This window comes from Dreissena polymorpha, chromosome 1, assembly GCF_020536995.1.
Source record: "Dreissena polymorpha isolate Duluth1 chromosome 1, UMN_Dpol_1.0, whole genome shotgun sequence".
Classification (NCBI taxonomy): domain Eukaryota; kingdom Metazoa; phylum Mollusca; class Bivalvia; order Myida; family Dreissenidae; genus Dreissena; species Dreissena polymorpha.
The window spans coordinates 84393613-84614836 of NC_068355.1; the positions used below are offsets into that span (position 1 = coordinate 84393613).

The 221224-nt window shown below is 35.0% G+C and overlaps 4 protein-coding genes and 4 long non-coding RNA genes across 17 annotated transcripts; 1 reads left to right on the forward strand and 7 right to left on the reverse strand.

The window, feature by feature from the left end:
• Positions 1-9140: 9140 nt before the first annotated feature.
• Positions 9141-18932, reverse strand: LOC127838570 (uncharacterized). Of its 2 annotated transcripts, none has more exons than XM_052366404.1 (6): positions 18797-18932; positions 18559-18682; positions 14731-15425; positions 14185-14393; positions 13873-13983; positions 9141-11061 (listed from the first exon to the last, which is right to left on the reverse strand). In XM_052366404.1, the coding sequence occupies exons 1-6, from the start codon at positions 18861-18863 to the stop codon at positions 10969-10971; spliced, it is 1299 nt and encodes a 432-aa protein (XP_052222364.1). In that variant the 5' UTR covers positions 18864-18932; the 3' UTR covers positions 9141-10968. The 2 variants fall into 2 exon arrangements, with proteins under 2 accessions (XP_052222364.1, XP_052222354.1); XM_052366394.1 differs by having other exon boundaries at positions 14185-14462.
• A 427-nt stretch (positions 18933-19359) lies between these two features.
• On the reverse strand, positions 19360-21428 carry LOC127868166 (uncharacterized). Its single transcript, XR_008043901.1, has 3 exons — positions 21288-21428; positions 20884-21000; positions 19360-19450 (listed from the first exon to the last, which is right to left on the reverse strand). It is a non-coding gene; the product is annotated as an uncharacterized LOC127868166 (long non-coding RNA).
• A 2590-nt stretch (positions 21429-24018) lies between these two features.
• Positions 24019-28617, reverse strand: LOC127867081 (uncharacterized). The gene is made up of 4 exons (XR_008043253.1): positions 28534-28617; positions 27547-27620; positions 25949-26125; positions 24019-24222 (listed from the first exon to the last, which is right to left on the reverse strand). It is a non-coding gene; the product is annotated as an uncharacterized LOC127867081 (long non-coding RNA).
• A 738-nt stretch (positions 28618-29355) lies between these two features.
• LOC127834036 (uncharacterized) lies at positions 29356-62188 on the reverse strand. Its single transcript, XM_052359634.1, has 13 exons — positions 62104-62188; positions 57105-57275; positions 55384-55595; positions 48911-49008; positions 46602-46710; positions 45996-46139; positions 45210-45333; positions 41045-41760; positions 40334-40611; positions 36994-37122; positions 35267-35358; positions 29806-29996; positions 29356-29417 (listed from the first exon to the last, which is right to left on the reverse strand). The coding sequence occupies exons 1-13, from the start codon at positions 62154-62156 to the stop codon at positions 29356-29358; spliced, it is 2379 nt and encodes a 792-aa protein (XP_052215594.1). The 5' UTR covers positions 62157-62188.
• Positions 62189-82956: 20768 nt separating this feature from the next.
• Positions 82957-83569, forward strand: LOC127838670 (uncharacterized). Its single transcript, XR_008029901.1, has 2 exons — positions 82957-83100; positions 83395-83569. It is a non-coding gene; the product is annotated as an uncharacterized LOC127838670 (long non-coding RNA).
• A 3935-nt stretch (positions 83570-87504) lies between these two features.
• Positions 87505-89402, reverse strand: LOC127838676 (uncharacterized). The gene is made up of 3 exons (XR_008029904.1): positions 89238-89402; positions 88839-88970; positions 87505-88199 (listed from the first exon to the last, which is right to left on the reverse strand). It is a non-coding gene; the product is annotated as an uncharacterized LOC127838676 (long non-coding RNA).
• A 14598-nt stretch (positions 89403-104000) lies between these two features.
• LOC127838608 (phosphorylase b kinase gamma catalytic chain, skeletal muscle/heart isoform-like) lies at positions 104001-198504 on the reverse strand. Of its 8 annotated transcripts, none has more exons than XR_008029882.1 (11): positions 159044-159652; positions 146457-146632; positions 143881-143935; positions 132621-132686; positions 126625-126697; positions 122092-122182; positions 120280-120524; positions 118846-118929; positions 113300-113341; positions 105792-110903; positions 104001-105212 (listed from the first exon to the last, which is right to left on the reverse strand). XR_008029882.1 is itself a non-coding variant. In XM_052366478.1 (11 exons), the coding sequence occupies exons 2-11, from the start codon at positions 170931-170933 to the stop codon at positions 110664-110666; spliced, it is 1284 nt and encodes a 427-aa protein (XP_052222438.1). In that variant the 5' UTR covers positions 170934-171311; positions 198415-198504; the 3' UTR covers positions 104001-110663. The 8 variants fall into 8 exon arrangements, 3 of the variants coding, with proteins under 3 accessions (XP_052222438.1, XP_052222433.1, XP_052222401.1); XR_008029880.1 differs by having other exon boundaries at positions 104001-105502; XR_008029881.1 differs by having other exon boundaries at positions 105648-110903.
• An 8085-nt stretch (positions 198505-206589) lies between these two features.
• LOC127838585 (uncharacterized) lies at positions 206590-217399 on the reverse strand. 2 transcript variants are annotated; one of them, XM_052366414.1, is made up of 2 exons: positions 217197-217399; positions 206590-209366 (listed from the first exon to the last, which is right to left on the reverse strand). In XM_052366414.1, exon 2 carries the CDS (start codon positions 209329-209331, stop codon positions 207598-207600), a length of 1734 nt encoding a protein of 577 aa, XP_052222374.1. In that variant the 5' UTR covers positions 209332-209366; positions 217197-217399; the 3' UTR covers positions 206590-207597. The 2 variants fall into 2 exon arrangements, with proteins under 2 accessions (XP_052222374.1, XP_052222381.1); XM_052366421.1 differs by having other exon boundaries at positions 217115-217201.
• Positions 217400-221224: the final 3825 nt, after the last annotated feature.

Here is a 221224-nt window from a genome sequence, read left to right on the forward strand (position 1 = left end):
ATACTTAAAATCTTATTAATTCGGAAAAAAACTTTTAAGAATATGATAAGAATTCATTTTAACACATTACCTTAAAAAACTTGTGAAAATCGTTGTAAAATCATTTTGCTGGGAATACCTTATTAATTATTTGATTACAAAAGGTAAGTATTACCTAAATATTTAGTTTTTATGTGTATGGAATTCGTAAAGACCTCGTAGTAATAGGAGTAATGTTCGCTTGATTGTGGAATTGTAATTAACTTCTGCGATATTATAATCAAATGCAACGCAGGGTATTTCAAATAAGATATTATTACAATATAGCATGTCCGATATGTTTACTCATATTTAGGGCTTAGCATATTTTGAATTGTGTATTAATCATGTCAGCCAATGGCACTGGTTTTAACGAGAATACTCGAATCGGAGCAATGATTTAGTAAATACTAACATTTAAGTAAAGCATGTTCTTTAAGGCATGGACTTTAATACCAAAAATAGTAGTTTTTACTTTTTTCCACGATTGAGAATTTTTCTCTTCGAAAATATATCGTTTCATCATGGAACATTGCACAGTGTTCCCTTGAATCGTTGAATGTTTGTTTGTTTGTATGTATGTATGTATGAATATTTAATCAATATTGGCTCGATGTAATAATTGTTGTATTTTGTTTGGGTTTATACTATTTGTTTAACGAAAATGTAAATTGTACAATGCATAAAGCACATATACGTATGCATTTGGATTTCTTATGAATGATTTTACGGGTTGACCTCTTACAGTGTTCCTAACCTAAGCAAATTAAGACCACTGTTTGCATTTCAGATCTTACGGTTAATGAAGCATATTTTGAATTGTGTATTAATCATGTCAGCCAATGGCACTGGTTTTAACGAGAATACTCGAATCGGAGCAATGATTTAGTAAATACTAACATTTAAGTAAAGCATGTTCTTTAAGGCATGGACTTTAATACCAAAAATAGTAGTTTTTACTTTTTTCCACGATTGAGAATTTTTCTCTTCGAAAATATATCGTTTCATCATGGAACAATTTGCAAAGTGTTCCCTTGAATCGTTGAATGTTTGTTTGTTTGTATGTATGTATGTATGAATATTTAATCAATATTGGCTCGATGTAATAATTGTTGTATTTTGTTTGGGTTTATACTATTTGTTTAACGAAAATGTAAATTGTACAATGCATAAAGCACATATACGTATGTATTTGAATTTCTTATGAATAATTTTACGGGTTGACCTCTTACAGTGTTCCCAACCTAAGCAAATTAAGACCACTGTTTGCATTTTAGATCTTACGGTTAATGAAGCGACACCTTGGTCCAGTCTATTAAGATCTCTTTTGCACATAATTGTAAGTTTTTGTGAAATTTGAAGTATACTGCGTTTGTTAAACGTGCATATAATGTACCTCTTTTTTAGTGCTGCGATAAATGTGTTTCAATTTAAAACTGATGATGAATTATTTAAAAAAAAAACATCAAATGGATACTGACTTTCCGGCTGCTGTTTGAAAATACAGAAGAAGAGTTTTGTCACTATCTCCACTATCTCCATTGTCAGCCATGGACTCATAAACTCTTTAAAGACTAAATTGTAGGCCTGTAGGTTTTCTGTAAAGGTTACACTTATCGGATTGTTTTTCAGTATCGCATTTAATGATATTTTACGTTATATTTTGATTCAAATATTTTATTTCTACTATATAAATCTCTGAAACCTAGAAAAGCAAACGTTTAACTAAAGAAGTGTGGAAACGTTCCTCTTGCAATTAAAACTGTCGCAGTTGCGGTGTCACATGATTTAACATGTAATGAATTTAAATCAGAAAAAGAGCTTGCATAACTGGTGTGCATGTCATTAATAAGTACCTTCGAATGCCTAGAATATGCATATTCCAAATTGCATTATTCTTCTAAAAGCTTTTTGAGAATGTTGGCTGTTTGTGAAAATACTCCGATGAATATGAAATATGCTGTCGCGATTCTCAATTTATCTCTAAAGAGTGAAAACCGATGAATGTCAAAACTTGTGACGCGGCAGTTTATTCAACTTGAGCCGCACGCTCCGATTGATTTCCTTTTCGATAACAATGGCGTCCGATACTCATTACATCATTGGATTGCCATTTGTTTTACAAATCGATGTCAACATGTCGAACATGAAGAGATTATCATTGCAAACAAAAACTTTTGCAACTTTGAAAAGAACAAAAGTTAAATTACCTTGATCAAAAAGTAGACAAAAATTATACTTCAGTTGTGACAGCAGTGCAACAAAATAGTGCCATTATTCATCTGTTTTTGAGATTTTTGAGATTTCATCGTCAATAGAAGGGTAATTAAAAGATCATATCATGAAGTGTTGTGGCAGCTTTTGGATTTAATAAAAATGTCTCCTCAAGACAAAGTCAGGTTTTTCACGAAATTTTCGGAAAAGTTCTGAGCATTCAATGATCATTTTTATATTGCTATTGGGAACCAAAAGCATTTAAAGTGTGTTTGATTGCGAAAACATTTGACGAACCTTTCAAACTTTTCACTAGCCATTGATAACAAACAAAGGCATGCAACAAATGATTAAAATTAACTTGATTTTCTACTTGTTATCTCGATTCGTACAAAAGATCCGACAACAAATGAAAAAGCAAATATCGAAATACTAGATTCGTCCATACAGATGTGTAATGAACTTGGAGAAAACGATACAAGCATCGCAGTTCTTAAATCTTGGATCGTAAACCTTAAAGGATCCGTCTGTATTGACGTTCATAAATATGATGAAGCATACAAACACCACTCAAAGGCTTTCAATACTTATATACAAAATTAATTGGGAGCAGCGACCACCCTTCTCTTACTGTTTATGATTTAATAAGGGAACAACTGATCTTATTCAAAAGGCAGAAATCCTCTTCCAGGACGATAGTTGTATAAACGAAATGCAGAAAACTTATTGTTTGGAAGCTTTAGAAATTTTTACCAATGTGAATGAACGCGATCGACAAATGGGCAGACATTTTCAACTTAATTTAAATTAAGCTAAAGAGCTAAATAATTTGAACGCCTGTTAAGATTTGAACAGGCCTTTGACGATCGTGACGGTGTTCTGGATCTATTGAAAGATCACTTAAAATCAAATATGAGGTTACAGATGCATACTTCATGAGAGCATTAACACTGGACTGCTGGATAAAAAAAACTTCAATTGGGTTCGTCATTATTTACATTGATGCACAACAATGTTTTGTTTTCATACTTTTTTCAATGTTTTAAACGTGCAACCTTACATGCGAGAGTAAAATGTTACTTGAAATGTGTATCGATTATATTGTTTGTTTTTCTGTTTGTATTTTCAGAAGAAGAACGCAAACAAAATCTACATCAACAGCTAAAAGCATTAAGTAGAGTCCATGAGTTCATCCTGAATCAAGATAAATTATCAGAAAAGCATAAGCCGTATTTCCTAAGTATGTACCGACGTGTAGCTAATAATATCCCGCTAACAGATAAATCGGAAATTGAATATTTTTGCAATGTGATAGATGAGCATATACCATTCTTTATGTTAAGCAAAGCGTATAATTTTAGAAACCATAGAATTATTTGTTACAGATTCGATACAACTCACTTAACCTATAAATCATTAGTTAGCTTATGAAATCAATACGGTTAAATGCTATCCTACAAACGCGGGTCATTAACAGATTTAATTATCAAATGCTTAAATAAATAATGACTTAAGTTTTATGCTAACCACATAAAATTAAACAGGTTAACATATGCATTTATTTGTATTTCAGAGATATGAATCCAACTACCATTCAGAAAATGATTCAGACAATTCAGAATCTGACAGTCAGTATGGTTCGTCGCCCAACGAATTAAATTTTGACGGTTTTGGAACAGAAGATCCAAATAATACTAATGAGATCCTGCTGTGAATGCCATAAACGAGTGGTTATCGGAAAAGATCACACGATGACGCTAATGCCAAGTATTTTGACGGCATCAACGTTGATCCTAAATAAGTGCAGGGTTTTTATTGGACGCTTTATATAACCCTGTCAGTAAAATACGATAATATTGCGAGTCAAAGATAAGCTCAGAATTAATATAGATAATCATGTTGCTTTTTATTTTTAAACGTTATACACGCGCATTGAAACGAACATCAGTATAGAATCAAATGGTAAACTGTTTAAGCAATTTTAACACAATTAAAAAAAAATACAAATCTAACCATATATGTTGAAAATAACATGAACTAGTTTACTCGTTTCTTGATAATGTTTTTAAGTGTCTTGAAGAACATGAGACGCGTGTTAAATCTAATCTCGTAAACGCCCTTTTATTTAAGGCCAGTGACCATATTTCATTCATTAAGATGCAGAGCAACAACTAACGATAACATCAAACAAAGATTAATAAAACTGGATTCACCGCCTTGTATCGGTGAATGCAAATGATAACAATAAGGATTTTCAAGTTTAAGGACACCCGAATCACACTTGTGGTGTAGATTTGTTCATAAAAACTGCAAGTGCAAATAAAATGTAACCTCAAAATCTGCAAGTGTAAATTAAATGTAACCTCATAGTCTTAATTTAAATCAAACTGCACTAAATGAGAAAATAATCAAGCATGATATATATCTTGTCTTTATTAGTTGGCTTTCTCCATCGCTGTCGTATTTAAAATTCAGAGACTGTAAGCATTAGAGCTATTGTGTTATGTTGATGAAATATATTAACGATCTTTCTTCCATTTACTTAGTTTTCCATTTTCTGAAGATACATCACTTACTTAATAGTTTAAAATCTTTTATGGAGCATATTGCAGTGTTTACTAATGACTTTATTATCCATTTATTAAACGTTTTTATTAATCCTCGATACTAAAGACACTATTTCACTAAAATTATTCGTGTAGTATTCGTTTCGCACGTGACTTTTAGATTTGATATTTATTATTAGGTTAATGTGAGGTTCGGCTTGGCCTCAAACCCGGTTTAAACCCCAAATGCTTGGCATTCACCGTTCAAAGGCTAGATCCCAAATGTTAACATACACAAATATGTTAAAGTTTGACACAAACAAACCAATAAACCAACAAACCAACATACGGACAGGACAAAAACAATACGTCACCCAGTATAGACTGGGGTACATAAAAACATCTATTATTATGTTAACAATACATAAAAAAGACTTCACACACATTAATATAATATAGAGAAGTGAAACTCCAGCTGCTGTATATACTATAATGATCGAATACAAAACTGTTACTAAAGCCTTTATAGCAAGAATTAATATAGTTATATGAATACTAATTACTATCCACAAGTAATTCAAATTTCGTTTACTTAGATATACAAATACTCACGAAAATGAGAGACAATCAAGCTAAGACTTTCTCAAATATTATGAATGCCTAAACGAACTCAAAGAGACGGATAACAATAAAAGTCATGTTTTAGATGGTTAGAAAGTATTTTTAAAATTAATAAAACATGTTCTATTCATTCAATAAATCATTCAATTATAACGACACATACAATAGCAAACATTTTTTAAAAGTAATTTCGTCTCTTGACGACTGAAGACTAACAAGAGTCAACACGTATATTTCTTGGTGAAAGCGTGCGCACATGAAAATATACGTAAAAACTATTCTTAACAACAATAACAAACCATGACAACTTTTCTTTCAGATAATGAACACAGGCACTCGGCAATAGCAACTATCCGACCACCTCCCCCAGCTGCTACCCCTCTCCAAAAACTCCCAAAATTGTCCATTAGTAATAAAAAATAACATGACAAAAATGTTCGTCGAATTTTTTTTTTTACTTATATATATAACAAGGTATGTGACAAAGACCCTTGAATTGCAGATTTCGGCATACCAGCCCATTTCCGAAGCTCACTACTCCATCAAGTTTCAACCGATTTGCACAATTCTGATATCAAACGACGCAGAAGACTTCATACTAAATGTATAAATCGATGCATTTTTGAATAAGTCTACCGTAAAGCGGTCATCACGAATATACATTACATTTTTTTCATAATTCGGGTGTACAGTCATTCGCATTGTAACCTCACATCGAAAACAATCAATGCAATGAAAATAAAACAAAAGTAACACGTACTAATATATAAATCCATTTAATTCCAATCTGTTGCGAGAATCAGCTTTTCAACTATTTAACCAATGCCTTTTACAATTGCTACGCCAGTGTTGAGTTCAAAATAGTTTTCAACAAAGCTGTGCTCTCATTGGTCAATAACGGAGGTGTGACTATTCTTGTTAAATAGCGTAGCGATAGTGAAAGGCATTGGTTAATTGTTGGAAAGCTGATTCTCGCCACAGATTGGAGTTCGAGATATATATATGTTAGTAAGTAATACATTTTTTAAAATATTGATTGTATTTGTTGGTATGAAATGTATAAGTACAATGCGAATGCTTGTCCAACCGAAGTGTGTACGTGTCTAATGTATTTTTGTGGTTATCAGATCGATTCTAGAAAATGTTGTTGCAAGTTTGTTTTTTGATGACCGCTTTACGGTAGACTTATGCGAACATTAATCGATTTATTCATTTAGTATGAAGTCTTCTGCGTTGTTTGATACCAGACTTGTGCAAATCGGTTGAAAATTGATTGAGTAATGAGCTTCGGAAATTGGCTGGTATGCCGAAATCAGCAATTCAAGGGTCTAAGTCACATACCTTGTTATATATATATATATATATATATATATATATATATATATATATATATATATTATATATATATATATTTATATATATAACATTTTAGTTTAAAAAACAATTTTTCGACAAACTTTTTTGTCATGTTATTTTTTTTATTACTCATGGACACTTTTGAGAGTTTGGGAGGGGGTGGCAGCTGGGGGAGGTGGGGGGGGGGGTAGTAGCTAATGCCGAGTGCCTGTGATTTGACAGTTTAGAGTATGACTACATGTGAAATTGTCTCAAACAGTTTAAGTTTGGAACTAAATTAATACAATGGGTTGAAAATACAAACATACATAATATAATTATCTACGTTTATCTTAACTTTTTTTCTATTCAAAGATGTACTATATAAGGCTTAATAGTGAACAAAACACTGTTTTAAAGTTTAGAAACATTTTCCAACTTTATTGAAAGAAGAAGCCACATAAGGAAAAAAAAAGAACAATGAAGTAAATTTAAACTTTTTTGCAAATGATTTATCTTAAATGACAGATGGAACGTTACCGTCTTGCTAAGAGGTGATTAATACAATTCAATACTTAATCAATTTTCTCGACTCAAGCCGAATAAGTCAAATCCACCCTAGTCCGCGTTGGTTCACTAAACATACACACATTTAATTTAACAAATACGTTTTGTATTTTACCTCTGACAAATCCCAATTCTTGGTTTTATGTTTCGTTTGCAAATGATCAAATCTCGATATCGACAAAAACAAGCCTTTTAAAATTGCTCAAAACAGTGGCAACACAGAAAAAATATACTCGAAAAGTCACAGCAATTAAAACATTTGCCCAATCGAATATTATGTACACATTGTTAACATTCCCCTACCTTAATCATGATCATGATATAATACAAACAATTAAAACAGCTAATATACAACATGATTGTAAATTGACCTTTCGACAGCGAGAGTGAAGCCACGCCCACCGATTTCAAGGGGGGTCACTCCGCCGAAGTCCGTCATAAAAATGGCTACGCGAATCGGCCGCATAAGTGAACCAAAAAGGCCTCATGGTATACCAGAAAGGCCATACAATAGTTTTTATTATCATTGAATAGTGGTGCTGAATATAATTATCATATCTATTAAATAGTCAAAACTTTTTTATTAGTCTACTTAAAAGCCGTTAAATTTATCATCAAAGTCGGCAAAATTATCGCCAATTATCGCATACAGTATGAATTGTTCGTTAGTCACAATATTTTTCCTTGAGTAATAGATGTTTCAGTTTTTTAATTAAAAGCCGTTAATTTTTGCAACCGATGGCAACATCGCAAATGTGGCACAGTTAAGTAAATTTATTATAATAGAAGACGAAGAACGTTTTTATTGAAATCCGATATAACACATATCTACAATGCGTTTGGTCAAAATGACCCATGCGCATTGTTATAATCGTATAACAAAGTCAAAGTCGTCAAAAAAGTAACATACACAATATATTATTATATATTATTATTTCCTCGAAAACTATCTTCTGCAATGTTTAAAATATAAAAAGTTGAAAGAATTTTCATGTACAAAAAAACTCGCTAATCAGACCGGGTTTTCAAAGGGTCATTCACAGTTTGCGGCATCTGTTTTGATAACGGATTAGTAGAAAGCCCACATATGGTGTAAAATGACACTTATTGGCCCCTATTGATAATTACTTGCGCATTTGAAAATAGTTTCTTAACTTACATTAAATTTGGAAGACTTAAACCGAAAGAAATAAAAAATGTTTTATTCTATGTGATATTATTAAAAATAATAACTGATTGTCTTTATTATTACGATTTCATTAGCATTAAAAAAATCTAGCAAAGTTTATAATGTCTTATTTATTTGCCGACTGCATTAGAATGTCAAATTTATTTAACGTTGGCCACCTTTGAAAACTGGTTTTAAATGTTCCTTTCTAATTTGTCTATATAGAGGATAAACAAGTACAAAGTTATACTCTTTTTTATAACGTGTCCGTTGCAAAACTTACATTTTCTATTTTCGCGTAGTATCTTATTATAACGACTGTGTTTTGCTTTCGGGCGATCGCTTAATATGTTGAGATTAAGCTGTTCGTGTGGACGACCACAAAGACGAATCCAACGTTTGAATATTTCAAGATTAGTACCCGGTTGAGGGAACGGAAAAAACGTACTTTCATCTTTTAACCGTTCTGGATACCTTGTGTCTGAATAACAAGTGCCATAACAGCACCTTTCAACCATTTTCTTTGTTTAAAACACAGAATTACGTATAAGCTTATGTGTCGGACAACGGCGAGTTTGACGGACAAAATGGCGGATAGTAACGGGCCTAATCTATGCTGTAATCTGATTGGTTAATAAGCCTGTCAATCAATCGGCTGTCGATAGGTCAATTGTAAGCATTCCCCTACCTTAGTCATGCTACAGTACAAACAATTCAAACATTATATAATATGTTTGGGCTACTAAACCTGAAAATAACAACAGACCAACACCAACTCTTGTCAAACCAATAGAGCGAGGAATTCTCAAACACACCAATATTTCGGCTCTTATTTACACACGCAAGTAAGAAAAGCTAGGTTAAAATATTTACAAACATAAACAATACAGGGCAATTTTTTGAAACAACTTTAATAAAATAAAAATTTGGAACCTATTGTTTTAATTTTCACTTAAGAAAAAAAATATTGTTTCCAATTTCATAAATTAATTCATCAGAGATATTATGTCTTCTGAGGACAAGATTCAATCAAAAGACATTTCAGGACGTGTTATTACAACGATTATATATAAAAAACATTAACAAAAGAAACAAAAAACCTTTTTTTAATTGATTCAGTAGGGGTTTACAATTATTCGATCTATTAGACTTTACGCAAAACAAGTTTTTACCATTCACTTATAGCTTTGTAAACCCTTGATGAATTATCTTCAACAGATCATATTAAATTTTACACACGTATCACTTTTAAGCTTACAAACAACAAATATCAGAAATGGAGTTCGTCAATTTTAACAATAACACATGACCTGCATATGTACAAGAACAAAACAATGTCTAAAAACTGGTATATCTACGACAATGCTTACACGAAAATTAAACAAAACAAGAAGGGAAATATGTTCTTATAATGTCTTGCTTTGAACATAGTACAAATATTAAAAGCCACCATACATTATTATTTAAACGATTATCAATACAATAATCTTCAGTCATATTATTCACTAATGTATATTAATATAAATTTCATATAATTACTTCAAGTCGTTGCACATTTCGTGCAAGTTTTGAGGAAACAATCATACGGGTATTTTAATGTAATTCTCTACAACCAATATGAGAGGAGCTATACTTGTTTGAACAAGAAACAGCTATTTATTGGTCTATTTCCAAATTATATTGTACTTGGTAATCATAAACGAGGCATTTATGATTAAGTGGTCAACTATATAATTATTCTGAGGAGTTGGTACATATGAAGTACCAAATCAAAAGCCGAAAATCCAAATACCGAGGATTTACAAAATGTTCTTAGAATTATAAAATTATATCAGCCAATTGTTTTCCATACGTAATTGATAAACGTAATAAAAATATCACTACTCTGCAATGACTTCTTAAATTAATCTGACCTATAGTCTCTTTATCTTACGAAGCCTCGGTTTAGTTTTCATTATTTCTCTCTATCCTCTTCTCTCCTCTTTGTTATCATATAACAACAATAGCAAATAGTGCGGTATTTACATGTACATACTATTTGGTGATTTTTTCCAACAAAGATGTCAAACATCGGACGACTATTTAAAGAGAACACGGTTCGTTTCGTTTATCTGTTCTCACCGTCCCTTAATATTAAATCCATATTTCAAAATAAATAGACAAAAACATTATTTCAAACTAAGATACAGGGAAGCATACGTACAATCCACATTGAATCGAACAATCGCAAAACAGATATATTTCCTGAGTCTTTTTAACAAACATTAAAAGTTTCACATCCTTAACCAATGCCATTACAAAAAGGTTAGCTTCATAAAAGAATGTACATGTTAAGACCTGGGTATTACACATCTCCATTGCCATTGAATGTTAAATTGGATTGACATGTTAATCTCTATAAAACATCACTTCCACATTGTATATGCACTCAATTAAAAATATAAATTTGCCCAAATTTTCAATAGGTGAACATACCCTGAACTAGTCCCGTGTGGCTTCCTAAATGCCGCCAATCTTCACAAGTCTAAGATGGACGAGAGTGAAGCTATTTGGCAGGTCAAAGAACGAAATTTCCCAACGATTCCCCTTTAACTGAAACATTTTTGTGTACGTTCTTTGTATTTATTAAGTACTCATTTGAAAGGATAGTAATATCGGCCGATACACTACTAAGCCTTGCATTTGTTGTTTTCATTTTTTCATATTTATAAAAATGAGACGAGCTATATACATGTTATTTACCCACAGGTATGCTAATTACAAATAAGCGTATGCTGTAAAATTTAGATAATGAACAGTTTTCAACAGCTATGTCCCGAATCCAGTGCTGGATGAAAGAAAAAACATGAATGTGAGGATTATCGAGCGCTAACTTTTGCTGAAATTTCACATGTATATGAACTAGAACGTGATCTACACGTTGGCGTATGTGTTATATCTGGGAAAAATCTAGGTTTTGAATATTTTGTGTTTAAATCAAAGCGCTGAAGGCACTCCAAAATGAATAAAACTTATCTTATGCAAAGGTATCAGGATGTTCCCATTTAAAATACAGAATTTTGTATATACATAAAAAGGCTTTTTGCTATATTTGTATACTACTTGAGATCCCTGGTTTAAAGGGGCCTTTTCACAGATTTATGCATGTATTGAAGTTTGTCATTAAATACTTTACATTGATAGATGTAAACTTTGGATCTAAAAAGTTTCAGTAAAAAAACTAGAATAATATTGAAGAAGTAACCCTCAACTGGTCACGCACCACTGACCCCTTTAGTGCAAGTCTATCGCTTAGAACACTCGGTCATCCGTCCTGATACAGTACACGATTAATTTTATTCTTTATATAAACAATCCGCGTAGTATCACAAAAATATCGAACAAACAGAATTCTCCAAATTATTGAATCGTTTCGCGTTGAGAAGCTTTAAAATTTTCAGTATTTAAATCGTCAAAAGATGCATATAATGGATATTTTAGAGCATGGTTAACATTTTGTATTACTGTATCATTACTATAACGAAAATTTGCGAATCTGAAACATTCTTTTATTGTGTCAATTTGCCAAAATGTGAAAAGGCTCCTGTAAAGCTTCCTTTGACAACACCGATATAAAGCTGTCAAACATTTAAAAAAATAGGTACATGGGTGCGGCAAGATTCGACCATAGACGCATTCTTTGAACGAACTTAGTGCATAACCACTTTATGATATATATCATATATGGTACTTTCCTATTTCAGGAGAAAAAGTGTGAAATTTGTTTTGCAAATAAAGTCTAAAATTGTGACACCCGGGTCTTTGCCAGGTTTGACTTCGGGAATATAATTTGACACAATTGTATAGGACCAGTTTATGGAGTTACATTCTTAATATCAAAGATATCGTTCCGTTGTATAATAATAGTGATAAACAGGATGTGAATAATTGCAGAGGGATAACATTAGTAAGTACTTTTAGGGAATTATTCACTAAGGTCATTAACAATAGGCTTAACAATAGGGCTAAATACTATCATGTCTACATAGAGGCACAGGCAGGATTCAGGCAAAATATGTGAACTGTTGATTACATGTTTGTGTTACATTGTGTCTTACATAATGTTTTAAGTGAACACAAAGCTGGTATGCCGAACTTGTTAATTTGAGCAAAGCTTTCGATTATTTGGTGAGGGATATCGTCTGGTATAAACTGTTAAAGCTATGCGTTAAAAGAAAAATGCTTCCCATCATAAAATCTATGTATACAAATGTGAAATCAAGAATAAAATTAGGTAATACAATTAATAATGAAGATTTTTTGCTTTTTAGGAGTTAGACATTGAAAATCATTATCACCAATCCGTTTGTCAATTTATTTGAACGACTTAGAAGAAAATTATATGTTAAAGGGTTTTAAAGGAATATGTATTGGTATGATAAAATTATTTGTGTTGTTATATGAAGATGTCATTGTTAGTATGGCACACACTAATTAAACGTTTGTCTTTGTTAGAGGAATATTGTGATGGGTGGAAATTATGCTTAAAAAAAATAAGAATAGGTTATGGTTTTCAAAAAAGGGAAACAACTTAGGAGGGATATTAAATTATTGTACAAAGACCAAGCATTAGAAAATTGTTACATCATTTACATACCTAAGACTTGTATTCACTACATGAGGATCTTCTGCAAATACCTTTGAAATACTTGCAAGTCAAGCCTCAAAGGCTGTTTTTAAGCTTAACTCATAATAAATCATCAAACAATTTAAATACATACCAAATTAGAGTTGTTTGATCAGCTCGTTTGGCCAATATTAAATTATGGGTCATAAATCTGGGGCTTTACTGTGTCAATGGCAATTGGAAGAGTTTGCTTAAAATTTTGCAAAAAAAACTACTTGGTGTGAAAATTCAAACACATAATGATGGTGTATATGGGGAATTTTGAACAACACTCTTGATGTATTCAGGAGCAATTAATGTTATACGGTATTGGTTGAAAAATGTTCAGTTAAAAGTTTATTAAGTATGTAAAGTGTATTAATAGCCACATCTGTGAGAATTTAATAAAAAGACTAAATAAACATTCTTGGGCAAAATCTGTTGGTAATCTGTTGCAAACCTTAGGCTTTCAATATGCACAAGGTGTGGGTGATGAATACTGTTTTCTATCCTAGATAAAGTCTAGATTAAATGATACATTTATCCAAATTAGGATGTCATAACTTAATGATTCTTCAAGATCAATAAGTTACAGGCAGTTTTATAAATTTGAGTTGGAACCTCACACCCACTCACACTTACCCAAGCACGGAGACACACAAACACACATTAGCACGTTTTGCACAGATGATCACCACCCCATAGATTTAATTAATTCAACGTAAATGAATTTTACATAAATGCAAATGCATACGTACCTGCTCCTCTTTTGTTTGATGAATGATCATATCTAGAATACTTAAATAGTCTGCATTTTGAATCTTGTCGATTTGGTCCTTATATTTCTTTATGTCAGTCAAATGTTGGTCCTATACAAATAAATAGCAACGTTTTTCATCAAATAGACCAAATGTCAAGACAATAAATAATATAAAAACGTGTACATGTCAAATTGTGATATATATGTGGTAATGTGTTTAAAGAAACACAGTAGCATTTCACAGCAAATTTCCGTTCGTATACTAATTTTTGTTGAACAATTGTCATTTTTGTATAAGGACTAAACAAACCTTCATAGCACACTTCTGTAGTGCAGCCTGGTGTGCGTTCCTGATTTCTGGGACACCCTTCAGTAACCGCCCCACAGGTTTGCCCACGTTTATGCTGTACAATGGACGAGCCGTGCATCGCAAAATCCGTTTTGAGGTCCAGGCTAGTAACAGTTTCTCTATAGTGTCTACCTCTTGAATGTGCTTGGACCTCGGTCCAGTATTGATTTCTATACTCAATGTATCAGCAACTTTAGTTATGACGGTGCTGCTATCTGATATCATGTCACACACATGCTCTAAATGAAACACAAGAACATTTTTGTCTTGAGACACAACACGCATCTAAATATGCGCATATAATATAGAAACACATACATTAACCAGATAAACTGAATAATGTTCTAAAAGCCTTGGTAGACCAAAGAGTATATTTTACATCAAACATTTATGGATTGTTTCACATAATAAAGTATAAAAGAAAGCTCCTTTTAAGGAATTGTTTTAATCAACAAACAGAGACAAAATATGGTCTCAAATAAATAATAAACCAGAAACAAAACTTACTAATAACCTCCGCAGCCCCGATTGACTTTAGTTGATCAAAAGTGTTGAACTCAGACGGAAGCACACGCATGCTCCGAGTTTCTTTTTTTCCGGGGTACAGTATTGTGAATTCGAACTGCACTTTAAAATTACAATTATATGCGAGGACAGTGTCTTGCAATGAAATGTTGTCTGCATTCATAGACGGCATGTCCAATTTCAATTCTCCATTTTTAAAATGTTCGTTCAGATAATCGCACAAAGTATCCAGGGTAATAAAACTGTCTTGTAGAATATCGCTGCATTCACAATTTGGAACGTTGCAGCCTTTTCCATTAGCGGTCGCTGTGAATGCCTGAATAATATACTGTAAGAACGGACTGCCAGTGTTTGTGTCTGCTTTGGCCTCCACTGTTGGAGCAGTGGCATTTATCTGAATTAGCTTTAGCCCTTTCAAATTAATTTTGTCTGGATAACAGCAGTCCAGAAAGACTATCACTTTGTCAAAATTGGCCTTCTTTTTCTTCAACTTATTGAGTTTATCACTTAATTCAGTTAACGGATAGAACTCATCTTTGCCTAGTTGAAGTCCACGACCCCTATCGTCATTGTGTCCAGAGTATACGAACATAACGGTTTCAATGGTATTTTTAAAAAGTGTTGCAATCGCCCGATCAATTTGTTCTTTATTTTCACAGATAATAACATTTTCGGAACTGAAAAGAAATTACATTAAATATTTAAATTCCAACATTAATGCTTAAATTAACCATCGTTCTTTGCATAAAAGAAATTTTAACGATTTGAGATTAAATCAAATGCAGACAAATAAGATTTCTTTAGGTTAAATACACATCACAGTTTGACGAACCAATTTTAAGTAAGTTTATCAAAGCACAATCGTAAAACAACTCAAAACGCAAGACGTGTCATATTCTTTTGTTGAAGCAAAAAAAAATTTGCATTAATTATCAACTTAAAACATCGTTTAAAATGCAAGAAAACATCGATTTCAACAAGAAAACAAAAATAAAAAACCAAAAACTTTTCTTCATTATTTTGCTCTTTATGGCTCCTTCCAACCACCTACAAAAATATGGTTTCACAAATTAAACATCTTATTATCAAAATGCTTAAACATTTATAACACTGTATTGCTGACCTTGCCATTACCAAAACGTTTGAAATCGCAGTCGATCTATGTGCTCAATTTAAATAGCTTATTTCGTAATACAAGACTTAATCAACTTCATATGACTTCATGTTGACGACTGTAGTTTTTTCTAAATAATGGCATGTAGGTTAATCGGGACTTGCGTGTATCTTGTAATGTGAAATATGTACCATAAAATACGGTATATATCCTTTCTGCCAGCCGACTAATCACATACGTTCACTAATCAGAGCTTTTAGTCCCATACATGTGTTTCTGGAGGGGACTATATTATTTCCCACGGTCCGTCCATAAACAAAAGGCGTTATGAGGATTATGCATTTTATGCAAGTGGTTTCAGCAGACAAAAATCAAGGAGGCTACGGTTACAGAAATATCTGATACCTCGATAATGGATCTTGTGCAAACAAAAAATACTTCAGCAAGGTTGATGATACTCGGAATATGAATTGAAGGCCATATGTTTTTAATACAAAATATATTTCTTTCTTGTTTGTGATACCAAAATGTGGTTTCTAGAGAAACAGAAATAATTTATTACTATTCAAAGACTATTCAGTTAATCAGTATGTGGGAAACATTTATGTCGAAAACGTTTGTTGGTGTATTAAATTCGCGAGGTGAGAGGTTTGAGGCAACGCGGCTAGCTAGTTCGCAAGATTGCATTATCAATTTGGCCTGGTAACCTGGACTTCGCACCAATTTGCACAATGGTGAAATTGAAATAAAGCAAATGATAACCGTTTGAATGAATGGTAGATTGTGTTGTTTTTATGCCCGCCCCCTACCGGGGGCATATAGCATTTGAACTGTTTGTCCGTCTGACCGTCCGAAAACATTAACATTGGTCATAACTTTTGCAATATTGAAGATAGCAGCCTGATATTTTGCATGCAAGTGTATCTCATAGAGCTGCACATTTTGAGTGTTGAAAGGTCAAGGTCACCCTTAAAGGTCAAAGGTCTTAAAAAAATCCAAAGGAAGTGACAAGCTTTAAAGGGATATAATTTCTTTTTATCATTTGGCAGGTACAGATCATTTTTACAAGGCAAGTAATATTTGTTATTATATCCCTTTAAAAAATATTACTTCCCTTTTAATAATTATCTGTACCTGCCAAATGATAAGAAAAGTAAAATAAATAAAAGCGGCGCAGTAGAGGGCATTGTGTTTCTGACGAACACATCTCTTGTTATTTTTTTAATTTTAATTAAGTGTTCGACCTTTACTGTCTAAACTTCAAGCAGAACTTTTCACGAGATGTCATTGGTGAATGATTACCTTTGAAACGCTGTCAAATGTTTTGTAAAATAGCTATAATCAAATAGTGTATCATGTTGCGAGATGGTTGGGCTGCAAAGCGGTCTCTGTGTTCACTTCGATAATCTTCGAAAATGTCTATTATCTATCGATAATATTTTAACAGGTGGCCTAATTGTTTAACCTTCCATGAGCCGATTTTGAACTATTTGCGCAAATATAAACCCTTAAAAACAGGGTTTTGTTTTGTTCTACTGAAACGGACATAGGCTCTTTATTTTTTTTTAAAGCCCTAGTGTGTTTCATTTAAAAAATAATGTATTTAAGCTCATTCGAAAAAATATCTCGGAAGACCTGGTCAATAACTTTGGCTAGATTTAAAAAAAATAAATCTATGTAATATATAATTCACTATAATCACTTTTCAATATAAAAGAAAAAGCTAACCCATTTTCAATTCTTTTAAAACAAAATGTCATATAAACTCCCGACAATCACATAATCTATAAATTGACCGCCGACATATTGTTTATCACGTTACCCAATGCCATTACGATACTAAAGACGCGTGTAGATTACAGCTTATCCATAGTGAACACCCGCTTCTTTCGAATAAACAGCATTTTATGAATTCGCACAGTTGGATTGGACACAAGTGAAATATGAAACAAAGTTCGGGATGTATCAAATCGTTAATCAATAAAACTTCAATAAGAAGTTTAATTATAAAATATGTGTCGCTTTAAAAACATTCTATGACAACACGTAATATTTAAGACCGAGTTAGTTTTTTAAGCAAACTTTAAGTAATGTCTGCCTAATTCATTTCTTAATGAAATGTTATTTTTCAATGATAAATATAAAGGTTATATCAATATCTAAAGTTTGAAGTAAACAACGTGATTTTAGCGAAAATAGTGCAGGAGATTTTTATTGCGAAATGTTGAAAGGTTTAAGGTCGAGGTAGATTACTTTATAAAAAAGAAAATGTCTGCCTTTGTTTAAATCTGTATTATTTCTTTATACATACCGTACTAATAAAGCCCCGGAGATACTCAGTAAAAAGTTTTGTAAGATTCAATACTTTTTTAATGAATGGTACAAATCTCTGTTATTCTAAACATGTTCTGTTTCGTTATGAATATTTTAGAGGTAGGATAAAAATCTATAGACAAAATGAAGTTAGGTTTTGATTTTAACCTAAACTGGTGCAGAAACATTTTTAGCGAATCTTTGTAAGATTTCTGCGACGCTTACCTTTTTCATAAAAGCAATATTGTATTAGTTAGAAGTATAAGTACGGTCACATACATGTACGCACGACAAAATGTGTGATTGTTTAAACTGTCCCATTTGTCCCTTATCATTGCCGGATGAAGGGCATAGAGAAAAGAGAGCAAGAAAAAAATGCTTACCTCATGCACATCGCGGGCAGTACCTTTGATGTAATAACTTTTTCAAATTGTGCTATGTCCTTCTTAAAAACTTCTTTGTTTTCACCATCATACCCATGAACTAAAATGGCACCCCAATCGGCGTCTATCAAATAAAAGCTATGTTTAAAAACAAATTCACGACCTGGGCACCTGTTTGTATGGTTTAAACTTTCAATAATTCATCAGCATTTCATCTAGAAATAATAAACATTCTTACTTATGAAAGGTTTTATTGTCTCTCCACATGTATGACACTTGATTGGATTGATGTATGAATTTCTCATGCATGAGCAACACGTGCGGATTCTGTTTGAACATGACGTTTGCTCTATGGGCCCTATATCATGCCCATTAAAACCAACTGAAAAACACACAATAATATGCATGCTAAAACATATGTATGATTTCGAGCTGTTTTAATGAGTCTATGTCGTTAGAACAATTTATAAAAGCCATTTTGTTTGTATGTGTTTTATTAAATTATATTTTATAAAATAATAGTACAAAGATTTACTACGTGGCTTGAATGGGGGTCCATATACATTTGTAATTTTAAATCGTTACGAACTAGTGTACAGTAACAATGTTTCGTTGTAGTGTCGGATACGTTATTGTTTGAAACAAATGTTTCATGACGATAAACGAAGTACTGGTTATATGAAAAACAACACAATTTAAGTCGTAAATGGTGTAAATGTTTGCACAGTAAATTAAATCACATTTTCATTATAAACTTTCTTATAAAATCATGGTTGGTTTCACGAGTGCAATTATGAGTACCTGTTATTGGTTCATTCACCAAGCATATCTCGCAACAATCATCATCCCCTACGTCGTGCCATACAGTAACAGAGCTTGTTCGGCAGATTTTCTAGCAATAAAGTGTACACTTATTATGCAGTATTCAATACAAGACTGTAATTATAATTAGGTACCCAAGATTGTGTAGGTCCCTGATATATTCTATGCTCATTTTGTGTTGATAGTTTTGGCAGGTAAGGTAATTGACCAACGGTCTTTAAATAATATGGCAATTTATAAAGCACTGCATTAAATATTGTGTTCAGTCCGTTTTAATTATCCATCATGACAACATTACATGGTTAATTGATGTTTGTTTTCGTGTCGGTGCAATTACCAGATACTTAATACGCCAGTATATGCACTTGAACGAATCAGTTTGACCAATCAGTTGATATGGTTATGTAACGATACATGTATATAAGCAGACATATCTGAGCTACTGAAACAAGAAGGAGTTAACCCATAGGAGAGACGCTAGATGATAATCTTGAGGATCTCAGAGTGGTGGTGTCCTATCCGGATGGATTTGGGCGGATTTTCCATGTCTTGGAAACGTTATTAGTAACTTGGATAATTACATGGACTTAGAAATAATGCATTAACACCTAATTTAAAGAATTATATGGACCTGGAAATATTATGTTAAGAACTGAATAAACAGCAAAGAACAAATCATTGAGTTTATTTGTGTATGTGTTATTACGGTGCCATATAAATATTTGCAAAACTCTTCTGACGTTTCAATTTGGTAATTCTACGGACGCATTAACATTGGGCACCGCAGTGAAGTCCAGCGTTCTTTTATTGATGACATCTAGCCCTAATATGAGGGTATTATTGAACGAGATTTGTTTTTAATTTGTTTTTATTCCTTTTTTTAATTTCTTAAATAATATGTGAAGTTTATCTTTCTTTTAAAATTGATTTGTTAAGTGTTTCTTTGTGAGTGTTTAAATGCTCAAATCGTGTAATAACTTTATGATAACATGGGAGACATCTCTGAGTGTTTTCAACATGCTGTAAACAGAGACCGTTATACAAAATAGCTCACTGGGCTACAACAAGATTCAATATTTCGCCGATGGGATCAATTTGTGTTATTTGTTAAGGTGATTTTCATATGTAAGCTGAAGGCCATTACAGTATTTTAATGGGACCGTCAACCGCGATTGACAAAAACAGAAAAGTTGTAAAATACCGTATTTTTTGTACAATTATTAGTTTATATTGATTAAAATACCACGACTGTTATATATTTTCTGTTTTCGTCAATCGCGGTTGACGGTCCCTTTTAAATACTGTAAAAATTGTAAAAATATACGGTATTTTAGAACTTTTCTTTTTTCGTCAAAAAAGGTTGACTGTCCCTTTAACATTTAATTCGTTTATTTTATAATACTTTAATTGCGCGCAGGGTATGCTTCTGGACTCAGTTTGGCCAAGTCGCAACATATGTATTTTAAAAGCTGTATTTATTTGAGCCGACATAAGAAAACATACCTTCAACTTGTTCATTATTTTCTCCGACGTGATAGAGCTTTTTGTTGCAGTGTCAGTACACAGGACTGCTATTGCAGCAACGTTTTCAACAATACTTTGTGATTTCCATACTGCTTTCTGATAACGAACATAAAGAATGTTATGGCATTCACTTGATACAGTGTTTTATTTAAATGAACGATATTTTGCATTCATTATTGCTTTGTGTGGTATATTAAAATTATATAATTACTGTCTGTATTCGTATTTTAGTCATACTATAGTAAATCATTGACACAAGAAGGTGTAAATTATGTGTTTCTGAAGCCATTCAAGTTATAACAATTATGGAGACATCTTGACATCAGCTGATTTATTATTGTTATTTTACACACGTATAAAAACTGTATGAACTGAAATGATACCTGATAACGTTTGACTATGAGTGTTTTATGCCAATGCCGCAGTTCTAAACCTTCGTCGTTGGCAAACAGAGTTTGACCAGTAATCAACTCAATTATAACTGAAGATTAAAAAGCGGGTAGATACAGAGTTATCGCGAACATTGCATTGTTATTCATAATCAACACACTAATATTTTATCATAAGAGTATATTATATATTTTCCTAAGAGTTTTGCATCTAGAGTGTTATTCGTCATTTATGTGCTATGTTTAATTGTTTATGTTAAAAATGAGTTCGGTGCATTAATAAATCCAGAAATATTACGAAAAAATAACTAAATAAATGTTACGCATACATGACTTCTTGTTTTACCAGATTTAGAACCCAGTTATAAAAGGTATAAATTACAGATCTTGATATTATTGCAATTGAGGACTAAGCGAAACTTGTTTTGATACACGATCAACGTTGGCTACCGTTCAATGAGATAAATTAACCATAACAACAACGTACCCGTGTACGTACTAGAAAATAAACAAGAGCACCGCCTAGCGGGTGCAAACCACTCATTTATTTTTCTGTTTAAAGGTGAAGGGACCTATCTCAATACTCAATCAAAAAGGAAGGAGGGGTGGGGGTGGAGAGGGGTGTATAGTGTGGGAGTGTGGTCATTTATTACATTATCTTCCGAAAATAATAAAAAAATGAAAAAGAAATTTTAGGGGGGATTCTTGGTTGGGATTTTTGGACGGTCTTTTAAAAAATATAATAATAAAAATATATATTTTTGGTTATTCAACCATGTTTTTAAAAATATGTGGGGGTCGGAGGTCAGGGGGTTGATAGGGGGGTATAATGTGAGAGTGTGGTCATTTATTAGATGATCTTTCAACAATAAGAACAAAAAATGGAGATTTTTGTTAAAGTTGTTTTTGGGGGGAGGGGAATTCTGGGTTGGGGCGTGGGGGATGGTTTGAGTGGAGTCTATTGATGTATGTCAGGTAAGTGTTGTTTTGTCAAAGTAAGAATCAAATCTGATCATAAATAAAGAAGTTATGACAATTTTAGCCAATTTTAATAATTTACCTTGAGTCAAGGCCATTTAAAGGTCAAGGTCAAATTCAACTTGTCAGGTACATGTACAGTACCCTCATGATAGAATGAAAGTATATGAAGTTTGAAAGATAAAGCCTCGATACTTAAAAAGTAAAGAGGATCAAAACACAAAATTTTACCAAATATTCAAAGTTACTAAGTAAAAAACGGACCATATTTCCGTCACAATGCCAACCAGAGTTATGCAATTTGTCCTGTACAATCCCCTTATGATATTTAGCGAGAGATCCAAGTCTGAAAGCAATAGGTAAATACTTTAGGAGTAGAGTGGACCATAACACAAAACTTAACCAAATTTTCAATTTTCTAAGTATAAAAATGGCACATAATTCTGTCAAAATACCAACCAGAGTTACATAACTTTGCCTGCCCAATTCCCTTATGATAGTTAGTAAATGTTGCAAGTATGAAATCAATAGGTTTGATACTTAAGGAATAAAGTAGACCTAAACACACAACTTAACCATATTTTCAATTTTGTAAGTATAAAAAGGGGACATAATTCTGTCAAAATGTCAATAACAGTTATCGAACTATGCCTGCCCAGTCCCCTTATGATAGTTAGTAAGTGTACCGAGTTTGAATGCAATAGCTATGATACTTTATGAGAAAAGAGGTCCTTAACACAAAACTTAACCGGACGCCGACGCAGACGCCGACGCTCAGATATTGACAATAGCTCTTTTATTTTCAAAATTAGATGAGCTAATAAGAACATGTATTGGGCTCCATTTAAAGCATGTCTTTTCTTTGAAACGCTAGTTGGTCGCGTGGCGTAAATGAAGAGCTTGTGGCAAGGGATTACAACAAGTGTGTTAATATATGGTATCATGAAGCTGTAAATTTTATTCTACACAAGAAACATGGAAATGCCACAAATCAATATTTGTAAATACTTCACTAATTAATTTCCTTTAATTAAATAAGTATATAAGCTAAGCATGTATATTAGTTCATAGCACACAATTAAAACTGTACGGCTAATCAAACTTAAAAAACTTTCTTTATTTTAGTAACAGAGACCTCAAATTTGATCTTATTGGCCCTGAATATAACCATTATATAGAAGAGTATGTAAGCTACTCAGTTGTAGTATACTAAGTAGACTCATGTTATATTAAAATGAATAGATGCAAAATAAAGTTGTTCCGACACTACTGTTATGACACTAACGTTACAGGTTCCTTGACCTTAACCCGACATGCCCTAAATGCATTCTCAAAGCGTGCTTTCATATAAGACACCGACGCAAAAACTACAATTGCGATGTTGCAAATTAGAAAGTATAGGCTGCTTTTATCATTTAAGTCACAGTAACATTAGCCTTCGAAGGACTGGTCGTTGCTTCTAATACATTATCAAGCTAGGTTGCAATGCACGATATCTAAACAAACATCAAAGTTCGACAATAAGTACTAATATTATTTCCTGAAAACCACCTGTTTAACACCACCCTAGGACCAGCTCTATTCCCAATTAAAGGACTAGCATTGTCAGTGTTTAAATGTGTTAAAAAGAAAAGCAAACATTGTCCATGCATATTTTTAAAGGTCATAATTTATTCGAACATAAATAATACGAAATCTTACTTTATTTATTAATTAAGAAGGCTTGAATACAAAATACTTGCCCACTCCGAAGTTCTGATAATCGTGTTGTTTCGTAAGCGTTTTCTGTTCCCCAGGAAAATATCCGGGTGTTCCAACAGCCACATCAGTCTTTAGACATTCTTCGCCTTCACTCAGTTCTCTAGCTAAGCCGAAATCGATCAACCGCGCATTGAAATTTGCATCCAAAACAATATTTTCGGATTTAATGTCCATATGCAATATTGTTCCCCTGTATATATAAACAATAATTTAATAAAGTAAGTTGTAGGAATATCTAAAAATAACTTTTATTCGTTCATCCAAAGCTACCAAGATTCTTAAATCAGAGTTAATGTTTAACACCTGTGTCTATAAAGCGACATACGTTATATTTCATAACTAAAGAATACTATTGCCAAGCAGTATATGTCCCCTCCCGGCTCCACCATAGTCAGAATTGTTTTTTTTAATGTGTTGCCACAGCAGCCAGAATATTTGACATAAAAACAAAATGAAATGACGTGCATAATGTCCATATTGCCATCTATCCATGTTTTAAGTTTCATGAAAAACTATGAAGAACTATCGCAGGATCCAAAAAAGTGTGACAGACAGACATACGCCCAGAGCGCAAACCATAAGACCCCTCCGGTGAAACCGGTAGGGTACAATAAGAAGCGGACATCGTCGTTCAACTTCAAGACATGATGTAGTCTTAAGCGCAGGAAGTTTAGCTGGTAGAGCGCTGGATACCGGTCTGGTCACATTACTTGTGTGCGCATTGGGCATGAAAACCTTTTTAAACCAGTGTTCGTTTGCCAATGATTCAAGTGAGGCAGTTTATGGCATACGTATGCGCTGTTAGTATAGGCAAACCAGTTAAGCCAGGAAAAATGAGTTGGTAAAAAGACTTCAGTGAATCAGATGTGAATGACAAAAGACAGTAATACCACGCCGTTATACTTTTAAGTTATGACCTTGAATTATAGGTGGTGGGATTGTCTCAGTCCCTTTGAAAAGAGACTTAATAAAAATCTAAAAAATAGCAATTCAGATAAATGGTATACGGCTATACAAGACCAATCTCTCATTGTGATATCAAAAATTATTTGGCAATACTGCTTTTTGTCTTTTGCATACGGTCTCAATGTGTAAATCGAATTGAGACGACACGTTACATTACAAATCTTGAAAGTGTATAGAAAAATCTTGAGCTAATCATAACCGAAAAAGGTTCATTAATATTACCCTTAAGTAGGAAATGGATCTTTAGCTTATTTGAAAAGCATATTACGTTTGCTCATCTCCAATATCTAAAATTGAACAATATTTTATAAACCGCCTTCTATTGGCATGCAAGGGAAAGATCGGATACAAAATAGATACTTGAATATTTGACATTGACCTTGAGCTAACACAAATCACGTATTCCTTCACTTTGTGTAATGGTTGAACTGTGCTAACAAACATCATTTTAAAGGCATATGGGATATGTAGCAAATACGAATTAAAGACTGGAATATTTTACCTTCAAATGTGGCCTTGAATATCAGCCTGTATATTTCACAAATGACTTTAACTAGATGTATTATCTCAATCACATTAACCCTTGAGCAAAGGTTCACTACGTCTATCATCAACATAGGGACTTAAGTGGGAAATAAAATTGATTTTTGACTTTCGTGATTTTGACCTTGAGCTCACGTGGCTAACTCAGTCCGAATATACATTGTCGTAATGGCATAAACATTTGCCAATATACTGGAAGCATGTATGAACGGACTTCTCTTTGCGTCGGGGATATCAATATTTGTTTTAGTTTGCGTATCATAGGCATCATGTTGTCCAAGTGGTAAAGATGTCGCTAATTCAATGACAAAGAGGGCAAGTTATTTGCATTTCTCACACCGACGGCTGAAAACTGACCGCAAACGGCCATGTAGCAACTTCTGTTAAGTTGAGCTGACTGAACTCACCTGAATATGTTGCCAGTATGCATGAAATCTATTGCACTAGAGACTTGGTACATAATTTTTAATCTGATGTCCGAGCTCAGAATGATTTTCTCAGTGTCTTCTAAATTTTCTTTGTCTTTGTGTATGGCTTGATATAAGTCCCCGTTTTCAAAATATGGTGATATAAAGTAGTATGTTCTGGAAAAGAATGTGGTTAAGATTATAAATGAATAATTAAAGATTATGTTCAAAAAATGTATTATGTTAGGTCATAGCAGAATCGATAAAACTTATCCGATTAAACCGATTAAAATTGTTATGCCACATGAGGTTTTACAAAACTTAGTAAAGTATTCAATGATGTTTTTTCATACGTAAGTACGTCGTTTTACTAACCATCTATATAGTCAACCTCCACTTTGTGGTAAAAACAGAATTCTCATTTTGCAAGAATCCGAAACCACAGAACCCGGGAAGTGTTAAATTTATCCACTCATGAGTGGTAACGTTTTAAGATCGAATTTAAACAACATTCACAGAAATGAGTACATTAATTTATTCTTCTTTTTTAACAAACCGAATCATTCAGCTGAATTATTTTATCAGGCCTTGCCCCACCAACACCATGCTCAAGATATGTATGAATGAAGTGCCGTAAAATATCTCAAAGTGTTGGCTGGTTATTGAGCGTTAACGTTTTTTATGAAAAGGTAAAAGCGAAAGTTAGGCTCTGTATGAAGGTATTAACATGCTTGGTTCAATTCATCTCGAGATCACACTGAAAACTTATCATCCTTAAGTTCGACTGCGAGGTTTTAGTTTAATGCTGTATGCTTTCGCATTGATTTGGCGTCATTTTCTAAATATGCAAACCCGAACAAAGTATCGTTTGAGGATTCTACAAACTAACTTGAATCATAACAGCTGTATCAGGTCTCATTGTTATTAATACGCTTCACTTTTTTTTATTTACGATTAATTTACTTCCGACTGCGCCGACTATTCCTATATACAATAACCCAGTCGCTCAGACTACATAGTTTCCTCAAAGATATCTGATTCGTTGTAACCCACATCTTTGTTTTTTTTTGAAGAGATGGTGGCAATGATACGAGATCCTATTTGATGATCAGTACGTTTCCTTGACTGCTAACCAAACAATTCCAAATCAGGAGGTTTTTTTGGTAAGATATATAATTGTCACATTTGATTGATGTGTTTAAGCATAGTTTACTTCCATCAAAATAAAAGACATCATGACCTTGAATTCAACTAAGATAGCTCATACGCGATCCATATGGCGGAGTGACATTAAGCTATCTACATGAGTTTTAATTTTCTTTCTGCTGTTTTCTTGGACGAAAATTGTTTCTGTCATTTTAAAAATAATTACATTCACTTCGACTCAGCTAGTATACAATTTCAAAGGAATTCACAAAGAAAGGTATGTGTACAACTTATATTAGAATATTTCAATTTGTTTTAAAATAATTATAAACACAATTCGCCATGACACTATTCACAAGCTAAAATAATAGTTCAATAAACTAAACAGAAATCTATTGATCACCAATAGCTTTGACATATTAACACGAGAGACAAAGCAAGATGAAACTTACTCATTGCTATGGTCATCGTAATATCCCAGCAGTGGAACTATACCAAAATGCATTAATCGCGCCGCAATTTTTTCCTTAAATAATGGAGAACAAATGTTAAAATTGTCACAAAGCCAGGTTTTCAAAAAAAAAAAGTCTGATAAAAGGTGACAATTCAAAATGTGCATTGTTACCCCCCTTCTTTCAAATTCAATATATTTTTACTTGTGGCAACCTTGATTTCAATTTTTAAAAAATCTGATAAGAGAAACAACTCCAAATATACATCGTAACATGTCAATACATGTAGATACTCCCAATTGTTTAAAAAATAAATCTTTTTTTGTCGAGGTGACCATGACCTTTGAGATATCGACGTAATTCTTTCGCGCGACACACTGTCAAATGATGGTGAACAAACGTGCCAAATGATTTTAAAATCTCACAATGAACGACATAGTTATGGCCCGGACAAGCTCATTTATGGACATTTTGACATTTGAACTCAAAGTGTGACCTTGACCTTGGTGATATCGACGTAGTTCTTTCGCGCGACACACCGACCAATGATGGTGAACAAATGTGCCGAATGATTTTAAAATCTCACTATGAACGACAAAGTTATGGCCCGAACAAGCTTGTTCCGCCTGCCCGCCAGAAACCCGCCCGCCCACCGGCCCGCCCGCCCGAACCCGCCCGCCGACATTTGTCAATCTCATAAACAGTTTTTCCTTCGGAAAACCTAGTTAACAAAAACAAGTTATAATTTCAAGTTTTAGTAATGGAAGCATATTTGCTATAACAAGCAAATTAGATCACGCATGCCACAGTTAAACTAGACATACTAACTAAAATTGAAATACAATTTGATTCAAACAGGATAATTTCTCACAAATAAGTAGTTACTTATCTGCACTGTTTTATTTATTATAAAATAATTTGTAAATACAAATAATACATATATGCAAGTAGAATGCAATACCACCAAACTGTGCAAATAAACCTTACGTTTGTTATTATTCCTAAATTTTGCGTAGAATTTCCTGTTTGCTTCTTCAAATTAATTTCTTTAAGGACAACTCTTAATTCAAATCCTGGAACCTTCTCTTTTGCTGCAAAATATCAAACGATTGCATTACAAAAGGCTTTAAACATAAAGTACTGCTTTGCCATATCGTATTTATTGTAGTGTTTAATACTTGCTTCAATAGAACAACACAGATTAACTAAATGAATGAATTAATATCCCCAACATACCGCTTTAAAAAAACTATTATTTGGGGCATTTATAATGCGTGATTTATTTTAGCTATCAGTAACATTGTGAAATATACTCGTTATATTCTAAGCAATAAAATCGACTGTTCATTTGTCGCAGCAGTATCAATACTTGTTTTTATAACGTTCAACGAACGTATACCCACTTGTTAAAATTGTATGCATCGTCATAATATGTCCATGCATTTCTCTGCAAAGATTCTTGATTAAGATTTGTGTGTTAAATGCTGTCTTTATTAAATGGATTATGTAGTTTTGAGGTTTTTACGATATTGATTATCAAACCACAGCTATATTTCCGAAGTTTTTTTATTTGAAATGTCATATGTATCAACTGCTCGATGTGTAAATAAGCGAGGAGACATTTTTCACGCAAAGTGATACAATTATTAATGAAATATTATCTGATTACATGTATTTCATAAATAGCTTTGCCCGCCATGTCTGTGACATTGTTTTGCAAGGCAGGAGTGATGTTTGTGACAAAACTCAAGTTAATGTTTCTTTAACATTAACACAAATAATGATTTGCATCAATGATGACATGTGAATTCATTCTGTCTCGACCGATGTTAAAATAGTGTCCAGGATGAGTCCAAAGTCGGGATCGATATCTGAGTTCCAAGTCAAGTAACTTACCATCTTGGTCCTGTTTTATTTTAACATTTCAAGCAACACATTGTAATGCCGTCTTTTCAAATTAGCATTTTTTAATATACAATCGAAGAAGAAGAGGAAATATTTTAGTCACGATGTCGGTCGGTCAGTTCGATGGTCCATATACAATATTGTGAAGTGAACCACTTTCACATTTCTTAAGCGATTTTATTTTAACTTAAAATATATCATCACCTAGTGATCCCCAGTGATCCATATATTTAAGAGTAATTTGTATACGAACACATCCATGCTCTAAAGTGGTGCGGAAAATGTATACATGTTTCTGACAAAGCTCTAGTAATAAATATTTAAGGTTGTGATGCTGATTTATTCCATACTTACATATGTACACTTTACCGAATCCTCCCCTGAGTAATTCCTGGTAGTCACTGACATCCGGACGTTTCAATTCTTCAATCTGGTCGTTTGTGAGCTCAACGAGTCTCCCGTCATGTAGGTCCTTCCTTTTTGTCTTGGTTACCACTGTATCACGCCTCAGAAAGTTAAACGCACTTTCCCCAGAATTCTGTGATCTAATAGACAACACATACTTCATTAATGAAATAAAAGTATAAATTATGTAACGAAGGGCGAAGATGACCATATATTGCGTACGTGAGGTATCTTGAAAAAATATATGTTGTTTCAAACAATGAATGATAATAGATTATATTACATACATTAAATAACAACAACGTTTCATTTAACAGTGTGACCTAGATAAAGACATTCATTGGACATTTAACTCTTGACGAACAACCAACAAGCAAAGAAACAGAGCAACTAACATTGCCCATTTAGTTAACACATCTTGAATGTGAGTTCATAATAAATGGAATATGTGTTCCGAGCAAAACTTTAAGCAATATTATTTCAATAATATCCATCATCAATAAATGGATAATGGTTCAGGTCAGAATTTCGTACCAATAGTCAAACACTGAGTTAAACACGCTCTCGGTATTGATATGTTTTGTCTTGTATAGTATAAGAAATGCATAGTTTGCGTTAATTAAAAAAAACAGCACATACTAAAAACAATTTCTCTCTTCATACTATTTCTGGAGTAAAATTATTACTGCATCTTATATGGCGTACGACGCGTAAAAAACAAAACATGATATTTGTTGATGTCAGTGTATAACCGAATAGTATTAAGCGGGGTTTTGCCAAAAAATATACTTTTTGTATTGCAACGATTTAAATCAATATGCGATAGTTAATCGAAGTAATGTGAAAAGGTCACCAAGCACAACTTGGGTATATACTTATTTACCGGTACCACAATTTAAATGAGATCAAAATGAGCTGTATATGTTTTTCTCTGTATGTTATTTGTAAAATTTGTGTATCGTTATTTTCATCTTCAGGCGCTTTAAGTTTCACATTCAATTTTGGTTTTCCTTTAAGTCGCCACTCTAATTTTGTTCCACGCGCTGGGTCAGCGTGTTTTAATGTATTGTACATCAGAAATAAACGACAGCGTATTTATCTAGAAAGAATTCTTTTAATTCAGGTTTGCTAAAATTCAACGTAAAGCCAACACACCTGACGTTTTATTTGCATTAGCAAAGCTGTAGTCTTCATTTTGAGTCTGGTGCAGTAGCTTTTCGTTCGTAGTCTATTTAATTAACTGCAAAATCCACTTCATTACTACTTACACAGGAATGACCCGTGGGAAGCTTGAATATTTGAAGTGGTCAAATTTAAAGACAATGGGACAATTAAAATTGTGTACAGTGATAGTAATTTTTTTATTACTTCGTTCGTTTTTATATTAACAAAGGTAACAATGGCATATCATTGTAAAATGACATGTATTTAATGTTCTTTACTAAGGTAGATTACTGTTTTACTTTTTTGGTTCTGTAGTGAGATATGTTAAATACACACTTGCACTAAGCATCATGCTTAACTAACCGAATACTGTTATTATGTATGCTAAAACGCAAAAGAAAAACGATTTTTGTTCTGCCTATTAAAGTGTTTTTTAATTTATAATACGATTATTGCAAGTATATTTACAAAGAAATAGATGTTGCCAAAATGAACAACATTTATATAATCTGATAGTTTCATTCATTTATTTGTATACATTTTCATTCAATTACGGATGTACCTCTTGCCGCTCATATATATATAATATAAAGTAATACAAGAAAATGTTATTGTATTGAATTGTAATATATGTTAACATGGGCGGTACCTCAGTTAAACAAAAAGCTATAGAATCCCAGGGAATACAATCATATTCAATTCAAACTAAACAAAATAGTTCATATATGCAATTTGTATTGAAGTTTGTGTTCAATATATAGACATACATATTATAGAATGCAAAATATTTTATGTATAACATCTTGTTTGCATCGTTATGTTTCCTTTTGTTTTATATACTTGTGCGATATACGAGGCGCTGTATATACTTACGCATGCGATATATGACGCGCTGTATTTATTGACTTGCAGCGTAAATTACTTAGTGATAATTTGGAATTTACAAATCAAATGGTAGTCTTGCATAATTTACTTTTTAGTTTTTTCTGTTGTTTTGTTCTGACGTTTAATAAATTAAAAAAATAATGGTCATTTATTTCATCTTAATACACTTTTCCGTTATTCAATATGAAACATATACACATATATTAGAACTACATTTATTCCAATATTCAAGTTGAGTTCAACAAAGTCATTAAGCCATAGTGAAATATGGATTCATAAATACTGAAATTAGGTACTTATTATAATAAGCAAGTGATTGATTAATAAGACAAACGATCGTATCTAAGTAGTAATCGCAGTGTTCAGGGTAACATGCGGTGTTTGCTTATAAATTTACAATTTTAAGAACTGTTCATGTTTTAGACTTTGAAACATATTCACGACCTCAAAATCAGTGTGACTCACTCCAGAAACATATTCACGACCTCAAAATCAGTGTGACTCACTCCATTAGAAATATAGCATCATATAAAAGAACCGAATATTTATTTAATAAGCTTATGGTGAAACTCCAGTTTCATCAGCAGGAGAGAAATTCGCGTTGAAACGGCTTATTATAAACGGTAGTTTAAGTTCGGTTTAACGGAACACATTCCCGAACAATAAGGTAGTAATAAGTGAATTATTTTGAAAAACATGACCATCATCTTCTCAACCATAAGCAGAACAACAGAACGAAAATCCAGTATTCGAACAAAAAAACGCAATACAAAACTATTGTGATAAATCGTACCCATATAATAGTGTTCAAGTTAAAACATTGATATGCAGATCAGTGTGGGTTTTTTTTTTGCAAGGAGAGATCTGTTAACAGATAATATTTTTTAAGAAATGTTCAAGCATGTCTAGACATAAAAATGAACTTATCAACTATAAAATTAGACATAGCACACAATGTATTTTAAGCCTAAGATTTCACTTAAAAATAACGTGTTTTGTTTAAAAAGAATACAAGTTTGTTATTTCATTTATTGTTTACAGAAAAACACATGCAAAAAGTTTTTTTTCCTCCCGATGAACATGCGTAGACTAAATATACAAAGTATCATTCAATACAATACATTAAAAAAACATAATAAGCAGTAAAGCCTCTGTTGTGAACAATATGTAATAACATATTCTAAGTTCAATACCAAAACGTTTTAAAATATAAACAAGTATATCTTAAGCATTGTGAATAATCAGCTGATTTCGTTAATTGTATAGCTAAATACAATTCAGTTTCGTTTTGATACACAGAAAATGTTTGAAACACATAGTACGGTTGTACAATTATGTAAGTATCCAAAATGTGCCACAGTTCAAGTGCGCATAGCATAATGTAAAATAAGATTTTAATTAACTTCCGTTTTGATACACAGACAACTGTTCGCGACACAAAGTACACGTTTTCAATATTGTAAGTATCCTAATTTTGTCTTATTTCGCGGACAAAGAACTCTGAGAATAAAATAGTGATATACACAAAAAATCTTTTTACACTAAACACATTAAAAACAACATATTAATACGGTTTTGTGTTTATATGTGGAGAAAGAAGTTCGCGATACAAAGTACATAGTAGTTGTATATTTTATTTAAGTGACGCATAGTACAGAAATAATCATTGGTATTTACAGCAAAAATACGATCAATGTTATTATAAACAAATATACGTACAAAACATTGTACTACCCAACCATATAAATGGCTTACGAGTCACTAAGTTGACATGTTATCGGTGAAGTCATAAAATCACAGAAAAATAGTGCAGGAATGATCACGATAACAAAAAAAGAGTTAAATTGTTACAAGTATAAATATGGATAGTTTATTTTAATAGCTTCTGTTAATTATTAACAAGTTGACTTACAATCATAGTATTGTATATTATTTACAAAGGTTATATAATTTACATAATGATTTATTTTAATTTATGTCGGATACATATAATGCTTCCGATCGTTTCATATAGCAATCTTGGATGAACAATGCAGATTTATAAATAAGTCTCTTATCAGTCAGCATACATGTTAGCCTCTCGTGATACGGGATGGTAGTTATGTTTGGTTTACTAGTTGATACACAGTTATAAAATGATAATCTTAAACAAAGGTAGAATGTACATTCAAATAAGAAATGATATTCTGTTTCGACCTGATTGGGTTCTTTACCCAGAAGGCATAGTCTTTCTTCGATCTTTAAGTTTCTAAACCGCACGGTTTCAATCCGCAGCGGCAAGGTACCAGTGTTCTTATTTGAGCAAATTAAGGCCTCAAATGCTTTGGTAGTTGCATAGATACATAACTTTCATATGCAAGTTCGTGTTTAATTTGCCGGTAAGTCCTGAGCTTGGGTTGGGATACGATATCTTATTGCCTTTGGTTAGAATATAAACGTGTTAATGTCTCTTTAGCACAGCACAGCAAATTGTACAGCGACAGGTTGCTCATATGTGCAATAGAGTGCAAGTATTCACAATGTGTTAAAGTGCAAGGGAAAACCTCTGCAACGAACATCGTGAGCAAAAATAACGTCTTGCAGCTTTTCATAGTATGAACAACAATATCATGTTGATTAACATAAAAGTTAAAGGCACATTTTCGATAAAAAATAATGTACTATGATAGAATTTTCCTACATTTACCTAAATTTAGGGGAAAATAAATTTACAACTAACATTACATCTTGTACATAGCATACATATAATATATTTGCGATACAAAGTTCACATATTACAAACCAATCGATCAACAAACCGACCAACTGGTGATTCCATTAAATCACCGCAGATAGTTCGCAGTGGCAAAATAAAATGAATGAAACAGCTTAACGATATCATTTTTCTTTACGTCTGTAAAACAAACATTTTTTTTTGTTGCAAGGTAGCGAGGTTGCAATAACACAGACTTAGGGGATAGGCGATACAATCACACATTCTCATACATAAAACTTTGAAATAAGTAAATAAACTAATGGAAAATAATATCTTTTAAATAGCATTATCAAGATACATGTAAACGCAATGAATTTCGAATAAACACATATTTGTTTTCTTATTTCAAGTACTCTCCCTATATACATTTTAAATAATCCGATCTATGCTACTTTTGAGATATTTCGAAGTACATGTAGATACAATTTTATAAAACGTTTTATCATTTATTTGTTGACGTTTTCTGTCAGCATATTTTCTCTTTTATTTAAAAAAAGAACCCTTGGCATAAATTCAAATTACAAATTTACATCAGTTGTATGTATATTCAGCTCATAACTCAAGTCAATAAACGAACTTAGTCACTTCTACCGCGGTGCAACTTACTGAACGTCAGTGGTCTTTACTAGGTTCATGTGGACAAGTGTGAAGTCCTTTGTCAGATCAAAGAAGGAAATTTCCAAACGTGTGTCTTGAAGCTTTAAAACACAAAGCATATTGATATAACAAGACGGCTAAAGGCCCTATTGCGCTCACCTGTGACCGCTGGGAATTTTACTGTTTTGAATAGAGGAAGTATCCACACAATTTAATAGTAGACTTTCTGGGAAAACGAGGGACACTTGACATCATTGTTTTTAATAAAACCACGATCATTTTAGAAGTAAGCCCAAATAAATATAATTTGTAATTGTTCCAACCTAACTTTTCAATGAATGGAGCAAAAATTTTAAATCCTGAGTGTTCAAACGATGTTTTTATAGAGTCATAAGGAAAACTTCCTCGCCTCATGGTGAACATTAATTTCAATGCAAAGGAAACCATATCCCATTCGTAGTAGACTAAAACAAATAATCAGAGAAAGTGTCAAGCAGAGAGCACATACAATTGACTTCTATTGTTAACAAGCTTTTTCGTTAAGCTTATCTAACGCTTAGTTGTTGATCTCATATGGCCCATTAATAACATAGCCGAGTTATAATTGGAACTCTGAACAAATTTCACGAAGATTGGAAATAAATCTGGCCTCTAAAGAAGTCACCTGTCAATTATGTTATATGACATAAAGACCTTGATTTTGTCTTCATGTTACCCAGTTTCAAACTCAACATTGATGACAGTTGTTCATTAAGATTGGACATAATATGTGGTCCATAGAGTGTAAACAAGCTCTTTATTTAATTCAACAAAGTAAACTCGTAACTTTTTCCCACGTAGCCTAGTTTCGAATTCGGCCGAGATATCATTGGAAAAAATGTTGTGATCAAGTTTCACGACCAATTGGCAATAAATATTGCCTATAGTATTCACACGTTGCCTTTAATTTGACCTTATGACCCATTTAATTTGACCCCACTTGACCCCGTTTCGACTTCAGCAGAGATTTTATCAATACCAATGATAGTTTCACGAAGACAGTGCAAAACGTGTTGATTCTAGAGTGAGAAAACGATTTTTTTTTCTTTAATGTTATCTTTAATGTTATCTCGTGACCTAGTTTGTGACCTAGTTTGTGACCACATGTAATCCAGTTTCCAACTCGACCAAGATATTATTCGGAATAATGTTCCAACCAAGTTTCTAGAAGATTTTGCAAAACATGTGACCTCTAAAGCGTAAACCAGTTTTTTTCTTAAAATTGACCTATTGGACAAGTTGTTGACACAACGTGACCCAGCTTTAACTAGGTCAATATATTTTTGGGACAAATCTTTGGAAAAATTCCAAGACGATTGGACTATAAATTAGACTTCTATAGTGTTCAGAAGGCAAATGTTGACGCCGGACGAACGCAGAACGACAAAGAAAATGCAATTCAAAAAGCTCACTTTAAGCATGTTATGTCCAGGTTAAGTAAACATAAAATATATTTTGAGCCTGATATTGTCCAATATAAAGAAGTGAAACTCCAGCTGCTGGAGCATTATTGGAAAACATACATCAATTCAATAGTTCATTCTTAAAAAAGTGCATAAATAATTTATGATTTAAAATAAAGAAATACTTTGCTTTACAAAATCGGAATCAAACGAGATGACGGCAATCCAAGGAGTTCAACAAATAAGTAACATGTTCGATATTAAATAGGGCATAATAGAAAGAAACAAATTTACCTGTGTTGCTGCTTGATTAATTATCATGTCCACGACAAACATATACTCATCATATTGTCTTGTAGTCTTAATTTTCTTGTCCAGCCGTTGCTTATATTGCAGAAGGTTAGGAAGTGTCAACTGATGTTCCTTTAAAACAAAAAAATAATTTCTTCGCACATATTAAATGGAAGATCGAATAAAAAATAGAGCTTTGTCACAGACGTGACGAATACCCACACATGCCACACTGACACAGAATACTGTGCATGTAGTCTTCACAAATAACTGCGGGCACCATGCACAATATTTAAAACGCACTAAGTGACCCCGTGACCTAGTTGTTGACCAGGCAAGGCCCATTTGCGAACTTGACCAACACTTTATCTAGATACAACTTATGACCAAGCGTGGTTAAGTTTGGATGAAAACTTCTTGAATTAGAGAGCGGACACCATGCTGAATGTGTATAAACGTATAAAGTGAGCCCGTGACCTAGTTTTTGATCTGCCAAGGCCCATGTTCGAACATGGCCCTACGATCACCTAGATATAACTTCTGCCCAGGTTTGGTGAAGATTGGATTGAAACTACTTGAATTATAGAGCGGTAACATGATGAATGTTAAAAACGCACTAAGTGACCCCGTGGCCTAGTTTTTGGCCCAGCATCGCCCATGTTTAAACTTGTCATAGAGATCATCTACATACAACTTCTGACCAAGTTTGGTGAAGAATGGATGAAAACTACTTGAATTAGAGAGCGGACAGCATGCTCAATGTTTAAAACGCACTAAGTGGTCCCGTGACCTAGTTTTTGACCTGCCATGACCTATGTTCGAACTTGGCCCAGACATAATCTAGATACAACTTCTGACAAAGTTTGGTGAAGCTCGAATTAAAACTACTTGAATTACAGAGCGGACACCATGTTCAAAGTTTAAAACGCACTAAGTGACCCCCTGACCTTGTTTTTAACCTGGCATGACCCATATTTGAACGTGACCTAGACATCATCTAGATATACCATCTGACTATGTTTGGTGAAGATCGGATGAAAACAACTTGAATTAGAGAGCGGACACTAAATACGGACCGACAGACAGAAAGACCGACCGACAAGCTCACTCCTTTATACCCTTCTAAACTTCGTTTGTGGGGGTATAATAATTAAATCACACTTAAACCATATGTACAAAAATACCAAGATAATAATTGATTAAATATAAAAAAGTATTTCAATAAAATAGTGTGTATGATTTCGCGATTACAAAACACATGTTGTCGATCGCTTATTCCATCCATAATACACCAAGACAAAAAGCTTTGACTAATGGAATTAATTGCCTCATTTGACACGGGTATAACTTGAAAAACAAAAATAGTGTGTCAGACACAAACTTATTTCTTTTACATCTGCAATAGGTATGAACAAGATTTATATATTAATTCAATTTTGATAAGAAAACAGTCTAAGCCAGAAAAACTCATGATTATGCACACCAATATAATTATCCTGAATTAGCCTTATATATAAAAAAGTGATGCATTTTTGACGATGCTGGAACAGCAGCGTCTAAGGTTTGATAATCAGTAAAAAAGTTCTTCACAATGGCGACCTATGTAAAAGACCGAGCCAGTCCGATTGAGATAACTCGATTTTTCAGTTACTTCCCTTGGCATTCGCCACTGCGTAGAAGATTGCTCGTTGATTTTCATTGATAACATTCTCCTAGCAGAGTTGTCGTTCGTGTTGATAAAGGTAAATATTAATAGAACAGCATATCCTGGGGAAACAGATTCAATAAGTGTATCAGAACGTTAATTTCAAATTAGTTATTTTACATCCATTTTATTTTTATGGACCAATGAAACAACAATATATTTTCTCTATTTTGTTTGATATTTGTTCTCGATTTAGTAAATAAATTGCGAATAAAAACATGTAAAATTAACTTTTTACGTGATCATAAGTCTAAAGAATGCGAACAATTTCGAACCTGCAAATTGTAAACGCTGCACTGCTATGATATATATAGATAAAACAACATTTCTTTGAGTAATAGTCCGTCCCGCTAGCGCAGATGTAAGGACGTTCGCTTTTTCAGCTTTACGACACCGGTTCGATTCCCGCTCCCGGCGCAATGTTATATTTTGTCTGTTTTGTGGTCACCATTCCGGACAGGTGTTTTTTCCGGATAATCTCATCCCTCCCCGCAGCATTTGACCATATAAATAATTTAAAAGTATTTCAGTACAAAACAAATAGCTGGAAATTGCAGCTATCATTCAAAATTCGTCCCAACTGTCGTCAATCAAATCTTATTAGGTAGGAGTGCTGGACACACTCCGGGTCCCAACATTATGCAGCCTCAGCGCGGAGGTAACTCATTACCTTGGAAAAACACAAATACACACACTGGGTGCAGCCTAGAATCGTATAGACTCAAACAAGGCAACAAATTCAAGTGCGGGCACAATCATTTAAAATTTACATATTGAATACGATATTCAAACAGAAATAACACAACCACCTAAGTGTACATACCATGTTTGATATTTCGTTCGATTGTTAGATTTCAGCATATACATGTATAAGGTCATTTCGCTATTAGTTAACTTGTCCATATGTTCGTTGGCGAACTCGGATAGTCAAGTGCTCATACGAATGAGCTCACATGGTCCGGCTATGTGCTCATACCTACTTTCGAGAATCATCATGAAGGTATTGCCATACTTAATGAACAAGAATGTGACCCGCCTCCCAGTTTCGCTCAATGAGTCAAGTTACCCACGGGTACTACTCCCCCGTACCCCTAAACTTTTTTTCGTACCAAAAATGTTTCGTACGCACATTTTTTTCCTACCAAATTTTTTTTCGTACCCAAAATGTTCGTACCCAAATTTTTTATCGTACCCAAATGTTCGTATCATCATACACAATTGTGGTGATATAGATAAACTTAAATTGATGTTTTATATCCATCCTCTTCAAAAGCATAGTCACACCAGTACTGCCAGTGCTTTGATTATATACTATAAACAACATATCTAGAGAGTTTCATGTAAATAAGCACAACTGACATTCAAGTTCGCGACAAAAAGTTCACAAGTATTATGATGTATAAAAAGATTGCCTAAGTTTAAGAGCACATACCTCTTCAAAGAATATTGCGCCATACACGAATAAATATACATTGCCTATCTACTTCGTATGAAAAAAACATAGCTATACGAATTGTATAGATAGGCAGAAACTGAGGGAGGTACTAGTTTTCGACACAAAATACACACAATCAACCGACAGGGTGATTCCAGTACACCCCTTCCAGACACAAATATCGTTTTATGTTGTATAATTACGTTTATATTGCATTCCTGAAGAATATCCTGGTGTACAGCTAGTATGTCAGGGACATTTTTGAAGCACCGCCCAACTGGCTTATCCACGTTTACGTTGGGTAGCAGACGGGCAAGACATCGCAGCTGACGTTTAGAGTTCCAATATAACAAAAGCAGTCTGATTTTGTCAATCTCCTGCACGTGCGTGGTCCTTGGCCCGGTGTTTATTTCTAAACTGATGATTTCGGCAAATTTAGACAGTTCACTGCAGTCCTCTAGATTGATACTATACACGTGTCCTGAAACAAAAAAGAGCAAAAACATTTCATAAGGTTTCTCAATGATAACTGAGATACTTTCTTCATTGCATTTTAACCATACTAATCTAAATTGTTGTGAACAAAAACGGTAACGTTTTTGTTACAATTTGCTTAGCATTTAACATGTTATTTTAACAGTTTGCTAAGCTCTTTTACACGTACAGGTATTACAAACTCAATAGTACTTAACACTATTAAATATAGGAATGATGAAACATATTTACAGGAGATTGATTGTTGATACAAATAATTCCCGAAAATAAATAAAAGACCCCGTGGTTATGGAAAGAGTTCTCTCCGTAAACAAATGAAGTTGATTCGTTTGGAATTCCAAGGTGTTTAATACAAAAAAATGTGAATCCTCTCAGTGCCAAACAATACCAACGTGTGTAAAGCCCGAAAACAAACTCACTTAAGATGTCTTTAGCAAGAATCAATTTTAGTCTTTCAAATTCGTTGAATTCCATCGGACGAACATATTTATTCCGTTCTGCCGTCTCAAGCCACTTAATTTTGAATTTAAACTTCACTTCAAAATCGTAATTATAGGCTATAAGTGTGTCTCGCAATTCAATGTTTGCTGCATTCATATACGGCTCTTTTAAACTTGTTTCTTTCTGCAGTTGAATATGTTCGTTAAGATAGTCCCACAAATCGTGAAGAGTAATAAAGTTGCCCGGGATGCGCTCGTGACATTTACAATCCTTTATTTTACAGACTTTACCATTCGCTCTTGCCGTGAATGCCTGAATAACGTAATTTAAAAAGGGACTGCCCTCTTTTGTTTCGGAATCTGCAGGCGTTGTTGGAGAGGTAGCATTGAACTGTATAAGCTTGAGAGAACTATTCAGATTCAATTTTTTAGGATTACAGCAGTCCAGAAAAGCAATCACTTTTCCAAATTGGGGTTTTTCTTCGTTCCATTTGTTTAGCCTTAAGCTTATTTTATCCAAATGGTAATTTACATTCGGACCAAGTTGAAAGCCACTTTCATCATCGTGGTGTCCAGAGTACACGAACAACAATGTTTGAATATCCTTTTTGGAAAGATCATCAAATGCCTGATCAAGTTTTTCATCAGCTTTAATGCCCTTCATATCTTCAGCCAGAGTTTTGACATTTTCTGACCTGAAAAAATAAAGTATGCCCATGGAAATACCGTAATTAGTTACATAGAGAATAATAGGTTAGTGTTGATTATACATCAGGTTTATCATGCAAGGCTTAGAAAACAAAAAGCACGAGCCTTGGCTAATATTATATTTATCCCAATTGTTATTCAGTAAACCTTTTAATTTAAACAAAATTAGTTTTCACGAGTGTTTGTCGTACTTTAATAATGACTAGTGTAACCAAGGTCAGTGTATTACTCCGCGTTCCAAAAATAACCTCTGGTCAAATAATCAGTTTTAAAATCAGAATATCGTTCTGTGACAAAGAGTCATGCGTTATTAATTACAATTTTATTCATATTGAATTGCAAATCTAAAAGTTTTATTACATCAATATAACATTTAATTGTTATATACAAGGAACTACATTTGTTAACATAGTAGCCTAACACCACACACAGTTCACTTTCGAAATTCAAACTATCAACTCGATCACGAGGTGCAACATATGTGCTTGTTTGGTTAAAATATGTGGTTATTTCGTGACGAAATAACAATTATAACTTGTATTTAAGGTAAATATATACATTAAAATTTTGAATATGGAAAGTGGCACCAAAGAATTGTGAAGCAAAGTTGTTCGAACGAGAGAAAGACATTTGCTGGTGAAGTGACTTGGTGGGGCGAACATCAAGATCAACTTGTTCAACGGTAGACAGGGGTTGTATAGGCTGCATTTCGGCCATAGTTTCAGTGCATGAAGGTGCACAAGAGTAAGCTGTTGGGTTGTTACATTTCCTGGACTGAGCAAAAATGCTGGGACACGTTTGCTGCTGTTCAACAGATATGATGGAATAATTGGTTATGGACTGGGCATTTTGTGCCCTGTTATTTCCAAAATTTCAGTGGGTGGAATTTTTGCATTTCGAATTTTTTGGACCAGGAATTTGCGAACGGAGTAGTTCGTTATTCTCTTGTGCTTGGGAAAGCCGGCGTCTTTTACCATGGCCTTCAGCATCTGACATAGCTTGTTGACACCCAATTGTTGACGCAACAACCATTGGGATGCAGTGTCAATTGTGAGTATTGCCAGGTAGAAATGGTGCTGAACGATTGTTTTCTACTGTCATATGGGAGCAACTCGAACCGACTCTGTCTAAGGGGAGCAACAACAACAGAACCTACTTGCAACATAGTGTTAAATTTACCTAATACTAGAGGTTTAATGACAATAAATGACAACAAACACGTTTTTGTTTTACTACCTTTTTTGTTTAAAGTTCATAAAAATTAACAAACAGTTGAGATTGTTTTTATTATTGATGCAATTGGCAAATAGAGGTGACAAAGTGCGTGGGAAAAAAGTCATCCCGAATCGGCAGTTGATGACGTCATTTCGTGCCGTTGATTATAGCCAAAATTTAATCAATGGGGTTTTAATCAACCGAATTCTCTGTAAAAGTGAGATAAAAAAAAGAATAGTTTTTCCTCGTTTCATGACAAGTAAAGAAAAACAAATGTGGTATTCAGCGGCTTTACAATTTAATGTTTTCAACGCAGAACTCACTACGGACAATAAACGATGAAAGGTGATAACAGAAATGAACGAGTCGATATAAACAGGAAGCACGCTTTGGTCAGTAATTCTGAAATATGACAGTAATAGTGTTTCAAAATGTCCCGATGTTGCAAAGTCTACCGAAGTATGCGATGTAAGAAAACTGATATGTTTAAAAAACATCAATCTACAAAAAGAAGCCTTTAGAATCATATATATAAATTTTTACAATAGCGTTGGTATTATCTTTCGCATGATGCATATTTTTCTCTTGTAAATCATTCAAAACATTTGCATATATAACACCCCCACATTCAATTATACTTAGCATACATCAACAAAAGTATTTGTAATTTTATTTTATTAATTACCGACAAACTGGCAAATTTCCATTTTCTAGTATCGATATAGTTGTATGCACAGTGATACTACATAGGCAAGTTAATCGTTTATGTCAAGTTTCAATTAAGTTGCGTATGCTTATTAAGCTGGAGAGATGGCCGATTAGACAGATAAGAATGCCGCACGCAAAAAAAACTCACCTTAGGATGAAATGCGACAATGGTAACAAGTCTTGCAAAATAATTTTTCCAATGACGCTTTCAAATCTAACACAGTGTTCATAAACATCGGTACTAGATTTTTTAGCGTGAGCGTCTATCGCAGGTCATAAAAATCTCGCTTGAGAATACTATGGGGCCATATTTATTGCTTTATATGCACTAAAATGTATGCTCTCTCTCTCTCTCTTTATATCATCCCAATTTAAAACAATCCCTGCGTAATGATTGATGATAAATTGCTTTGTACTTTAGAAGTGAAAATCTGTAAATACTTCAAAAGTAAGAGTTTTTTCTGAAGATTCTTAAAACCTGCATATATTTGTATCAATCATTTCACCACCGTTTGTGGCGATGGTTGACCGCCATGAACTATTTGATTAAGCAATATTTCTTATGAGTTCGATACAACAGTTCATGTTTCCGTTTAAGATTATTACAAAATTAATCAGCAAAACAAGTTTAATTCTCTTAACACACTTTTGTTTATGCATGAATTTGCTACTGTACAAGCGAACATTATTTGTTTTAGTATTATTTTGCAAACAACGAAACTCCAGAAACTCTACCAGGAGAGAAATTCGTGTTTTATACTTCTTATTTCGTTGATTTCTGATACCACGATTTCTGAACTATTAATCTACATTGTTTCACCAACCATTCTAATGTTTTGATTTTTTAAGTGATATCGTACATATGGCTTTAAGTAAAAGTTTTATTTCGTCGTTCCTCAAAAAGTTGTAACTCTCTTGTTCTGGTATCTTTCCTACCATTGAGTAACTAAATGGTTATAAAATTGAATGCGTTTTAATTCCCTTTTATTATTGTTTAATGTGAGTTACAATGCTATGAGGTTAAAATTTATTTACACTTAAATGTTCCATGAATGTTGCTGGGTGGGCCAAGTGTGAGGTCGAGCGTTCTAAAACCGGTTTTAACCACCAACTCTTTGCATTGACCGTTCCAAGGCGGTGACACCAGCTTTATTTTTATATGTGTTTATGTTGTTTTGTATGGTGCTGTTTTGTGTCGTTTTGTACTGTTTTGGCAATCAATCACTTGCCTTAAATAAAGGACCAACTAATCGTATATAATAAGAATTCAATACTGCTCCAGCAGCTGGAGTTTCACTTCTTTATATTTAAGGTATTTATTTGGGATGTGTTATCAACGTTCCCAAATAGATAACATACAATTGGTAAATCTCAGTATATTCCACATCGACAGTTAACGTGTGTTGCTCGTGAGTATCTGCTTCGTTCACATCGTAATATAGTTAAGATTGCATTATCAAATTTATAGTAGGTCATTATGTGAATAACAGAAGAACAGAAAAGAAGCACCTACTTTATACACATTGCTGGCAGTACCTTCGATGTTATCACTTCCTTAAATTGCATGATGTCTTTTTGGAAAACATGTCCGAAGTTTTTATCATACCCAGCAACCAGTATGGCTCCCCAGTGTGAATCTAGAATATTCGAGTCGAAATTGAATAAGTTTTATAGTAGTGCTTCAATTGTAAAAATAAAGTGGTGTCTTTCACCATATAATAAATAATAAGATATGTTATTGTATGATAACGTGTCTGGGTGGTATTTCAGAAACATTTTAAGTCATTTCTTAAATAATTTCACTTAAGTTCAAAATTACAATGTTTTGTATTTCTTTACTAAATAAGGAAACACATGTTTTTTGGTATTCCTAAAATAACATTGGCATAATAATGTTATTTAAATCTATATCTTGATTTCAATCTATTGCAATATGATTTGAAACACTAAAGAAAATTTCCCGATTTAAGGATAAGAATACAATTTAACTTAAGATGCTTCTGGAATACGACCCCTGCTGTTTAATAATTATTCATGTTTGGAATGCTAAATCAAACCTTGCGCCGTGTGTTGCTCTTGATTTGCTTTTATTTCAAATATACATCGAAGGTCGACATTATGAATTGTTAAACAATATCATGACTATATAAAAACAATGTAAATTCGTTTGATACATATATCATTACTTCACCTGGTCAAGTATTGAAAACAAAACTATAAAGTAAAGATAATTAAAACAAAAATACATTAGCTTTAACTTTAATGATTGAGTATGCCCCTGTGTAGTAAACAATCTTACTTATAAAAGGCTGAATTGTTTCTCCGCAAGTATGACACTTTACTGGATTGATGAATGAATTCCTCATACAAGAGCAACAAATGCGGATCCGTCTATTACACGCTGCTTGTCCTGGTGAATTATTGTCATGACCGTCAAATCCGACTGAAAAACAAGAAACGATGCCGTATATGGCAATATAATGAAACTCTTTGACAAACTCTATTTTGGCTATTGGTTTACCACGCTTGTTTTGAAAGTTGAAAGCATGTTTAAGAGCAATCCTTTTTGATGGGGAAAAATGACTTTTATTTTGCTTTTAACTCATCACTCATCTTACATTAAATCATATTAATATTAAAATAGAATATTAAATGTGTTTTTCATATTTTGTTCGGAATTATTTTTTAGTAAATGTGTGAAAATAAGGTAATTTTTAAGTATTTCTAAACCGGGTCCTTGAATCAAAATATATCGGTTTGGTCGTTTTATAAACCCATATTTAGTTCAATCGTAACAATAAATTAAAATGATAAAAAACAAACATAAGTGACAGTTGTTCCCACATACACGAACCACCTTTCATACAAACGTGTTTCGAAACAAACATTTCGAAAAACGGGTTACCTTTCATAACTTCATTGACCAAACATATTTCGCACCGAATATCTTTTTTATTGGTTTTCGTTTTCACAGCTGTGTCCCATTCCGGAGCTGATTGTGTTCTGCATATGGTCTAAAGAAGCAAATTGAAATAGGAATACCTCAATATAATATCTGTTCTGCATATGGTCTAAAGAAGCAAATTGAAATAGGAATACCTCAATATGATATCATTTGATAAAAATACAAACCTTCTTTAAAATATATAAACAACCTTACAATTGCAACATGAGTTCCGCGGTCGGAGAACTATGAACCCCAAACAGGGCTTTGAACAAGTGACCCCAATTTCAATAGGGGTCATCTATTGTCCAAAGCCGATGCACATGTGAAGTATCAAGTCAATCGTTAAATTCGTTGGCCAATTATTGATCGGAAACAATTTTCAAACTAATTGTGACAGTGACCTTGACTTTTGACCTAATGACCCAAATTTAAATAGGGGTTATCTACTGCCCGAAGCCGATGCACATAGGTAGTATAAAGCCAATTAGTCGGTTTGTTGATGAGTTATTGATCAGAAACGATTTCCCCACTTATTGTGACGATGAGCATGACTTTTGACCAAGTGACCCCAAATTCAATAGGGGTCATCTACTGTCCAGTGCCAATGCACATGGGAAGTATCAAGTCAATAGGTAAATTCGTTGATGAGTAATAGATCGGAAAAAAAATTCACATTCATTGTGACAGTGACCTTTGACCAAGTGATCGCAATTTCGATAGGGGTCATCTACTGTCCAAGGCAAATGACTATGTGAAGTATCAAGAAATATGCCTCTACTGAAACTTGCATTTGTGTAATCTCGTACGTGGCGATTTTTATTATGACATCGATAATGCCCCATTTTTGGATGGTAATTTTTTTTAAAGTACCTTCGTATTGCACGTATATTTTCAAATTAAGTCGATGGTCGAGGGTAGTGTTATGAATTAATGACTTCAACCAACGTAAGTATAAGAAATTAATAACTGAAATAATAATTCTTATATAATAACTTCAAACAATATTCGTACAAAAAATATTTCTATGCCATTATTTTACAGTGTCTTTTTAAACGGCGACGTTAATGTAATATAAATACGTGAAACTCCAGCTGCTGGAGTAGTACTGCATTCTCATGATAAACAATTAGTTGGTCCTTTATTTAAGGCATGTGACCGATTGCCAAAACATAACGAAACAGCACACAGCATACACATATATAAGAATAAAGCTAGGGTCACCGACTTTGAACGGTTAATGCAAATCATTGGATATTTAAACCGGTTTATGAGCGCTCAACCTCACACTTGGCCCAGCAATATGCTTGATACATATGAGTGTGAATAAAATTAAACCTCATAGCATTGCAACTCAAATTAAACGGACATACACAGGTATTAAAACGCATTCAATTTAAATACAATTTATTTACTCAATGCTAGGAAGGAGACCAGAGCAACAGTTCAAACTTTTCGAGGAACGATGAAATGAAATTACGAACAAGTCTTAAATATATCCCTTCTTTTTAGAAAAAGATTTAACAAAATAGCAGCACATACATGTAGTCAATATTTCAGATAAGTATGCCAACATGGATCCTAAAACATATCAATTGAAGGATATAACTCGGCTTAAAATAACGATACGTGTTTATCAATGTTACATTTTTAGTTTTCATTATGAGTTTATAATATACTGATATATCTATAAAAACTAGGTAGCCTGTTTACATTTACCGTTTATATAAGTATTCTTAAACTATTATTACTGTTACCGGTACTGAATTTGCTAAATAATGAAATAATATTAATATAACATACTATGTATATTCATAACGTACAAATGATATGGATTGTATCGTTCGCTAACAAGTTGGTGTTGGATACGGATTCGTAATTTCTCTATTTCTTACCTTTAAAACAATCCTTATTTGGTCTGAGTTGATTGAAGACTGTGTTGTTACGCTTGCAACACACTTAGCTGCTAGTTTAGCGACGTTATTTACAACTTCATAGTTATTCCAAACTGAGACCTGGAAGTATGCTTTATCGACTTATCATATACTACCACACAAATAGATAACAAACGCAAATGCGTTATTGATACATTCGTGAACAAATAAAAAAAATCTACAAGGTTGATTTGTCAAATAACATTAAACGAAAACATATGTGTGTCAAAATTGAATAAACATTTCCTAAGAATTACAATATTACTCAATGTGATTGATTATTAAATAATGTAAGAAATGACATTGCTATTCCAAACAATTTGTTTGATGATTTACCTGTGTTCTGTGTACAATCAGGCTTGTATGCCATTGCCGTAGTTCAAGCCCCTCAACTTTCGAAGACGCATCCAGGCCAGTAATCAACTCGAGCATAACTGAAATTTAGCAACATTTAGACGTCACAATTACTACCACTATCGGTTAAACAAATACAGGCATTTTATCAACGTACATGTATTTTACTTTTGTTAACATACATGTCAGGTAAAGAGTAATATGTTGTTTTCATCCTTCAAATTCTTCCATCCATAAGTTCATTGGATTAAAATAAAGTTCTATAGTAGTGATGAGGCATTCTTATGGCGACACAAGGCAACACAGTCGTTTGGAAGCAGTTCCTTTTTATTGAACCAGCTAACAACAACGCGGTGTCACAAATAACTAAGCAGAACCTATATACTGATACGCACTTAAACGATGCTGGTCAATCAATATCATGAATTACGTACAAAACAAATTATCAAAATATTTTGCATTAAGCGAGTTTTTGTAGGAACATGGTGAAGCACGAAACAAGTCTGTGAATATTAGACGACCAATTTCAAATGAATATGTAGTAGGTCATTAGTTATTCTCTTAATATTTCTTAAATATCATATCTATAATTATTCGTTCTCCTTTTAGCAGGTCATTTACTGCCAACTTCGACTTGCAGAAGTATTTCGTTTGATCTTGACCTTTGAAGTCATAAAAAGTCATCTTCGTCAATACTTTATATATTGTGTGGAAGCAATGGATGGGTGATCTTATATGTTGACATGTTGACCTAACATCCAAAGGACTTGTTGTGTACTCCCAAATGAGCAGCTGAGTAATGTATATATGCGTACGCCAAAGCAGTCTAAAGATGAGGAAACCGATGCATCGACTGCATTGAATAATACAATTCATCTTCTGATGGTGGAGCTGAAGGTTCACATTGTGTATATTTGATTGAAACAACATTTGTATTTGTGCTGTGTTGATGCAGCAGTTCCATTCCCGGTACATACTCCTATTTTCAGTCTTCATACGTGGTAGTATTACGTCTAATTTTGAGTTAAACCTGTCGTTAACTCACTTGTACTTAAAGTGCGTATACACTTTCTATAGATACGATATTAACGCGAATGTTCATGAATTGTGAGTTCTACGAGAAATGCTGACGTATTATTGATATGAAGCCTATTTATCTATAAATTCCAACGACTTATCAATTAATCAAAAAGATTGGTTGTTATACATTTGCTCGTTTGAGGAGGGGGAGGGGTTGCTCCTTGTCATAAGTCAAAACCCACATTATATGATAAGGTTTTTTATCCTGCTGGTGTAACTGAATATTCACACACTGTATATTTGATAAAAGCTCATGTTTCATTCACCTTTAACCTGTTGACCTCAAACCTAAATCATAAATGCTCTTTCGTTTCCTCACATGTCAACGCGTCCTCAAAATATAGTACTAGCACGACATGCTTAACATCCATGCGATCTTGATCTTTCATATCATTTTCCCCCAATGCAAGAACTATACCAAGGCGTATGATCGTACAACCAGATTTTATTCATAATAGTGCCATAACGAACGACTTCAAAATTAATGGGCATCTTCCAATTGACACAACTATCCACTTTACACTAACCTACATCATCATAGGTCAAAGCATAATTAAACAAGAGCACCGCCTTGCGGGTGCAGACCGCTCATCTATTTTCTTTTTCAAGGTGAAGGGACTCTCATTTTCAATCACAAAGGAGGGAGGGGTGTATAGTGTGGGGGTGTGGACATTTATTACATTATTTTCCAAAAATGCGAAAAAAAAATGCAAAAAAAAAAAACAACAAAAAAACATGCGGGTGGGGGGTGGGGGGATTCTTGGGTGCGATGGTTGGACGGTATTTCAAACATAAAACAAGGGCTGTTTGTAAAACATGCATGCCCCCCATATGGGCTGTCCGTTTTAGTGGCAGCCATTGTCTGAATACGATTTTTGTCACTGTGACCTTGACCTTTGACCTAGTGACCTGAAAATCAATAGGGGTCATCTGCGGGTCACGATCAATGTACCTATGAAGTGTCATGATCCTAGGCAAAAGCGTTCTTGAGTTATCATCCGAAAATCATTTTACTATTTCTGGTCACCGTGACCTTGACCTTTGACATTGTGACCTCAAAATCAATAGGGGTAATCTGCAAGTCATGATCAATCTACCTATGAAGTTTCATGAACCTAGGCGTATGCGTTCTTGAGTTATCATCCAAAAACCATTTTACTATTTCGGGTCACCGTGACCTTGACCTTTGACCTAGTGACCTCAAAATCAATAGGGGTCATCTGCGAGTCATGATCAATCTACCCATGAAGTTTCATGATCCTAGGCGTATGCGTTCTTGAGTTATCATCCGGAAACCATTTTACTATTTCGGGTCACCGTGACCTTGACCTTTGACCTAGTGAACTCAAAATCAATAGGGGTCATCTGCAAGTCATGATCAATCTACCCATGAAGTTTCATGATCCTAGGCGTATGCGTTCTTGAGTTATCATTCAAAAACCATTTTACTATTTCTGGTCACCGTGACCTTGACCTTTGACCTAGTGACCTCAAAATCAATAGGGGTCATCTGCGAGTCATGATCAATGTACCTATAAAGTTTCATGATCCTAGGCCCAAGCGTTCTTGAGTTATTGTCTGACAACCACCTGGTGGACGGACAGACCGACCGACAGACCGACATGAGCAAAGCAATATACCCCCTCTTCTTCGAAGGGGGGCATAATAATGATAATTAATATTTGTGTTTTTTAACCGTTAAAAAAATGATTTGGGGGGGGGTATAGTGTGAGGGTGTGGTGGTCATTTGTGAGATGATCTTAAAAAAAAAAAAAAAAAAAAATAGGAGGGGGATTCGGGGGGGGGGGAGGGCACGGGGGATGGTTTGGGTGGAGTCTATTGTGGTATGTCAGGTAAGAGTAGTTTTGTCAAAGTATCGATCAAATCTTTTCATAAATAAAGAAGTTATGGCAATTTTAGCAAAATTTAATAATTTGACCTTGAGAGTCAAGGTCATTCAAAGGTCAAGGTAAAATTCAACTTGCCAGGTACAGTAACCTCATGATAGCATGAAAGTATTTGAAGTTTGAAAGCAATAGCCTTGATAGTTAAGAAGTAAAGTGGATCGAAACACAAAATTTAACCATATATTCAAAGTTACTAAGTCAAAAAAGGGCCATAATTCCGTAAAAATGACAACCAGAGTTATGCAACTTGTCCTTTTACTGTACCCTTATGATAGTTTGCGAGTGTTCCAAGTATGAAAGCAATATCTATGATACTTTAGGGGTAAAGTTGACCAAAACACAAAACTTAACCAAATTTTCTATTTTCTAAGTATAAAGGGCCCATAATTCCGTCCAAATGCCAGTCAGAGTTACATAACTTTGCCTGCACAGTCCCCTTATGATAGTTAATAAGTGTTGCAAGTATGAAAGCAATAGCTTTGATACTGTAGGAATAAAGTGGACCTAAACACAAAACTTAACCAAATTTTCAATTTTCTTAGTATAAAAAGGGCCCATAATTCTGTCAAAATGCCAGTCAGAGTTACATTACTTTGCTTGCACAGTCCGCTTATGATAGTTAGTAAGTGTTGCAAGTATGAAAGCAATAGCTTTGATACTTACGGAATAAAATGGACCTAAACACAAAACTTAACCAAAATTTTCAATTTTCTAAGTATAAAAAGGGCACATAATTCTGTAAAAATGCACGCCAGAGTTATCTAACTTTGCCTGCCCAGTCCCCTCATGATAGTAAGTAAGTGTACCAAGTTTGAATGTAATAGCATTGATACTTTCTGAGAAAAATGGACCTAAACGCAAAACTTAACCAAAATTTTCAATTTTCTATGTATAAAAAGGGCACATAATTCTGTCAAATTGCACGCCAGAGTTATCTAACTTTGCCTGCCCAGTCCTCTCATGATAGAAAGTAAGTGTACCAAGTTTGAATGCAATAGCATTGATACTTTGTGAGAAAAGTGGACCTAAACGCAAAACTTAACCGGACGCCAACGCCGACGCCGACGCTGACGCCAAGGTGATGACAATAGCTCATAATTTTTTTTCAAAAAATAGATGAGCTAACAAGGGCTGTTTGTAAAACATGCATGCCCCCCATATGGGCTGTCAGTTGTAGTGGCAGCCATTGTGTGAATACGTTTTTTGACACTGTGACCTTGACCTTTGACCTAATGTAAGTAATCATCCGGAATCCATTGTACTATTTCGAGTCACTGTGACCTTGACCTTTGACCTAGTGACCTGAAAATCAATAGGGGTCATCTGCCACTCTTGATCAAGGGGGGATCGAGAGAGGGGGGTATAATGTGGGGTGTGGTAATTTATTAGATGTTTAAAAAAAAAATTGAGGGGGGGGCCGGGGGTAGGGGGGTACGGGGAAGTGAGAGGGGGGGGGGTATAATGTGGGGTGTGGTAATTAATTAGATGTTTAAAAAAAAAATTTGGGGGGGCCGAGAGGTAGGGGGGTGGGGGTGAGAGGGGGTATAATGTGGGGTGTGGTAATTAATTAGATGTTAAAAAAATTTGTTTTTTTGGGGGGAGGGGCCCGGGGGGTACGGGAGTAGGGGGGAGTGAGAGGGGGGTATAATGTGTGGGTGTGGTAATTTATTAGATGTTTAATTTTTTTTGGGGGGGATTGCCGGGGGGGTAGGGGGGTCGAGAGGGGGGTATAATGAGGGGAGTGGTAATTTATTAGATGTTTAAAAAAAAATTGGGGGTGGATGGGGGGTAGGTGGGTGGGGGGGGAAGGGGGTGGGGGTGAGAGGGGGGTATAATGTGGGGTGTGGTAATTTATTAGATGATGTTTAAAAAAAAAATGGGGGGGGGGTGAGGTTGGTGGGGGGGAAGGGATTCTGGTAGGGGCGTGGGGTATTGTTTGGGTGGAACCCATTGTGGTATTCAGGTAAGTGTTGTTTTGTCAAAGTAATAATAAAATGTGATCATAAATAACAAATGATCTCGCACTGACATGAACTAATATCCTCTACTTATTAAACATGAAATTTAAACTTATTGCATTTGTTTCCCCTGTATATAAGAAAGATATAATAGTTTATTACCTCCCCTGTCCTGCTTATATTTATATTAGTCAACACAATTAAACATTAACACAATATAAGATATACAAAATCTACAAAAAATCTCATATTCTGATAATATTTTTACTGATCCACTTTATTTAACTCAAAGGATGATGTTTCATTGGACTGATAATTATAGATTTAGGATTACATACCAGTTGCTTCAGTTATATTGTTCAGAGTTCGCCCTGTTGGCCGCGTATGCGTTTTTGAGTTATCATCCAAAAACCATTTCACTATTTCGGGTCACCGTGACCTTGACCTTTGACCTAGTGACCTCAAAATCAATAGGGGTCAACTGCCAGTCATGATCAATTTACCTATGAAGTTTCATGATCCTAGGCCCAAGCGTTCTTGAGTTATCATACGGAAACCATCTGGTGGACGGACTGACACACCGACCGACCGACAGACCGACATGAGCAAAGCAATATACCCCCTCTTCTTCGAAGGGGGACATAAAAATATCATGGGTAATTATGTGTGAAGATTTACCAGCATACTTATTTTTATGATCATACGTATTCAATAGATATTGTACAGAAACCAATTTTATAATGAAAGCCCTCTCGTGAACTGTATTTTTGACCACCTGATCACACCAATTGTAATAGTCATCGTACTTTCTACCAAATTAACCCTTACTGCTATTGCAGGATCATGTGCGAGGCATTCTTAGGAACGTTTAACATGTTACATTTCATTGTGTCATTTACCTTTGGCAAAGTGACCTTTTTTAAAAAGACGACAACAAACCAATTTAGAGGAACGGATGGCATAGCATTCTTGAAATAACAGGTAGAAACTAATTTGTTCAGACAGGTTTAAGCTCACTTGACATTGATTGGTGATTTTAAATTCAAGAATCGACTTATCTTACTCAAATGCTATCACGCTACAGCTGTGCATTATCGCAGGTTAAATCGTTCTTAAAATACTGCAAAAAAGAATTCCCTGTCACAAGGCCGTTTACATTGATATTTGATATGGTCACCTCAAAATCAATCCGCGTCTTCTTTTCTCGGGACTAACCACCGTATCAATGTTCATTTTCTAGAGTAAAAATATTTATTAAGTTAACTTGTGAAACCAAATTAACTTAATAAACCCTTTTACCTCAAAATCGATATGCTTCTTTCTTTAGTCCCAGATCGCTATTAGTTCTGAGTGCTTGGCCTTAAATCAAAGCGTTATCTAGATATCCTGAAGACAGAAAACAGTCCATGGTCCGATTGACCAAAAAAACGACCAAAAGATTGCTAATAAAAGGCAGTACAGCCCATTAAGGGGTATTCACATTGTTTTGTTTGCGACAGTGAATACTAACCTACTCCAAAGTTATGATAATCATTGTTTCTTGTCAGCATATTGTGTTGAACGTTTGGCAAGTATCCCGGAGTTCCTGCATTGGTTGTAGTAAGCGACGTAGCATTATCTTCTTTAAATTCCCTTGAGAGTCCAAAGTCAATCAATCTTGCATTGAATTCATTATCCAGGACAATGTTTTTGGACTTAATATCCATATGCAACACTGCTCTCCTTAAAAACAAAAGACATATATTTATAATACAAATGTTTAAAAACGATACATATGAATTTTACAGTTTTGAACCATTCATATGCAAGTTCTAATGTTTATGGTTGAATGCAAGGAACGTAAATTCGGTTATTACGCACAATATGTTTGTTATACAATATTTCACTCTGATTATTAATTCAAATGTGATTGTTTGCATTTTTTTTAAATTCTCTTTCAGCTGTGTCAAGTGTGAACCTGTGTACCGTATTGTCAAAATATTGAACACTTTAATAAAGGCGTTTGTCGCCGAATCTTCCAAGAGAAAGAAAGACAGACTGCAATCTTTCGTTGGAGCTGCACTAGTTTTGCGCCAGAGCACGGTATATAACAAGATTAAGCAAGTCAATAAAGAAGTAGTCCGACCCACAGTATCAAACGTTATTTACGCAAACAGTCACGCCGTTTGTATACCCGTCGTACGTTAGTCAACGAGCTAGTAATATGAAATCTCAAAAACCACTTAGCAAATTTGAAGAAATTCAACATAAATGTCCCCTGTGATGTTGCTCTTTGAAACCTGTTCAAATGGTTAATGTTAATTGATTAATTTTTGTCACGTTGCAAACATGGGGTTTTAACATGAACATTTCTAATTATATTCTATAAAACTACACAGCCAAAAGGTTTATTGATTGGTATGTATGGCGTTTTGTGGTCGTTAATTGAGTTTTTTCAAATTATTCCCATGAGGACAGAGCACCCTCGCCTGGAGATGATCAGTTTTACAAATACTTTTATAGGGAAATAGTTTTTAAATCTTTATGTCCGAAACAACAAGACCCAATGCAGTCATATATTATTTGAAACTTTAACTAGAGCTGCTCTTACAGCATTCTTCAAATTATGCACCTGGGCCAAAACTTACCTCGCCATTTGGGAGAACAAGTTGTTCTACTATTATGAAACCACACAGCCCAATGTAATCATATTTGAAAAAAAAGATAAATATACACCATCTAGTGGTCCTCATTAAACGTATTTAAATAAGGTCCCTGGTAGCAAACATCTTTACTTTGACTGCCAAGCCCATGTCTAACATATTTGGTACGTGAAATCATATAAAGGTCCTCTATTCATTCGTTCCTGTTATGTTCTTTTTGTCAAAAGTTTCAATCGGGGATCACCACATTTCTGTTGACTTATATAGGATAAAAAGTAAAACTCTGAAACCGAAACGCCGTGGCTTTCATATTTGGTACGTAGCATCGTCTAGAAGTCATTTAATAATAATAATAATAATACCACATTTATATAGCGCCCTTTTCATACATATACATAAAATGGGCTGCACTGCCTTTTACATTGTTCAAAATATGCCCCTGGAATCAAAGCTGACAACGACCATTGGGTCCAATCTTTAACATAGACATAGAGTCCGTTCTTGTGGCACCGATAGTAAGCTAGTTTTGATAGCGGTACAGTAATATATTATTTCCAATATTAATATAATGTGTTCAGAAAACACCAACCTGTATTTATTTCCGGTGTGCATAAAGTCTATAGCACATGCAATCTGGTACATGATTTTAATCCTGGTTTTCCACAGAAGTTGAATATCTTTCTCCTCACGATCTCTGTCCGCGGCAATCGCTTCATACAAGTCTCCGTTCTCGAGATACGGCGATACAAAATAATGCTTTCTGCAATAGACAAAAATAAATAAATAACACGACGCATAAATACTCGTTAATACAGTAATTATAGTCGAAAATTCCGACATAGTATTTATACAGCTGTTATCAATTTTACAAAATTACATATGTAACGCGTAAACCTGATGTTGTGAGCGAGATTGTAGTAAACATGCGTTTGAGTTACAGAAATCATGCGTTTTAATAATATGTAGTAAGTAACCGTAAATTTATATAATATTTTTAACATTTGAAGTATTCGTATTCTGTAATTGTCATAACATTTTTTGTTGTTGTAATTTATTCAAATAAATGATGACCGGGTATGTTACTTTATGTAAAAACAAGAGTACCGCCTTGCGGGTGCAGACCGCTCATCTATGTTTCTTTTTACAGGTGAAGGGACCTATCTCAATACTTCAATCAAAAAAGATGCAGGGGTGGGATGGAGTGGAGTGTATAATGTTGAGGTGTGGTCATTTATTACATTATCTTCCAAAAATAAGAAATAAAATTAAAAAACAATATTATTTTTTTGGGGGGGGAGGGATTCTTGGGTGTGATAGTTGAACGGTCTTTCAAAAATCAAATGATAAGGTCGGGGGGTATAGTGTGAGGGTATGGTCATGTGGTCATTTATAAGATGATCTTTAAACAAGAGGGCCAAGATGGCCCTAGTTCGCTCACCTGAGAGGAGTCGGTTCATTTAATATTTACCAAATGTCAAACTTTACCTAGATATTGTCCAGAAAAAACATCCTGGTCAAGTTTCATCATTATTTCATCAGCGAGTCATGATCAATGTACCTATGAAGTTTCATGATCCTAGGCGTAAGCATTCTTGAGTTATCATCTGGAAACCATTTTTCTAAGTTGAGTCACCGTGACCTTGACAGCCATTGTGTGAATACGTTTTTTGGCACTGTGATATTGACCTTTGACCTAGTGACCTGATTATCAATAGGGGTCATCTGCGAGTCATGATCAATATACCTATGAAGTTTCATGAACCTAGGCATAAGCGTTCTTGAGTTATCATCCAGAAACCATTTTACTATTTCAGGTCACCGTGACCTTGACCTTTGACCTAGTGACCTGAAATCAATAGGGGTAATCTGCGAGTCATGATCAATTTACCTATGAAGTTTCATGATCCTAGGCGTTCTTGAGTTATCATCTGGAAACCATTTTACTATTTCGGGTCACTGTGACATTGACCTTTGACCTACTGACCTGAAAATCAATTTGGGTCATCTACGAGTCATGATCAATGAACCTATGAAGTTTCATGATCCTAGGCCTAAGCGTTCTTGAGTTATTATCCGGGAACCATTTTAGGATTTCGGGTCATCGTGACCTTGACCTTTGACCTAGTTCCCTGAAAATCAATAGGGGTCATCTGCGAGTCATGATCAATGTACCTATGAAGTTTCATGATCATTGGCATAAGCGCTCTTGAGTTATTATCCGGAAACCATCTGGTGGACGGACGGACCGACATGAGCAAAACAATATACCCCCTCTTCTTCGAAAGGGGGGGGGGCATAATGAGAACACTGCCCCCCTCCCAGCAGCCATGTTATTCAACTGACCGGAACCATTTTTGAACTCAACTCTCGTATCAAGGAAACAAATGTTCTGAGCAAATTTCATGAAAATCGGGCCCAAAATATGACTTCTACAGTGTTCACATGTTTTCACTATATACATATAGAGAAAAATGCCCCGCCCACTGGCGGCCATGTTTTTTCACCGATCCCGACCATTTTCAAACTCGTCCGAGATATAAATAAAACCAATGTTTTGACCAATTTTCATGATGATTGGGCAAAAATTGTGACTTCTAGAGTGTTTACAAGGTTTCCTTATAGCCAAATAGGGAAAACTGCCACTATATACATATAGAGAAAAATGCCCCGCCCACTGGTGGCCATGTTTTTTCACCAATCTCAACCATTGTCGAACTCGTCCGAGAAATCAATTGAACCAATGTTGTGACCAACTTTCATGATGCTTGGGCAAAAATTGTGACTTCTAGAGTGTTTACAAGATTTCTCTATAGCCAAATAAGGAAAACTGCCCGCCAACTGGCGGCCATGTTTTTCAACGGATCGGAACTACTTTGAACTCAACCAAGATATCATTAAGACAAACATTTTGACAAAGTTACATGAAGATTGGACATGAAATGTGACTTCTACAGTGTTTACAAGGTTTTTCTTTTTTTTGACCTAGTGACCTAGTTTTTGACCCGGCACAACCCAGTTTCGAACTCGGCCGAGATTTCATTGCGACAAAGCTTCTGACCAAGTTTTTTGAAGATGGGACAAGAAATGTGGCCTCTAGAGTGTTTACGAGCAAATGTCTACGGACGGACGGACGGACGGACGGACAAAGACCGGTCACAAAAGCTCACCTGAGCAATCAGGTGAGCTAAAAAAACAAATCTTTTTTTTTTTGGGGGGGGGGGATTAGGGAGTGGGGCATGGGGATGGTTTGGGTGGAGCCTATTGTAGTATGTCAGGTAAGAGTTGTTTTGTCAAAGTATCAATCGAATCTGATGATAAATAACGAAGTCATGGCAATTTTAGCAACGTTTAATACTTTGACCTTGAGAGTCAAGGTCATTCAAAGGTTAAGGTAAAATTCAACTTGCCATGTACAGTACCCTCATGATAATATGAAAGTATTTGAAGTTTCAAATCAATTGCCTTGATACTTTAGAAGTAAAGTGGATGTAAAACACAAAATTTAACCATATATTTAAAGTTACTAAGTAAAAAAAGGGCCATAATTCCATCAAAATTAAAACAAGAGTTATGCAACTTGTCCTGTGCAGTCCTCTTAAGATAGTTTGCGAGTGTTCCAAGTCTGAAAGCAAAAGCTATGATACTTTAGGAGTAAAGTTGACCAAAACACAAAACTTAACGAAATTTTCAATCTTTTAAGTATAAAGGGGCCATAATTCTGTCAAAATACCAGTCAGAGTTACATTACTTTGCCTGCACAGTCCCCTTATGATATTTAGTAAGTGTCGCAAGTATGAAAGCAATAGCTTTGATAGTGTAGGAATAAAGTGGACCTAAACACAAAACTTAAACAAATTTTCAATTTTCTAAGTATAAAAAGGGCATATAATTATGTCAAAATGCACGCCAGAGTTATCTAACTTTGCCTGCCTAATCCCCTCATGATAGTAAGTAAGTAAGTGTACCAAGTTTGAATGCTATTGCTTTGATACTTAAGGAATAAAATGGACCTAAACACAAAACTTAACCTAATTTTCAATTTTCTAAGTATAAAAAAGGCACATAATTCTGTCAAATGCACGCCAGAAATATCTAACTTTGCCTGCCCAGTCCCCTCATGATAGTAAGTAAGTGTACCAAGTTTGAATGCAATAGCTTTGATACTTTATGAGAAAAGTGGACCTAAACACAAAACTTAACCGGACGCCGACGCCGACGCCAAGGTGATGACAATAGCTCATTTCTTTTAAAAAAATAGATGAGCTAAAAATGGAAACAGACGATCTACCTATACTTAACACTTTTCTTAATTTTTTTTATAGATACCCGGCCTTTTTATAAGTATCTATGCATCTGGTTACCCCATTCGAATGAATGAGTTTGCGCTCAAAATTCCGATAGCAGATCGCGGTTGTATTTATATGTAATTATGTTACCGCGTGCCTCTTCATGAACCTTATTGTAGAGTAATCGGTTAATGTGTCCTTTTTATTTATCTTTTATTGGGGCAATTTGCAAAATATAAAATGTTGACATACGTTCTGTTTGATTTTGATGTTCGCAAGTTCTTAAACAGTTTTGTACAAAAGTATCTATATTATGATCATAACAAGATGTGTTTGTGAAACACAATGTCCCCTATATGATGTTTGACCTTGAAGGATGACCTTGACCCCTATATGATGTTTGACCTTGAAGGATGACCTTGACCTTGACCCTTCACCACTCAAAATGTGCAGATCCATGAGATACACATGCATTTCAAATATAAAATTGCTAGCTTCAATATTGCAGAAGTGACATTACATGAGCAATTTTGACCCATATATTTGACCTTGAAGGATGACCTTGCCTTGACCTTTCACCACTCAAAATGTGCAGCTCCATGAGATACACATGCATGCCAAATATCAAGTTGCTATCTTCAATATTGCAAAAGTATTCATAAAATAAGCGATTTGGGCCACATATATTTGACCTCTGACCTTGAAGGATGACCTTGACCATGACCTTTCACCACTCAAAATGTGCAGCTCCATGAGATACACATGCATGCCAAATATCAAGTTGCTTTCTTCAATATTGCAAAAGTACTCATAAAATGAGCGATTTTGGCCACATATATTTGACATCTGACCTTGAATGATGACCTTGACCTTGACCTTTCACCACTCAAAATGCAGCTCCATGAGATACACATGCATGCCAAATATCAAGTTGCTATCTTGAATATTGAAATACTGCAAAAGTGTACATTAAATGAGCGATTTTGACCCATATATTTGACCTTTGACCTTGAAGGATGACCTTGACCTTGACCTTTCACCACTCAAAATGTGCAACTCCATGAGATACATATGCATGCCAAATATCAAGTTGCTATCTTCAATATTGCAAAAGTTATTGCAAATGTTAAAGTTGGCGCAAACCAACCAACCAACCAACCAACAGACCAACAGACCAACAGACCAACCAACAAACAGGGCAAAAACAATATGTCCCCCACTACTATAGTGGGGGACATAAAAACAATTTTAATGTCAGATACAGATATATTCAAAAAAGTCTTACGTAATAAAGGAAATTACCGTTGTGTATGATCATCATGATACGCCAGTAAAGGCCCGATTCCGAAATGCATCAAGCGTGATGCAATCTTTTCCTGTAGAACAAAACACAGTCTTACATCAACAATAATGCAAACAAAATAAAACAAACATGCAGCAGTGGCTAACTTGATGTAAGTTTAAATTAATTTGTCTTATGTTTGTGTTTTTTTACATTAAAGAAAAAAACGGGATTAAATGTGGTTTTCATTCCTCGACGACATTAAAGCCATTCGAATGCATTTTAAACAAAGGAAAAACATGTAATTCAAATTTAGAGAAGTCGAAAAATAACATAACAAAATATTGACTTAATTTGCTTTTTTCCCCTTCATGCGTACATTCCTAAAGCAATAAAGCCTTATTGCTATTAAACTATCGAACAAAACACATAAAACGTGATTAAAAATGAAAATGTTGAAAAGCGAATTTTGCAAACCATCAATGCCCCAACAAGCATGCATGATTATTTAATGATTTGTCTGCCATTCAGTTATAAATCAGCCAGCAATGATCATGATCATATTGATAAAGTGGCTTGAACAGGTTTTGTTTCCAAAACATCCTGTCAAAGAGGTTTAACCATGTTTATTAATGAACGCCTTTATTAATCGCAGAAACGAAATATATCAAGTAGGCGTCAAATGTACATTTCTGTATACTTACGTGAGCCGGCTTTCAATTAATTAGTACCCAAGCCGACAATGACCTTTCGAGCCTTAAAATGACAGTAAATTGGTAGCAACACGGTTAGCCGAATAACTTTGGTAATTTTTGGTAAACATTTATCATAATTGATTATAGATAGACGAATGCTGTGTGTATATTAGTATTCGTATTAACATCCACAATATGTAATTAAGCCTTTTTAACTATGTATAGCGGTTTCTTTCTGAACTGCATTACTATGATTCGGGCAATTAATATATGATGTTAAGAGCTCAAACTCATGGTAACCCGAGGGAAGCTGATATTTGTATAAATTAAATATCATGGTGCGCCGGAAAGTGTTTTGTTGCTCTATTGCACATTAGGCCATGAAATAATTATAGCGTAATTCAATCGATACTGGTTTATTTTTCATTTAGAATAACAATGATGTGAGGTTAATTCCAGGCTAAGTATGCGGTTCGGCGCGCAATTAAACTCTTCCAATTGACCGTCATAAGGCGATGATCCCAATTTAATCATTTTTATATTATATATATATATATATATATATATATATATATATATATATATATATATATATATATATATATATATATATATATACTATAACTTTCTTCAGATAAACAATAAAATTCTATACAAATGATTAGCCCCTATCGATTCAGATGATTTACACTAAATTGCATTAATGCTTTATGCTTACAAGCAGAAATACTTCTGAAGAGCTCTGTTTTCGAACAAAAACTGCACAAAAAAGAACAAAAATCTCAATCAAACGCAAACAACTTACATTTGCAACTGATCCTAGCTTTCGATTTTGAGACAAATCCCCTGTTTGCAAATCAATTTCTTTTAGGACAACTCTGATGTTGAACCCTGGAGCTCGCTTGTTAGCTAGAATAGGTGGAATAATTTTGTTAAAATCCATATAATGCTTGTGATTTCATGTCGAGACAAAATTACTATGTTGAGTCCGCAGACGACACTTCTTATAATGGAATTGATATCCTTATTTATGTTATGTTTAATATACAATATTATGGTGTTGATGTGTACTAAGACGTATATATTTGGTGATTAGTTGCGTACTACAACTAAGGTGATTTGGCACGTTCAAGCCGACAATGTTTATGCAATGACCACTCTAAGGTGATGTCCTCATCTTTTCTCGAGTGTATGTTTATTTGTAAGTACTGTCCAGTGGCATATAGGATGGTAGCACTAATGTATCTCATCGTTATTTAACATAGTTGGTTTTGCCAGCTTAACTGTGATACTGTTATACTTACAGATGTATACTTTTCCGAATCCGCCCTTTAATTTATTTTCCGTCTTACTAATACTCTTCAACTCATCAACCATAATGTTGGTGAGCTCAATCAGTCGCCCGTCATATAAGTCTTTTTTAATTTTTTTTTTAACAACAACTGAACGATCTAAATTGCTCAATGAATTGTCCGCAGTAGGCTGCCGAATTGGTGCAGAGGGATCTGGTGTTTGGTCAGTTTCCACCCTAAACAATAAAGCTTTATCACAAACGTTAAAAATTCCCCGCATACATTTGTCACATGTATGGCAAAAATTGTGTATTGTAAGTGTAAAATTTATGGGAGTGACATATTTCAAGTGAATTAAATCGCTTGATAAATGTTTCAGTGATTCGCTGTACAAATAATAACATGTGATATGTAAGCCAAGTCCATGTCTAAGTTCAAGGGTACATTGCTCAGGTATACGTGTACCATTTCACTCAAAGAATAGTATTCCACATGTACACTGCTTGACGTTGGCTTACGTCAAGATTCAGGTCAATCTCAAGAGATATTTGTCCATCTAAGTGCGTACATGCGTTCAATTTTTTTAAATACATTTACTGATACTTGCTACATATTTAATACTTCAAAACAGGCGACTTGTCAGTCTGAATTCATTATGTAGTAGTTACCCATTAAAATGATTTGTTCATTACTATTTTGTAGTGGTTTGAAGCTGGCCTATAATAAAAGACTAGCGGACAAGAAAATATCTCATGGTAACGTTTCTGGACATTCATGCTAAACGGTAGACTTCTTTTTTTTTTATGTACCCTTTTTGCCGGTAGACTCCAAGCAACTGTCCGAAACAAATTTTTAATATTTTCTAAACTCGTTCTGGGGTAGTGTTCATTTGTTCTCTTAGATGAACGTATTAGCCTCTGAACAAAATCTATGTAAGTTTTTTTTACATACGCATAAGAATTTTGTTTTCTATAAGAATACGGTATTATGTTCTTCTTGCATGTCTTTGCACAATAAATACATTGTTACCCATAAGAATAGCTCCAAACCAACCTTTCGTGTACTGCTGAATCGGGTACTCTCTTTTTCAGCCGGGTGCGCAGAATGTTCAGCATTCTCGATTCCTAACTCTTTTTCTTTTAACTCGAAACTAAAAAAGAGCAAATACAATATATATGTGTGTCACATATGTCGCGAAATACGCGAACTATTTGAACTTTGTTAATACTGATATACATGTTATTTTATATGGCGGAGTTTCCACGTGTTTTGGAACATTTCGGCGGTGTTTAGCGGAGCCTCTGCATTGTAGCTCCGGTCGTTTGTCTTTAATTAGGTCAAACATGAGGTAGTATTTATATCTTCATGTATTTCATGTTTTCCGTTTTTCTTGCTGTTTTCGTGTATATTTTAGTAGGCGGAGTAATAATAGTATTTAAACTCATTTACGCTTGTCACAGTCAGAGTTCATATTTTTCAACCTAAGTAAAAAACGTTGGATTAATTTGTAGATTGGATTATAATTAAGTCTAATTAACTATTTCGGCAACAATTTGTGTAAAATATGTTTGTTTCTTAAAATAAAGCTTTATTTGTTTTAAGTGAAATTGTGTTACATGATATATGTTTTTGTTACGGACTCTCGAATAAGAAATATAATAAAATAATAAAATCCAGTGTGGTTTCGATTGTCTGTTAATTCAGTCGCAGACGATAAATAGAATCGCCGCCACATTGTTTGGTGCCGGAATCCGGGACTTAGGTGCGGTAAAAAATAAAAATAAAAAGTACACTGCACAGGTACAAAGTATTGCAGTTGAATAAGACAAAATGTCTTCATTAAAATACATAAAAGGTGTCCGAACAAGACACCGAAATAGTTTGGAAAAGGTTGTTGCAGGGAAATACTTGTACATGCTATTGAAAACGTCAATAAAGATGAAGAAATTTTGTGAGCAACAAAGTGCATTACATCACTTCAATCTTACAGTGAAAAGTTGCAGAACCAGTGTGAAAAATACATTTCGTCACTTGAAGACAGTGAAGAAGATGTTGAACACATCCTCGATGAGGATTATAAAATCTGTGCAAAATCAACAGAATGTTGTGTGGAATTAGAATCATATCTAGCAAGCATAAGGTGTACTGATGCGAAAGAAGTAAAATCTGAGCAAGAATATTCAGATGTGAATGTAATCCAAAAGCAAATGCAATCATTCATGCTAGAACAAAGTTTTTGACATCACGAATTTGTTGAAAAGCAGAACAAATACCAACAAGAAATAATTGAAAAACAAACAGAAAACCAATACATGATGATAAAAGAAATGAAAGAACCTGAAGAACATCCAGTAACTGTAAAGTTACCTAAATTTGAATTAAGATCATTAAACGGCGACAAACTAAGATGGACAGAATTTTGGGACCAGTTTCGAGTGTACAATTCACACCAATAAGAAATTGTCTAATGTGGAAAAGTTTAGTTACCTACAAAGTAAACTTCAAGCAGAAGCAAAAGCAGCTAACGCAGGATTAATGCTCAGCAATGACAATTACAAGATCGCTGTTGAAATATTAAAAGAACGCTACGGCAACAAGCAGGACATAATTGACATTCATTACAAGAAGATGATGAACCTTACTACACCAAGCAGCAGAACTGAGAGTCTAAGACATTTCTTAGACACTTTCGAGAAGCATCTGCGAAGTTTGGACATTTTGCTTGAGAACACGAACCAGAACATGTTAGTCTCAATGATAAAATCCAAACTTCCAAGAGATACGCTATTTCAACTAGAAATACAGAAAGGTACAGAAAAAAAGCTGGACAGTAAAGGAACTCAGGGAACGCCTGCGAACATACATCGTCGCCAATGAAAGGGCGGAGCAGGAAAAAGATTACAACACCGGTATCGCTCCTTTTTCGAAACCTATCGAGCAATTCAGATCAAGGGTACCAAAAATCAATCCCAAATGGTGTCTGACACCGAAACAAGATCTAGCAGATATCTGACAACTGCGCAGGCTCTTGTTACTGCAGACAAAATAGCGCAGTCGAATAATTACTTCGACAAATGCAGATATTTTGCAAACCGTCATTGGAGTGACGAGTGTACAAAGTTCGAAACAATTGAGGAGCGACAACAAGTTCTGAAAAACTCATGTCTCAAGTGTTTAAAAACTGGACACAAGACTAGTGAATGTAAGCAAAACAAGGTTTGTGTACACTGTGGTGAAAAGAACATTCACCACAGAAGCCTTTGCCCTAAAAAGTTCGAAATAAAGAAGTCTCGTGAACTTGTTTAATTAGCTGAAGATATAACAAGTGGTCAATTACAAAAACAATATACGCACGAAAATACATTAGTGTCTACAAATAAATCGGTTTTAATGCAAACAGCTAAAGTAGTGGTGAGTAATCCTCAAACCTCCGCCAACGCTCAAATTCGACTCCTTCTTGACTCTGGGTCGCAGCGAATTTATGTGATTGAAAAACTGGCCAATGATCTTGGATAAGTTAGGAAAGAGGAGCAAGAAATCAAGGTTGTGACATTTGGAAGCAAAGCAGTCAACTTTATCAGAACTCCTACAGCAAAACTGAATATCAAACTGAATAATGGACAAAACTTAACAATAGACATTACAGGATCTATTCAAAGACAGGCTGTAAAACTTACGCAATCAGCACAAATCAAACATTTGATTAATTCAATGGATATGGCCGACAATATGAGTGTGAGTGTTCCTCTGTATAACTACTGATAGGCAATGATTATTACCTGGACATTGTACTTCCACAAAAAGTGGAATAGCAACCAGGTCTGTATCTGCTTAGTTCAAAGCTAGGATGGATGCTCACTGGTAGAACATGTGAACAAGAAAGTGAACATTATGTCAGCAATATTTTAATTTTAACGCCTGGAGTAGTCACCTACAATACAAGCGCCTTTTCCTCAGTTGATAGTGCTTTGCCCAGAAAGCCAGATCTTCAAGACATTGGAAACCTGAAATCGATAGGCGTTACGGATGATCCAAATTTACTGATGACGAAATTGCAATGCAAAACTTCAGAGAAACACTCCGATTTGACGATAATCGTTATCAGGTTACATGGCCATGGAAAAATGAGCAGCCGAAGCTAACTTTAAATCGAGAATTGGCAATTGGGCGATTAAAATCAACTCTTGCTAGAATGCGTGACAAACAAGAATTGCTTAAGAAGTATGACGAGGTATTCAAGGACCAGTTACAAAAGGAGTTATCGAACAAGTAAATGAGTCAAGTGTTCAGGGAATTAAGCACTATTTACCACACCACGCTGTCATAAATCCACATAAAAAAACAAAAGTACGCGTTGTGTTCGACGCATCAGCAAAAACACAGACACGAAACAACAGCCTCAATGATTGTTTATACAGGGGTCCAGTTATGTTGCATGATCTGTGTGGAATACTAATGAGATTCCGCACACACAGCATTGCTGTTGTGGCGGATATAGAAAAAGCATTCCTTCAAATAGGACTTCAATGAGATCAGCACGATGTAACAAGGTTTCTGTTGATCAAAGATTGTTCTAGGCCTACTATTGCACCAGACAACATCCAGGAATATCGTTTCTGTCGTGTCCCATTTGGTGTTGTTTCGAGTCCGTTCCTACTTGGAGCTACGATTGAGTGTCATCTAGGAACCAACAAGAATGATCAGGTTACGAAGATAAAAAACGACATATACGTGGATAACCTTGTTACCGGAACACACTCTGAAAGCGAAGCTATTAATCTTTACAAATCTACAAAAGCAATTTTCCAAGATGCCGCAATGAATATTCGTGAATGGGCAACAAATAGCGAAATGTTAAATTTAGTTACATCAGCAGAGGACAAAGTAACAGCAGAACAAATTCAAGTCCTTGGGCATACTGTGAAACCATTATTATTCGTCCGACATTAATTTTCGCCTTTTTCGTCCTTCGACCGATGGACGAATTCAAGATCCTAACGAACAATCATGTCCCATATTTGAAACAAATAAGACTGAATTACCGTAGGCATGAGGCATTTAAATCCAGCGTAATCCACGCATATACACAGGGCTCGAAATTAACACTCGCATACTCGCAAAATGCGAGAAAAAAAGATTACAAGGTAAGTTATAAGCCACTAGTATTTTTTGCAAATAAAGGAATAGTGATAAAAACGAGTTATATTGCTTAATGCGTTCGACGGCGTGAACGCTAAACCGAAGGTCAATTTTTTGAACGTCCGAATACCCATATGCGGAAGCGCGCACCTTGTTTGTTGACTGGTATACTTATAATACAGATACACAGATGGTATTGATACAAAGAACATGAAACAGTCGACTATTCACACTCAAGTTAAATCCGGTTTTGACACAAAGGGGTGTTCATTATACAGTGTACTGACAACTGACATTTCCTGTAAAACGCGAATGCAATAAGGCTGTATCGAATGCGTCGACTTCGTTTAGGTATAATAGTGTTGATTAGCGCTAATTGTTAACAACTTTATTACCCATTGTGTGTATTGTGTTTTTCAGGGGTGTTGCAGATTATACAGCCTACACGCGGCGAATCCGGATTAAAGACAATACTATTAAACGCAATTAAAATATGACGATGTGTGATCAACACCTGACTGACTGAAATATATTCTGCGCCTTGTTACAAATTAATAAAGAACATTTTGATTTGTGTTTGGTTGTTTGGTTTTAACTGCATCTACTATTTTTGTACATATACATAAAAACCCGTACCTTTGTTGTTTTTTTTGTAACAATTTTTTTTTATAGATTTAATACTGTTGTTTATCAATAAATGCAGCGTTCCATTCAGAAAAAAACACTTAACAAACTAGATCCTCTTTCGTATAATAGAACAATTTTGATAACTGCATTGACCAAATTTTAATGAAACTAAGGTCATTCAGACTAAATACCATACTCATGAAAAATGCACAAATGTTAATTTTGTTTTATTTGTGAAAATGGGATTTATTTAGCGAACACGAAACAAACAACAGCATACAATAAAGTTTAGCTCATTAAAACATGTTCAGTTACACACATGTGCTTGTTTAAACGAGTCCAGCTTTCTTGAAGCCTGCAATGAAACTTTAATGAAATATGACCAAAATAATTTGCTTACGCTAATTTTAACCCATAATGTTCGTACCTTCTCTAATTGGCGCCGATAAAGGTAAGATTGTTATCAGTTTGACCGTGATAGTAATGGAAAAAGACTAATTGGCAATTGGCTTCGTTGTTTAAAACACTCGTTAACGATTATTCAGTCCCACTTATCCGCTAATCATAACAAAGAACGTGTCAATGACATAAAATAATAAGGGACAGCTACTATCACCTAAAATAACAGACTTGTTAATTGGCATATGCCAAACAAGGCCCACCTCCTGCAAGTGACTACCAAGTGTCACCTCTCTTTCCCCAGCACGATTTTTTTCGCAACCGCGTATTACATGTATTACAAACAAATCGGACGTTTTGGTGTTTTTTTCAAAACCAGAAATGGACGAATTTAAGAGCGGACGAAATACAGTCCACTCTCGTTATCTCGACATCGGATATCTCGATATTCTCGATATGTCGAAGTAAGCTCAATGTCCCATTTTTTTCCTTCTTTATCTATTATAAATAAACATCGCTTATCTCGATTTTCGTTATGTCGAATAATTCGATATGTCGATATAAAATTTTGTCCCGAGTCCCGATTTTACATGTATTTACTGTGGTTTATCTCGAAGTGCGAATAACTGTCCCAGTGTCGGCAAAGATGTTACATTTATTCTTTGGTACTTCACCGTCCCGCTTCGCCCGGCTGCTCCCGATACTATGCGGTAGGAAATTGATCCGTTAATTGCATCAATGTGTAATGTCCTTTTCCATTAACACTTGAGTAAGGCCTGTCACTTTAACCTCATTTAACTGCAATTAATACACAGCCTGCCGAAAAACTGAATTCTTCAAGCCTGTATCTAGATCTGGGGATGTTGAGTAATAAAGATAATAAAGATAATAAAGACAAGACTCAAAATGGCTTTTCATCTTTGTTTGATCCTGTACTAATAATCGATTTAACTTTGCATTTCAAACTACAAAATATACATGTACAGTACAGTTTTCCGTAACGTGATTTACTCATGTCCAGATGGAAAACCCTCGTCTTTATTGGACCTCGATTGCATCATAACTTTAAATAGCAACATAACCGGATGTTTACTCGACAGTTAAGAAAAATTATAACCGCTTGTGTTCATGCAATTCTGTAATTCTTAAAACGTCATTTTAAGCATTCAAATAGCAAAATTTATCATGCCTCGTAAAAACGCGTAAATATCAGGTACAGAGTATTATGCCACACGGTGACGGCTTTAGTTAGACCACTTATCAGGTATTTAGATGTAAAAAACAAGGTAAATTTTCGTCTCATGTTTTCTTTGAAAACAGCTAATCGGATATCTCGAACTCTCGTTATCTCGATATTTTTTCTTGTTCCAGCCGACTTCGAGATAACGAGAGTGGACTGTAGTCATTTTTATGAAAAGGGCGAAAATTTGTGCCTACGAAAATAAATGGTTTCACAGTACATGGAATACTTGTCGTGATACACTGCATACCAAACCAATTGAATTTTCGAATGAGCCAACAAAGGCAACAAAGCGCACTGCTTTGAAACAGATTTCGTCCGTTTATGATCCGCTTGGATTGTTTTCCCAAGTTGTTTTGTTGGGGAAAGTGCTCATTCAATCATTGTGGAGCAAATGTCTTGAATTGGATGATGAGCTAGACGATGTAGATGCAGATACATGGGCATTTATCAAACAAGAGCTGTCAAAAATTTCGCAAACTGAAGTTGTACGGTGCATTGCTCTTAAACACGACACACAACCGAAATATAGGTTGGTCTGTTTTTGTGATGCATCTGAAAAAGCATACGCATCTGTTGTGTATTTGCACCAAGAATCTGAGAACAAATCAAAAGCCGATTTAGTCTTTTCTAAGACAAGACTGGCACCAATAAAAAAGCTTACAATTCAAAGATTGGAGCTAATGGCTTTCGTAATTGGCGTGAGGTGTGTCAGGTTTGTACGAGAACAGCTGTGAATAGCAATTGAAAGCATGCACGTGTGGAGTGACTCTAAATGTGTGTTACACTGGATTAAAGCTGAAAACTTGTCATCAGTGTTTGTGAGAAATCGAGTGACAGAAATAAAGAATACAGAATACATTGTATTTGATTATGTCAGTACACAGGAAAATCCTGCTGACATCGCAAGTCGCGGAACAATTATTGACCATTTGAACAATCGCCACCTCTGAAATCATTGAACAAATTGGCAGTGTCAATGAGAAATTGCCAAGTGTAAAAGCTCCGATTGGAATCGATTGTGAAAAGTATTCGTCAGACACTAAGCTGTTAAGAGTCACGGCATTTTGTATCCGGTTTGCGAACAAATTGAGAAAGACTCATCTCCCTTCCGGGACCCTGAAAAGCTACGAACTTCAGCAAGCCAAAACTATGTGGATACAATACGTACAACGCAAATGTTTCAGTGATGTATTCTATTCAAAAGAAATTAAAATGAACAATAACCTCCAACGACAGCTCGGTTTTGTAGTTCATGAAAGCGGAATTTTGAGATACAGAAGAAGATTAGAAAATGCTGACCTTACTGAAGGTGCAAGACAACCAATACTGCTACCGAAGGGAGAACGATTTACATATTTATTGGTGGAGGAAACACACAAAGTTGTTTTACATAGCGGTGTTTCCCAAACTTTGAGTAGTTTAAGGCAGCGATTTTGGATTCCAAGCGGACGGGCAACTGTGAGATGTATCCTTAGACAATGTTTAACATGTCGTCGTCACAAAGGCGTAGCATACAAATTGCCAGAAATGGCTCCGTTACCAAGAAGCCGTGTGGCGGAGTCAGCCCCTTTTGCTGGAACAGGAATTGACTATTTAGGTCCATTATATGTGAAATGTAGTGATGGTGTGAACAAAGGGTGGATATGTTTATTCACTTGTTACTCGAGCTATACATTTAAAACTGATGAGCAATTTGTCTTCAGAAGAGTTTTTGATGGGATTTCGTCGTTTCATAGCATTGCGTGGTACACCGATCGAAATTATCAGTGATAATGCTCAACAGTTTAAATTGGCAAGTGAAGTAATTGAATACGCATGGCAGAACACGTTGAAAAGCGACGACATGCAGAACTACGTTTCAGACAAAGGCATCAACTGGAAATTCATTGTAGAATTAGCGCCATGGACAGGCGGTTTCTATGAAAGACTTATTGGACTGGTTAAGCGGAATTTAAGAAAGTGAATCGGTCGAAGATTACTAACAGTGGTTCAAATGCAAACGATCTTGAAAGAAATTGAAGCTGTAATTAATTCTCGCCCACTAGTTTAGGTCGGAGACGACATTAACTCGAAAATAACACTCACTCCAAATAATTTTCTAATGTTGAATCCAAACATCGGAATACCGGAAACAACTACTGATGCTGACGATGATTATAGCCCATACATATCTTCTGCACAAAAACTACTTGAAACATGGAAAAAGAGACAACAAATATTAAATTTATTCTGGAAGCTGTGGAGGGACGAGTACTTATTAAGTCTTCGAGAAAGGATGCAAACAAAAGTAACAAGAGGGCCATGATGGCCCTGTATCGCTCCACTGCTGAAAAAAGGCTATTCAAATATTCTCTGCATGTGCACATACTTAAATATAGGCCCTATTTAAGCACATGTACACTTTTGTGACCCCCTGGGCTTGGTCAAATTTAACCCCAGGGGCATAATTTGAGCAAACTTTGTAGAGGACTACTATATCTCACTTCATGTACATACAAAATATGGTAGCCCTAGGTCCTAGAGTTAAGGACAAGAATATTTTTAAATTTTAAAAAATTATCCAGATATAAGCGTATATAATGTTCAATTTTGTGACCCGCGGGTCAGGGTCAAATTTGACCCAAAGGGCATAATTTGAACAAATTTGGTAGAGGACTACAAGATGTTACTGCATACCAAATTTGGTAGCCATAGTCAGAATGGTTTTCAACAAGAAGATTTTTAAAGATTTCACAAAATAGGCACCTTATAAGCGTTTATTCAATTTTGTGACCCCCCAGGGCAGGGTCAAAGTTGACCCCAGAGGCATTATTTGAACAAATTTTGGTAGAGATTTATTAGATGTCACTACAAACCAAATTTGATAGCCCTAGGCCCAATGGTAATGGACAAGAAGATTTTTAAAGTTTTCACAAAATAGGCCCCATATAAGCGTATGTTCAGTTTTGTGACCCCCGGGCAGAGTCAAATTTGACTCTAGGGGCATAATTTGAAAAAACTTCGTAGAGAACTGTTAGATGTCACTACATACCAAATTTGGTAGCCCTATGCCTTATGGTTAAGGACAAGAGAATTTTTTAAGTTTTCACAAAATAGGCACTATATAAGCATATAATCGATTTTGTGGCCCCCAGGGCAGGGTCAAATTTGACTCCTGGGGCATAATTTGAACAAACTAAGTGGAGGACTATACAATGTCACTAAATACCAAATTGTGTAGCACTAGGCCAAATGGTTATGGACAAGAATTTTTTTTAAGTTTTCACAAAATAGGCAATATATAAGCATATGTTCAATTTTGTGACCTCCGGGGCAGGTTCAAATTAGACCCCAGGGATAAAATTTGAACAAATTTGGTAGAGGACTATAAGATGTCACTACATACCAAATTTGACCCTAGGCTGGATGGTTAGGGACAGAAAGATTTGTGAAGTTTTCACAAAAAAGGCCTTATATAAGCATATGTTTAATTTTGTGATCCCCCAGGACAGGGTCAAATTTTACCCCAGGGGCATAATTTGAACAAACTTGGTAGAGAACTATAAGATTTCACTACATACCAAATTTGGTAGCCCTAGGCCCAATGTTTATGGACAAGAAGATTTTTAAAGTTTTCACGAAAAAAGGCCTTATATAAGCGTATGTTCAATTTTGTGACCCTCGGGGCAGAGTCAAATTTGACCCCAGGGGAATAATTTGAACAAACTTGGTAGAGAACTATAAGATGTCACCACATACCAAATTTGGTAGCCCTAGACCCAATGGTTATGGAAAAGAAGTTTTTAAAGTTTTCACAAAATAAGCCCTTTATAATATATATTCAATTTGGTGACCCCCCGGGCATTTCAAATTTGACCCCAGGGGCATAATTTGAACAAACTAAGAAGAGAACTATAACATGACACTACATACCAAATTTGGTAGCTCTATGCCATACGGTTACGGACAAGAATATTTTGGAAAGTTTTCCCACAATAGGCCTTATATAAGCATATGTTCAATTTTGTGACCCCCGGGGCAGGGTCAAACTTGACCCCAAGGGCATAATTTGAACAAACTTTGTAGAGGACTATATGATTTCACTACATACGAATTTGGTAGCCCTACCCCCAAACTTTATGGACTAGAAGATTCTGAAAGTTTTCAAAAAATAAGACCTTTATAAGCATATATTCAAATTTGTGACCCCCATGGCAGTTTCAAATTTGACCCCAGGGGCATAATTTGAACAAACTAAGAAGAGAACTATTACATGTCACTACATTCCGAATTTGGTAGCTCTTTGCCATACAGTTACAGACGAGAATATTTTAAAAGTTTTCACAAAATAGGCCTTATAAAAGCATATGTTCAATTTTGTGACCCTCGGAGCAGGGTCAAACTTGACCCCAGGGGCATAATTTGAAAAAACTTCGTAGAAGACTATAAGATGTCACTACATACCAAATTTGATAGCCCTAGGCCCAATGGTTATGGACGAGAAGATTTTGAAAGTTTTCACAAAACAGGCCTTATATAAGCATATGTTCAATTTTGTGACCCCCGGAGCAGGGTCAAATTTGACCCCAGGGGCATAATTTGAAGAAATTTGGTAGAGGACTATTAGATGTCTCTACATACCAAATTTGATAGACCTAGGCCCAATGGTTATGGACGAGAAGATTTCGAAAGTTTTCACAAAATAGGCCTTATATAAGCATATGTTCAATTTTGTGACCCCCGGGGCAGGGTCAAATTTGACCCAGGGGGCATAATTTGAACAAATTTGGTAGAGGACTATTAGATGTCTCTACATACCAAATTTGATAGCCCTAGGCCCAGGGGTTATGGATGAGAAGATTTTGAAAGTTTTCACAAAATAGGCCTTATATAAGCATATGTTCAATTTTGTGACCCCCGGGGCAGGGTCAAATTTGACCCCAGGGGCATAATTTGAAAAATTAGGTAGAGGACTATTAGATGTCTCTACATACCAAATTTGATAGACCTAGGCCCAATGGTTAGGGACTAGAAGAATTTGAATGTTTTCACAAAATAGGCCTTATATAAGCATATCTTCAATTTTGTGACCCCGGGGCAGGGTCAAATTTGACCCTGGGAGCATAATTTGAAGAAATTTAGTAGAGGACTATTAGATGTCTCTACATACCAAATTTGATAGCCCTAGGCCCAATGGTTACGGACGAGAAGATTTTGAAAGTTTTCACAAAATAGGCCTTATATAAGCATATGTTCAATTTTGTGACCCCCGGGGCAGGGTAAAATTTGACCAAGGGAGCATAATTTGAAGAAATTTAGTAGAGGACTATTAGATGTCTCTACATACCAAATTTGATAGCCCTAGGCCCTATGGTTACGGACGAGAAGATTTTGAAAGTTTTCACAAAATAGGCCTTATATAAGCATATGTTTAATTTTGAGACCCCCGGGGCAGGGTCAAATTTGACCCCAGGGGCATAATTTGAAGAAATTTGGTAGAGGACTATTAGATGTCTCTACATACCAAATTTGATAGCCTTAGGCCCAATGAATATGGATGAGAAGATTTTGAAAGGGGCATAGTTTAAACAAATTTGAAAGAGGTTCACCCCAGGAACATTCCTGTGAAATTTCATCAGAATTGGACCAGTAGTTTAGGAGAAGAAGATGTTTTAAGGAAAAGTTAACGCACGCACGCACGCACGCACGCACAAACGACGGACACAGGACCATGACATAAGCCCTGCTGGCCTCTGGCCAGTGGAGCTAAAAACGGGACGCATACAATCAGAGTATAACCCTAATGTAGGTGACATTGTGCTTGTTAAGGATAATGTTCCCCATGGAAGCTGGAAGCTGGGACGATTAGATAGTTTGGTAAAAAGCAATGATGGTGAGTTTCGATCAGCCAAAGTACGCATGGCATCTGGGCGAATACTTGGTCGTCCACTGAATATGCTCTATCCTATTGAAATTTCAAGAACGCCTATTGATAAAGAAAGCCACATCAGCAAATCTAACCTTGACTGCCCGCGACCAAAACGAAGCGCTTCTGAAAAAGCCAAAAATGCAATTAAACAGTTGTACTGTGCAGATAAAGTCTAATAAATGTTATACTAATAAGCAGTGACATATCAAACATGAAGAACAATTGTTCAATCTATAAGTAATATTTGTAAATAAACAGTCAAGTTTATAAATTTAATGAACGTTTAAAAAAAAATAATAATAATAAAAGAAGTAACGTATTTATCGGAAAATGTATTTTTTGTATAGAAAATATGGCACATACTTTTTTCCGTAAATATGAAATACAGCAAACGAAGCGTGAATCGCAAGACAATAGAAAGTACCCTCGGCGGAGCAAACGGAACAGACGGAAAAGCATGAAGCTCGTGGTCCTCGTGCACAATTTAATTATGGTGCGGTCATTTCTCATTAGCCGTGCAACGAATAAGAGGTGTTTACTGTACATGCTTCAATTTGATAATGGATAAATTTAATTGTAATTTGTGCGGACGATCATATTCCAATAAACGGATTTTAAATCGCCATATTAAGGAGACACATGAACGGGACTTACTACATTTTTAATGTGTAATAACTGGTTGCAAATCAAAGTTCATCAGAAGGAGTAATGTTTCACAACATTTTACCAACGTTCATAACGTTAGCAGAAAAGAAGCCGGGAAACTTGTTTCGGATCTCGTTTTGGAGATGACTGACAGGAACACAAAATGTTCGCAGCCAAACACTTTCGAGGGTGCTGCTCAAATGGCTGACAAGAACAACAATTGTTCGCAGCCAACAACTCATCTGGATGCTGTTCAAGTGGATGACGCGAGCAACAGCGCGTTTCCGGTGCGCACACCCCTTGATGCAAATATATATGAAGACATATCGGCCGACGAAGAAGCATTTGAACAAACGCACAGCCAAACAGTCGAACACGAGATACACGACCTTGTTGCAGAGTTCGAAGCTTGGCTTGACGATGTGTCACCGTGAGGACCCGATTAACGAAGTATCCCATTCAGAGATATCTCAGAAACTGCAGTTGCCTGAGGCTGATGTACCGGTTCTTGATGAGCAAAGTGTTAACGATAACAGTCCTGCACCTTCTACAGACAACATTACGCTTGAAGAAATTTACAATCAATCTGAAAGAGAACATTTATCGACAGGAAATAATTATACATATAACACCTCACATTCAGATGACAGTCCAATAGTGATAAGTGACGACAGCAGTGACGAAACCGACGATGACGTCATCAAGGAAAAGGTGGAATTCATAAACTTAACTTTCAAAACAACAACACAATATAAGAATGGTCAGATAGCATCTGTCAAACATACGGCTTCAGTTGCTTACTCGGATGCTTTCAATCCAATGCACAGAAATTTAATAGACGTTTTTGCAGGTGTCCAAAATGAAATTTCAAGCTATGTTCATGATTTCTCACAGTAAAATGTATACGGCCTTTTTGTGGTTTACACTAACGTTTCATTACCGAAACAGTGCTAAGGAAAGATTAGAAAAAAAAACAAATTTGTATGTTATGTTTTGCTATATTATGTTATAAAGACAATTGCTATGGTGAGCAATTTTTACAAAATGAAAAAAAATGTATTTTATTGTTTTAATGTTTTTACGTTTTCTGCCCGAGTGTCGCGAAATACGCGAAATATTTGAACTTTGTTAATACTGATATACATGTAATTTTATATGGCGGAGTTTCCACGTGTTTTGGAACATTTCGCGGTGTTTAGCCGAGCCTCTGCATTGTAGCTCCGGTCATTTGTCTATAATTAGGTCAAACATGAGGTAGCATTTATATCTTCATGTATTTCATGTTTTCCGTTTTTCTTGATGTTTTCGTGTATATTTTAGTAGGCGAAGTAATAATAGTATTTAAACTCATGTACGCTTGTCACAGTCAGAGTTCATATTTTTCAACTTAAGTTAAAAACGTTGGATTAATTTAAAGATTGGATTATAATAAAGTTTGATTAACTATTTCGGCAACATTTTGTGTTCAATATTTTAGTTTCTTAAAATAAAGCTTTATTTGTTTTAAGTGAAATTCTGTAACATGAGAAATATTTTTTGTTACGGACTCTCGAATAAGAAATATAATAAAATAATGAAATCCAGTGTGGTTTCGATTGTCTGTTAATTTAGTCGCAGACGATAAATAGAATCGCCGCCACAACATACACTGATGCCCCGCCGACACATGTTTGAACACTGTATACTAACAATGATCGCAAAGGCTAAAGGCCATTGTTCCGCTAAAGTAGGTCGCAATCAAACTTTAAATCAACTCCACATTCAGCTAATGTAGCTGTTGAAGTTGCCACGAAATAAAAAACCCACAGTTAAACAGTTTAGTTTGCAAATTTATGAGACCCATGCATGCATTGAATAGTATAAAAATAGTTATAAGGCCATAATTCGACCAAAATTGGTCGCAACAAAATGTCATTCCTTCTTATCATATTAACTTGTGTGTAATTCAGTTTTACACATTTGAGCGAAATATGTCCATTGCGGTAACAAGGATTTCCAAAACTTAACCTTGTGACATTTTTCAGACGAACGCATTCCACATTCAAACCTGGCGCAGAAGTGTGACCAAGGTCCATTAAGAATTAGCTATACTTGTGCCCTCCGGGTGCCTAAAAGGGTTTTCAAAGATTTGACCCGGTGAGCTTGTTTAAGACGCAAGTGACCCAGTTTCGAACTCGGCTTAATATTGTCTGTATAAACATAATGACCAAAATTCAATAAGATTTGATAAAAAAAATGTTGCTTATAGAGTGCAAGCGAGCTAAACATTGACACCGCACATCAGACGGCGACGGATGCCGCACATAGCCTTCACAGGGTCATCACGAAATGTTAAAGGTGAGCTCAAAATAAACAACGCTCTTTAATACAGAGGGAAATAGTGTTCAAGTACGTTCACTCTTTGACACTGAGAAAGCGGTGGAGTCCTAGGTATATTTTTCTTCTCAAATATAATAAATGCTCAAGTGGTACATCTACATTTGAAGTGTGACATCTTAATTGTAAACAATGATTACATTTGACTAGATTGTATATATAAATAATTATGTGTTTGGTTTATGTTACTGTTTCCAAAGTAATGTCAGTTTTGTTCAAAGAGATGTTTTGAAGTTTATGTTTCATATTACATTTAACTATGAAGATTTAATATTATTAATGATTATAAATGAATTTGCAAGATTGAGATTAATAATCGTAATGAAAGAGGACTTTGTCTTGTGTACTTTCATGAGAGATCATTACTTTTGTTTAATAACTTTATTATCTGCAGTGTTCAGGCCTTTTCCGCCCTATGCCACGGGTCCGAATTTCGGCCCCATTCCCAATGCAAATCTGGTAGTTTTTTTCCCAATTGAAAATAAACAAGAGCTGTCAGAGGACAGCGCGCTCGACTATTCGAGTTCTTGACAGTATAACGTAAGCCATCATGGGGAAATTGTTCATATTCAATAATTTATTAAACGATCTTTCAAAAATAAAAAAAATAATTTTTTTTTTTTTTTTGGGGGGGGGGGTAGGGGGGTTGGAGGGAGTTTAATATGGGGTGTGGTAATTTATTAGATGATCTTTCAAAAATAAAAAGGAGAAAAAATAAAAAAAAATTGGGAGGGGGGAGGTAGGGGGGGGGGGGAGGCAGGGATTCTGGGTTGGGGCGTGGGGTATTGTTTGGGTGGAATCCATTGTGGAATTCAGGTAAGTGTTGTTTCGTCAAAGTATTAATAAAATCTGATCATAAATAAAGAAGTGATGGCAATTTAAGCAAAATGTTCAATTATCTTAGTATTATAGGGGTCATAATCTGTCAAAATGCTTGATACAGTGGTCTGCTCTCGTTTTTAGGTTGGGGTCATGTTGGTAAACAAGTATGCAAAATATGAAAGCAATAATGTCAAGGGACATTGACAATATTCGGGGTAGTACGCAAACTTTAACATTTGCTGCATATTCTAAGTGGAAAAGGGGCCAAAATGCTTGATAGAGTTCAAGCACTTTATAAATACAATACAAAAACACTCCGCACACATTGAAAGGTAAGTACTGAGCATCCATCCAATTATGAACATGTAAATCATTTCCCAAATGCTTTGATAACATCTCGAATTTGAGCCAATTGCAAGAAATGAAACCGATCTAATGTAAACAGTCTAGTTACTAAAGTATGTAAACCACAGGGCAGGTAATGTGACCCTTTTGGTTGACACTGACCTAAAACTATGTGTACTTTTGTGCAATGATTATGTCTTCATTAAAGCAACACACCATGAAATGAAATGCATGGCAGAGTAAATTTAAGTATAAATAATAAACATAGTTTATTTATTCCAATTAGAAAATATCCTTTTGCGCTTTAAGACTTAACAAGGGACAAAATTGTCACAAAACCAGGTTTTCATTGTGAAAAAAAATCTGATAAAGGGAGACAACTCAAACTGAACTTTTGAAATGAAGAAACAAAATTAACCCCCTTTGTAAGTTTGTTTTAAAATAAATCTATTTTTAGTCGTGGCGACCTTGACATTGGAGATATTGACGTGATTCTTTCGTGCGACACACCGTCCCATGATGGTGAACAAATGTGCCAAATGATTTTAAAATCTCATAATGAATGACATAGTTATAGCCCAGACAAGCTCATTTATGGCTATTTTTTACCTTTGAACTCAAAGTGTGACCTTGACCTTGGAGATATTGACGTAATTTTTTCGCGCGACACACCGTCTAATGATGGTTAACAAATGTGCCAAATGATTTTAAAATCTCACAATGAACGACAAAGTTATGGCCCGGACAAGCTTGTTCCGCCCGCCCGCCAGCCCGCCAGCCAGCCAGCCCGCCCGCATTCGCCAATCTAATAACCAGTTTTTTCCTTCGGAAAACCTGGTTAAAAAAAATCGTGTTTATCGAAATGGACATATACGTCTAGGAATCCTACGTTCGGTTTTAAAAGCGGTACCGTTTGAACTAACCATCCATTACTATCCATATGTAAATCTATTTGACAGAAGTCAACTGTCATTTAAATATCTCTGCTTTTAAACGTCATCGTGGCATTATGGAAATCAAAAGTAGCAATAAATATTTATGCTAAATGTTGGCTTTTCATCAGTTATAATACAAAATATCGTACATAGATTTACGAAATAAATATACATTACGAAAATTGCAGACGTTAACGTGTCAGAACGTACCGTTATCAGTAATTTCACTATATTATAACATTTATAATTACATGACCTACTTTCAATTGTACATTACAGCATTATTGTTCTCCATTTTTAACAAATAAAATGGTTTGATAGCAGTACCTGTTCAACATGTTCATATAGCTCTATTTTCCATAGTTTTTCCCTCAAATTCACATTTATACAAAGCTTAACTTTATTAAAGGAGTTTAAAAGACTTCACTCGTCGTTTATAATTGACCTTTTCGACATTATTTTAAGGGAGACAACTCTGAGTGGATTTAGTGAGGTCGGGGGGTACTCGATAATCTACTGCAGTGCGTCTGCATACAGTTCTATGTTGAAGCAATTATAATTTCCCAATAATTTGCAGATATAACTTATATGGTATGATATTTCTTGTAATTTTTTATAAGCTTAGTATCTTTGATATAATTGTCGTTCATGTTTATGCTTTATTTCGATTTTATTGTGTTTAAAATAGGTAAAAACGAAACATGCTAAAGCGGGTGGGGTATGGAAAAATATCTTATTTGTTAAGTTTGGGCAAATTAGAAGTTTGATGGCATTTGGTAAAATACTTTTCTTTAAAAAGAACAATTATTTTAAAACAGATAACTTTGCTGTATTTAAATGTTATTGAATGGTTTATTGTTATAACTTCTAGAAACTTTTTTTCAGGAATATCACACTTCACAGTGTCAACAGAAACTGGGATACTGTACTGAGTATCTAATGCTGCATGAAGCTCAAGATTTCTTCACCTGGAATTTTATTAACTCTTGCAATAAATAGTATACATCACCACAGTTACATAACTATGTTCTTTGAAAAAATAAAATAAAGATACTTCAGATGTGTGTCTACTTCATACCATTACATTAAAAAAAATCCTACACATTCAGAAATATAATAAAATGGATGGTGGTTTAAGTTGCTACACATCCAATGTTGTCATGTACTCATTTAATATAACATGTGATGTGTTGACATGACTATTAACACTGCTAAGAAAACATTTACTTTGAATTAAAATAGGTGTCCCTGGTCAAATGTCCATTGGCTTAATATCTATATGGGTGAAACTTTCACCTGCATCACAGTCATCCTTAATTGGTTGTGTGTTAAGCTATCCCAATTAACTACCAGTCATGGCAAATTTGTTCAAAAGAAGACAAGTATCAATGTTTGAAGAATTGTTATCGCTTTTACAGTCTTGACGCTAACCCCTAGCCCGGGGCTAGTGATATGTATTAAATTTGGGCTATTAAATTTTCCAGATTCATATAGTCGGGCTAGTGGGTATTTTTATCTGTTCTATTAAAGCATAAAGATTCAGGCTGCAGTTAGTTGTTCAAAAATGCTAAAGTGAAGACTGCTTGTATATGCTGGTTAGTCTGAGACATTCCAACAAGTAATAACTGTGACAGTTCAAATATTTGCTCATTAAAGTGTGTGTATGTGCAGGAGCTTGTGTGTGTGTTTGGTACAAGCTCATCTCAAAAACTGATTCACTATTTAGTTTTTAACCGAATAGAAGTAAAACCGGACTGTAAAATGAATACTATCATTGTAAAAATTTTGTTGTTGGGATGAAATATTATAAATTGTATTCCCCATGATTAACACAGAAAACATTAATCGAACGCTTATTCCTGTTGGTGTAGCAGAGCCAAAAGACCTGGAAGTATAGATGGTTAATGGATGATGTTCCTTATGATAGTACTAGTAGGTACCAGTTGGTTTGTCTTTTTGAATACATCTGATAGTATATTTATTTTTTTTCATTAATAAAATGGGTTTAACTTAGTAATCCTGCTCAGTGGTTGAATCTTCAGGAAATGTTAACATAAGCACATAGTTACAATGTATTTGATACATGTATGCCGGTGGCCCTCAACTGCTATTTTGGTTACAGACAGGGTAGCCTAAAGTTTATTTATTTATTTCTAAGAGATGAACCCGAGTTGAGGCTTAAACTTACCAACCCATGAGTGAGTCAGAGATCAGCACTCTACCGGTTAAACTGGCCGGGGTAAGCTTGGAATTAGGGACTTACTTTTGCTTAATTATGATCTTAAATAATATTATAGTTGTCAACAATAGATTTGTATGTATTTTAAAAGAACAACAAGTTGGGCTTGCAACAGAAGTAATAAAAATATATAGATTATTATACAATTTACAAATTTAACAATAAAGTAGTCTTATGTTTACTGAAATGTGCAAATACCAATTGGTTTTTATTTCTGAAAATTTAGAAAAATGAGCTAATATAATAAAAATGTTTATTTTTAATTAGTGGATGGGTTTAAATTAACTTGCACTCAAAAATTATAATAGTCTGGGGTTGTTTTAATTTCTGACATTTCAGCACACAGTACAGTAACATGAGTAAGGTATGATCTTGTTATTTTTGTCAGTACCGGTAGTTAATTACGGAGCCGCTAATTACAATGATACTGAACTATTAATGAGCAGATGGTCGTTGAACGTTATAATAAAAATAATGATTGTTTTTATTAGTAATAAATCGGCAATTTATCGCTTTTATTCTATTTATAAAGTCAAAATATCGGATAAGTAAGGTGTCTACTGTAGAGCGAATACTGTCAGAAACACCCCCCCCCCCGAACCCTTGATCTCGCGTTATCTCGGCAGTCTCGTTACGCGTGATTTAACAATGTCGAAATCGTGATTGACCTTTTCGGTAACACACGATCTTTACACATTATAGCAGAGTTTACATTTGCAGGTAACCGTTAAATACGTTAATTGTGTAGCAGTAAATTTGTAAAATATTTTAAATGTGTAGTTATTAAACACTTTATTGTTATGTTTAAACTGGCTAATATATATACTTAATAGTTCCTAGCTGTTAATCCATTTCGGACAAATGTCTATTTTTTAAATATGTTCAAATATTTTATTAAAGCAACCGTTAAGTTTTTGACTTAATATGCTAAGAGATGACATGGAGTATCATAAATTGTGTTTAATGACCAGACACATGTGGTTTATGCAGAGACCCTATACAGAGTCATACAAGTATAGGTCCCAGGGTTTATTACACACTGTTTTCTTAGTAAATGTCTGGACAGTATCTGATCATATCGAGATAATCGGTTTGTGATAAACAAAGGGGCAATTAAACACTGGGTTAAAAATGCTGAAACAAAGAGTGTCAAAACTTGTGTGAACAATTAAATAAAAGCATTTTCATTTATCAAGAGGATTTTGTTAATCTGCAACAAGGTAAGTTTTTACAGACAAATAGGTTCAAATCAGTTTCTATATGTTCATTACATAAATTCAATTAATTTGTTGTTTGTTTTCGTCCTTATTTGTGTTCGTTCATTGAATTCAATTTAATCTGAAAGAATTTAAAGTTCTGAGTATTTTTTGTTCTTCAAAAGGGTCGCGAATATGATTGTAACCTTATCACGATGCGGTTCATCACATGCAAACAATAGCAGAATGGCCGCAGTTTGACGGCCAAAATTTGAGCATGCGCAAACGTGACGTCATTATCGGAATCCCCAAAACCTCCTATTGCTGTATTGTATGAAATTTTACACAGACGGTAGGGATAGTTAAACAAAAAAATTTCTGTTAAAAGTACGGTGACCCCCTTTTTTATTTTTGTTTTATGATAACAATACGTAGATGAACATATTTGAGCAGTTTCGCAAAAAGTTATTTAATAGAACTTTTTTAAATTCCATTTTTGTGGTTAAAATAGTAAAAAATTGATGTTTTTTTGGGTGACATAAGAATTATAAAAATTAAATTTCTTCAAATTTAACTTGTGTTCTCCATTTTTTTGGCTGTTTGTGGTTTAATTAAATGGTATATGATATATATAAGCTTATATAATATCTACATGTTGCCAATTTCATAGGTTATTTATCATTTTTATGCAATTAGAGATTTTTCAGTTTTAATGAAAAAGTACATGTTATATAATGGTGAATAAAATCAAAACAAGGCCGGTGACCCTATGTTTTTATTTTATTTTTCATATAGTATTTGTTAGTAGTAGTTGAATAAAAATTTTGAGCAAAAGTTATTAGATGGAAAAAAATCCGCAAAACTGCAGCAACACCCATTAATGAACGCTAAATGTAAACACGCGGGATATTAAACTAGTTGAGTGTAGAGCGTTGATCGATGTGTACACAATGAAACATATTACGGAACGCCATGAAGTCCTTTGTAGTTTTCAATGCAGTGTTTTGTTATGGATTGTGTAAGTCAAAATGACGCGGTACTGTGGAAATATTCTGTGATCACGTTGTCCTTATTCAATATCGTGAAATCGGCGTCTGACGTGAATTTATTAATTTATTATCCAATGAAAGAGATTTCCAAAAAAATCAGATTAGTTGAGCTGTTCCCAAATAATTCATTGATGAGATATACTAAATCAAACCTTTAAACTAAAGAAGTACCCACATTTGCTTAGTCTGAAACACCCGCTAATGTCGGAGAAAAAAATAAAACAGTTTTTGAAGGTACGAAAATTCACGCGCTGGTTATATTTTTTTAATAGTACTGCCCTGTAGCAGTAATACTGGTTGAGCAACGCGCGAGACGACTTTATACCGTACTTGTTTGCTAAAAGGTGCCATAATAACGTTTGCGTAAAAAGTATCCTTTGCGCATATACATATACGCAAGTTAACATACAGTTATTTGTTCATTACAAAGTTCTTCCCTCTAGAAGCAATTATTTTTAATAATTCGAACTTTTCCGATGCGAAAGATTACGTGCTGGATAATGTTTTTGAAGTGTCAGCCTCTAGCAGACATACATGTAAAGCTACCCGACATAGGTAAACACATGTGATTTTGTTTGCCAAAAAGGGATCATAACTAATGTTGCGTCGATAATAATCGAACCGAATGATCGAAGGTTGCATGTTCACAGGGTGGTTGATATGTTTGCAATTTGTCTCCCCTTAAGTATCAATATGTGTTTTATTACGCAGGACACAACGCACTATGACGGATGGAAGGACGGGCGGATGGACGAACGGAAGGATGTACAATGACGAATCAGTATGACCCCCTTCACCTCAAAAGGTTAGGGTCATATACAGAAATACAACACGGAGTCAACAGCTAGTCAACAGCCGTCAAGAAAATGATTATAACAAACACACATGTTATATTCAACAAACATTTTCGGGATCAAAAGCGTTCTGCTATTAAATGTTTACGACTAGTTTAATGTGTTGTAACAACATGAATAAATTTGATACATTATGATCTATGCTTTTCAAACAAAGCGTGTGCAAAATAGGTACACAACATTATGATAAATAACAGTACATGTACTCGTCGAGTAAATGAAGTCAGTCCAAGGGCCCATTTCACTGCTGTGTTACTTCTTGAACGCCGGTCGTCTGTACAAGACTCATGTGCACCAAGGTGAAGCGATTGGGCAAATCAAGAAATGTAATGTCCAAACGGTTGTCTTGAAACTACAAAAGACAAAAAGTGGTTCAACTATAAAGTGTGGTCATTATACATTATCAAAAGTAATAAAAGTATAAATTGCAACGAATCTATACTTCATTACGTTTGTTATTCGACATCGAATTATTATAGAAAAATAATAGCTCGATTCGAACAATGTATCTACACTAGTTCGCAGCTTTTGAATAAAAACTTTGTGTTTCTATTCTGTGCCGATCTTTTTTATAAATACATTCGATCAAAATATTCAATGACGTCATTGATCGTAACAATCAACACATTTAAAGCTTGAATAAAGGGCCTAAATAACGTCTTATGTGTTAAAACCATAAAATAACCTTTATAAAGGTTTTCCCAATGATCAGATTGCGATGAATGTTGACGAAAAATTAATCAATACATCTGGTTACTGTAACAATACGTTTTTTTGTATAATGAATCGTTGCGCGTGATCTTTAACTGTAATGCTAAAACTGTAATGCTAAATCTACCATTAATTGCTATTTTTAACTGTACACGAATCCATTATGTATGCAGTAAAATAAATTTTTATTAATTCTTTGGGAAACACTTATTCATTTATGTACGTGCATTGTGAATGTTGTTGACTTGTGAACTGATTTATAAACACGAATCAAATTTACCCGGGTTTCCTGTGTGTGATGAATAATCATATCCAGGGCGTGTAAGTATTCTTTTAAATATCCGCTAGTTTTATCCAGCTTCTCCATCATTGCTCTATATCTCACAAGATCTGATTTCGTCAAATGTTTGTCCTAAAACCCAGTATGAACTTTATAGTACGTGAATTTTAATTATCATAATGAATCATATAAAATTTTAACACCTTGAATATCTATCATATGAAAAACAAACTACTACTAGTAAAACTATCTAATTTAAAATATTTTTTTCAGTCAGTTGTGGTTGTTGACTGTTTAAGGGAGATGTATTACCAACAATGGAAATGGTATAGATCTATTTCATGTCTATACATTTTATACAATAAAAAACATCGATATTATAAAGATTAGAGTTGTTACCGTCAGGCTGCATTTGTATAGCGCTGTTTGATGCAGAGTCCTTATTTCTAAGACGTCATTTAAGCATCGACCTTCGGGTTTCCCCACGTTTATGTTGTACAATAGGCGAGCAGTGCATCTCAAAATCCGCTTTGAGGTCCATGCTAACATCAACTGTTCGAGCGTTTCAATTTCTTGAATACGTTTGGTTCTCGGTCCAGTATATATTTCGATGCTGATTATGTCAGCAAACTTAGACTTCAGATACTGGCTGCTTTGATCTATGCCAAGCACGTGCCCTGGAAAAACAAAAAAGTCACACACAATGTATTCACTAGCAATACTTGTGTTATTTACATCTACATTTAGAGGTACATAAATCGATATATATTGGGTATTTATATAGTTAATAATAGGTACGGTTGGTAATAACATCCAGATTTTCTAAAACTTTGAACTGATAAATGACATATTACACATAAACTAAAAATATCATCTTCAGTTAACATTAACCCGCTATATCTTGTAACCATTCTTTGATTTTTCTATCATAAGATTATCGCGTTAAATAAATAGATACTTTACAGATTTTCTACATGGGTTAGTATTTAAAGATATTTTTAATTAAGCCGACACTCGAGGCAACCCGGAAATTTTCATGACTTATGACATTCGTATTTTTAATAATATACTTCAAATGTAAAATTTGACGAAATTTCGTTTGCAAACATAGGACTTTACTACATGGCCTTTTCAATAGATTCGAAAAAGGCCATTTAGCAATTTCCTATATCTGAATACTATTTCGTCAAATTTGCGAAATGCAAACAGTAGCGGTGTATCTCACTATTTAAAATATTACTTCCTTTCACGTGTTATTCAAGTTTGGTAATAGCCTTTGGATCATCAAAGGCAAACCAAAAACCAAAATATCTCCTATAATTAAGGCACGTATTTGAAGATTATACTTTATAAAAAGACACATTTACGAAGACATGCTCATGCATAACTTCTTCAGCTAGTATCAGTTTGAGTTCGTTCAATTCTCTGAAATCTCTCGGATGCACAGTTTTTCCTAGTAACTTATCATGCCACTCTAATTTGAATGTAAATTTTACTTCAAAGTTATAATTATACGCTAAGACAGTGTCACACAAACTTATGTCCTGTGTATTTAGATGAGGCATAAGCATATCTAAATAACCTCTTTGAACATGTTCGTTTAGATATTTCCACAAATCATCCAGAGTGATAAAATCTCCACGAAGATGCATAAATGCATATACCACCGTTAGCAGTTGCCGTAAAGGCTTGAAGAACATGCTGCAAAAACGGACTTCCCTTGTTTTGGAAAGCATTTACCCTTTCCGTCCGCGCCGTTGGATTGAATATAATCAGCTTTAGAGGACTTTCTAATTTCAATGGTTCAGGGTAACAACAAGGCAATCACTTTGTTGAACTGCGGCTTGTCTCTTTTCCATGTGTTCAATTTCTCATTTAACCGTGCTAGCGAAAAGTATTCATTAGGGCCATTGTGTAGACTGTTGTCATCTACCTGTCCTGAGTCATCGTGTGGCCCTTTGTGCCCTGAGTACACAAACAACAATGTTGTTATATCCATCGCTCGAAGCTTCTCAAAAGCAATATCTATCTGCCCAGTGGCGCATGTTCCATTTTCTGTATCAGGAACAACAGTGATGATATTGTATTGGCTGCAAAAATCCAAATGAATACATAAGATCTAACAGCAAAGCTGTGGAACCAATTCGAACTGGAAATGATATGTGTGCAAATACATCGTTAATTAATCAAATACAAATTAACAAGTACTTATTTGTGTAGTACATTATCAGGAATAAAATATTTACAACAAGGCGCTTATCAATGTTTTTGCAAGTTAAGTCATTAAACCATCGTACTAGTAGCATTATACATGTCCTGCAGTGGATATACGAAAATTCGAATACTATAATATTTTCGAATTTCCATACCAAATGTTTATGTTTTAATGGGATGAAATCGAAATGGAAACTGTTTTTTCCTTTTTAGTATCAATAAGTAAATAAATGCATCACGTTTTGTTTGATGGCTTGTAAATAATAAAGTAATAGCACGTGTTAAACAAATATAAATATGTTAAGCTCTTGCAAAAGCACAATGAGTGAACAAAGTATTAAGAACATGTTAAGCACTAGATGCATGTTTGGGAGTTAGGTGTTTTTTCTTCCTTCGAATATCATTTCTACAAATGCATATCAACCACGCAATTCATAAGAAATAAACGGTGATATGTATAAATTTAACAGAAACCTGATACTCATTGTTGGAAGAACCGTGGAGGTAATGACTTCTTTAAATCGATTGATGTCTTCAATAAACAATCTTCCATTTCTTGTATCAAAGCCAGCTAGAAGCAAGGCTCCACATTTTGCATCTAAGAAAAAACTAATCGCGTTAAACAAAAACGAAAGACCAATGTGTATTTTTAATAAGTTCAGTTATAAGAGATATGCGATTAAACTGATAAGTTTGGCGAACATATTAATATAATGATACGTATTCGCAAGAAAAAGATGTGTAAACAAATAATTACATTCTATCTAAATTTGAAGCCGATTAAGCATACTTATTCATCGCAAAAATGTTTACATTTGCGTTAAAAAATAAAAAACAAAGACTGTGAACATACGATCTATATATAGCCGAAACATTAACACACACGTATCGTTATCTTTCATACCGAAATAAAGAAACTTCCGAAACAAAAATGTGACAATATGAGCGAAATAAAACATACACGTATTGTTGTGAATGGAAACATAAGAAAACCATACTAATAACCGGTTCAATGGTTTGCCCACACGTGTGACACTTGACTGGGTTGATATAGGAGTTCCTCATACAGGAGCAGCACGTGCGAATCTTACGAGCGCAATTTGCCTGAGACTCGCGTGTTAAATCATGTCCATCAAAACTAACTGTAATAAAATCATTAGCTATTCTATCTTAAAGTAAAGTTATGCCAAAACGGAAAACGTTCTCATCTTTAAAAACAAAACAATTTAAAACTAAACAGCTGTATTTAAATCGAACGTACCTTTTAAGTGTTTATTCACCAAGCATATTTCACAGCGATCGCCATCTGTTGCGTCCTAAAGAGATTTGTTCCTAAGCATGGCCTTAAAAATACATCCACTGATTATTGTGGTTACCGAAGTAGAAATTTACATGTATTAGTTTAAATTATTTATAGGTGTAATTAATTTCGTAGATGCAAAACAACAACATCAAACTAATCAATTCCACCGACTGCAAAAAGACAGATTTACTCAAAATAATTGGAAAAACTGACAAACCAATAAACATCCATAAAAAAACATACATACAACCAGACATAAGTACAGATGTTTTGTAGTAGGGACTACGGAACAGGAATTTGAAACAACGAGTGTTCATTATTGAGCTCTGAATGCACAGTATGATGCTAATATTAGAACATCAGCAAGTTTGTTAAAACACGCACCTTGAATTAAGATGTGATGCTCTTTAAATCAATTGTTTCAAGATCTTCGTTCACGCTTTTCGCGCAAAGGACAGATATTTCAGCATTTTATCAACGGCCTCGTCAATATCGATATTATTCCAAACACTTTCCTACAAAAAAAAAACGACCCGCCAGCAATAACCAACCATTAACGCATATACAACTAAACGACATTTGAAAAGCAGCAGAATTAACACGAATGCTTATTTAACATTTTTTTTTATGCGGCTGCATTGTTTATATATATGCCACAATAGCCATGCGTGCATGTTTTGAACAATAACTAAATATTAAAAACGTATAAAAAACATGTAGCGTAAAATATTTACATAGAACTTAACACACTATACAATAAATTATATAAGAACAACTCTTATTTAAGAGATTTACACTTTCCAAATAGTGTTTATATTCCAGTCGGAAATGTATTGACTTATTTTAGAAATAGTTATTAGAATAATTTAAAACTAGTACAAGTACCCAAGTTTTTCAGTAAATTCATTTCAAAAATAGGAAAAGCCGAGTACAAGTCCCTTTTAGTTTATGAAGTCGTACACAATTTACCTGTTTTTTTTCTTAATATCAAACTCTTGTGCCAATTTCGAAAGTCAATCCCCTCTTCCTTTTCAGATGTTTTGAGAATTGTCAACAACTCGCGCAAAACTGAAGGTAATCATATTAACATCCATTTATTATATCATATAAATTGATCCTCGCAATTAAGCATTTAGCATTATTAAATACTTATACTTATTACGAACATTGAATGATGACTGTGGGTGACAATTTATTAACAAAGTGCTGCATTTAAAAACATTTTTTCTCCTTTATTTACATTATCCCTTCATGTATAAATACGAGCATTCTTTCAAAGGCAATAACAGTCGATCAAGTCGACTTTATAAATATATTTTTATACAACATTTATTTAAGATTTAAGTTATTATGCGTGTATATGCTTAAATCATTTATGCTACTTACCTACTCCGAAGTTGTATAAGTCATGTTGTTTTGTTAGCAAATTATGTCTAACAGTCGGAAAGAACCCAGGTGTTCCAACAGGTATGGCTGTCAACAACAACTTTTCATCGCCTTCTTTCAACTCTCGTGCCAGGCCAAAACCAATCAATCTAGCGTTAAATTTGGCATCCAAAACAAAGTTCTTTGATTTTATATCCATGTGTAATAGTGTTCCCCTGCATAAATTAATGAACATATTCGTTTTTTGCCATAATTCACAAGCAAAAGGGTCAAAGGACACTCATAAGTCTGTGCGTGTTTAAATTTTCAAATAACATTGACACTGTAGCCAACAAGTTATTGACTCCACATAACTGAGTATTCAATATGTCATGATTTCTTTGTCATTGCTCCCTAATGAACTAGTTACAAACTCAAAAACAATGCGATGTTGTTATGTCCTTATAATAATCAATAAATGTGCATTCTTGAGTGTCTTACGCTTACCTTCAGCCACTTAAAAAGTGACACAATGTTCGATCCACATGACATAGTTGCAAAATCTTAGAAGATATCATTGGGAAAGATGTTCCGATTACGCTTAATAAAGTTTGGGAAATATATGTGACCTATGTGACCTCTATAAGGTCAGCCTTTTTATAGTTAAAAACCGGATAAATTGGATTGACCGTTCCAAAGCGTTTGATGGTATTTACTGTGTTCTGTCGTACAGGCATTTTGGTCACTTGCTTTTAAGCATGTGTAATCGCAGCACATGATCTTATCAAGTGTCATGATGAGTAAGCAAATTATATACCCTCTAGGTTGGTCATGAACGTGTGCGCTAAGTTCAACCTTGTTCATGATTCCACATGAACGAATTCGAAGATATGATTGCGGCAAATTGTTTGACCAGCCAACCAATTCAGTTTTAGCTGTAGCTGTGGATTATTGAGTCTTAACAAGCTCCTTTTTCTATTTATCGGTTTGACCATGTTTTTTAACGAATGTGTCTCGGTTTTTCGCTCTGCTTAGAGATCACTTGGAAAATCGACTCCCCAATTGTTATGCATATTGAGAAAGAAATTTGACCTGCAAATTGTAAATGAACGAGGTACATGTTAACGACGCACGAGCCACGATGTCGAGGGACAAAGACAACATTCAAAAGCTTACTATAAGCACGTTGTGCTTAGGTAAGCTTATACAAAAAGGTAAATTTATACCATGCGTCATGTAAATATAAAGGATAAAAAGTAAAAATTACCAACCTGAATTTATTGCCAGTGTGCATCAAGTCTATTCCACAAGCGATCTGGTACATTATCTTTATCCGGATTTCCCAATTTAGTTTAACAGCAGAAGAATATAGTCTGCCATGTGCGATAGCTTTGAACAGATCTCCATTCTCAAGATAAGGCGATATAAAGTAGTATTTCCTGAAACGCATTTAATTACAATATTAATTATATTGAAAACAAGACGAGTGCACTCACGAAACGGATGCTCCTACCACATTCAATATTTCTGTAAACACTCTTTTTTTTGTTTCAAAAAAGTTGTTAAGGCCTTTTTATATATTTGCTTGACGTTGACAGTTGAGGTAATGAGACGCGGGGAAGCGGGTACACACTACAATCCGTCATCTCAGTGTAGTTTTATGCGGCCTGTTATGATAGCATGATGAATGGCAAAGTTAAAGCCGGGCTAAGATGTTTAAGGCCGAGTTCGATCTTTAATCAATGAGTTTTACCTTGACCTCTGAAGTAGAGAGACATACAGGTATTCCACATAATAGCACGATGAATGACAAAGTTACAATCCTACCAAGCTGTTCTATGGCCAAGTTTGACATTTAACACACCTCTCTAAAGAAGTGTGACCATGACGTTCGAGGAAAGGAGTAAAGTGTTACATGCGACTAGTGGTCTTATGGGTGATTGCATGTGCCAAGTTATAGAATTCATCAATATTTAGCAAATGTATGGCTGAGAAAGGATTTGTGGAGCTGTTATATGGCCAATACATTTGAACACTACGTATAAACTTGACCTTTTAGCAAAGAAAATGCTTAAGTCCACCCAAAATTTCGACTTCAAATGGTTGAAATTAGTGACAAATTATTTTACATTCCATCAATATACGACAAAATTATAACTAAGGACTTTTTGCACAGACGTGGACCTAGAGACAGACAAAAAGTGCCACTGCCATATGCCACATGCTTCGAAGTGAGGCATAACAAACTGAATGACATATGCACACCTTTTTTACATCAATGATTATGCAATAGTTTGCTCAATATGATATTGTTTCAATGATTTCTAATCAAATAATAACTGCTATGCTTAGAGAAGAAAAGTATATTCAATCAAATTAATGTTTTCCACGCATATATTTACTCAAAATTGTTTTAAGGGGAAGTTACCTTTGAATTAAAGCAATCAATTAAAAGAATAGCCTGTCCTTAACAAAAACACGATCACAGAAAAGAACAATAAAACAATTAACGCAATTACATTTACCCGGGCCCCTGGTTTATGACACCTAACAAGGGATAATGACATATCACTATTGGCAACCTTGGAGCAGACGAAGAGGGGACACATGGCTTCTGCACTAATGGCCCGTGATTACATAAATACTGGTTTTGGGGCGGCGATTTTTGGGGATTTTACGTTTTATTTATATAATGACGACTAGCCGAAATATTGGGGAGGCGGCCGCCTCCCCTGCCTCCCCATTACCTACGCCCCTGCCTTTGTCAAAGGTTACAGGCTCTCAGTTTGATAATAAGCAGTGCATTATGCATAGAATGTTTACACAACAGTTTAAATGATGTGTTTTGAACTTTTGGTAGAAATTTGAAGGTATTTATGTAAGCAATAAGAAAACAACACATTTCTTTACAGTTTATTGTAATACTGGTTTCTTGCCTAAATTGTTTGTATGTTTTCTTCTGCACAAAATGGCAGCCTCCACTGAATGCAGGTGTATATCTTATAAGGTAAACATTTTGAATTACAACTCATTGGACATTTGTAATGCTGTTTAGTCTAAAATGTGGCCATAGGAAATGTTGAGAGGAAGAGCCAAGTACCAGAAATGCAAAATGTTTCAGTTTATTTGGAGTCCTTTGCTTATTTGTTGTATTGTCAATTGTTTTCATGCTCCCATATATATATGGGGAGCATATAGTTGCCAGTTTGTACTAACGTACTTCTTTCCCTCATACTTTTTTTTTACAGTTTCTCATAGCGCCTTCAATATTTTACCGATCTGTTACATATTTGGCATGTAGGTACCTTGCATGGACTTCTACCTTTAATGAGGTTTGAGGTTACTGGGGTCAATGTCACCGAGGCTAATAGTAATAGATTTTCTGTCACAATTTTGTTACAGTTTCTCACAGCGCATTCAATATTTTACTGATCTCTTACATATTTGGCATGTAGGTACCTTGCATGAACCTCTACCTTTTGATGAGGTTTGAGAATACTGTGTTCAAGGTCAAGAGGCTATTAATAGATTTTCTGTCACACTTTTGTTACAGTTTCTCATAGGGCCTTCAATATTTTACCGATCTCTTACATATTTGGCATGTAGGTACCTTGCATGGAAGTCTACCTTTTGATGAGGTTTGATGTCAGTTGTCAAGGTCAAGGTCACCGAGGCTAATAATAGATTTTCTGTCACACTATTGTTACAGTTTCTCATAGCGCTTTCAATGTTTTACCTATCAAAATTTTGGCATGTAGGTACCTTACATGGACCTCTTCCTTTTGATGAGGTTTGACGTCACTGGGGTCAAGGTCATCGAGGCTAATAAAAGATTTTCGGCCACACTTTTGTTACAGTTTCTCATAGTGCTTTCAATATTTTACTGATCTCTTACATATTTGGCATGTAGGTACCTTGCATGGACCTCTACCTTTTGATGAGGTTTGACGTCACTGGGGTCAAGGTCAAGGAGGCTAATAACAGATTTTCCGTCACACTTTTGTTACAGTTTCTCTTTGCGCCTTCAATATTTTACCGATCTCTTACATATTTGGCATGTAGGTACCTTGCATGGACCTCTACCTTTTGATGAGGTTTGATGTCAGTTGTCAAGGTCAAGGTCACCGAGGCTAATAGTAGATTTTCTGTCACACTATTGTTACAGTTTCTCATAGCGCTTTCAATATTTTACCTATCAAAATTTTGGCATGTAGGTACCTTACATGGACCTCTTCCTTTTGATGGGGTTGGACGTCACTGGGGTCAAGGTCATCGAGGCTAATAATAGATTTTCGGCCACACTTTTGTTACAGTTTCTCATAGTGCTTTCAATATTTTACTGATCTCTTACATATTTGGCATGTAGGTACCTTGCATGGACTTCTACCTTTTGATGAGGTTTGACGTCACTGGGGTCAAGGTCAAGGAGGCTAATAATAGATTTTCCGTCACACTTTTGTTACAGTTTCTCATTGCGCCTTCAATATTTTACTGATCTCTTACATATTTGGCATGAAGGTACTTTGCATGGATCTCTACCTTTTGATGAGGTTTGACGTCACTGAGGTCAAGGTCAAGGAGGCTAATAATAGATTTTCCGTCACACTTTTGTTACATTTTCTCATTGCGCCTTCAATATTTTACAGATCTCTTCCATAGTTGGCATGTAGGTTCCTTGCATGGACCTCAACCTTTTGATGAGGTTTTGAAGTCACTGGGGTCAAGGTCATTGAGGCTAATAATAGTTTTCTCAAAGTCACACTTTGGTTACAGTTTCTCATAGCCCCTTCAATATTGACTGATTTCTTATATATTTGGTGTGTAGGTACCTTGCATGGACCTCTACCTTTTGATAAGGTTTGAGGTCACTGGGGTCAAGGTCAAGGTTACAGAGGCTTATAATAGATTTTCTCAAGGTTACACTCTCTTTCCTCACAATTTACCCATATATCGACAAAGCATCATCGGGGAGCTTCCACCAGTTTTACTGATATCCTTGTTGTAATCATAAATTTAAATGTTTAACTGCAGAGGGTTATGGTTCTTACACTTGAAATATAATATCTTAAAACCATCTATCTTGATAGGAAGGTTCACTTTTAACATAACATATAAAGTACAAGAACCATAACCCTTTTTAGTATTTACAGTTATTGCACTTTGTAAATGTTTAATGTGCCAACCTTGAATTCAAAAGTAAATCAACTAATAAAATCAAACTTAATATATTTAGAGAAGTACATATGGTACAGAACAATTTCTGTTTCTATGGCATTTGTGGAGTTACTGCCCTTGGCTTAGTGATTGGGCACAGCAAATCTATGTATGTATTGTAATTTTCATGTAAAAAACATTGCTAAAAAAGTATTTGTTTCAAATAAAACTTCATATTTTTATATTAAAACAGCTTTGAGAGTAAGTTTAAGTCCCATAACTCTTTGTTCCAATATGAACAGCCATAACATATTGATTTTTGTGCACCTGTTAAGTTGTTTGAAATATCATTATGACAAATGCTCTGACAAAAGTTGTATGAAGATAAATGCGCCCTCTAGAGACTTCTTTAGTTTTACCTTATGATCTAGTTTTTAACTCCAGGTGTTTGATTCCATTTGACCATGTTTTAAACACAGGCGAGAAATTATGATAAAAAATCAGAGCACATTTCACGAGATATGGACAATAAATGTGGCTTCTGGACGTGTTCCCAAGGGGAACATTGACCACAGACGAAGACCAAAAAGGGATAACAAAAGCTCACTATGAGCATGTTGCGCACAATAGACAAACCAGGGTACATTTGTATATCGATGGTCCCAATTTAAAATGTCGAACCTACAAAAACACAAGTTTTCAGGAGACGTATTTTTGTTAAACATTTCTTGCACAAAGTAAAATAAAGATTATTTTAAACATTTTTAAAAGTGTCGCATGATGAACCATGTTCGTATGGAACTAATTTGACGTTAAGTTAATAAATCTGCTGTAAAATGTATCTTCGTCATTTAGACTTGCATTTATGTGATGTTTCGGCAAATTGGACAGCTTATTGTAAGAGATTTTGTTTCAATAGAATAAATTTGTCCATTTTTTCCGTTAGATATAGCAAAGCAATGCGTGTTTTTCTGTTTTACACGGTGGAACAGAGGTGACAACCGCAATTCTTTATTTATAGTGTGGCCTCAACTTAGTAACTTGTGGGAACAATTTTTAAAATAACTTGTGGAAACAACTAAGTACGTTGTCCCCACAACTGTTTAAGTTGAGACCTCAGCTTAGTAACTTGTGGCCACAACTTCATAACTTGCTCCCAAAACTTCAACCTAGTAATTTGTTCATTTAACTTATTAAGTTATTCCTTCAACAAAATAACTTGTGGGAACAACTTATTTATTAAGTTGAGGCCTCAGCTCAGAAACTTGTGGCGACAACTTCATAACTTGTTCCCACAACTTATTAGTTGTTGCCTCAACTAAATAACTTGTGGGACCAACTAACTATGTTGAGGCCACTAATTTAAGTTTAACCAATAAGATCGGGCTTTTCATCTTTACCGTTTTATCACAATTAGTACCCCTTATTTTACTAGATGCTCGGGTTCGAGCACTATCCCTGTTAGCTATGGATCCCCCGTTCGAGCCCTATCTGTGCACTTGCAATGTAAGCCATGGATTTCAGATTTGAGCCCCTATCTGAGAGATCGCCAAGTTAGCGACTTGGTTCAGGGTTTGAACCCTGGTGTGAAAACTAGGCACATAAGCGACGGATTCCGGTTGGGAATCCAGGTCTGATACCCCCCTTTTTAAACGATGGGTCTTTGGGTTTTAGCCCCAGTCTAAGGACTTTCCCTGTAAGCGACTTGGATCCCAGTCTGAGCATTCGCTCCCTACGTAACGGATCCTGGTTTGGATGCCCTGCTTGAGCACTCACCCTGTATGCTATGGGCCCCGGGCTCAAATCCCGGTTTAAGTACTTGCCATTTAAGCGAACGGACCCTGATCAAAGTCCTAGTCTTAGCGCCGGACCCAAAAAATGCGGGATTTATAGCTTACAGGGCTAGTGCTCAGACCGGAGCTAGAACCAGAACACCCATAGCTTGCGAGGCTAGCTCTCATTTCGGGACTCGAACGCGGGAAATGTTGCTTACGAAGCTTGTGCTCTTTCGGCAGCCGGTCGCTTAGAAGGCGAGTGCTCAGTATGGTATGTTAGCGACAGCTGTTTGGTTCAAGTCCCTGTGTGAACCTTTAGCTTTCGGTGCGAACGCTCAGACTGAGGGTCGCAACCGGGATCCTTCCCTTACTGGGTAAGTGGTAAGACACAGGCTTGAACCCGGGATCCATAGCTTTCAGGGCTAGTACTCAGACTGGGGCTCGAACCCGGGACCGGTCACTGTTGGTGCAAATTCTCACATCGGAATTCGAGCCGTCGCTTATAGGGTAAATCCTCAAACCGAGGATTGATCTAGAGACCCAAAGCTTTCAGGGCTAGTGCTCGTACTATGATTCGAAACCCGGGGCCGTCGATAACTCCTAATTAGATTTTCAGACCGTCGAAAACTTAGGCATCTTGCACTCGCCTCGTAAACGATGGTTCCCGGGATCGAGCTCCGGTCAGAGGAATCGCCCTTTACAAGAAGGGTCCCGGGTTCAAATCCAAAAAACATGGGACTCGAAACCGGGACCCGACGCGTACGTTGCTAGTGCTCAGACCGGGGATGGAACCCTGAACCCAGTCGCAAACAAGGCAAGTGCTCAGACAGGGACTCAATCCCGGGATCCATAGCTTACAGGGATAGTGCTCAAATCGGCGCACAATATTACGCGTATACAGGTACTAAACGTGATAAAACGGTAAAGATGAAACGGCCTATCTGATTGCTTAAACTATGTTGTGGTCGAAGCTTAATAAGTTGTTCCCACAACACATTAAGTTGTGGTTATAACATAGTAACTTGCGGCCAGAAGTTATTAAGTTGAAGGAACAACTTACTATGTTGAAACCTCAACTTAATAAGTTGTAGGAACAAGCTATTAGTTGCGGCCACAAGTTACTAAGTTAATACCTCAACATTTTATATTATTTTGATATCTTTTTGCGTTTATCAATGCTATAAAATGTACATCATTTAATTTTTTGATAAGCGAACGTTTACGTTTCGTCAATTTGCCTTAACATACATGGCTATATTGATACTTTAATATATTAATAAGCGCGCAAAATGCCGACGTAACAATTTTTTTCAGCTTCGTTATTTTGACTTCAAGCAATTGCGGTTCGTCATTACATCACGTGACTTTATGGAGCTGTTGCGATTGGTTAACTATTTTGTTGTTTTGGGGGTATATGTGCATTGATTTCACGCTTTGCACAGTATCAAAATCGCGAAATGCCAAAAATGTAGGTTCGTCATTTTAAATTGGGACCATCGATATGTTTCATAAACAAGAGGGCCAAGATGGCCCTAGTTCGCTCACCTGAGAGGAGTCTGTTCATTCAATCTTTACCAAACGTCAAACTTGACCTAGATATTTGGTTAAGTTTCATCATTATTGAACCAAAACTCTGGCATATGGAGTGTTTTTGATTTTGTAAGATTTGACCTGGTGACCTATATTTTGAGTTGACCCCCCCTTACCAAACATCAAACTTTGCTTACAAAAATAAATATTATGACCGAGATTCATAAAATCTGAAACAAAATTGTGATGTCTTAGAGTGTTTACAAGGATTTTGTATAATATAATGAAAATTTGGAAAATCTAAGGGCAATAATTATGGCATTAATTATGTGATATATATGAAACCAATCTTTGTACCAAGTTACATGATGATTGGGAAAAAAATGTGAATTCTAGAGTGTTCACAAGCTTTTTTTACTATATAAATATAAGAAAACTGCCCCCCCCCCGGCAGCCATGTTATTCAACTGACCGGAACCATTATCTAACTAAACTCTCATATTAAGGAAACAAATGTTCTGACCAAATCATGAAAATTGGGCCAAAAATGTGACTTCTAGAGTGTTCACATGTTTTCACTATATACATATAGAGAAAAATGCCCCGCCAACTGGCGGCCATGTTTTTTCACTGATCTGGACCATTTTCGAACTTGTCCGAGATATCAATAAAACCAATGTTTTGACCAACTTTCATGATGATTGGGCAAAAATTGTGACTTCTAGAGTGTTTACAAGGTTTCTATATAGCCAAATAAGGAAAACTTCCCCCCTCCCCCCCCAGCAGCCATGTTATTCAACTGACTGGTACCATATTCGAACTCAACTCTAATATCAAGGAAACAAATGTTCTGACCAAATGTCATGAAAATTGGGCCAAAAATGTGACTTCTAGAGTGTTCACATGTTTTCAGTATATACATATAGAGAATAATGCCCCACCCACTGGCGGCCATGTTTTTTTACCGACCTGGACCATTTTCGAACACAACCGAGATATCAATAAAACCAATGTTTTGACCACCTTTCATGATTGTGACTTCTAGAGTGTTTTCAAGGTTTCTATATAGCCAAATAAGGAAAACTCCCCCCCCCAGGCAGCCATGTTATTCAACTTACCGGAACCATTTTCGAACTCAACTCTCGTATCAAGGAAACAAATGTTCTGACCAAATTTCATGAAAAATGGGCCACAAATGTGACTTCTAGAGTGTTCACATGTTTTCACTATATACATATAGAGAATAATGCCCCGCCCACTGGCGGCCATGTTTTTTCACTGATCTGGACCATTTTCGAACTCGTCCGAGATATCAATAAAACCAATGTTTTGACCAACTTTCATGATGATTGGGCAAAAATTGTGACTTCTAGAGTGTTTACAAGGTTTTTCTATAGCCAAATAAGGAAAACTGCCCGCCCTCTGGCAGCCATGTTTTTCAACGAACCGGAACCACTTTTGAACTCGACCAACATTAAGGCAAAACTTTTTGACAAAGTTACATGAAGATTGGGCATGAAATGTGACAGTGACAGTGTTTACAAGGTTTTTCTTTTTTTTTGACCTAGTGACCTAGTTTTTGACCCAGCATGATCCAGTTTCGAACTTGATCGAGATATCATTGGGACAAATCTTCTGACCAAGTTTCATGACGATCAGACATGAAATGTGGCCTCTAGAGTGTTTACAAACCAAATGTGGACGACGGAAGGACGGAAGACGGACAAAGACCGGTCACAAAAGCTCACCTGAGCAATCAGGTGAGCTAAAAATACATAAACACATAAAAAATAAGGGAAAAATGAATGTATCACAAAGGAAAACATTTTACACATTTTATTTTTGTTTGGGATTCTTAATACAAGAAAGATGTCATGTGACAATGGAGCATAAACACAATGGTTCACAGAAACAACATCAGCAGTAAACAACAAATAACAAGAACTTTCATAAGTTTGCACAGTTATTAATGATGTACAGTGTTGACATGGTGGAAAATGCTGAAATACACGTGACCAAGAATTGTTGAATCAATCTGAAAATTGCTAGGCTTGGATTTTTTTAATACAATTTAAAACAAGAGATGTGTTTGTCACAATAACACAATGCCCCCTACTGCACCGCAGGTATAGAAATCACCTCCCTTTAAAGGTTATTACTTCCCTTGAATTTTGTCCAATGCATCCGAGGTGGGGGGGTCTCACAGTCAATTATGACCATGTCAGACATCACTGACAACCAAGGCCTGTGGTTTAAAAGAGATCATAGCAAGAGTTTGTTTTTTCTTTTTGTTTTTTTGTTGAGTTTTTTTTTTCTTTTTCATAATTTTGTTGAGTTGATCATGTATCTATGGACAGATATGTAATGAACATCAAAGAAATTATAATTATATCATTTAAAAAATGAAATTGAGAAATCAATCATTTGGGTTATAAATAATCAAAATAATAAATCTGTACAGTAACTGTGAAAAGAACTTCAATTCTTGGTAAGGAAATATATAATATGAGATTTATAATTATATAAATTACCTCCCTTGAAAATAATTGTAACAAATCTCTATTTTAAGTAGCAAATAATTAAAAGCCACTACCATGACTGTAGGTTCACCACTCAAAATGTGCAGCTCCATGAGATACACATGCATGCCAAATATATAAAGTGGCTACGTTCAATATTGAATAATTTTCTCCCTTTTTAAAGCTTATTACTTCCCTTAAATCTGTATTTTTTTACCGTAGACCGTTAAGGATGACCTTGACCTTTTACCACAATGTGTTTGTCAGAAACACAATGCCGCCTACTGCGCCGCTTTGATTTATTTAACAAATATGGGCTCTCCGTTGTAGTGACAGCCATTGTGTGAATATGTTTTTTGTCGCTGTGACCTTGACCTTTGATCTAGTGACCTGAAAATCAATAGGGGTCATCTGCCAGTCATGATCAATGTACCTATGAAGTTTCATGAGCCTAGCCATAAACGTTCTTGACTTATCATCCGGACACAATTTTACTATTTCGGGTCACCGTGACCTTAACCTTTGACCTAGTGACCTGAAAATCAATAGGGGTCATCTGCGAGTCATGATCAATCTACCTATGAAGTTTCATGATCCTAGGAATAAGTGTTCATCAGTTATCATCCGGAGTCCATTTTACTATTTCGGGTCACCGTGACCTTGACCTTTGACCTAGTGACCTCAAAATCAATAGGGGTCATCTGCGAGTCATGATCAATGTACCTATTAAGTTTTGTGATCCTAGGCATAAGCGTTCTTGAGTTATCAACCGGAAACCATTTTACTATTTCTGGTCACCGTGACCTTGACCTTTGACCTAGTGACCTGAAAATCTATAGGGGTCATCTGCAAGTGATGATCAATCTACCTACGAAGTTTCATGATCCTAGGCATAAGCGTTCTTGAGTTATCATCCGGAAACCATTTTACTATTTCGGGTCACCGTGACCTTGACCTTTGACCTAGTGACCTGAAAATCAATAGGGGTCATCTGCGAGTCATGATCAATCTACCTATCAAGTTTCATGATCCTAGGCCTTAAGCTCTTGAGTTATCATCCGGAAACCATTTTACTATTTCGGGTCACCGTGACCTTGACCTTTTACCTAGTGACCTGAAAATCAATAGGGGTCATCTGCGAGTCATGATCAATCTACCTATCAAGTTTCATGATCCTAGGCATAAGCGTTCTTGAGTTATCATCCGGAAACCATTTTACTATTTCGGGTCACCGTGACCTTGACCTAGTGACCTGAAAATTAATAGGGGTCATCTGCGAGTCATGATCAATGTACCTATGAAGTTTCATGATCCTAGGCCTAAGCGTTCTTGAGTTATCATACGGAAACCACCTGGTGGACGGACCGACAGACCAACATGTGCAAAGCAATATACCCACTCTTCTTCGAAGGGGGGCATAAAAATATATACGTGGGCAGGTCAGATAACTATGTCCATTTAAAGCTTATTACTTCCCTTGACTTTGTTTTTTCCACCCTAGACCTTGAAGGATGATGTTCACCTTGAAATTTTACCACTCAAAATGTGCAGCTCCATGAGATACACATGCATGCCAAATATCAAGGTGCTATCTTCAATATTTGAAAAGTTATGGCCAATTTTAATTTTTTTTTCGGAAGGACAGACTGACATACTGACAAACTGACTGACGGACAGTTCAACTGCTATATGCCACCATACTGGGGCCATAAAAATACTTCTGAATTATTTGTTTTACCTTTAAACAAAACAATGTTTTAATGTAATCATAAATTGTTTGGTAATAACAAATACCAGGTATATCTTTTTATTTAAGAATTTTTCATCTTAAACATTTCATTCACATGCTATGATAGTAAAACCTTTCAAAACGTTTTTTTTTGCAGAATGATACTGATTATGCTACCCTGTAAAATTAATTATGAATACATTTCTGAGATTCATGTATAACTTAAAACAAATGAATTTGATGGACTTACCAACGATTCAGCTGAAGGTTTTTTTCAGTGGCCAGAACGAATAAGATTTTGAAACCTCTCCAAATATAATCCTGGAAACATGATCCACATATTACAGTTTCCAGATTTCAATCTTATTTGGTGTTTAATAATGTGTGGGTTCACATTTAAATCAGAAAGCAATAAAAATGTGCTCAATGACACATGGACAATTTTAATAAGGTAAAGAGTTTTCCATGTAAGAAATCATGAACTACAGAGACCGTTGGTTCTTCTTTAATAATGTGTGCTTTAATGAATACATTGGTGCAGGAATTGTTAGAAGTGTTCACAGGTATCAAGAAACGAAATGACAAACAATAAGATATTCACCCCCATTTGTTAAATTTGCATCCATAGTGTGAAATACAAATTTGAATAAAAAGGTTTTCAGAAAAAATCTCTTATTTTTTGCTAAAAATCTTTAAGTCTCAATACATGTAATAATGCGTGATAATATGTCTCTTTTTTAACCCTTTCCCCACGAGCAGCTAAGTGAAAATGCTTGTTTGCAACCGGCATAAAACCAAAACAGCCTGCAAATAACTCTCAGTCAGTCCAAGTTTTATGCTGTTTGCTGCTCATCAGTATTTAAGGGTACGAAATGAAACCTTTAAAACTTGAACTTAGTAAGAAAGGTATTTAATAAAATTTAACTTTCTTTTGGACTACTACTAATGTGTCAAAATTCGAAGTACGTAGCTATAAGGCAAAGGGTTAAGAAGAGTGTCAGCCATTTAAGCACATCTCATCAGTATTCTTCCACTCAGACCTCTCTTAAATCGCACCCCTGATAATAAATTACACACATACTTCATAACATATAATACTGAAACATAGGTTTAGGTTGCACACGTTGTTTAACATATAAAAAGCAGGCTCCAATACAAACCTTTATTCACACAGGTAATAGCCCAGTATTTTAGAATGATATAATTTATTCTCATCTTGTAAAGTAACATAAAGATTGTTTATTAAGTTTCAATAGGGAGGCGGAAAACTACAAGCCTCGCCCGTTGTAGTTTTTCGCCTCCCGTTTCAATAAGCTGTTTTCTGTTTCTAAACCTAACAATTTTTAATAGTTGAATATTGACTCACAAACAAATGATACCTGATTATTTTATTTAAACATGTTTAATAGAAATTAACTCTCTTTTTGATTTTGTGATTTAAATATGACTTAAATAATTGATTGGACATGTAGCTTAAACACTCTAAATTTATGAAACATATTAACAAGGATAACCTTGAAAAAAGCAACACCTTGAAGAGGAAACAAATAAAGCATCAAAGGATACATGAAAACATTACAGTTTTCAAATTCTTACTCAAGTGTCATACAAAAAGATCCACCACAATTTAACATTTTATTAAAACACTATATTTGAAAACATTTCTTTTTTTACTCCTAAGTGACATGTTCACAGATTTCATAATTTTGAAAAATTTACTTCAATATTCAAGCTTTTACTAACAAAAGTATACTTTTCTAATTTCCATAAAATGATTCCGGTATGTTATCAACTGACTGACAAGACAACACGGATGTGCAGGCTCAGCTGCACTGGTCAAATATTGCATGAGACCCATTTTCCCATGAGGTGGGTCATAATGTATGCTTTCTTTTTATGCCCCCGAAATTGGGCATATAGTGATCGCACTGCCCGTCTGTCTGTCACACTTTTGCGTTTAGGTTTCAAAAAATGCTCATAACTTCTATGTCGCTTCAGATGTAACCTTCATATTTGGTATGCATGTGTACATGGACAAGGCCTATCCATACGTACACAAATTTTGACCACTATGACCTTGACCTTAGGGTCCGCCTTAAGGTTTCAAAATCTGCGTTTAGGTTTCCAAAAAGTGTTTTCGGGGGCATATGTCTTCCTATGGAGACAGCTCTTGTATGATTCTATAATTCTAAATTAACTATCTCTTACTAAATTGAAAATGTGTTCAATTTTGTGATCCAATATTAAACATCTTATTCTCCTAAAAAATCGCTTCCAACAAACACAGTTAATAATAATAAAATAAAAATATTTTACATCAACCAACAATGACAGCGTAAAATCAAGAACTTGGTAAAACTGTTATTTCAAGTAACACACACTCTAAAACTGGTGGCTATCAAATCGCAAATGTGACTTCCTTTTTATTTGTTTGTAAAATTATTATAGACAACTGTGAAACATATGAAATAATATTTTTTGTTCAAGTTGTAGCTAAAAACTAAGTTGGGAATAGTATATTTGACGGAAATTGTTTTTATAACAGTTGTATGATTATATTATAAAACTGTATAATCCTTCCATGATGTTCATGTTTATAAAGTTGGACATATTTTTTATCTTGAATGTAATAAATTATTGTACTTCTAACTGAATTCAATTAAACATACTTTAGAAATGAAAGCAAACACATTTTAAAACTTATTACTATTCTCTCTAAGTTCATAATTATTAAATGTACAGTAGAATTGCAATAACTCGAGCTGGCGATTTCTCGAAAACTGGCGATTACTCGAGCATTAAAGGAAGTCCCTATCATTTTCCTTTAATTTCTATATAAAAATACCCGCAATAACTCAAACATGCGATTTTCGATAACTCGAGGACGTGTGCCGGTCCCTGAAAGGCATTTCACACCTAATTAACAAGCAATTATTCGAGGACACTTTCTTGTCTGGTCGGTGCTAAAAATATTCGAGTTGTGAAAACAGCGCAATCAAGCAGACAAAAGACGCTAAATTAGGTGTAAAGTTAGTCGCAGTTTGAGAAACACTGCAAATTGTCATCCTTTGAGATGCATATCAAAGCTACACAGTTTTAATGATAATTAAATAATTACCAGCAATCGATAATTATGATAAAATGTATGGTATAAAACAGAGCGTATCAGATAATTTTTCATGTGCATGTACGTACCTTGTGTTCTATTTTAAATATGCTACATGTACATTGAATATTGATTGAATATTTTTTATCATATAATGTGTTGTATGTATGTTGATTAAATTAAATAAATTTACGATCATCCTTATTGTTTAGTTTATTATACTGTAACCTTAAGCGATTGTTATAAAAGCCTTTTCTTTTTCTAGCACCGTCTTAAATGTAAATAAAGCGTTTGCGGTCAGAGTTAAGCATCATCAACCGAGACAATGAAAACAAATAATACCATGGATTACACGAAACCTGCGATTACTCGAGCATGGAGGTCAGTCCCATGCTTCCTCGAGTTATTGCAGTTTTCCTGTATAACAAAAAATAATCAGAAAAAGTGCTAGATTATTTTTTTTTCATAACAATTTTTTTTTTATATGATTACATTCACATCCCCAAAAAGCACAAATTTAAGGAAAGCACAAATAAAAAAAACATAAACAGTGAATATTAAAATCCTATCACAGTTCACAAAAATTTAACATATATATGAAAGATTCGGCAACGTCCTGGAAACCATATGAATGATATCGAAATGAACACAGATTGGTGTCATCTACACCAATGACAGCGTTGGAAACTGTTGAAACTAATGGCTTCCATATGTTATTCTTTTTTCATCCCAGTATCTCTTGACCTTCCCTTTAACAACTGAAGCATATACTGTTGATAACATTTGTTGTGATGTCTTATAATCATCAATTGAATCTGGGACGACATTTTACGCACACGCATTATGCCCAGTTTTCTCAGAACACGAATCAATTAATCTACAAGATTGGTGTATTCGTAATAGGTTTATTTCTTGTCCTTATTTAAGACGGAAATCTATGAACAGATACATGTACAACATGTGTATGTATGGATTACAAATAAATTGAAAAGTATCTATCATCAATTGCCTTGAAGTTCAGACACCCCTACAAATTATCAGAAAATGGTTCGCAATCACACTGGAAATTTGTTGATCCTAACTAAAACCTAGGAGACACATTTGATCTAACACTATGCACATGACCGAAATCATCTGGGAAACACATTCTGCCATTCTTCACGCGAGACATGCTCGAACAATGCCGCACGATTCTGATTGTCTGCTTTCTTCACCCAGTGTCCATACATTTTGAAAGCGCATGTGTCTAGAAGTTTGCGACACAACTTGATGCTGTAAGGGTTCGATTTGATCACATCTGCTGAGACGGGTGGTGGGTTTTTGAAGAAAAACTTCAGTCTGTAGAAGAACTTAACACAGTGGACAGAGGCCTGAAAGTGTCAGAGAAAATGTTAAAACTGCACTCTGGAAAAAACTGAGCTCATAGCATGTTTTGTAAAGTATCGTCCCAGATAGCTTATAGCATGTTTTGTAAAGTATCGTCCCAGATTATCGGGTGCAGTTCACACAGGCATATAGGAAACAACACTTATGGTTTTCATGAATTTTTTGTGTAAAGGAAGTCTCCTCTAAACAAAAATGCAGTTGTAGCTGGAAGTGTCATCCTTGATAAGCCACTGATAGTCCTACAAAATATTTTTCCCTTTAAAGAGGATTTCTACAATTACCGGTATTAAATGACTTAAAAAGAAACTGTTTATGCAATTTTGACAAACTTGTTGGAAATAAATAGGGATGGCAACGAAGATTGGAATAATAAAAATCATTTAACTACCCTTTTACTCTTAGAATACATGTTCTGCAGTCTGGAAAATTAACCCATTGCCTGATCGCCAATGCAATGAAATCTCAGCTCTGGCGATAGAAAAATTGTCAATCAATCGCCTGATAGGGATGAAAAAATCCGAAAAAAAAAGAGACAATAAAACAACAAAATAATCAATGTAGTCATTTCTAGGTAAAAATTTACAATGACTTGGCTTCCTTTTTCTGTTATAATCCAACATTCATAACAATATCCAGTTTCGTCCTGAATTTTTGCTCCTTTTTTAACATAACATTCACACTGCTGTAGTGTGACAAATACATGTAACCCCACTAGCCCATTATCAAAGATTAACAGTTTTATGCCATGGCATGTGTCACCTTTGACAACATTCTCTATCGAATTTGCGTTTAACTAACATTCTTGGCAATTGTATCAGCCAATCAGCTCTCAGGCCACCAATACACACTGTCCCTACAATAACTGAACATATTATAGATCAAAAATGACCTATCTAAATGACTGTAGCCCGGTGGATACAACCTGACCGACTTTTTTTATCCAGAGAAAACTGATGAGTATTTTTCTATCCTTATTCACTATTTGCCAGATGATGACATGATAATAATGAATTAGATGAAACTTTAAAACCAATGAAAATAACAATATTGCAAACTCTCATAACACGTGCAAATAGTCGAGATATTAAGAATGAAATAGAAATCTGAAGTATACTGATCTGTTACCACTTAAACATATGTGTCATGTTCTGAGAAAACTGGGCTTAATTCATGTGTGTAAAGTGTCGTCCCAGATTAGCCTGTGCAGTCCGCACAGGCTAATCAGGGACGACACTTTCCGCTTTAATGGTATTTTTAGTTTCAAGGAAGTCCCTCTCTTACTGAGAATCAAGTTTAGACGGACTGCACAGGCTAATCTAGAACGACACTTTACGCACATGCATTATGACCAGCTTTCACAGAACAAGACACATATAATTGCAATTCATATACACAGACTGCTGTCTCTGTCATGAAAATGTCTCTGTAAATAATAATATATAAAAAAACTGGCAATGAAAAATTGCCTCTGGCTATGACATTTTGAACTACCCCATGAAGACGCAAAAATGCAGACTAGTTCTGTACTTCTTTTAACAACAATATTAATAAGTACAGTTTGTACCACAACTATCTCCATAATAACCAACTAAAATAGATGCCTATGGTTATTGACTACGCTGGACAACAGTCAAAATCAACTCCTCACCCTATTGTCAGTATTGTTGTGTTGACAATGGCTGCTGTTTTTTGGCTAATTCCCAAGTCTAAACCTTGTTCTATTATCAAGCATATAGTGCATTGCAGACTTGTGATGATCTAACTGTGAAACAGAGTCTCATTTTGCCTGGTTGATATGATTATATGAACAAGTAAAAAGGTCGGTTGTCAATCAATTACAGTGATTCTAGTCATGGTTTGTTACCTGTTTAAATGTATATCTGTATGTTTATATATAAATTGAACTATAAATAGTCATATTTATTTGATGTCATCAATACAATAAACTTAAGATATGTGTTGAACGTATTTTTATGATATTTATGTTTGAAGCAGCTTTTTTCAATACAATTAAGTTTTATAATTTAGGCATTTACATTTAGACATTTACATTAACATCTTTTTTACATTCATGAGTAACAGACAATCTAATATTTCAATACTGTAATGACTGAATATTTGAATACTAATTGTTCTATTCCTTGCCATCCCTATCAATAACAGAACTCATGTACATTTCAACTGTTATAATGTTTATATTGTACATAACAATTTTATGATTGCATGACAATATGAATATGGTCTTTTAGCAACAAATTAAATTTTACTGAATACAATAACTGTTTTTTCAGAGACATGAGTGTAACAAGTTTTTTGCTAGAAATGAATAAATGTATTAAATAATCCCAAATATCCAGAGCAAGAAGTTTAAAACATGTACCTTAAAATGTCGCTTCGCAAAGAATTTCTTCTCAGATGTCACCTGAAATATCAGAACAAACTTCATATATAGAATGTTCATTTGTGAGCTAGTTACTTCCCTTGCACTGAAACCATTCAATGAGGTTTGACAAATCAAGCATTTTTAATTTTTGATTCAGTAAAACTGCCTTTCCATACCATAACTGATTTTACACAGAAACAAAGTAAACAAATATAGCCAACAAAAATACAAAGCAGTTCAGTCAGAAGTCTATGCACAATGATGTAATGAGACACAAACAGATTATAAAGATGAAATTACACACAAATAGTTAATACTAAATATATACATAATTAACATTGCAGTAGATTTGTAAATTATTACATTTTTTATGCAAATACCAAAAGCGCTTTGCTCATAGCAACTCAAAAATAAAGCATAAACATTTTTTTATAAGGAACATTTAATTTTGTAATTCTTTGTAAAATAGTCAATAATTCAATATCTTCATTTCATGATATAAAATGTTATGAAAACCATTTTTTGATATATTTTTATTAAATTAACATTTACCTCAACCAGTTCTAAACAATCTTGTGACAAAGTTTGTGCAGGCATGATCTTCAATTGATCAGTGTATTGTTCAATATAAAACTCTTTTTGCGCACAGCTATTTGCCTGGAGCATTTTTCAAGTTTTCTATTGCAACTGTGTCCATGTACATAAGTACACATTAATTATGAATGCTGAACCTATAAATACAAGTCATTTGACATTTTTGGCAGATGATAAATTGTGACTAATTTTCACACTATTTAAAACTTTCTATTAACAAACCATATCAAAAACTGAGCAAACCAAACAATGACTTGTCACAAACAATGAAATCAAATTATTAATTGATAATTAGTCATCAATTGTACAGCACATTTCAAGTAATTTGTTTTGACCAAAAATCATTCTACAATGGTATGCCTTTCTTAAACATAAAACATCCTGTTTTTGTTTGACATCTATATCAGTAAGAGCTCTATGTTGATGTATGTTTGACATCTACCGGTATATCAGTAAGAGCTATATGTTGATGTATGTTTGACATCTATATCAGTTAGAGCTCTATGTTGATGTATGTTTGACATCTATATCAATAAGAGCTCTATGTTGATGTATGTTTGACATCTATATCAGTAAGAGCTCTATGTTGATGTATGCTTTTTGATAACATGTCATATCATGCAAAAAGTATTTATCTTATAAAGCTTTAAAGGGACCTTTTCACAGATTTTGGCAGATAATAAAGTTTGTCATTATATGCTTTATATTTTTAAATGTAAACATCAAATCTAAAAAGCTCCAGTAAAGAACAAGAATAACATTAAAAGAAAGAAAAAAAGTAACCCCAGGGCTTAACACTAAGGCAAGTCCGAATGACATTCACTGCCTGTACCTAGGTCCGGGCTAGCCAATGTCCCAGGAACATGCCCGACCGGTTGTGTGTATTTTGGGCGGGATTATGTGTTTTATATCAATAAACTGCGTTTTAAATAAGCTTTTCAAAGATGCAAAAATCATAATACAGTATGATCATATGACAATTAAATCCCAGAGTAAGGTTGGAGACAACAAACGGATCGTAACTCGAAATAGATTTGGAACCCCCTGATTGCAATCAAAAAGAGGCCGACAATTCAGAAAATTTCCCGGCGGTTTTCCTGGTAAAACACGTCGGTACCTATTTTTAAACGGAATTCCGCTAGATACGTTTTTTTATTGGTTTCCTCGAAGTGACGTGTTTTCTCGATAAAAATACGTTTTAAACTAAAAGCCAGGATTGCCCTGATCGTCCGGGATCGATGAAGGTATAAAACTTGACATTAACACAAAGTTTCTGTAAAATTATGAGTTATTTATCAATTTTAAATCATTTTAATTTGTTTGATCGATTAGAAGTGTTTGACAATCTTTTTTTACGCAATTCAATTAGCAAAACTAATATTAATGGTCGATCCTGGCTTTTAGTAGAGTTAACCCTGAACAATTGTTACGACTACCGTTACACGTTATTTTGCGACACCTAAGATTCACTTACTGTTTGTTGTCAGACGGCAACCGCGGCAATCTATGTAAAAAAAATTTTAACGTTTCATGTCGTTGTTTTAATTTGGCTTTACGGGTGGGGATTGGGGTTCCTCAAATAAGAAAAGAAAAGGGTAGGAGGAAAGTAAGAGAAAGTATTAGGGACAAAAAAACAAGGAAATTTCTCCTGAAAGGGCCTGAAGATTACAAATAGATGTCTTAAGTAGATGAATATTGAATTCATTAGCATTAGTAAGGCAAGCTAATAAGAATGATTGAATCATAATTGCGCATCTCCATGCACAAGAAAATACAAGTTGAATGATAAATATAAAGGTTTTGATAATATTTGGGTCAGGGCACATGAAAGATTGGTCAGGGCTAGTAGGTTCTGCATTTACAAGCCCGAATGGGCTAGTTGAAAAAAAAGTTACTGTTAAGCCCTGAACCCTCAATTGGGCTTGAACCACTGACCCCTGGAGTAAAAGTCTAATGCTAAGACCACTCGGCCATCTAAACTCATACAATGAGTGATGTATTTTATACTTAATAAAAGCCAGTGCTTTTTTCCTTCTTTATAAAGTACCCGTAAAAGGTACTTTCTCAATTTAAGAAAAACTACATAATTCCCAATTGCAGTCTTAAAAATTCTCAAAAGGAAGGAAAATTCTGTCAATTTTGTTCCAAAAGTGCATTATCTGCAAGTTAACAATTAAAATGAGCACTGACACTGAACATATCAAGCTAAAACTAGAGCTTTGTCACAGAAGTGACGAATACCCCTACATGCCGCATTGACACATAATATTTTGCATGTCGTCTTTACAAAAAACAGCGGACACCATGCTCAATTTTTAAAACGCACTAAGTGACTCCTTGACCATGTTTTTGACCCAGAAATGCCCATGTTCTAACTTGGCCTTAAGATCATCTAGATACATCTTCTGACCAACACCATGCTGAATGTTAAAAAACGCACTAAGTGACCCCGTGACCTATGTTCAAACTTGTCCTAAAGATCATTTAGATAAAACTTGTGACCAAGTTTGGTGAGGATTGGATGAAAACTACTTGAATTAAAGAGCGCACAACATGGTGAGGTTTACAACACACTAAGATACCCCGTGACCTAGTTTTTGACCCGGCATGACCCATATTTAAACTTGACCTAGACATCATCTAGATACAACTTCTGACCAAGTTTGGTGACGATTGAATGAAAACTACTTAAATTAGACAGCAGACAACATTGTGATGTTTAAAACGCACTAAGTGACCCCCTGACCTTGTTTTTGACCCGGCATGACCCATATTCAAACTTGCCCTAGACATTATCAAGATACAACTTCTGATCAATTTTGGTGAAGATGAGATAAAAACTACTTGAATTAGAGAGCGGACACCATGCTCAATGTGTAAAACGTACTAAGTGACCCTGTGACCTAGTTTTTGACCTGGCATGGCCCATGTTCAAACTTGACCTACACATCATCTAGTTACAACTTCTGACCAAGTGTGGTGAAGATCGGATTTAAACTACTTGAAATAGAGAGCGGACACCATGCTCAATGTGTAAAACGTACTAAGTGACCCTGTGACCTAGTTTTTGATCTGGCATTGCCCATGTTCGAACTTGGCCTTCAGATCATCTAGATAAAACTTCTGACCAAGTTTGGTGAAGATCGGATGAAAACTACTTGAATAAGAGAGAGGACACCATGTTGAATGTTAAAAACGCACTAAGTGACCCCGTGACCTAATTTTTGACCCGGCAAGGCCCATGTTCGAACTTGGCCTTAAGATCATCTAGATACAACTTCTGACCAAGTTTGGTGAAGATCCGATGAAAACTACTTGAATTAGAGAGCGGACAACATGCTGAATGTTTAAAACGCACTAAGTGACCCGTGACCTAGTTTTTGACCCGGCAAGGCCCATGTTCGAACTTGGCCTAGACATCATGTAGATACAACTTCTGACCAAGTTTGGTAAAGATCGGATGAAAACTACTTGAATTAGAGAGCGAACACTTAATACGGACCGACAGACAGACCGACAGACCGACCGACCGACAAGTTCACTCCTATATACCCCCTAAACTTCGTTTGTGGGGGTATAAAAATGTAAAGCAATATTTAACTTGATTTGTGCTATTGAAACCATGTAATTAAAAAGACCCATAATTCCCATGGTACAGGTACTTTTCCCGATTGGGGAAGAAAAATCACTGTAAGCAATCCTGGTAGTGTCACAAAATATATAACAACAACAATAGAACACGCCAAATTATTCAATTATTTCTCATTGCAATTCTTAATAATTTTCAGGTTTTTAAATTGTCAAAAGATGCATATAAAGGATATTTTAGAGCATGGTAAATGTTAAGTATTACTGATTTCTCACAAATATAATAACTACAACGAAAATATGCGAATCTGGAACATCAGAAACGTGAAAAGGTCCCTTAAAAATATATTGCTGTTGCATTTTAAATCACTTACTTTCCAAACAGTCTGCTTTAAAGATTCAGTAATCATAAACAAACAAACAAAAACAGTACTTAAACACTACTTTGATTTATTAGGAGTGCCAATATTTCACGAATCAAAATAAGGAAAAAAAATCACTCAGATTAACATAAAACTTTAAACAAAATGACAATAAAAATGATAAACATACATGATCCTTGCTCCGGGAAAACGGGGCGTCATGCATAAGTGTAAAGTGTCAAAGCAGATTAGCCTGTGCAGTCCACCCAGGCTTATCTTGGACCACACATGAGGCTCTTATGGTATTTGTGAAAGTAAGTGTCTTCTTAGCAAATATTCAGTTTAAGTGGACAGTGTCTTCCCTAATTAGCCTGCGTGGACTGCAGAGGGTAATTGTGGACGACACTTTACACACATGCATAGAGTGGACTGCAGAGGGTAATTGTGGATGACACTTTACACACATGCATAGAGTGGACTGCAGAGGGTAATTGTGGATGACACTTTACACACATGCATAGAGTGGACTGCAGAGGGTAATTGTGGACGACACTTTACACACATGCATAGAGTGGACTGCAGAGGGTAATTGTGGACGACTCTTTACACACATGCATAGAGCACCATTTTCACAGAGCAAGGCTCACATGCATACAAATGAGTCGCGTTCTGAGAAACTGAGCATAATGCAAGTGCGTAAAGTGTTGTCCCAGATCAGCCTGTGCAGTCTGCACAGGCTAATCAGGGATAACACTTTCCGCCTTAATTGGATTTTTGCTAAGAAGAGACTTCATTTAAACGACAAATGTCACAAAAGCGGAAAGTGTCGTCTTGATTAGCCTGTGCTGATTGCAAAGGCTAATCTGGGATGACACTTTATCCACATGCATTATGCCCAGTTTTCTTAGAACACGAATCAAATTAATCTTATGATGTAACATGTTCACCATGAATGTGGGAGGATTGTAGGTGATTTATTGATGTCTACATATTGAGTACCTCCTCTATCTTGAAGAAAGGGTGATTGAGCGTCTGTCTGGCCGTCATTCGCTGTCTTGGGTCCACCACCAATAGCTTGGAGATCTGATAGAAATAGCTTACGATTATGTCACACTTAACTTATTGTCCATCATACCAGTTTTAGAATATGTTTTATTTTAATTCAATCAAATTTGTACTCTTGAAACAAGAATCACAAAATATAACTTATTCAGGAAACAATTACAGTCGAACCCTGATGGCTCAAACTCGCTTGGCTCGAACTCTCATCAAAGCACCGATTTTCTATTGCTATATATTTATATAAAATTTTGTCGGATGGCTCGAAATCGAAGGGCTCGAATTATCCGATGGCTCAAAGTGTTTTCACAGTCCCGGTGACAATTTTCACACGTTCTTTTGTTCGGATGACTCGAACTCGCTTTGGGTCGCACAAACTGTTACTCCATTAGGACTGCTTGATTAAAGGCACTCAATAATTGATTTAACACCAGCTGCAGACACGGCATCGACTTAATCGTTAATTGATTTGAGTAAAGGTGACATTTTTTATTAATATAATCAGAAATTATCTGGAGGAGTGTGAAAACTCACAGCATGTTCAATCTCAACTTGATGTAATAGAAAGCTTTGTTTCTATATGACAGCAAGGGAACGCAACACAGACTGATCATGTTATTCTTCAAAAATATAAATACTAGTTAATCAATAAATGTTGTACTGTCTGCTATGTAAATGATGTGTATACAGTGCTAATGCATTTTTTTGTTCCTTAGTGCTTAGTACCAGAAAATGTGGTACTTTAAAAAGTGCTGATATAATTTGATATATGATACATGTTTGATTGCATTTTTTACTGTTGGTAAATATTAATTCAAACGCAGAAAGTAGTACGAAGTAGTATGGAGTTTAAGCAATATGTGCACTCTTCAACTGAAGGTGAAACTGTACTGCATACTTGTTCGTAAACAAAAGTTCATTAGAATTCGGATGGCTCGAATTCGGATGGCTCAAACTTTTGTTGCCGGTCCCGACGAGTTTGAGCCATAAGGTTTCGATTGTATCTTATTATAAAGTTCTTGTTACTAATTAAAATGCTTTGCCAGGAATTGAAATAAGCTTATACACGGACTATTCTTTTGTTCAGTATTTGTAATTATAACAGAACACACAATTATATATAGAAACAATGTCTTATGCATGAACTAAAATTGATAAAATAAGCAATTTTAAACTAGAGCGGAATGGGCCCAAAAAGACAATTAAAAATAAAAGTGTTACAAGCCATGATAGCTTCACACAACACAGATTCAGGTAACTTGTACACAAACTAAACATTATTCTTTTCATTTATTAAAGTACCAGATGATTTCTGACTGTGTAACTGTCATCTGAATATGTCGTTAATATCTCTACTTCTCTCAGTAATCCTACCAGATCTTTTGCAGTCTGAGTAATGTCATCCCATTCCGGACTGCCAAACTTGTAGTTTCCCTGCATGATCATTCTCAGCATCTGCATCTGCTTGCGGTGCCAGAATGGGGGCGCCCCACACAGGAGTGTGTACATGATGACACCACACGCCCACATGTCCACCTCATGGCGGTACCCCGGCACGTTATCATACATGGACACTGCCAGGACCTCCGGCGCTAGGTACCCTGGCGTACCACACAGCTCTGAAAACACACCGGAAAATATTGGCATTAATATATATTATAACTTACGATTTAGAAGCGTTCCAGTAGATCAAGCCTTATAAGTATTTATCTATAGAAAATCTGTCTGAAATACTAGATTTTTTTATTATCAAATCAATGGCAATGAGATTAGAATTGACATCTCGCCAACTGTCAAACAGATTTGTATCTAAATATCGATTGACCAATCAGCATGCAATAAATGGTGTGCGTCGATTGCTAACGACCTATCCGCCATTATTCTAGATAAGCTAAATGCCAAGTTCTCATTTATTCGAAATGAAGTCTTGACAAGTGCGAGTGAAAGCTTCAATGTGTAGAATTACCAAAATTACCAAAATCCCTCTTATAAAAAATAAAGTTATTTCAGAAACTGAAAATGTCATATATGCAATATTAAGTATGAATAATATCACGTGTATATATACAGTAATAGGGAATATTGGTATTTGCATAACTGAACGACATCAACGTTATAAAACCCTTTTCATGTCAGAAACAAGTGGAAACGATTTTATGTAATTATTTTAATAAAAACGTATCAATGCCACCGTTGTTCGGCACTTTCAATTATAATGATTGATTAATGTCCCATAAGAAATGTTTAACATTATTTATATCACTTTTATAAGTAATAAAATGGGGGATTTCCGTATCTGCTCGGCTTCAGAAAGCATGTAAAACCTAGTCAAAATTCCAGTTATAATTCCCTTTTCGTGTCAAATACAAGTGGACAAAATGTTAAGTTAGTATTTTCGTAAATAACATGGGTAAATACTGGTAAGCATGTTCTTTATAAACTTGTATTTTTTGCATTAATTTGCTAAATAAATATATGACACCAACCCCTTTTATCAGTGTTATATGGGGTGTAAAATAAAAAAGTACATAAAAATAATCCAGAATATCACATAATATATAGGCAAGGCAAAGAAGCCACTTTAATGTAAGCTTGTATAGGTTTTCCAACCACTTAGCCACGTGACTAAGTGGGCGGAGCGATCATCGCCCAGACGAGATGTCAATACCATAACTCACAGAATGAAATCTGTTTTCTAGTAAATATCCTTATCATTGTAAGCAGCATAGGGAAAAACCTGTTCTATTATAAGACACCCACAATACACAAGTATGTGACATACTGTATTCATTCAAGAATATTCATTACTTGTTTTATAATAAGGAGGTTTGTAATAAATAGAATATTACAAAATTGAATGAATAGTATCGCATAAGTCAATTCCGTGACATCAAATTCCAATACCACCATGGACTGGTTAATACAACATCACACAATCAAACTTGCTAGAAATGACCCACCAGAGCACAGCTGTCTTGCCATTATCCCTATCTATCACTTAGTAAAAATAAAAGTCATGTATAACTTATAGACGTGAGGAGAAAATGTGTTGATAAGACATATCATAATTGAAAAATAGACAATTGAATTTATTTTAATAGTTTTTCTCCAGCACTGAAGTGATCTAGGCGCTTATAAGAAGCATTTAACTGTAAAGGGGGCTGTACTAGTGTGTGATGGCCCTACCTGAGAGTTCCTCATTAGGACCCAGCACCGTGGCAAACCCAAAGTCGGATACCTTGAGGTTGAGGTTGTCATCCAACAGGATGTTTTCTGGCTAAAAAAATATAACATAAACACGATCATTGTAACAAATTCACATCATGGGAAATTACATACAGCAAAAGAGAATTAAATTCCACAATTTTTCCACAACAGATATCTAATTTTGTCATCTGATTACTACAAGAAAACTTTCTGCACTATGGCTGCAGAAAATCAAAGATTAGAAATCAAATCACTCCTTACAGCTTTTTATGCATCTATGCAGCTTTTTTCTTAAACATTATTATGATAACAGTTGTTTTTTTCTAGCCATTTTTGGAGAAAGTCTGGTCAAATTTGACCTTTGACCTTGAAGGATGACCTTGACCTTTCACCCCTCAAAATGTGCAGCACTATGAGATACACATGCATGCCGAATATCAAGTTGCTATCTTCAATATTGCAAAAGTTATCGCCAATGTTTAAGTTTGACACAAACAAACCAACAAACAGACAGGGCAAAAACAATATGTTCCCCAGTATAGACTAAGAAACATAAAAATTAGGATTTTTTTTATAACTTCTGTTTCGGATCGGGTCAGTTTGCTTTGGGATCAAGACCATATACCGTTTTATGGTCAACAAGTTCCACCTTCGGAAAAGCCTTCATGATTCATTTAACTAGTCCAAGAAATTTATAAGAAAGCCTGTACACACGCAACTCCAGAACTTGCTTAATAAAATATGGTATGAAGTGGCAATAGGTGTCAGATCCCAAATATACCATTTCTTTGCAGCTTATTGAAACTTTGGACAGAATGAAAAAATAATGCAAAACCAAGAGATTAATTATCCTCTATAACCACCGTTTACATGATTAGTCCATTTCGTCATGAACAATTAATAAAGAGAAATAAAGTAAGGCATTAAGCAAAATACTGTATACATAAATAAATGGGTTCGCACTCATTGACTGTGATGTCATTTCATGGTCAGGTTACCTGCATATATAAATACCATAAATATACTATTTATCATTGGCTAGAGGCTGAATGATGTAAAATAAGAGGAATGTGACACAGAGCTGTGACAGATGTAATTTGCGTAATCACTCAAAGCTGTTACCATTCATTCATCATCAGAAATACTTTTAGCCATCATTGGTGTATTGTGAGTTATGTTTGACACATTTTCATTTTTAATGTACAGTCATGATTCTAAGAAATTTACTTCCTCAAATTAATTAATCAACTTTATCAGCAGTAAGTTTGCTATAACTGTCAACCAAGGTCCTCAGTGTATCCTTAACTCATGAAAGGATGAAGCCCATAAAAAAGCAGAGCATAAAGACTGATAAAACTGCATGGGATTATCACCAATACCATTCAATCCTTCTTTACAGGGCTAAATGTAAATTGCTTTGCGATTTAAATAAAGCAAACATAAATTAAATTAGCAAACATGTCATAACCTTTAACATAAGTCTTCAGGGAATAATCTACATGTGCGTCCCGTGTCTATGACGCACAAATATGGAAATAGATGCATCGTTTTGAAATATGTGCGTCCACTCGGACGCATTGCTGAACTGTATCTGTTAACGCATACGTGAATCACGATAAGTACGAACCATCTTGTGTACGAGTCAAGAGTGTAGCAATGAATGCTGAGTTTAACCGAATGAGGCTTGAAGACTCCAACAAGTCTTTTGATTAGCTCTAGTTGAGCCGCTGCTGTTTAAAACGAACCAATTAGAATGGACCTTTAAATAGAATAGAATGTGTTATGATATTTTCTAGAGTCCCCGGATGAAAACCTGCTTTAACTTTGTCATAAATAATACAGAAAAAATGCCTCCGTAATAAGGTGTTGAAGCTAAATCCAAAACAAACAAATCTAAACTTTAATAACGGTAGGTCAACGGCTTGCAATTCGGACGTAAACAATAATATTATCAAGCTCGCAATTCGGATGTTAACAATAATATTATCATCGATTTGAGTCAAGTTGAAATGTTGTAACAGATAATGTTAAATCCTATGTGAAGGCAAACAAGATAGTGATAACTCTGAATTTGTTTTGTTGGTTTCAACAAGTTTTTGAGATAATTAAAAGTTTAATGCAAGTATAGTTATTGAGCTAGTGTGATTTAGACATATTTTCTTCACTACTTGGTATCTTGCAAAATTTGGGACCCATTCTTTTTCAAGGTGGACTCATTAATTTTGGCCTGGGACTCATTGGTCTAAAATCTGCGAGTTCAGGGACCCATAGATATTAAATTCTAGATTATTCCCTGAGTCTTCGAAATCATGCTGGTTTTATGGCTAATCTGATAATTATATTGTAATAATTTGTTCATGACTGTAATCCAGCTTTACCTCCCACACAAGTGTATTTTGCGTAACCATGCAATGTAAAAATGGGTGTAATATGCTAAATGTGGCCAGCACACCTCCAGATCAGCCTTTGCATCCGCCCAGTCAGGTCAGGAGCTGCTGTCAGCAATAGTCACGAATATGATTCATGGTCTGATAAACAAACAGGGTTGCTCCTGACAAGACTGCACAAATGAGCATGTGGCACAAGACACACAGCTAATTTATTTTTAAGGATAACACTACATCCACACATCAAAGCTTTAAACTAGTTCTGACGAGATCATGGTGATGGTATTGTTTGCTTATAAATTATTACCTTTATTATTATATTTATTTCATGTCATTAAAACGTTTCAAACAACTTATTACATTTATTTACAGATGCGATTCTATGAGAAATGTTAGATTCAATTATTATTTCGCTGAGATCGTTTTTACAAATCATCGTTTTAAGTCTATATTCATTTAGCTTTAGCACACAAATTTGCATATTTTATTAGTCATCGCATATTATCTTGCGTAACAATTACACAATGTTATCTGATTTTAATATAAATGTGCAACATCTATCAAACATGCTGTTCCCTGAATGTCACTCATTTCTGTAAACTGACATCAGCACGACAACTTAACAAAAGGTTTTAATGCATGCTAATTTGCATATCTGTATAAAACATATTCAGCAGGAAGTAGGCTTTAAAGCATGTGATCCTAAGCTGATTTATCAGTGCAAATTTATCTTAGTATGCATGGCTGATCCATGCACAAGATAAAGATATGACTGACTGCATGACGTGCATGTCTTTTAAAGGACACATATCCTGATATTTATCAATCGACTTATTTAAACTTTAGCTCATGTACACTTCTAATGATTTTCAAAACATTTCCTTACTTCTTTAATTCAAATAGCAGGCAGGGATCATAATTCACTACACTTTTGAATCAGAATTACTCCAATTCTCAGCTATATAACAACAAAAACTGTGTTTGTGAAACAAAATGCCCCCCTATTGGTCTTTTAAGAAGCACAGCAGGTATTTTTGAGGAAATTATTAAGTCCAAGGTCTATAACTTTGCCCCAAAACAATGGACCAGAACGAAATTCACACTTCATATGTAAGTCATGTAGGTAGACTGACATACCAAAAATCGAATACATATCTCAAAGCCTTTTGGAAAAAAACTCTGGAAAATGGAATTTTTCGGACGGACGGACTGACATACTGACGGACACACTGACGGACAGTTCAACTGCTATATGCCACCCTACCGGTGCATAAAAATCTCTGGAAAATGGAATGCTGTACAACAGTACAACTGCTACATGCCATGCTACCGGGTGCATAAAAATGTCTAGCATTTTTTTTACTCTCTAGAAATTATAATTATTTTAAGACTGAGTGCAGAACTTTTTTTCTAAGACTGAACATGAGTTTTCAATGATGTGCTATTGTCTATGTTCAAAAACAGAAGTTTGAAGTATTGCTTTGATAAATGATTGAGTTAAATTAACAACACTGTAATAACATGTCCTATCTGTCATCAGAATATTTCTCTGACTAAAAATAATTTCCATGAAGGCTCATTTATTCAAATTTGTCTTTCCAATTCTGGTAATATTGTATGAACAAATTATGAAACTTTACTCCTATTATAAATAAATCGCTTATTCTTGCTTTTTCTTACTTTTGTTTTTTGTGTTTCAACTTTTGTTTGGGCATTGTATGCAATTTCTTTATCCACAGAAGCAACTAGAGGTTACAACAAGAGATGTGTTAGTCAGAAACACAATGCCCCCTATTACACCGCTTTGAAATAAAATTTCAATATATCATTTGGCAGGTTTAGATATTATCTCCCTTTTAAAGCTTATTACTTCCCTTGGATTGTATTTTTTTAACTTTTGACCTTGAAGGATGACCTTGACCTTTCACCACTCAAAATGTGCAGCTTCATGAGATAGACATGCATGCCAAATATCAAGTTGCTACATGTATCTTCAATATTGCAAAAGTTATTGCCAATGTTAAAGTTTTCAGACGGACGGACTGACCGACAGTTCAACTGCTATATGCCACCCTGCCGGGGGCATAAAAAGCCACAAAAATAGAGGTACAAAGATGGATCTCACCTTTAAATCTCTATGGACAATGTTTTTGCTGTGTAAATACTCCACAGCTGTCAGCAACTGCTTCATGAATAGTCTGAAAACAGGAACACACAAGTCATGCAAAATAAGACATGCAAATACAGGACAATGAAGTATGAATCAGCGTTCGACACTAACGGGAGTCCGAGACTCCTTAAAATGAGACTCGGACTACTTGTTTTTGCGTCAGAAGAGTCCGTCGGACTTCTTTAAAATCAACTTTGATTTTAAAAAATCAGCTGATTTCCTTATTTGTTTCGCAAGATCAGAATGTCCGAACATTTGTGGATCCCAAAAATGTGCCACAAATCATTTTGCTTGAACACATAGACAAAAACAAAAGAATCCAAATTTTTTTATTTTGGTTCCCTGTCACTGTCCGTGCATGTAGTAATAGGGGAACATGATCCAAATTTTTTTATTTTGGTTCCCTGTCACTGTCCGTGCGTGTAGTAATAGGGGAACATGCTAACTATGAAACAATTGTGGCCTTTTTTTTTTCGCTTATTATTTTGCTGTAGTAAATTAGCTTCCCCCAAACAATTTCTCATTACTATAAAAATCATCACAATACCCGAATTTTTTACACACTGTATGTTTTATGGCCCCAAGGTACTGAAGATCGGACCGGCTGTGAACCATTTGAGCGTGAATGACCCGTGTCACTATCAATCGATGATTTTCAGTGGTTTATTGCAGTTTATAGGCATAGTCATACCAACCACACTAATCGGTTCCTATTCCTCCACGATAAAATCGTGGCAAGTTCCTTAAGAGACTGATGAGGGTGTAATCCTCGTGGAAATTGTGCTTTGCATGCAAAATATTGTCTAAACATGTTTTCATGGTGTAAAAACCCAATGATGAAATTACAATAAAATAAGAATTATATTGCGTTTCCCAATTTCCACGCTCTTGGAAATATTTTAAGGAATATATATATATTTTTATATATATATATATATATATATATATAAACAAATTTAATTCATAAATATCAATTAAAACTTCCTTAAAAAAATCATTAAATTTAATATTTGTGCAATTGCTTAAAAGTTGCCCTGTAGGAAAACAAACATGCACATGAATTATCAACTTTATGGTGCTACATTGACATGGTTGTGTGAAAATAAACGTTTCCCAACCATTGCGCATGTGGCTCAGAAGCTTTTGTCCGTGCCATCAACCTCCGTGTCATCCGTACGAGTGTTCTCAAAATTATGTTGTCTTGTTACCATGGCTCGTACTGCATCAACCACAAGCTAGTGGACAAATCATTTTCTTGACCAAAATGAACACTGTTGTTTTGTGCATGTTCTGCATATAAATGTATGTTGACTGATTTGTTTGAACTGTGAGATAGTGTTGTAGTAGTTTAGCAATTATTTAAAAAACATTTTTATATTAAGTATTTTTAGGTTAAAACATTTAAACAGAATAAAATGAGAGTTCCACAATCTAAGACAATGCTTTTTCAAACAAGGCTTTGAACTAGTGACCCCAGTTTTAAAAGAGGTCTTCTACTTTCCAAGGCCAATGCACATTGTGAAGTTTCAAGCCAATCTTTCAATTAATTGAAAAGTTATTGATCAGAAACAATTTTCACACTTATTGTTACAGTGACCTCGACCTTTGACCTAGTGACCCAAATTTCAATAGGGTTCATCACCAAGGCCAATGCACATGGGAAGTATCAAGCCAATCGGTTGATTCGTCGACGAGTTATTGATCAGAAATTTTTCCCCACTTATTGTGACAGTGACCATGACTTTTGACCTAGTGACCCCAATTTCAATAGGGGTCATCTACTGTCCAAGTCCAGTGCACATGGGAAGTATCAAGCTAATTAGTCAATTAGTTGATGCGTTATTTATTGGAAATGTTTACACTTATTGCGCCTGTGACCTTGACCTTTGACCTAGTAACCCCAATTTCATTAGGGGTCATCTACTGTCCTTGCCAAATGCACAAGTGAATTATCAAGCCAACCGATCACTTTGTTCATGAGTTATTTATTAAACTATTTTCACACTTATTGTGACAGTGACCTTGACCTTGTGACCCCAATTGCAATAGGGGTCATCTTCTGTCCAAGGCCTGAATGCACATAGGAAGTATCAAGCCAATAGGTGAATCAGTTGACGAGTTATTGATCTGAAATGATTTCACTCTTAGTGTGACAGTGACCTTGACCTTTGACAAAGTGACCCCAATTTCAGTAGGGGTGATCTACTGTCCAAGGCCAATGCACATGGGAAGCATCAAGCCAATCAGTCCCTCTGCTCACAAGTTATGGATTGGAAAAGAACTGGTCTACCGACACACAGATCAATACAGTCAGACCGATCAACATCCAGCAAAATAATATACAGTACACTCTGCCAATACCGGAACTCTCCCAATTCCGAACGGTCGGGCTAGTCCCGTATTTTCTCCTTTTATTTCTTTAAAAAAAAATATTGAATAAATTGAACTCTCTCAAAACCGGAAACCGAACGGATATCTCAGTGAATTTGGTCATTTTCAACGTAAAATACATTGAATACACCGGACTGTTCAAATTCTCAAGATGCCCGAGGCGTGAAAATTACAATACCTAGTCAGCACAGCTTGGCAGTGTCACACATTTTGCTCGCGCTATCATCGATAATCGGAATTTACATACCATCAAGTCGTTACTGCGCTAAAGAAGTCCCATTAAATAATGTAAAACAAACTGTCAATGTCTATAATAGACGTGCGGTAACACCAAAAAGAGATGGACTCGATCGTTTTATTAAGCTTATGATAAACAATTTAATTACAAAATTAATGCATGCCGTTGCGACGATCATTTTCTTGTGATCTTCTCGGGTAGTTTAAAAGATCCAATAGCCAGTTTTAACGCTTTAATGGTTGCTTGTTTGTTTGTCAGATAAAACTGTGAGAAATATGACCGTTAAATATCCATCCATCTGTCTGCAAATTCAGTCATTGCCTTTTCTTAATTTCAAACGCATCTTCAGCATAAATAGTCTCAAATCTACAAGTCTTCTCAAATTGTTATTGGTCAAAATATATTTTGAGGTTTAATTAATTCAGAGCTATTTATAGCGAACTCCAACACGACTCACTCGCCTATATGACAAAAGTCATGTATGTACATGTATAAAGCACCAAACTCAATTTGGGATTAAGCAAAACAAGTCAGTATGGAATGTTTTTTTGCTATTAATAGAATAAAAACACATTTTTTAAAGAATGCTTTAAAAATAAACCTTACATGAGTACAGTTATCACATGGTACATGTAAATGTATATGGTTTGTTTTATTCTTATATGATTTTGTACACAATGCATACAATGTATATTTCGGCAATATGCATACTCTTGGTAAACCGGAACTCTCTGAAAACCGGACGATCAAGCCGGTCCCCAGACTGTCCGGTTTACAGAGAGTCTACTGTTTATAATACACAATATATTAAATTGTATCAGTTACCGGTTAATACCGGTTATGGCAAAAGGTTAACCAGTTAATGTTGTTGTAACCTTTTGCATCCCTCATAAATACAATTTACAATTTGATTCTTTGTTCAACAATCATATTCATGAAGAATATGTTTATATAAATGCCAAGTAACATCTGGTTGCTTAGACATACACTTTGATTTGTAAAAAACAGACTTTAAAGCATCAATAAATTTGTTAGACTAACAAGTTTATGCACACACTATTTCATTTGCTGATCTAAGCTATTACACTCATTTGACATGTCACTAACTTATTAAGTAGCAAACAAACAAAGGAGATAATGCCAATGCCCTTGACAGGCAAATACACGTGTAGCTATAAAAGGAAACCATCAAATGGGAAGCCACAGTAATAAACTTCTATTAAAAGATTGTATGGGCTTGCTATAAAATCTACAAAAATAGACAATAGGATGTGATGTATGGGTCATTGTAACACATCACATGTGAGGGAACTATGAGTGCATAATGAACATTAATGAGTGGGAACATAAATTAAGGAAATATTTTTATTCTTTTTATTCTCAATATATGGAAACCAAAAAATAAACTGGCATAAATAGCTTATCATTTACAACTCTGCATAAGCAAATATGGAATGTTGCTTGTTTTTTAAGTTGTCAATATTAAGGCATTTCAAGAATTCACAAGCTTAACAGCCATTAAACTTGAGTCACAGCATTGTATCTTTTTAACGCCCTAGCCATTATCAAGGACCCCATAACTTTCTTAAATCTTTTTGCATGTGGTGTTTTTGATAAGTCAAAACATTGTTCTGAGGGCCCCTACATGTATATAGCTTGCCCCAATATGAACATGTACATGTAAAGCCCATGTAGCATTAAAAGGTACAATATAGTATGTTTGAGGCATTCCACTTAAAAGTTATGTTTAACATTGATCAGTAAATTTCAAAGGAAAACTTCATCATGAAAACTGCTGGTTCTTATGGTGTTAAATATTTAGATAATGTAAGTTAACGAGGACACAACTAGGCATCCTGTACAGAGGGCTGGACTTTTTAAATGGAATTCACAACTGACGACTAAATGTTTATTTAGGTCCCAGTTGCAAAAAATGATTCAGAAATGTCTATACCCCATATTTACATGGTTTTCTCACCATCTCTCCTCTTGTTAAACCATCATACAGAGATATCGCAGCCAAAGGTGGGCTGGTACAGTGAGGAACATGAAAGTGCAAATGCACCTAAGTTGAGTAAATACCAGTCCAAGATTTGGGACAATTGTTTTACCACATCTTTATCATTGTACTATGAAGAATGAATGTTTGTACAAGAATACCTCAGATACTTGCTTATACTTGTTAAGTGTGGTGTAATAACTTTAAATCCAATAAAACATAAGCATGTCTAAATATGTTGGTAGTATTATCTTCTATAAATCCGACATAAATTAACCAGTCTGGTATAGATCCGGAGAATGCATGTGGATCAATAATCTGTATGGCTTGTTGGCTTGTAATAAATAGCTGAAAGTACATCTGCTGAAAGGACAACAGTCTTTCCGTTATCATTTTTGAAGATGCGTCAATAGGTACTTAATTTATGCGAGATTTCAATGGGAAAATGCTATATTAATATTAAGAATCCATTAAATTGTAGCAGGTCTCTGGAAAAACCAAGCTAGCTGAATGCATAAGTATGTTCAGAAGATTTACAAAATGAAAAGTCCACCCCCTGGCAGCCTGGCCCCTTTGAATAAGTTTCTGGAGTTGTTAAGGTTGAGGGGTCAATGTCAAGATCAAAATGTTAGAGAAATGTGTTAAGTGAACCAATGTTAATCGAAAGGAAAATTAGGGTTGACAAATCATTTGAAATTCTAAAGTAGTCCAGTACACGACGTAATCATGGGGTCACCTCCTTTTGGCGATGTATTAATAAATGAGAAAATGCTTCTACCAATATATAATTTGGTAAAAATTTGGAATAACAATTTGCAGTGCTTAATTGCAAATCGATAATTAAAAATGTCAAGATGGTCGACATGCAATTGCAACATTTCGCAGGATTGTAAGATTTTTGGAAATTATGGTAGAGGCTTCATCATTTATTGCTCATGACTGTACAAGCTCCTTACCAATCAGAAATCAATAAATATAAGACCCGACAAAATTGTAACCTAGGGCAAATTACCAGAAATCAAACGCCCCGTTCCTGCCCCCTTCAAAAATACTCATAGGATTTATACTGATCTCAAAAAAGACACTGGACGTCTCTACGCCGGATAAAACTATTTATTTAAGCTTGATTGCACCAATAGCATAAGGATTATTGAAACGTTCTCGAGACAGCAAAATTTACACCCCTGTCTAAAATTTGACTCATTTTCTTTAGACTTTCATAAAATATTTGTTATACACATAGGTACATTCAAATGATAGGAAAGGCCTCTCATACAGGTTGACTTAATGTGTGATAGATAATACAACAAGTAGGATAAATACCTGGTACGTTTCTCTGATAAAGTCACAACTTGGGTGAGGTAGTCAAACAGCTCCCCCTGTTTGCACCTGAAAAATAATAATACAATACAAAATATGATAACTATACAAGTTATAGTAGCCATTCCTTAGTGCTAATAGTGTGCTTGGAACAGACAGGTTTCAATTTTGATTCACAATTTTTGTAGGTCAACAAATGCCAGGACTCTATCTCTAAATTCAGAATCTAGATTCAGCCAAGACAAATACACAAGTGTAACCTACAGCTTTAACCTAAATGCAAGTCATCTTTATACATGTCAACATCACATTTTCTTCAGCTGATCTATTTGCACTCAAGTGATTCTGACCGCAGTCTGACCCAAGTGTTTTATTATCATAACCTGAGGGAGATCCTGTTCAGTAAATACTGATCAGATAGATTAGTACTACAATTGTATAGAGGAACATGCTTCATACACATATACTGCACCTTGTCCCTTTTGATATTGCCATGTCATAATTTGTCATCAATCATGGTAAGAATCAGTTAACCCTTTCCCAGACTTAGATGTGTCTTGACAAATGTGTAGTTCCTAAGAAAGTTAAATTTTATTAAAGGCCTTTCTTACTAGATTCAAGTTTTAATGGTTTCAGTTCCAACCCTTAGATACTGATCAGCAGCAAACGGTGTAAAACATGAACAGTCTGCAAGTCACAAGCTGTTTTTGTTTTATGCTGTTTGCACACAGCCATTTTCATTTAGCGTTAAAGTGTCAAAGTGGGATTCAAGGGTTAAATGTTGTTACATTACTAAAAGTAACATTATTCATTTATTTACAATTTTATTATTATCAAGGTCCTTATACAAAAAACACTTAGGATTAAAATACTCTAATCACAGTGGTCAGACAAAAATAAGAGCTACATTAAACAAGATGCATTTGTGAAACACAATGTCCCCCTATATGACGTTTGACCTTGAAGGATGACCTTGATCTTGACCCTTCACCACTCAAAATGTGCAGCTCCATGAGATACACATGCATTTCAAATATAAAATTGCTAGCTTCAATATTGCAGAAGTGACATTACATGAGCAATTTTGACCCATATATTTGACCTTGAAGGATGACCTTGACCTTTCACCACTCAAAATGTGCAGCTCTATGAGATACACATGCATGCCAAATATCAAGTTGCCATCTTCAATATTGCAAAAGTATTTATAAAATAAGCAATTTGGGCCACATATATTTGACCTCTGACCTTGAAGGATGACCTTGACCTTTCACCACTCAAATTGTGCAGCTCAATGAGATACACATGCATGCCAAATATCAAGTTGCTATATTTAAAATAAAGTTGGCGCAAACCAACCAACCAACAGACCAACCAACCAACAGACCAACAGACAGGGCAAAAACAATATGTCCCCCACTACTATAGTGGGGGACATAATTATGAACTGTGTACTCTTGTATCAATAAATCTAGTATTACATTTAAAATATTATTTAAGTTTTATTGGCCACTGACAGTATCAAATTTTGAAACTATAAAATATAGCATTCAAATATAAATTACAGTTTATTAATAATCCTGTTAAATTATTTCAACCATAACACAGACATTGCCAATTTTATTTAAATTTCAGAAGACCACCTGTTAAATGCAAGATCCTCAGATTTACTGTCCTGACTATTTATTGTTTCCACAGTTTGTAAGTTAAAATATACAAAACAATAATTAACCAGTTGCCGGTTCATGTGATTTATGAACATTATCAAATACCTTCCATCAACATTTATACATGTTAATACCCTATGTTTATTACACCGAAATATTGGTTCATTCAGAGATCAATGTCGCATGAAAACTTTAATAGCAAGCCATTTAGATAGTTTTTAAGTTAAAGAAATACATGTTGGACAGTCTCTCTCTCTATCTTTCTATTCAAATCATGAAATGTAACAAAAAGATTTTGTTGTATCCTTGTTATAAATTAAGTACTTAAATTACTGGTAGTGTGTTGTTGTTTGTTAATGGGTGGAGCAGATAATGACACAATAACTTGTTTGACATGCAAGACAACTTGGTTTGACATAAATTATAACAAGACACCGCATAACGGGTGCCAACGCTCGGCTTCTAGTGCAGTTTTGAATGAATGAAAGCTTGTCAGAATAATTTTTTTTAGAGATCACAGTGACCTTGACCTTTGACCTAATGACCCAAAAATGGGTGTGGCGTGTAGAACTCATCAAGGTGCATCTACATATGAAGTTTCAAAGTTGTACATGGAAGCACTTGGATTTTAGAGCCAATGATAAGCTTTTAGCACGACGGCGGACGACACAACACGACACGATGCGATGGATATGACAACACCTTAGTTTTTTTCCGAAAACAGCCGAGCTAAAGACAACTTTGGTAAAAAACTCATTACCATGTTCAATCAATACATTTCATTGTCATAAATAGTAAAAATAGACAGGTAAAACAGAAAAGCATTTCAAACTTTATTTTGTTTACATATCAGTTAAATATTTTTCGATTAATACATGTAATTTGCAGTACGTTTACTCATACCTGTAACCATGTACTTGAAAATAATATTGATCACATAATACACATTTAGGCCAGTAATATTTGCACAACTGGTCAGTTAAAATTTCCTCTTTATTGGACAGTCTGGCCTGTAAAATGTGATGGTCTTTGGCCATGTCTGATTGATACATGTGTATACATGTATAGCCAGTGTATAGTGCTTACATGATATAGTGATATACAGCCAGTGTATAGTGCTACATGATATACAGCCAGTGTATACTGCTTACATGATATACAGACAGTGTATACTGCTTACATGAGATACAGCCAGTGTATACTGCTTACATGATATACAGCCAGTGTATACTGCTTACATGATATAGTGATATACAGCCAGTGTATAGTGCTACATGATATAGTGATATACAGCCAGTGTATACTGCTTACATGATATAGTGATATACAGCCAGTGTATACTGCTTACATGATATAGTGATATACAGCCAGTATATAGTGCTACATGATATACAGCCAGTGTATACTGCTTACATGATATACAGACAGTGTATATTGCTTACATGAGATACAGCCAGTGTATACTGCTTACATGATATACAGCCAGTGTATACTGCTTACATGATATAGTGATATACAGCCAGTGTATAGTGCTACATGATATAGTGATATACAGCCAGTGTATACTGCTTACATGATATAAAGCCAGTGTATACTGCTTACATAATATATAGTGATATACAGCCAGTGTATACTGCTAACATGATATACAGCCAGTGTATACTGCTTACATGATATAGTGATATACAGCCAGTGTATACTGCTTACATAATATATAGTGATATACAGCCAGTGTATACTGCTTACATGTACATGATATACAGCCAGTGTATACTGCTTACATGATATACAGCCAGTGTATACTGCTTACATGATATACAGCCAGTGTATACTGCTTACATGATATACAGCCAGTGTATACTGCTAACATGATATACAGCCAGTGTATACTGCTTACATGATATACAGCCAGTGTATACTGCTAACATGATATACAGCCAGTGTATACTGCTTACATGATATACAGCCAGTGTATACTGCTTACATGATATACAGCCAGTGTATACTGCTTACATGATATACAGCCAGTGTATACAGCTTACATGATATACAGCCAGTGTATACTGCTTACATGATATACAGCCAGTGTATACTGCCTACATGATATACAGCCAGTGTATAATGCTTACATGATATACAGCCAGTGTATACTGCTAACATGATTATAGAGCCAGTGTATACTGCTTACATGATATACAGCCAGTGTATACTGCTAACATGATATACAGCCAGTGTTTACTGCTTACATGAGGAACATTTCTTAGTTCCTTGATATGCAGCCAGTAAAATACTGCTTAAATGATGGACATTTCATTCTTAAAATTCCACTGTGCATTATATATGTTCCATACCAGAGAGCTTGATCATGCATTAATTACAGAACACTCCAGACAGCCATGGTATGCTGATAGGACATCACAAAAGGTTCAAATATAAGGAAAAAGTGTGATTGATTAACGGCCGATAGCTCTGAATACTTTGTAAACAAACACAGATTTGTAAATCTCTTTTGACAACTTTAATATAACTTACAAGGTATTAAACAAACACGCTTAAAGAAACAGCATTCCTCTACATCCCAGGTTTTTTTCATTGGAATGTTAGCAATCAGATACTTAAACAAACATGCAAATTTTTTGAATTGATATCCCTCAGGAATAAATATTGTTAAATGATGGCTGCAGATGGATGAAACGGGCAATAATTGTAAACAAGAAACCGTCGGAGACGGGTGATGCTCCCAAAGTTTTTTTTTATCACAATATTGCACTATATATTCAGATAATAGGAAATGTCTAGTAGTTTGGGACAAGAACTGCACTATATGTACAGTTAATGGAAAATTTCAAAGGGCCATAACTCTGTGAAAAATCATCCGACCAGAACCCGCTGATAATATGCACATCTCCTCTTGGTAGTGAAGCTTCCCACAAAGTTTCATTGAATTCCGGTCATTAGTTAATGAGAAATAGCCCGGACAAAAATTGTGCACAATCGGAAGGACACACGGACAGACGAAGCGGCAACTACTGTGAAACCATTATTTATCGTCAGGCATTAATTTTAATAAATTTCGTCAGTCGACCGATCGGCGAATTTAAGATCCTAACGAACAATCAAGCTCTATGTTTGAACAAAAACAAACACTAAGTTGAACAATATTTTAAAACTTTACCGTAGACATGAGGCATTAAATTCCAACATAATTCATGCACACATTCACTGCTGTTTCATAATCAAGATTAATCCGGTTTTGACACATAGGGATGTAGATTACACAAGGTACTTAACTGACACGTTACACTTCTTTAAAACGCGTGTGCAGTACAGCTGTATCGAATGCGTTGACTTCGTTTATGTAGAATGGTAATGAATTAGCGCTAATTGTTTATAACTTTATTACCAATTAGGTGCATTGTGTTTTTCAGGGGTGTTGCATATTAGCCATCACGCAGCGAATGCCGATGAAAGACAATAAACCAAATAAAAAGATGACAATGTGTGATCAACATGCGTATTTATCACAAATTAATAAAGAATATTTTAATTGCTGTTTGTTGTTTGATTGTTTGCGTTTTACCACACTTATTACTATTTTAAATGTATCAATTTATTTATTTTTAAATTATTTACATTATTGATTTATATAACGGTAGTTTACTTTTTAAGAACAAACACACACATAGAGTTTATAATTTTAATGTTGATATCAGAATAAAAAAGCATTTTATTTGAAAAAAAAAACAAACAAACTGGAACCTCTTTCTTATAACACAAACAGTTTTAAAACGGTATTGACAGCATTTTAATAAAAATCATACCAACTAGAATTACGATTGTTATCAGTATGGAAATTATAATAATAGAAACGACTAATGGGCAATTGGCTTCGTTGTTACAAACACTCGTTAACGTTTATTCGATCTCACTTGTCCGCTAATCATAACAATGAACGTGTGAATGGCATACATTAAGAGGGTCCATTACTGTCTCTTGATTATAAAAGACTAGTTAATTGGCATGTGACAAACAGGCCCCACCTCCTGCAGTGATTCTCAAGTGTGTTCCCGCATTCGTACGATTTTTCGCAACTGCGATTGATCGCGAATATGTATTACACACAAATCGGATATTGACTGACGCATTTTTTTTAAAATTCAAAATCAGAAATCGGCGAATTTAAGTGCTGACGAAATCGTCATTTTTATAAAAATGACGAAATTTTGTGCTGTCGAAAATAAATGGTTTCACAGTATATGCTCCCCCCCAAATTTTTTTAGGGAGCATAAAAAGGGCAATAACTTTTTAGATGGTCGCTTTAGCGACCGTCTAAAGTGCTTAGTGTGAAATTCTGGTCGATACAGCCTAGGTATGATTAACCCAATACCCGCTTGCATATCCGCGCAAGAAAGAGTTGTATAATTTATGCAAGAGGTTTGAGTTCTCCAATTATGTGTATTCACAAATGGAAACATTATATTAATATCTTGTTACTTTCAATATTTTTGTTTTATAGAAAAGAATAAATAAACAATGATCGTATTGTACGTGTCGCGGAGGAGATTGTTTATGAATGATTAAAATAGTCCACTTTCTGCTGCGTGTGTGTGACGTAGTATTTTCGCTCAGCTCATTCAAAAATCTGAGGCTGGCGATAAACAAAGGGGAGTCCATGTGAGAATAACGCAATAGTATAAGGTTACGCTTGTTTATATTCACAGGTCTCAATTAATAATACGTTGACCACAAGTTCAACAATTATTACAGGGATACTATAGCCAACTTAAACAAGAGCACCGCCTTGCGGGTGCAGACCGCTCATCTATTTTCTTTTTAAAGGTGAAGGGACTCTCATTTTCAATCACAAAGGAGGGAGGGGTGGAGTGAAGAGCGGTGCATTGTGTGGGGGTGTGGACATTTATTACATTTTCTTCCAAAAATGCGAAAAAAAGGAAGAAAAAAAATCGGGGGTGGGGGGGGGGGTGGGGGGGGGTTGGGGGGGGATTCTTGGGTGCGATGGTTGGACGGTATTTCAAACATAAAATAATAAAAATAAATATTTGTGTTTTTTAACCGTTTCATAAAAAAAAATTGTGGGGGGGGGGGGGTGAAGTGGGGGGGTATAGTGTGAGGGTGTGGTGGTCATTTGTGAGATGATCTTAAAAAAAAATAAAAAAAAAAAAAAATAGGGGGGGTTGGGGGGGGGGGGGGGCACGGGCGATGGTTTGGGTGGAGTCTATTGTGGTATGTCAGGTAAGAGTAGTTTTGTCAAAGTATCAATCAAATCTAATCATAAATAAAGAAGTTATGGCAATTTTAGAGAAATTTAATAATTTGACCTTGAGAGTCAAGGTCATTCAAAGGTCAAGGTAAAATTCAACTTGCCAGGTACAGTAACCTCATGATAGCATGAAAGTATTTGAAGTTTGAAAGCAATAGCCTTGATACTTAAGAAGTAAAGTGGATCGAAACACAAAATTTAACCATATATTCAAAGTTACTAAGTCAAAAAAGGGCCATAATTCCGTAAAAATGACATCCAGAGTTATGCAACTTTTCCTTTTACTGTACCCTTATGATAGTTTGCGAGTGTTCCAAGTATGAAAGCAATATCCATGATACTTTAGGGGTAAAGTGGACCAAAACACAAAACTTAACCAAACTTTCAATTTTCTAAGTATAAAGGGCCCATAATTCCGTCCAAATGCCAGTCAGAGTTACATAACTTTGCCTGCACAGTCCCCTTACGGTAGTTAGTAAGTGTTGCAAGTATGAAAGCAATAGCTTTGATACTTAAGGAATAAAATGGACCTTAACACAAAACTTAACCAAAATTTTCAATTTTCTAAGTATAAAAAGGGCACATAATTCTGTCAAAATGCACGCCAGAGTTATCTAACTTTGCCTGCCCAGTCCCCTCATGATAGTAAGTAAGTGTACCAAGTTTGAATGCAATAGCATTGATACTTTCTGAAAAAAGTGGACCTAAACGCAAAACTTAACCAAAATTTTCAATTTTCTAAGTATAAAAAGGGCACATAATTCAGTCAAAATGCATGCCAGAGTTATCTAACTTTGCCTGCCCAGTCCCCTCATGATAGTAAGTAAGTGTACCAAGTTTGAATGCAATAGCATTGATACTTTCTGAGAAAAGTGGACCTAAACGCAAAACTTAACCGGACGCCGACGCCGATGCAGACACCGACGCCAAGGTGATGACAATAGCTCATAATTTTTTTTCAAAAAATAGATGAGCTAAAAAATGTTTCATTATCGCTGAAACTGTTAAAAAAACATTTAAATATAACAATAATATTCTCTAAAAAAATGTAGTCTTGCTGTTTTGAAATAAGGTTTGGAATTTTGTTTTCTAAATAACTTAATTCAAAACAAAAGTTTAATTATAGTGTTTTTTACCTGTTAGTCGCATATTTACCGCATTATAATGTGTGTTATAATAGGCAAACCATACATGAGTAAAATTCAATCTGCCTTCGCACATAGAAGGAATGGGTCAATTAGGTGCTGCGTTTCCTTTGCTTACTTCAGTTAGAGGTCAATTATTTACGTAATAGCTACATGTATAACAAGAATCCGGCTTCAAAGGAATTGCGGAGCGTTCTTACATAATAAAAGTCGTAGTCGCATGGTATTTGCGTTTTGCGTCCTATTTGGTCACGTGGTTCTTTTTCGCGGGTGTTTTGGCATTCATGATATGAGTCTATTAATAGATGCGCCTGTCGATAAACAAAGGAAAGTTTACGGGTTATAACAACGCAATAGGTTACGCTCTCGCATACAACTCAATGACGTAGAAAAGGTCGTAAATTGAGAGATTCGGGAAAAAGTTGACGCTTATTTATATTCTCAATTTATAAAACGTTGAACATAAGTTCAACAATAACTTCAGCGAAACGATAGACAAAAAAAAGTTTCATAATTGCTAAACCCGAATATAACAAACAATTTATAATAATAATACGAATGCAATAGTAGAAGGTTAGTAGAAGGTTAAGCTTGTTTATATTCACAGTTCTCAATACATAGACAGTTGGATATGAGTTCATCAATTACTACAGGCATACTATAGGCAACCATTGAAAATGCTTTTTAATCGCTAAAACTGAAAAGAACTTAATATATTATATTAAATATATTTATAACAATAAATGTCTTTTAAAATTGTAGTTGGCGTAAACGCTGACTTTGAAATAAAGTAAGCAATTTACTTTTCTAAATAATTAAATACAATTAAACAAAAGTTAAACTATTGTGTTGTGTTTTTCACTTGTAAGCTGCATATTCACTGCATGAAATGTGTGTTAGCATTGTCAAACCACACATTAGTGTGAGTAAATAAAAAATATACTACGGGAGAGCACTTCATATGTGTCCTCATATGCCTTGTTATGAGTATCTCTCTTCACTATCGAAATATATCGCATGTTTATATTTGATTTAAACGCAGTTTTCTTTCGACACATTTAAATCACAAGTCAATAGCGCCGTCATGCGAAAATGGGTCTTATGCGTTTCGGCAAGCGTTTGTTTAACCCAACATGTGCTTTTGCGCAGTCAGGCCATAGGCGATACTGTTCGCTTTAAAATCACTCAATATGTTACGTTTCTACTTACCAGTAGGAGGGATAGCTGAGTGGGCTATTTATATGATGGGCGCATATGAGGAATAAGACCCATTTTCGCATGACGAGGGTCATCACAAATCTCATTGCGAATTGAAAATGCCACATTTAAGAACAATGCTTTTTGATACAAAATTGATTTGAAAAAAGCAAACTTGTTAATAATGGCAGCCTATCCACACATTAAGGAATAATTTCCAGACGTGCTGACCAAGTACGGCAAACATTGTGGTATGATAATTAAACGATTTTCTCTTATCGTGACACTATACTATTTCGCTAATGATTGTTTTCTCATCTTGGAGGCGAAAGTGAAATTCTGCGAGATAGATTGTAACGCGTAATTGTAACAGGGCCACAATTTGTGTAGTTTGAGCATACAGAGAGTAGTCCGGAATTCCTTACACTGAACAGTGCTACGTCCTTTGAATTGAGCACATACGCCGTGATGTAGCAAAAATTAAGAGGTTGTATCTCGAATCAGCTTATTAAATATTCGAAAATATTCATGCGTGTCTGTTGGCGTTATGTAAAAGTCACTAGATGAAAACTGAAACAGCTACGCCTAAAAGCGCATTAGTGCTCTATACCTATGTTTATGTTAGCGTTGTTGACACCGTGTGAACTGCTCGGGTAACAAGTAAAGCATAATCAGCAATGTTTATGTACTTTTATTCCTCCATATACAAGATAAGAAGATTATTGTATATTTTGAATTTGTATATGGTGTCAAAAATCAAAAGTTTTGTACACGGAACTTTCATTATGAATTTATATTCTTGGTGAGATAGTCATTTGATATTAGAAAAAAATATTCCTTTAATATGATGGTGACTGCAAATTTTCTTTATATTAAGTTATCATTACGATTTTCATCATACGACGTCTATGCTTTCAGAACTTCCAAAAAGCATGTTGTTTTTATTTTGTCTTAGTTATTTCTATGAAATAATAAGGATGATAAAAAGTACACACAAAACTCGACCCGTGCGCTATGACACACACTTTATAAAGTTGAATGGCGTGTGTTCATTTCAAACTTGCGATTGATTTTTAAAAATGAATTGCGTGTTAAATTATGCAATAGCGAACATCTTCAGTGCCTTCAGCGCTTTGATTTTCTAAGAAAGAGTAGGGTTATGGTTTGTCTGTATGGAACGTCTTCTCATTGTTTCATGTTGAAATCTTGTATTGCAGTATTGGACACTTGACAAATGCACGTCCAAACGAGATTCTCAAGTAACACAAATTGGACCATTCAGGAAAGGTCCGGGCCTCACAAATTGGACAATGCAGGATAGGTCCGGGCCTCACACATTGGACAATGCAGGGTAGATCCGGGTCACATACATAGCACAATGCAGGAAAGGTCTGGGCCACACACATTGAACAATGAAGAAAAGGTCCGGGCCACATACATTGGACAATGCAGGATAGGTTCTATGTATCAAGAAAAGGCCATGGAAAATTACACTCCTCTTGCTAATTAATTGAAACAAAACTCTTACTGTCAAATGTTTTTTTATCTATATCATGTACATATGAAAACAGAAACTGCCTACATCAAACCACAAACATTCCCCATGCTGATTGAAATTTATGATACTGCGCACACTCATGCTAACAGGTATATGAAACAGTTCATTGAATGAATGAGCCATAATATGTTAAATAACTAAAATATTAAAGCTTATCACAACTTGACAAACTTGACAAATTTACAGGAATTTCACACAAGAATGAGAATGCAACATGAAACAGTTAATTCTTCACTAAATCTCTACTGGGTTTATTGGATACCATAGCAGATCATTGTTCACATTTATCAATAAATGACATTATAATGATGTAACTGGTTTAAATATTGTTCAGTTGAAATAAACTATTCGGTTGATCACTTCAATCTATAAATCAATCAATCAATCAATTACCCGTACATTATAGTATACTTACAATTCGAAGACTAGGAAAATAAAGGTAGGTGTTTCAAAGGCGTCATGAAGTTCAACTGAAAGGGAAAACACACAACAGCTAGAATAAAAACTACAAAATAGAGGTTACAATTAATACATTCAGAAATAAACTGCTTATAATAAGAGTGAGCAAGGAAAAATATTAGTAAGATAAGAACTGAAAACAACACTTTCTTTTTGAGATTTGGTGTCTATATCAATCAACTTTATCTCACACTATAACAATCACCCAGAAATCAAATTACAAGATTTATTTGAATTCTTTGACATGCTGAATCTGGTCCACACAGAGGTTCATGTAGAAAAACACAACCTTGTAAATATTATTGTGAAGCAAAAAAAAAACATCATTCAATTCAAATTCAACTACATGTAATAGAAAACCCCGAAATAGCAAGACTAAGACCATTCAAGATGTCATAAAAAGACATTGGTACAACGCCAAGAATGCAGCATGGTGCACACTAATTCAAATTGCATTTTTCAAAACAGGACAGTAAAGCAATTTACACATGTGCAGCATGTAATATGACTTTTTTTAAAGAAGGCTACTTGTCAACATTTATTTTACATGAACAGCAACAAGCTTTTTAAGCCCAAGTCTCACTATTGCCGGTAGAGCCCCGGTCAATCCTGGTTTGCTAACCCGGGTGACCGGCGAGAACCAGAATGATTCGTCGAAACATTTTAACCCGGTGACACTATTTTCCGATGCAGCCCCAGTTGAAGCCGGTCAACAACCCAGCAGTCTCCCGGTCAACCCCAGACTAGCTACGGTTTATTCAGGTGAAGCCTCCGCAGAGTCCCGGTTGTCGCCTGTTATACCCAGGTGGAGCCCCGGTGAGAGCCGGCAGCGTCCCGGCAGAACCTCGTTCTACCGTAACTCGGCTGGCACTCACCGGGGCTATACCAGCTTCAGACCCCAGCAGAGCTATGGCAACTCCCCGGTTTAATTGCAGTAATGCCCAGGCTGAGCCCCGGTAACGTCCTGGCAGAGCGCTGGTTTACTGATGTACCGTAGCTATACCGGGACTCGGCCGGCATTCACCGGGGCTCCACCGGCGACAACCTCGGCATTGCAGTAGCTCTGCCGGAGTTTGTATGGGCCCCGGTGGAGCTACGGTGCAGTCCCAGTTATTCCTGGTGCCGTCCCAGTTGTACCTGGTGCCGCGCTGGTTGTTGCCAGTCCAACCTGGTTCATCCCGGAGGTATTAAACATTATAATACTTACCCAAGTGGAGCCCAAGTTCATTCCGGTAGAGCCTCGGTTCATCCCTGTAGATCCCTGGTCACGCACCGGGGCTCTACTGGCATCATAGTGAGACTGGGCATTCAGTAATTATGAAAATTTCGGCTTGAATGGTCATTATCAAGATACCAGACATTCAGAGAATAAGTACTACCTTGTTATGCAATACAATTTTTCCAGACCGTAATAACTTACTGTGTCAGATAAAAAAAATAATTCCACTGTAAACAAATGGCTGTGAAAGATTACTGGAATTAATTTATAATTATCGTTGAATGAATTAATATTTCCAAACAAATTCTAATAACTGTTTGATTTAACCATCTTTAAAACAAATTTTTATATGACAATTTACCTGCATTTAACAAATTATTGGTACACAGATATTTGCCTGTTTCACATAATGTTAAGCTCCTTAACAAGAGGGCCTAAAAGGCCCAAAGTCGCTCACCTGAGATTCAAATGAACTGACCTGTTCTGTGCAGCACACGATTTCATAAGAACAAAATGTTCTTACCTACTTTCATGACTAGTGAACACCCTGGCAGCCACGTTTTTCTACATCCAAAACCATTTTTCTTATTATACAAATCCAAGATATCATTTAAACAAATATTGTGACAAAGTTTCATGAAGATTCATGAAGCCATATAAGGAAAAATGCCCAGCCCCCTGTTGGCCATATTTTTCAAGCAATCATTTTCGAACTTGTCCAAGATATCATTGGGACAAATCTTCTGACAATGTTTCATGATGATCGGACAATAATTATGGCTTCTAGAGTTTTAACAAGGTTTTCCTATAGCAATGTAAGAAAAAATACCCTGCTCCTTGGCAGCCATGTTTTTCAAGCAAAACGTAACCATTTTCAAACTCATCCAAGATATTTTTGAGACCAATGTTTTGAACAGATTTCAAGATATTGGACAATAAATGTGGCCTCTAGAGTGTTAACAATGCAAATGTTGACGCCGCACGACACACAACACACAACGGACAAAAGGCGATCACAAAAGCTCACCATGAGCACATTATGCTCAGGTGAGCTAAAAATGGTAACTAAAATAGCCACACTATCCAGCTTAACAATACATATATTGAATCCCTTTTAAGCTTTGTGAAGCTAAACCATTGCCCTTAACAATTTCTAGATATCAAGCTATTATTGATCAATCAGAATGCTTCCTACATTTGGGTCTTGATTATCATATTGGTAAACATTTATGATATAGACTCAAAAGAAGAGAGGTTAAAGACTGTTTAAGTCATGGTGCCTGAACAGACATGACTTCCAGATTGCTACTTACTAATTTGAGGATGACTTATGCACATGCGAAGGATGTTAATCTCTCGTATTGTGTCACGTTTTGTTTGTTCCGCCTGATAATTGTCAGTCTTTTCGCCGCTGATATCGATTATCTTCACAGCATATTCTTTACCCGTATTTTTTTCTGTGCATTTTCTAACTGTACTACTTATTCCCCTGAAAGTATAAATGTTATGACCATTTTTTATTTTAAATACAAAAGCTTATGTAAAACTGGTATAATAAGAGAGTGTAACATGTGTTGTTTTTATCTTCAATAGTTAACAATGGTCTTAATTATCATGGTTGAAGGTAATAATCAATTTGTTCACCCATTGAATTTAAATGCCAAAATATCTTACCCCAACCACTTAATACTCTCCTAAAAAGTAAACAAATCACAACAATCATCAGAAAGACAGCACTGTTTTAATGCCATCACAGAGGTGCAAAATTCTACTTGCCATCAAATTGGCAACTACAATGTTGACATGGACAACTACAATTTTCAAAGTGATTTTGATTTATTCCAAACCTTTGAATCAGGTACTTGTCTTAAAAGTCATTATGATAACACTAAGTCTAGTATTGATATAATACAAAGGGTTGATCCTTAACCCTTCACAAAATAAATAGAGAAAAATCAGGGATAACTGTCCACAGTCAAACTTTGGACACAAAAATTTAAGCAAGGGTGACCTGATTTGTTGGCTTTTAGCCCTGTATGGTTTACATTTTAACTGATTTCTACAGGCCAGCAACAAAACCATTATTGTGAGTGCAGTTCCATGTTCATGAGGTCTATCCCAGCCTGAGGCAGCTGCATAAACTGAGGACCCAGTATTTGCCAGTATTCCTACTCTATTAAATTAGCTACAATTTGATGAGGTTATTTGGGTGGAATTGAGGTACTGGTAGGAAAACTCACCTGTATGGTTGAATGACACCCCACCTAAAATAAATCTTTAAAAATTCAAAATGATGGGCTCCAGGAAGAGGCCGGATTGAACAAAATGAAAAGTGCTTGTATAAATTTTTTAACTGACCATACAGCCTTCAATCCTGGCTCCACTTTTCTATTATATGTGTTATATATTACTTAACCATATTGAAAAACATAAAACGCGTCACAATGTGTGGAAACAATCTTATAAAGGAAGATTCCACTACAGACAGAACTGATATTTTAGAATAATATCCCTCAGGAAAACAGATGTCTCTCTCTCATTTATACTTACAACAAATGCACATACAGCAGAATTGGCAGACCTCTGATGAATGAGCATCATTATGCATGTAACTGTCTTACTTTGAATAACAAAACACACCTGCAGGGTGTATGAAACACAATCATACTTTCCACCTTTACAAGGGTGTGTCCATTGTGAGTCATGGATTTATGAAAGTTAAACACAAAATACAAGCCTGATGAATTATTGTTGCTTAATACTGATTATGTCATCATTTTGTTTATTCAATTTGTAATAATTGTTTGAAGAAATTGCCATAAATTACATTAAAAACAGTTCAAACAAGAGCCATATTAACATGGCCATCCCTGCCGAAATGTGTTTGCTTGTATAAGAACATTTGTTTTAGAGTGTAGAATAATATTTGTTAAACATGGCACCTGTGTCATCTATTTATATTTCAAGGATCAAGTTAATCCCTTCAGTAGATTTAGAGTAAATCGCTTCAGTAGCTTAAGAGTTATGCTCCTGACAAAACAGATACAAATTTACAATGAAATTAAATAAGGGGAGATAATTAAAAAACTATGGCCGATAGAGTTATGGTTCATGTTCACTGCACTTCTCCTGGTTGTTTATATTTCTAGTTTCAAGCAAATCCCTTCCGTAGATTTAGAGTAATGCTCCGGACAAATATTTACTTTGAAACAAGACTATTGCCAAGCAATATAGTCCCCTACCGGCTCCACCATTGTCAGAAATTCCACCATTGTGATAATTTTTTATTTTTTTTTATTTTGTTGCCATAGCAACCAGAATTTTTGACGTAGGAACAAAATGAAATGACAATCATATTGTCCATATTGCCATCTATCCATGTTTCAAGTTTCATGAAAAAATATTAAGAACTTTTAAAGTTATCGCAGGATCCAGAAAACCACCATTTTCAGCAGTATTTCTAGTCTATTTGTTGCCATAGCAACCAGAATTTTGACGTAGGAACAAAATGAAATGACGTGCATAATGTTCATATTGCCATCTATCCATGTTTCAAGTTTCATGAAAAAATATTAAGAACTTTTAAAGTTATCGCAGGATCCAGAAAAGTGTGACTGACAGACAGACAGACAGACAGACAGAGCGCAAACCATAAGTCCCCTCCGGTGAAACCGGTAGGGTACAATAAAATAAAGGGAGATAATTAAAAAACTAAGGTAGCTAGAGTTATGCTTCTTAGTCACTACACTTTCCTTCTTGCCATCTGATTATATTTCAAGTTTGAAGTAAATCCCTTCTGTAGATTTTGAGTTATGCTCTGGACAAAAATTAACTATGAAAATATAAAGGGAGATAATTCAAAAGCTAAGGTAGATAGAGTTATGGTTCTTGATCACTGCACTTCTTCGAGGACGGAGACTATTACTATATCCCCTTCTGAAATTTTGGCGGGGATAATAAAAGACATTCTCTCATGAAACAAAGATAAATCAATAAAGTTGTTCATTAAATAATTCCAAACCAAACAACATCAAAATAGTTATACAAGGGAGTATTCCTATAAACTCGCTTTGTGTAACTAGCTGTCTGGAATGCATCATGAGGAAACTTTGCTTTCAATATCTGAGAAAACTTCAAAGGCAAATGCAATCAATAAATGCAAAACCTTACAGCCATTACAAATCCATATGGGCCTTGATCTGGGACACCTGGCTTGATGCATGTGAGTAAAATATTGTCCCAGAAATGAAGTGTTGCAAAGGCATAACTGGGACATTACTGCCTGCATTAAAAGAAATCTCATGGAAAGGAAATCCCTTCTTAACAGAAATCCTGTCTCAGCAGAAAGTGTAGTCCCTGATTAGCCTGTGTGGACAATTAAGTAGCATGCATGCATTAAAACAGGGGTTTTCAGAGACAAGCTCATAATAAATTACAACCCTTTATAGAGTGATGCAAAGTGAACTGTCATAACATGTCATGGTACACACATTTTACACATCATAAGAAGAAGCAGTTGTCACCTTTTGGCAAGTGAAACTTTCAGGTTTCCGAAATAAAAGCATAATACAATATGGACCGCATACTTTGATAATTTTGGTTTGTCAAATGTTTTCAACTTAATTCTATGCAATATAACATGCATATACAAAAATACATATGGTATCACATTCTCTCACAACTTATATTGAGCATGATTCAGTTCATATTGACTTGTTTACCAAATGTTTAAACCCAACAGGTTGACCTTAGTGTCCTCATGTATTAGAATCCACCACAAGTCATGTCCTGTTTACAAATAGTTTAGCCACTGTGTAAACATTTGCTAGTCCTGACCACTAGTTGGGTAAATTTTTGACAAAAAACAAAAACAGTAGGGCACAATTTGCTTTGGTTGTCAATGAACAAAATATTTATTAGAGGACAGGGTACCTCGTGACCCATTTTTGCATGAGGCTGCTCCTCATGTTCCTGTTCCATTCGAAAACTTGCTTGGTAAAATGCTATTTTATAATAACTACAAGCAGATTGTTTCATGATTCCCCTGTCAAACTCAACCCAATGTGAATAGAGTAGTATTGCGTTCACAACTAAATAGCCTCAATCAAGATAACATTGGATAAGACCAGGTGAGGAGTATCTTAATAACTGAGAATTTCCCTGTGGCTCGGCTCCAGTGAATACGCAAGCCTACTGGAATTTCATTAATAAGAGTATGGCGCATGTTCCCCTGTAGGGGCAGGAGAATTAAGGCCTGCTAATAAAGGCATGCTTTTGGACCTTAAATATGGACTTGCTTACAATACAATATGGAGACAAAAGTTCTTTGCCTTTAAAACCCAGAAAGCTCAAATTCAAATACAACCCCTTCAGTAAGATCCAATGATAGTCTATACCATAGGAATATAGATCTTAATAAAGACAACTATTTTACAAAGGCCAATTTTATGATTCAATTATCAAAATTGATGGTCCATCAAGATTGTGGAACAAGAGGGCCAAGATGGCCCTAGTTCGCTCACCTGAGAGGAGTCGGTTCATTCAATCTTTACCAAATGTCAAACTTGACCTAGATATTGTCCAGACAAACATCCTGGTCAAGTTTCATCATTATTTCATCTGCGAGTCATGATCAATGTACGTATGAAGTTTCATGATCCTAGACGTAAGCATTCTTGAGTTATCATCCGGAAACCTTTTTTTTAAGTTGAGTCACCGTGACCTTGTCAGCCATTGTGTGAATACGTTTTTTGGCACTGTGATCTTGACCTTTGACCCAGTGACCTGATAATCAATAGGGGTCATCTGCGAGTCATGATCAATATACCTATGAAGTTTCATGAACCTACACATAAGCATTCTTGAGTTATCATCCAGAAACCATTTTACTATTTCAGGTCACCATGACCTTGACCTTTGACTTAGTGACCTGAAAATCAATAGGGGTCATCTTCGAGTCATGATCAATGTACCTATGGAGTTTCATGATCCTAGGCATAAGCGTTCTTTAGTTATCATCTGGAAAACATTTTACTATTTCGGGTCACCGTGACCTTGACCTTTGACCTAGTGACCTGAAAATCAAAAGGGGTCATCTGCAGTACAGCCAAAGCGGCACAAACATAATCCGCGGCTATGCCACGGCCAGATTATAAGTCCGCGGCGGCCGAATCGTGTGTTCACGCGGCGTATCGCCGTGGCACTCGGCATCGATCCGCGCAACAAGGCCGAGTCTGTATTAACCTCGCGTACTTTCGCGGAGTAAATCCTGCCGCATACGTACGCGGCGGATCGAGTGAAAATATATCCACCTACATGTACATACATGTATGTGAAGCGTAGAATTAAGTACGCGCAACTATTTATGTTTCGTTCGATTATCATTATTATATTTGTAATCCGAAACACACTTACGAATTTTAATGCTAACGCGTCCTTTGGCAAATTCTAGCGTCAAATAAACAGTGCTTAAATATCCCTTGTTTCATAAAAAGTGCGCGAAAATTATGCAGACATGTAGATCGTCGTTTGGAAAGTTTGGGTGTATTTCGTGTTAAACATCACGTCAGGCGTAAATCGCGTGTTCAGTGGAGAAAAAAAACGCCCCGATTAGACGTTATTTCATCATCTCTATAAATAGTAACAAATGCCAGAATGTATTTGATACTTAAGGAAATATCGAGAATGTTTGTGTATCGTAAATATTTACCAGCATTTGCTTTAAAACTGGAATATACGGGATTATCGGGTAATTAGTTGCGATATTAACTGTATAATATGAACAAAATAAAACGTGTTTATATACACATATTCAAACAATAGTTATAACAAGGGACAAAATTGTCACAAAACCAGGTTTTCATTGTGAAAAAAAAATCTGATAAAGGAGAAAACTCAAACTGAACTTTTGAAATGACCAAAAAAAATTAACCCCCTTGGTAATTTTTTTTTTTTTTTTAATCTATTTTTAGTCGTGGCGACCTTGACATTGGAGATATTGACGTGATTCTTTCGTGGGACACACCGTCCCATGATGGTGAACAAATGTGCCAAATGATTTTAAAATCTCACAATGAATGACATAGTTATGGCCAGGACAAGCTCATTTATGGCCATTTTTGACCTTTGAACTCAAAGTGTGACCTTGACCTTGGAGATATCGACGTAATTATTTCGCGCGACACACCGTCCAATGATGGTGAACAAATGTGCCAAATGATTTTAAAATCTGACGATGAACGACATAGTTATGGCTCGGACAAGCTCATTTATGGCCATTTTTGACCTTTGAACTCAAAGTGTGACCTTGACCTTGGAGATATCGACGTAATTAGTTCGCGCGACACACCGTCCAATGATGGTGAACAAATGTGCCAAATGATTTTAAAATCTGACAATGAACGACATAGTTATGGCCCAGACAAGCTTATTCCGCCAGCCCGCCAGCCAGCCTGCCAGCCAGCCAGCCCGCCCGCATTCGCCAATCTAATAACCAGTTTTTTCCTTCGGAAAACCTGGTTAATAAGCTGATAATTAACAAAACTACAAATACGTCGTCACCGTCTTGATTATTGATGTGACTTCAAACTGCTAATTTTCTCAGCTAAAATATAATAGCGGAATCAACATGCAATTAATTTATAAATCCACCATATGCTGGAGCCTTGACCACTTGTATGTGCGAAAACATAATTACGTGACCTTGTTTATGTGTGAAATACATACGCTACGGGCGGGAAAAAAAGTTAATAATTGGCCAGACACATTAACTATGCTTACATGTATATGCTAATACAATCTGCGCACAATAAATTTATTATGATTTTAATTATTATTATAATTGTTCTTTCAAAATGTGTTAACTACATGTAACTAATAATTTTAAAAAGATTTTTTATTTCATGATGCGCATCGACTTCGGCTCATGTCGCGGATCGCGGCATGCCTCGGCGGACAGATGCGAAGTTTCTTGGCGAAATGCGACTTGCCGCCGCATACTGACGCGGCTTCAACGACTGACGCCGCATCGACTCGTTTCGCCTTGCCGCCGGGGATCGCGAAATACGTTTGTTCCGCTTTGGCTGTACTGTATGAGTCATGATCAATGTACCTATGAAGTTTCATGATCCTAGGCCTAAGCGTTCTTGAATTATCATCCAGAAACCATTTTACTATTCAGGTTTTTTTTGGGGTTGTGGGGGAAGGGTCCCTTTAGCCCTTATGTGGGGGAAATTTTACGCGGGATTTTCCACTTTGGGGAAAAATTGTGCGCTTAGGAATTTTCGCGGGGTTTCCCTTTTTGGGGGGATTTGTTTACTTACTCTCTCATTATTACAATACAGTTGTACATTTTTGCACTATATTCATTGTTTTTTCATAATTTAATTCGTTTGGCAAGATTAAATTGAAATAGAATTGAGATATTATAATCACGAGACACATCTTTCTATAATAAAAAAAAAAAAAAAAAATATATATTTTTTTTTTATAAGGGGGGAATTTTTGGTTCTGAAAGGGGAAAAAAAACAGCCTAGTTTGGAGGGGGAAGACAGCGTCTGTTATAGAAGGTAAAAAACCCCTGCTATTTCGGGTCATCGTGACAATGACCTTTGACCCAGTGACCTGAAAATCAATTTGGGTTATCTGCGAGTCATGATCAATGCATCTATGAAGTTTTATGATCCTAGGCATAAGCGTTCTTGAGTTATCATCCTGAAACCATTTTACTGCTTTCAGGGTTTTTTTTTAGAGAAAGGGGAAGACGCTGGACGCTGTGTGAAAGGGGAAAAAAGAGTGCGAAAGAGACATATTAGGGGAAAAAATAAAAACTGTTCATTTCAATGTCTATAACTTATCAAAAGAGGCTTGTCTCCGCCCTTTTTGTTCTTTAACACATTTAACACGTATTAAAGTCAAAGTCCTTAATTAAGTTGCAGGTGTAGAACTAATTATGGGAAATGTTTTCAACTATATTTCTGTACTGGGGCCGGGGGACGATGTCAATTTTGTGATTTCAATTTCATGATGAATGGGTTGACGATCTTGATCAGCTACAGTATTGGAAGGGAAAGGAGCGGCAGCTGCCGATTGTCTACTTTCACTTTCACAATGTTCGATGTAGATAACCTCAGAATCCTGCTGGGTTATAATGGTTTTCGATGATTCTTTCTTAAAAAATGCCTCGATGCATTCAGTATCTTCAGAATCCGAATGTTTTATTTTGTTTGTGTAAGAACGCCAATTGTGAGACATTTTTTTCTGTTTTCATGTTTATATCTTGGCTTGCACATAGCCCGGATGAAAATTCGACTGGTTTCCGGTAATTTATTGACGAAACACCCTTCTCGCGCAAGACCGGTATCCAGTAAAATAGTCACATGATTATTACGATTAGTTGCCCAGTTTACATGACGTAATTTAAGAGCTATATTTAGAATAACTGGGATTCCCAGATTTTTTGTGTTCGTCTGGAGAGAGAGAAAGACCGTTGTACATGCTGCAAATTGGATAATTGTCGGTTGCTCAAAGGAAAAATAAACATTTCTATGAGAGAAAATATTATATTTTGGTGAAAAATGATAATTTTGGTGGGGAAATTGTATTTTGAGGGGAAAAATTCTGGTAGGGGAAGACGCCGAATATCGGCGTCACTTTCTTAGTAAAAAAAACCCCTGGCTTTGGGTCACCGTGACCTTGACCTTTTACCTAGTGACCTGAAAATCAATAGGGGTCATTTGCAAGTCATGAACAATGTATCTATAAAGTTTCATGATCCTAGGCATAAGTGTTCTTGAGTTATCATCCGGAAACCATTTTACTATTTCGGGTCATCGTGACCTTGACCTTTGACCTGAAAATCAATAGGGGTCATTTGAAGTTTCATGATCCTTGGCATAAGCGCTCTTGAGTTATCATCCAGAAACCATCTGGTTGATGGATGGACCGACATGAGCAAAACAATATGCCCCCTCTTCTTCGAAAGGGGGGGGGGGCATAATGAGAAAACTGCCCCCTCCCAGCAGCCATGTTATTCAACTGACCAGAACCATTTTCGAACTTAACTCTCGTATCAAGGAAACAAATGTTCTGTGCAAATTTCATGAAAATTGGGCCAAAAATGTGACTTCTACTGATGTTCACATGTTTTCACTATATACATATAGAGAAAAATGCCCCGCCCACTGGCGGCCATGTTTTTCACCGATCCCGACCATTTTCAAACTCATCCGAGATATCAATAAAACCAATGTTTTGACCAACTTTCATGATGATTGGGAAAAAATTTGATTTCTAGAGTGTTTACAAGGTTTCTTTATAGCCAAATAGGGAAAACTGCCACTATATACATATAGAGAAAAATGCCCCGCCCACTGGCGGCCATGTTTTTTCCCCGATCCCGACTATTTTAAATCTCATCCGAGATATCAATAAAACCAATGTTTTGACCAACTTTCATGATGATTGGGCAAAAATTGTGACTTCTAGAGTGTTAACAAGGTTTCTCTAAAGCCAAATAAGGGAAAACTGCCACTATATACATATAGAGAAAAAAGCCCCGCCCACTGGCGGCCATGTTTTTTCACTGATCTCCACCATTTTCGAACTTGTCTGAGACACCAATGTTTTGACCTACTTTCATGATGATTGGGCAAAAATTGTGAATTCTAGAGTGTTTACAAGGTTTCTCTATAGCCAAATAAGGAAAACTGCCCCGCCCACTAGCGGCCATGTTTTTCAACGGATCGGAACCACTTTTGAACTCAACCAAGATATCATTAAGACAAACATTTTGACAAAGTTACATGAAGCTTGGGCATGAAATGTGACTTCTACAGTGTTTACAAGGTATTATTTACTAGTGACCTAGTTTTTGACCCGGCACAACCCAGTTTCAAACTCGGCCGAGATTTCATTGGGACAAAGCTTCTGACCAAGTTTCATGAAGATGGGACAAGAAATGTGGCCTCTAGATTGTTAACGATCAAATGTTAACGGACGGACGGACAGACGGACATACGACGGACAAAGACCAGTCACAAAAGCTCACCTGAGAAATCAGGTGAGCTAAAAATGTGTCCATTTCACATCTGGCATATACTTAATTGTATTTCAGCTCTGATTTATGTGTGACCTATGCTAAATATTAAAGGAAAAGGCATTATAATAAGCTTAGGGTCAGTGTGTTTATAACGGCCTAGATAAACTCTTAGTATCAATATTGATTGAAAACACCCATAGACTTTAAATGGCAATAATGTATTCAAATCATTCTCTTTAAATTTGGAACAGGTTAAAGATTGAAAATGTCTATTGCATGCAACAATAAAAACTGGTAATATTAAAAACCTGGGCCATGGTTTTCAGACGTTTGAGAACAACCAATGTTACATGATAAGGAGAAAGATTTCCTTATAATTGTTGAATTGGAAATACAATTCTACAGAATGCAGAAACTTGAGTGACACTGACAAGACAACTACATGTACACCATATTCAAGGTTTGGTAACATCTTCAGAAGAGAAAACAATTTTAATAGCTTTAGGCCACGACTTTTTTTTTATTGGTTTACAAAAATTATTTTGAAAATGGTCCATCGGGCGGTCGAAAAAAAAAAAAAAAAAAAAAAAACATCATTGGAAAAATAAGTTAATACTAATAACATCAGAACAAAGACATCATATCTTTTATAACCTTAACACAGAGACGAAAAATCTAATTATGCAATGAAACACATCTATATCTTCAAATGAAATGAGTCACCTAAAAGCACCTTTTGTAACATCAGGCAATTTTAAACACTCCATTAAATGACATGCGTTCTTCTCCCATTAAAACGAAAAACTGCGCTTCATTTCCGTAATTCGATGCGCACCATTACGCAATGCGATGCCCGTTGCATAAATCTTATATAAGATAAACTACTCATACACAAAGTTTGTGTTTGCTCTTATTGGACTTATGACATCGTCCATGAAAAAAATCGAGGTAGATCGATCCCCGCGTCGTCGCGGTAATGTTTGTTAAAGTTGTTGTTGTCGTGAAAACTCGTTGATTTACAACGCAACACGTCTTTTTTAAACTGACGCGAATTAATACAATCATATTTGTCAACTTGGCTTTTGCTTTATTTTGATAATTTAATCCAAAGTTTAATGTTAGCAAGTGTTTTTACTGGAATTGTAAACAAGGAGCCAGTTAAAGTCTTCTGAAAATGTGCAGTCTGTGTGAATTGACAGTTTGACGTCATCAAAGGAAAGCCGCTTGCTGTCTGAAGCAATAAAGCGACAAATTTCGCGCCGACAAAATCAACATGACGAACCAATCGTGCGTTTGTTTCTCAATTGCAATCCTCCAATTTAATAATAGCACGTGCATAGCTCCGCCTTCGAATCTTTTGCAGAGAACGGAGGCGGAGTTTAACGGTTAATTGAGCTAGTATTTTTAATACGCAAGTTGAGTTCCGATTTGCCGAAATTACTCGGCCCTAAGCATTAAAACGACAAATACATTTATCAATGATTTTCCGAGATATACCGATTTGTTCCGATTTCCAAACTTTCTGTACAGTTCCTATAAACTATGGCGGCACGTGTTTACAAAATTCCTAAACACATACTATATCGTAAATAATGGCAGTGTTTTATTGGATTATTTATACTTATTATCAAATTGCAAGGTAATACTTTTTTATCTACTATAATATCGGGTATGTTTAATATAATAAACATGTTAAACAATATAGTTGCGTCACAGACTCGGAAATAAATTTTGATGCGGTCGACATTTTACTGACGCTGATTTTCCTATTGTCTGTAATTAAATAAATTTTGAGAAGTGCCCATAAAAGGACTGGTACATACTGTGTCACATTGAAAAATATCCCGATCTCTGTAATATATGTGAACCAATCGTTGATTGTACTTACTTGATTTTATTCGCAACCGTACTCAAACCGGATCGTTTTTTTTTTTCTCGTTTCGCTCGTTTTTCAGTGCGGTCGGGAATAAAATATATAAAAAAAAGACGATTTTCCGATTTTATTTTTTTTCCCAGTTTTCCAAAAATTAGGGTCGGCGGTTTTGTAAACCAAGAGATATAAAAGTCGTGGCCTTAAGCTAATCTTAAGTGTCATATAAGCCACTGATTCTTACAGAGAAACGTTTAAGACACTTTCCCGGGGTAGAACCAATACTAATACTCTCAGTTTGGTGTCATATGAGAATGCATTGTCAAGAATTGGTAAATAACATACAATGATGACATCTAAAAAAAAAAAGGAAATAATATACAAGAATGATATTAATTCTGGGGTGAATGATGAAACATTTTAACTCAAGTATTTATAATGTTGATTGTCGTGAACATCTAACTTTCAGCCTTTTCAGGACCTCATTTTCTAGTCTCACTTAACTAAATAAATATAAAAATATGGCAATATCAAAATGTCAGCAGCAATGGATGTACTCAATTGCTAGTGTCATCAAATAATAATCATAATTGCTGAAATTTGTATCATTGTTCATTTAGTGTAAGGCAATAAATTTAGTGCCATCAACAACTAAACAAATGCCAAAATTCCTGAAAGGTTCCAAATCACCAAATGATTGTAGCATTAGTAGCAATTTACATTTAAGTTTTTATTTCACAGAATATTATAGATGGCATATACAATTAGGTGTGGCATGTTATGTTATGTGGGTTTAAACATCAGTTCTGTAAACATAATAACTGATAATCCAATGTAAAGCATTTTCATTTTTGTTTGCTCATCTACCAAATGAACTTTCTATCTAGCTCAACAGTAACTTAGATGAACAATTAATGCTAAATTTCACAGAGATTTATTTGTATTAAAAGCTGTGAAAATATTGATCCCTGACCAAGTTCTTTAACACTAACCTGCCTATAACTTGTTGTAGAGTAATGGCAAACTGCCCTCCTGAGCTTGTTAAAACGAGATCAACATTGTCTAGTAGTTTACAACTATTTTCAGTCCGATCAGTGATGTTTTGCATAGTTTGTGTATCTGCAAGCTCATCTTCAAAGTTATTGTTTCTGTCATTTAACACAGTCTCCATGGTAGTACACATGTTAGGTTGACCCAAACAATGTTTACAACTAAATTCACTACCCTTACAGCCAGACTTTAATCCAGAATCACTTTCCAATAGATACACCATCATGTATCTAAAGCTTTCACACCCCAAACATGAATACCTCTCCCTATCATACCAATATTATGCTCTCTCCGTGACTATCGATTAACAAAGCCTCACACAAAGTTTGTAAGATAAGTTTAAGAAATTCACAAAATTCACACATGTACACAGCACAAGATATGTGTTTAACTACTATTTTCAAAAACACCCATTGATTCAACTCCCTTATTTTATACACAAAATCATTGTTTTGATAAACGATTGTTGTTGTTCCTACTCTACATATACATTGATTTCATAGCAAAAGAAAACTGTGTACTTGAATACTTCTGTTGTACACTGTAGTAAATATTAAACCAATCAGAGGGCTTGTAACATCTGGCTTATTTCATTCAATGAGTACATTGTAACCCAGAAAGCAACCAATGGAAAATGCACACACAAACACACCCACACAATGTGACAGAATGTAAACAAGCAAGCAGAATGTACATTAGTTTCCTCTGATTTTGTTGCCAACCAAATCAAACATAAAATTAGATAATTATGTATGTACTTAGTTATAGTTGTATATTGCTCATTTAGGATTTTAAAAACATTGATCAGTAAATACAAATCAGTAAAATACAAATACAATTCATGTAAACACATATATACTTAATTGATTGTTGCTTTTATTGTATGTCAGATAGTTGTTTATTCATATGTTTGATTTAATATTAATGCTATAATCAAACCTATATACCACCAAAATACCCCATAACTAAAAATGGCTGACAATGATGTTTTTGTTTTTATTCCAGTTAACATTTAATGCTTTTTTGTAATAAACAAGCCATTCTGCAATAAGGTAAATACACATATGATTGTCTATTCTATATCATTTATCATTTACATAAAAATTGTGTTTATGACTGAGTATTGCTTTGGTACCACAAGAAGTGACCAGACTTCATGAGGCAACTTTAGCAGCAAGGTAATATTAATCATCTCATCTACTTATCAAAATCAATAATTCGCTACGATTATTTATTTTCATAAACAAAATATTTTATTTTCATTATGGTTTAGAAGATAGAACCAACATCTAGAAAATAATTGACATAAAACAAATAGCAATTAAAATATTCAAGATCAACCTGATACCACAAGATTATAAAGTGATGGTTATGTTTTCATTCTTTATAAATGTTTTAAAGAATTCCTGCATTAACTTAATTGTACCCTGGTGGTTAAATATTGACTGATCCGAATTCCAAGCCATAAGCTGGTTTTAAATTTTGACTAATCCACAAGCCAAGGCAAAGTATTTAAGGTCTACAGTTTATTTGATACATATTGTAGGAAAAAAATAGAATTATCTTATGGATCACAGATTGAATTACATCATGCAATCTAAACAGTTTAAAAAGCTAGTTTTGTTTTGAGAGCAAGGCCCTCGTGACAACTCTTAATATTCTAAAACTCAAACATTATACTTAGCTTAGCCTTCATGTTTTAACCATTGACATTTTTTCGGCATAGAAGTCTATTCCAGCTTTTCACCTTAACTGAGCTTTGTAAGCCAATCAATTTGAATATAAAATTTCCCGCCTGTAGGCTAGACACTTTTCGCAGTAGAAAACGTGCTACAAACAGTTTTCATATTTACATTAATATGTTATTTAATCGACTTTCTATTTTTGGGAAGTATAGAGTATGAAAAGGGATACTACACTCAACTCGCGACATCAATATAGTTTGTGTGTGCCGGCCCTCTTAAATGTAGAAGATTTTCAGCGCCAGCGTGTTTGTACTTCAAGGCTTTTTCTCCTATTTGGTTATTACTACCATATTGCATTCTGACTTTTTTCTGTGCACTCATAAATTTTAGATCATATAAGTTTTGTCGTTCAACAACCTAATAATACGCTTAGACGAAAATATTTATAATTGTTTTCAAAATCAACCATAAAACACGTAGATGTATAAAGCTTTAAACAAGCCTTTGTTCCAGAAGTGCGCGCAATTGTTACTTCAATGGATTGCATTCGTACCGCAAGGTATCAAGTGCAGTTCTCGGTCAGTTACAGAAATAGTTGCATAAATGCTTTCGGGGTAAACTATGTTTACTTGAAGTTTATTTTTATCAGAAAGATATTTCGCGTTATTATTATGGTATGTAAATCATAGATTCTTAATGTGTGTTTCAACAATTGCATGATAAGAACCAGTTTGAATAAATTTAAGTAGAAATATTCAACCATTTAAATCAATTAACAGAATGCAAAAAAAAGTATTCTTTTATTCATCACTTTTTCCCAGTGATTCAATTAAATATGGCAACAATTTTGTGTGTGAATCCAATCTACTCAACACAAAAGTACATGGTTGGCAACCTGAGCTGGAACACCAGGTCAAATGATCTATTAATAGATAGAATTCTTAACTACTGATAATATTTGTAAAACTCATTGCCAGTTTATCTATTTAAAAGAATATTCGCAAGAACAAAACATTTATAACAAGAAAAAATATGACAAAACTATATTTGACCGACAAACCGACAAAGTGACTCCTACATGTATATAGCCCCCATTACCAAAACCCAGTACAGGTGGCTGACCTGACATGGTGACTGGGTCAGGCACTAACTGTAAACATTGTGAGCTGATATTAAAGGGTGAATACAGATCTTGATTCATGAAAGGCAAAAGGCTTTCAAAAATAAGTTTTTTTTGCTGTTTTAGTGTTTTTGTTCATTTTAGTTTTGCAAGCCAGTAATTTTATGTTATGACTTTCATTGCTAACTATTTTTTATCCCAACAACTTTCATGTTAAGCAGCTTAATTTATTCATCTTCTATTTTTTTCAATATAATCTCAGATCAAGTGAACTACTCATGCAATAGAAAGGAATCTACTGCTTTGCCTTTAAGTTTTGAAGTTAATTGACAGCATACAAGAGGGAGAATTAGATAACTTGAATGTGTACAATCTGTCACTATACATATATTTGTCCATGAACTAGTTTTCAATACTTAACCAATATTTGGCCAAAAGTAGTTCACAACTAGATCTTCAACCTACTGTAAATAAGGCCAGAGTTTTTTATCTTCTGTTTAACGGGAGCGCCATATCCAATTTGCCAAAAAGTGAAATAAAAATAAAACAGAAAAAAATAATTTTATTTTTTCCTCCGTATCCAAAAAAAGTGGTCTATAAAAAAAGTTATAAAAAGAGAAATGTTTTTTCTTATCATGCATATAAATTTTATTTCAATATTATTACATAATGTTAACTAAATATGCTGTTAATTGAGAAATTTATCAGAAGAAATATCGCAACCGAGTCATACCAATTCCGGACTACTTGCACCGACATGTGTGTGTTTACAATACAACTGCGGATATGTCAAACATCATGAATATTCATGAGATTGATGTCATCTTGTTAACGAATGATTGGAATTTACTACAATGTTTTCAAAATTGACGTAGGACCTCCTTTGGCTGAGAAAATAGGGCCCGACTTTGACGTTGAATAAAATGACTTACGATGGACCGATCAAAATTTCGAACGTAGTTTTAAAAACTAGAAAGTCTAATTAAAATACCAAAATTATTGTCCCCAAATGAGAATTTGGTATCAGCATCTTTAAACAAAGACGGGCATTTATACCATTTGACCTCGATTTAGCTGCAAGAGGGAGGAGCCATTTTTCTTTTGCTTCGCTAATCGGTATCGTTCATAATAGTCGGAATTAATTAAACCATACTCGCGTTAACTACAATGTATACAGAAAACACCAGAAAAGGTTTGTTATGGTCATTTTCTGATTAATTATGGTTGAATTATATTTAAAAAAAATCATACTATAAATATTTAAACCAGCTTTTCTGATCAATGGCAATGTTCGTGATTTGTCAATTTGACACGCAAATCATTATTATCTTAATGAATATGTCAGTATCGTGTTATGCATGCTTCAAATACTCGCATTGAAATGGCTGTTTATATCAAAACAAACAAGGGCTGTTTGTAAAACATGCATGCCCCCCATATGGGCTCTCCGTTGTAGTGACAGCCATTGTGTGAATATGTTTTTTGTAACTGTCACCTTGACCTTTGACCTAGTGACCTGAAAATCAATAGGGGTCATCTGCAAGTCATGATCAATCTACCTTTCAAGTTTCATGATCCTAGGAATAAGCATTCTTCAGTTATCATCCGGAAACCATTTTACTATTTCGGGTCACCGTGAACTTGACCTTTGACTTGTGACCTCAAAATCGATAGGGGTCATCTGCGAGTCATGATCAATGTACCTATGCAGTTTCATGATCCTAGGCATAAGTGTTCTTGAGTTATCATCCGGAAATCATTTTACTATTTCCTTTCACCATGACCTTGACCTTTGACCTAGTGACCTCAAAATCAATAGGGGTCATCTGAAAGTCATGATCAATGTACCTAAGAAGTTTCATGATCATAGCCATTAGCGTTCTTGAGTTATCATCCGGAAACCATTTTACTATTTCAGGTCATCGTGACCTTGACCTTTGACCTAGTGACCTGAAAATCAATAGGGATCATCTGCCAGTCATGATCAATGTACCTATGAAGTTTCATGATCCTAGCCATAAGCGTTCTTGAGTTATCATCCGGAAACCATTTTACTATTTCGGGTCACTGTGACCTTGACCTTTGACCTAGTGACCTGAAAATTAATAGGGGTCATCTGCCAGTCATGATCAATCTACCTATCAAGTTTCATGATCCTAGGCCTACGCGTTCTTGAGTTATCATCCGGAAACCATTTTACTATTTTGGGTCACTGTTGTGACCTTGACCTTTGACCTAGTGACCTAAAAATCAATAGGGGTCATCTGCGAGTCATGATCAATCTACCTATCAAGTTTCATGATCCTAGGCCTAAACGTTCTTGAGTTATCATCCGGAAACCATTTTACTATTTCGGGTCACCGTGACCTTGACCTTTGACCTAGTGGCCTCAAAATCAATAGGGGTCATCTGCGAGTCATGATCAATGTACCTATGAAGTTTCATGATCCTAGGCCCAAGCGTTCTTGAGTTATCATCCGGAAACCACCTGGTGGACGGACGGACACACCGACCGACAGACCGACATGTTCAGCGCAATATATCCGCTCTTTTTCGAAGGGGGGCATAATAATTTAATACGTTTTTCTATCAGTATTTATGTAATTAAATGGATTGTTTGAATCGGGTACGAACATAAAATTTTATTCGTGTGTTCGTACCATTTTTTCGCGATTTTGCAAAGCTGCCAGATAATGGAGGAAAACGACATCAAAACGATTTTTATATGCATTTTATTATTTTATAAATATTTGATATGTTTTGTTATTTTTCCAGTGTGTCTGGCTGTGTTTAAGGTGAAAGACTGCAAAGAGTACCGATGGAGTATCCAGATCCCTTCTGCAGGAAGTGGGACTATGCTGCAACTCCATCATAACCCCTCCAGGAGAGAAGAAAGGCCAATGGACTTATCTTCTTCTATAAGGTGGTTTAGGGCAGATACCAGCCATGCCTAGCAAAGACCTCCTTACCCCAGTCAAGCAATCTAAGTGTAAACTGCTAATGGCTCTGTGCATATATATGCCGTGCGAATGAGGAAGGGTTATTTCTATTTAAAGGAACTCAACAAATAATTCTCCAAATTGTCCTTTAATGTTTTAGTATTGAAATATTGAGATTTTATTTTATTTTGTTTTATTTAGTCGTTCCTTATGTAAGCACTTGAAATTATTGTAATTTGCTTGTTTAATGTAGTATTGACTTATATATTTTAAAGATTTTCACCATTTAAAAGCACATGTTGTGATGTTATGCTTTTTGACAATATATTTATGGAAAAAAAAATGTCACTCAATGAAAATAAGGGTACTATACCCATTTGTGATCAAGAAATAATTCTTTTATGGTAATCTACAGGAAAAATGCAATGAGTATGCCAAATTTCAACTTTGTACCATGTACCGATATAGAAAAAAAATACAGAAAAAAGAAACCTACAGTTATAAAACGCGGATCTGTGAATTGACTAACAACTAGAAAGCTTAATATAAGGAAAAAAACCACCAAAATGGCTTTTTTCCTAAGTTTCAAATTACCATACATGTAACTTTGAAAAAAGTTGATATAAATTAATAATTCAAACTGATCTGATTCTGAGCAGGATTTAACGAGATCTTTAAGTTAGTTAGTAGCAAAACATTAAGATTTTTGTGAGTTAAAATTTATATATGGGTTGCTACTTAAAACATTTAACTTCTTTTCATGTTTTTGACCTTTTTTGAGACCCCTCAAACTTTATACTGACTCAGGGACTGTCTGGCAATATCAAGCAAGTTTACAAGTAGTTTTTTTAACTGTTTTTAGTAACTTTCAAAAATAAAATATTTTGATTTTTATTGTATTTTTTTTTTTCCTTTTTGGTTTTTTTTATTATATTTTTTTCCTCCTCCTACTCAAACTTAAAAAAATTCATGTTAAACAGAAAATAATAAAACTCTGGCCTAATATCCAAATTAAGCAGGATATGTTTTATAATGTTTTACTTGCCAAATTTCATCATCAAATGTCCTTTTGCAAATTGGACACACACACTTTGGCCAGAATAACACGTGATAGTACATTTTATAAAAATATACTCAGAAACTAAAATATACACATATTAATAATGGCCTGAATGAAACATGACAAGAAGCTGCATTATGCATAGCATGCAAAACATTTAAGCCTCTCTTTACCAAAAGTTATTGAACACTAAAACCACTTCCATTTTTATGAAAAGCAAATTTTCAGGGATTTTTTCTTACTTTTCCTTTGATTAAGTGGAATGCAAACTGAATGGAATCCCAAAATTTTGATATTGCTAAAACATACTTAAATATCAAATAAAAAGAACAAGATTAACAGCCCATTAAGTCTTATTATAATGATTTTCAATGATGGGAAAAAAAATAAAATATTTTTAAGCAGATGGGATGAAGTATTAGCGGCAAACGGCGACTTTTAGTACTTAAGTTCTTTAATAAAAAATATCATAAATCACTTTAAAATTGTAGAATACACATAAGTCACATATTTCCCCGCTAATGGTAATGCTATTGAAGAGCAATTCTACATAAAAGGTGGATTTTGACTAGCCAATAACTGGTTTTCTTTAAGGTTAGATTAAACTAAATTCACATAAAATACAGTCCATTATAAAAAGCCCATGTTCAAAGAATTCGTATTGCCTTTCCATTTAAATATATGATGCAAGCCTTAGTATCAAAAAAGATTAAAAGTTGTATTTCTAAAAGTTGTAAAAATGTACGCCCTGCTACTGCTAAGATAATCCCATTACCTAAAGGCAGGAAGCCTTACAAAAAATTAAGCAATGAAAGTTTGTCAAATGCCCAGTACCTCAATAAAATAGTAACTAAACATATGTCTGTCTGAGATAATTTATTCTTCAAATAAACTTGGGACACCCTTAATTGATTAGTTGTTCCTTTGGTGTAATTTCCCACAATTGAAGTAAAATGATTCGTAAAACAAAGGGAGCCTACCCTAGTTTAGAAACAAATTTAACAACTGCTGAGTTACCTAGCTTTTTACTTCTGAGGAACATATCTTTTCAACAATGTTTTTTTTTTCCAGTAAACCAGCCAAACTACAAATTTGAACTGAACAAACAAAGCATGCAGAATGTCAGTTGGCTACCAATCCCATGCAACCATTCACAGCTCAGACTTTGCCTCATAATTACCTTCGAATATTGACAAATTATTCTCTTAAATGTTGAAAATTCTAAATTTATCAGGGCTCGACATTAAATTTTGAAGCCACTTGTCTGGTCGGACAAGTAGACCAAAATTTCACTTGTCCTGAACAAAAAGCAACTTGTCCTGACCATTATATCTTATTCTGCTCAGTACTTTGCAAAATAATGAAATAATACAAAATGCTCAAATCCTAAAGACATTCATCGTTCAAAATACATGTTAACATTGTAGGCAATTTCAATACAAAAAAAACTGACTACAATAACAGGAAAACTCCAGATTATTGATTTTAAACATTATACAAAGCCATAATGTAACCTAACAAAAAATTGTGTTTTTAAAGTTTCTCGTGATTTTGGAGACCAAAAATCAAAGGAAAGCAGATTAGACATTTTTAAGCAGACGACATTGTACTAACGAAAACAAGCCACAAATGGAAATGATGTTGTAAAATCATTCTATACATAGAAATGGCGTCACTACGTTAATTGTCTGTAAGATCGATGTGTACCAGTGTCTTAAAATGCATATTCTTTACAAGGGAGAATATTCATGTTATCTTGGCAAATAAAAATGTTAAGGGTTGCTTCCCTTGTGAATAGTACGGTGTTGTAACACATGGAACTATCGGAATATCTTGTGCTTTGTTGTTTAAATGTATACAAAATATAATCGAAAAAGTTGTGTGGTAACTCCACAGATATAACAGATTAAAAGGCATTTTTTCTAAGTAATTATAAAATAACGATCACTTGTCCCGTCGGACTAGCAAATTCTTTATTTTCTTGTCCGGACATACAATGTAGTTGTCCCGGACAGTCAGACAACCGTTAATGTCAAGTCCCGTTAATGTCAAGTTCTGTATATACACTTTTACTAAATTCAAACATCACAAAAACCAAATAAATAGTTCATTAAAAAAAATGTTCAGAGTTGGGTATACAGGCTGATTAAAATTTACTAAACAATTTATTCAAAATAACACTTTAACAAACAATTTAAACAAGCAAATTCCTTGAATTGATATCCCACGCTAATATGCTTCTGGACACAAAAGTATTATATTTGACACTCAAAAAAGCATTTTTTCAAGATACAAAGCGCCATAGCTCCGTTATTAACAGATGGTGAACAATGCCATTTGGCGTGCATCATCCTCTTATCCATATACATACTCATACCAAGTTTCAATGAAATCCGCCAAAGCACTTCCAAGATATGGCTCTGGACGGACGGACGGAAAGACAGACGGACGGACAACGCCAAAATAATATCCCTCCGCCTATGGCGGCGGGGATAACAAAGCAATTAGTAACTACTTTAACAAAGTACACTTAAACAAGCATGAGTAGTTACAAACTATAAGTTTGACCAAGAAAGCCTTAACTGTTTTCATTATATCTGGATACCAAGTAAATCTTTACATATGTAAGACCCCTATATATCAAACTGGGAGTCTGAGCAAGCAAGCTTCAAATGTACCAGTGAAGGGGCTTGAGGGCTTCTGTTGTTTTCCTTAGTTCAAAGCAGCAGTGTCCATTCTAGAACACAAGATCGCCCACATTTCCATGGGTGAAAGTGTTCGGTATTATTACTAAATTCAGTATTTTTTGGGTTCTCAGAGGTCGTTTTCGTGAATCATGTAAATCTGATGAGATTTTGTTGGGGGGGGGGGGGGGTAGGCCATGTGTCCAGCAATGCAGACAAACAAAATAAACAAAATACGATCGATTTCAGACGTGATAATTGGTTTCCCACTGTTCTGTTAACCCATATCTATAGATTCTACGCAGCCATTGCTTCTCAATTAGTCTATCCCCCTGGGCGTATTGCTCTTTCATTTTCTAGTCTCGTGAATCATTCTATCCCTCTGGGCACTATTCGCCCGGTCAGTGCTTTCATCAATCTCCGTTCCAAGTATGAAGGTCTTCTGCGGATTTCTACAAGAAGCCGTGTATTGCACCGAATTTTAACGATAACTGCCAAAAAGTAATATTATTTAAAAAAGCGGTTGTCATTGTCAGGCATTTTGTCTCGTCGTCTGCTAGCGTTCAAAGTTTAAATTTACAATGAAGTTCTTACCTGTAGGATATAACACACAAGATCTTGAAAAGCAAGCGAAAAACAAATGGCTTCAGTTGGCAATGGCTGTCTGAATGTGATTCTAAGGTAATGAAATGGACGGAATTGGCTTAAAAAGATAGATGTGTGTGGCTTTGTGTATTGTACTTTTTGTGGGAAAACGATCAATTACAAGTCCAACGGAAAGAAAGCTCAATTTTTAGTGTTTATAATTAAACATTAATAAAATGAATAGTAATTCTTTAAGTTAAGAGTGTATGATTAATAAAAAAAATCAATAGATTAAATGACTGAATGCAGTTTTTGTACATGTACAAACATAACCATTGTTTCTTTTCCATCGTGTGCATGTTAAGTAAGCTGCAAGAATTACTGTCAACATATGTTGGTCTTGTACTTGAGGATTATAGCTTCCTATTTGCAAATCAATTTGCTATCCTTCAGGAGCTTCCAGGGGCCTTTGGCCTGGACCAACCGGGGGCCCTGCGGCCCCCTGTCCCCCAGCTAAAATATTTCAGTATTTTCAATTTTTTGTACTTTCACCTATGCATTTCCAGCATATGTGCGAGATAATTCGCGCGCTCGATATCCACAAGTATTTTTTAAAGAGCAAAGCGATATTGACTTCACAGAAATTTTTTAGCTGATTTACAATTCTTTGTTAATTACATGTATCTCATTACACAACTCAAAGATGGAGCGTCATTGTGTTGGAAAATCAAATTTCTCGAATGAATGAGCAAATGCTCTGAATGAACGACAGCATTTGCGAGTTTTTAGTAATTCACAACCTTTTCTTATGTGTCTTGTATTAAATGCCGCTCATACTAATTTTGACCAAAGTGCCAGGCGGATGCAAATATATATTTGATTTTGTTAAATATTTAAAACAATCCATTGGTATAAATTTCATAATTATAAACATCATTTTATAAGCTTCTACACCATATTTTATTTACGTCTAAGAGGATAATAAAGAACAATGTAGACACACCAAATTTCGACTATTTTGACAGGAGACCGCATTTTACTCAAGACACGGAAAAACATTACAATTTACAGATGTTTTTTGTGTGTCAATGAGACAAGGGGAAGCTTTTGCAGAGCCCTCCTCATCAAACCTGCAGCAGTCTTCTGCCCCCATTGACATTGAGGCATAACAAAGATAAAGCTTAAGCATTGTAACTCAATTTGTTTTAATATCAAAGAGACGATTTTTATTGTTAACAAAAAATTTCCTGGACCAAGAATATTTTTTTTTAGAAAGAAGTGTCTAATTTTATTATATCTCAATTTTATTCCAATTACATCTAACAAATTATATAGTTAAAATTAACATCATATTTAATGTTCTAATTTGAATTATAATGACTTATTTCAAAATCAGTATACTTTTTGCGCGAAAAAAAAACAAACTTGCTAGGAGAAGGCCTGAGCGTACTTCAAAAGTTTGCTGGCTTAATCTCCAATGGTCGATAAAACAGAATTGAGTATTTGAGCAATCCTCGGTCCTGAAGATGAACAAATGGTATCCCTACCTGCCAAGGACTTCTTTTGGATCATACTTGGCGTAAAACTCCTTAGCCATGTCTTGAGACGGCAAATCTGAGTCTATTTCATCCTGCTTCGCTGGTCCGGTTACCCCGGTTGCAGATGACCCGCCAACCGGTTCTCCAGTTGCTGGGCCCCCATCCGGACGCATGGTCACTGCACCCCCAGTCTGAGTCAACACTGCTGCCTTCTGTACCATTGGTGGTTGATGTTTTAAACGCTGGACTCTTATTTTATTTTATAACATTCTTTTAGTGGTTATTACCACTATAATACATTGACAAAACTTGTGATTTTTGGTTATAATAATGAACAGTTTATTCTTGATTGTAAATGCCAACCCTTTCCAAAGCAAGATGCACTGTTATTCCTTTATTCCTTACAGATTACTTAGTCATTGATTTTTGTATAATGTAATTAATAATACCAAAAAGGCAAAATAAATCCAGTTGAATAGCCACACAGTTCTTTTCAAGGTGCTTTTTTGTCAACTGCCATCGACACTAGATGCAAAATTTGTGTTGTCTCCTCCACACTATATATACATCCTGCACGTCCTCTGCTCTTCTACCAGAATCTGAAGTACATTTGAGTCATGTTCTGATAAAACTGGGCATAATGTATGTGCGTAAAGTGTCGTCCCAGATTAGCCTGTGCAGTCTGCAAAGGCTAATAAGGGACAACACTTTCCGCTTTAATGGTATTTTTCGTTTTAAGGAAGTATCTTTTTACCGAAAATTTAGTAAAAGCGGAAAGTGTCGTCCCTGATCAGCCTTTGTGAACTGCACAGGCTAATCTGGGACGATACTTTGCGCACATGCATTATGCCCAGTTTTATCAGATTAAGACACATTTGAACAAGAGCAATCAATATTAACATAGATTCACCATTGGAGCATTTAAACATTCCCCTGTGATTGTGCAGATTTTAGTCCACATTGTTTTCACATTTGCTGATCATCAAGAGATATATTGAATCAAAATAAGCAACACTCTATCAAAATGGCACTTCATGTGTGTTCTTCAAGTTTCATTCCAAATTAGCCTGTGAAGTCAGGGACAGCTCTTTCTGCCTAGACTGCATTTTCATTTAGAAGAGACTAAATCCTTTAAACAAAACATTACCAATAAAGCGTTGGTCCTGATTAGCCTGTACCGACTAATCTGAGATGACCCTTTCTGCACATTGCATCAATTTTATAAAAGCGCCTCTCATAAACACATAAAGTACAACCATAAAGGACTATATCTACTCCCTTACATGCAAATATCAAGTTAATGCAAGATCAAAGCAAATCCAGTTTGAAAAAAACACACAATAAAATCACAATCTGAACTTCTTAAGTGCCCATACAAATATATTATGTTTAAAAAAACAACAAAAAAACTCCATGGTAGGTATTTATAAATGTACTATTGTAATATTCTGGCAATACAATCTTATCTGTGTCATTGTAAAATACTACAAAACTAACTGAAGCCATGCTTAATACTGTGAAATCATTTATTTTCGCCAGCACGAAATTTTGTCATTTTTATAAAAATAACGTTTTCATCAGCACTTAAATTCGCCAATTCCTGACTTTGAAAATAAAAATGCTTCAGTCAATATCCGATTTGTTTGTCCGAAATATATCGCGGTTGCGAAAAATCGTAGTAGGGAAAGAGGGAGGACACTTGAGTCACTGGCAGGAGGTGGGGCCTGTTTGTCACATGTCAATATACTAGTCTTTTGTTATCAGGTGATCAGTAATTTGCCCCCATTAGTGTATCATTATTATGATAAGCTGATTAGTGGGACCAGGGGTGGCGAAATCTAAAAAAACTATACTTGTCCACGGACAACCATTTAGGAAATTGAACTTGTCTGTTGCTGAACTACACTTGTCCGTTAATGTTTATATTTATTAATTATAAACGGATTTATTGATTACCTGGTAATGTAAAACAATGTGGAATAAATCAAAATGAGTATAATTTGCTTGTTTTAGTTACACTTGTATTTTCATGGTACATTCATTATAGCAGTATATTATAAACAATAGCCTCTATTAAGACTTTATCAAACTTTACTCGATCACTTTTTAGTGTGTTAAGCACTTTTTTCATGAGCAGACAAGGTGTCCTTACGATTTACAGTCATTCCAGTGTAAAGTCCACACTTATCTGGCAAAATGGGGAACTGTTAACATATTTTAGATGCAGCAATTTGATTATCATCAACTCGTAACCATGGAAAATCTTTTAGCCAAGTTTCTTGAACAGTTCTGGTGCGTTTATTTAGATCATATTTTATATCATAATATTTCTTGTTTTTTTTAGGGGGTGTACTGCTCAAAGCTTCGGGTTTCTGCTCCATTGTTGAAGTTTTTTTTTAAAACGTTCATCTTTACCATTAAAAATTTCTGAAAAAACAAGGTAGACAGTGTTTTGGATATCTTAGTTTGATATTTTTATTTCCGTCTGATTGTAAAAATAAAGAAACCAGTCTGTACACTGTCTAACAGTCAGGCCGTATGCTGAAAATGTGGCATGCTGCCGGTCTCTTATAGAATAAGGGAGATCACTGCGCCGGAGAGTGCCCGTATTTTAGCTTGATTGCTCCACAAATAGCACTGACAATGTAATTGTGTGTCAACATCTTGTTTTGTGAAACTTAATTACAGCTTAAATACAATGTATTTTTTGTATTCCTCGACCCGACTTTTAAAAATCTGGTTGTCCACGGACAACTTAATTGAAAAAAATCAGTTGCCCAGACAAGCAAATGCACGACTCGGGCAACTCGGACATTTGATTTCGCCACCCCTGGGGACCGAAGTACCGTTAACGAGTGTTTGAAACCCGAGTTTGAAACAGTGAAGCCAGTTGCCAGTTGGTCCTATTAATTTATTATCATGGCCAAACTAATAACAATCTTACCTTTATCAGCGCAAATTAGAAAATGTGCGAAGAATATTGGTTAAAATTAGTGTTAGCAAACTGATTGGTCAATTTTCAATAAAGTTTCAAGAGTTTTGCATCTAAATATTTGATCACTTTAAGAACAATAATTTTCGGAAGTGTAAAATTAACAGTGCATTATGGGACAGCGGTTTCATAGAGCAAAGTTCAGATTTAATTTTAACAACCAATGGACGAGTGAGTTTAAATTGGATTGAATGCAATAGGATACAAAGCAATGTTTAATTGCATCATACTCAGTCATTCGAAACACGTGGTTTTCGGGGATTTCCTGGAAATCGCGCAAAAATAAAAGAGAATTTTTGAAAACAATTTCCCTACATTTGGATGGAACGTATCGTCATGATTGCTAATTTGATTTTCTCTTTACCTGTTACGTTTTCAATTCCTTCAGGTAACAATTATTTCAAACATGTATTGTAAAACTTGAATAAGATGTCAATGATTAAAAAGATCGATAGCCCATAAAACGAAGCACAAGCTATGTTTACACCTGTTTTGTAGTTAAACGCAAACAACCAAACACAAATCAAAATGTTCTGTATTTATTTGTAATCAATGCGGAGAATATATACACTGTATAATACAGTAAGTATATACATCACCACCTTTTAATTGTGTTTATTGTCTTTGATCCGGATCTAATCCGGTGCGTGGAGGCTGTATAATCTTCTGCAACAACACTGAAAAACACAATCCACACAATGGGTAATAAAGTTGTTAACAATTAGCGCTTATCATTACAATTCTACCTAAACAAAGTCAACGCAGTCGAAACAGCTGTTCTGCTTTCGCGTTTTAGAGCAATGTCACGTGTCAGTTAAGTACACTGTGTAATCTACACCCTTTTGTGTCAAAACCAGATTTATCTTGATTACGTAACAGACGGAGTAAGTATGCGTGGATTACGTTGTATTTTATATTGCCTCATGCCTTTGGTAATTCAGTCTTTATAATTTGTTCAAATATGAAACATAATTGTTCGTTAGGATCTTGAATTCGTCAATCGGTTGACTGACGAAATATACGAAAATTAATGCCTGACGATATATAATGGTTTTACAGTAGTCTGTTTGCCATGTTGACATTTCGTCATCCTATATATTGGGTTCCTTTTAACGTCACACATGAATTAACCTTGACAAATATTTATGTATTTGTCTTTAATTTGTTCAAAACTATAGATTATTTTTTAGTGGTTTACTCTTTTGCATATTTTATAACATTTAATATTATGTATGCATTGTATTTGATTAGATGTTTATTAATATTTGATGCTATGTGACACAACAAGTGACAATAACCTTTCTGACTTACACTGTATGTATGGGAATTAAATCATTTAAAATATCATTTGAAATTGTGCTTTCAGAGATCAGAGCACATGTGTAGGGAGCATGGCCAAGTCTCTTTAACACTATCAATTTGTCATAAAACAACATTTTTTATCATATTGACCAAAAAAAAAAAATATTCTAAAAATTTTTTTTTTCTGATATGATATATTATATCAGAATTTTTTTTTTTTAGAGTTTTTTTTTTGGTCAATATGATAAAAAATATTGTTTAATGACAAAATGATAGTGTTAAAGTGACTTGGCCACGCCCCCTACAATCGTGGATCAGAGAGGGTAATCACGTGAAAGTCAAGATCATGGTGACATCTGTGCTGAGACAGTTAGTTTTTGCCTTTTTATAACCTTTATTTCTTTTGTTTAATTTTAAATGACGCTCACTTTCCAGCCATTTCAGTTAAAAGGTGAATATTTTATTTCTTATTAAAATTCGCTTTATATCTAAAATTTATTCATCGCAAATTTTCAAAGTGGAGCTTTAATTTGGTCATCCCAATAAGAAATTGTGCAGTGAAAAATAAAGCAATATAGAGTGAAATAAAGATACTAAAAACAGTACACTAGTACTTTTGTTGATGATATGGCTAGAATAAACAAGAGCATCGCATAACGGGTGCCACGCTCTGCTGCAAAAGCTTGTCCGAATTTTTTTTTCTTTTTTTTAGATGACAGTGACCTTGACCTTTGACCTAGAGACCCAAAAATGGGTGTGGCGTGTAGAACTCATGAAGGTGCAGCTACAGTACAGACAAAGCGGAACAAACGTATTTCGCGATCCGCGGCGGCAAGGCGAAACGAGTCGATGCCGCGTCAGTCGTTGAAGCCGCGTCAGTATGCGGCGGCAAGTCGCATTTCGCCGCGAAACTTCGCATCTGTCCGCCGAGGCATGCCGCGGTCCGCAACATGATGCCGAGTCGATGCGATCATGAATATATTTTTTTTTAATTATTAGTAATATGTAGTTAACAAATTTTGAAAGAACAATTATAATAATAATTAAAATCATAATAAATTTATTGTGCGCGGATTGTATTAGCATATACATGTAAGCATAGTTAATGTGTCTGGCCAATTATTAAGTTTGTTTCCCGTATTGTAAAACTTGAATAAGATGTCAATGATTAAAAAGATCGATAGCCCATAAAACGAAGCACAAGCTATGTTTACACCTGTTTTGTAGTTAAACGCAAACAACCAAACACAAATCAAAATGTTCTGTATTTATTTGTAATCAATGCGGAGAATATATACACTGTATAATACAGTAAGTATATACATCACCACCTTTTAATTGTGTTTATTGTCTTTGATCCGGATCTAATCCGGTGCGTGGAGGCTGTATAATCTTCTGCAACAACACTGAAAAACACAATCCACACAATGGGTAATAAAGTTGTTAACAATTAGCGCTTATCATTACAATTCTACCTAAACAAAGTCAACGCAGTCGAAACAGCTGTTCTGCTTTCGCGTTTTAGAGCAATGTCACGTGTCAGTTAAGTACACTGTGTAATCTACACCCTTTTGTGTCAAAACCAGATTTATCTTGATTACGTAACAGACGGAGTAAGTATGCGTGGATTACGTTGTATTTTATATTGCCTCATGCCTTTGGTAATTCAGTCTTTATAATTTGTTCAAATATGAAACATAATTGTTCGTTAGGATCTTGAATTCGTCAATCGGTTGACTGACGAAATATACGAAAATTAATGCCTGACGATATATAATGGTTTTACAGTAGTCTGTTTGCCATGTTGACATTTCGTCATCCTATATATTGGGTTCCTTTTAACGTCACACATGAATTAACCTTGACAAATATTTATGTATTTGTCTTTAATTTGTTCAAAACTATAGATTATTTTTTAGTGGTTTACTCTTTTGCATATTTTATAACATTTAATATTATGTATGCATTGTATTTGATTAGATGTTTATTAATATTTGATGCTATGTGACACAACAAGTGACAATAACCTTTCTGACTTACACTGTATGTATGGGAATTAAATCATTTAAAATATCATTTGAAATTGTGCTTTCAGAGATCAGAGCACATGTGTAGGGAGCATGGCCAAGTCTCTTTAACACTATCAATTTGTCATAAAACAACATTTTTTATCATATTGACCAAAAAAAAAAAATATTCTAAAAATTTTTTTTTTCTGATATGATATATTATATCAGAATTTTTTTTTTTTAGAGTTTTTTTTTTGGTCAATATGATAAAAAATATTGTTTAATGACAAAATGATAGTGTTAAAGTGACTTGGCCACGCCCCCTACAATCGTGGATCAGAGAGGGTAATCACGTGAAAGTCAAGATCATGGTGACATCTGTGCTGAGACAGTTAGTTTTTGCCTTTTTATAACCTTTATTTCTTTTGTTTAATTTTAAATGACGCTCACTTTCCAGCCATTTCAGTTAAAAGGTGAATATTTTATTTCTTATTAAAATTCGCTTTATATCTAAAATTTATTCATCGCAAATTTTCAAAGTGGAGCTTTAATTTGGTCATCCCAATAAGAAATTGTGCAGTGAAAAATAAAGCAATATAGAGTGAAATAAAGATACTAAAAACAGTACACTAGTACTTTTGTTGATGATATGGCTAGAATAAACAAGAGCATCGCATAACGGGTGCCACGCTCTGCTGCAAAAGCTTGTCCGAATTTTTTTTTCTTTTTTTTAGATGACAGTGACCTTGACCTTTGACCTAGAGACCCAAAAATGGGTGTGGCGTGTAGAACTCATGAAGGTGCAGCTACAGTACAGACAAAGCGGAACAAACGTATTTCGCGATCCGCGGCGGCAAGGCGAAACGAGTCGATGCCGCGTCAGTCGTTGAAGCCGCGTCAGTATGCGGCGGCAAGTCGCATTTCGCCGCGAAACTTCGCATCTGTCCGCCGAGGCATGCCGCGGTCCGCAACATGATGCCGAGTCGATGCGATCATGAATATATTTTTTTTTAATTATTAGCAATATGTAGTTAACAAATTTTGAAAGAACAATTATAATAATAATTAAAATCATAATAAATTTATTGTGCGCGGATTGTATTAGCATATACATGTAAGCATAGTTAATGTGTCTGGCCAATTATTAAGTTTGTTTCCCGCCCGTAGCGTATGTATTTCACACATAAACAAGGTCACGTAATTATGTTTTCGCACATACAAGTGGTCAAGGCTCCAGCATATGGTGGATTTATAAATTAATTGCATGTTGATTCCGCTATTATATTTTAGCTGAGAAAATTAGCAGTTTGAAGCCACATCAATAATCAAGACGGCGACAACGTATTTGTAGTTTTGTTAATTATCAGCTTATTATAACTATTGTTTGAATATGCGTATATAAACACGTTTTATTTTGTTCATATTATACAGTTAATATCGCTACTAATTACCCGATAATCCCGTATATTCCAGTTTTAAAGCAAATGCTGGTAAATATTTACGATACACAAACATTCTCGATATTTCCTTAAGTATCAAATACATTTTGGCATTTGTTACTATTTATAGAGATGATGAAATAACGTCTAATCGGGGCGTTTTTTTTCTCCACTGAACACGCGATTTACGCCTGACGTGATGTTCATGTATTTATACAACACAAAATACACACAAACTTTCCAAACGACGTTCTACATGTCTGCATAATTTTCGCGCGCTTTTTATGAAACAAAGGATATTTTAGCACTGTTTATTTGACGCTAGATTTTGCCAAAGGACGCGTTAGCATTAAAATTCGGAAGTGTGTTTCGGATTACAAATTTAATAATGATAATCGAACGAAACATAAACAGTCGCGCGTAATTAATTCTACGCTACACATACATGTATGTACATGTAGGTGGATATCTTTTCACCCGATCCGCCGCGTACGTATGCGGCGGATTTACTCCGCGAAAGTACGCGAGGTTAATACAGACTCGGCGTCGTTGCGCGGATCGATGCCGAGTGCCACGGCGATACGCCGCGTGAACACACGATTCAGCCGCCGCGGACTTATAATCTGGCCGTGGCGTAGCCGCGGATTATGTTTGTGCCGCTTTGGCTGTACTGTATATATGAAGTTTCAAAGTTGTAGGTGGAAGCACTTTGATTTTAGAGCAAAATGTGAAGGTTTTAGCACGACGCCGGGTACTGTGTCACGTAATTACACATTGTTCAATGATAACACACAGTTACAACCAAAGTTCATTTCTGATTTCATCGCGATTTATTTATGTCGTATATTACTTTTAACACAACGCTTGCTAATGTACATGAAATACAATTTTACAGCGCGGCAGCCAACATGGCCGCCACATGAAGAAGACGTGACAACTCTCCAAGTTCTTCTCAAATCTAACCGCAGATTCTGACTCTTTCTGACTAAAAATCTACATTTTATATAAAAATCTACATTTTGTCTCTAAGTTAATTTGCATATCTTTCCTTTAAAACTTTGATTGGTCCTTACATGTAGCTAATGTGCTTATTGTTGATTCGTTGACTAGTTAGAATGTACTAGAAGGAACAATTAATCTATTCATGTATTTACTTGCTTGCCAAATACACTGAAATCTAATCAATTTATATTGGTATAGAGTAATCCCTTTATATTTGTCAGTGCCATAACTTGTGTATTCTATGCAAATAAAGCTTTTCGATGACCCTTTCATCTGTGCTGTTTCGATGACCATGTGTGGGTACTATTAATCTCGTGTCTATATGCTGACCCTGAACTCATTGTTAAGTATATGGCCCTTCGATTCTTTTATCTTATATAATACATCTTAAATCAGGTCCTAGTTTAATGTACTCTTAGATTATTTGTAAATGACCTATATCTCACAAAAATTTATTATTAAATTTTCAAACTTCATCCTAACATTGCATATACATAATTGAAATATTTCCTTAATAATTTCCATAATAAGAATAAACTCATTAGAATAATTAAACGATATGTTATAAGCTGTTACATGACAACACGACCAGCTGGCTATGACAATACCTTGGGTTTTCCCCGAAAACAACCGAGCTAAAAATTAAGTACAAGTAATAAAGGTTACACAACTGCAAAAAATAATTGACTTGGCATGGACCTCACTATCTTGACTACCATGTGATTACACCCTTTGGATATACAAAAGCTTAATGCTCTTCATAGATGCAACAGTGATATTAATGGTAAAACAGCCAAACAATAATGTAAGGGCATAATGTCTTTTTAACTTATATAACAGCTGATTTTAAATGAAACCTGCTCACATGTGTACCTGCTGTAAGTAACTGAAACTCATGCAAGATTTTTTCTCTCTACAGTAAAATAGAACAAGAGCTTTGTCACAGACATGACGAATATCCCCACACGCTGCATTGACACAGAATATTTTGCAAGTTGTCCTCACAAAAAACAGCAGACACCATGCTCAATGTTTAAAACGCACTAAGTAAACCTGTGACCTAGGTTTTGACTCGGCATGGCCCATGTTCAAACTTGACCTACACATTATCTAGATACAACTTCTGACCAAGTGAATGAAAACTACTTGAATAAAAGAGAGAGACACCATGCTGAATGTGTAAAACTTACTATGTGACCCCGGCATGGCGCATGTTCGAACTTGGCCTTATGATCATCTAGATAAAACTTCTGACCAAGTTTGGTGAAGATCTGTTGAAAATTACTTGAACTAGAGCTTTGTCACAGACGTGACGAATTACCCCCACATGCCGCACTGACACAGAATATTGTGCATGTTGTCTTCACAAAAAACAGCGGACACCATTCTCAATGTTTTAAATGCACTAAGTGACCCCCTGACCTAGTTTTTGACTCAGCATGGCCCATGTTCGAACCTGACCTACACATCATTTAGATACAACTTCTGACCAAGTATGGTGATGATCCGAAGAAAACTACTTGAATTAGAGAGCGGACACCATGCTTAATTTTTAAAACGCACTAAGTGACCCCGTGACCTAGTCTTTGACCCAGCATGATCGAACTTGACCTAGACATCATCTAGATACAACATCTGACCAAGTTTGTTGAAGATGGGATGAAAACTACTTGAATTAGAAAACGGACACTTAATACGGACTGACATACTGACAGACAAGCTCACTCCTATATACCCCCCTAAACTTCATTTGTGGGGGTATATATATATATATATATATATATAATAAGAGAGCGGACACCAGTGACCCCGTAACAAGTTTTTGGCCCAGCATTGCCAATATTCAAACTTGGCGTAGAGATCATCTAGATAAAACTTCAGACCAAGATATTGGATGAAAACTACTTAAATTACAGAGCGGACAACATGCTGAATGTTTAAAACGCACTAAGTTACCCCGTGACCGATTTGTTGACCCAGCATGACCCATATTCAAACTTGACCTAGACATTATCTGGATACAACTTCTGACCATTAGTTTGGTGAAGATCGGATGAAAACTACTTGAATTAGAGAGCGGACACCATGCTCAATGTTTAAAATGCACTAAGTGACCCCATGACCTAGTTTTTGACCCAGCATGACCCATATTCACACTTGACCTAGACATCATTTAGATACAACATCTGACCAAGTTTGGTGAAGTTTGGATTAAAACTACTTGAATTAGAGAGCGGACAACACGCTGAATGTTTAAAACGCACTAAGTGACCCAGTGACCTAGTTTTTGACCCGGCATGACCCATATTCAAAATGACCTAGACCTTATCTAGATACAACTTTTGACCAAGTTTGGTGAAGATCGGATGAAAACAACGAATAAGAGAGCGGACACTTAATGTAATACGGACTGACCGACAGACAGACGAGTTCACTCTTATATACCCCCGATTAACTTCGTTTGTGGGGGTATAATAAATAATAAGTTAAAATGATGTCAATGCAAACCAAAACTTACTTGAATATTTAAGTCCTCATGGTCTGTAAATATGAGATAACCTTATTAAGTATTCCCTTACAATTAGGCTTCCTGACATTGTTTTTAATGACAATACTGACAGGAAGCCTAATCAAATATGGATTTTGCAAGAAATGCCAAAAAAATGGTTTCTGGTAATACACTAGTGCTATTTTCAAGTGTATGTTGAATTCATCTGGTAACAGAATGGTATGATATTATATAAGTAAGTTTCGAATGACAGTCCCATTCAAATAGAGGAAGTAAAAACAAATCATATTGACATTAGAAAAGAGGCTTTAAAATCCAAGCTAACATCCTGATGCAATTGTTTAGCAAAGTGTGACATTAAAAGGATGTGTAGATCAGGTTACTACATCTTCCGCATATCATTATCGGTATATTCAGATACACTATCACATGCGTATGTGGCGCATTGACCGACTTTAATGAAACAGACATACAGTCTAACCAGTCTATAAAGACCACTCAAGGGATTTGGTCGTTGTGGTCTTTGTTTACAGGTGGTCTTTATTCCCAGGGTCGATTGAAACTTTGCAAAATATGCTAGTAGTATTTTAACAGGTACCTTATCTATGTATGTGCTCTTTTGTTTTAATGTTTGAATACTTATGCATGTATAATTAATAAAGGATTGAAAACACAGTTTTGTTTTTATTATTTCCATTCCCTTATGTTTTTATTATTTATTTCATTAATCATATACATTTATAAATAATTATTGACATACATGTATATGTACATGTAATTCAGAATATTCTGGATTTGAGTTTTGCCTACACCAAGATCACTAGCCACTCGTCTACAACTGTGTCCTTTAACTAACAAACTAATGACCGCTATGCGTTCTTCCAACATCAAGAACTTACGCTTGGAAGCCATGATGGTTAAATTGAACTGATTACTTGTCTATAATCTATGCACGTCTTATCAAGGAGAAATGTAAGAAGGGAATGGCTATCAAAATGTTTGTATTTCAGGCATTGTTATTGATATAAAACCGTTAATTTCCTTAATGAGTTGATGAAAGCCCCAAACTTGTCTTTGATATTTTCAGCAATTTGTACATTAATTGTGAGTCACTTTAATACAAAGCAATATTTTTACACTTTTGACAAACTGTCAAATGCATAAAAGAAGCAGGCAACTACCAATTAGCAATGCGTGTTAAATAAACAAACAACTGCTATCGAGTGCAATAAACTGTCACTCGCCAATATTTCCATAGCGACCGACGAGTCCACTGGTAAGATGTGTATCACGTGACTACACAGCATCATGGCGGCCATTTTTTTTTTGGAAAGTTGCAAAATCGTTGATTTTATGATTGCAATGGTCGTTGTAAGCTATCAAAATGGACTTTTGGGAATGTAAAAGGGCAGTCTTTGTTTGCAGGTGGGCTTTATTTGCAGGTTCAATATATAGCGAAATCGTTCGGGAGGAAATCAGTGTGGTCGTTATTGACTGTTGGTCGCTATTAACAGGCGGTTGCTCAGGCAGGTTGGACTGTACACTTATTTTGCTTTTAACATTTTATACTCACTTATTACAAGTAAATGGGCTGAACAGATTTGCAGAAATAAATGATATTCTAATACTGATAGTTGCCTACCCAGCAGGACTTCAATTTTGGTGAACTTGTTTGTTCAATAATCACTCACCAAAAGCTGCAAATACATGTACAGTACAGTCCACGCGTTTTCCCAAAAAAACTCGCTCCCTCCGCGGGTTTTTTTCTGTTAGCGAGTGTTTACGCGGAGTTGGAAATCGAGGTGAACTCGCTAAAACGCTCGGCATTCCGCCGAGTTCGCTAATACCCGCGGCGTTTATTACTTTAGCTAGTCGATAAATGCAGACAATTTCCGTTCTTATCAGCGACCGCCGCGCAACACCGCGTTAGCAGTGTGCTACTGGGCATGCCAAAAAATAACAACCTATGTTATTAAAAATTGTTTAAATAATGTGGCATAAAAAAATAAAGATAATTGTATAGAAAATTAATAGGTATAAAAATTATGTTTTTTAATTCACAGGTACGTCTACAATATGAATGAATATACGACATGTTAAGCGTTTTGACAAATTAATATTTAATTCATAACACATATAACACAAGGATAAATGTAAAATTTCCAAATGAGAATAATAATTAGTTATCCGAAACACACTACATGCAACGATTTTTAATGTTAACACGACGTTTACAAATGCTTCCAATATAGTCATCATGTATATTTCCTGACAAAAGTGCGCAAAATTATGCTGCAATGTACAAGGTCAAGGTATACTCCTAGAAAGCGTGGGTGTATTGACTTTTTGATAAAACTTTGTAGCGCAGAGAACACTGAATTCTGTTGATTTCGGTTAAGTTTCTTTGGTATTTTTTTAACACAATTATATCGCAAATAAGTTGATATTTCCTTCAAATTAATTTCAAATCGAACACACCAAATCTTTATCATTACGGTATTTTAGTAGAGTAATTATTTTAACAGTGATTGTACTGTAAACTGATTAAAGAAGACATCTGGACGGAACTGGATTAAGTGTTTGACGTTATGAAAACACGCAAAGCTTGTCTACTGACCTATTGTGTAGACTGCTGTCTGCGGTGTTTTGACAAAAAGGATTAACATGTGTGCATGTCAATCTGCCGATTTGGTCCATAATTACTGGTAAAACATTGTATTGAATATCAACGCAACTATAATAATTAATTTTTTTACCTTTGACCTTGAAGGATGCACCTTGACCTTGAACTTCCACCACTCAAAATCTGCAGCTTCATGAGAAAACCGCTTTGAATTTATTTTTTTTTACCTTTAGCCTTGAAGGATGACCTTGACCTTGAACTACCACCACTCAAAATGTGCAGCTTCATGAGAATGCCGCTTTGAAATTAAAAAAAAATAAATTTGAGCTGTGACCTTCAAGGATGACCTTGACCTTGAACTTCCACCACTCAAAATGTGCAGCTTCATGAGCAACACCGCATTGAAAAAGATTTTTTTTTTTTTTATCTCTGACCTTGAAGGATGACCTTGACCTTGAACTTCTACCACTCAAAATGTGCAGCTTCATGAGAATGCTGCTTTGATTTTTATTTTTTTTACCTTTGACCTTGAAGGATGACCTTGACCTTAAACTTCCACCACTCAAAATGTGCAGCTTCATGAGATACACATGCATGCCAAATATCAAGTCGCTATCTTCAATATTAAAAAAGTTATGGCCAATGTTAAAGTTTTCGGACGGACAGACGCCATATATTTGACATTTGAACTTCAAGGATGACCTTGGCCTTCACCTTTCACCACTCAAAATGTTCAGCTCCATGAGATACACATGCATGCCAAATATCAAGTTGCTATCTTCAATAGTGAAAAAGTTATGGCCAATGTTCAAGTTTTTGGACGGACGGACAGACGCCATATATTAGGCATTTGACCTTGAAGGATGACCTTCACCTTCACCTTTCACCACTCAAAATGTGAAGCTCCGTGTGATGCACATGCATGCCAAATATCAACTTGCTATCTTCAATATTGAAAAAGTTACGGCCAATGTTAAAGTTTTCGGACGGACAGACGCCATATATTTGACATTTGACCTTGAAGGATGACCTTCACCTTTCACTACTCAAAATGTTCAGCTCCATGAGATACACATGCATGCCAAATATCAAGTTGCTATCTTTAATAGTGAAAAAGTTATGGCCAATGTTAAAGTTTTTTTCGGACGGATGGACAGACTGACTGACATACTGACAGACAGTTCAACTGCTATTTGCCACCCTACCGGGGGCATAAAAACAATGTTGCAAACTGTGATTATATTAATTGGTAAGTATCCGTTTAAAGACATTTTGTTTGTCGCAAATCAACGAGTTTTCTATACAGCAGCAACTTCTTCTACAACCACGTGAGGATCGATCTATCTTGGTTGTTTTTTTTCATTGTATATATTAAATATATATATATGTGTACTTGTAATAAATGTAATTTTATTTGAAAATCAGGAATTCAAACAAGGTTAAATTGATCGTTATCTCGTTTAACACGGAGTTTCTCCCGCGTTGCCAACGCCGAGGGTTGCTGCGTTGGCTTATCAATTTTGCCGATCGTTAACAGCGGAGTCCCAAATCATGCAAATGCAGCGTATCACGGGATTTTCTAAATCTCCCTTGGAGATACTGCCCGTGGAGTAGCGAGGGAAGTTGGGGAGAAACGCGTGGACTGTACTGTATCGCTGAGATTTATGTTAATACTATTAAATTTTTGTTAAGGCATTCTTACAGATTTTAAACTTGGGCAGGTTTTTTTTTACATTCTGTCAGAATGGCCGTTTTTCACAATTTTGGGGACTTTGCGACTCAAATTTACACAATTTCAAGAAGTTCACGACTTAAATTTTCACAATTTCAAGAAGTTTGTGACTCAAACATCATAATACATTGGGCATTGAAGATTTTTTTCATGGCAATGCAATGCGTGTTAAAACAAGAGATGTGTTTGTCAGAAACACAATGCCCCAAATGTGCCACTTTGAAGCCATATATTTGACCTTTGACCTTGAAGAATGACCTTGACCTTTCACCACTTCAAAATGTGCAGCTCCATGAGATACACATGCATGCCAAATATCAAGTTGATATCTTCAATATAGCAAAAGTTATGACCAAGGGTTAATTTTTGTGACACATAAAATGACAGACAGGCCAAAAACAATATACCCCCGATCAATCGATCCGGAGGCATAAAAAAGCCTGAAAATCCACTCGCCATACAGAAAATTACACTATTCTGTTTGCTGTTAAGTTTAATTTGAAACATACATGTAGCATGCTTAACTTGTCCTCCACTTTGATAGTTTAATGTATATTGTCTCACAGTCTTCTCACAATGACCACAAAGAAATATTTAAAGTTTAATTTGATGCACATTTTTATTTTTAAAACTTGGCTCCAAATATCATTAGAACAAAATTAATGTTCTCTCCAATTCTAAGGAAGATTTTACTTGAAATGTGCTTGTCCCCTTTCAGCCCCATGTTTATCAACAAACCAGAACCATTTTTCTATTTCGGAAGACTGATATCATTAGAACAAATATTCTGAGCAATTTTCATAAAGATATGAGTAAAACTTTGGCTTTTTCGAGTTTTTAAATGTTTTTTCTATAGCCATATGAGGAAAATTGCCCCTAACCTGGGGAAATACTTTTTGTTGAAACATTTTCGTACATGCAGAGATGACATTCAAACAAAATATGCAACAAACTTTTTATAAAGATAAAACTTTAAATTATACTTCTACAGCTAGGTAAGCGTTAACAATTGCCAAAGTCACATTTGGCAATTACAATTCCTGATTAGCAATCAAAAATAAGATTTTGCTGAAATTGGCGATTTAAAAAAATGGACCCTTTGATTTTTAAATTCACTCTCTAAAGTTTTGTTTCAAGGCCTTATAAATCGCCAGAAGCATCAACATGAATACACAGATCACACCCTTACCCGAAAGGCCAGAGGAATAATGAATAGTTACCGCCTTGTTTCGGTTTATAATCCACCTGGCTTATCCCTTTATTGGTCATACTTAATTTACACTGCGACTTAAATGTTACTTCTAGAGTTTTTACAAGGTTTCATTTAGGGTGTGTAAGTTAAAACTGCCTTGCCCTTGGTAAACAGGTTTTCAACGAACTGGAACCATTTGAACTCAGCTAAAATATCATTAGAACAAATGTTTAACAACCTTTCATAAAGATGGGACTCAAAATGTGACTTCTAGAATGTTTACAAGCTTTTTGTTTAACTTTTACCAAGAGATCAAGTTTTTGACCTCACATGACCCAGTTTCAAACTGGACCCAAATTACATGATGATAAAACTTCTGACCAAGTTCCATAAGGATCTGAAAATAAATGTGGCCTCTAGAGTGTTAACAAAGAAAATATTAACGACGCACAATGCGCAAAAGGCGACCACAAAAGATCAAAAAGATCACAATGACCACATTTATTTGCTCAGACGAGCTAAAACAACATAACAATGTCCATGAGAAAAATACATCCTAATACATTCAATAAAGTACCCAAATGTTACACACACTGTGCCGGAGATCCTAATACATTCAATAAAGTACCCAAATGTTACACACACTGTGCCAGAGGAGTCTTCACACAATACCAGTATACCCAGACTTATATATAACCCATATTTACCTAGGAAACTATCGTACACAGATTATATAGGTGTGCAACTATCTGCTGCAAAATATTTGCAATCAACAAACAAAAAGCTACTACAACCATGCTGCCAGCACTTCAAGACATGTGGCCATCAGCCAATTTTGCACTGGGACATGCATTTACCCTAATTAAGTCCATCACAGGCTATTGACACAGTAGTAAACATGTCAACTCTAGCTAAGAAATAGAAGTAAAAATAATTGGTAATCTGTTACAGACCTTATTAAAGTTTCAGAAAGAGTAACTGTTACAATTTGGCAACAGTATAAACCCCTGATTTCTAATTGAATCATGAATAATACACTGTGCTTTGATAAGGTTGTCATATATATGAGAATGGTTGTTGTAGGTCAAGAAAGTGCAAGTTTCAGCCATCAACAGGTGTCATTAGATCTAAAAAAAGCATATCAACTATTTAGGTATAAATAATGCTCACCCATTTTCCAACAATCCTAGTTGCTTTCAAAATATAAAAGCTGATGCTTTATGTGATTACTATGGTATTTAAAATGTGACAACTTTAATAGTACCAAAAATTTAAGCCTATGCAAAGTAACAGGTATATTCACCATTGAAGTTTCATTAAGATTTAATTTATCATTTTACTGATCAGCAATGGTTCTCAATTGTCGCATAGCAAGATGGATTGTCAAGTTATTGAACGAAGCATTAAATATGTCGACCAATTATATGACTATAGAATTAAGGATTTCTACTCTTTTGATAATATATGCTACTTATACGGAATACCTTCAAATAATTTTCTAAAGTACTACACACTAATCAAAAGCATACCCATACATATTAAATCTGAAATCAATACAAATAATACACCATGTACTCAAACAACATTTGTAGAAAACATACTTGGAAGAAAAAACAAAACAAATAAAATATTTTACAAACTACAAATTAAAAACCCTACGGAAAACTCCAAAATCCAAAATAAATGGCAAGTCCTTTTTGGAGAAAATGAACTTAATTGGAAACACATATTTACCATGCCATATAAAGCAACTATTGAAAGCACACTGAGAAATTTTCAATATAAATACATCCATAGAATTATAGCTACAAATAAATATCTCTTTAAATGCAAACTATCTAACTCAAATCTGTGTGACTTCTGCAGTGAAAACATTGAAACTATAGAACATCTTTTTGGGAGTGCAAACACATCCAGCCTATTTGGAATCAATTAACATCTTTTCTTGAACAACAGCAACTAAATGTTAAACTATCTTTCTTAAATGTAAGTTTCGGAATTAACTCATTGAAATCAATAGACGGTAATAATATTGTGAATTTTATGGTTATATTGATGAAATATTTTATCTTAAACATGAAGTACAAAAAACAAGTACCAAATTTTAATTGTTTTGTCCATAGTCTTAAACTAAAAATCCAGATTGAGAAAGAAATAGCTCTTAGTAATGACACATTACAAATCTTTGAACAAAAATGGAATCGGATTAAATTCTCATAATGTTTTGTCCACTTATATACATTTCACTCTAATGTTAGTTTATCTTCCTAAAACAGTTTTTTTTTATCTTTCTAATATAGTTTTTGTTTATATATTTTTTTCAATCTAACAAGATCATTGTGAATATACAACTAAACACACAAATACAGTATGCTTTCTTCCGACTTTATACAACTCATCATTTTTCATAACTATTCCTCTGTTGTTCTTTTCTTTTCTCTCTAAAAAAAAAATAATTTATATATATTAGCATATCTTGTATAACATGTGTGAACTTTATTGCTTTATACAATCACTGTGTTGTATGATCATATACATGTTTACATTATATGTATGATATTGAAATAAAAAAAAAAAAAAAAAAAAAAAAAAAAAAAAAAAAAAAAAAAAAAAAAAGTTATTGAATTAAATATCATAAATATAACAAGGGCTCAGGGGTGGCGAAATCAAATGTCCGAGTTGCCCGAGTCGTACATTTGCTTGTCTGGGCAACTGATTTTTTTCAATTAAGTTGTCCGTGGACAACAAGTTTTTTAAAAGTCGGCTCCAGGTATACAAAAAAATACATTGTATTAAAGCCGTAATTAAGTTTTATAAAACGGATGTTGACATGCGATTACATTGTCAGTGCTATTTGCGGAGCAATCAAGCTAAAATACGGGCACTCTCCTGCGCAGTGATCTCCCCTATTCTATAAGAGACCAGGAGCATGCCGCATTTTAAACATTCGGCCCAACTGTTAGACAGTGTACAGACTGGTTTCTTTATTTTTACAATCAGAGGGAAATAAAAAGTATCAAAGTAAGATAATCAAAACACTGTCTACCTTGTTATTTAAGACGACTTTAATGGTGAAAATGGAACATTTAGTTTTTTTTAAATCTTCAACAACAGAGCAGAAACCCCAAGCTTTGAGCAGTCCACCTCCCAAAAAAACTAAGAAAGATTATGATAAAAAATATGATCTAAGTAAATGCACCAGAACTTTTCAAGAAACTTGGCTCACAGATTTTCAATGGTTACCAGTTGATGATAATTTAATTGCTACCAGTAGCGGCGCAGAGTCTCAGTCTGATGAGGTCGACATATTGGACTAGTTTAATTTGTTAAGATTACGATGTACTTATGTTCAACACATGTATTAATAACACTAGCTTTGCAAGATTAAAAAATTTAGAAAGTCTTTATATTGTTTATAATATACTGCTATAATGAATGTACTATTGAAATACAGCTATAAACAAAACTAGCAAATCATACTCATTTTGGTAGATTCCACATTGTTTTACATTAATCAATAAATGCGTTTATAATTTATATAAACATTAACGGAAAAGTGTAGTTCAGCAACGGACAAGTTAAATTTCCTAAATGGTTGTCCGTGGACAAGTATAGTTTTTTTTAGATTTCGCCACCCCTGGGGCTGTTTGTAAAACATGCATGCCCCCCATATAGGCTGTCCGTTGTAGTGGCAGCCATTGTGTGAATACGTTTTTTGTCACTGTGACCTTGACCTTTGACCTAGTGACCTGAAAATCAATAGGGGTCGTCTGCGAGTCATGATCAATGTACCTATGAAGTGTAATGATTCTAGGCAAATGCGTTCTTGAGTTATCATCCAGAAACAATTTTATTGTTTCGGGTCACCATGACCTTGACCTTTGACCTAGTGACCTGAAAATCAATATGGGTCATCTGCGAGTCATGATCAATGTACCTATGAAGTTTCATGATCCTAGGCGTAAGCGTTCTTGAGTTATCATCCGGAAACCATTTAACTACTTCGGGTCACCGTGACCTTGACCTTTGACCTAGTGACCTCAAAATCAATAGGGGTCATCTGCGAGTCATGATCACTCTACCCATGAAGTTTCACAGAGCTTCAGATAACATGCGTAAAGGCTTAAAAGCGAATTAAATTTCTTAAATAACGATTTTGATTTAAAATCTTTGCGTAAAGTTACGCATTGAAAAAATAAAACACGAAATCGAAATTTTCGAACGTGCGTAAAACTTCCAGTAGCAAATTATGTACGGTAAACATTTCATCCCGGTTCTGGCTTGTCTAGGAGCTCAATTAAAACTACAGCTTTAAATCAACTTCACTCAAGCGTTTGCTGTGAGGAAGAGCCACACCTATGAACGGTCGAAAGGCCAAACGGTCTCGATTCTGTTCTCCTAGATTTGCAGGCCAGTCATTACTGTTTATTGTACCTTTTTAATTACACTTATCGTAATTTTTTTACACAAGTAATATACTGTATACCTATTCAAAATTCCATTAAAATTAAATGTTAAATATAGTTTTTGATATGACTTTAACGGCGACCAAAAGGCCATTATGACCTATATAAAGCCGAAGTGTGAGTGACCGTTTTACAGAAAAAATCTAAATGGCCGACTGAAGCGGTGTATTGAAGCGTGGAAGGCAAAAAAGCCATTTCAGTGTCAAAAGTCCTCGCTGCATGCATTTTTTTTATTAGATTCAAATACCCAAAGCATGGTTTCGTCAATAATTGATGAACTTATAAGCTCTTGCATAAATGACTGCAAATCTAAAGCACTCAAAATTATTTGGTAATATATTGTTAAGAATTAATTTTATAAATAGGGGGTAAAATAAGAATTAATTTTTAAAATAGGGAGTAAATAAGAATTTGACCAAATTTTTATCTGAATCTGGTTTCATGATCCTAGGCATATGCGTTCTTGAGTTATCATCCGAAAACCATTTTACTATTTCGGGTCACCGTGACCTTGACCTTTGACCTAGTGACCTCAAAACCAATAGGGATCATCTGTGAGTCATGATCAATCTACTTATGAAGTTTCATGATCCTAGGAGTATGCGTTCTTGAGTTATCATCTGAAAATCATTTTACTATTTCGGGTCACCGTGACCTTGACCTTTGACCTAGTGACCTCAAAATCAATAGGGGTCATCTGCAGGTCATGATCAATCTACCTATTAAGTTTCATGATCCTAGGCATATGCGTTCTTTAGTTATCATCCGAAAACCATTTTACTATTTTGGGTCAGCGTGACCTTGACCTTTGACCTAGTGACCTCAAAATCAATAGAGGTCATCTGCGAGTCATGATCTATCTAACGATGAAGTTTCATGATCCTAGGCCTATGCGTTCTTGAGTTATCATCCGGAAACCATTTTACTATTTCGGGTAACCGTGACCTTGACATTTGACGTAGTGACCTCAAAATCAATAGGGGTCATCTGCGAGTCATAATCAATCTACCTATGAAGTTTCATGATCTTAGGCGTATGCGTTCTTGAGTTATCATCCGGAAACCATTTAACTATTTCGGGTCACCGTGACCTTGACCTTTGACCTAGTGACCTCAAAATCAATAGGGGTCATCTGCGAGTCATGATCAATGTACCTATGAAGTTTCATGATCCTAGGCCCAAGCGTTCTTGAGTTATTATACAGAAACCACCTGGTGGACGGACCGACCGACCGACACGACCGACCAACATGTGCAAAGCAATATACCCCCTCTTCTTTGAAGGGGGGCATAGTAATAAATATTATTTAAATATTATATTATATATTAATAGACTAAATATTATAAACATTAGAAAAATATAAACAGCAAGAAACTCAGTTGGCAAATTCCCTCTATAACCAATATCGAACATACAAAGATAAAATCTGGCATCGTAGTGCATGGAAGTATATTCAGTGGAAAGACAATACACCAATGACGGGTTATTGTTTCGACTGGCATTTAGATATGAAGGCCATGATGGAACTTCACGATAAACCTGTCACGAGCTGTAGTTGTATGTAACATACAGACGAATATAGCTTGAGAGCTGTGTCTATATACCGAGAATAGTGTTTTATACAGGAAGGAAAAAGGGCGTGGTGCAAAATTTCAAAAAAGGGCACTTTAGCGCACGACATCCATAAAAAGGGCACAAATATATCTGTATAGTGACTTAATAACAAGCTTTGTTACACACAAACATTGTATGTATAGTTTTGAGATTTATTGTTGAATAATTAAACCAACAAAATCCAGAATGTATATTTTATTATGTGTTTTATATTTTCATGTAGAAACAAAAAACAAGATTAAACCAGGGTTGTCATTATGATTGTAAACAAAGGATTATTTTGGAAAAGTAACCGATTCGGCCGGGGGTCAAGGGGGCCGCCTAGGCCCCCTTGTAGGTCCAGGGCAAGGCCCTGGTAGGGAGGTCAGGTGGGCGAAGCCCCCCCCCCCCCCGATCGAAAACGAATGCTAGACATTTTAGGGACAAAATACTGCTATTCTCAGAGCATAAAACGTTAAAATGAGGTCTAAAAAGAATAGAAACTTTTAAGATTTTCACATTTTTAGTATACTGTACAATGTAAAAACATATTATATTGATAGATCTTTGCATGTTCCAATTCTATCCATTACCCGATAATCTAGTATTATTACGATTTCTTTTTTTCAAAACCAATTTACGCCCAATTTTGACGATGAATGTCGTCCGCCATTTAACGCAAGTGCATATACAAATTGAATTGTGGGATTGGGGAATTCACATTGAACATGCGTGAATCACGTGACGCGATTTGAGAGCATTGAGAACCGTTTATATTTAGTAATTACGACAAGTCAACCACTCAATCTAAACTGTTACATGTACGGTACCTCCTTTCAGAAAAGTTTGCGAAAGTGAAAGTGAATTTCTGAGAATAAAACCGCGCCTTTCTTTAAATTTTACCGAGTACTTTTAATTCCGGATCGTGATATAACTTTTCAGGTCATTCATGCATGTAGACCTATATGTATGCATAGTTTGGCAATCTCAAAACACGTTATTTACCTACTTAATACATTATGTGTTATGACCATTTGTATAACAAAATGCATTATTTAATTGAAGTGTTTTCAAATGCGTATAATTAAATGTATTATCCGAAATCATTTTCAGATTTCATTATTCATGGAAAATTAAGAAAATTCTAGCAACAGAGACACATTTCACGTGTTTTTCATGTTCAGATGAAAATCATGCCAAAGTGAGACTTCATGTAAATCATCACGTCATTCTTCCTCGGGAAAAGCGTGGACTTTAATATTTAGATGCCGAATAACAACTTCGTAGCGCAGAGGTCGCTAATATCTTTTATTTTGGTAGAAAATCGAAGAGCATTTTTTAGTATGTGGAAACCTTTTCTCTTACTAAAAAACTAGTTAATTACGCTCTAAAGTGCAACTTTCATTGAGATACGGTCAGTAATAATATCTGAAATGTACAGCTATTTGATACAATTTCACGTGGGGTCGGCGTGTATTCGGCTGCCTGAGCGCTGATTGGTTGACGTGCTTATCAAGAAGAATTTGATTGACAGCTGGAAAAATCAATATTGGCCACTCGCTTAGAAATTCATTGAAAACAGTAGCTTTTAGGCGGAGTTAATGGACTGACTGAATGACCTGCGTCGCTCTACTATAGTACGGTTATTCCTCGTCAATTATTGTCGGTTTGCATGATCAAAACTACCGATCGCAATTTTAAAGATTCGGGAAAAACAACCGATTTTCTAGCGATTTCAACCGATGAATTCGATCGGCAATCGGTTAATAATGACAACCCTGAGATTAAACACCATAGGATATATATCTTATACAAACTATAGCTTTTCAAAGAAGTCTTAGAATACTGTTAAATGAGTTACCCTCTTAAACAATTATTTATATTTAAAACGTTACACACATTGCACAAACAAGTTTTTTTATATGCATCTTAAATGGAGATTCACACACACTAACACTTTGTTGAATAGTCAGAAAGTTCTGCGTAATGACATTGTTTTCATGACCACGTGTTGTATTGTGTACATTTTATTTCGCAAAAAGTGTAATTAGGAATGGCGCCGTACTGTCTTTAGTTCATTGTCAATTAATTCTATACACGTTAATTGGTGTCCGATATAAACTTGTTTTGCTTACAAAGCAATTTGCATCAATTACTAATTTATGTTTCGTCGAAAGTGGAATGCCAAAATCGGAAAGCGTACGTTGTGACATTCTAAACACGAATGATAAGTGGTACAAGTTCAATATTTTTGTAAAATTCATATCTGTGTTTGCCAATTAACATATTTTGACAAGTTACAAACGGGTCAAAATGTTCTTAATTGAACCAATGGTGCAGGCCTACTACTGTTACAACAATTAACAACTTTTGGCCAAACAGGGTCCAAGACGGGGTAACAACTTCTTTGCCGACATTCACACGTTATTGTAATCAAAACATCGTGACAATAAACAAGCACGTGCTCCAATTAAGCGCTGTCTGCCTAACCATGAACAGCAAACGTGTTAAGATTGTCGTCTGCTACAATTCATCAACACACATCTACTGTGAGCCTGCGCCAATTGTATTGGATAGGAGGCGGAGCGTTATTTTAATCGACACCTTTAATATGAGCCTGGGCCTATTGTATTGGATAGGAGGCGGAGCATTATTTTAATCGACAGCTTTAATATGTCACGGGTTGCTATTTTCGGCAGTATGGCCAATTTTCAGGAAGTACAGTGGACATCATGGGGTTTTGTAATCGGCGTATGGAAACAATTATCGGGCGTAATATACGGCCATACGCCGCTTAGTGCAAGCCCTGTAAATTAATTTTTATTAACTCAAAACTGTTTTGCATTAAATTGAAATCAAATCAATATTTTACAGATACAACTGGTGTTTTTTTTATAAATTTAATTACGCATAAAAATAAATGTTTTGATATAACTGAATTATGCATGAAATGCACAATTTCCACGTGAATAACATCGAGGTTTTCATCAAGTCTCCTAAGTAACTGTGCACGATTGTATCCGGACCAATTAGTATTACAAAGCCACTGAAATTTTCGATTGATATTGACACATTGTTATTCACGCATGACGTATTCACAACCGTGCGAATCTTCGCTGATAATAGTCGGCTTAGAAGCTTGGTTGAGAGGCAATTAAGATGTTATCAATAAGGTCGCGCATGGCGGAAAACAGGGCGGCGGCCTTTGAAAAGGGCAGCGTGGCGCTGATTTGCTTTGAAAGGGGCAGCGAGGCGCTTCAAAAAAGCGGCGTGGCGCCGCGCCACGCTAAAACGGCCTGGATTAAACACTAGAGAATCACAATTAAGAAATAATTTAACACGAAAGACCTAAAGATCAGATATGTAGGGCAGTGTACCTTCTACTTATACCCAATTAATTAATCAAAGTATGCATGTTTCCGTATGATGCCAGATGTCCAGTACATGCATCTCTGCCTATATAATACTTACCCCAAGACATGATATGGCACTAGTGTTAGGAAGTAGGATAGGTTTTTCTATGTTGTTTTATAAGTCTATTGAAATTATTAATTATTATATCTTGAGATTGTAAAATAATAGAACTTTATATTAAATAAAATAAGCATTATGACCAAGTTTCATGAAGATCGGACAATAAATGGGGCCTCTAGAGGGTTATTAAGGTCTTACTATAGCCATATAAGGAAAAATGCCCCACCCCTTTGCAGCCATGTTTTGCAGCAAACGTAATCATTTTAGAACTCATCCAAGATATCATTGGGACAAATCTTCTGACCAAGTTTCATGAAGATTGGAAAATAAATGTGGTCTCTAGAGTGTAAACAAGGTTTTACCAAAGCCACATAAGGAAAAATGCCCCGCCCTCTGGCAGCCATATTTTTCAACCAACAGGCATCATTTTTGAACTTGTCCAAGATATTATTGGGATGATTCTTCTGACCAGGTTTCATGAAGATCTGACAATAAATGTGGCCTGTATATGTACTATAGCCATATAAGGAAAAATGCCCCGCACCTTGGCAAAAATGTTCAAACTCATCCAAGATATTATTGAGATCAATCTTCTAACCAAATTTCATTAAGATTGGACAATAAATGTGGCCTCTAGAGTGTTAACAAGGCAAATGTTGACGCCGCACGAAGAACAACAGACAAAAGGCGATCACAAAAGCTCACCATGAGCACATTTTGCTCAGGTGAGCTAAAAATTGAAACACGCATCTAAGTTTCAAGACAAGTGGACAACTGCGTTTGGGTGCATTTCCAAAAGCAAAAAGGGTACTGAATTCATGTTTTGCAAAACATGTGACAATGATCCAGCAGCAGTGGTGGTCGCAATAATTTGAATAAAGTATCAGCAACTACGTGTTACTGATTTTTTATACAAAAGTATGATCTCAAGGTTATCTACGCTACAAAGTTTTTATGTGGCCGTGGATACGCCCACATGTTTCCTGCAGATAATGTGACGTACACAAAAGCAATTCAACATTCAAATGTCAAGGTCATCTTCAAACTTCATTCATGAAATGTAATGAATTCTCACAAATTTAGAATTAAAGGCAGACCTCAGATTTCTTAAGGATGTACCATCAATGGAAAGCTATGAGATTTGTTCTATAAAAGCGTATAACAATCAAAATGATAATGTTGTATCATTATATTTAACTTTGACCTAGGCTAGAGGCTAAACTTTGCGTGAACTTATCGATAGTGAACATGAATTAATCGTTCAATGATCATGACGAAAGCACAATAAAAAGTCTGGCAAGCTATGACTTTCACTTGGTACGATCATTTTAAATGTGAAGATGACATAAATTTTTCTGAAAATACTTACTATCCAGTATTTTTGAAATTTATTTGAGAGTCCAACGTGAAATTTAAATTCCAATGGTTAAAAATAACTAAGGGAAGCAACTCATAAAACTTCACAAGTCTAAACGGTCCTCGGATGTTTCGCCCCTAAGACGTTTCCGCCCTCGTCGTTTCGCACCTGGTTGTTTCGCCCCCAATTAGCGGAATGTTTTAATGTACAATGTTTTGTCACATATCATTATTGTGTAGTTTGTTCATTGCTGGGATTTGAATAAAATGTGAAATTAAAATGCACTACAATTGATGTTTGTCCTTTGTTGTTCGATGTTTATTGAAAATAATGTAATTAAAGGTAACACAATTGAAAATTACGTGTAATAAATATAGTATTGTGTACGCTTTAATGCTTACGTATAAATATATTAATTGTTTACACGAACAGTTTAATTGGTGATAATTATATTATCATCAAAGAAAGTATGCCGAATCAATAATGTATCACGCATCATCCGACAAAAGGTAGGTGATAAAAACTATGAGCCACAATAAGTATATATATATAAATGTTAAATGCATGCAGTCAAACAAAACTAATGGAGAGTTAGACCAGTGCATAGACCTAGTGTAAGATCCAATAAGAACAGGACTTTTAACGGCGATTTTATTTTATGACATTCAACATTGTTTTATAAAGTGTAACATAATAATGTGATAGTTTTATAGTTGTGAAAGGGAGTTGTGTGCAACATGGATTTTCCATGCATAAGATGCAGAACTGAAGTGCGTCCTCGGCAACACGCGGTCCAATGTGATTCATGTTCGTGTTGGCAGCATCGAACGTGCAAAACAGGTGAGTCAGATGAATAATAGTGAGTTACTAATGCAAAATTGATGATGCTTTTCTTTTATTGACCTGATAATCACAATCGTATAAATTCGATACAAGTATATTCCAAAGCGCGTCATAAAGCCGGTATAAACATATATATTTGTGGCAATTGACCGTAAATTTAAAACATTTGGCGATCCTGAGTTAAAAAAAAAGTATTGCTATATTGTAATGTTTAATAATTACGACTGATTAAGTTTGTAATTGTGATTTGCTGTATATCCTTAATTATTGTGTATTATGTATACTCGAAGTGATCTGTTATGTTTAAAAAGGGTAATTGTAAAAGTTAATGAAGTGAGAAGGTTAAGAACCATATCAGTGAAATGCAACAAATTGTGTTTTATTTATTTATCCATGAAAAAAAACTACATCATATTTATGTAGTACAATTTCATATTAAATAAACAATATAATTTAATTAAATAAATATAATTTATTTTAAGTCGCTGGACATTATTAAACATTAACTGCGTTTAATTCCTAAGGATCGTAAAGGAGTGTTAATTGCTATATCTACACTTGGGGACTTTCCTTACGCAACGTAACTTAAAGGGATCTTTTCACGCTTTGGTAAATTGACAAAATTGAAAAAAGTTGTTTCAGATTCGTAAGTTTTCGTTTTAGTTATGATATTTGTGAGGAAACAGTAATACTGAACATTAACCATGGTCTAATATAGCCATTATATGCATCTTTTGACAATTTTAAAACCTAAAAATTATAAAGCGTTGCAACGCGAAACGATTGAATAATTTGGAGAGTTCTGTTTTTGTCGTTAAATTTTGTGAAACTACGAAGATTGCTTATATATAGTATAAAATACGTCAAGAATGTGTACTCGGCGGAATAGCTCAGTAGGCTAAAGCGTTTTTACTTCAGGACTCTGGCAGGACTCCAGGGGTCACTGGTTCGAAACCTGCTGCGGGCAATGTTCTTTTCCTTTTTTTATTTTTTTTCTTGATTTTTTACTGGAGCTTTTACGATCCAATGTTTACATTTATAAATATAAAGCATTTAATGAATATGTTAAAAAAATGCCAAAATCTGTGAAAAGGCCCCTTTAAGTGTATTGACAAATATATGATTTAAAGATGTTAATTTTCAAATACAAATTTCTTCGTCAACAAAACGTTTGCGCAAAATATTAAGGAATAGATTATTGACTTATATGAAATTTGGCAGATGTTTCAACAGATGCATTATAAATCATTTTTGTATAAAACTTTTCAAGCAAACACAAAACGCAAATGAAATAGAACTGTGTGTACGAAACTTATAACAACCGTTTCTTTCACATTTCCGTGTTCCTTATTATTAGGCAATAGCGTATTATTAATAATGAAATGACAAATCAACTTGTTTTTCTATGTACTTGATTAACTTATAAAACGATATACGTGTACTTATGTTAAAAAAGTTATTATATAATCCAGCTGTATATTGTATGGATAATATGATAATTTCTGTATTCCTTATTGCTAAGAAATAGCGTATAATTAATAATGAAATGACAAATCAACTTGTTTTTCTATATACTTGATTTACTTATAAACGATACACATGTACTTATTATAAACACGTTATTATATAATCCAGCGATATATTGTATGGATAATCTGATAAACAATAAATCCGTCATTGCACAGGTTTTTCTTCTGAAGAATACAAAGCCGCTGTGAAGTCAGGATGCGAGCTTGACTTCGTATGCAGTCCTTGTTCAAAAGAACAAACACGTAGAACAGAGGCCAGCGATATTGATGCCAACGACTTTGCTCCAAATTGGGATTTGGGATTTAACGTAAGCGACATCGGTCACAACGTAACCGACGAGGACTTGGACGGTACGCGGGCAGAAGGAAATATGCAGGTCGAGGGAAACGTCAACGACACAACCGGAAACATGGGCGATGAAGGAAATATCGAAAGGGACGACACAACGCGGGCAGTAGGAAATATGCATGTAGAGGGAAACGTCAACGACACTACCGGAAACTTGGACGATGAAGGATATATCGAAAGGGACTACACAACGCGTTTAGAAGGAAATATGCATGTAGAGGGAAACGTCAACGACACAACCGGAAACATGACGGCGCACTTGTATTTTTACTGACATTTTAAACCGCTGCATAAGTATGTGATTTGCATGTTATTTATCTACTAATTATATATCAACTATGACTATCTACAATGCAGAGAGTTCATGATTGGGGACATTCAGGTAAAGAAGTAATTAGCAGTAACTGCATATAATAATCATAAACTATAAATTTTACCCAAAAGAAAGGTTTATTACTTCAGTATCATAGAAGAACAAGCATATACATATATAATTGCTCAGTTTGTGTATTGTTTTCTTTTAGATTGTCGACGTACTTTTCAACTTATGTCCATTCTCGCCTTCATGGAGAAAGATGAGAATTGCAAGCAGGTACCACTCATGTTTGCCCTAATGTCAAGACGACGTCGCGACGACTACACCGCTGTGTTCCGGAAGTTGATTGACGTCTTAGGCTATGCTCAAGCTGAGGAGTTTATGCTTGATTTTGAGCAAGGTATTACACAATTAAATAGTCTATTGCAAGTTACTCTTACAATTTTATTGCAATTTACAGTGTCAATTAGATAATTAGTTTATACATAAATACGAGTATGATTGATCCTTCAGCTGCTTGGTTGGCTGTGCGTGAGTGATTTCCCGGTGCCATAGTGAAAGGCTGTGTGTTCCACTGGTCCAAGTCTGTTTGGGCTCGGTTGATGGACCTTAGGTTGAAGCCTGCGTATATGCAGCGGTCCTCGGCCTTCAACCTCATTCGCCAGCTGTTGTGCCTGCCATTCCTACAAGCACAACACATTGGCCCAACATTTATGACGTTTGCCGAGCACGAAAGGGCACACCCAGAGCGCGAAAAAGAAACAGACTGATGGATTACATCTCTCGCCAATGGCTTGACCACCCTATATTCGATGTTGACAGTTGGTCCGTGTTTGGTTACCAGATCCGAACTTATAACGACGTTGAAGGTAATATTTCTTTTCTTTTTTCCCAATTCTGTTTGTAATGTAATAATCGCTTCTATAATGCCTCTATTTAATATTTCTTCAACTGTCTGTTTTTTGTTGGCAAAATATCAGTATTCTCAGTCATTCATAAGTGATTCAAAAATATCATCCATTATACATGCTAATATATCTTTTTTGCGCTTTGCGTATTTGTAATAGTTCATTATATATACTTCAGGATATCACCATCGGTTGAACTCGCGAACTGGTCACCGCGGTCTGACATTCTATAGATTAGTTCCTGTGCTGCTCAGTGAGTGCAAGCAGGCACAACGGCAAGAGCCCTGATCGCATCCGGCAGCAATGACGGCACAAATAGAGGACGCCGGTACAGACACCTCTCGCAAATGATCAGCGAGTTGTTTGAGCAATACTCTGCAGGTGAGCTCACGACCACCCACTATCTGCGAGCTTGCGCAAAACTCTATCGACCGCCAGACATGGAGTAATGTACGCTGCATCGCTAACACCCAGTAGGCAAACCCACTACCTGCGTGCTTTCGGGAAACTATGGACTTTTCTTCATGTTGCTTGCTTCTAACAATAAAGATGCTTTCATTGTCGTTTACTACTGAATTATCGTATGTGTCCATCATGCTGTTTTACACTGTTATTTTAAGTTATTTTATGTCAGATAAATAAATTAATAAAATAGAATTTTTTTTCGTTACTTCTTTATACTGCGTTAAATTAGTGACCTGATGAATATCATCTTATTCAAATGAAAATTGGGGCGAAACGACCAGGTGCGAAACGTCTTGGGGCGAAATAACTAGGGTGCGAAAATACTTGGGGGCGAAACGTCTGGAATTCGTCCAAACGGTAGCTAGTCAAAACGGCCCCAGATCAACATCCCCTAGTCAAACGGCCCCACTTTGGTTAAAACGGCCCATGTCAGTTTTAAAGTTTAAATTTTTTACGTCCCCGATGTATAACAAAAAAAAAATAATTCTGTAAACTATTTTATTCATTTAATCTACATTAGATGATGAATATAATGCATGTAAAATAATCAAACTTCGACTTTTCAAAAATTGAACGACGATGAATGACTTAAAAAAGGATGTAACGCCAACTTATTGCAAGCTAGATTTACGTCTTTTTCTGATGACTATAAAGAACAAAAATGAGAGACGAGTTATATCTGTTAACATTAATAACATAACATATCCCAAACATTATTATATTAGAAGTTGTTAGAGCCTTACAAAATGCTAAGCTAAAAAAGCGCAGTACAAATACAATTTAAATAACACCACAATTTCACATCAATATTCAAATTTTACACTACGAATTTATAAATGCTATCGAAATAATTGTATGTATTCCGGGTTTAGATCTCCCTTGTAGTTTGTTCATTTGCTTTTATAGAAATTGTGCCCTCACTCAAATTTGACTCATTCTGTTAATTATGATGCAATTATTGTTACTTCTAGTGTTCTGATGCAATATTTTTATGGCACATTAAATGTGCACTTTTCATTTGCGTTACATCATTGTGCGTTACAAACTCAGGCTTTGATAGTTCTCAAAAGCAAATGGCGTGTTGGAAAACGTTTCAAACAGCAGACCAAAATGTTCAAATCCTTATAGTCCATTGGCTAGTTCGAGTAGTTTGATTATCAAATTCAAAGATCTAGCAATACCGGTAAGCAGGTTTATCTATAGATCTTTGTTTATTTCCTGATGAACAAACAGTTATCAATTTAACCTACCCCTTGTCTTTTTTTCTGTTTGACTTCGGAAACTTGACCAGGAACGTGTTCGGAACGATGCATGAGCGCTCCAAAGACATTCATCAGATATACTGGCTTTCCGATTAAATAAAACGTATGTAAAACTATCACCAGAGCAATAAGTAGTCAAGTATGATACTAAGCTACTTGGACCAGATAGCCATAATGTGGAAGTTAAGTTTCGATAAACAGTGTATAAAGTTTATGAAATATTAATTGTGTGAATTGCTTATTATTTTCCTTTATAAAAAAATGATACGCGAATAAAAATTTGTGAGACGGTTAGTTCAATAATGGTCGTAGGCAACAACTGAATCGATATACAAAATAAATCAGGCAATGTTGATGCTAGACAAAGCAGTACTATTCTGTTAACCTTTATAGTATTTTATTATATTTATTTTTTACATTTTGACGTCAATAAAATAGGAAATAAACAATAGAAGCGTTGTTCTAGACGGATCATTGAGATTAAATAATGGTGATGAACGCTTGTTGATATAATCTAGAGTCCATGCTTTAGCGTTGATATGTTGCTATTTCATTGTAAGTTCATAGATGACATACTTTTGCATAGGCAAACGTCTATGAAAAAAATGCACAGTACTTGGTTTTTGAGACATGGACGACCTCGAACATGAAATAACATGTTATATGAGTATGACACAGTGCGTGCTAACATTGGAATAAATCACACACGGTCATTTCTATGAATAATCGACGTACAACGTGATTCGATTATGCGAGGAATGATGGCTTTTTTATGTCATCTTGTTCTGGCGTGTCTGCGGTGCTGAAAAAGGTTCGCAAACACGAAAGGCACCAGAACGACAAAGAGACCGACAACATCCTAATTGACGAATTGGCGCCCTTTTTATCGTTATGGCGGGGAAATGTGTCGGTCTTTCTTGTTGGCGTTTTGGCGTATTTCAAAGTTGACGACACGCAAAACGACCTGACCGAACGACGAAACGGGCATAAATGACATACCGGTATGTCATAATTGTTGTATTTGCGAATTGTTTGACGTTTTACGGGTATACTTGTCGGTCTATTATGTAGGCGTGTTGGATACATTCGACAAACTCACCAACACACCAGAGCGATATGAAATAATTCAGCCAAAATAGCATGGTGTCTGTTTTCAGCCGTATAGTGCTTTCGTGTTGTCGGGTTTGAACGGTGGGAGTGATTGCTACCTAAGTCCCGTCAAAACACCAGAACGACATCTCAGAAATCAGCCAGCTTAAATTACCATCTCTTTGAGAAAACAATTCTTAATGTTTTACATGAACTTGTATCAACATTATAAGTGCACATGTTGTCAAAAGTCCTATACTCATATGAATGGTGTTTAATTGATGAGACTTTATCCATTCAGGTAGGTTTTATTTGCCACAATATTATTTAAGTTATATCCATTGTTCCAACTTATGCGCCATCGCACAGTTTGGTCAGGAGTTACCCTGTCTTCTAATGATACAAGTGAGTGTGTATTTCGAAAATAATGAGATCGCTCCGTTAGGACTCGGAGTGTGTCCCAGTACTCCTTCTTAATTAACTATTGGATTCACGAACGTTATACGAATTTTGCATCAGAGCTACAATTTCAAGATATTTGATTTTAACTGAAAGATATTTTTTTTTTATCATTTTGATGTGGTCTTGTGTTGTAGTTGGAGAGCCGGAGTACCCAAAGGAAACTCCATCTGCCCGATATGGTGACCGACAACCAAACTCACGTTCTTCATGGAATGCGGAGCTAATGAAACAACGAAATCTTGCGTGATTTTATATATTGGGCAACGTAGCTCCTGGGGATCCAGACTTTGTACGATTAGGTGTCGTTCACTCTTACATCAGGTCTTCTCGCATCCGAACCGCGGCGAGGAAACCTTGTGGAACAACAGAAGAATTGTCAGATGTGCCTGCCCTTGTGAACACACGTGAACAAACTCCCAGCCATCCTGGCAGACTATCTGGTCTAATAGTCTAACACAGACCATATAAACTTGCATTTATACGATGGTATATGACTCTACGTTTTTATATGTGAATGTATACTTTAAGTATTCTGTATGTATGTTAAATCACTAAACATGTCATTGTATCACGTCTCATGCTTTGCCAAAGCATCAATGCAACAAACATGTTACCTATTGTATTACCTATTGCGCTAAAATGTCCTATCCACTAAGTATCTTGTTCAGGCCAGCGAAATGGCTGGCACTCTCATAGTTGCAAAAATGAGACGTTCTGTAGTCTGTGACGTATGCTTTTTTCTGAATGAAGCAAACTCCGTACTAGTTCTAAGCCTAAATGCACACAGCCTCACAGGCTTTGAACCTGTATGACGCGTTTGATTGTTAGTCAACATTCCAGACAGAATGCCAGGTTTTCTTCGTTTGTTAAGTCAATCAGAGAAACATCCCTACTTAGTTTTTTTCAAAAAGCTTTTGATAAAGCAGTATGTAAACATGTTTTTCCAGTTTTATTTTTTGGCACACGATTTGTTCCCTCGATCATAATAAAACATGCATATGCAGTGGTTAAAAAAAATCAATACACTCATACATATTTGAATATCAAAAAATAGCTATATATTTAGATGTCAGCCCAGACACACGTAGATAAGACACGCCCTGATTGTTTTTTTAACACGATTAAAACTATAAATTACAAAAAAAATGCGTAGAATCTGAGTACCGGTACGACTAGGAAAGGCACGTATATCGGTGTACACCGTTACATCTCAAAATGGCATATAATAGGTCTGTTTAAATTTAAGCCAATGAATCTTAAACTCTAACTACAAAAAGGAAAATACAGAATTATCCATAATGCTTGAAAATCGTAAGAATTCGTGAATACATGGTACTAAACCTAAACCATATTATGTCAATTAGGTTTGAGCTAGTGTTCCAATTAAAGGAGTTTTTCTAAAAAAAGATTTTAAGATCTACGTCAAATGTATTAATATAACCCTCAAAGTCGAACTTTCAATCAGCTAAACCACCCATCATTCACTATTAGGGTTGTCGACTTCAGAAAATTCGCATCGACTTAGAAAAGTCGCATCGACTTCACAGAAGTCGCCTCATAGAAAAAACGAACGCTTATCAAAACAATTAAAAATGTACATTCATTGCAGTAATTATATATCCACACGCAGGAAAGTCTGCAATATTGGGTCGACATATCCTTCACATTTTAATTTGTGTTTTCATTTCAAAGAATTGTAATACATGTTATGAATTATAGACAGTTTCGTTGATTTAACAACACACATTACAAAGATATCGCACATAATCTTATCTCTTTCTTGTAATACGCATCGACATAACCAAATCTAAAAATTCAGTGATAGGCGCGATTTTTCATTTTCAACAGGACAGTGGAATTCACGATGAAATTAAATACATGTAGAGGACTTTTGCATCGCCCCTGCCATCCCATTGTCGACGCCCTAGACAGCAACACAGTATATATTATGTTGTTTTAAACTAGTTAAACTTCAACGCATTACCCCGTTCCTATCTTTGTATCCCGCCCCATCAGGGAAAGCCTGAACCTTTAGCGGTCGGGTCCTGGCAAATGAGTCGTAATCATACTCATCAATTATCTCACCGCGATTGATGATACGTTCAATATAAGGTTTATCACTCTCTTTGACATACGGTTTGTCAGTCCATCTATATGGACTGGGTTTCCATTCCCATGGTCTACGTATGGCGAGTTTCTTGTCAATGGAATGCGTAGTTGGTCCAATTCTATCTTCTGGAATATCTAATCCATCGTCTATCTCTTCTGTGTCTTGAGTGGTGCTTTCGTTGTTTCGTCGCGACCCTTGCTTTGTCTGAGATCTCGATTGACTATGTGTGTGGTCTTTGTTCGCTTCTTTGACTGTAGCTTTAGTCCCGACTTTAGTGTTATTCCAACTTTCTCGTACATTTATTCGACACTTTTCTGTATCAAAAGGTTCACTCGTTATTCCGTTCTCCGATTTATTCCTAGCGGAAACATCGCCTTTGAGATAATCTAATTTTGAGCTGCCGACTGAATCACAGAAAAACGTTCTTTCCATTCGTAAGTGTTCGTTGCCTTTGTGGATCGCTTCTGAGTGTTTTTCAGCTAGAACCATATCGTCTTGAGTATTGATATGTGTGACATTGTGTTTAATATCCACGTGGTCGTGGCGATGTTGTTCCCTGTCTCTCATATGCATTTTCTCAGCAAGTTCTGTACTAAGAATCATCTCTTCATCATACTCCTCTTCGTCGTCGTCGTTCATATTAGCCCTTTCCTCATCCGATCTATCATCGACGGCTGGAATGATGTCCATATCGTCGTCATCGTTTGACGAGTCCATGCAATCTACTTTTAGGAGCCTATCGTCATGTTGGTTGCGTCTAGCCACTATTATTATTTTCCGTTTCCGGGGACCAAGATCTGAAAAGTTCGTAAGAGATCGTCGGAGAGGAAAGTACTTGCGCTGCGTAATGTGATCAATGACTCGCTTGTTGTAACTGTTAATTTTTTTCAAAAACTTGAGATTCTGAGGATGAGCGGATTTGGTGCCGGGGTACTGTATATCCGGTAACCTTTCCAGCGATCCAAACTTATGTATTGCTTCTAGAATTTTACTATTGTCCCCGCACTGAACACTTGTTTCGGGATTGTTCCCACAACACCGCAACTGATTATAAAGTGTATTCTTAACAACAAGGCCAGACGAATACAACCTCTGTATTGCTTGCTTGTCTTCCTCTTTTACCTCCCTTCCGCTATGTTTCGCACTACCGGTATCGCCATGAATCTCCTTAGACCTGACCCCGGTGAGTTTCACGTTCCTCTGGTGCAGCCTCTTTTTGAAGCGGCTCGCCAATGACAACTGGTCTCCCGGCATCCCGCGTGCTGACGGCAGGGGCCGAATATCCTCCTCTACACTCTCCTCTCTCGCTCCTGCGATCTCTTGCTCTGATTTATGCTCGTCCTCGTTCGAACCGGACAGATTCCGGAAGCGTCCAACAGACGCTCCTCTGTACCTCTGCTGAAAGTTCCACAGTTGCTCACGCTGCTTGAGTCCTTCGTCACGTGGATGGTCGATGAGATGTGTGCGCACGTTCTTGGTGGAGATGCCAGTGATGTCCACGTCCATCCTTGGCGACACGAGGGAGATCTTATGCGCGGATTTCACAGGCCTGCTGGACTCGTAACCCCACTCACCACGTGACTCCATAGTAGTCATGGTGATCAAAGATTCCCATCGACGCCAGTCGCCAACTGAAAATAAAAAGTAAGGTAAAGGTAAAGGTTATATATTGGCGTCGAATGGTTATTAGTGAACGGCTTGTAGAAAAACTATAACATCTTAAATGATCATGACGTGCGCCACAAAGTTCGTGGTTACTGTTACACTTGATTATTATTTGTCAATATTTGTCATACTATTTCATATATAGGCATACATATTTTTAATAGAGCAAACATTGACATATTGTATTAGTATTGATACATTTTACTTGTTCATGCAACGGAGTTATGTACCAATCGCCTTCAAAATAACAACAACAACAGCAACAACGACACGAAACCAGTAGGTTACATTTCAATCATTGACATTTAATAGATGGCAATGCTGCTGTTGTTACTGCTACTAAACAACACATACTGCAAAGTGTGCTTTTGGTTCTTTAACTTTTCCTTCTGCAACTATCAATGATTGTTTTTCAGCTAGTAACTACACTGACAAGCTGTATCGATCTCTATGTCTATGTTACGTAATAGGGGGCGCGTGCTGCTCCCACGCATATATAATGCAAAAGTGATATGACCGTAATCGGGTTGCATATGGCTAGGTCGTATGCCGCTTTGCATTCATTTGCGATCGATTTCGATTTCAATAATGTGATACTTCGCGTTTAAATATACCTTTAACGTAAATAAATAATAATATAATCGCCGAATTTACGTTAAATTATCGGTACACGATAAATATATTATTTAACAGATTTGTTTACGATATTGTATATATTTATTCTCGAACATAGCTGGCAGACGCACATTTGTATGTAAGATGTGTGCTCGACCAAATAAGTGACTGAATTGTACTATCATTGTTAAATTAACTTATAATATATATTTGTAAACACACAGACAATACTTATTCGAGTGCTTACGATGCATCGTCTTGCATTAAGAGCGTTACTATGAGTTGAATTGTAACTGATCATACAATTAGTCGGGTTGGAATTAGTTTTATCAGGAAGCAATATGCTACATTATTTTCTTGTAAACGTAAATACAAAAGAGAAGAAGTATGATGCAGTCTTAATATTATTTAGCACATAACATGTGTGCAGGCCTTAAAAGCTTGTTTTTTGAAGAAGAAATACAGGATCCAATCGATCAGTACTTAAAATATAAAACATAGCTTTTGGAAGGCTATGGCATAACATATGTGTAATACTCGGTAGTTCCTGATCAGACCTCGCGGATACGCAGGCTTGTCTGGAGCTATTCTGTCTGCACATGGCATAAGACCCATTTTCGCATGACGCAAATCACATAAGTTTTTCTCACACAATGTGGGACTAAATGATCTTATCAATAACAAATGGGCATTTAATTATATTTTCGAATTGCTAAACAGCGGTAAATATCGCACTGAACGCTTTTAAATCGAAATGTCAGATCACTTTCGTTCTAATTCACCTCTCTTTATATTTAAATGCGATTGTTTTTCAATACAAACCGATAACCCATTACTGACTGCGAATGTTCGCGTATTCCATTACATGTAAACAACGGTGTTGTCAAATTCACAAACGTTCACTTCGCATGTTAGAGAACAAAGTGCAATTACATGGTGGGCTTTTGTCGCGGACCGGTAATGTGGGTAAATCAATCGCTGATTGTGTCGAATATCAATGGGAGTTAAGTAAAATGAAAAAACCCTCAAGAAATCTTCCAGAAGAGTTGATGCGTTTCACCATCGCAACAACCCCTGCATTAAGGTCTATGACAAGAATCACACGAACACGACGTGAATGAACATCCAAGTTTACTTTAAGAACATCCATTCTCATATATCAATGGGTTTAAAACAATCGAAACAATAAATTTTTAAAAAGTTTCTAATTGTGGTCATTTTGTCATTACCATCTTCGCACAATTAATCCTCTAGATACATATTCAAAAAATGAGTGAAACGATGATTTAATATGCGTTGAATATTATTTCGATGTACATAAAACACATGTATAAATAATAATAAATTCACAATAATAATAAAAAGTAGTTTTGAATAATCTTTCTTATTTTAATAAAATATTTAGGTACAAGCGGAGTATACGTATGAAAATGTCGCTTGTCTTTTGACCGAATTCAAAACACTAACTAACGGTCCGATAACTTTTGAAATGGTAGAAGTCTCGGTATTGTGTGCTTGTCGGAATTGAGAATGAATGCGATACGATGACCGTCCCCTGCACGTTCCATAAAAGCCCCCGCACTCCCCCCCCACACACACACTCTCTGTCAAATACTGCACATGGGCAGTCGCAAGAGTTGGTCAACCATCAACATGCTCAAGACCAATTTACATATATATATTCAGATACACATATTTTACTATGTATTATCGTTGAAGCATGTGAATAGCCTAATTAAATTGACTCGCGCGAAGCAGAGATTGTTACGGTGGTGTTAACACATCGCTGCGTATCGAATTAAGCAACACTAAATGGGACATTTGGATTATTAAAGAATTGCAACCAGAAGTACGGTTTATTCAATGTATACATGAACATGTTTTGAAGATTACAACTGTGCGGTGTAAAACAACTTTTTGATAAAACAGTACCCAATTACGTTTTACAACAATAGCCTTTATTTTATTTTATTTCAATTTAAATAAAATTAAATGGCAATTACCTGTGCAATTTCACGTGCCTTTGCATGTTGTTATAACATACAGATTCTGTATAAACTTTTAAATTAATACAGCCTCTTTAAAGACGCACAAAACCAATCCAAGGAATATTAGAATTATAGTCTTGACTACCAGTAATACTTCTACATTTAAGCAATATACGTACGTAATTTTTTCTACGACGTTTAATTAATTCAGCATCTGTACGATATTTACATCACACAATTTCTAGGGAGTATAAAAATACTTACTTGAAATTGGTTTCAAGTTTGTCATAAAATGGTTTTCTTGACAAGCATCGGAACACAAAAACTCTACTTAACTAGCCCGAAAAAAGAAGATAGGATAAAAACAACACTTCTACCGAGTCGGGTCTCGATTATTTAACATCTGGTCAGACTACTCGATTAATGCTTAGACAATATTGTAACTTAATTGTGCATATATAAGTTAGAGATGGATGCGTGGATAACAGTACCCGATATATAGTTTTCTTTAATTGATGAGGTATTTACACCATAAACAATATTTGTTAAAATGTCGGTATAGCTACTTCGCTACGTTATATAAACTTTCTTTTTGTTTTAGGTGAACGTTTGTTAAAAAGTTATATCACGAAATCATATTTTTGATCCGTGAAATTCTCTTTTATAACTGATACAGAAATCGAACAGTTTCCTAGTTGAAATTCACCCGATTATTAAACAAAACACCCGGGTCGGGGTCCTGCATGGTTCCCTCTGACCAAGTTTCATGATTATTGGACAATAAATGTGACTTTTAGAGTGTTAACAAGGTTTTAGTATGGCTATATAAGGAAAAATGCCCGCCCCATTGGCTGCTATGTTTTTCAACAAACCACCTGAATCATTTTCGAACTCGTCCAAGATATAAAAAAGTGCAAATCTTGTGACCAAGTTCAATAAAGATCGGAAAATAATTGTGTACTCAAGGGTATTAACAAGGTTTTATTATAGCCATACGTAGCCATATGAGGAAAAATGCCTAGGGCCCTGTGGGCCATGTTGTTCAAGCAACTGGAACCATTTTCAAACACGTCCAAGATACTATTGGCACAAATCTTCTAACCAAAATGTCATGAAGATCAAACAATACATGTGGTCTCTCGACTGTTAACAAGGCCAATTGTTGCAAGAGGCACAACGCACTCCGGACAACGGACGACGGACAAAAGGCGATCACAAAAGCTAAGTGGAAACAGGCAAAAAACAAAAAACAGTCATTTCACGATAAACTGTACATGTTTACAATAATAAGAGATAACAGACAAAAACAGTACATTCGTTTCATATTAAACGGTACATAAATGACAATAATAAACGTTTGGTTAAAGAAAAATACAACTTTTTTCTCAAAGCATGTAATACAGTATATTGCTAACTTCCTAAGGTTCCCTTTATTATTACTATTGAACAGTTTCAAAATGTATGCACACTTGGACTTATTGAAAAGTGTTTTGATATGTATTTGGATCTTTCTTCTAAATAAAATGGACATTTAAGTATAAAGTGATATTCGTCTTCTAAAACGTTAAGACTACATATACAATGTAGTATATAATCTTTAATTTCTGACAATGTTCTAATGTCTGAAAGTTTCAAGTTACAACTCATTTGAAGATATGCGTTTTTTGCAATGCTGTTTCTATGTTTTTATTGTCGACGACATGTAAATACAAAAACCTTTCAAATACAGGTTTAAGTTTTTTTATAAAGTAGTAATATAGTTGATGAATCAACATTAACTCTCCACTTTGATTAATACTGATCTCTGAGTCTAGTCTTTAACAAAGGAATAAAGCTTCTAATTATAACTGACTCAGGAAACAACCACACATATGTAAATCATGTTTGGTTTAACATTTGGCGACCTTTGAAGGACCAAATTACGTTATTCTGTGTTTCAGTTTATAATCTTTGCATATTAATGGCAGTAGTAAGGAAACAATGTCCTTGTTGCGTTTGATGTTATTTTTAAAATATTTAACAATTCTTAGGTAGCTACATATGTCTAAAGGAAATCGAACAACTTCAGCATAGAGTGACATTAAATTTGTTGACAGTTTTACATTTAATAGTCTTTAACAGAACTTTCTGTGAATTTATTTAATATTGGTTGCCGCAATATATCCTCATACTTCGCAAATATAATTAAGGACTGACAAGACCTATGCATCAAACAACTTGAACATAACATTAATTGGCACTTCCATATCTTTCTTTATACAAAAAAGTAAATTCATCGCCCAAATAGCTTTGTCATTTAGTGTATTCGTGGTAGGTATAAAAGAGCCCCTACTTGAAATTACAATACCAAGGTAGTTACAATTACTAACTGTTTCAATATCTTTTTTTCTGTGTAAGTCCATTTGTATTTTTGTGACGATGCTGAGAAGCAGCTCGTCTAAGTTATCATACCATGAAAAAATTCTTCACAATGGTGACCTAGGTAAAAGACCGAGCCAGTCCGATTGAGATAGCTCGAATTTTCTAATCGGCATACCTCGCTGATTATCATTGATAAAGGTATAGGAAGCTCAGCTATAAAGAGGACAGCATATTATGGGAAAAAGATTTAATAATAGCTTGAAAACGTTAATTTTAAATCAGTTATATTAAATCCATTATATGTTTATAGATCAATGAAACAACTATGCATTGTCTTTATTGTATTTGACATGTGTCGTGATTCAGTAAATAAATTGCGAATTAAAACGTGTATAATTAACTTTCAACGCGATCATGAGTGTAAAGAAAATGAATTATTTCGAACCTACCATTTGTAAACGTTGTAGCGACTATGGTATATAAACAGCATAATAGCCGTATGATATTATGTGAAACTCGCTCTTATGCGTGCTTTCTCGTTTTGCATATTAAATAAAAATTTCAAACAGTAATTACAGAGCCACATCAGTGCACATACTATGTTTGAAAATTCATTCGTTTGTTGGATATTGTTTGCTGTTTTGAACACATATTAGGTCATATCGCGGAGATTTAGTTAACCTTACAATGTGTTCATGGGCTAACTCACGTATTCAAGTGCTCATACCTACTTTCGGGAATCATCATGAAATTATTGCCGTACTAAACGAACAAACATGCCTAAGCTTATTGAATTAGAGAAAAAAAAATCAAAAGAGAAAAATTATATGTACATGCACATGGGCATATGAAAACACGTCCGTACATAGCATCATTAACTTAGGAAATGAAACAACGAAATATAAAGTTTGGTATGATATACATTAAAATTAAAGAGCATGGTGTAATTAAAGAGCATGTCAAGTTTTGAATTTATATGCTGAAACGTAATGTTATAACCCAAAAACGTTTTACTGTAACAGAACGTTTTTTAAGATAAGTGGTACAGAATATACACGTCGAATATCTTTTTAAAGATATTTCTTGTTATATTTGATCGAGAATGTAACCCGCCTCCCAGTTTCGCTGAATGGATCAAGTTCCCCACGGGTACTTCTTCCCGTACCTCCATTTTTCGTACCCAATTTTTTTCGTACCCAAATTTTTGCTCGTACCCAATTTTTGTTTTCGTACCCAATTTTTTTCGTACCCAAATTTTTTTCGTAACCAAATCTTTTTTCGTACCCAATTTCTTTTGGGCATAATTTTTGTACCCAAACTTTTCGTACCCATTTTTTTCCTACACAACATTTTAGTACCCACATACACACTTGTGGTGATGTAGATAAACTAGATGCTTATATATCAATCCTCTTCAAAAGCATCGTCACACCAGTACTGTCAGTACTTTCATTTGTTTATCGCATTCCCTATTTTTTAATATTGACAGTTAATACATTCTAGATAATTTAACGATTTCTGAGTCCTTCTTTCTGAGAAAATTACAGCACCATTAGCACATAGGATGAGATAAATAAAAAATTGATCAAACGCTATTCCGGCTTTTTATACCGTTTTGTATATCATTCTATATCATTAATAAATAACGAAATCAATGGTCGGCGATATTATTTCTCCTTGTAAAAAACGACATTGCTACTAAAAAGATGCGAAAAAACGCCTATGTGTTTATCTTGAAGTTTGACATCGCATAGAGTTGATAAGTGATTTTAGCTTGCCGTCGATCACCCATCATATTATTGTATTCCATAGCTGTCCGTGATTTATAGGGTCGTAGAAATCGATATAGCAGCCGAAAAGTTATTTTTAACTATGTATTTGCTTTTCTATTAAATGATTAAGAATGAAAATTTCATCGACAGTACTGCAATTGGGTTTGAACCCGAACTTAGCATATGTGAGAATGACATGGGTTTCTGTCCAAGATTTTTAGCGTTCGTATATCACACCTGTAAAAACCGCTTAACAACTTCATGCCTCTAAAGTTATTATGTTCGAAACTATCGCCCCGTTTATAAAGTGGAATAATAACTCCCGTTGACCAACTCTTTGGACATTGTTTCGTTTCAAAGATATAATTAAATATTTTTTCTAATTGTTTGACTATAATATGCACTGTTTCTTTATAATCAAATAATAGTTATAATTGTTTGACTATAATATGCACTTAAAAAAAAAGTATTCATACATTATATAATCGTGTTCGGCTGCCATAATACCGGTTTTATTTAGCTTTAGTTATTTTTTCGGCGGAAACGGGTTCGTCTAGATCCGGGTATGAGCTGATTAAATGTATATTATCAAACTCACGTAAGTAACTGCCACCATCGTCGTTGTTTACATTAACGTAAGTCTCAGAAGCTAAAGTACTGAAATATTCGTAGAATTCTTGCAGCGATGTATTATCCGCTTAAGCGGTCTGTATCGTATCTGGTTTATTTGTAACAAATCACTGACAATTATTAATATTTCCGCTTGCACTTGCGTGCACCTCCATTTATTATCATTGACCGCAAGGCCAACTATATACATTCATATAAGATCTTTCAACTTCACATCTTCCCGCTCGGATATGGTAAACAAAACAACAGATATGCTCCTTGTTTTTGTATATAGTTGACATTCTGACAAATAGTGTTTTAGTCCTCCAAAGTAAAACTAAACAAAGCTTGAATTACTATAATGCTTACCCAATGACAACCTTCACCGAACTACAAATATATCAACTTCTATGCAAAAGTGTTAATCATAGTCTATACATAACCTAATTACCCGATTATTCATATTCCTCACTGTAAGCGATAATTTTATTAATTCACTTCACGTGAATCCAATGAATGTCAATATTTGGTGTGTCCAACCGTTACCCATTCATACGTGCTTTACCGAACGTCTATACCGTTAAATATTAATAAATTCTTTGCACAAGCAATTGCTCACTACTTCAATGTTCAATCAATCAGTACACATCTTCCCCGCAGTATACTTTCTTAAGAAATGAAATTATTTAAAGACGCCACCTCGTTTTATAACAAATTTTAAGTAAACACACCGATAGATTTGTAAGTGTTATTTTGCAGTCACCAATTGTCTATTATTTATATAGGTGGAACGAGACAGACTTAATTTACTAGTCCTCCCAACGAGTATTGTAATCCAATATTTCAACCTTGTGTAAACCACTCTTTGTCTTATACGGTGAACTTTCACGATATATAATGAGTGTTCCTTTTGGGTGCAACCACGCATGGGCTGATTAACCAAATGAATAGATATTGTTTTTCATTGAAATTGTGTCATTCAATATAATCAAACACGTTTTTCTGCATGCAAAATTGCTATATATTGCAAATAGTGAAATGCTTAGTTACGTGACAATGAAATACATAAATATGTAGTAGTTTATGATGACTTGAAAGAAGTTTTTTTTAATCACAACCTATGTGTGACAACCAATCAAACGAAAATATACATAACGTTTGCAAACAATAAACAAACATACATAATCAATAGGGTTTGTTTTATTCAGCTGATTAACTAATTGAATAATTTATGAAGTCAGTATTCCAATTTTAAAGTATATTATAATTTCCAATGAATACGTCTGTAAATGAGTTTTTCAATGATATAAATGTTGCGTTCGTGTCATCGGAAACCCAAGCTATAGTCCTACTATTATAACAATTAAAAAATCGGTTTTGTTTATTAGAGAGCTCTTAAGTTATATTGCAAATGACTCGATAGTTTTGTAACATTTTTCAAAGGTTTTTGTTAAAAGTTCAATGCCTGAAAGCTTTTATTTTTAATAGAAATTAGTCAATTACTAGTAGCCAAGACATTTCTAAATCTTTAGATACACAATTCGCGCAGATTCATCAAGCTATTTGCACTTGCACATACTGAAAATAATCAGATTCAAGTTTGAGTTCGATAGACGAATGATTTATTAATTTCACATTTCCGTAGGGCATGTTCACCATATTCCGATCAGTTTTTATTTGCGATACGATTGATTAGGTTCCGATCTTGACTGACTTGAAGTGTTGACATGCGAATATAAACAAATATAATAATTAAAGCTGAACTTTCGACCATGGGAATACATGACCTTTTATAATTATGAAACGTTTATATATCAAAACGCAATAAAACATTATGGTGGAAAAGAATTTGCCATCAACCCCATGGAACATGGATCAATGTGTAAATAACATTATATTTTGTTGTCTTTTATGTCTTCGGACCAGACGACGCATTATTTTAAAATTCGAGAATTGCGAGTACAATTCAAATAAAATCCTTTCCAAGTGGTTTAAATTAAAGTGTCGGCTCGCATTTGTATTTATGCTTTATATACTATATACTATACGTGGTATATATAGTCTATAGTGTATGGCTCTGCTGTTTTATTTCTCTGACTTACCCGAGAGTCATACCTGTAGAAACAATTACAAACGGACCAACTTAAAACACAAGTTTGTAGACGGACAAACATACAATCACAAACATCAATTCCTCTCAACTTCCGTGTTCCCTGTCCTATATCTCAGACGGTAATTTACATCTGAAGGAAGGTTAGATGATGGGCCAAGACACGTCGTTATCTTCATTAAGACTAGATTACACTGACAATACACTTAATAACCCGGAAGGCTGTTCGTTTATTTGTACATTAATACTTGTTGCTGTGGTACTCCTCGCTTTTTCTTGAAAATGAACGTTTGCTTGTAAAGATTTACATATAATTTTATTTATATGCTTTTTCGGTCAGTAGGATAATCAGGTGTTTGTTATTTTCAGGCCGCCATTTGCAGGGAGTACCACGATTACGGTACTTAACAATGCTGCTACATCACGCTTGTGTTTTAAGTCGTCAGAAAGAAACGCCTGTCTTTACATTACAAGGTCAGCGTTGAGCAAACTTATTGCCCGATCCTGGTTTGTCCGATTGCTTGGGGACAACACAATGCAGCCATTAACTTATCGTAATCTTCATACCACGTTACACTAAAACTTGCAATAGTTAGTTAGTTCAATCGAGCTATTAATAAAACATGCTTATTGTTACTCTAGAAAACAACACGTTTTAAAAATTGGGGCATATTTTTCTGCTACATGTTCGACAATTGGCAATTTTTTTTGTTACTGAATGTGTTAAGCGTAAAATGAAATGCCAATCATCAAGTAATTAATAATGATACAGTAACGAGCACATAGGGTATCGATGTGGGTATACTGTCGATCGAAGCGCACATAATTTAATAAATATTCTTGGAGGATTCAAATAACAGTTGTCAAAGTTCCCCAATACTTTTTTCCAACGTTCGATGATCTCTATTGACTTAGTAAGCCTCGGGCCTTCTCATTCTCTAGATTTAGTGAAACGATAAAACAATTCATTGATAAAAGAAGACCTAAGTGCAATTGCTTAATTTCACATTTGTTGTTTTAACAAGTCGTTGTTTCACGAAAGTGCAGAAAGACCTCTCATAAATAGGCATTGGACGCCTTTGCCTTCTAGCACATTTCTCTTGTTTTTAATATATTTTAAATCGTTTTTTTCTTACATGTTTCTCTATAAGTATAACAGAACATGATAATCAGAGTTCTTCACAAAAAGGATTCGTTGAATCACTTTTGTAGTACTTCATACAAGATATATCCCGGTCAAGTTTTATAAACAGTTCCCACGTACGGAAGGAGAAGAAGTCGTTAGAATAAAACAGTTAACGCTCGAACCGATTGACACAAAACGACCACCACGGTGTCATAAAGTCATGAAGTTACCCGTTTAACCATGAGAAAGGATAAATAAAACTTGGCGTTACAAATCGACAATCTGAGGTTTTTGAACACGTTGGTTAGTATCACGGGTGGTTAGAGTGTGGCTATGATATTAATTAGTGAAATTATCATTTTGATTGATAAATAATCATATTTTAACGAAAAATCAACCTTTCTGATTTTTTTAAAACTATCAAGTATATATATATATATATATATATATATATATATATATATATATATATATATATATATATATATATATATATATATATATATATATCAAGGTATCCAACTCAAAATCACCCGAAAACGGGATGCATCGCTTTGAACAGCCATAACTTCATCAATTGTGCAGCGATTTTCACGATCTCGGTCTTATTTAACGCTTTTCTGGAAATGTACATGTCTTGCAATATTTTTACAAATGCTGGGTAAACTTTTAAGAAATAACACGGTACACAACTCGCATGACTTACTTGACTATTGTGAGATTGAATTTATTGTATGCAATATGCAATATGCATTGTTAGTTAAATGCTATTATACTTTGACAATAAACTATTATTTATAATACAATATTTTCAATGCAATATATACGATTTCAGACAACAAATAATCTGTGCATGAATATACCATATTTCATTGAAAATCTATTCAGATTAAAAAAAATATAATCAGAATTATATAAGAAGTAGATCTATATAACTTAAAAAAAGCTTTGCATAAACCGGTCGAACAAATCAAAATAAATCAACAAACGCAATAGTGAATGTTGCATCGATTTCTGGTGTTTCATAACCTAATAGCATCTTTCTTAAAATGAGAGTACACAAAACTAGTTTCACACAGGATCTGGACTCGATATTGATTGAGTTAGCTGCATGCTTTTATCCCACTCGAGAATACATTAAAATGTTAAGAATTGTACTGACAAATCAAAAGCTAACTGCTACTGCCAAAGGTTAGAATTGCTGCTCCACTCTCATTCGGCAATTCTTGATTGCATACACAAA

What these genes read in the sequence shown, in the direction of transcription:
- LOC127838585 (XM_052366414.1), bottom strand. Translation starts at nt 209,331, where the DNA reads ATGACTACTATGGAGTCACGTGGTGAGTGGGGTTACGAGTCCAGCAGG.
- LOC127838608 (XM_052366441.1), bottom strand. Translation starts at nt 159,327, where the DNA reads ATGATGGTGTATCTATTGGAAAGTGATTCTGGATTAAAGTCTGGCTGT. An exon ending in TTATCAGAGAAACGTACCAG is followed by an intron (nt 126,698 to 132,620) that starts GTATTTATCCTA and finishes TCCTGTTTTCAG; the next exon opens with ACTATTCATGAAGCAGTTGC. An exon ending in CTTTCTTCAAGATAGAGGAG is followed by an intron (nt 113,342 to 118,845) that starts GTACTCAATATG and finishes CTGATATTTCAG; the next exon opens with GTGACATCTGAGAAGAAATT.
- LOC127834036 (XM_052359634.1), bottom strand. Translation starts at nt 62,156, where the DNA reads ATGCATTTCGGAATCGGGCCTTTACTGGCGTATCATGATGATCATACA. An exon ending in GGTCAATGAAGTTATGAAAG is followed by an intron (nt 46,140 to 46,601) that starts GTAACCCGTTTT and finishes CTTGTTTTTCAG; the next exon opens with TCGGATTTGACGGTCATGAC. An exon ending in ATTCGGTAAAGTGTACATAT is followed by an intron (nt 29,418 to 29,805) that starts GTAAGTATGGAA and finishes CTTGGAACTCAG; the next exon opens with ATATCGATCCCGACTTTGGA.
- LOC127838570 (XM_052366394.1), bottom strand. Translation starts at nt 18,863, where the DNA reads ATGAGAAATTCATACATCAATCCAATCAAGTGTCATACATGTGGAGAG. An exon ending in GACAATAAAACCTTTCATAA is followed by an intron (nt 18,683 to 18,796) that starts GTAAGAATGTTT and finishes TTTATTTGATAG; the next exon opens with ACGCCGATTGGGGTGCCATT. An exon ending in ATCAAACAAAAGAGGAGCAG is followed by an intron (nt 11,062 to 13,872) that starts GTACGTATGCAT and finishes AAAATGTTTCAG; the next exon opens with TTAAAGGGGAATCGTTGGGA.